At 38.1% G+C, this 269136-nt stretch overlaps 3 protein-coding genes and 1 pseudogene across 4 annotated transcripts in view; 2 read left to right on the top strand and 2 right to left on the bottom strand.

Moving 5' to 3' along the window:
• The first annotated feature begins 25816 nt into the window (after window positions 1–25816).
• On the top strand, window positions 25817–140647 carry Tek (TEK receptor tyrosine kinase). Of its 2 annotated transcripts, none has more exons than XM_047525408.1 (23): window positions 25817–26208; window positions 68313–68624; window positions 76721–76831; window positions 77206–77358; window positions 81469–81600; window positions 82092–82232; window positions 85681–85809; window positions 89002–89153; window positions 105644–105788; window positions 108863–109024; window positions 110761–110895; window positions 114787–115074; window positions 119458–119757; window positions 121460–121611; window positions 123086–123296; window positions 125956–126066; window positions 128780–128970; window positions 129504–129617; window positions 133527–133597; window positions 135091–135131; window positions 135861–135957; window positions 138763–138862; window positions 139651–140647. In XM_047525408.1, exons 1-23 carry the CDS (start codon window positions 26157–26159, stop codon window positions 139723–139725), a joined length of 3375 nt encoding a protein of 1124 aa, XP_047381364.1. In that variant the 5' UTR covers window positions 25817–26156; the 3' UTR covers window positions 139726–140647. The 2 variants fall into 2 exon arrangements, with proteins under 2 accessions (XP_047381364.1, XP_047381363.1); XM_047525407.1 differs by having other exon boundaries at window positions 121460–121614.
• A 37006-nt stretch (window positions 140648–177653) lies between these two features.
• Window positions 177654–178745, top strand: LOC124964974 (DENN domain-containing protein 10-like; annotated as a pseudogene).
• An 11543-nt stretch (window positions 178746–190288) lies between these two features.
• Eqtn (equatorin) lies at window positions 190289–223968 on the bottom strand. The gene is given in 8 exon segments (XM_047524010.1): window positions 190289–190550; window positions 191332–191482; window positions 194162–194221; window positions 195138–195182; window positions 198306–198392; window positions 220119–220307; window positions 220537–220566; window positions 223944–223968. Coding segments are annotated over 8 exon segments (849 nt in total).
• Window positions 223969–242917: 18949 nt separating this feature from the next.
• Window positions 242918–269136, bottom strand: part of LOC124964101 (equatorin-like) — a 33751-nt gene continuing 7532 nt past the window's right edge. Inside the window, 7 exon segments of the mRNA XM_047524008.1 lie at window positions 242918–243209; window positions 244245–244398; window positions 246951–247010; window positions 247960–248004; window positions 250392–250478; window positions 254075–254266; window positions 254497–254526. Of these exon segments, the coding sequence (XP_047379964.1) occupies window positions 242918–243209; window positions 244245–244398; window positions 246951–247010; window positions 247960–248004; window positions 250392–250478; window positions 254075–254266; window positions 254497–254526 (860 nt within the window).

The following is a 269136-nucleotide window of genomic DNA, read 5'->3' as shown; positions in this document are numbered from 1 at the left end:
GTACCAATAGCACACAAAATAAGTCTGAAAGTACAGAGTTTGAGGAGTTCTTCAGAAAACTACAGTTACAGGAATTGCTTGATCCTATGCTGACCACACCTGCCCCACTTAATGCTTCACCAGCCTGACAAATAGAACAGGAGACTTCTTGTCCCCACAGAACAAGGACTGGCCTACTTAGCTTACAACATTGGGGGGCATTTGTGGTATCCACCTAGAGGGAAGCGAATAAGTATAAGGACCCACTTCCCACAGATCCACCTCTTCCCTATACAGGAGTGTACAATGAAAATGGTGAATGAATAGTTAATATTACTGGTAAATGGTCAAATGTCCAATATTTGTCCTTCCTTCAAAGACTTGGATGTCAAGGGCCACCCTGGAAATGTAGGACAAAAGAACAAAGAAACAGCATACACAAAAAGCTAGAAAAATATAATCTTAAGATCAAATGCCCTCATTGCATGTTAGCTGGTTATGAGTAGTTTATGCTGGCTTAGGTCTCACATATGTATTACAACAGGTAGAGGACAAATCAATAACATAAAGAATATTTCACTGATTGTCTGGCAGTAAATAACTTAACTTAGTTTTAACTGAGCTTTTTTAGGTAATAGAGTAGACCTTTAAGGTTAAATCAAAAATATAATAATATGAGCTAAAGATTAAGTGCATGTTTTGCTTAGCAGTTCAGTAAAATTAGCTTAAAACAAAATAGAGTCCTTATGCTGACAATACTTCTGACGCCAAAGGGTAAACAAAGGCCAGTAGGATGAAAAGAGAAAAATATCTTTCACTGAAACATGCTTATGTAAGTGATTTTAAGTAAATATAGAAAGTGGACCTTAATGTACCCACTATGTGCTAGACACCTGCTAGAAAGAGAAAAAGAAAATTGTGGTTAATGACAAACCTTGTGTTAATTTCTTTATAACTTGTATCTTATTTAATTCTGCTTGAGCTAAAATAAATCTGAGGAGCACTTGCCTGAAGTTGCTCCAGGGGTTTGTGTCACTCCTCTGCACCGACTCCACCCATCCTTCAGGGACTCTCTGAGTTGCTGGGGCTGGCTCCTGGCAGTATACATTTTCCAAAGATCTAAAATCAGCATACTATAGGAACGCAGCCACATCAATGTTTATAGCAGCACAATTCATAATATCCAAGCTATGGAACAAACCAAATACTTGCCAATAGATGACTGGAAAAAGAAAATGTAGTATATATATACACAATGGAGTATTACTTAGCCATAAAGAAGAATGGCATTTGCTGGTAAATGGATGGAACTGGAGATCATCATCCTAAGTAAAATAAGATCCAGAAAGTCAAAGGTGAAATGTTTCCTCTGATATGCAGAATATAGTCCAAAATAAGGACAGAAAAAAGAAAGAAAAAGGAAGGAGGGAAGGAGGGAAGGAAGGAAGGAAGGAAGGAAGGAGGGAGGGAAGGAGGGAAGGAAGGAAGGAAGGAAGGAAGGAGGGAGGGAGGGAGGAGGAAGGAAGGAAGGAAGGAAGGAGGGAAGGAGGAAGGAAGGAAGGAAGGAAGGAAGGAAGAAAAAAAGGGGGACAATTCCATTAAAATAGAAGAAACATTAGTGGGGTAGAGAAAGGGTTTGAGGGGAAGGAAGGAGGGACAGGATAAGGGAAGAACAATGGAATGAATCTGACCTAACTTTCCTTGTACATATATGAATATACCACAGTGAATCTCACCACTAATTGAAAAAAAATATAATAGCAGAAAGATTACTAGAATAGAGGGAAAGGAATGGGGGAGGGGAGAGGGGCGGGAAAGGGAACTGAATTAGAACAAATTATATTCCATGCTTTTATAATTATGTTAAAATCAATCCTAATATTATGCATAACTAAAAAGAACCAATATAAATTTACTCTTCAAAGAAATAGTTCCTATGTAATTGTAGACAATGCATAAATGTGATCATATGCAAACTTTCATAGTGAATTATGTTTTTAATCTCATCTCTCTTGCTTCCTCCTCTTTTTAATATTTTTTATTTGTTCTAATTAGTTATACATGACAGTAGAATGCATTTATACATTTTGATAAATCATACATAAATGGAGTATAATTTCTCATTTTTCTGATTGTACGTGTGGTAGGATCACATTGGTCATGTAGTCATATATGTACATAAGTTAATAATGTCTGTTTCATTCTACTAGTCTTCCTACCCCCATACACCTTCCCCTCCCTTCACTCCCCTCTACCTAATATAAAGTAACTTTGATTCTTCCCTATCCGCCCCCCCCCCATTGGGAATTAGCATCTGCATATCACAAAGCATTCGGCCTTTGGTTTTTTGGGTTTGGCTTATTTTGCTTAACATGATATTCTCCCAACTCCATCCATATACTGGAAAATGCCATAATTTCATTCTTCTTTAAAACTGAGTAATACTCCATTGTGTGTGTGTGTGTGTGTGTATCACATTTTCTTTATCCATTCATCTGTTGAAGGACACCTATGTTGGTTCCATAATTTAGCTATTGTGAATTGAGCTGCTATAAACATGGATGTGGTTGCATCACTGTAATATGCTGATCTTAAGTCCTTTGGGTGTTAACTAAGGAGTTATTGAGATAGCTGAGTCTTATGATGGTTCCATTCCAAGTTTTCTAAGGAATATCCATACTGCTTTCTATATGATTGCACCAATTTGCATTCTGACCGACAATTGTATGAGTGTACCTTTTTCCCCACATTCTCATCAACATTTGTTGTTGCTTGTATTCTTAATAATTGCCATTCTGACTAGAGTAAGATGAAATCTAGGGTAGTTTTGATTTATATTTCTCCAATTCCTAGAGATGTTGAACATTTTCTCATATGTTTGCTGATTGATTGTGTATCTTCTTCTGTGAAGTGTCTGTTCAGTTCCTTAGGCCATTTGTTGACTGAGTTATTTATTTTTTGGTGTTATGTTTTTTGAGTTGTTTATATATCAGATTAATGCTTTATCTGAGGTGCATGTTGTAAAGATTTTTTCCCAATCTGTAGGCTATCTCCTCACATTATTGTTTCTTTTGCCGAGAAGAAGCTTATTAGTTTGAATCCGTTCCATTTATTGATTCTTGATTTTACTTCTTGTGCTTTAGGGGTCTTGTTAAGGAAGTCAGATCCTAAGCCAACATGGTGGAGATTTGGTCCTATTTTTTCTTCTATTAGGTTCAGGGTCTCTGGTCTAGTGCCTAAGTGTTTGATCTACTTTGAGTTGAGTTTCATGTAGGGTGAGAGATAGAGGTTTAATTTCATTTTGTTACATGTGACTTTCCATTTTTCCCTGCATCTTTGTTGAATAGACTATCTTTTTTCTCCAGTGAATGTTTTTGGCGCCTTTGTCTAGTATGAGATACCTGTATTTACGTGGGTTTATCTGTGTCTTCTATTCTGTACCATTAGTCTACATGTCTGTTTTGGTGCCAAAACCATGCTGTTTTTGTTACTATAACTCTGTAGTATAGTTTGTGGTCTGGTATTGTGATGCCTCCTGCTTCACTTTTCTTTCTTTCTTCCTTTATTTCTTTTTTCTGCTAAATATTTCTCACTTTTCTTGCTAAGGATTGCTTTGGCTATTCTGGTTCTCTTTTTCAAATGAATTTCATGATTGCTTTTTCTAGTTCTATGAAGAATGTCATTGAATTTTAATAGGAATTGCATTAAATCTGTATAATGCTTTTGATAGTATGGAAATTTTGACAATATTAATTCTGCCTAGCCAGGAGCATGAGAGGTCTTTCCATTTTCTAAGGTCTTCTTCAATTTCTTTCTTTAGTAAAGTAACAGGATATAAAATCAACACCCATAAATCAAACACATTCTTATACATCAGTGATGAAGCCATTGAAGGAGAAATTAGGAAAACTGCCCCATTCACAATAACCTAAAAACAAAAAACAAAAACAAAAACAAAGAAAACTTGGGAATCAATCTAACAAAAGAGATGAAAGACATCTACAATGAAAACTACAGAACACTAAAGAAAGAAATTGCTTCCTCCTTTTTACATCCCATTCCAATGTGTGATAACAGCCTAATATGTTTCCATCATTATTTCTCTCATTTTATAAAATTCTATGAAAACTTACTTTGTGTGTGTGTGTGTGTGTGTGTGTGTGTGTGTGTGTATCTCCAAATGACAGGGATTTTAAATATCATTAATTAAAAAAATAGATTATATTTTCTCACTCAGCATTACCCATAGTGGCAAATAATTGATTAATTTGGGTGTAACTTAAATTCATACTTTTAATGGCAGCACAGTATTCTATGAATTAAATGGAGCATTATCTAGTTAGCAATTCCCTAACTATAACTGTTGAACATTCATTTTGCTGCCATTTTTGATTCTACAGATAATGCTGCAATAATTATCCTTGTATATCTTTATCTACTGTTGTGTTTCTTTCTTTCTTTCTTTCTTTCTTTTTTTTTTATGGTACCAGGGATTGAACCCAGGAGTGCTTAACCACTGAGCTCATTTTCGTATTTTATTTAGAGACAGAGTCTCTCTGAGTTGTTAGGGCCTTGCTAAGTTGCTGAGGCTGGCTTTGAACTTGCTATCCTCCTGCCTCAGCCTCCCGAGCTGCTGGATTACAGGATTGCACCACCATGCTCGACTTGATGTGTCTCTCTGTTTGTGATAGGTTCTAAGGCCTAGGATTGCTAGGTAGGAGGTTATTGCATTTTTAACTTTAATAGATAATGATAAACCTATTATCAGCAATATCAGTTACTAGCAGCAAGAAATGTAAAAAATTTTAAATCACTGTTATAGAAAATATCACATGAACACAACTGTTATGTAGCAATCAATGTGACTTAAAAAAAAGAGAGAGAACAATAAACTTCTGGTAAGGAAGTTTCAAACAAAGAAGTATTCCATTGGGATATGTCCTCCTGTCTAATTACTGTAATTGGGAAGTGGGGTTGGGTAGGGGGCAGGGACAGAGTAAGAGACCTGAAGAAGAAAGACTACAGAAATAGAAATTTTCCCAAGCTTGCTTTCATCAATAGGTGACTTTCCCCTCCATAGCAATCCTGTCCCAAAACAGGATGTCTGAGCATCTTGGTAGTATACAATCATGTGGCTGTTACATACTTTTCCTTTCAACTTCATTAACTTCTAATGCTTTGGTCTATTTTGTGGTATGCAGCATGCTGATACATAGTACTTAAACAATTATGAGCACTTTTCTTTGGTTGAGGGTAAAAGAAAGGAAGAGAATTCCAAGGCTGAAGACTCTCTGTGAGGGTGCAAGTGATGCTGTCAGGTATTTAAATGAGTACATAAACTCAACAGAGATCATTACTCAGTTCACTAGGTTAACAGTGCATCTTTGTAGGATACAGAATACAATTCCATGATTTACAAGTTGGAGTGGAAAAAAAAAAAAACCTTCTAAAATTTATCCAATCATTCCTTTTAAAAGGAAGAACATTAATCAGAACCTAGTTAGCATTTAAAAAACATTTCCATTGGTACTTTCCATTATGAGTTCTATACATCATAGATATATAATAAGTAAGGATTGACACATTTAATATGGCATTTACTTTAAAAATGTGATACAAAAATAAAATGACTAAAAGAAAGTTGTTCGATATTGTCAGAACTGAATATTATCTGATCTCTTTCCTGTGGCTCACCATTTAAAAATAGAACATTTAAAAAATAATTACTATGTGGTAAGTGAACTAATTTAAAAAAATGAAGATAAGTTTTGAAGAAAAGAACATATAAAATTTTAAATTCTTTCAAGAATAATTCAAGCACTCCTAAAAATGTTTGATTGAGCTTGATAATATATTTTATGACATAAATTTGTCAATGTATTATTATCCATTGGAAATAACCCATTAGAAATCTAGTCAACTATTTTCATTTTCTTATTAGTTTTATTTTCTTGTTTCTTACATACAATTATTGTGCTAAGATAAGACCACTCTAGAAAATATTTATACATATTTTACTAAGAAATTTGTCATCTTTTCAAAGGACTAAGTAGTCTTTATTTTATTTTTAATAACACTAACTCAAACTAAATGAGAAATGTGTTCATAATGAGGGAGAGAAATTCTTTCTTAATTCCTGGGAAAGTCAGGAGAACGGTATAAAATGTTCTTTTGTGTCTTTTCATCATCTTGGTTTGGATAAGGCCCAGGCCTGGTTTTTATCAGGTTTCCATTGAACTGAAAAGAAGAGTGTGAAGGTAGAGACCAGGCATATCTTTAAGCCTGGGACACTAAAAAAGCCTGCATCTCTTCTTTTAGATCTGTCATCAAAGAGGGTAATGATAGAAGGTAATTTAAACTCACAAGCCAAGGAAAGGCATACACCTAATGCCTGTCTAAAAGGGCAACTCAACTTGGTCATTTAACTGGAAGAGAAAATGACTCTTTGGAATTAAAATTAACAAGCATATATGCAAATAATTTACAAAATCTGCCAAAGCTTCAGGTGGTTTCACTCTTCTTTGGAGGATTTTCTGTAAAGTGCGCTCTAAAAATCCAGATATTCTCTAGAAGAGCCTCAAATTCAATACAAACCAAACACAATAATCTTCGCTAACCTGTTGCTGTACTTTGACTCCAGTTTATAACAGAACCTGGTGGCTGTGTTTTATTTATACTGTGTTCTATTATTCTATCTGTGTTTTTAGAGAAATAGGAATGGAATGACCTCACTGAATTTATTCTTTAATAAATACTATGGAACACAGCTTACCCAGAGTTCCTCATTTGTGAATGAAGAATCAAACAACACAGGTAGAAAGAATATAGAACTTGGAAACCAAGAGCATCTGTTCACACCCCAACTCTGCCACTCAGTGTGTGGTGTTTTGGGAAATTTTAAGTCCCCCAGTTCTTATATTCTTTGACAATGATTTATCTGATATTTCCATATTTATTACTATACTGAAGAAAGGGAAATATGAACATTAGGAGTGCAGAGTGGATATAGATTGCAGAGCCTATATAAGTAAAAAAATAGAGTTCAAAGTCCTAGGAGAGTGCTTTACTCCAATTTACTCTGAACCGCCATGTTCTTACCCTCTGAGTGACTTTGCCTTTAGCTGCTTCCACCTGAAATGTCCTCTTCCATTTATTTATATTCTATCCACACTTCAAAGCCCAACTCAAAACTCATCCCCTGTGAAGCCTTTTCTGAAAATTTCAGAAAACACTGAACAATAACTGAACCTAAGAAATAATACTTACATGCATTATGTATCTCTATTCTTAGCAATTTGTAATAAGCTATTTGTTTTATATACATAACTCATGTTCAAATTATTCACTCATGTATTTCACATAAACACTCATGGAAAATGTACCACATAGTCTGTGATCTAGGTCATTTTTTATGTAATGTTCCTTTGTAAAATGAAATGGAACTTACTATCTTTCAAGGTTCTGGAAGATGGAATAAGATAACATAATAGGCAAGAGCCTGAACAGGGTTATCGTAGAAATGTCTTTTACTTTCTCTTTATATAGATACTTTATGAAAATTAGAAAAAAATGGAATGCTGAACTTGCTCTCAAAAATTAGGGATATCATGCTGGGGATATAGTTCAGTTGGTAGAGTGCTTACCTCACAAGCACAAGTCCCTGGGTTCAATCCCCTGCACAGCAAAAAAAAAAAAAAAAAAAAAAAAAAAAAAAAAACCCTATCAAGAAAGTTTCTATGTCATGATAAACATCTTATAACTTGGACTCATCTCTGAGCATTTCATAACTATTTGGAGTCGTCACTTGTAAAGAATTTTCTAACTTTACTAACATTAAGAGAATTCCATGGTTAAATATTTGTAATGCTGCAAATTAAAGTTAAGAAGTTCCTTCTTTTCTCCTCAACCACTTTAGTGAGGTTGTCTCAGACATTTGTATTATAGCTTGCTTTGTGACTTTCTGTATGCCATTCTGAGATCCCCTTAATTTTTTTTTTTTTTGCAAACATTACATTTTACTCTCTGTAAAGTTCTGTGGGTTAACAATGCATAATATCATATGTCACCATTACACTATCACACACAATAGTATTATCCCTAAAAATCAGCAGTAATCCACCTGCTACTGCTGTGGTCCTCCAAACCCTGTCAACCACTTATCTTTTTACATCACTATGGTTTTTGCCTTTTCCAGAGTATCATATAATTAGAATCATACAATATGTAGTCTTTTCAGGATGTCATTTTTTTTTTTCATAGAGTAAAATGCAATCCCACCCCCAAGTACAGGGGCCTCACATATACTAGGCATGCACTCTACCACGAAGCTACATCCTAACCCTTTTTATTTTTTGAGACAGGGTCTCACTAATTGGCAAACACAGGTCAGAAACTTACCATTCTCCTTCCTCAGCCTTCCATAGCTGGGATTGTAGGCCTGCACCAGCACACCCAGATTAATATAGCAATATACTTTTAAAATAGTCCATTTCTGCCTGATGTGGTGACACATAACTATATTCCAGATACTCAGGCAGTTGAGGTAAGTTCAAGGTCAACCTCGGTGACTTGTCAAGACCCTATCTCAAAATAAAAATGAAAATGGTTGGAGATGTAACTCAGTTGTTGAGTGCCCCTGGGTTCAATTCCCAGTACCACCACCACCACCAAAAAAAAAAAAAACAAAAAAAACCAAAAACATATCTACTCATCTATCAAGGATGAATTATCCTTTTTATTACTGAATAGTATCTCATTATATGGATGTATTTGACTATTTAAAATATAAAATTCTATTCTTGTTTTAATTTCTGATATTAATATTAATCATTTTTAAATGCTGACATTTACTTCTTCCTTAATAGTATCTTTCCTCCAGGTCAGGTTACTTTTTTTTTTTCTTCCCAGAATTTGGGATTGAACCCAGGGGTCTAACACTGAGCTATGTTCCTGTCCCTTTTTATTCTTTATTTTGAAAACATATTCTTCCTAAGTTGCCAAGGCTGGCCTCAAACTTTTGATCCTCTTGCCACAGGCCACCACACCCAGCTCAGATTGCTTTTCTTCTGTTTTTGTGAGCCTTTCTATTTACATTAGAGGCTTCCCTCAAATACTGTTTTGGCTATAAGAGTAGTACACCCACAGGCTGACTGGAAGCTCTGAGGATAAGTTTATTTGTTGACTGCGAGCCCTGCTGTAGCAAAACAGTCCTTTGGGTTAGTCAGATCACCCAGTGATCCACTGAATCCCCATGTGGAGGATAAACATTATCCAACTTTCTGGGAGCCCAAGGGGAAAGAAGGTCCAAAGTTCAAATTCATTTAAAAACTTCGGCCTAATCCTATTGCTCATAACTGTGTGGATCACAAAATCTTATTTTTAACCCCTCCAGAGAAGCAACTCCCACTCTTCTTGAACAGCTTCATTGAAGTATAATTCACATACTGTAAGAGTCATCCATTTAAGGTATATGATTCAATGTTTTTTGTATGTTTACAGAGTTATACAACTATCATATCAATTTTATAACATTTTCATCAGCCCCAAAATAGCCCATGCATTTATAAATTATATTTTTTTAAAATAAAAAACTCATATGCCTTTTTTGCAGTCACTCCCTCTCTCCTATTTCTCCATCTTCTATTGCCTCCTCAGCTCCTCCTCACCTGACTGAAGTGACTTCTCTGCTCTCTGTTTCAATGGATCTGGAAATTTTGTGTAAATGGAATCATACTATTTAGTCTTTCTGACTGAATTCTTTGATTTAGAATAATGTTATAGCATGAATCAATATTTCATTTTAATTGTCAAATAGTATTCCATTTTATGGATAAAACATATTTATTCATTTTTCAGTTGATGGTTTGGAGGTATTTCTACTTTGGGGCTATTATGAACTGCTATGATATAATATAATATAATACTGCTGTAAACAAGCATGTAAATATTCTGATGTGAATACATTCTCATTTCTCTTGGGTATATGCCTAAGAGCAGAATTGCTATATGATACGGTAACTATATTTAACCATCTAAGAAACTGCTGGTCTGTAAATGGCTGCCCCATTTACTCTCCCACCAGCAGGGTATGAGGGCTCAGATGCACCACATCCTATTCAATTCTCCTGTCTTTTTCATTTTCATTAAAGCCATTCTAGTGTGTGTGATATGGTATCTCTTTTTACCTAACAGGTTTTAAGAACACTTTCATCTACTCTTAATTTTACTTCACTTTCCTTTCTTATTACAAGTGGTCAATAACTTATGATCTTTTATAGGGTCTGCAGTATCTATTGCTTCCCCCACTGGTCACTTAGCAGTAGCATTTCTATGTCTGCTGTATCAGTTAACTCTGGCCTGACAGTGTCTAACTTCCAAATTTCTGTTGTTTCTATCTTCTCTTCCATTTTCTTTGTTTTGTTGACTTTATGTTTTTATAAATTGACTGCTCCATTTCATTTTAATGGATTTTGAGAGAAGTTAATACATATACAATTCACTATCTCTAAACTGGAAGTTTATTTTCTTTTCTATTTGCACTAAGAAGTTGTCTTTTATTTTTATTTTTAAAGGAGACTGAGGTTTAATGTTTCCTGTTTTTGAAATAGGTAATCAATCCGTAAGGCACACTGAATAAAACTGCTTTTGGAAATAAATGAATTGTTTGTGGTGGTTCATTACTCTTGTGATCACTTTAAATTATATGGACATATCTTGTATTAATCATTCTCATCTTTTAAATTAATCAGTGAGATATGTTTTCAGGCTTCCTATGAGTGATGGCTATTAATGTCACTTAAACAACTTTAACAATGAAATAGTAATATTCATTCCTACATACTCCCTCCCAGGCAGTGTGCTGAATGCTATATATATATTATGTCATTTGATCTTTCTGGTTTTTTTTTTTTTTTTTTGGTGCTGGGGATCGAACTCAGGGCCTTGTGCTTGCAAGGCAAGCACTCTGCCGACTGAGCTATCTCCCCAGCCCCCATTTGATCTTTCTAATATCATAAGGTAAGTACTTTAAAAATACTATTACTGATGAGGAGGCTGAGCCTTAACTATCTGGTGTACCATACTAGAAAATGGTGGACATAGGGCATAGGTGATTAAACTTGCTTTTTTGATTCCAAGTCCTGTTCTCTTAACAACATTCTGTATGGTACTTGGGGGAGACCCTAGTTTGTTCAATTTATAGATAGGCCAGATTGGTTAAATCTTCTAGAATGTAAATTGTGCACTTTCATATTTACACATTGTTATGGGTCTGTAGGTGCTATTTAAATGCCTCTACATTTTAGTCTATATTTTATTTAAAATTTTTTTTTATAATTAATAATATAATTATTTATTTCATATTTATCCTATGGTAAATTCTTTTTTTTTTTTCTTTTTCATTGGTGTATTACAGTTGTACATAATGGTGGGATTTGTTGTTATATATCAGTACATGCTCAAAATATAAAAATATAATTTGGCTAATATCACTCCCCAGGGCTTCCCTGCTCCCTCTCTTCCTCCCACCCCCTGCTCCCTTTCCTCTGTTCTATGATCTCCCTTTGCTTTTCATGTGCTCACCACCCATCTTCCTTTTCCTTTTAACGCGGATAGCATCCCCATGAGAGAACATATGACCCTTGACCTGCTGACTTGGCTTATTTTATTTAATATAATGGTCTCAATTTCCATCCATTTTCCTGAAAATGACAATTTCATTTTTCTTTATGGCTAAATAAAACTCAACTGTGTATATATACCACATTTTCTTTGTCCATTCATTTGTTGATGGACACTTTAGGCTGGTTCCATAGTTTGGCTATTTTGAATTGTGCTGCTATAAACATGGGTATGCATGTCCTCATACTTTAAATCTTCAGGATAAATACTGAGAACTGATACAGCTGGGTCATATGTTGTTCCATGCCTAGTCTTTTGAGGAGTTTAATTTTTAAATTAAAAATAAATAAATGATTAAATATGTTTTTCCTACTTGTAGACTTTGTTCTTTATATCAAGTTAAAGAATAGAAAGTTATCATCAATTAACATTATTAACTTAATGTGATACTGGAATGCCAGGTTTACAAGTCAAATCAAATATGGACTTTCTGGTGCCCAAAAAATTGCAGCACAGATTCCATGATCCTGACTTAAAGAGTATTTTGCCAAATGCAAGAGAAAAAAATATCTTCTTACTTTAAAAAAAAAGTTAGTTTCTATTTTAAGTTATCTCTGTTAAATTCCTCATTACAATTGTTTTATTGTTTTTTCCTCATCTGACAAGAAGGGCTGATTGCTATCTCCAGGTGGGTGTGGTTGAAGGGATGATGCACAGTCGAACATTCTTTTCTGGTTAATTTTGTTCTTCTCCATCTCTTACCCATTTTGCTGAAATGTGATTAACAGAAAGGGCTTTCAAGACAAAGGGGAACCTGCTACAAAGTCCATGAGGGAAGAATGGCTTATGGGATATGAGCTTGGAATGTGCCAGGAACAGTGAGGAGGCCATTGTGTCTACAATGCAGAGGGCAAAGGGCAGGTATCTCCAGATAAAGCAGGAGAGCTTGGCAGGGTGGCTTCTGTAGGGCACAGCAGGCTAGATCAACAGTTCACAATGCAGAGCTGGTGAGTAGGCCTTGAGTCACAAAGGGCAGGGGACTTCCATGTGGCCTGGAATTTAGCCCCCACTACTGTATCTGCAGGGAGTCAAAGCAGAGATTTGAGCCTGAGTTTCTAGTAGTTTGGGAAGTGGTGTTTAGACATGGAAGGATTATAGTTTAGTTTGTGGTGACAAGTTTGTATTCCTGACAGGCCTGGCAGGGATATCTTCGATGATATCTATGGATATATACACATGGATATTATATATCTTATCTACAAAGAACAGTCTCTATTCAGAGAGCTTTTCCTGGACATTTAAGTCATTAATGCTAACAGCACTGAATTGAAAACTCTGGCTTATGTAGAAATGAGTTGAGCTGCCTTTGTTTTTTCCAAAGTATCAAAATAAACTTCTCTGAGCAAGAATGTCTCTAAATAGCATTTAAAGTCTCGGTATTTCATGTTCCAACTCTATAAACATTTATAGAAATAACTGCTGGAGATACAGAGATAAATATGACACAAAAAAATCTGTTGCCCTTGGGGAGCCCACAGGCTAATAATAAAAGATGGGCAGATAACTATTCTACAAAAAGAGGACAGAGTCTCCAGTAGAGGCCAGATTCAACATTTTCTATGAGGACCGTAGAAAAATATGTGAGCTGTATTTGATGACGAAGATGATTATGATGAGTATATATTATAATTAGATGCTTTACACAAATTATACAAAATGGCAAACTTGGATTTGCCTTAGTCTCTGTATTACCCCTCGCAGTCATTAAAATTAATATTTCTGTCACTTTGTCAGTCTTTCCACCTATGATGCTGTTATAATCTTCATGATCTTTAAATATGACATTGCTATATTCATCTATCATAAGTGTTTCTGGCTTTAATCTCTACAAATTTAACATGTCACTGTTCGAAGAGTAATCTTCCTAAGATGAAAATTTGATCATAACAACCGACTGAAGATCTTTTATTTCCAATTATTTTAGACGTAGGAGGGAAGACCAAATCTGGACCCCATTTGTTTAATGAATGTTGTCTCTGGTCACATCTTTTCTTACCTTGCATCCTGGTTTAATTACTTACATTTCCCCTTGCATGGTAACTTGTTTCATACCTTTGAAACAAAGGTATTTTGACTCAGACTACTTGAGCACCAGTCAAAAATATTCGCCCTCTTCCTTCCTACTGTCTTGGTTCACCTGGTAAACAAAGCTTTCACTATCAAGTTTAAGATTCCTTTCCATCTAGCCCTAAGGTAGAGCTATGAATAAAAAAGTAACTGGGAAAAAGAACAAATAGGTCTGTTAGGTCAAACTTCAAAAATTACACAATTGATATCAAAGTATGCTTCAGAGACAGGCTTGGTGGTGCACCTCTATCCCCCCAGCTACTGAGGGATTCTGTCTGAGGCAGAAGAATTGCAAATTCAAGGTCAGTCTGCACAATTTTAGTGAACTTAATGAGACCCTGTCTCAAAAAAAGGGTGGGAGGAGGCTGGAAGTGAAGCTCAGTGTGTGTTTATACACATGCGCACATGCACATGTGGTAATGCTTCAATTTATTGACAGGTAACTGTGAATTCCTAAATATGAATAAATTTAAAAAATGACTTTCAAAATACATGAAGAAAAATTTTAGAACAGAAAGGATAACTATAAATCCTTAATTATATAGCACTTTTAATAATGTGCCTTTAGAAACTGATATAAAAATGGAAAGAAAATCAGTAGAGAGAAGACTTAATGCTATGAACTGACTGGATCTAACTGAAAATTTTAGACCACACAACGACAGCAGAATACACATTCCTCTCAAGTGTGTATGGAACATTTACCAAGATAGGCCACACTCTGGGCCATAAAACAAAACTCAATAAATTTAAAAGAACTAAAATACACAAATTATCTTCTCTGATCACAATAGAATTTACAGAAAAAGACCTGGAAAATTTCCCATGTTTTTAGCCACTAAGTAAAATATTTCTAAATAATTTCTGGGTTAAAGGGAAACTAGATGGAATTTTGAACTAAATGAAAGTAAGAATTCAACATGTTGTGTCCAGTAAAACTAGAGCAATTTAGAGAAAAATTTGTAGCATTATATGAGTATTTTTTAAAGGTCTTAAAGATATGTTTCTACCTAAAAACAAAACAAAACAAAACAAAACAAAAAAACACCCAACCTAGAAAACAAAGAGCAAATGAAGTTCAAAGCAAGCAATAGGATGCAAGGGAAGTAGGACAATAAAACAATGTTGGGGGAAAAAATGCTGGCAAGGTTTTGGAGAAAAAGAAACTCTCATATATTGTGAGTGGAAATATAAATTAGAACATCCACTGTGGAAAACAAAATGGAGGTTCCTCAACAGACCAACAAGCAAACCAACAAAAAAACTAAACATAGTGCTACTATACAATAGAGCTATTCTGCTCCTGGGCATATATCCAAAGGGAACATCAGCATACAAAAGAGATGCCTGCATGCCCATATTTACCATGGCACTAATCACAATGCTAGGATTGGATAGAGAACATATTGTATATACCCACAATGGAGTATTATTCAGTCCTAAAGAAGAATGAAATCTGTATTTACGGCAAAATGTGTGGAAATGTTAAGTGAAATAAACCAGACACAGAAAGACAAATATTGCAGGTTCTCTCTCCTATGTGAAAAAATTAAAAAAAAAAAAAAAAAAAAAAAAAAAAAAACTCAACCTGAAAGTGGAATGATTCTAGGAACTGTGAAGTTACTAGGGGTAGGAGAGTTGAAGGTAGTTGAAGGGTAGAAGGATATAATCAAGCATGCTACATGCAAGTATGAAAATATCAAACTGAATCCCATTACTTTGTACAATTAATATGTGTTAATAATAAAAATAAATAAAATACAATCACATAGAAAAAGAGACTGTTGAAATAGAAGAACAAAGTTGAGAATTAAGACTATCTTATTTCAAGACTTACTATAAAGTTATAGTAACCAAGAGAGTATGTTATTGACAAAAACATAGACACAAAGATAATGAAACAGAATAGAGAATCTAAAAATACACCCGTACTTATGGTCAACTTTTCATAAACGGCACAAAGAAAATTTGTGAAAATGGTTCTGAAATGATTCATCAAATGGTGCTGGAGGGGCTGGGGAGATAGCTCAGTCGGTAGAGTGCTTGCCTTGTAAGCACAAGGCCCTGGGTTCAATCCCCAGCACCAAAAAAAAAAAAAAAAAAAAAGGTGCTGGAATGATTATTCCACATGCAAGAAAATTAATTTACACCTGACATTTTATGCAAACATTAACTCAAAATAAATAAGTAACTTAAGTATAAAAATTACACAAATTTTAGTGGAAAGAGAACATGGGAAACAATCTTTGTGATCTTGCACTAGCAAAGATTCCTTAGATACAACACAGATACACTCTTTTTTTTTTTCTTTTTGTACTTTTTTTTTTTATTATTGTAAACAAATGGGATACATGTTGTTTCTCTGTTTGTACATGGTGTAAAGGCATACCATTTGTGTAATCACAAATTTACATTGGGTAATGTTGTTTGATTCATTCTGTTATTTTTTCCCCTTCCCCCCCACCCCTCCCACCCCTCTTTTCCCTCTATACAGTCCTTCCTTCCTCCATTCTTGCCCCCCTCCCTAACCCTAATTCTAACTCTAACACTAACCCCTCCCACCCCCCATTATGTGTCATCATCCACTTATTAGCGATATCATTCGTCCATTGGTTTTTTGAGATTGGCTTATCTCACTTAGCATGATATTCTCCAGTTTCATCCATTTGCCTGCAAATGCCATAATTTTATCATTCTTTATGGCTGAGTAATATTCCATTGTATATATATACCACATTTTCTTTATCCATTCATCAATTGAAGGACATCTAGGTTGGTTCCACAATCTGGCTATTGTGAACTGAGCAGCTATGAACATTGATGTGGCTGTATCTCTGTAATATGCTGATTTTAAGTCGTTTGGGTATAGGCCAAGGAGTGGGATAGCTGGGTCAAATGGTGGTTCCATTCCAAGTTTTCTAAGGAGTCTCCACACTGCTTTCCAGAGTGGCTGCACTAGTTTGCAGCCCCACCAGCAATGTAAGAGTGTACCTTTCTCCCCACATCCTCGCCAACACCTGTTGTTGCTTGTATTCTTGATAATCGCCATTCTAATTGGGGTGAGGTGGAATCTTAGGTGGTTTTGATTTGCATTTCTCTTATTACTAGAGATGTTGAACATTTTTCCATATGTTTGTTGATTGCTTGTATATCTTCCTCCAGATACACTCTTTGTAAGAGAAAAAAATGATAAATTGTACTCCCCTTTCATATTAAATTTTTTAAGCAAAAGATAGGGTTAAGAGAATGAATAAATAAGGCACAGATTGGGAGAAAATACTTGCAAATCATATAGTTGATAAAAGTATAAGCCACGCACACACCTGCAATCCCAGCTACATAACAGGCTGAGGCTAGAGGATTGTGAATTTGAGCCCAGCCTGGGCAACAGAACAAGACCCTATATCAAAAAAAAAAAAAAAAAAAAAAAGGTTTATAAAAGACTTTCCAGATTCAATAAGAAAAAAACTGAATTGAAAAGCAGACAAAACCTTGAACACTTTGCCAAAGAAAATAAGTAGATCACAAATGAACACCAAAAAGTTGTTGGTCATAGGGAATGCAAATAAAAATCATATTGAGTTATCTCTACACATCTATTGGGATGACTAAAAAAACAAAGCGGCAAAAGTTCTCAGGAGGATGTAGGATAATGAGAACCTTTACATGTTGGTGTTATGGTTTGGATATGAAGAGTCCTCTCCAAAAGCTCTTGTGTTAACACAGGAACATTCAGAATGATTGGATTGTAAGAGCAATAACCTCATCAGGCAGGTGCATCATGGATGGAGGAGATAGGTCAGCAGGGAGAATGCTCTGGAAGGGTGCATCTTCTTTCCCTCCCTCTCCCTCTGCTTTCTGACTTCACAATATGCTAAGAAACTTTCCTCCACTGGGCCCTTCCCCCAGGGCCTCACCTTGGGCCCAGAGCAGTGGGGTTGGGGAGTCTGTGGACTGAGACCTTTGAACCCAGGAGTCCCAAATCACTTTCCCTTTTTAAGTAGTTTCTGTCAGGTATTTTGGTTATAGTGACAAAACACTGACTAAAACAATTGGTGAGGGGAATATGAAACAGCACAGCCCACAGCAGAAAAATACAGCGGCTACTTATCAAGTTAAACCCATGCAAACTGTTATTCAACCAATTGGTAGTCTAGGTATTTGCCTAGGAGAAACAAAACACACACACACACACACACACACACACACACACACACACACAATAGGTGCAGATTATACAGATGAATAAAGTTACAGGAACTTCATTCATAATCACTCAAAGCTGAAAACAAATGGCTCACGAGTTAAGTGGTGGTATATTCATGCAATAACATACTTCTCAGGAACAAAAAAGGAATAAGTTACTTGCTTTGGTTTGAGTATGGTTTATCTCCTTGAAAATTCATTTCGAAAATAATCCCATTATGGGATATTAAGAGGTGAGTCCAGGTGGAAACTTCAAGAGGTGATTTGGGATCTGTTCTCATGAATTGGTTCATTTCCTTATGTTATTAATGGATTAATGAGTTATCTTGAGAGTGTGTCTACTATAAAAGCCAGCTTAGCTAAGTTCTCTTGCATGCTCTCTGTCTCACCATGTGATACTCTGTGTGTACTCAAGACTTTTTTTTTTAAAAAGTCCATCATCAGATGTGGACCCTCATTCTTGGATCAGAACCCTGATTCAAAACAGACCTCTTTTCTTTATAATTTACCCTGGTTGTGGGTAACAACAGAAAATTAACTAAGATACTAGTCATATATGCAAATACATAATTGTATCAATGAACTAAGTTGAATGAAGGAAAACAAATTTAAAAACTATATACTATACTCTGCTTTTAGATAACGTTCTGGAAAAATCAAAACTATGAGAGCACAAAACAGATCAGGAGTTGCCTAGGGCTGTTTGGGGGAAATTTACTACAGTGGGGCTCGGGGACACTTTTAGGGTGGTAGAAATTGGAGCGATTGAAGATTTGATTTAGTAAGGCATAAATTTGTCAAAAGTAATAAAACCATATGAGGAGTCATAGGACTGTATAAGAGGTAAAGTTTCACCTCACATCGACTCGTGTAGGATGCTTACTATCAAAAAAAACAAAAAACAAAAAAACCCAGAAAAATAACACATGTTGAAGAGGATGTGGAGAAATTTGAACTCTTAGGCATTGTCAGAGAGAATGTAAAATGTTGTAGCAGTCTAGAAAACAGTAAGGGAATTCCTCCAAAAAAATAAGAACAGAATTACCCCCGATCCAGCAGTCACACTTTGGGGTAGATGTCCAAAAAAATTAAAAGCAGGATCTTGAAGAAATGTTTGCACAATATCATTTACAATAATTGAGAGATGGAAGCAACTCAAATGTCCGAGGACCAATGAATGGATAAAGAAAATGTGGTATATAATACCACAGCATATTATTCGGTCTGGAAAGGAAGGCAATCTTGTTACAAGCTACAACTTGGATGTACCTCATGGACATTATGCTAAGAGAAAAGAACCAGTTGCAAAAAGACAAATACTGCATGACTTACTTGCATGAGGTATCCCAGGTGGTCACACTAACAGAAACAAAAGTAGAACTGTGCTTGACAAAGGTTGAAGAGAAGGGGAAGTTCAATGGTAAAGAGTTTTAGTTTTGCAAGATGAAACAGTTCTATAGATTTGCTGCACAACAGTGCAAGCTTGGTTAACACCACTGGCCTGTATACTTAAACTAGTTATGATGGCAAATGTAAGGTATGTGGGTTTTACCACAAACTTTTAGGGTGCCTTTTTTTTTTCTGCATTTAAATTAAATTCCAACAAACCCGACTTTTAAAAATGTTCAACATTCTGTATTTTATTCTTGCCCTTATAACTTTAGGACTCCATGAAAATGTGGGGATTATTTTTCCACCCTGGACATAGTCAGCCTTGTGACTTGGTCAGTAGAATGTGTCAGAAATACTGGCGTGCCAATTCTAAGCCTGGGCTTTGAGAGAACTGGCATATTTCCACTCGTTTTATTGGATTTTTTGAGCCTGCTGTATTAAAAAGCCAGGTTAACTTATTAAAGGATAAGAGATTTGTAACCTGTCAACCCTGGTGCCATCTAGTCAGTCCACTCCTGAAGCTGGATTACTATGATGACAGGCATTTGAATGTGGACACACTGGGGTGGCCAGCTAGGATCAGAATGGTCCAGGAGAACCTGAATGGTTGCCCAGAGTCATGAGACACTTAAGGATTGTAGTATTAAGCTGCTAAGTAATAGGTAGTTTGTTAGGTATTAGCAACTACCTACAGGGAGGTTTCCTGGAGACCATATCTGAAAGTTGAATAGGGGTTTCTTTTTTTTTTTTTTTTTTTCTTACGGTTTTTGTAAGTTTTATAAACTTATTTTATACATTTCATCCCATAGTGGTTTTAGAGGCATCCTGGTTAATGGTGCCGGATCATATGAAATAGAATCCAAGCTCTTGCCCTTACAGGGGTTTACAGTTGATCTGGAGGAATGCCACCTGTGCCAAGGAAGTGCCAGGAGAAGGAAAAATGGTATGGACTGAAGGATACCAAAGTCAAGAATCACTAAGACTTTTACAGCATGCACTATCCTTGGGTATTTGACCACACAATGCCTGATTTTGTTATTTAACTCTTCCTGTTTTGATGCATTGTTGCTCGACTTGTGTAATGTGAACTTCAAAAGCAGAAAACACATCTTCTATTTTTATGTTTCTTCCTCCTCCAACTAGCACCGTGTTTGCCATTTTGATGCTAAAAAAAGAAAGAAGAAAGAAAACAGAGAAAGGAAGAGAAGGAAAGGAAAACTTCGGCAATAGCTCAGAGTTTATAGTAAATGGGGTTCAGAGAGGGTCAGGTATTTTCCACAACCACACTCCAGACCAGAGTGGGTGTTGCCACTTTAATCGTGGTGTCATGGCTGAAGGCCAAGGCTTAATTGTTGATGACCTTTCCTTTTCTGCTAGCTGCTGTTAAGAACAACAGGTTCACAAAAAAACGTTCGTCAAAGTTCTTAAGTCGGATAGATACGAGTCTGGAAGCTCAGTGACCACAGCCCATCAAAAGGCAGGATGCCCAAGCAATGCTGGTGGGCCACACCTGATGTGTTTGCTCAACTCCTGGAGGTGGAGGTGCCTTTGGATTTGGTTTCTTTTTGGCCAGTGGGGGTTTTAAAGTGCATACTGTTGCCCTGGGTCAACTGTTTCAAGGATTTCTTCTCTGTCTTCATTTGTATGTATATGCTCATTATTTTGAAAAATGTTAGAAGTATAGAAGACTATAAAGAAGAAAATAAAAATTTCAAATAACTCAGAAGTAGTCACTTTGAACTTTTTGATGTATGTTTTCATAGACATTGGCGTGTGTTTATGTGTGTATTTAAAAAGTTCATCCTGTCCAAATTGTTTTTTCCCCCTCCAATCAATAGTATACCATAACATATTCACATCTCCATGTTAATATGCTTTTACCACAGTATTTTAATATTTGTCTGGTACTTTATTGTGTTCCAGGATTTATATAAAAATCTATATTGGTTGGCTATTCAGATTGTTTCCTGGTTTTGATTTTTATCAACAATGCTTCTATAAGACTTGTAAACATACATACATTTTGGAGAACCTTTTGATTTGGCTTTGTGTATATCATAAAAGTGGACTTTCTATGCCAAAGGATATAAGACTTTTGCTACAAATCTGTGATACTGACCTCTAGACATATTGTCCAGTTTGTAGTTGGTAAGTTATTTTCTATAGACTTTCACAAAAGTTGTTTCATTATCTCTTTATAGTTTTGCTAATCTATCTCTTTAAGGCTTTTAATGTTGTCTATAGATGTTTTTGATCTGTTGAGTAAAAAAAAAGACAGAGAACAGAAAATGAAAATATCAGCCAGGTACCTTGTTTGTTTGTTTGGATCAATTTGGTTTTTTTTCTTGTTCTGCTATGTTTGGAAATACCAAATTAAACTGATGAAGCTGGACTCATGAGAGAGCCCCCTTTGACTTTTAGGGAATAGGGCAATGGGCACCCACAGATGCTGATGTTAGGTACTACTATTTGTAAGCATACTGAGAACTGCATTTTCAATGTCACCGAACTTTTCCATTACTTGTCAAAGTATCATTTCAAATGCTTTCCTAAATTTGTGGTATACCCTCTCAGTGATTTCTCTTGATCTACTTTGCTGTACGTTGTAGTCTATGAGGTGAACCATGAAAAAAAAAATGCACATATACTAAACTTGCAAAAATTGGAGGTCACTAGACAGCAGGATTCTGATACTGCCTCTCTACCTACAACCAAGCAAGCTACTTGGCCTGTGTGGGACTTCATTTCCTAATTGCAAATAGCTGTTTAACAGTTCAAGGGGGCGGTGATTGTGGGTAAAGCAGGAACTCTCAAGTGTCCTTAGTCAGAATGTATTGGTGCCTGATGCTATAGATCTTACTAACTTGGTATTCCCCTCCATTTTAATAATGAGCAACTTGAGGTTCAGAGATTGACTTCAATTGTCCAGGTCACACAGAGAGTAAAGTGCAGATATAGCAGATGGAGCTTAGGTTTGAGTAATAATGGTAGTATTTTCATTTTATTCGTTCATTAAATATTTGTTTAAGTTCTAACGGGCACAATAGCACAGGCCTGTAATTCCAGGATGAGACAGGATGATTGTAAATTTGAGGACAACCTCAGTAACATAGCAAGACCCTGTCTGAAAATAAAAACTATAAAGGGGCTAGGGATGTAGCTCACAGGTAAAGCACCCCTGGGTTCAATCCCCAGTACCAAACAAACAAACAAAAACCTCACTGTACTCAGATCAGGGAATTCAATGGTTAATATTAAAGGTATAAAGGTATATAGTCCCTGCCTCATGGAGACTGCAGCCAAGTAGAAGGCAGAGGAAGACATTTAAAAGAAAAAGGCATGTCAGGCATGGTGACATGCACCTGTAATTTCCAAACTCAGGAGGTTGAGGGAGGAGTCCAGGATAGAGATCCGCCTGCCCAACATAGGGAGACTCTCTCAAAATAAATTAATAAATAAAATTAAGACACAAATATGCTATTAACAATTATTAGTAGTACCTGAAAAGACAGACTGTGAGACAACAGGGGAGACCTTTCTGAGGCTCAAAAATAACTAGAAGTTCACCAGACATGTATGAAGAGATTTTCAAATTCTCCAGGGAGATGGAGACCTGAGAAGTGAAAGCTGGCTCACCTTCTCCTCGAGGAGATGCTTCAGAGAATGAAGATGCTCTAATGGCCACTGCTAGTTTTCTGGAGAAGGGTTGTGACCATGTCAAGTTATTTCCTTAATATATTATGTATTGGGAAAAATCCTGTGCAGACATGGAAGTGGCCTCTCCCTTCCCTTGGAAATCCTGGCATGCCATCTAGTTTTGCAACTTCCCAATCTGTTGCCAATCAGTTCTGCAAACTATTGGTCCTAAAGTGTACGGTGAAGCTCATATTGCTTCTTCATAAGTTCTCCATGTTCTAAGATCCATGGGACAGAAATCTGGAGTATCTGGGAACTTTTACTTATTTCATGATACTGGTAATTGAACCTGAGGTGCTCGACTCCTGAGCTACATCCTCAGCTCTTTTTTTTTTTTTTTTTTTTTAGTGCAGGGTCTTATATATTGCTGAGGCTGTCCTCAAACTTGCAATCCTCTACCTCAGCCTCCAAAGTCTGGAATTATAAGTGTGTACCATCACACTTTGCTGTCTACCAATTTTCATCCACAAGTTACCTTCACTTGACACCTGGAAATTTTTCCTCATGCTAAAGATTTTGACATCCCATAGAAAAGTTCCTTAAACCTTTTGCCTAGGTTATAGCTGTATAGGTTCAGGAAACCCAGCAGCATTTATTAACCTCGGCCACTATTCTGGATAATAATGGAAAGAAATGAGATAATCTTTATGGATCCTGGAAGGTAAAATTAAACCACTTCACTCTTCTGGATAAGGAAGAATTAAACTGAAACTTCTGGATTGTAGAGAGAAGAATGAAGCTGAGTCAACCATTCTGGTTAATGGAGAAAGGAAGAACTTGAACAACATTTCTGGGTAACAGTTTATTTTCCTGGATAATGTGAAAAGGATGAAAATAAACTGCTTTTCTGAATAACAGGAAGTCAGCTCAGAAAAGGCTGCAAGGTAGCACCTTCAGCCTGCAAGAAATAGACAACAGGTGAGGCTTTCGGCAATGATGACTTCCTTGCATAGTTATCAAAAACAAACAGGAAACTTTGCCTGGGAAGGTAGGTGCCCTGGGGCTTATTTCCAAGGCCTCCATAACTGCCCCTGAAGACTCCCAGCAGGTGGATCTCACAAAGTTTTACCTGCCCTGTTTTCAAAACAACACATTTGTGACCCTCCCAGACTGTCACAGTGACACAGAAACAAATCCAGCATCTTTTCCCAACTACCCAGATAAAAGGATCTAGGAAATCAACCTGGGGTGTTGAAAGTGGAACCATTTATTAAGTCATTTTAGACTTCTGAGATGATAGAATATGAAGGGAAATTAGTCACATCCAGTCTAAATATTTCATTTTGCAATTGAGGAATCAGGACTAGAGGTGGGAAATTACTTACCTGAGGTCTCACAGTCAGATCATGGCAGAGGTGATAACTAGAGCCCAGAATGCCAGACTACAAGACTGGTCCTTTACAATGCCAAACTGAAAGTCATCTCACAGGAATAGAGAGTGGCTTTTTGGCAGAAGCTCTTCAGACCTAAATAAAAAACAGAATGAAGATATGAAAAGAAATAACCATATTAACATCTAATGAAAATCTTCGGTGAAGTAGGCACAGTGCTAAGTGTTTTTACATATTTTTAAACCTCAATCTTCTCAATAAAAAACACAAAGGAGTTACTATTATCATTTTACATTTGCTGAAACTAAGACCCATGTTGGTAACTTGTCTCAAATACATGTGGCTGAGCCAGCATTTGACCCCAGGTGTGCTTGAAGACAGTATGGAGTTTGCCATCCCCACCAGCTGAAAATATTCATTGGCTCTTATGCTCATCCTTGATATTACAAAACCTGGGACAGAAACTAGTCAAGATTGGCAACAAGGAGCAGAATACCTACTGTATCCTAAAGTTGTAATTCATACTGTGAAGAAATGATCACTGGATAAGAATAGGGTCTCTGAGCTTGTGTTAGTATTCCAATGGCACTTTTCTTTTGACCCATGAACTCGCACTGCTCTGAAAGACACTATTTCTATCCAAGGTTAGGGGAAACTTGTTTGATTTTTTACCTTTTATAAAAAGTATGAATATAATTTGCTTCTGAAACACTGTTGTTCAGTAACTGAAATTTTTCCCGTTATCAAAAATCTTTGTTTTGTTTTTGATACTGGGGATTGGACCCAAGGGTGCTTTATCACTGAGCTATGCCCCCAACCTTTTTTATTTTTTATCTTAAGACAGGATCTCATGAAGTTGCCCAAGCTGGACTTGAACTTGTCATTGTCCTGCCTCAGCCTCTGGAGTAGTTGAGATTACTGGCATGCCTCACTACACCCTACTCATTACTAAAATCTTTCTATGCCAAGTTCTTCATGAAATTAGATCACCTTTAGATGAAATGTTAATAAAAATTAAAGCTATAACTAGTAGCATGCATGTGTTTGGGCTTATGGCCAGCAAATAGACCATCTGTGTGAAAGAAAACAGACTAACAATTTTGGACTCCTTCTCCCGTGGTTGCACTGAGAATTAACCTCACCGGTGCTTGCTCAAATTAAGTGTCTTCCAGGTTGTGTTTTCTCACCATGGGAACCTTCCACCCCCATTCAAACCATGTGGGTTAAACCGAGACTATAAAAGCAAAAGCTCCCCACGCCCAAAAGACCCTTTCTGTAGGGATCCCAAGTGGGGCTGGGAGAGCTGTTAGAGGTCCCAGGAGGTCTGGTCTTCATCGCATACCATACATAGGTGGAGAGTTTGTTATTCCCAGGTCTCCGCCTATGAGAGGATACCCCCATTGTTTCTGAAAATGCTGACCAGGACTCATACTTTCAACAAAAATTCCTTTACTCCTACAACGGCAGCAGACGCAGAAGCAGAAGCAACAGATAAGTGTTTTGATGAATTGCAAGATGGATAGGGCTTGCAGTGCCTCCAGCCCTGCTGATACCGAATGCCTTTAAGATACAGCCTTTCCCATCCTAATCTACAAAGGAAACAGGAAAAAGGAACTTAAAACTCCCTGTGCTCAGACAGAAATGAGACTGTTACAGCCTGCTTCTGTGCTGTTCCTTCTTGCCTCGAACTTGTAAACAAGAGCTAGCAGAACATGCGAGTGGAAAGTCACAAAGCTCTGGGTTTTTGAAGGATCCTTGGGACCTCATGCACATCTGTGGACGCTGGATGGAGAGATTCGGGGAAGCATGGACTCTTTAGCCAGCCTCGTGCTCTATGGAGTTAGCTTGCTCCTTTCTGGTAAGGTTTGGCTCTATTTTCTTTTTGTTTCATGTTTTTTTTGCTGTTGTTGTTGTTTGTTTGTTTAAATAGTGACTTCTGGGCTCTCTCACCAAACCTTAGTGCTGGTTAACCATGGGTAGCTGCAGCATCGGCACTGTTTCTCTGACTCTCCAGTTAATATATGTATTCAAAGCCCTTGTGGCAAAAACTGATTTTCTAGAAGTCTTCTGGGTGATTGCCTCTCTTGCCATAGACTCTCTGAGAACTGATTACGTTACCTGATTTGGAAAGATCTGCTTACTATCATGCACTGTTTTCTTGCTCCTCATTCTGGAGTGCTTCCTTATTAATAAACCAGAACAAAACCTGGTTTTACCTGCTTCAAAGAAAGCCTTCAATTTTTAAAAAAATAAAATCCATGCCAAGTATTATTGGGGCCCGCTTAAGATAACGTGTAGACTGTCATTGTCAAACAAGAACAAAAATGTTTTTCTATGAAGATTTCATATTTCCATCCTATTTGAATGAAAGCAGTCAAATTCTGGGCTTTGTAGTTGAGATCAGGGAGATTAGAGCTACTTAATATTTGTTTTGCTTTCAACAACATTTGGCATATAGCAATTCATAGTGTTTATTGGTCCAATGAATCTAAAGCTTAGGCAGTTACCCAGATCATTGGGCACAGGAGAGTACCAAGACCTGGTGTGACATTAAAAAGTGGTTGACCAGAATGTGCAGGGGTTGGTATACTTGTTGCAGAGATTCTTTAGATAGTGGCATGCCCCAGTAACTTCCTCTACCTGTGTGACGGACTGAGAGCAGCGTGGAGACCTGAGCTGCAGATCACCCATACATTATCATTGCCATCAGTCTCTCACCTTTGGCTTGAAAACGTTCTAATTATTATAATGGAAATCAAATTGATATTGGAAATGAATTTGGGAAAATTTACTTAATAGTGCAGGCTGTATTCTTATTTTTTCTTTAAAATATTAAGTATTAAAAAACCCAATAAGATAACAGAATTGCATATAGTTTGTTTTACATCACTTTCAAAAATAATGTATTGGAAATTTAATTTTGTTTGTTTTATACTGGGGATTGAACCCAGGGGCGCTTAATCACTAAGCCACATCCCCAGCCCTTTTTTATATTTTATTTAGAGATTGGACTCAGCAACTCTTGCTGAGTTGCTTAGGGCCTTGCTAAATTGATGAGGTTGGCTTTGAACTTGCAGTCCTCCTGCCTCAGCCTCCCATGCCACTAGAATAACAGGTGTGTACCACCACACCTGGTGAAATTTAATATTTTAAAGAATAAGAATGTGTAAAACAAATTACTAAAAACGAAAGATTCTCTTAGATGATTTTAGTATATGGATTGTTTTTATTAATGCAAAATGTTGATTTCTCTAATAATCAACTTTAAGGAATTATGATTCCCTGTTTTGGGTTTGCTTTATTTCCAACTGCCATATTTATTAGTGATACAAAATCTGAAACCAATTCTACATTAAGGATTAAAGGAATGCAAAGCCCAGGTGCCTACAGTTGCTCTGATGTACCTTTTAGGTTAAATAATACACAGAGCTGTTTTAATTTACTTTTCCCCCTAAAATGACCATGTTGTAGCACTTTGAAATATAAGTTTAGAAAAGTTGTCACAAAATCAAACAAAAAAAATTATGTGGTGGGGCTGGGGTTGTAGCTCAGTGGTAGAGCGCTTGCATAGCATGTGTGAGGCACTGGGTTCGATTCTCAGCACCACATATAAATAAATAAAGGTCCATTGACAACTAAAAAAATTTAAAAAGAACTTTCAAGGTACTAGTTTTTTAAAAAAATTATACGGCAAAAAGAGTTGCTATGTGTTTGATCTTAGCGCCTTGAAGAAGAGAAGAGGGTAAAAGAAAAGTCCTCAGCACTGACTTCTGGAGAGTAAGCAGACGGGAGGGAGGAGGTCATGTTCTTGTGAGATAGGAAGGGGGACCCTAGTAATGTTAGTTTCTGGGGTAGGTCTGTTGTGTGGAGTCCCATCTTACATTCTCAGTTTTAACTTCTGTGAACACAAATGCCCAAGGCATGGCCACGCAGCAAAAGCAATCCAACTTGCTCCTGTCCACAGCTACAGGAGCCCATTTAAGCCAGACTCCACCAGAAGACTACAGCAGTAGAGCAAGCGACATACAGCTTATAAGTTTATCTCTCTAGTCCAGTGGGTAGTTTCACACTCTTTTTGTTCTGAACAAAGAGAATTGTAAAAAATATAGCCCATTTGCCTCAATAAAAGTGACTGTGTGGCGGAGATGCCAACCCATAAGAGGGTTGGAAGAGATATGTAGCTTTCAGAATCCTTCCCACAGACTCCTAGATTCTTATACTTGCCTTTCCCAGTTGAGAGTCATTGCCAACTTTAGCTTGGAAACAAGTTCTAATAAACATATTGCCTTTTCCCTACTCCCCCATCCTCAAACTAGGTAGTTCTCTCTAAAGAGTTGAATATATGCTCCCCTCCTCCCCCAAATCACTCTTTCTGCTTTATTATGGAATGTACTATATGATCAACACTGACGCAAAGGAAAAGTCTCTGGTTGCATGTCTTCATATCTCTTTCCTGTCTCATTTGACATTTTAAACAACTTGATTCAGAAATGGCAGAGATCTTGTCTGGGGTGGCAGAGGAAATGTAGTATTGGGTAAGGAAAGTGGGCCCAGGTGGAGCTTCCTCCTTAGTAAAGATCTTGGGAGGCTAGAGTCAAGACGGAGTAGTCAAGGGTAGAAATCTAGAAGTTGGGATCAAGGACACCTCTTGGAATTGTTCTTAAAGGGAGAGATGCCCCCTTTATGCATCGTCTTTGTAGGGAGATCTTATTGCTTCCCTTATAGCCCTGTCCTGGGAGAACTTCCTAGAAGAGTCTAGTTCTTCTAAGAATCTATCCAAAAAGGAAGGAGCCTTCCAAGTCCATCTCAAAGACTGTATGTCCTATGAGGGATTTAGATAAACGGGCTGTGAAGTCTTCTGAAATTATCCATGTCTCCTGAGGCTCTACCCATCAAAAGATATGTGTGTGATTGTGTCATTTGCTGGTTTGCTGTGGAGGGTTTATTGGTTAGCACACAGAAATGGGATTCAAATAGATTTCTCTAGGCTATGGTATGGACTAAAACCAAAGGACACCATTTCAAAATAGATAAATTCCAACTTGTGTTTGGGTTTAGAAATAAATTGTGTATGTTCAATGTAGGAGAGAACTGTCTTGCTGAAAGTTCTTATGACACCCAGGATTTTGGTAACACACAAATTTCATGGGAGCCAACACATGTTCTGCTTGCTAAAGATAATACAGAAAGTATAGTATTTTGCATTAGCAGAAATAAAAGACCCAAATCAAAGAGTAATCATTTCACTCCAATCCACAGCTTAGAACACAATTTTTAAACACTGAAACTTGACAGCAGACATAGTGGGAAAGTCAAGGGATTGAAAGCATGATGTTACAGACCTGAGATGATGATGTCAAAGCCCAAATTGGGTACCATAAACAAGTTACTTAAATTCTTGAGCCTATATTTTTCTCAGCTTTTGTGGATGAGAATATCCATTTCTCAAAGGTGATACTGCATGTAAAGTGCTGAGCCAATATAGTTTCTCTTAAGTAAAACCAGTATAGTCGGAGGAGAAGTGCTGCTGTGAGGGTCACCATGCTAGTCAAGACTGATGTCATCTTTCCCAGGATGCAGGCAGGTCTCTCACTACTCAGGTCCTCCTACAAGAGCTCCACATGATCCAATCCCTCAAATCTTGTGCTGGCCACTGCTCACTCAGTAAGCCAGCACACCTCACCTGCTATTTAATGTCTCCCCTAGCCATTCATCCTGCTTAGGGCCCTTCTGCTTCAACCAGGCCTATCTCCACAGTCTACACATTTTCTTCTTGGCTCTTGTTCATGCTGTTCCATCCACTTGGAAATGGCATTTTTCATATTCACTTTCCAAACAGTTCAACTCTCCCTGCTGGGGTTCAACCTGCCTCTTGCTATTCTTCCCTTGCTGTGCAGAGATCCTGTAGGCTGTGTCTTTGAGCTCTGGGCACATGAATTTAGCTCAATAAGCCTCTCAAATCTTTGACAACAAATGTTATTTCTTTTATATCCTCCTGTTGCATGTATTTAATGTCTAGTAATTTTTAAAAAATATTTTTTATATGTCTAGTAATTTGTATTGAAGGGAATTAAAGGTGGTAAAGAACTGTTGGTACTTCACAGAAGACCTGAAAGAAGAAAGAAATGTTGAAGAAAGGGTTTCAGCCAGGAGGAAATAATAGTAATAAATAGTCATAATCAGTTTTTGTATTCATTGTAAGTAATATTCACTCTTATCCTAAAAGTTTAGCTTATGTTAAATATTTCCTGTCAACAAAGTAAAAAGAAAACTTCCTTCTTCCCTTTGTTGATACATTAGGCATTCATAAAAGCATGTTTAAGCAGGCCTTTACTTGATATTAGGTTTTTCTGATTTGGACCTTATAGTTCTGCAAATAAACATAGTATATATGTTAATATAACATTACATTTTGTAGTTCTTGAATTTTGCAAATCTCGAATTTTATAAATACCTCTATTTTGAATAATACCTCTACCACATTATCACAAAATTTTAATTCATATGCCTACAATTCATCTTGAGCTTTTCAAGGACTACAGAAATTTTATTTGATCCAATGAAATCATAACATCCAAATTATGCATAAATATTTGTTTGCTTTTTGCAGTGCTGGGGAGTGAATGCAGGGCCTCATACATGGTAGTCAAGCATTCTGCCACTGAACTGTAATAACTTCAGTTGTTAAACACAAATATTTAATTAAATGTCTAAAAATGCAATGTCAACTTAATTAAGTTTAATATAAAGAAAATGAATGATATTTGAAAACAATTTTAGGCCGAAATTTTCTCACTTTCCAAGAATTACTAAATAGTCATGAATATTGCCAAAAAGCACAGCCAAACTTAGTTATGAGTTATGAATAGCTAAAGGATTTTAAAATCTAAACAAAAAGGAAAAAGAAAGAACTTCCCATTACAGGGAGCAATCTATAAGAAGGTAGGGGTATGAAATAGCTGGGCAAGCTTAAGGAAGTTGAGTAAAGTTGAGATTTAGGATGGAATAGATTTTTTTTTAACTTTTAAAATTCTTTTTAGTTACACATAACAGTAGAATGTATTTTGACGTATTATACATACATGGAGTATAACTTCCCATTCTTTTGCTTGTACACGATGTGGAACTTACATTGGTTGTGTATGCATATATAAACATAAGAAAGTAATGTCTGGTTAATTCTATCTTTCCTATTCCCCTTCCCCTTCCCTTCCCTTCCTTCATTCCCCTTTTTCTAATCCAAAGTACTTCTATTCTTCCTTCCTGCCTCCCCCTGGAAGAAGATTATTAAGGTTGGGTCAGATCAGGAAGGGCCTTGTAGGTCATTGTAAGTAGTTTGTAACTCACTATATATATTGAAGTTTAGCAGGGTGCTTGCCTATCATATCATATCTGACTTATGCCTTGGAAAATTCACTCTAATAATAATGTGGAGGATGAATTAACATGGCAGAGACCATAGGCTGGGACCAATTTGGGTTCTCAACATTTCAGGAAGGGGATGAACAGGGGTTTTAGAGGGGCTTAGGAGGAGAACATGCAGAGTTTGTTATTGGTTGCCTGTGGGAGGTGGGCAGAGGGAGGAGAGTTATCACGCTTCTATGTTCTCATTTGGGTAATGGTGGCACCATTCAGTATGTTGGAAAACATGGCAGAAGGGACTCACTGGAGATGAGGCAAATGATTATTTTGAGGTTAAATGTAAAGGGAGATAATTAACAAAATTTGACTCTCTAGATTTGAAGCTCAAAAGAAGGGAACTGGGCAAGGAATAGAGGCAAAGAAATCTTTAGTAGAGTAAGTAGAGTCAGGGGCATGGATATAAACCAAGATTTAAGGGAAGAGAAAGAGGAGATGGCCAAGGATTTGATGAAGCAGCTGCAGTCAGGGAGATGGTAGGAAAAGCAAAACCAATCAGATTTCTTTTCCTGGGATTTTAGAGAATTGGAGTATTAGTCCCAACAGAAGGAAAGTTTGAAGAAGGGGATCAGTAAGTCAGGGACAGCAGGGTGACAGTCTCCATGTTTGGCATGGGGCACGAGTCTATAGATGTGTTATTTTACAGAGAGCCAGCTGCATTGGCTGCAGTGCTGGAGCAGAGCTGGGAGGGTGTCAGAAGATCAGCTGGCATCGCTCCCGGCCTTCAGGAAAGGGAATGTCTAAAGTTGCCTCCCTTATTTCTGGAATTTTAACTGATAACCCAGTTCCCACCAGTCTGGCCAGACTGTTCCTTAACTCTCATCACACGTGCAGAATGGTTTTTTAGATGGAGCCAGGCCTGCTTTCCTTCCACCTATATAGCCCTACCCTGTTTCTTTTTGTCCCTTCAGGAATCTGACTATCTTTCTCCGTTTTTTTTTTTTTTTTTTTTTTTTTTTTTAAGTATCTGCCAATAAGGGGGAGTACCTTTCCATTGCCTGGGAGTTGTGTCTTACATTGTGTAGGGGTGACAAAGACAGGGAGAAAATGTAAGGACCAGTCAGAGCAGCCAGTCAGCATGGGGCTGGGTGTCATGGGCAGCTGCTGTTTGCTCCCTGCTTGTCACAGCCCCTTGTGCAGGGTTTGACCAGTGAGGTGTGTGTGGTGGCCACACCCATCTCAGCAGATCTGTCAGCTTTCCCGCTTTTGTTAGACGGTGATATCATGCTTCCTGGGGGGAGTGCTGGAAGACAATGCTCAGCCACTTTCCTCCAGATACAATAGGCGGAGCCAGGAAGGCAGTATTGACATTGCTGGGGCCAGGAGGCACTCAACTGCTCTGTGGCAGTCCAATGGTGAACCAGCTTAACCTTGGCACACACAGCCTGGGTTGTGCAAGGCGTCGGGCTGCAGAGCCAAAGGGGACACCGCCCTGGGGACAGGAGTGCTTTAGGATCTGGAGATCTGGGATGGGCTTCAAATTCCGATCCCATGTCAAAACAATCAAAAAACAATAACAGTACCAGTAGTAACAACAACAACAAAAGACTACCATAGACTGCCTCTATGTGCCAAGTGTTTAATATGACTTTTAGTGTTTCACAACAACCTTGAAAACAGGTATTACTGTTTATTTTTTTTTAATAGATGGGGTAACAAAGGCTTTCACAGGTTAAGTGACTTGCCCGGAATTAAGATGTACTGGGTACACATTATTTTGAAGTACTTAACATTTCTACTTTTCAAGAACTGCCATACTTTCCTTCTGTGATTCTGATGGAACTGCCAGTCACTGATCACAGAATGTTCCATCTGCCCAATAAAAGTGATTGATTCAAATGAAGAATGCAAGATCCAATAGAGCTATTTAGACTCCTTCTCTGGGAATTTATGAGGACTTTGAAAACAAGATGCTCCTTTTCACTAAGTATACTGTTTGGAGTTAGCAGGTGCCCTGACCACCTGAAGGAAACTGGTCTTTCAGGGGAGCAAATGAGGCCCATAACACAGAACAGAACCAAGACAGGAACTCCAATAGTATTTGATTCCTGGGTCTCTTGGTTTGGAATCAGAGACCCATCCCTGCCTCTTCCAGTTGTGTAGACCAGTATCTTTTAATTGTTTGAGTTATTTTGAGTTGGTATCTCTCTCTTGAAAGTGAGTCCTCCTGAATGACCTTGTCTCCATCAAAAATGATGGAGACAAGAGTTAAACTGAGGGACCCAAACCCAAATCCTGAACTCTTTAAAATACTTCATTGTGCTTGCTGTCTTCTAACTAGTGTTTCAGGGTCACCTGAGGCTGATTCCTGGAAGATGAGGCTAATAGCGCTTATTCGTGTGGCTTCAGGGAGGATTATAAAAGAGAAACTACTTAAAAGTACTTAGTACAGTGTTGGTACATAATAAGCCCTCAATAGAAACCAGATTTTCTTAATTCTTTGCTTATACACAAACTGTAGCCTCTCAAACTACATATGCTAGTCCTTTGAACACATGCCTCCAATTCTCTAGTGCACCAACTCTGTTGGAGATTCTCTGACTTCCCTTCAGGCCTTAAGCCTGGCTTGCACCAGGGACAAGGGGAGAGATGCTTAGAGCTATGAGTTCTTGGACTTTTGCTAAGTATCTGAATTGTCAGGTGGGGGAATTCCTTCTGTGGCCCAACCAGCTGGCAAGATGGTGTTCTCTTCTTTTTTCCTGTCAGCCCACAATATCTTCTCTTCTCTGGTTCTTGACTGAAGTGAGGCTTTAGGATGATTTGTCATCTACAAAGCCTCACCTCGTTTATCCTGAACCTCTTGCTTTCTAGTTATTGGCAATTTACTGAATTCAAGTGGACTCTGCCTTTCTTCTGATTAAGCTTGTTATTGGATTGTTTGGACCCATTCTGCCGCGAGAGTATGTGAGTGTGTGAGTGGGAGGAGTGGGGGCAGAGGGTGGGTGCAGGCAGCTTTGCCTTGTTTCACTGCATCTTCTAATTCTTCCTTCCCTTAGACTCAGATCTTAGGGTCTGTACCCCTTGCATCTTGGAAAGCACTTAATAATCTTCTGCGGTTGATTTAAACATTCACCTATATTGCTATATTTCTCCCCCTTCAGAATCTAAGAAGAGGGTGGTGGTGTGATTTGTTGCCAGCAACTTTTCAGGGCCAGTCTTTGCCTACTGTACCAATCTCTCGTGATTTCCATTCCTCATGCTGTGTTGCAGTTGTGGTCCTTTCATACCGGGCTCTTTGCAGTTCTCAAACATTTATTTTCAAGCCTTCTTGTCTTTTTTGTATGCTCTTTCTTCTGCCCAGAACACCCTCTTCACCCTCTCTTCATCTACCCAACATACCCATGATTAGGAGGGTAGCTCAGGTGTCATCTCTTTAAAGAGGTCAGACTTGACCTCCTCACATGGATTAGGGCCCTGCCTTTGCTTGAGGCAGGCCACACATACAGGTCAGTTACCTAGAAGGTGATTCTGGGGAAGAGTGAGAGACCAGTGCAATGGAACTGCACAGGAATGCATCAAATTGGCCCCTGCCACAGACTTTCTGAGAAGTTCTACGAGATGACACTCAGAATCGAGAATGAAAAGGAGTGACATTTATCCATTGCTGTCTTCCCCTTCTGTTGAGGGTGATGTAGGATTCAGTGGGTTGCTGCCAGTGAGGAAGTGAGACATACTCGGATGGCCTCTGGGAGAATTACTTTGAATTTGCACCTGCTCAGAGTTCAGAAAGTGCCTCTGCAGGAGCAACTGGAACAAGAGTTGGCATGGGGGTCCAAGAGGGGTCCGATACAGGCACTCTTGTGTTTACCTCCATCATAGTACTTCGAACATGAAATTACAGTTTATAATTTGCTTGCCATTTTTGTCCACTGGACTTTGACCTATGCTTGGTATTTCAATATTTTAGCACTAGGCATACATAATACACTAGCACTAGTGGAGAACTGCTTTAATAAACAACTTTGCTTTGGATTAAATGTGCTGAGCTAGAGCTTCTCAAAAAGTATCATATATACTATTGCGAGTCTACTAGATGATTTTATGTGGTACTCAGAAGAATATTTTAAGTTGTATTATTTCTTTATATATATATATATATCAATATCTACCTATTTATAGATAGATGTGTGTATGTATCATATCCATGTTGTGATTTTATGAATATGGCTCAAATGAGGTTAATAAAATTGAATTAAATTTAAAATTAATTAATGGAATTAGTTGTATAGGTAGCATGCAGACAGAGTAAGAATCACAAAAGCAACATGTGAATGCTGGTCAGGAGACCTGCTCTAACCAACCTTGTCCTTTAATCTCATCCTGTTCAGAACTATGTATGTACATGTGGGTTCAAATAAATATATAAAAGCAACTTGGACAGGTAATTCTATCCTAGTGACAGGAATAAAGTGAAAGGGTCTCATGAAATTCAGCATGTCTCACAGAACTTCCTTGTGCTTCAATCTTGCTTCTCCCAGGAATCCTGGAAAGTGGGCATTCTTAGTCAAACTACAATCAATACCTAGTTTACCCTTTGGACACAAAAGGTCAGGCAGTTAGGCAGCAAGATTGGTGGAGGAAAGGGTAAGGCAGTTTTATTCATTCATTCATTCAAGCTAACATTTATTGAGTTCTTCCTACATCCTGGGAATCTGCTGGGTGTTGGCCCAAAGATAGTTAAGAGACGGGCCCTAGCTCACGCAGCTAGCAGTCTGGTGGATGAGAAGTCTGCTCTAAGATACACAGATGGAAGCATGGCAGCTGGAGCAAGTAAGTAATCCCAGGAGAGAGCCGGGGTCTCACCAAGAGGGTGACGTTTGAGAAGGATGGCTAGGATTAAGACTCATGGAAATTCAGGAGTGGATGTGAGTGAAGTCATTCTAGGCAGAGGGGAAAGTACGAAAAAAGTGCAGGATAAAAAGTTTAAGAAACTTACACAGTGGTTCAGTGTGGCTACACTGTCAGGTACATTGAGGGAGGTGGCAGAGAAGAAAGCTGGGAAAACCGGTTGAGCAGAAGGTAATTTGACTGAGTGGCAGGGACAGAGACATGTGGGAGACTTCAGGATGTAGCATGAACTGTGTGAGGGGGCAAGATGGCCTTGGACTGTCTGGAGAAGAAGAGTACAGCAGGATAGGTTTGGAGAACTCTTATATCAAGGGGTAATGTGGGCAGAGGAAGAAGAAACACAGAGATTGACAGGATGAGCCAAGGGAGGCAAGAGTTCCAACTACATCAAAAATTGTGAAATTCATCCCTAGTACTACAAAAAGGGGAAAAAAAAACTTGTGGAGGCAGGAGCGGGGGACTGAGACTGGAAATTTTGACTACTTATTACTGTTGTAAAGCATTTTTAGTGACTGTGTGGAGCCTGGGTATAGGAGTAAGGAGGTGAGGAAACAGGGCAGGTAAGCAGAGGTTGCTTTCTGAGAGATCAGACTCATGACCTGGCAGGTTCCATGCACTTTCCTGTAAGTTCTATTAGAGAGCAAGCTGGTAGGTCAGGTCCTTCTCTCTGCCAGCATTAGCTCAAGATGCTAGGGAGGATATACAGGGATTTGAAGGAGAAGGAAAGACCGGTCCTTCCTAAACACACTCAATTTCCCCTGGATGGCATCCCCAAATTACCTGAATTAAGCAATTATTTTAGGTTCCTAAATACCATGTAATGGGGGTGTATGTTTTTGAGGAGCCACACAGTTACCTAGAATAACAGAAAATGGTCAGATTTAAAAGTAATTTAAAATACTGACCCAGTATTTCTTCAGTGTCTTTATAGAATACCAATTCCCAGAGAATCATAGAATCCTTTTAAAATATTTATTTAATTATAATTATTATTTTGAAGAGATGAGGTCTCATATGTTTTCTAGGCTGGCCCCAAACTCCTGAACTCAAGAGATCCTCCTACCTGAGTCTCCCAAGTAACTGGGATGATAGGTGTTCACCTCCAAACCCAACAAAAATTTTTTTCAACTAGTTATCATGTGGAGCTAGTGTTCTGTGCCTTAACAGATGCTAATTTACTTTAACCTGCTCATTTTACAGATGCTGACAACTAGCCAGAGAGTTTGGCACTTTGCTCAAATTCACTCAGCTCATTAGAACCTAAGTTTTTTCACTTTCATGGACTGTGGAAGGTGATATAAACTAGATATAAAGGTGATATAAACTGGATATAAAGGTGATATAAACTAGAGCTTAAAGCAGGTACTGTGTAGCCACACTGGCTGAGCTTGCATTCAATTTTGTTATGGTTTAGTTATGAGGTGTCCCCCAAAAGCTCATGTGTTAGACAATGCAAGAAAATTTAGAGGTAAAACAGTTGAGTTATGAGATTTTTTTTTTCTTTTTCTTTTTTTTTTTGTGCAGTGCTGGGGATTGAACCCAGGACCTTGTGCTTGCAAGGCAAGCACTCTACTGACTGAGCTATACCCCCAGTCCCAGTTATGATATTTTTAACCTAATTGGTACATTAACACTCTCATGGTGATTAATTGGGTGGTAACTGTAGGGTGCGAATGGAGGAGGTGGATCATTTGGGACGCACCTTTGGGATATATATTTTGTTTGTGGTGAAGGGAGTGCGCTATCTTTGTGCTTCCTGATCGCCATGTCTTGAGCTGTTTTCCTCCCCCACACCCTTCTGCCATGATTTCTGCCTCACCTTGAGCTTAGAGCAATGGAACTGGCTGTCTATGAACTGAAATCTCTAGAACTGTGAGCCCCCAAATAAGCTTTTCCTCCTTTAAAATTGTTCTTGTCAGATCTTTTGGTCACGGCAGCAAAAAAGCTGACTAATACAAACTTTATTCTTGTATGGGTCGGTTATTGCTGTGTAACAAACTACTTCCAAAACTTGGTGTCTAAACCAATACTTGATTAGTCATGTGCTTTGAGTCCTTTGAGGTTTGGCTTATTTACCCTTGGCCCAGGTGAGTGTTTTTGCTTTAGGTTGCAGTGGCTGGGGCAACTTTGCTTCCTGATGCAGGTATGTATGTTGCCTGGGTGGCTCTGCTACCATGTCCTCCCTCTTGGATCAGCAGAGTAACCAGGCTAGTTGTTTTCCTGATGATATTAGAAACACACAGGGCTTCATAGAAACAGGTAACCAAGTGAGGTTTCTTAAGTCCTGGGCTTACAACGAGCACTGTATCACTCCCGAAGTGATATACCAAGCCCACCCTCAAAGGCTAGAAAGTACACTTGGTCCCAATGAGGTCAAAGCAAGTATGTAGATGCAAGAAGGATTGAAGAGTTGAAGCAAATAATTCAATTCCCTACAACCACTACCAGCTTGCATCATGGTTTAAGTTACTTGGCTTCATCTGTACAATATGCATCACAATAGTACCCACCTCAGGGTTTTAGGGGAAGAATAAGTGAGTTAATTCATAAATCATTTAGAGCAATACTTATATTTAGAAAAACACAAAGTAAATATTAGCATTATCACCAATTTTATCCATCTAACCATTATCCTTGCATTGCGGGAGCTTCACCACTAGAGTGGATATGGAAGGGTTTGCTTTACAAATTGGCCTAATGTTAGCCCATTCTCTATCAGCAGAAGGACACAAAGGAATGATCTGAAGAGTCCCCAAATCATGCATTGATAAATTCCCTTTTTCTGTGTTGTAAGTGCTTCATAGAACAGACTTCAGGCCCCTGGCAGCATGGGCCTGCTTTGCACTGCTTGGCCTGCCCAACCCCCTTCATCCTGTGCATCTCACACCTAGAGTCAGCAATGCTTTCCACACAAGCCACCTGCCAAGAGGTGTAGAACTGGAGCCAGAAACACACAACAGCTGCAGAAGCTCAGCCACATTCAGAGGCCTGTAGCAATCTCCAGGCCTAGACACAACCCTGACCACAGAGTGACTCTAGAGTACGTCAGCTGTCAGTAAACTATGATTCCACTGTGAGTAATACATGAGTCCTGCCAGCTGCTTCTGGAATCAAACAAAAGGCACTGCCATTGCCAGCTAGGGGGAAATATCACCTTTGACTGCTTCAGTGTTCACCATTAAGCTGAGGAGAGTCAGTGATGGGCTAGCTTTTTGTCCTCTCCTGTGGGCCACTCTCTGATGAAACTCGTAGATTGACTCCTCCCAAGCCCACCATTTACACCTTATGACCAGGTGGTTAAGAGCACAGACTATGTAAATAGATAAATCTGGACAGGAGCCCATTCAACAAAGTGATAACCGTGTGACCCTGAACAAGTCATTTCTCCTTTGTGAAATGAGGATAATGATGTTTCTCACCTGAAAGAATTGTGAGGATAATATGATGTGAAGCTTGTCAAATGCTTAATAAAATGCAGGTTTATAACAAATGCTCAGTAGACACTAGCTGTCATTATTTCCTATGTCTCACTGTACAGAGAGGGTAATTGCTCCTGGGAGGACCCTGTCTCCAAGAATCTACATACAGTAATCCCCCTATCTGTAGTCTAGCTTTCCACAGTTTGTTAGGTGTGTTTAAGCTTAAGCCAAAATTATTACATGGCAGAGTCCAGAAATAAACATTTTTTACTTTTTTCAAGCAAATTATTATTATTATTAATTAATATTATTATTGAATCAAACCCAGACACCCCATGTGCTCTACCATGGATATACATTCCCAAGCCCCTACTATTTATAAAAAATTAGTTCTATTCATATATAACTAGAAGTTTAGTTTTTCTTTATATGTTTTTTTCCCTTTTCCATTCTGGGGATTAAACCCAGGGCCTCATATATGTGAGGCAAAGGCTGTATCACTGAGCTACCTTCCCGGCTCTTTTTATTTATTTTTAAAATCAATTATTTTGTTTTGTTCTGGGAATTGAACACAGGGGTGCTTAATTACTGAGCCACATCCCCAGAACTTTTTGAGACAGGGCCTTGCTAAGTTGCTTAGGGCTTCACTAAGTTGATGAGTCTATTCTCAAACTTGTGATCCTCCTGTCTCAGCCTCCTGAGCCACTGGGATTACAGATGTAAGCCATCATGCCTAACTATACAGTTCACAGGTTTTAAGTTGCTCACCATTCTGGCATGAAATCTCTTTCTACTCACCGACTTTGCCCTATCTAGTGTGTGAACCATCCCTTTGTCCAGCATATCTATTGCTATATATGCCATCTGCTCATTAGCTAGTGGCCATCTTGGTTGCTAGATTGATTACCTTGGTATTGCAGTACTTATATTCAAGTAACCCTTATCTTAAGATTAGTTAGAGTATTGATGCTGGCAGTTTAATATATGCCAAAGGGAACCTGGAAATGAAAAAGTGTAAGTTCTTAATAAGGAAAGAAAAAACATTGTATGCTTAGGTTGCTAAGATCTATCATAAGAAGGAATCTTGTGTCTGTGAAATTTTGAAGAAAAAAATTTTATGTTAGTTTTGCTGTTGTACCTCAAATGGCAAAAGTTATGGCCTCCGTGTGTTATAAGTGCTTAGTTAAGATGGAAAAGGCATCATTTGTGAATGTATGTATGGGAAAAATATATCACATATAGGGTTTGGTATATTCTTGGAATCCCCCATGGATGTAAAGTTTATTGCATTCCATCATGTCCCCTCTCAACCTATCTTATTGCTTCTCAACCCTTCCTATTCCATATATTTTAACCCCCCACTCTGCACAGTGCTAGGTCAGACACTTTACAGATAGAATCATTAATAAAGCACAGACCTGCCTGCTAAGGAGTTTGCTGTTGGGGTGTGAATTGCAGCTAGACATCTGGTAGATTCTTGTCATTCATAGTAGTCATGTTCTGTCAACCATGAACACAGGACTGGGTTTCTGTAAGCCTCTGTTTACATTTTTGTCTATAGATTGTACATAACCCTGTTCAAGTATGTTTCAGTTTACAGACAAATCATTTAATAGTTGTGGTTGATTCATTAATGCTGAACTCATGGCCAACAGCACTCCTGCCTGGACAAAGCTTATCTAACACATTTTTCTCCTACAGCACATCACAGGCTTCTTGAGCTCAGGAATGCTAGATAGCACTTCAGCCTATGCTTGGGGACCACTGAAAATGGTGAAATTGCCAACAAAATGTACAAAAATGCAAAAACTGACACTAAATTGATCATGAAAAGGACACTTGTTTATAGTAGGTGAGCCGAGAAGGAAGCCTGGTCTGCCTTGGCCAAGAACCTGTACATCAAGGACTCTGCGCATGCCTTCAAATGCCTGGGAAGCATTCACTGCCAGTGTTGACTTGGAAGTTACAAATAAATTTTAGCTAGCAGGCAAATTCACAGACTCAGAACCCATAAATAATGAGGACAGACAGTGTATTGCAGTCTGAGTTGTAAAGCTTTTGCAGGAGTATAGAGCAAGCACAGTGCATGGCAACACAGGTGAGAGGGAAATTGATTCAGCCTGGGACACTCAGGCTCCACTGACTGAAATAAGACGTTTCAAACATAGGACATTTCTGACAGCACCCACTAGCAACAGAAGTATGGAGGAATGAAAGCAGGTGGCCAGATGTAGCCACGTTACTCAGATCGGGTTGTGGGTGGAGGGGCTTCTGCCTCCACTACTGTGCCGTGTAACCAAACTTGACTACATCCTTTGAAACAGTCCCTTCTCATCCACATCCGTTATGAACAGGACCCAATCCCTTGAGATGTCAAAGCAACGTAAAATGGATTCAACTCCATAGGCTAGTATCTTGGAATTTGGGGGGAGTAGGAGATTAGTATAGTGTACAAAACTTAAGATTCATAAGTAGACATCTTTCTGTTCTTATGACGAAACTCCTCTCCAACTCCCACCTGCTCCTTACTCTTTCTTCCATTGCCTCTACTATTCCAGGCAAAGTCACTTTTGCACCCTGCCACCTCTCACATACACCATTCTGCAAATAAAATCCAAGTAGTTATCCAAACTCATCTCCTCTGGAAGTCTCAGCAGGAGCCCTGAACTGTTATGCAAATGGGGCTTTCAATTTTCATTCCATCCTGCATTGAGTGATTTATCCAAATATCCACCCAGTAAAATACTTACTCCAAATTTTGGCACACGCAATAAAGAAGTGCAAGTTCCCTGCTGAGTTACCACTCCCTTTCACAGCCTCTGCCAGTTATGCCTGACAGATAAATATTTTCTCATCTTAGAAGCATGATCTCTGGTTTCTACGGTTTCTGAGGAGCCTCGCCCAGGCCCTAGTCACGCTGGATATTCAGTAAATGATTATATTTCCACTAAACTGATGACTTCGGGGAAAAAGACATCTTTATAATATTTCCTTACACAAACTCAGTGGTGGAGCATATGCTTAGCATGCTCAAGGTCCTGGGTTCAATTCCCAGTGAGTGTGCACACACAAACTCATATAATTTTAGTTATTGTTTTCCTACATATTCACAGCAAACTTTTATAATTTTTGTCCTATATATATATTTTGTCCTATATATTCTAAGCACTCCTTGTTATTAATTCTCATCAAAATCCCCAAAGATAAGGTTTGAAAATTAAAATAATTACAAATTTTATCTGGAAGAATAAAGATATAATCTTCAGTGGGAAGAATAACTGAGAAAATTCTGGAAAAGAAACATGAATAGGAATAGCTCTACTAGGTCTTAAAGTGAAGTACAATTCTGTAAATTCTGTAACAGTGGCCTGTCTTCCCAAGAGTTTAGACACACAGAATAACAGCATAGAAAGACCAGAAGCAGACCTACATTTATATAACATTTCAATATCTTAATAAAGGACACAAGTCAGGGGAGAAAGGAATAATAGCTCTAGGAAAATTGGTTTTCTGTTAGTTTTTTAAGACAACTTTTTTTTTTTTTCATTCTATCTTTCACTATCACTGGACAGGAATTCCAAGGAGGTCCCCAAAAGGGAGGTAGACCTCAACACAGGCCATGAGGGTCCTTGATGTCATCCCAGAAAGGAATTTAAGGTAAAGACCCAGTGGGGTGGCACACTTCTATAACTCCAGAGGCTTGGGAGGATGAGGCAGGAGGACTGTGAGTTCAAAACCAGCCTCAGCAATTTAGCAAGGCCCTAAACAACTTAGCAAGACCCTGTCTCTAAATAAAATAAAGAGCTAGGGATGTGGCTCAGTGGTGGAGAGCCCTGGTACTAAAAAAAAAAAAGGGCACCTATTTATTTTATTTTCTTTTTAAATTTTGATTCGTTGTACACAAATGGGGTACAACTATCGTTTCTCTGATCGTACACAAAGTAGAGTCATACCATTTGCGTAATCATACATGTACATAGGGTAATGATGTTTGTCTCATTCTATTATCTTTCCTTCCCCCTGCCCCCTTCCCCACCCCTCATTTCCCTCTACACAATCCATCCTTTTTTCATTCTCCCCTTACTTCCCTGCCACCCCCACCATTAGTATCATCATTCACTTCTCAGAGAAATCATTTGGCCTTGGGTTTTTGAGATTGACTTATTTCAATTAGCATGATATTCTCCAACTCCATCCATTTACCTGCAAATGCCATAATTTTATTTTTTATGACTGAATAATATTCCATTGCATATATATACCAGTTTCCTTATCCATTCATTTATTGAGGGGCACCAAGGTTGGTTCCATAACCTAGCTATTGTGAATTGAGCAGCTATGAACACTGATGTGGCTGTATCTCTGTAGTATGCTGATTTTAAGTCCTTTGGGTATAGGCCAAGGAGTGGGATAGCTGGGTCAAATGGTGGCTCCATTTTGAGTTCTCTAAGGAATCTCCACACTGCTTTCCAAAGTACCTGCACCAATCTGCAACCCCACCTGCAATGTATGAGTGTACCTTTTTCCCCACATCCTTGCCAACACCTATTGTTGCTTGTATTCTTGATAATAGACATTCTAATTGGGGTGAGATGAAATCTTAGGGTTACATCTTAGGTATGCTTATTTATTTATTTAGAAAGTTTAAGTTGTCTTTTTTATTGTTTTTTGTGGTTCTTGGATGAACCTAGAGCTTCACATATGCATTATATGTGCATTACCACTGAACTATATCCCCAGCCCCTGTAAAGAGGTGATGAGTGATTCTAAAATTAGGATAATAATGATGACAATAAGGAATGCTTGTAGGATTCCCAGCAATGCCATTATTTTTTATTTTTTGAGGATGTGTAAGAATTTGGTCCCTTTTTCCATTCTCTTTTTTTCATCTTTATTTATTTAAAAATTTTTTTCATACATGTATATAGGGTAATAATGTCTGTCTCAATCTACCATCCTGCCCATACCCACCTGCCCTATCCCTCCCCTCAATCCACTCTGTACAATTCAAAGTTCCTTCATTCTTAGTTACCCATCCCCCACTATGGATCAGTATCTTCTTATCAGAAAAAACATTCAGCCTTTGGTTTTTTGGGATTGACTTATTTCACTTAGCATGATATTCTCCAGTTCCATCCATTTACCTGCAAATGCTATAATTTCATTCTTCTTTAAGGATGAGTAATATTTCATTGTGTATATGTACTTCATTTTCCTTACCCATTCATCTGTTGAAGGGCATCTAGGTTGGTTTCATAGTTGTGCTATGGTGAATTGAGCAGCTATAAACATTGATGTGGCTGCGACACTATAGTATGCTGATTTTAAGTCCTTTGGGTATAAACCGAGGAGTGGGATAGATGGGTCAAATGGTGGTTCCATTCCAGGTTTTCTGAGGAATCTCCATACTGCTTTCCAAAGTAATTGCCTCAATCTGCAGTTCCACCAACAATGAATGAGTGTACCTTTTCCCCACATCCTCACCAATACTTATTATTGCTTATATTTTTGATAACTGCCATTTTGACTGGAGTGAGATGAAATCTTAGAGCAGTTTTGATTTGCATTTCTCTAATTGTAAGAGGTGATGAACCTTTTCTCATGTTTGTTGATCAATTGTATTTCTTCTTCTGTGAAGTGTCTGTTGAGTTACCTAGGCATATTTATACATGTTAAGATAAATGGCACAGAGACTTGACCTTAAAGGGAGGTTTTTGCCCTCCTTTGTGTTGATGCCTGAGCATGTTGACGCTTACCTACTAGGGGCCATGTCTTCTTTATTTTTGATGAAAAATTTGTAATAATTTTCCCATCAGATCCTTTCCTTCTTTGTGAACTTACATAGTAAGATGTTGGTGTGACTTTGGGGATTTGATGAAGAGTATGACATATGGATGAAGTAATCAGGTCTTAAAAATATAAGTCATAGAAATATCTTTTTGTTGAAAAAGGCATTCTCCATCCTGCTCTTAGGTCCAGGTCAGGAAAGAAGTGTTTTATGGACCTGCGGACAAGGTCTAAAAACTGATTTAATAGTGCTGTTTCTGATAAAGTATGTGAAAGTGATCTTTAAACCTGGTCTTTAATCCATGTGAGAGGGGACTTTAAATCTGGACCACTTCTTGTCATGGCCACTCTTGTCCTGCATGTCTCCCTTTTACCTAATACCATGTGCCCTGCTTCATTATCACACACCAAAATAAATTCCAAGTGCATTAAACATTAAAAACCAGGGCTGGGGAGATAGCTCAGCTGGTAGAGTGCTTGCCTCGCAAGCACAAGGCCCTGAGTTCGATCCCCAGTACCGCAAAAAAAAAAAAAACATTAAAAACCCTAGCCATCCCAAGAAGATAGAAGTGAAGCTATGGTGAATTTCCATTTGGAAAAAGAATTAAGTTTAAAAAACAATGGGAGCAACCCCCCAAAAATTCATACAATTGACATACAATTGACTACATAAATATTTAAACTTAATCCAACAATAAGCAAATTCAAAGGCAAAGAAAAAAAGTGAGAAAAACGTCAAATAGAACAAATAAAAGATTAAAATTTAATTATTTTTGTTAAAAGGATCATCAAAATGAATAGACTAAAATATTTTAAAATTGACAGAGGAACAAATAATTCATAAAAGGAGAAAATGGATAAAAGCTTGTGGAAAAATTCACTAAGACAAAATAAAACCAGAACAAGATATCATTTTTTTCTATGTCAAACTAGCAAAGATTAAAAGCCAGTGAGAATATTCAATAATACACACCAGGCCTGGTGAAAGGTTCATTCTCATACACTACAGCTTTTCGAAAACTTGGCAAAGTACAGCAAGAGCTTTTAAAATGTTATGATAAGATTAAATAAACATTCAGGATATGAAACTATTTGATTTCAACCTAGAAATAACTATATATGTTGATTTCTGCAGTTTCTCCCTCTATCTAATTCTATGAGAAAAAAATGAAACCTATATATCAAAATGTACGCAAGAGGTAAAATGTTTCTTTTCAATCATTTCTCCTGTGTTTGGATAAACCCAATTTAATGTTTAAAAAAAGGATTTCACATTAAGGATATGTATTTTTTTAAATTCAGAATGCTCTAAATTACCACTAAATGCATTATTGTTTGTGATTTTACAAATATGGATTATTTTTATTCTAAAATCAGTATCACCTAATAGACTAAGAATAATTATAAAAGGACACATTTTTCAGGATTGCTGTCTGTTGTGAGTACATGAAATGTTTCTGACTTTCGTGATGTTTATTAATGCAGTTTTTATAGAAATGGACATTTTAGAGATGATCGCTTCCCTCCACATTTTTATTGGGATATTCAGATGACAAACTGAAATGAGACAAAAAGAAACAGAAATGTGTTTCATAGTTAGTATTCCATTGGTTTAGAAGTTTGGGGGATAAAAGCTATGAAAATGGGAACTCTAGGTAGTTATTACAAATTATAGCATTTGTGTACTTTAGATTCATTGAAATGTGCACTTTTCTGATTAAAAATCCTTGTTCATGTAGAAACATTTGGATATACAAAAAATATCTTTAAAAATCTAGCTGCTAGAGTTAACCAACTGAGCTTCTTAATGACACAAGAAGACATCTATGTCTATATGGAGGGAGGGAGAGAGGGAGAGACAGGTTTGGTGTTTGGATTAAACATCAGTTATCTATAACCTTTACAGAGAAACACTTACATGTGCTCTGTTGCATTACTGAAGCTGAGAGAGAAAAATAGAGGTGGTCTTAATGATAGGACCATAAACCAGAAGGGACCACATGGAAAGCATGGCCCAGAGCTGATGAAGGTTTTCTTTACCACGTGGTATTGCTGAGTAATTCCTGAAACAAATCTTGTCACCTAGATAAACCTGAAGTGGAGTGAGGAAGGGGTAAGTGTGAGGGCGAACACCAAAACTGGGATGAGAGTGTCACCTGTACCGTATTAACTTTAAAAATCCTGCACAGGTTGTGGTTCATTATGTCAAGAAGTAGCTGGGAATGTCCAGAAATTTCCACCATCAGAAGGGAATGTCTTTTGCTTTTCACCCTCTTTCTTATAAACAGTAGGAGGTACCGTCAACTAAGTTGGAGTAAAGTGAGGAATGCAGCCACATACTGCCCTCCAGGATCTTCCACCAGGCTCCCTTTGTCATTATGATGCCATGTGGCACATGTCCTCACTTTTTTGGTGCCTTTAGTACTTGTATCCAAGTCAATTACCAGAACCTGCTTTGTTCCCCTATAACTCTCCCCTTAGACAGCAGGCCTGTGGCTTCATTCTTGCTTAATAGAGTGCTAGTGACTCCAAGGAGGGACCTAAGGGGTTAGTACAGCTGGCAGTCTCTGGGCCTCACCCTTTTATTTAACATAATATTTCACTTGGTAAAACAATACCTCTGCTTAAATAAGAACACCCTGGGGAACTACTGATATGAGTTGTAGGATTTGCTCTGGCAAAGACAGCCAGAGCTGGAATGATAGATGGGTAGCCTGCGTGAGCAGTTACAGGCTTCAGGACTAGGAGTTAGAAGTACGGTTTGAATCTGAAATATGAAGCATGGAAAGTCGATTTGTATCTTCCATTTGCTTTAGGCTGGAAATCAGATAAGCATACCTGTATGAAAAGGCTGGTAAGACTTGGGGATTTTGACGGACTGTTTGGGTAGAGGGGATGAATTTGAAATCATGAACATGATGAGACTGATTCTTGTCAGTGTAGTAAAACATGTTTGCTACAAAGAAGAATTTTGAGTGCATGAACTGTTGCTGTATTATTATTAGTCTAATTATACAAATCAGATTAGGGAGTTAACATTATGTCATTTACTCCGAGATGCATTGCCCACAAACTTGAAGTCCTTCAGGAGCTTGGGGACTCTGTTGAATGTGTATAGTTACATTCTTCTAAGCAACATGTCAGTGTTTCTCCCTTTCAAACATTCAAATTTTGGAATTAGCTACACAGAGTCAAGTTTGAATTTTAATCACACATAATAGAGAAAAATTGTGACTTTCTTCGATCACATTCTATGTTCCACAATTTAAGCACTCTCATCAATTTAGTCTAGTTTTTAATGCCTTTAAGAACCCAAATTAGGAGAATCAGATTATATTTGAAACCTAGGGCTCTGGGATGAGTAGTCATATTTTAAAATTCTGAACCCAGAGATTTTAGGTTACAGTTCCTAGAACCCACATAAATCTTGTTTTCCAGTTGTAATCCTCGACAGTAAATGTGTGTCATCCTTAGATGGAGTCAGATTTCACCACTGAATAATCCACAAATGAAAACTTGTTTTCATAATCTCCTTCCAGTGTAAGATTAATTTAATGATCTAATAAATAGAGAATGAAAGTTTCAGCAATGCAGCTCAGGATGCCAGGACTTAGAAGGACCACAGATCTGAATTTTCAGAAGCTCATTTCTTGTCCATGTTTGTACTGTTTCTTTGGGCTATTATGACATGAGAAAAAGGACAAAATGGTCATTCTTGTCTTAATATACCACTATTGAGCCTTGCAGTTTTTATTAGCTTATTCTCTGAACCTTATTTTCTCTGGCTTTAAGGTAAAAATGCCACCCAAACATTAACTTTGCCCCATGATGGGCTTTGCAGGCAGGTTTTGACTACTTTGCAGGGGAGCAGACCCCATTTTCTCTTCGTTGGTCTTACAGCTTCATGTCATCACTAATCACCACCACCTTTATCATTGTAATCATTGTAATCATTGACTATTCCACTATGTGCCACAAACTTTTTAATTGAGACATAAAAGTGCATACATTTATGGGATGCCATGTGAAGTTTTGATACATTATGTAATGTTCAAATTAGGGTAAATACAACTATTGTTTAAATGTTTATCATTTTTTATGGTGAGAGATTCAAAATTCTTTTTTTTTTTTTTTGGGGGGGGGGTACTGGGGATCGAACCCAGGGCCTTGTGCTTACAAGGCAAGCACTCTATCGACTGAGCTATCTCCCCAGCCCCTAAATTCAAAATTCTTCTTTCTAGCTTTTTCAAAACATACAGAACATTATCAATAGTCACCCTACTGTGAATAGACTATCCAAACTTATTTCTTCTGAATATCTGTTTATCAGCCTTACCCCATCCCTCTCTTCCCCTACTCTCCCTACCCAGCCTTGTCACACATTTACTACGGCTTCCATAAAATTCACAAAAGATTTTTTTCATGTGTGCATACGTTTATCCATCTTCAGGGAAGTGCTAGTGTCTCTACCTCAAGTTTTGCAGATGATCACTCTGAGGCACAGACGCTAAACAGCTTGCGAATGGTCCTGTATTACCTAGGTGATCAGTAACATTGTGAATTCACACGCAGGATGACTTGTTGCCTAGCCTATGGCTACACATTGCGTGGCTCTCACGCTCAGCAGTGCTAAGCTTCCTGGCCTTGTACAGTGATACAAGCTGCACTCTGAGATAGGCAAGGCCCGCACAGGCACCAGGAGGCAGAAGACAAGGTAGGCATGCCACCATGATGAAGGTGCTGATGTAAATCCAAGGCTTAGTGGGCGGAGCACAAGTAGCTTGCTTACTTTCCGAAGAATTTGATTCTTAAAATGTTTATCTCTTTACTCTATATGTACAGTCCCAACATCCAGAGCCACTGTTAACATTTTCTGGATAAGATTGAATTTTATACCCCTCTCGGTGGAATTCAGATGCCCTCTGCAAGGTTTCCCTTGTGAATGTCCAGGGCACTTACCTTCTGGTGGGTTCCTCTGACACTGACCTGGGGTTTCAGTTTTGATTTACTTGAATTCATACACCCCCTTGTTCACTCCTGCCTGCGCTTCTCTATTCAACTGGCTGTCCATCCAGATGGGCGACTCAGCTTTTCACCTCAATTAAAAATAAGAATGGCAACAATTTCTACACACACACACACACACAAACACACACACACACACACACAGGTACACAGGAACACAGACAGTGCATTTGTGAGTGTAACTGAACTGATGAATTGAAAAGGTAGATTGTGTTGGGGCAACAGAAGCAACTTCATATTAAGTATGAGGTACCTGTATTTGTCAAATCCTTCACTGCCCATTGTATTGCTCTGCATTTCTTTTTGTGTCCTCTTTTGTGCCACCTGTTGGAATTTTGAATGGGATTATGTTAAATTTATGTATTAATTCAGGCAGAGTTTTTATCTTTCCAACATTCTGCCTTTCCACTTCATATAAAACACCTCTTTGTCTTTAAACTTCCTTTATCTTTTGGTAAAATTTCATATAGAACCTGTGTGTTCCCCGGAAGAGGAAACTATGGAAGATAGATCATTTAATAAATTAGTTGAACTCCTTTGCTAATATTAGGGATTTTTGATTTTTAGTGAGAAATGGAGTAGTTTTCTTTTTCTTTTTTAGCTATTTATTTTAGGTTATGTAACAGCACTATACTAGCTTAAATGGATTGGTAACTTTGCTTTCTACCTTTCAAGAAATAGTCTCATACTACATAAACTCATCAGCAAAACCAGCTGGCTGGCCCTGTGAATTTTGGGTGATAAAGTTGAGGTTTTTACTTTTATTTTTTTGGTACCAGGAATTGAACCCAGGGGTGCTTAACCTCTGAACCACATCCCCAGCCCCTTTTTTATATTTTATTTAGAGACAGAGCTTAGAGTCTCTCTAAGTTGCTTTAAGGCCTCACTAAATTGTTGAGTTTGGCTTTGAACTTGTGATCCTCATGCCTCAGCCTCCTGAGCCACTGGGATTACAGGCATGCACCACCACGCCCACAAGATTTTTTATTTTTGAGATTAACTTTATGAATTTGTATTTCCTATTATCATCTTATGTGTATTTTAAGATTTATTAGCTGAGAATTATACATGGGATTTTCTTGTGATTTAAAGTACTCTCAACATTTTATTCTCAATGTGTTAGTTCAAAATAGATGTCTGAGGTTTAGTGTTGTGAATTGTATCTATACAAAGGATCATCTTAGATTTCTCATTTTCCCCTTAGTTTCATTTTTTCTTTCTCTTCACCTTTTTTGAGTTTTAATTCTTTTAAAATGGTTTCTTAAGTGGAGTTCTTATTTTGTTTACAATAGGCAAATATTTAAAATGATGTTTCTGAAAGCAGTTTTGGACTTACTATAGCAATTTTGAAAGTATAGTTCTTATTTTTCTAGAAATTCTATTTTTTAATGTTTGAACTTTTCTGAGACTTAATCATTAGAAGATTGCTATATGATTTTTAAGATGTTGGTTTTCTTCTATTTTTGTTCCCAAATGTATTGTTAAACTTGATTTATTGTGGTATGGAATGATTTTGTTGTGGTTCAGCAATTACCTTTCGTTGGACTTCATTAATTTGTGCTTGTGTAGCATAGTAAGAGTTAGAAAAGGACTGATGTTCCAGTGTCCTACACTGGTTCCTCTGCTCTTGGGAGTGAAATAGTTCTCCACTATTCTGTAAACAACTGCTGTTAGGCCTCCTGAGTTCTCTCCTGCCGCCTTGGCTTCCTGGGCACTCCCTTAGGATCTCTAGACTACCCTTGACTCAGCAATGAAAAGGTTAAGATCTTGACTGATCAGCTTTTTTCAGGTCCCTTTTCTGGTGCTCAAATGTGTGACTCTTTTTTTTTGTCAGGGGCCATGAATGAGTTATGGGTTTTTTTGAGCCATCTCAAGGCAAGGGGGTTGCTTCTCTGAGAACTCTTGTGAAATTCCACTGATTGGAGACTGCTCAGATTATGCTGACACCCTGCCCATTGGCTCAAATAGCCCTAGGTTTCGAATGCAGTAGCCAGGAAGTAGAAGAGGTGGGTTTAACCAACCAAGTCGTCTTTGCCATCTTCTTCCTGTTTTCCTCAGGAAGTCCTTCACTCTGAATCCCACTGGCATTCCTACCCATTTAAATAAAGTGTGCAGCCTCCATTTTGTTACTAGATACAGTCTCCCTCAGAGTTGAATCATCCCACGGTGCCCCCACTTTTCACTTATTTCTGTGTCTTGTCTTTATTTCTTTAAATTTCTGATACCTTTAATATTTCTAATCTGACTCATCGCCTTAGTTCAGGGAAAACTGAGTAAACACCATGCAGGTCATGATCACTTTCAGTGGTTGGTTCATGTTGTTAGATTATTTTCAATATCACCTTCAGACTATATCAAGTATATTAGGCAAATTCAAGTATATATTCTTGGTCTAAAAGATGTACAAAGCAAATATAAATAGTGCAAGTGATTTCACATGCTCTTCTACTTCATGGGCATAGTATCAATTATTGTAGTTCCGGAAGTTCCTATTGTGACCACCATGTTTGAAGGCATGGACTTTTTGTGCTGCCTAGTTCTTGAATACCAAACAACTACTTATATCTAGTTCTCACCAAGGAAATGGTAATCTATTCCAATGCTGGAGGAAAGCTTGGTTGTTACCTTTGTGGATAAATGATGTATGTCCACATTATCCTTCATGGCTTATTTAAAGAATCATCAATAGTACTTTTGTCTCCACACATTGATCTTTAGAACCCTGAATCCTGGACTGGGGTAGAGTGCTTGCCTAGCTTGCATGAGGACTTGGGTTTAATCCCCAACACCTTGAAGAACTAAACCAAACCAAGCCTGTCTCCTTAAAATGTGTTGTTCAGTGGGGCACAATCACTTTTGGTAAGTATGGTATGAAGGTTTTAGAGGGAAAAAATAAACTGAATTTCCAGTTTTAAGGTGCAGAGTTATAAATACCTTAAAGAATTACAGATAATTATGAACTAATTTCATATCTTTAAGTTTTATGAATTTGAGGGAGAGAATTAAGACATTCTCAAACTCCTGTGCTTTCCTTGTGTTCTTTTTGCTTCTACAAGTTTTTTCTTTGTATATCTGATTCTCTGATTTGAGGAACAAAGATGCATAACCTCTATGCTTTCCTTACAGGCTTTATTTTCCATCAACATAAAAAAGGTAGACTTTGCTCCAGTTCATGCCTTCTACCTTAAATTCTACATTTTCTTAAATTCTACATTTATTACTACTTTTGCTTTCTTTTCCTTCTTCATTTTTTGACCTTTTTCTTTTCATTCTTGGTAAATTCTTTGCCCATCCCTTTGATTTTAAGGTTTTGTGATTTTTGTTCTAAGTGAGTTTCCCATTAGCATCGTTTTGAAAGATTTAAATTTTCCATAGTCTGAGAGTAGTTGTCTTCCTATATGCCCATTTAAACATCTATCTTTAAACCATCAATGCTACTTAATCTTAACTTCTGGCATGCTGACTTGTTTTATTTGTTTTGTACTTCCCTGCTGTTTCCTTTTAGTTTTTTCTTCCCTATTTTTTGCTTATTTGGTTTAAACTTTTGCTTACATTTATCTTTCCTAGTCATTTGTGATGTATACATCCTGTTTTTAAAGTTTTATTACTTGTTACTTTTAAGTTTTCAAAAGCACCCCTTAATCCATACTTCTCTATTTCTAATACCATACTTCTCTATTTCTATTAACAAATAGGGAAATCATATTTTGAGCACTTATATATTAGCAAGGGACTCTGCACACTTTCATCCTTTTCCTTTCCAAGTCTTTCCTAACTTACTATGAAACCCAAGTATCAATTTGCTTTCTACAGTATGTAATTTCAATTTTGAGAGGAATCATTGACATTAACATAGTTTAATGATGAAAATACACTTTCCAATCTAATTCCACTGGTCTTTGTGGTTCTAGATGTGACAGTTATTTGACTGGAAGTCTTGATCAGCACTGTAGTTGCACTTCATTTCTCCCCTGTCTTTAGTGAGAAGTGGGGAGAGGCTATGAGTTGCCAGTGAGATGACATTTTATTCTGAAAGTCAGACTGAAGTATGTGGATATATTTCTGTTACATGATATCCTTAAGTAGATGTGATCTCACATTTGTTTTATCTTCAAATCCTCTGTATTTCCTGTAATTCAAAAAACAGGTGTGATAGGTTTGGATTTTCTGTTTATATTTTAAATTGTGAGAATATATGGAACACAAATCCCTATTGCCACTGAGGTTTGAGTTGCACCTTGGAAGAGATTAGACCTCAACAGATAAATATATGGAGGGTATCTTTGGTAGAAGAAACACTGTCAGCAATGGCCAAGAAAGGGAAGGCTGCAGGGATTTGGCGGGGGATGGGGGTGGGGCTAAAGAGAGCATTGTCATAACATTTTGCAGTTGTTCGCATGAGAGAGAATGAGAGTAAGAAAAGGGATTGCATATGAGAGACTGTACCGAACTAGAATGGACAGCATGGGGACTGAGGAGGGGCAGAGAATTGTTGACAAGAACTTGGAGTTTGCAAGCACCTGTGATGGAAAAGTTTGAGCATTAAGAAATGAAGAAGGAAGAGAGGGAAAGTAAAGAAATACATGCTGTGTTCACTCTGCACAAACTGCATTTAAATCGACTCTGTAGAATCCAGCAGGTGTTATCATAATGTGTTTACGGTTGGGAAGAGGTTAGAATGAAAGACCTAGACTTGGAACAGGTGGTAATTGAAACTCTGGGAGTTGATAAGCTCACCAAGAAAGGGGAAGTGGGGTCTTCTATAGCACTGATCAGGCCATAATTTCTGGCTAAGGCCAGAGCCAATTGCTGAGTTTGGGCCAAGAGAGTGAAGGGGGAAACAAGATCCAAGAGAAACCTGCTATTTTAGATTCAAAGTCCTACACACGATCTGCAGAGTGCTCATGCGGAATGATGAAAGAACTGAGACAATGGATACCCAATGACATGGTGCATATGGAGAAGCCACTCTTCCCAGTTCTGTCAGGGAAAAGGAAGGGCTGTGAATTCTAACACTGAGCTTGTGTTTTACAGTCATCACTATTCCTTATTTTGTCTAAGCCAGTTTCCTCATCTACACTATGGAGGTGCAGTGTCTAATTCTCATGGTGGTTGTGAGAACTAAGTAAAATGATGCATTTAAAGTATCTGGACTGTGGTAGGTACTTGATAACTTACGGCTATTATGGTATTAAAATACTTTTAGTAATCATTCATGTGTAATTGAAACACTGTTATTGAAAAACTGAACTAGCAAATACTTGATAGTGGGGATTTACAAACTGTGTTCCTTAGAGAAATAGAAGCTCAAGGGCGGTATCCAAGGGACTGCGTCTAGGCCAGGGGAGCAGATACACGACTGGGCCTCTATCTCCCTGCCAATCCGTAGAAAGTTTGGTTTTATCTACTTGTGAGTGTTGCTTAGAATGAGTATAGACCCAGAGGTGCAAAAGGAAGGAGTAGTTTTTCAACCTGGAGGAAGCAGTGACAAGAGGGGATTGTCCATAAGAACCGTGGCTTATCCCATTTATCCCACTCCTCAGCGTCTACCCAAAGGACTTTTGTGCTATACCAGGCACTTCCATATGAAAGAGCTCTTTAATCTGCACAACATTCTTTTTAGGATATTTTGACCACCACTTTAAAGCTAAAGCATGGCTTGAAAGACCGATTCAGTTGAATTTTAAAACCAAAGAGCATTCCACTTAACTGTTGGTAGGAGTGGAATATTAGCTGTTCACAGACCGACTTTTAAAGACAAAGAAGAAAATGTAAGGGAACGTTCTCAGGCCCAAAGAGACACAGGGGGCCTTTGGGTTAGGTCAGGTAAGCAGTCTCCTGAGGCTCAGTGCAAAGGCCCATGGGTAGCTGCTCAGGTTCTTCGAGTAGGCTCCTTGCCCTGTCCCTCCATTATTGCCAAACCTCTAAGCTGGGTGCAAAACTGCTTTTCCAGAATCACTTGCATGTGAAGAGAATTAGTCTCCTGTTAAGGTCAACCCTGAAAGAAAGGGGAAAGAATCAAAGGACTTTTGAAGGAAGCAGAGAGCATCTTCCTTGACTCTTATTTCCTGTCAGCATGAGTTTGAAGTACGAAGGAAGGTAGGCAGGACACAAAGCCATTTGCAGTCCTTCCTTGGAGGCTGACACAGACCATAATTTCATACAAGATATACTTGATCAAACTGGCTTTGTACTATGCTGATTAAAAATGTCCCTTTATGCAAGAATCAATTATTTCAAAGCTATTCTCCCAGTTTACAAATGAGGAGACAGAACTTTAAGACCAAACCTCTTATAACTACTTTACTGTCCCAGGAGTAGTTGATTGTGCCAGGCAATTAGTAATTCACAAAACAGTTACCTGGGTTTGAGACTTACTACTTTCCTTTTCTGTTGGAATTCTTCTGATTCAACTCAAACATATTCAATAGAGGTACAGTTTGTCAATCAGTGCATGGTACTATGGAGTTAAAGGTCAACAAAGTCAAATTCTGTGCCTCAGGGAGTCACTATCTAAAGCAGGAGAGAAACAAGGTAATGATTAATTAGAATACTGCCTTTAAATTGATTAATTGCATGTGCCTTTTATAAATCTTTTAAAATTACAAAAGAAATATGATGCTAAATATTCTAACTAGCAGTTCATATTATTTTGTTCTGAGCAATTCAAATAAGTATGTAATGCCATCTTATAGTTTTAATTAGCATTGTGCTAATGGCTAATGATATTGAATGTCTTTTTGTGTGCTCCTTAGCCATCATGTACTGTTTTGGGTGAAGTGTCTCAAATCTTTTGCTTATATATTTTTTAATTGGGTTATTTTCTTACTGTTGAGTTTTGAGCTTATTATACATTCTTGATAAAGTTGTTTTCAGAGAGGTGATTTGCAAATGCTTTCCTCCTAATCTGTAATTTGTCTTTATTTTCTTAACAATCTATCATAGACTTAAGATTTAAATTCTGATAAAGTCTAATTTGTTCATTTCTTTTCCTATATCTATAAAACTTTTGGTGTTATAACAAACAATTCATTCTCTGCCTAACTCCATCATGAGGATTTTTCTCCTATATTCCCCCCAAATTTTTATTTTCACATTACCAAATTTTAGTTAATTTTTGTAAAAAGGTGGGAGGTTTTAGTTTAGGATTTATTTTTCTGCATATGAATCTCCAGTTGTTGACACATTTTTTTTTTTTTTTTTTTTTTTTTGTGGTACTAGGGATTGAACCCAGGGCCTTGTGCTTGGGATGCAAACACTCTACCAACTGAGCTATATCCCCAGCCCCTGACACTATTTCTTAAAAAGAACAACTTTTCTTTACTGAATAGTTGGAAGATATATTTTGAATTGGTGTGAATTGTTAAAAGAATAGATTGAAACCAATCTGATCAAATATGAATCTCAAATCTACCACTAGATCTTTTTGCCTTAGTCCCATTTTCTGTAAAATGGGAAGAGTCATAGTACCTACTCCATAAGATTGTTGTAGGGCTGAGTTATCATGTAACACTTAGCAGTACCTGACATATAATGTAAGTGATGACTTAGGGGTTATTGTTTTGTAACTATGATGACTGAAGAGATTGCAAGCATATCCTGTAAAAATGTTTGACAAACTACATTAACACACCTGTTTATCACTCAGCACTAGATATTATAAATATTCCCATTATCTGTCAATTCAGGAGGCAAATGAGGTGTCTTTTTAACTTGCATTTTAAAACATCTTTTCCTATGTTTATTGGTACATCAGTTAGCTTGTACTGAGTAACAAGCCATCCCAAAACACAATGGTAAAACAATAAACATTATTGTGTCTTGGGATTTTGCAGGCCAGCTGGAAAATTCTTTGGTCTAAGCTGGTTAATTTCTGTGACCCACTGATGGACAGGATGGCCTAGGCTGACTGGCTCACATATCTGGCAGTTGGTCTATTTCACATTTACTCCATGTGGGTTCTCATTCTGTAGTAGGTCAGTCTGGACTTTCCACAGAACAGCAGGAAAGTGCAAATGAACAAACGCTTCAGGCCTCTGCTTCTGTAACATTCGTTTATGCTCCATGAGCAAGGGAAGTGCCTGGGCCTAGACTGAGGAGGTAGAGAAATGGCCTCTACATCTCCATGGAAGGAAATGCAAACTATTGTGGTCATGTGCAAATGAAAAGTATTTTTTACCCTGCTGTGGTTGGCGCTTTGTGTTTCTTCCTTTGTGGTTTGCCATTGGTTTACTTATTTTTAGTATTTCTTTATTATACATAGTAACTCTAAGTTTTACATATGGTGATATTTTTTCCACTACTTCATTTATGTAATATTTTTTTGTTGTGTGTTTGGCTTTTCTGTAGTCAAATCTGTCAGTGTTTTATATATTTGAGTATATTTATGCCTTTGACCAGACTGGGAGCTTCTAGAAGGCAGAAAACATATATATATTTTTTTTCATCCACAGAATGCAGTACAGAGCCCAGTCTATAGTACTTATTAAGTAAATAAATTTATGAGCTTAATTTACTGAATTTGTTCACTAAAAGACAGTCTCATTAATTTATTTAATCATTTATTTATTAGCATGTGGTACATACCCATTATGTGTGAAGCACTGTGCTAATTTTTAGAGATACAATGATGAAACAAACTTTTCTCATGGTGTTTATAATGAAGCATAGTGGATCATAATGGAACTTAATATAAATGAGATGTGAGTGTGAATTCTATACTTGTACTTCTGTGACCTTGGGTTTCTTCTTAAACATCTCTGAATTTCTGGGACTTTTTAAGCCTATAAAATTGAATGTATATAACAGTGTAATTCACAATAGCCAAGTTATGGAACCAGTCTAGGAACCCATCAACAGAGGAATGGATGAAGAAAATGTGGTATATAGACACAATAAAGTTTTACTCAGTCATAAAGAAGAATGAAATTGTCATTTGCTGATAAATGGATAGAAATGCAGAACATCATGCTCACTGAAATAAGCTAGATTTAGAAAATCAAGGGTTGAATGTTTTCTCTCATATGCAGAAACTGGAGAGAAATGTGGAATTTAAAACAGGAGATTTCATGAAAATAGAAGGGAGAACAGTGGAGTAGAGGAAGGGGATCCACAGGGAAGGAAGAAGAATGGGAAAGGGAAGGAACTACAGAATGAAATTGTCCAAACTATGTGCATGCATGAATAAAATATCATGAATTCCACTTTATGTGTAGGTACAATGTACCAATTAAAAAGAAAGAAAGAAAGAAAATGAAGACAACTAGAGTACAGGAAGGGGACCAGGGGGAAAGAAGGAGGGATTATAATGAAGCAAATTAAGTTATATTCATTTATGAATATGTCACAATGAACACTACCATGAATAACTTTAATGAACTAACAAAAACATTAAGAATGTGAGAATTTAACTGGATACTATTTGTAAAGTACCTAGCCTAGAGTTTATTACATAGTATATAATAAAAATTGTGAGTGTCCTTCCCTGCATGGTAAAACGTTAGGCCTGCTGGGAGAGCTTGACTTCTTTTGCCAATCTCATTTTAGGAACAACCAGAATCCTCAATTGCTTTCATTATAGACTCATTTCTTGACTTTAACAGTTTTCAATGGGATGGTTGTCTTTTTTTTTTTTTTTTTTTTAAATCCTTGGTTGTTCTTTCTTTGGTGCAATCAAGTCAAATAGCTTTTTCTATGGGGAACTGGAGAACAGGGCACTGAGAAGCTAGAGTTTTGTTCAATGTTGTCTTAGAGGATAGAGATGTTTGACTTTGAGTATGTACCGTGTGGGCTTTATGCTGGGGCAGTATAGGGTAGAGATAGATGACTGAATCAGGAGAAGAGTCCAGAAGGTAGCTTGGGTGCAAAGACAGAGGAGTCCTTCCATATCAGATACATTTTCTGGTGCTGGATGGAAGTGGTCCAACTAGAGAGCATCCCTTTCTCAGGGAAAAGTAAATAGGAAAGTTTATTATCAGTCTCAGGGAGTGTTTGTGATACTCATCCCTGGGTATTCCTATTTCCTCTGTTCTGTACCCTTTCCAAATTTTTGGCCACCTATCCTCAGTGTCTTTCCTCCTATCCTATTTCCTCTTATCCTAATTACTACCAAGCTCCAGGATTCTCCAGGTGCCATTCTACCAAATTTGTAAATGTTCCAAAGTTCCTCACACTAAGGATTTGTCCATTTATACTGCTACCCTGGGGTGACACAAAGGGTCCTAGAAATAAATCAGAATTCAAGAGTTGGTTTTACCACTCCTTTGTATGACAACCAATTGTCTATGCCCTTAGCCTCTTTCCTATTGCTCCTTGTTATGGTTTAGATATGAGTTATGCCCAAAAGCTCAAATGTTAGATAATGCAAGAAAGTTTAGAAGTGAAATCTTCGAGGTATGATATCCTTAACCTAATAAGTGCCTTAATACAGTTGAAGGGACTAACTAGGTGCTAACTGTGGGCACGTGGGTGTGGATGAAGGAAGTAGGTCATTGGGGATGTGCCTTTGGGGTTTATATTTTGTCCCTGGTAAGTGGAGGAACCCCCTATGCCTTTCTGTTTCCTGGTGGCCATGTCCTGAGGTGTTTTCCTTCACCACACTCTTCCTCCATGATGCTCTGCCTCACCAAGGGCCCAGAGCAATAGAGCCAGCTGACTATGGACTGAGACCTCTGAAACCATGAATGCCAAATAAACTTTTCCTCCTCTGAAATTGTTCTTGTCAGGTTCTTTGATCACAGCAGCAAAAAAGACTGACAAAAACATCCCTTATAAAGCATAAGGCTTGCACAGGCAATCTCTAAAGTTCCTTCCAGGTTAAACAATCCTTGACCACATTTCCTCCAATCTTGGCACCTTCCAGAATGGTTTTGCATGTAGATGCATACATGTACAAGACATTCAATAAAGTCTCACTATGTGGACACTACCTATTTCCTGGAAATAAAAAGTTTCCCACAAGTTTTCTGATTCTAAGTCTAATTAAACCCATGTTATTCAGTCTAGATGGAAATTTTCTGGCATTTTAAGATGGGGGAGAGGATAGCATTCTCTCCAACAGACAGACAAGGTCCCCATTTGGCTGGGAAACAGGGATAGGAAGTGGGCAAGCCCTTGGGGGAGGCTGGTTTGGCACAACTCCTAGGTGAGAATAGTTTGTTAGAAAGACGCAGCCCAGCCACATCCAGGATGCCTTGTCTAACTCTAAACTCCCAGCTATACAATGAAAAAGTTAGTGACTTCCTTTAGTTATTTCCAGCCTTGTGCATTTCGGTATCATCTTGTTAATTGCCTAACATTTTCTTGGAAGGAACCTTGAGGATGGAGTATGGCTCAGATTTACTAAGACATAAAAGGATAATGGAGAACAACAACAAAAAAAGATTAAAGTGTTGGAAACATGCCTGGGAACTGTATTTCTTCAGGGGAGACAAGAAGTCAGAAAAGATACTAAAAATACTTTAACATAGTGTTGACATGGAGAAATGGCGCCAGTAGGTCTTAGAACCCTCAAAACAGAAATTAATGCCAGAGTTAAGACAGATTTAAGAAGTGAATCCTATTAAATATTTATTCATTCTTTAAAACCTTGCCTAGTAGTTATCCTTTTGAGGAAGATTTTCCTATCTTCTCATATCTCTCTTGCTCTGCCTCAGTAATTCCAGTATTGTTTTAGACTAAATGTCCCCAAACCTTTACCCTACCGAGCAGGTCTGATTAAGTTCACCATTATGCTGTCCATAGTATCTTGTTACTTCCTCTCATAGTTCCTAGCATGGTACCAACCTTGTATTTATTAGTGTGATTCATTTTCCATGTCTATGTCCCTCATTTGCTTGTGAAAACCTGGGGGATGGGCAGAGATCTACCTGATTCACTCTTTGTTGTGTCTCTAGGGCCTAGTACTATACCTGGCACATGAAAGGGACTCAGTACATTTTGTTTAGTAAATGAATGAGTGGACACACAAATGACTTGAGTGCATTTTGAAAAGACTATTCCTTTTCTAGATAGTCTAAACAATAAGTAAAATTCAAGCAATTCTATAAAGTACCCTGGATAGTTTTGGGGTTGCCTTTGCTTCTCTGGCTTATTGTCAGGGCTTGATTCCAGAAATGCTTTTGGATAAGGCCTTTTTAATTTATCATCAATCCCCGATTTCTGAAGTGCTTTTGGTCAGAAGCACTTTTGGTACTGATTGTCATTTCAAATATTTAGAACTTTAAAATACCTACATCTGTTACAAAATGACCAGGAACAACTTCAAAAATTTTTAAACATAGCTAATATCAAACTTTTAAGAACCATACAGAGAGTTGTTCTAAAGATGTAGTGCATATTCCAAACACATGTTAATAAAACTCCACCCAAAACAATTCTGAGGTAATGCACAAGGGAATAGACTCACTGTGCAAGCATTTAACCTGCTTTTTCCTCTTAGCCTGCCAGTGCTTCCAGATCATTGAACTAGGTTAATCAGCACTTGACTATGTGCAGCTGTGCTGAACTCGAACCTGGACAAGGGTTTGCTAATTGGAGCGGGCCTGTGGTGCTACAATGGAATGTTTCCTTTACATTCACGTGTCGACATTCGTTTTCTTCCTCTGTTAAAAAGGAGTGAAAATGGAGGACCTGTGAGGTGTTATGATTTTAATTAAGCAAAATCATTTTTTCCCAAATGAAATCTGATGTGGAATCCAAATGTAAACACACCAAAAAACATTGAGCAACTTGCTAAGAGTGCACACGTGGGTGTCTGGAATTCATTCTGTTGCTTTGACTTCTATCCTCTGAAACTTCGGGAACACCTTTTTTAGAAAATGAGAAATATTCCTTGAGATTTAGATTGAAAAACATGACTCTACCTCTAATTTCTAATTCAATTTAGTTCAATTACATGGGAGTTTTGATTTAAGCACAAAATAATTTCTCTATTTTGTTTTTCTTTAAATTCATTTTAGTTATACATGACAGTAGAAGCTCTGACTATTTTTAAAGAAAATATTTTCATGCCTTAGTTAATGGTTCATTATTCAAAACAATATTGAATATAAGAAAATCCAAAAGCAAAACAAGAGTTAGATGTTGAATTCACCATAATAAGATTTAGTGAAAAAATGTGACTGTGAAAGAGCAGATGCTGTTGAGTAGAGATCACAGCAAATTCAAACAAATTTGAGCAATTTGTTTCACAGCAAACATTTGAGAGCCCTTTAGTTGTGAATATCCATGGTTCATTGGAAATTAACAGTTGTCTTGCCACAGGGCAAGTATTTTCTTGCCAACAAGAACATACTTAGGCAAAAACTGTAAAGTACCTAAGAGATCTTTGCTATGAAAAAAATAGTGTTACACCCAAAAAGATATAAGATGTGTGGAACTCAATGTACATTGTACTTATGAAAGACACTTGCCCTTGGTAAAATATTAATGGACTTAATCAATAAATTTGATCAGAGCTTCTCAGGTTCTAGGTATGATGAAAGAACTCATTCCCAGTCCCAACATGACTTGGAGAAGATTGCTGTAATGTAAGGAAAGGTGTCAGGCATGGGGACTGATATTGGTATGAGTCCATATGGGATCTGTGTTTCCATAGTTATTCTCAGGAAAATGTCCCTAGTCGCTGATTCCTTGGGTGATACCAGCTGTGCTGTTCAGTCATGCCTCTCAAGGTGTCAGCAGCAGAGCCCTTTCAAGAAGCCCCAGGCCACAGTTGTACCAACTGTAGTGAGGCCTCTGCTCTATTCTCTGTGAAAGGCCCAGTTTAGCCACTGTTATCCTCTTCAAGTTTTATTTTAACCCCCATTTTCAGCATTGCCGAATGACATCACATTCCCTATTAGTCCAAAGAAGAGAGAGAGTGAAAATGTATTATTTGAATGCAATCCAAGATTACAAGTGGCTATAGGGGTAAGGTGATAAGAGTCAAAAAGACATGTATTCTCATGGCTATTGATTCCCTTTTAACAACCCATTTTTAAGGGAAGGCCAATAACATTTACTTTTATTACCCTTAATTTTTGTGCATGGGTAATATTCAAATTGTTTAAAAGTCATACATTTGCATTTGGCAAAAAGTCCTTTCCCTATTGTTTTTCACTGACTACTCAGTTCTCCCCTAATAGATGATACTTATCCTTAGTTTCCGTATGTCACCTTCTAGAAATTCTTCAGTCATATACAAGTAAATACAGATTCTTATTTGAATAAACTAGGCAGATGATCCAGCTCAGGAACCTGATAAGTTATTTCTGCTCATACATAAAGCCCACATGTACAGCTCTTCTGTTTTGATTGTAGCTGGTATTACAAAGGATAGAGGCTCCTATTATTGTCATGCTAAATAAGGTGGCAAAATATAGTCAAGTTCAGACTCTCAGAGTACAAATTTCCCTTTCCGTCTCTGAAAGTGAAAGGAGATAACTGGAAGAGCAAGAGGAGAAAGTTCTCTAGATCCATACCTAGAAACAATTTACACATGAAGCTTGGTTGTCTTTTCAAATCATCTGCTTTTTCTATTATTTCCTAAAGTCATTAAATAAGCCGCAACTGGTGCCAGTGATGTTAGTTCAGAGCAGATCCCATGGTTTTGGCAGATCACTCGACTGGCCCTAGAAATAGGGTTGGATCTAACTGGAGCTGAAAGAGTGACAGTTTCCTTCCTCTGGATGACCCCTTCCGGAACATGCCTGGAATGATGAGTGCAGGAGATGCGGTGGTGTTCACTTGGAAGCAGTGCTAGTTTGGGTGTGCACATGGAGAGGGAGGTGTGTACTGGTGCTATTTTTGGAGGCTGTAATTCCACTGCTAGGGTTCTTCACTCATCCTCTTTTGCAATAATTTTAAAAAGTCCTAACCTCTGTCCCCTTTCCTGAGATCTTAAAAGCTACCAACAAAGCTAGATGTAAGATGGATGCTTCCGTTTGAGGTCAGATTGGGAAACCCATTATAGGGGAGATTTTTCTTTTCTTTTTTATGTCCTTTAATCCCAAATATAAAGTGCTTATTTTGACATTAAAATTCTTCTTCCTAAATAACTAGATAAAGATTTAATTCCTAGTAAAAGAATTCTCAAAACCACAGCATGTAGCAAACATTGGTAATTGCCATTAAAAACAAATTTTGAGAATTTCATACCAGGCACAATGCTTGGCCTAAGTAGATTGTCATTCACTTATCAGACATTATTTGATAACCAACCACAAATGCTCAGCAACCACTGATAATCTACCTATGGTATTTTGTGAAAACAATAACATTTTTTTTTTTTTTTGCCCCCTAAAAACTCAGTAGTTATCAAAACAGTCTGTTAAATATGGAAAGGAGGTCAGTGTTGTAAGGAAATCCCACGGAACCACACCAGACACGGGAAATCACATAAGGGAGTTTATTAGAAAACAGAGTGTCTCCCTGCAGGGTAAGAGAGAAAATGAGAGGAAAAGAGAAAGGAAAAGAAAGGGCCCGTGCTAGAGAGAGTGGAAAGCCAGGAGGATAGAGAAAAGTGAAGAGGACAGACAGAAGGATGGGAAAATATGGCGGGGAAGCTGTGGTAAATAGTTGAATCCTGCAGGGCTAACAGGGGACCAATATCAGAGAAGGATACTTGCAAGCTGACTGATGAACCAATAGCTAGCTAGGATGTTCACAGATTGACAAATGGTTGGGAGGCGGGGAAAATGACTGCACCTGATGGGCGGGGCCACATCTTTATATATTACAAGTGTAGACTCAAGGAGTGCTTTCATTTTTAACTTAGTTGTTCTAGAAGTAGGAGCCTGGTAAGTGGCTAGACTTGGATCAGGCAGATCTGGAATAGAGTTTTTCCATCTATCCATCCAACAAATGCCTAAGTCCTATATGTATCAAAATTAGGTAAACTATTCCTATATAAATCTATTCCTAAATTCCCATTGCTAGGCAGAATAGCTTTAATCTTTATCCTCATGGAACTTACCATTGAGGGGAATAGAGTAAATAAAGTAATCATGAATTATGGTAATATTTATGAAATAAACTGGAGGTTGAAGTAGAGGATAATGGAATGAGAGTGTGTAGATATTATAGATACAGTAAACAGAGAAACCTGTATGAGAAAATGGCATTTAAGCTGAGACTGAACAAATGAAAAGAAGTTGTCCATGCCAAAGGTGAAGAAGAGTCCTCCAGGCAGAGGGAACAGCAAAATACTTAGACTTTGAGTATGGAAATTGTGCAGTGTATTTAAGGACTGAAAGATCAGTGAGCATTTGAATCCCAGTTCTGCCTTAAGTAGCTCTGAAAGATCAAACACGCTACTCAATCTTTTGAACCTTCAGCTCTTCAAATTTAAAATTGAGATAAAGGTGCATGCCTCAGAGGGTTGTTGGGAGAATTTAATGGGTGTTAAATAAAATTGTGTAACTTTCCTAAACAACTTTACATCTACATAAAGGTCTCTGAGATTCCAGTTGGCTCCTCATCACCCAAAGTGCCTGTTCTTTCTAGTCTCTTGCTCATTTTATGTACAGTGGGGAGTCAACAATCACCAGAGCTAGAAAATATTTTCATCCCTGATTTTTCCACATTTAGAGAAGAGAGAATAGGCAGATTCCATTTGTTCATGTTAGAAACGTTAGAAATTAAGAGAGAGGGAGAGGGTGGTAGATTTTGGGGGTTGTAGGTAGGTGGAGAGAGAAATATTAAGAAAACAAAATAAAGCTTTTTTTTTTAAGTGTGCTTTATCATTTATAGAATACATTTATAGAACAAATGTTGAAGGTCAGGTAGGGTTTTGTTTTTACATTTTAGGGAGCAGGTGAGGTTTGGGACTTCTACAAACAGAAGAAAGAGAAATGAAATATGGCCATTGGACATTCAGAATATAACAGTGGCAGGTTATTTAATCTTCACAAAAATTCTGAATTTGGCACCATTTTAAAGATGAAGCGAATGAGGTTCAGAGGATATGCAGACTTCACTTAGTCACTGTCCCTTTCATTGTGAATAATTTATTCTACATTGTGAATGTAGAAATGGGGAATTTTTAAAAGAGGATCTATTTCATTAGCACAAGTGTATGTAGTTGATTCTTCTTTATAACACTTTATTTTGGCAATACTGCATTAGCATCAATAATAACTACTAATCCTTATTAATCATAATGAGTAATGATAGTAATGCTAGTACCAATTATTTGGCTCAGCTCAACAAATATTTACAGAGTGCCCAACTTGGTCTCTGACAATATAGCGCATAGAGATACATAGTGCATGGCTTGTTGGGGGGACTTACAGTGCATTGCAGCCAGGGTATTCAGAGGGGCAAGGGAGTTAGCAGGGTCTAGGTGATGAAGGGTCTTGGTGAAGAGTGAAATTTTAGACTATTTATACAACTATATTTAGATAGTGCTTTAGATAAGACTAGTTTACCCCACAAAGCCATGTTAATGGCCTTCAGCATGCATTATTCTCCATTTTTCCTTCAGGAACAGTGGAAGGTGCCATGGACTTGATCTTGATTAATTCCCTACCTCTTGTCTCTGATGCTGAAACATCCCTGACCTGCATTGCCTCTGGATGGCACCCCCATGAGCCCATCACCATAGGGAGAGACTTCGAAGCCTTAATGAACCAGCACCAAGATCCACTGGAAGTTACCCAAGATGTGACCAGAGAATGGGCTAAAAAAGTCGTATGGAAGAGAGAAAAGGCTAGTAAAATCAATGGTGCCTATTTCTGTGAAGGGCGAGTTCGAGGACGAGCAATAAGGATACGGACCATGAAGATGCGTCAACAAGGTAACACGTCCCTAAAGGTGGACAGGTGAGGTCCACTGAGAGCACATACCTTTTGTTTTGGCAGCTGCTCCCTCAGAGGCTGCATGAGCAGTCTCAGTGAAGAGCTCAAGGACCTTTTCTGTTTCTTCCTAAGATTGCTGTCTCTGGTACCTAGAACATTAGAGATAAAAGATCATCTAGCCCATTCCCTTGGTAAACGTTATTCCTAGTGTATGATATGAAATATATCATGTTCCCTTCATGACTCTTATTGTATACATGTAACATAGTCATGTCCTCATATGAAAATTACAGCAAAGGAAACAACTGTCCACTGCCAAATTATTGGTTACTTTGAGATTTCTCATCGAGTTTTCATTTGAAACTTTGTTTTTTCCTAAATGCTCATAGCAGAAGTTAATATTTTCATGAGAAAATTATGTAGAAATAGAATCTTCAAAAGGAAAACATCTATCAGTAGCAAAATTTAATTGATTACTTGATGTATCAGTTACCTATTGTCACAACAATGTTGTGTAATGTAATCACAATGGAGCATTTTAGCATGAGTCTGTCAGCGGGGTTAATGAGTGGCTCTGTTGGCTTGGCGGGGCTTTCTTACATACATGGTTTTGGCTGGCTGGCTTACTGCAGGCTTATCAGTCTGGCCTTGGCTAGGGCAACTTGGCGCAGTTCCATGTGGCTATTATTCTGTAGCAGGCCAACATAGGTATGATCTCATGGATATGGTAGAAGTACAAGAGAACAATGTAGGCACATAATCCCATAACTGTGGGATTATGCCTCATTTTATTGCCCAAAGCAAGTCAAATAGCTGAGCCTAGGTTTAGAGTAAGGTTATTGCAAACTTAAATGGCAAAGAGCATGAATACAGGGAGGGCTGAAGAATCAGGACTCTGTTTGCAGGTTATCATTCTGAGAAACCATGAGTTAATTTTAGCAGTTGAGTACCCAGGTCCTGCTCAGAAAGCATCAGAATTTTGAAGGAGAAACTCCTCTAAATAGTTCTCTTTCCTACCACTTCAGTGGTAGTGATGGGATAGTCTTTCTTCCAGAACAGAAATGGGTCCCAAGCTAACCAGTCCACCCATCTGATGGCAGTTGGAGGAGATGGGTTGTGCTACTTAGTGACTACATTCTAAGACTTCTAGTCCTGCACAGGCAGTTTGACTTCCAGTGGTTCTGACATGATCAACTGGGAGGACAGTGCAGAATTCTAGCAGTGTGGGGCTCTCTCCTTGGAATGATCCAGTCCCTCATCTGTCCACCTTCTCTGGGTTGTTGATACCTAAAATATAGGAGTCCTTTCCAAATTAATATTGTCTAGACACAAGGGCTCAAAATTTATTTAATAAAATAATGGCATCATGAGCTCTTTGGGGTTTGGATTTATGATAATAATAAACAGACCCAGATAAGTAACAAACCTTTGCACATTTCTCATTGGCAGTTTCTTATGTAAGAATCTGCAAGATTTTTGGATCCGTGTTTCTCAGTGTCAAACATGTTTATTGATCACTTGTAGGTCTTGTTAAAATGCAGATTGTGACTTGGCAGTTAGGGAAGGGTCCTGAGATTCTCTATCAAGGTTCTGGGTGGTAAGAAAATGCTGTGCCACAAACCATATTTTGAGTAGCAAGAGTTTAGTCAGCTACTATCTAGGGTAACATATATGAAAACATGTCTTTGATTTGCTAATTGTAGAAAGTAAAATATTTAAAGGCCGTAAGCTCATTTTAAGGTCAAAAGTGATAACATCACTATTCATTACAAATGAAGGAAAGGATTTTCTTACCAAAACTGAAATGTTCACCTTTAAGTGACACCAGAGCAAGTGGGAAAAGTGTAAAACAGAAATTCCCAGGAATGTAGCCCTCCGGTGAGGGAAGAGAGGTTGAACAAAGGATGTGAGGTGTGCCAAAGCTATCACGGCTGAAAGTCGGCTCTATTATTTTTCACATGTCATTTTGGATTTGACTTGTGTGAAGAGTAATGTTCTGCTGAGTGTCCACATTCTGAATGAAGATGATCTGAGGTTTTTTTCTCTATGGTTTCATGGAAGTGAAATGTGAAGTGTCACCCTGTTCTTCTTAAACTATTCCAAGATTATCTGTGACATTATATAAATAGTAAAATGTAAAGCTTATTGATTCACATTGGAAGTTAAAAACCAACTGTAATAATCTCTCCAGATGAAGAGTCTAGATCGCCACAGGTAAAGGGTGTCTTAATGAGGCAAGGCAGGCAGGCTTGGATAGTGAGCAACAGTGGAGAGAAGTTAGCTTTTAGACTTATATTTATCTGAGTTTGAATTCTCTACCACTAACCAACTGTGTGTCCTTAGGCAAGTCATTTAACTTCTATTGGTCTCATTCATCACTATCTGTGAAATAGTTATAATAGTAGTGACAGAATTCTGCTGTTTAAAATAAGATGATATATGAAGTCAATTCCCATGCATACACTAATTTACAAAATAGATGTGCTTTTAAAAATTTATATAAAGTAAGAAATTGCAAAATAAGGTATATAATAATAGCTATTTATAAATAGTGGGAATGGGATTTAATGGTAAAACTTCAGAGCCTGTATTTGTGACCCTCACATTTACTCTCTTTGTATATAAGTATATTGGTCTCACTTAATGCTCTGATTTTGAGTGCTCTGATTTTGAGCACTTATTTTATAGGGAAAACAATTCTACTTACAACCCTAAAAAATGACCCAGGGCACAGAATAGAAGTGTGGGAGTAGAATCAGCCAGACATGAATTTGAGCCTAGCTCTGCACTGAATGATGTGACTTAGGGCAGGTCACTTGTTTGAAGTCATGGTTTTTCCTTATCTGAAAAAGAGTGGAGATAAAGATTTTACCACAAACAAATTTAAGAATCAAATAAAAATACCAATATTATCTGGTTCACGGTAAATGCTCAACAACTATTATTATGATGCCTTGGAGTAATAATTTAGTGGGGCTATTAATTTTCCTACTCAATTGTAGAATTTTTAAATACCATGTATTAACATAACTGCAGAGGTTTAATCAAAATAGAAAAAATAGCTGGCATATTTTCTCCTGTATTTGCAATAACAGCCTCTCAGACTGAAGAACTGGTTCTGCTTTTCTTATTGACCACCCAGGAGGAGAGATATGGCACAGGGTAAATGATATCCATCATGGTGAATCAGGAAAACCTCCCAAACTATCCTCATGCCACTATTCATTCTCTAGTAAAACATCCTGGGAACTCAGAAATGCCTGCTCAGGGACACAGCAGGATAGGATAAACATCAGTATATTCCCACTTCTGCTGACATGTGCATCTGGGAGGAAGTGGAAAATCCATCGGAGATGTGCCAAAACACAGCTTAAGTTGGTTCACACACCCCAAATAGTCAGATCATTTTTATCAATGGCATCATCCAAAATAATCAACAGCAGTTTTTTCAAACCTCAAGGGTGATTTCATTTGGGGGTAGGGAATTATAAATAAACTTTGACCCAAAGATCTGTTTCAGAGCGATCCATCAAAAGAAACACAGGTTTTTCTTTCTTTCTCTTTTCATTTGAGAAATAGCTTTACAATTAAGAACATCAAACTACCCAAATATGACTTGTGAGTTTGAGGGAGAGGAACCATCAGTATCCAAATGGCACAAATAAACATGCTAAAAGTATAAAGGAAATGGTGCTCACACTGGGGATGCAATGCAGTGTTAATGTTTCCTGAGTATTTTTCTCTGCCTGACATTTCTTCTGGCAACTTTATATATACATTGTCATCTCATTTATGCCAATCAGATGGGGACAACTAAGACTCATTAATAGATGAGGCTCATCATTATTTCAGTGCATTTACTAGTAAGTTTTGGACCTGGGAAGATGAACTCAGGCCTGGTCCCTGAGGCCTGGTTCTAACTGTCACTCTGCTACCTTTCAAAACACCTGCTTCTGCCCCCAGCCTCAGTCTGATAGGGGACATATACTATGAGCAAGGCCATGATGGGAAAGGCAGGGTATTTGGAGAGTGGTCATAAGACTACCTGATCTTGATTCTAGAAAGTGTTCAAGGCCCCCAGAGATGCCTAAATGGAGACTGATGAATAAGCAGGAGCTGATGATGGGTGGGAGAAAGAAGCAGAAGAGAAGGAAGAAAACTAGGCACTTAGACATGATTGGTGAGAGCTAAGAGTGCAGGCCTACAGACCTGGGGCTGTGGAATGAGTGTGGAGCTCTTGAGCTTGTGTCTCAACTTCCTCACCTGTTCAGTTAGGAGGCCGTAGGTAAGGAACTCGGCTTCCTTAACTGTCTCTGACATGGGTAAATTGAGGATGTGCTGTCTTCACAAAGCTATTGTGAGAATTACACAAAATAATACTGGTTGAAATACTGCCTTATTGCCATTAGTACTTATCTAATATTAAATTTAAAGGAAACAGTTGAAATTTAGCTCCATTATTTTCATCCACAAGAAACATCTTTGTTTATAACTTATTACCATGTACTTTTTCCTCCAGCTGATTGATATATAATATATATCAATCATATCTATAATTTTTCTTCATGGTACAGGGACTTGAAGTTGGGGCCTTGTGCATGCTAGGGAAGCACTCTATCACTGAGTCATATCCCAGCCCCTCCTCCAGCTCTTAATAAGTGAATTGTGTTAACTTCCTACTTAACTTATCCAAATGATTTCATCATTCAGCTAGGCCTCAGCAATCTCATTTATAAAGTGAGGTGGTGGGACTTGAAACCCTTTTGAGAGCTCACATTACAATATCTATGAGAGCCCTTGAGGCCAGCATCCCTGATTCAAACCCTTGCTCTCCCAAGATCTCATGTGACATTGAATAGATTACTTAAACTCTTTGAACCTTAGTTTCTTCTTTTGCGAAATTAGGATAATGGTAGTACCCATCTCACAGGGATGTTAAGAAGATTAAGTTTGCCTAAAGGGCTTAGGACAGTGTCCAGTCCATAGTAGGCACTACTAAAAGATGCTTATTTTTATGATTGCCAAAGTCACACAACACCAACGTCAGCATGTGTACCAAATCCAAGTAAGGCTCCTGTGTCATCAGGAAGTCCAAAGGGGAACATGAAGGTCAGTCTTCCTTCATTAGTACTCAGCAGAGGACAGTCAGCCCAGACACATGAATATAGGAGGCAACGGACTAGACAGCAGCAGAGCACTGGTATGACCGTGCCCCTCAGAAAGCAGGGTGCTTAAAAGGTACAAAGTCTAAAATAATAAAGGGTCACAGAATAGGGGAGACAGCTACATTGGAGTTGAGCCTACTGGAGAATCACAGTTCCTTTTCAGAATACAATACTGAGTGAGAAATCCCACGGCCAACTAAACAATCTTCACACAAAGAGCCAGAAAATGTAAACAAACCACATAGAAAGGAAAAATAGCATGGAAAGGTTGGGGGAAAAAACTCTCACAAAAGCCCAGAAGTCTTTTGCAGAAAGCAAGAATTTCATGTGTTAGGATGGCTAAATGAAGCACCTAGTCAGTGTGAGAAGGAGCCCCACAAAGCCAGCTTCCCCCTTCCCTGATCTCTGCTGCCTTCCCTGCACAGTGAGTTTATTTTAGTACCATCAAGAAAGCTATCACTCACATCCATAGAACAAATGTCAGCTTAGCAGTGTTGCCATTCATTTGTGGAAAGGATTCTGTAAGTGCCTTGGGGGCTTGGCATCTATCATTTAATTTTTTTTTTTTTTTCTTGGTGCTAGGGATTGAACCCAGGGCCTTGTGCTTGCAGGGCAAGCACTCTACCAACTGAGCTATATTCCCAGCCCCATTTAATATTTTTAAAAGCTTTTACAGCAGATACTACTACTTCCAAATTATGAGAAAACCGAGATTTGCAGAGGTGAAGTAACTCATTCAAGAAGAATGAGTGAGTGGCAGAGGGTAGATTCAAACCCAGGACTTGCATCTCATACTACGGGAGGTCTATTCTAGGCTCCCTCTGGGTTTGCCCCAGGTCGCATCTGCGTTTAAAGGCACTCACATACCTGGCCTCCCAGGGAAGTCCTGGTAGTGTGCCTTGTCCAGGTTAGTAGGACCAGCCCACAGCCAAGGACAATAGGAGACAAACCTAAAACCCAAGTCCTTCTGAGCATGGTTCAGAGGCATCTTCTGCCCTCACAGGATAACTGTCTAAGCCAGAGGTGAGTCCAGCTCTTAATCAGTCTCTCAAGCACCCCATAAGAAAGCCACAGATGAAACTAGAACTAAGGCACAGTGACTAGCTGAGTAATCACTAGGTCCTCAGCAGAAGTCCCTCTGCTCTTCAAGTCTTGGTCCCAGGCTGAAACTCTAGGAATTTGTACCTTGGGGTATTTTGATATTTTGCTGTTGATTTCTAATTTAGGAGCATTCTGGTTATTCATGGAGCTATGCTTTTGTGGCTTAATAGGGAGGTAAAATGCTTAGAAATAACACATTTCGCATAACTGGGTAGGATTCCATGAATATTCAACACATTTTAATGGTGTTTTTCAAATCTTCTGTATTTTTTTCATAGTAGTTTTCCATTTGATCATTTTCTTAAAGTTTCCTATGTAGATTTGTCAGTTTCTTCCTTTAATGGTTTTTGTTTCATGAATTTTGAAGCTCCATTGTTAGGTACAAGTTCAGGATTATTATATCTTCCTGAACAAGATGTGAGAATGAAATCTTATAAGACTTGCTAGATGGTGGATTGTTCCTTTTTTCACATAAAGACCATATTTATCCCTAAAAAACTTGTCTTTAGTAATCTTTTTTTTTATATTAATATCGCAAAGCTAAGCTTCTTTTAGTTAATTCAGGATATTTTTCTATCTCCTTATTCTCAATCTGATTTGTCACTATGTTTAATGTATAGTTCATGAAAATAGGATGAGGTTACACATGTCTTTTAATTCATTCTGAGATGTACATGGTTACACATATGTATTTTAATTCATTCTGAGTTGTTTGATCTTTCAAACCATGTATTTTGCATGTCTTCTGCCATCTTTTTCTATTTTTTTCTGCACCATGATTTTCTTTGACCTTATATGTTTTCATTATATTCTTTTGTTTACTTCCATTCTCCCTTTCCCTCCATGTTTAGTAAAATTGTATATAACCCTTTTTTTCTTTTGGTGGTAATGGTTGTATTTTATATCACTTAACTTTTATAAGCCTAAAGTTAATCCTTCCTCATTCCACAGAGTGTGGTTCTATGAAGATTATGGTATATATTAAAGGAGTTCAGAAAGTCTTGCAGCTGGGAGAATGTTAGAAGATTATAGCCATACATCTTTTCCAATAACCCAAAGGTCTCAGGCAATATTGTATTCCAACATTGGCTCAGGGACAGAAGTTTTCAATCAATTGAAATTTATATATATTTGACTTATAAATTTGAATTTATAAACCAAAAATAGAATAATTCTCATTTCTTCGCAGTACTGTCCAGTCCCATAACTATGTCAGTTCACACATATATAATTAAAGGGTAGAAAATAAGTATTAGGTCCCATCCTTCACTGTTCAATATTTCATTATTTATGCCATTAGCAAGTCCAGAATTCTGCTCATTCCATTTGGGAGATGCTTGGAGCTTTCCAAAGGAATTAGAATTATTTTAAGAAGCAACCCCCACCACACACAAAGACCAAGGGTAAAGTCATGTGGCAGATGTTCTCATTTTCATTTTGGGGAAATTCATATTCTTTTCCACTTTGAGGAAATGCAATAGGAATTGGAAGAGAATGGCAGGTTTATGGTTAGTATATAGTTTATAGTTAATGTCAGAATTTTGTTGGATATTAGATGTTAATAGTCCTTGCCTCCCCATTCAATTGCATGGGAAAATTGTATGTATATATTTTTGTTTTTAGAGGAAAAAAATGACCATTTCTTTCATCAGACTTTTCAAAAAGAGACATAAGAAAGATGAAAATCTAGCAACTGTCATTGTTTTTCATATCATAAAAATTAACTGACTCCTAGCAAATGCCAAGTCTCATCCTTCAAAGCTCAGTGTTCTGCTGTTCCTGGGGGAAATGTGTGTTCTCATTTTTGGCATTTGTCTTCCCTTTCAAAGCTTCCTTCCTACCAACTACTTTGACTATGACTGTGGACAGGGGAGATAATGTGACTCTATCTTTCAGAAAGGTGTTAATTAAGGAAGAAGATGCAGTGATTTACAAAAATGGTGAGTACATGTTTCCTTTCCTTCCAGCACTAGGGTTTGGGGCATCAGATAACACAGAACGTACTGGATCATTATCCTATTGTGGTTTCAGGGGCAGATGTTTAATGTAAAACTATTATGATGCAAGTTTATTAAAGTCTGATAGAAGCCCTCTTAGGTTCTCTTTGGTTACTTAATCAAGTAAAGTAAGGATTCAAATGCACACAGTATACTCATGAATGTGTACAACATATTATACATTATAGGAGACCATCATAATGTGATAAGGCCCAAATTCAGCCATGTACAATGTAAGATTGTTTGATCGCAAGGATAGACAAGGAAACAGGAGTGTTGGAGTACAACCTATTGTTCCTACTTTTCTCTCTCATCAGGTTCCTTTATCCACTCAGTGCCCCGGCATGAAGTACCTGATATTTTAGGAGTGAACCTGCCTCATGCTGAGCCGCAGGATGCTGGAGTGTACTCGGCCAGGTATATAGGAGGAAACCTCTTCACATCGGCCTTCACCAGGCTGATAGTTCGGAGTAAGTGATTGCGAGGCCACTCTCTGTGATGGTGTAGTTTTAAGTAATGAAACAGACTGCTTACTGAACACCAAGAATCAGGGATTGGTTGGAAAGATAACACTCTCAGGAAATTGATGAAAAAGCCAACAAGCAAGTTCCAGAAAAGATGGACTCTGGGGGAAGATTTGGATCTCAGTGCTGGGGGAATGAGGAGTACTTTCTCTCTAGGATGCTGCCATTACCATAACTCAGCTCCTACAATGTTCCCTTTACTTTCAGTTCTTGAATTCCCAGGAGAAAGGATGGGATCATCCTAACATGTATCTGATTTCTGTCAGCCTAGACTAAGGGGCTGTAGGCAAGAGGGGAGCCACAAACTATAGCTACAGACACTAGGAGCTCACACTTGAATAGCAGGATCATTCCTATAAAAAGGGGATTGCAGTGAGCAGGATAATCTCCCTGAAAGGTGTCTGCCATGGGGTGGGCATGTGGGGTGAGCTGGGCTAACCTCTAGTTAAACATTGTTTTTTAAAAATCCCACATTTTCCAGATCTTTTAACTCTCAAATGTGAGTTTTCTTTTCTCTCTCCCTCCTTCCTCCCTCCCTCCCCCCCCCCTCTCTCTCTCTCTCTCTCTTTCTTTCTTTCTTTCTTTCATGGCTAGGGATTGAATGCAGGCATGCTTTACCATTGAGCTACATTCCATGTCTTTTATATGTATTTTTTTAATACAGGGTCTCACTAAGTAACCGAGGCTGGTCTTGAACCTGAGATCCTCCTGCCTCAGCCTCTCATGTAACTGGGATTACATGAGTGTACCACCACACTCAGCTAGTAAAAACATTTTTTTACCCATTTTAATTATTGAAGTGGAAATGTCCATTAGCAATTTTTACATGAAATTGATACAGAAAGCAAAAGATTCATCCTGAATTTTTCCCAGCTGTTAGATTATTTGTAATATTAAGTATTCAGGCCTTCAGGTTTAAGAACCTGAACTGCTATCATTCCTCTGTTTGTTATTTGTAATTCATGAAGATAACTTATTTTGCTTTGCATTATGTTAATTATTCAATACAATATATTGATCATAACTCTGGATCAAGCATTGTATCAATGTTGAGAAGAGTATAACAATATAAATCCTTGTCCCTTGGGTAATTGCCAATCAGAATTACATATACAATTAGATAAACAGATGTGAATGGCAAGGAAGTAATTTCTTCACTTCATTTAGATAGTTTCTAGTCTGATTCAATACTGTGTTCCCAGAGAACTTAGAATCCGGGGGTAAATTGGGCATCTTGTCTAGGAATATCAGAAATGTCAGATTGATACACAGTGGAGACAATAGAATGGTTTTCCTATTCTCTGCTCTCACTACACCTAACACTCCTGACACTAAACGTGGGGGTTTTCCCCCATATGCCAAGGAATTCTCCAGTGAACTTCAGCTCAGTTCTGACTCAGTCTTACCCACCGGCTAAGGGCTCAGTTCTGTGAGACTGCCCTCCCCTGAGATGCCAATTGCAAAGCCCCAGATTATGGCTTGTGCTTCTGACTGGCTGGCTGAAAATCAAAGTTTCTCAAGATTCTTTTCTCATGTTTGATAAATTTGCCAGGACAGCTCAGAGAAATGTTTACATTTACCAATATGTTGTTGTTATTATTATTATTTGCCAGTGTATTATTGAGAATATTACAAAGGAAACAGGTGAGCAGCTGTGTGGAAGAGATGCACAGGGCATAGCGTGGGGAGAAGGGGTGGAGCTTCCGTGCACTCTGCAGGTGCACGACCCTCCAGGAGCCTTTCAATGTGAAGCTCTCTGAACCCTGAGCTTTTGGATCTCATGGAGGTTCCCTGAGGCAGGTGTGGGTATTTGAATCACTGGCCATTGGTGCCTTTGTCCCTGAATGTTAATCTCACACTGATAAACTTGGACCTGTGCCTATACCCCTTAGCCCCTCCCTGGAGATTGGGGGGTGGTACTGAATGTCCCAACTCTCAAATCATGCCTTGGCCTTTCTGGTGCTCTGCTCCTATCCTGAAGCTATTTAGGGCTCTCTGACCACCAGTCATCTCATTAGCATACACAGGGCAGTCATTACTTAGGAGATTCCAGGGGTTTTAGGAGCTGTGTGCTGGGAACCAGGGGCAGAGACTAATTAAGTATTTCTTAGTATGTCACAACATCAGAGTGGGAAAAGTTTAAAGTTTTTTTGTTTTTTTTTTTTAAATGTGAAAACAAATAAAATTAGTATAGACTAGGACTTGAAACTCACCTGAATTTGTAAGATAAAGTAAAAGACTTAAAACACATTTTTGATATCTAAGTTGTTTGTGGTTGTCTGGAGTCCGTCTTCTCTTCCCTTTACTATTAAAGTATTTTAGAGAAACTATTAAGAAGCACTGCTGATATCTGAAATCAATCTAAAGAAGTTTGGATTGGACCCAAATCATCCTATTTAAGAATATTTTCCCCAGTATGATTTCTTCGATGTTTAGTAAGAAATGAGGGAAACCAAAGACATTTGTCTCCCTCTTATAGTTGGAGTTATCTTTCTGGGATGAATCAAAGCCTAGGAATAGACGGAGCTTAAAGAGTCTGTGTTAAAAATAACACTGGTTGCATTTATAGCTTTTCTTTTCAGTATAAATTTTCTCCCTGTCAAAAAATTTTTTCATAGTAGTTATTTTCTTTGTCCCAATAATATTTGGTTTCTTAAAATACAGAATCACAAGTTTTTGAAGAAAATCACAGATGCCTAATTGAATACTTGATTGTCAATAAAGTCCTGATTTCTTCATCCCTAAGGAGACCACCCTTTGTCCCCTGGAACTTTATTCTTTCCTTCTTCCCGGGATCGGGAATGAGTCTGGGGTAGTTCTGTGGGTAAGCACAGGACAGTTTCATGTTGTAGAAGACTGGTTACATCTACAGTGTCTGCCATCATTTTAAGCAAGTATAAACCTGCTTAAAATGTGGTCTGGGTCTTAAATCATTAATTGTGCAAAGCCTTCCCCTCTTTATTAAGGACTAATAAATATTGACTTTTCCACAGTTTGCAACTTTATCTATTAAGTGGAAGGCTGTAAGAAATGGTCTCTGTTGATAGGAGAGAATAAACTCTCCTGATTATTTTAGAATGTGGATAGCCAGGCATCCTTGCCATAAGAGATGATAAGGTTTCATCAGCTGTGGGTATAGGTCCAAACTTACCTCTGTGAGTTTACATTCAGGGACAAAGACTAATTCCCTGCAAATGAGAAATGAAACCAAATCCCTGACCACAAAGCATTGTCCCAGACCTGCTGGGTGTGCCTTATATTAGAAGGTATCTTCAGACCTCATTAACAAGTTAAAATAGCCATGTGTTGGAGGAAGTAACCAGGAAAGATGATTCTTGAATTCACCATCCTTGTGCTGTTGGCTTGTGTATCTTATTTTACTTGTTTGCTATATGCTTCCCAGCTCAAAGAGAGGTGGATGCTATAAGCTGCTTAAGCTACTCCTTGCTGTTTAGCCTTAACTCTCACCCGCATACTCAAGATCTGTGGTTCTCAAACTCTTGCATATATCAGGAACACTGTGAAGGCTTGTTAGGTGTAGACTACTAGGCTAACACCAGAGTTTCTCATTCAGTAGGTTGTGGATAGGGGGTCTGAGGTTTGCATTTCTATGAGATTCCCTGGTGATGGAGCTGCCAGCTGATTAGGGACCACACTTTGAAAATCAAGGCTGTAGTCTCTAATGGCACCTGCAGCTCCCTGAACATGCCAGACTCTTTCCCCATGCCTTGCCTTGGCCTGCCACACAATTTCCAGTCCTGTGTTCTTTGCTGCTAAGGTGGTCCTGCAGATTTCACTCATATCCCACCTCCTCTGGGAAGCTTTCCTTTGTGCTGTCTTCTAACTGCCCAGATAAGATTCAGTAATCCTTGTCTTTGTTACTATCATTATTTACTGTTTAGATGTATCTCCCATATTAGACTTAGTGCAAGGAGCAGAGGGTCTTTTATTTCATTTACCTGTGTCCACTAAAATGATTGACACATAATGGGTGCTCCAATAAATGTTTGCTGAGTGATTAAATTTTGCTCACCATCTTGTTTTCCTTAACAAAAGGATGCAAAGCTCAGAAGTGGGGACCTGAATGTAAACATGTCTGTACTACTTGCATGAACAATGGTGTCTGCCATGAAGATACTGGGGAATGCATTTGCCCTCCTGGATTTATGGGGAGGACATGTGAGAAGGGTAAGTGAAGAATATTGGGTGAGGAGGCTGTGGATACAAAAACTATCGCTATTGGATCTAGAATTCTAAATCTGGGCATTGACAAAGGGAGCTAAATTCTTTCTATTAGACCATATTTGCTTTGCATGAATTAGAAAATGATTCCCTTTCCTAAATGTTCTTTATCACCAACCACTCTAAGTTTTAACAAATGCACAAATCATAATGTCTGTAATGTGAATGTCATCCCTGGTTTGTGCGATGTGAAACTGAGTGGCAGCCTTGTTATCCTCTCTATGAGGCAGCGTCATTGTCTATAAAATGGGTCATAGACGTGTGCTCATCCTGCCCAAGCCTTGGCTGAGATCAGACTATCTTCCCTGTTCCTAGCCGAGGAGAGATTCCTTAAAAAAAAAAAAAAAAAAAAATCCTACATTTCAAGTAGTTGTAATTGAACTCTCAGGTTTTTTGTTTGTTTGTTTGTTTTTTGTTTTTTTCTTTTCTTCCCAAAGCTTGTGAACTACACACATTCGGCAGAACCTGTAAAGAAAGGTGTGGTGGACCAGAAGGATGCAAGTCCTACGTGTTCTGTCTCCCAGACCCCTATGGGTGTTCTTGTGCCACAGGCTGGAAGGGTCTGCAGTGCAATGAAGGTATGCACCGGTCACTCCCTTGATGGTAAAACATTCTAGCTGGTGTGAAAAGGAGATGGTTTGCTGGGAATCAGAGTAGGACCCACCTGGACAGCACAGTCAATTACCTGTTGCTGGGTCACAGGGTTTTAAATCACAGATGTTTTCATTCAAGAGAAATGATGCTTTTATAGAAAGACTGCACATCATAGTGCGTCCATCTCAGACATATCACCTGGGGCTTGTATTAAAACATGGGTTCTGATTTGGTATGTTTGGACTGGGGCCTGAGGTTGTGCATTTCTAACAAGCTCCCAGCTAGTTTTATTTCTGTTGAAGTTTAGACCACTCTGAGTAGGAAGATCTTGGAAGATGTGTGTGTTTGTTTTCTGTTTTGGAGTCATCAAAATCAGTTTTGGAGTCAGATCCAGACAAACTGAGGTTCAAAAGGAAAAATTTATGATCTTATGGACCTTATTCAAGCATTTGTTGATTATAATTATCAAGCTAATTAAGATCTGTTACCTCACATAGTTATCTTTTTGTGTATGATGAGAATATTTAAGACTTAGTCTCTTAGAAAATTTCAAGTGCACAGTACAGTGTTCCTTAACTGTAGCTACCATGCTGTACATCTCTAGAACTTCATTCTGCAAAACTGAAGCTTTACACCATTTGACAACATCCTGTCATCCCCCACCCCAGTCCCTGGCACCCATTATTGTACTTTGCTTCTCTGTGTTGGACTTTTTAAGATTCCACTTACGAGAGATCATGCAGTCTCTGCCCTTCTGTTCCTGGCTTATTTCATTTATATCACGTATTCCAGATTTAGCCATGTTGTCAAAAATAACAGGATTTCCTTCCTTTTTTAAGGTTGAATATTATTTTCATGTGTGTGTGTGTGAGTGTGTAATGCTGCAAGGAATATGGGAGAGCAGATACCTTTGAGATATCAATTTCATTTCCAGAAAGTAAGATTACAGGATTATATGTGTTATGGTTTAGATATGAGGTGTCCCCCAAATGCTCATGTGTGAGACAATGCAAGAACGTTTAGAGATGAAATCAGAATTTTAACCTAATCAGTGTGTTAATTCACTGTTAGGGGTTAACTGGGTAGTAACTGTAGGCAGATAGGGTGTGACTAGAAGAATTAGATCATTGGGGCGTGCCTATGGGGTTTATACTTTGTCCCTGCTGTCTTTCTGCTTCCTGATTGTCATCCCTGAGCTCCTGAGCTGCTCTCCTCCATTGTGTCCTTCTGCCATGATGTTGTGCCTCACCTTGGGCCCAGAGCAATGGAGTCAGCCATGTATTGACTGAAACCTCCAAAACCATGAGCACCAAAATAAACTTTCCTCCTCTAAAATTGTTCTTGTGAGGTCTTTTGGTAACAGCAGTGAAAGAGTTGACTAAAATAATATGGGAGTTCTATTTTTATTTTTTAAAGGAACTTCCATGTTGTTTTCCATATTTACATTCCTATCAACAGTGTGAAAGGGTTTCCTTTTTTCTGTATCTTCACCAACACTTATCTCTTGTCTTATTGATAATAGTTCTCCTAACAGGTGTGGGGTGATATCTCATTGTGGTTTTGATTTGTGCTTCCCTGACGATCAGTGATATTGAACAGTTTTTCATATATATATGTTGGCCATTTTTATGTTATCTTTTGAGAAATGTCTATTCAGATTCTTTGCCCATTTTTAATCAGATCATTTTCTTGTTATTGAGTTTCTTCTGTATTTTGGGTATTAACCCCTTATCAGGTGTATAGTTTACAAATACATTCTCCCATTCTCTTCATTGACTTTTCACTCTGTTGTTTTCCTTTACTGTGTCAAAGATTTTTTATTTGATGCAATCCCATTTGTCTGGGTTTTTTTTTTTTTTTTTTTGCATTTGTTTCCTGTGCTTTTGGGATCATATCAAAACAAAACAAAAAATTGCCCAGACTGGAGTCAAAAAGATTTTCACAATGTTTTCTTCTAGTAGTTTTACAATTTCAGGTCTTATGTTTAAGTCTTTAATTCACTTTGAGTTGATTTTTGTATCAGATCAAATGAGAGATGGAGGTCTAATTTCATTCTTGTGGTTATCCAGTTTCCTAGAACCATTTGGTAAAGAAATTATCCTTTCCCCATTTTGTGTTCTTGGTACCTGCATAGAATCATTGGACAGTAAATGTGTGGATTTATTTATGGGCTGTCGAGTCCACTGATATACATGTTTACAGTACTAAGGACTGTATCAATACTATAAACAGTGCTCTACCACTGAGCTATACCCCTTAACCCTTTTATTTTTAATTTTGAGACAAGGTCTCTTTAAGTTGACCTGGTTGCACTTGACCTTGCTGTCCTCCTGCATCAGCCTCCTGAGTTGCTTTGATTCCTTTGAGGAATGTTGATTTTGTTTTACTTTCATAAGCAATTAACTTGGTAGAACTTGAGCTGCAAACTCTGACTCAGTCATCAGGTCAAACTTGGGTCGACTCTTTAATCTTTAGCTGGGCTACTTTGAGTCTGCCCTGAATGTGTGTGGTTCGAAGGACAGTCAAAGATTTGAGTCTTCTGATTCTCCTTTCTGAGGTTTTCCCTCTTATTTCCGGAGGCTGTGGTTGTCCTAACTCTGTCCTCTGATTTCTCAGGCCAGTGAGACTATAGGTTTTCTTTGGAGTTTTAACCTCCCCACGAGGTACCCAACAATTAAGCCAAAATCTGAAAAATGGTGGAACTCACTATTCTTTCTTTTTTTTAATTCTATTTAGTTATACATGATAGTAGAATGCATTTTGATGCATCATACATAAATGGAGTATAAATTCTCATTTGTCTGGTTGTACATGATATAGAGTACTGTAGACATGTATGCACAGAGGGTAATAATGTCTGATTCATTCTACTATCATTCCTACCCCCGTAACCTCTCCCCTCCCTTCACTCCCCTGTGTCTAGCCCAAAATACCCAAATACCTCTATTCTCCCACACCTTATGTGTGGAGAATTAGCATTCACACATAAGAGAAAACTTTGGTTCTTTAGGACCGGCTTATTTTGCTTAGCATAATATTCTCCAGTTCCATCCATTTACTGGCAAATGACATAATTTCATTCTTCTTTAAGGCTCAGTAATATTCCATTGAGAAACACACCATTCTTGTCATTCAAATTTCAGTTGCTCTTTTTTCTTTTTTAAATTTTTTCTACTTCACTTTTCAAAAAGTGCTTTCAAGTATTTTTTTTTTTCTTCTGAAAATAGCGTATTTGTGAGAAGGAACTTATTCAACTCTTTGGAAGCAGAACTCTCCAACCTTTTAAGTTCCTGGTAATTGACATCAATCACATACTACCTTATATGAATCAGCACAGTTGGTAGCTGGGAGGGAAAACTAAAACCAGCTACTAGCAGCCTTGACTTCCTCCTTCCCCTGTGTTAACACTGGTTGTGATGTCTTTGCTTACAGCCTGCCCCTCTGGTTATTACGGGCCAGATTGTAAGCTGAGGTGCAGCTGCACCAATGGGGAGACCTGCGACCGGTTCCAAGGGTGTCTCTGCTCTCCAGGATGGCAAGGGCTCCAGTGTGAGAGAGAAGGTAAAGCAAGGTAACACCGTAGTCAGGGGCGTGCTCATCGCTTCTCAACAGAGCCATCTGGTGCAGCTCTTTACCCAGAATCCTCCCGCCAGTTCTGTTTTCTTCCAGAAGTTAGGGAGAATTTATTGCAAAACTTAAAAAAAAGCTTTCAGATTCTCTTCTTGGACCTCATTCTATCCTTCATTCCTCTTCCTAGGAGGAGGAAACCCTGTGCTCTTTGTCGCACAGCAAGTGACGACTGGCCCTTGAGAGCTCAGTGTCCTTCTCCCTTCCTCAGAACCAGCCTATCCACTGAATTGTATGACAGGGAAAGAGTTATTTGGAGGGATTTGGACAAAGCCTATTCTCAAAAAGAGAAAAAATGAAACAAATAATAAAGATTAGATTCAAAATGAAATTTTAAATAATTCTAGTTCAGAAATTACCCTAAAGCAAAAGTTGGCATATTCAGACTCACAGATCACATTCAACCCACTGTTAAACAGCTTTATTCAGATGTAATTTTTTCTATAATGTTCGCTTTTTTTATAACATACAGTTCAATGTTTTTAAAGTATATTTAGAATTGCACAGTTATCACCATAATCTAATTTTAGAACATTTTCAACATGCAACAAAACAAAACAAAAACTCTTGTACCCATTAGCAGTAACTTTTATTATCCCCGCCAAGTCTCTGGAAATCATTAATTTACTTATATCTGTATAGATTTTAAGCCAATAAAAAAATAGGATCATATGTGATCTTTTGTAGCTAGCTTCTTTCATTTACCAGACCTTTTCTGAACTGTGTGTCATAGAATGTATCAACATTTAAAACCATTTTTATTTTCTACTGTTATTCTAGATAAAATTGTATTGGAACACAGCTACACCTGTTAATTTACAATATACAGACTGTGGCTGCTATTGTGCTACCAGGGCAGTTACCACAGAACGTGACTTACAGAGCTAAAAAATATTTGCTTTTTTTTTTTTTTTTTTTTTTACATAAAGTTTGCTGATCAATACCTCAAAATATACTTTTTTAAAATTGAGAGGCATACCTTTTATGTATCTTCAAGTTTTTTAAAAAATATTTTTTTAGTTGTTAATGGACCTTTATTTTATTTATCCACATGTGGTGTTGAGAATCAAACCCAGTGCCTCACACATACTAGGCAAGTGCTCTACCACTGAACCACAACCCCAGCCCTGTATCTTCAAATTTAAAACAATATTAAAAACATATTACTTCTTCATTCATATAAATGTTTAAAAAAGAGATATATATTCAGTGAAATCTGTACCCAGAATAAGGCAGTTATAGACTTTTCTCTTGTTAGTTTTTGAAATCGGAAATATAGGAAGGAGGATAGCAACAATTGTTTTCTCAAAGGCTTTAAGCTCTTTAGCTTTATACATTTTCTTTTTCCTCCAAGTCTGGATTTTGCAACAGGGCAGCAGTTAAGTGCTGAGAAGGGAAGGAAATGCCTTGGGTACCAGGGTATTGAATTGAAAACGGGCAACTCATAAGATAAAGGATTTGGATTTTGTACTTTACTGCTTCCTTTCTGTTTCATGGTTCATGCCGCAAAAATGTGTGCTTCTGCTTGGGAGACCCTAAGACAGGTTTACAGTCTCCCTAAGCCCCCTGCTTTCAGAAAGCAGCTCCTTTCCACTATTCCCCACTCCCCAAACATATCCCCATTCACTTCCATCCAACTTTAGAAAATGCAAGAGGATAATGAAGGAATGGAATGCTTTAAAATTGTCAAAGTACTTTTTTCAATTCTTCCATGAATATCTACTTAGGCTGTAAAATTTTGTAGCTTTTCTAATCATCTCTCCAAGTCAATAGATAGGTCAATCCATTTCACTTTAGGCCTGAGAAATGAGATACCAGGATGAAATATCAATGTTGATGTATTTACCTTGATTTCACCTCTTCCCGACACCAATATGTAAAATCACATAAATTACTGCTGCTCTCAGGGCACCTCTGTCTCCTGTTAAATTTTACTAAGCATTAGACAAGTTTTGACCATATGCCAGTCTGTTTTCTGTGCTATACCAAAATACCTGAAGTTGGGTACTTAATAAAATAGATTTCTTTAACTGAAATTCCAAAATTAGATGGTCCCATCTCTTTGGGGTCTAGTGAGTTTCATGGTAGATGGCAGGAGTGTACACAGAAGAGAGCACATGATATGACAGGAAGCCAGAGAGATTCAAGGGTCAGGCTCACTGTTTTTATATTAACCTACTCTTGATGGAACTAAATGGGGTCCCACAAGTACTACAATAACACATTCTGAGAATAGCACCCCTAATGTCCTCATTATCTTGCACTAGATCCCACCACTTAAAACTTCTACCACCTCCCAACGCTGAGAGTAAGTTACCAGCAGATGAACCTTTAGGGGACATGCTTAAGTCATATCCCACCCAAACTAACTATGGGCCAAGGTTCCCTAAGACTCTGGAGTTCAGAATGATATTGTTGCATTTCAGGGTAATTCATTCTCTACTGTTCAGATATTAGGCAAGGAATCCTGATCCCCTTTTGTTAAAACCAGAGACATTTTTTTCTTCATTATTGGCAACACTACTTTGGAGTTGGCTGCTGACTAGAATTTGATTTTGAGAAGTTACATTTCACATCATTTCTTTAGATGTGTATTATTTAAATCACCCTTTCCCTCTAATTTATGTTTCACTTTTAGACTTGCCAATCAATGAGATAGTTCTCATACGTCCTAACTAAGAATAATGCTGTTGATCAGCAACATCGTGTGGTCATTTGCTGAGAGGAAGAACTAGAATTTGCCTTTTGGTTTTATAATAATATTCTTCATAAGCAAGATGGGTTCTGAACTGCAAGGTCAAGGGAAGATGTGGCCAGAATGATCATTTTAATATTAAGACTCCCTCCCCCAGTCCACTGAGGGAACATGGCCCTATGGTGAAGAGTGTGGAGTCTAGATTCATAAAGGCCCAGACTTGAATATGAACTCTGAGCCTCTGTCTTCTCTGTCTCCTCATCTATAAAATGAAGACCACAATAGCACCCACCTCACAAGTTTATTATGTGATGATAAAATCGTATCAAAGCTCTTGCACCATGCATGACTTGCTGAACTAGCTTTTTTTTTTTTTAATTATTGCTGCTGGGTTCAGGATCAGATTTCATGGTTCTCTTTTCTCCATTCAGGCATGCCAAGGATGACTCCAAAGATAGAGGATTTGCCAGATCACATAGAAGTAAACAGTGGTAAATTTAATCCCATTTGCAAGGCCTCTGGCCAGCCACTACCTGCCAATGAAGAAATGACCCTGGTGAAGCCAGATGGGACGGTGCTCCAAGTAAGAGCCATTTTAAATCTGCCTTCCTGACAGCATGAGATAGTTTCAATATGGTAATCACCCCAGAGAGGCTAGATTTCACTCAGGGTTTACATCCTCCTTGGCCAGTATGCTTTGATAAAATGCCATATTCTGGTGGATGCAGAACAGACTCATGGCAACCTCACTAGTTTCTTTTGTGTGGCCAGTGCTGCAGTGTGAGACTGGGAAGATGCCACCATTGTGGAGTTAATAGGGCTGAGTACCAGGGATGGCAGGTGTCCCATAGAACTGTCCAGCTGCTTGGGATGAGCTATATGTATATGCCACACTGTGCAAACATGTCACACTGTACAAGACTCTGCCCTCACAATATCCCCCCATCTGTAACTCTTCATATCAGGAAAATGTAAGGTGGCCCAGTGGTTTAACCCATGAATCAGCAGGACATTCATGTGCTGTTAGGACATGGAGTTTTAATGACTGATCTACACCTATCATGCTTTTCAGAGCAGCGATTAAGGGAGTATAGAAGAGGAGAGTTCAGCATGATCCATTTGATTCTACATGGAAGGGTCTTGAATCTGCTCCCCATATTTCCACATCAGAAACCATGCCCCACAGAACCCCTTAGATCTGAGGGCATTCCTTGGGATTCCCTATACATCTTTGCTTTGCTCTCCTAGTTCGTACTCTGATCAGGGCTGTCTCACAGCACTTCTATTTTGCCAGATACGACTGAACTAACTTTCCAACATACTTCCTTAACTCTCTCCCACCTATTCCAAATATAGCATAGAAAGGAACCACTCCAAATTTTTCCATGTTATAAGTAATCTTAGAAAGTGAATGTATTTTGTTATCTATAGATTTTGAAGTACTTTTTTTTCAAAGACAACTTGACCAAGGCAGGTATGAGGGACCTCTTAGGGCAGAGTATATAAAATGTGCCATTACCAGTGTCCACATATCCAATCCCGAACAATGCATTAGGTAGAAGAAACCAATGGACAGTTCCCAAAAATCTTGTTGGCTTTTCCATGAGCCTACCATCCAGTAACGGTCAACCGTACTATTCACAACTTCTTTTCTTATCCTTTATTTTTAAATTTTTAACTGATACATAAAATTGTACATATATGATGTTTTGATACATGTATACCCTGTATAATGTTCAAATCAGAGTTAGCACATCTATCTCATCAAACATTACCCGAAGTCACCATACTGTGTAATAGAACAACAGAACTTCTTTCTTCTATCCAATCATAACTTAATACGGTGTGTGCATTTTCCTTCTTTCTTTCCTTCCTTCCTTTCTTTCTTTTCTTCCTTTCTTCCTATTTCTTTCCTTCCTTCCTTCCTTCCTTTCTTTCTCTTTCTTTCTTTCTTTCCTTCTTTCTTTTTCTTTATTTATGTGGTACTGGGATTGAACATAGGGCCTTGTTCATGCTAGGCAAGGACTCTTTTGTATCTTTTTTTTTCTCCTTCTTTTCCCTTTCCTTCTTTTTCCTTTCCTTCCCTTTTCTTTATTTTTTGGTACTGGGAATTGAACCCAGGACACTTTATTACTGAACCACATCCCCAGTCCTTTTTATTTTTAGATAGGTTCTCACTAAGTTGCCAAGACTGTCCTCTTACTTGCGTTCCTCTTGTGTCAGCCTTTGGGATAACTGAGATTAGGGACGTGCTCCAACGTTCCTGGCTAATTTAGTACCTGTTAATCAACATTTTCACATCCTTCCTCCCTCTACTCTTTCCAGCCTCTGGTAATCATTCTACTTTCAACTTCTATGAAATCAACTGTTTTTAGATTTCCCATAAGAGTGAGATCATGTAGTTCTTGCCTTTTTTGTGCATGAGTTATTTCACTTAACATAATGACCTCCAGTTCCGTCCAGGTTATCACAAACGACAGGATTTCAACTATTTTATGGCTGAATAGTATTCCATTGTGTCTATGTGCCATATTTTCTTCATCTATCAGTTGTTGGAGACAGGTTGTTTCCATTTATTGGCTATTGTAAATAGTACTGCAGTAAACATGGGTGTGCAGATGTCTCTTTAACATAATGATTTCATTTCCTTTGAATATGTACCCAATATTGGGATTTATGGTATTTCTATTTTTAATTCTTTGATAAATCTCTATACTGTTTTTCACAATGACTGTACTGATTTTTATTTCCACCAAAAGTGTGCAAGCCTTTTCTTTTTTCTACATCCTTGCCAACACTTGGCAAGGTTATACTTGGTTTTTTTTTTTTTTAACATTCTAACTGGAATGAGGTAATATAATATCTCGTTATGGTTTTGAGATATCAGTGGTGAGTACAAGCTAGAAGAGCAAAGTGAAAAATACAGGGAAACTCACACACATCTCAAGGACCCCAGGTGTTTACTACTTTTTCATATACCTGTTGGCTATTCGTATGTTTTTCCTTTGAGAAATATCTACTTGGGTGTATTATCCACTGTTAACCTCTTATCAGATGTATAGTTTACAAATATTTTCTCTCATCTATAGATTATCTATTCACTTCAATGACTGTTTCTGTTGAGGTCAAAAGCTCTCTAGTGTAATGCAATTGCGTGTGTCCAGTTTTGCTTTTGTCTCCTGTGCTTTTGGATCTTCTTCAAAAAATCTTTGCCCAAGATGATGTCCTGAATAACTTCCCTTGTGTTTTCTTCTGGCAGGTTCATAGATTTATTCTTACTATATTTAGGTCTTTAATTTGTTTTAAGTTGATTTTTGTATATGGTGAGAGAGAGGAGTCTAGTTTTATTCTTCTGCATGTGGATATCCAATTTCCTCGGCATCACTTACTGAAAGGACTGTCCTTTTCCAATGCAGATTCTTAGCAATTAGGTAAAGATCAGTTGGCTGCAGATGTGTGGGTTTACTTCTAGGCTCTCTATCTGGTTCCATTGGTTTGTGGGTCTGGTTTTATGCTAATACCATGCTGTTTTAAAATCTGTAGCTTTGTAATATAGTTTGAAGTCAAGTAGTACAATACCTCCTAATATATTCTTTTCACTCAGTATTTCTTTGGCCATTTGGGGTGTGTGTGTATGGTTTCTTATAAATTTCAGAATTTCTATTTTTTTAAATTATTTTCAGTTACACATGTCAGTAGAGTATATTTTGATATATTTATACAAAGAGAACACATCTTATTCTAATTAGGATCACAGTCTTCTGGTTGTACAGGATGTGGAAATTCACTGTGGTGTATTTAGATGTGTACTTAACAAAAGTTAAGTCAGATTCATTTCACCATCTTTCCTATAGAATTACATTGGTTGTGTAATCATATATGCACATAGGAAAGTAATGTCTGATTCATTCTAGTATATTTCCTATTCCCATTTGTCTGATTCAAAGTACTTCTATTCTTCCCTACCATTGTCCCCCCTCCCCTTACTGTGAGTTAACATCCACATATCAAAGAGAACATTTGGCCTTTGGTTTTTTGTCTTATTTCATTTAGCATGATAGTCTCCAGTTCCATTTAGTGGCAAATTCCATAATTTCATTTCTTTTTATGGCTGAGTAGTATTCCATTGTATATATATATACCACATTTTCTTTATCCATTCATCTGTTGAAGGATACGTAGCCTGGTTCCATAGTTTAGCTATTGTGAATTAAGCTGTAAACATTGATGTGGCTATGTCACTGTAGTATGCCAATTTTAAGTCCTTTTGGTATATGCTGAGGAGTGGGATAACTGGGTCAAATGGTGATTCCATTCTACGTTTTCTGAGGAATCTCCATTCTGCTTTCCAAAGTGGTTGTACCAATTTGCAGTCCCACCAGCAATGTATGAATGTACCCTTCTCCCCAAATCCTCACCAACATTTATTGTTACTTGTATTCTTGATTGTTGCTATTCTGACTGGAGTGAGATGAAATCTCAGTGTAGTTTTGATTTGCATTTCTCTAATTACTAGAGGTGTTGAACATTTTTTCATTTATTTGTTGACTATTTGTATTTCTTCTGTGAAGTGTTCAGTTCCTTTGCCCATTTATTAACTAGGTTACTTGTGTGTGTGTGTGTGTGTGTGTGTGTGTGTGTGTGCGCATGCTAAGGTTTTGAGATTAATGCTCTATCTGAGGTGCAGGTGGCAAAGATTTTCTTGCACTTTAGGAAACTTGTGGAGGAAGTTGGTTCCTAAGCCAACGTGATGCAGTGTTAGGCCTACACTTCGTTCAAGTACATGGAGGATCTCTGGTCTAATACCTAGGTCTTTGATCCACTTTGAATTTTGTGCAGGGTGAGAGACAGGGGTTAAATTTAATTTTGCTATGTATGGATTTCCAGTTTTCCCAGCTTCATATATTGTAGAGACTATCTTTTTTCCAATGTATGTTTATGGTACCTTTGTTTATTATGAGATAACTGTATTCATGTGGGTTTGTCTCTGTCTTGTATTCTGTACCACTGGTCTTCAGGTGTGTTTTGATACCAATCCCATGCTGTTTGTGTTATTATAGCTCTGTACCATAATTTAAGGTCTATTATTATGATGCCTCCTGCTTCACTTTTCTCTAAGGATTGCTTTGGCTATTCTAGGCCTCTTATTTTTCCAAATGAAATTAATGATAGCTTTTTCTATTTCTATGAAGAATGTCATTAGAATTTTAATAGGAATTGCATTAAATCTACATAGAGCTTTTGGTAGTATGGCCATTTCGATAATATTTATCCTGCCTATCCAAGAACATGGGAGATCTTTTCATCTACTAAGGTCTTCTTAACTTTCTTCAGTGTTCTGTAGTTTTCACTTCTTTTGTTAAATTAATTCTCAGGGATTCTATTTTATTTTTTGAGGTTATTGTGAATGGGATAGTTTTCTTAATTTCTCTTTCTGTTGATTCATCATTGGTGTATAGGAATGCAATTGATTTAATGGGTGTTCATTTTATATCCTGCTACTTTGCTGAATTCATTTATGAGTTCTAAAAGTATTCTGGTGGAGTTTTTGGGTCTTCTAAATATAGGATCATTTTGTTGACAAATATGAATAGTTTGAGTTCTTTTTCTATTCATATTCCTTTAATTTATTTCTTTTGCTTAATTGCTCTGGCTAGAATTTCCAGGGCTATATTGACTAGAAGTGGTGAAAGAGGGCATTCCGGTCTTATTCCAGTTTTTAGAGGGAATGCTTTCAATTTTTCTCCATTTTGAATGATGTTAACCATGAATTTGTCATTTGTAGCCTTTACAATGTTGAGGTATATTTCTTTTATCCCTAGTTTTTCTAGAGTTTTGAGCATGAATAGATGCTTTTGTCAAATGCTTTCTCTGCATCTATTGAGATAATCATATGATTCTTGTTTTTATGTCTATTGATGTGGTAGATTACATTTATTGATTTCTGTATATTGATTTCTGCATTCCTGGAATGAAACCTGCTTGATCATGGTGTACTATCTTTTGAATGTGTTTTTTTATGCAATTTGCCAGTATTTTATTAACAAATTTTGCATCTATGTTCATCAGGGATATTTGGTGAAGTTTTCTTTCCTTGATGTGTCTTTGTCTGGTTTTGGAATCAGGGCAATACTAACTTCATAGAATGATATTTGAAGAGTTCCCTCCCTTTCTATTTCTTGGAATAGTCTGAGGAGAATTGTTGTCAGTTCTTCTTTGAAGTTCTGGAAGAACTCTTTTGAGATGTGTCTGGTCCTGGGCTTTTCTTTCTTGGGTAGGCTTTTGATGGCATCTTCAGTTTCATTGCTTGAAATTGATCTGTTTAAATTTTCTACCCCCCGATTCAATTTGGGTAGGTCATATGTCTTTAGTGATTACATGAATAGTATGAATCTACATCATGTACAACTGTAGAAACAAAATGATGTTCTACATTTGTGTACAATGACTCAAAATACAGCCTGTAAAAAGAAAAAAGAAAAAAGAAATTTGTCGTTGTTTCCAAGACTTTCTATTATATTGAAGTATACGTTTTCAAAATAGTTTGATTATTCTCTACATTTCAGTGGTGTCCATGGTGATATTTCTTTTTTCATCATGAATTTTAGAAATTTAAGGTTGTTTTCTTTCTCTTTCTCTTGGTTAGTATGTCTAAGGGATTATCAATTTTATTGCTTTTTTTTTCCCCAAAAAGTCAACTTTTTGTTTCATTGATCTTTTGAATTGTTTTTTCAATCAATCTCATTTTCATTGATTTCAATTATTTCCTGTCTTATGCTTTTGGTATTGATTTGTTCTTTTTTTTCTAGGACCTTGAGATGTAATGTTAGGTTATTTAGTTGATGACTTTCTATTCATTTAATGAATGAGCTCAGTGCTATGAACTTTCCTTTTAGAACCACCTTCATAGTGTCCCAGAGATTTTGATATGTTCTGTCACTATTCTCAATTACCTCTAAGTATTTTTTTTATCTCATCCCTGATTTCTTCTGTTATCCATTGGTATTCTGTAGCATATTATTCAGTCTCCAGGTATTAGAGTAGCTTCTATTTTTTATGATATTAATTTCTAATTTTGTTCTATATGATCTGATAGAATTCAAGGTATTATCTCTATTTTTTGTGTTTGCTAAGTGTTTGTGACCTAAGATGTGGTCTATTTTAGAGAAGAATTTGCATGCTGCTGAGAAGAAAGTGTATTCAGTTTTTGATTAATGAAATATTCTATATATTTCTGTTAAGTCTAAATTATTAATTATATTTTTTATATCTATAGCTTCTTTGTTTAGTTTTTGTTTTGAAGATCTATCCAGTGATGAGAGAAGTGTGTTAAAGTCACCCAGTATTATTGTGTTGTGGTCTATTTGATTCTTGGAAATTGATAAGCGTTTGTTTGAAGTACTTAGATACTCCATTGTTTTGGGTATAAATATTTACAATTGTTATATCTTGTTGATGTATAATTCCCTTAAGCAGTATTAAATGTCCTTTGTCCCTTCTGATTAACTTTGGTTTAAAGTCCACTTTATCTGATATGACGGTAGAAACCCTGCTTGTTTATGAGATCCATGTTTCAGATTTGATGATGCAATAAAAACTTCCGTGATAAACAAAACTTAAAAGAATTCACAACTAGAAAGCTTTCACTATGAAACATACTCAATAAAATATTTCATGAAAAATAAAATTGAAAACCTGCAAAGGGAGAAACTATACTAGAAGAAGAGTCAATCAAAGGAGGAAACTAATTCAACTTAAAAACCAGAAATAAATCAAAATTACAGGGAATAAAAATCATTTATCTAAAAAAAATCATTTATCCATTGTTTAGGGCATAAATATTTACAATTGTTATATCTTGTTGATTTATAATTCCCTTAAAGATATGAAATGTCCTTCTTTATTCCTTTTGATTAACATTGGTTTGAAGTTCACTTTATCTGATATGAGGGTAGAAACCCTTGCTTGTTTATGAGATTTATGTGAATGATATGTTTTTCCCATTCTTTTACCTTCAGTCTGTGGATATGTTTGCCTATGAGGTGAGTCTCTTGGAAACAGCATATTTCTGATTGATTTTTCTTCATGATTCATATCCTTTTGAAGTGATGTTTCACATCTTGAATTTTCTTTGTTTTCTCTCCTTACATCATCTTTTACCTCACAGATCAGTTTAACTATGAACTTTATAAATTTCTTCTCTGTCATTTCCTCCACTGTGATATCATTGGAATCTGTTCATGTAGTTTTTGATTTTTTTTTTTTTGAGATGGTGTTTTCCCTTGCTTTTTCATGATGTTTATATGTCTACCCATTGATCAGTAAAGAATCTAGATGGTAGAGCATCTATCCTATGAATTTATAGTGTTTCTAAAAAAATCTAGTACGATCATGTTTTAGGGGGAGACAAATACTAACAATGCAATCAATATTCAGTATCAACTGAAATACTTAGTTCCTATTTTGGCATCTACAATGTTAATTGGCACTCTAAACAGATATGATATGGTAGGCAACTGCCAACAGTAGAGATATTATGTTTACAAAAGTGTTTGCTATTTCAAAAAGATGAAGAGGGAGAATGCAGATGAGATATAAGATGTAATAATTGAAAGGGAGGATGAGAGAGAGTAGTAGTAGTAGAGTTAAGAGTGAAAAGAAAAAAAAAAGAGTGAAAAGAGAGAACCATAGAATTTGGTTGCTCATGAAAGAAAAGAGGAAGAGAATCAAGGGAAATTAAAAATAACAATATAAAACAACAATAAAAAACCAAAATGAAACAAAACCAAGGTGTACTACTCCTATTCCTTGAAACACAGAATTAAGAAAAGAACTACTTTCAAGAAATGCTAGGGTTGGGGAGATAGCTCAGCTGGTAGAGTGTTTCCTTTGCAAGCACAAGGCCCTGAGTTCGATCCCCAGTACCGCAAAAAAAAAAGAAAAAAAAAAATGCTAGACATGAGACGAGTGAGACAAATATGAATATGTAAAAATGTCCATGGACCATTCAGCACTCAAAAGCTTTTTTAGAAAAAAGGTTCTTAAGGAAAGATTAAGGAATTGTTTCCACAGAGATGGTCGAAAAATTATCCATAATATTGTAAGTTGGTTGTCAATTCCCAATTGTCTTCATGTTTTTTCTTGATGTATTGCACAAGAGCAGTAGTGGGGGGAGTCATCAATTCTTTTTTCTGGAACTAGTCATGTTGCCTGTTCTTGACTTCCCTTCTCAGCAAATAAGGTGGGTGAGTTGGAAGGTGTTGTCTACTCCACTCACAGTGAGGGGTCACTATAGAGTTCTGTGAAAGGGGTTCCCAGAGGTGGAGCTCTTAGAGGCAGGGTTGGGATCTAGCTAGACCCCTGGTGCTTTGTGGAATGAAGTCTGGTGAAGCTTTTAAATTGGCACGTCTCCAGAGCCCAGCTGCTTCCATTCAGCACTGGGTGTCTGTATTGCTGGAATTTCCCCTAGGTTCCACTTGAGCAGTGGGGGAGCCAGTCCTTCATCCCCCTCCACCTCCCACAACTTCCACGTCTCAGCTACCTGGGTGCAGTCCCAAGGCACACATTCACTCCCTTCTACCCCAAGCCTGATCAAGTTCCTGGTCATTCCCAGCTGGTCCTGGGAACCATGAGACTCAGAGCGAGAGGCATCCAGGATCTCTTGGGTTTGAGTGTCTTGAATTCCCCTGAATTTCTATGCCTGAATTTCACCTGGTTTTCTAGTCACACTCTGGGTTGTGTGTCAAACTCTTGCCTGGTCAGTTTTTCAGACCCAGCTGGACTTTACCTAGGCCTGGGAACCTGGATTTGGTTCCCCCACCAGCCACCATAGCACAGTGGGAAAAGATGGTAGCTGTCCCTATTTTCTGTGGTTCACTGGGAGATTCACAGCATCCCTCTCACAAAAACAAAGCTCAGTTCACCCACTGTGTCAGCTTGGCAATGTCCCTGATCACTGTCCTCTCTGCTTCAAGTCATCTCTCAATGCCCCTGAAATGTGTGTTCTCTTAGTCTCCCTCTCTGACCTGCCCGGTGGATCACATTGGCTGCTGGTGCCAGCTATGGATTTTTTCTTTCTTTTTTTAAAAAAATTTATTCTATCCAAACTCCCAAGTCCCTAAGCTGTTTTGAGAGTCCAGTGTTAAGTCTCAGTAGGATTCCCTCTTTCACTGACCTCTAAGAGAAGCTGTGTGTCTGTTTTGCTGGTCTCTTGCCACAGAGCAGTTTAGAAAATAACTTTCTCTACTCTGCTGTCTTGACCCTCTTCCTCTAGGATTTCCTTTAGTTCTGTAAAGAATGTCATTGATTGTGATCACATTAAATCTGTAGATAACTTTGGGTAGTATGGACATTTTAGAATATTATTCTAGTCTATGAACATTAGGATTTCTATTTGTGTGCTCTTCAATTGACTTTATCAATATCTTATAGTTTTCATTTTGTCAAATATTATGGTTTAAGTGTGGTGTCTCCCAAAATCTCATGTGTGAGACAATGCGAGAAGGCTCAGAGAAGACATAATTGGGTTACAAAAGCCTTAATCCAATCGGTGAATTAATCACCTGATGGGATTAATTGATTGTTAACTGAAGGTAGGTGGTGTATGGCTGGAGGAGGCGTGGCTTTGGGCTATATATTTGTATCTGGCAAATGGAGATCTCTCTCTGCTTCCTAATTATCATGTGAGCTGCTACTCTTCCACTCTTTCACCACCACCGTGATGTCCTGACTCACGTTGAGCCCCAAGGAATGGAGCTGGATGTCTGTGGATCGAGAGATCTGAAACCATGATCCAATCCCTCAAATAAACTTTTCCTCCTCTATAGATAGTCTGGTTCTGTCCTTTAGTCACAACAATAAAAGAGCTACTAAAACAGAAATCTTTTACTCTTAGGTAAAATTTATTCCTATTTTATTATTAATCTTCCATAGTTATTGCAAATGGGATTTCTTTATTGATTTCTTTTTCACACAATTCACTGTTGGGATATAGCAGTGCTATTAATTTTTTAATTTTGATTTTGGATTCTAATTTTGAATTCATTTATTAGTTTTTTGATGACATCTTTGGGATTTTCTCTCTAGATAGGATATCACTGCAAACAGTGATAATTTAACTTCCTCCTTTACTAGTTTTTTTTTTTTTTTTTCCTTTTCCTTCTCTCACTGTCCTCCTCTTCCTTTCTTCCTTCCCTTTCTGCCCTGATTGCCCTGGCTAGGATTTCCAGTACTATGTCACATAAAAGTAGGCCTCCTTGCCTTGTCTAGCTTTCAGAAAGAAAATCTTCAGGTTTTCCCCTATTTGGTATGTTAGCTATTGACTTTTTATCTGTGGCCTTTATTATGTTCAGGTACATTCCTTCTGTACCTAATTCATTCAGAATTTTTATCTCAAAAAGATGTTGATTTTTATCAGACAACTTTTCTGAATCTATTGGATGATTATACTTTTGCCTTTCATTCTTTTGATGTGATGTACTATGTTTATTGATTTGAATATGTTAAGCCATTCATACATCCTTGGAATGCATCTTACTTGCTCATGGTCAGTGATCTTTTAAATGTGCTGTTGGATTGAGTTTGCTAGTACTTTGATGAGGATTTTTGCATCTATGCTTATAAAGGATATTGGCCTATAGCTTTCTTTTTTGTTGTGTTTTTGTCTGTTTTGTTTTGGTGTCAAGGTAATGGAGGCTTCACAGACTGTGTTTAGAGTTCCCTCATCTTTAGTTTTTTGGGGAAATAATTTAAGAATGACTAATATTAGTTCTTTGGTAGAATTCAGCAATAAAGTCATCTGATCCTGGGGATTTTCTTTGATAGACTTTTCACAATTGATTCAGTTACCTTATTTGTTATTAGTCTGTTTAGTTTTTCTAATTCTTTATAATTTAATCTTGGTAAGGTATATGTATATCAAGGAATTTTTCCATTTCTTTCAGGTTATCAAACTGGTTAGTATATAATAATATTTAATGCTTTTCAGCATTTGTGTGGTGTTAGTTGTTTCCTTTTTCATCCCTGATTTTGAGTTACCTCTTTTCCCTAGTCTGGCTAAGAGTTTGTTAATTTTTCAAATCCTTTCAAATATCCAGTTCTTCATTCATTGATTTTTTTTTTTCATTCTGCTTTTCAGTCTCTATTTCATTTATTTCTGCTTGGATATTTATTATTTGTTTCCTTCTACTAATTATGTGTTTGTTCTTGTTTTTGTAGTTCCTTGAGGTATAGTGATAATTTGATCAAGACCCTTCTGTTTTGATTACTATGAACTTTCTTCTTGGTACTGCTTTATTCCATAGGTTTTGATATGTTGGTTCCATTTTCATTTGTTTCAAGAAATTTTGAAATTTCCTTACTTCCTTGATCCATTGGTTTTTCAGGAGTAAGTTGTTGAATTTTCATGTGTTTATATAGTTTCCAAAGTCTATCTGGGTACTGATTTCAAGTTTCAAATCACTGTGATTGAAAAGATACTTGATGTGATATTAGTTTTAAACAATATGTTGAGCCCAGGTGTGGTGGCCCATGCCTGTAATGCCAGTAACTTGGGAGACTGAGGCAGGAGGATAACATATTCAAGGCCAGACTCAGCAACTTAGTGATACCCTAAACAACTTAATGAGACCCCGTCTCAAAAAATAAAAAGGGTTGGGAATATGGCAGAGTAGTTCAGTGTCCCTGGGTTCAATCCCTGGTACAAAAAAAAAAAAAAAGTGTTGAGACTTGTTCGTGGGTATAACATAACATATGATCCATCCTGGAAAATATTCCATGTTCTGTTGAAAAAAATGCTCATTATGCTGCTGTTGGGTGAGATATTATGTAAGTATATTAGGAATATTTATCTAGGGTCCAGTTTAACTCTTAGTTCTTCAATTTTTTTTTTCTGGATCATCTGTCCATTGCTGTAAGTCCCCTACTACTATTGTACTGGAATGTTTCTCTCCTTTTAATATTTAATACAGCTTTCTACTATTAATATTTACTTTATATATTTAAGTGCTCCAATATTGATTGGGTGTGTGTTTGTATTTACAAGTGTGTTTGCAAATGTATATAACATTTCCTCATACTAAATTGACCCCTTGATCTTTATATCCTTGACTCTTATTTCTTACTTTTGATTTATAATCTATTTATCTGATATAAATATGGCTACTCCTGCTTCCTTTTGGATTCTGTTTGCATTGCATCTCTTCATTTTTAATATATGCATGTCCTTCAATGTGGTGAGTTTCTTATAAGCAACATATATTTGGGTCTTTTTTTATTCTTCCATTCATTTGGTTGCTTTGTCTTTTAATTAGAGAATCTAATCTATTAACATTTAAGGTAAGTTTTGATAGGTAAGGTCTAACTGTTGCTATTTTGTTACTTATGTTTCCTTCTTTTATAGTCTTCCTTTATGGTTAAATGATTTTTCTCTAGCAGTCTGTTTGAATTCCTTATTTTTGGTTTGTCTAATAAGAACTTTTGGTTTGTGGTTATCATGAGATTTACAAAAAATCTTTTAATTAGAACCAGCTATTCTGAAGTTATAGCTACTTGACATTATTCAGAAATATAGGAGAAGAAACAAAGAAAAAGATTAAAACACTAATAAAAAATAAAAATGTTTATACTTCTTTCCACACTTGAATTTTTGATGTCTCATATTTCTATATTGCCTATCTCTTAATATATTAATGTTTGTTTTTAACTGTTTTATAATTTAGTCCTCACACTAAAGATATGAGTGATTTATGTACCATGTTTTCAATATTAGGACATTCTGTATTCATCTATATGGTTATTTTTAACAGTGAGTTTTTATCTTTTGATATTTTCACCTTACTGGGTAGTGTCTTCTTTCTACAGTTTCGAGAACCCCCTTTTGCATTCCTTGTGGGAATAATCTGGTGGTAATAAATTTTCTCAGATTTTGTTTGTGAATGTCTTTTTCTCCTTCACATCTAGAGGATAAGTTTTCTAGGTAAAGTATTCTTGGTTGACAGGTTCCCCTCCCCCCCTTCACTACTGTACAAATCTCACCCTTTAATTCTGGCCTAGAAAGTTTCTACTGAGAAGTCTTCTGTCAGGTGAATTGGGACACTCATGTGCATTATGTGGTTCGCTTGTCTTCATGAGAATTCTTGTGCATGCTAGGCCGGTGCTCTATCACTGGGTTACATCCCTGGCCCTTTTATTTTGAGACAAGGTCTTGACGATAAGTTGCCCAGGGTGGTCTCAAACTTGTGATCCTTCTGCCTCAGCCTCCTGAGTACCTGGGATTCCAGGCATGTGCCTCCCCATCTGGCTGAGAATTCTATTTATCTTTAACCCTTAAGAGTTTCATTATAATATGTCTTGCAGTAGATTTGGTTGAGTTAAATCAAACTGGTGAGCTTTCATTTTCCTTACCTAGACATTTGTATCCTTCTCTGGGTTTGGTAATTTTTCTGTTATCAGTTTGAATAAATTTTGTGCCCCTTTGACATTCTCAAGTCTCTCTTGAACCCTGGTAACCTGAATGTTTTTTCTTTTAATACTATCCCAAAATTCCCATCAGCTTTCTTTATTCCACTTTTTTCCCCCTTTTTTCTCCTCTATGTTCACATAGCCTGTGTTCAAGCTTACTTGTTCTTTTTTCTGTTTGGTCTATTCTGATACCTCAGTCATGTTTTAAATTTTCTTAGTAAACTTTTTAGCTTAAGGATTTCTTAAACTTTTTTCTAGTTATTTCAATTTCTTCTTTCTCTGTTAGAATATTGAATCATTTCTCTTTTCTTGAAGTTCATTGAATTTACTTAAAACACCTATTTTGAATTCCGTCTGAAGGTTCACAAATATCAGTTGTGATAGGGTTGCCTTTGGGTGCCTCATCTTGTTCATTAGGTAAGGTCATGAGTCCCTGAAAGATCTTAATACTCATTGACATACAACACCATGTGCACATTGAAAGATTAGGTAATTTTTCTCTACTCCTTATAATCTGGCTTTGTTTGTGCCTGTTCTTTCAGAAATTCTAAGCAACCTATAATCCTGTGAACACTTCTGATATCTCAGGACTAGATGGCACCCTAATTCCAGGTTTGCTGTGAGTCCACTACTGGTATATTGTCACTGTTTCAGCATTACAGGTACCTCAAGCCCAGGTTTATCCCAAATCTGCAGTTGGTGTGTTGTTCAGGATATATTGGAGGTATGTCTAAAAAGAGTAGTCTATCCTCCCAATACTCTACCTAGGGCCAGATAGGCCCAGAGGGCTTGTTCACCATCACTAACCTGTGCTCAGACACCACAAGATTCTGCCTTGTCCTGGGGCTCACTGTGGAGGGACAAGCCCCAGACTTCTTTATGGAAGTTGGTGCTTACCTGTTTTCATCCCCCAGAAGATAGTTACTTTATCTATGTTCGGTTCCCTGGATTTGGGCAGGAAATGGGGCGGGCAGTCTCATGGCCACCAATGCCACAATGCTGCGTCATACCCTAAGCCCACAACCAAAAAACACAGGGACAGAACCAAGATCCATTCTGCTGTGGGATACCTACAGCTAAGGTTGACTCATGATCTAAATCCATTACAACCAGTCACAGGTGATGCTGACCAGGAGAGAAGTCCAATGAACTGGGCCTTTGGGTACGTTCCTGGTACCAGCATGGGTCTAGAGGCTCTGCCATAGGCACTGACCAAGGAACAGGAACAATTAGTATCTGTCCAGTGTTTGGTTTCACCAGCCTGGCACTGAGTTCTGAAACAGTTCTGTGCTCGCTTTCCTGCCGTAATCCCTAGAGGGAAGAGTATTACTCTTTGCTATGCTTACCTATGTTAGGGGATAGGTGGTAGAGGTAGTCCCTTGGCTACCTGGGCTGATGCTCAGCTGGATCCCACCTGAGTCTCACAGCTTCAAGGACCTGCACAGTCTTGGGGTGGAGTCATACTAGGCTGGCAGTGATATAGGCTGAGACACTAATCTGTTTAACTGTGGTACCGGACTCTACTTTGTGCCACTGCAGATCTAGAGGCTGTGTCTTTGAGTGCTGATCTGGGGCATTTGGAGTCACTGGTGCTGGGTCTCTTGGCACTGAACTCCAAAACAGAATCCTGTGCTTTCTTTCCTTCCCTCTTCTCCATTAGATGAAGTCTTGCTCCTTGCTATGATGGTTCGGGGAGATATGGTAGAAGAAGTTCCTTGGCCACTTGGCTAAGGAGGGTTCAGTGGCTCAGTCTGCATGTACAGACCTGGAGGCAGGGGCCCTGGGGCTCTTTGTGGCACTGGTTTCACTGTGGGAGGCCTGGTACTAGGTTTTAGGTCTAACGTCTGGACATGCTCTCCCTCCCCAGGTGGAGGGCATCTCTTCACACTGCACTACCTGAGCTGGACGAGGGCTGAAGTGGACAACTCTTTCCTTCCTATCTTCTTCAGTATGTCTTCATTTTTGTTCCAAGACCAGGCACTATGATCTCTCTTTGTGCTTCCTTTAGTTCTTGTGAAGGCAGTCTGGTGTGTGAATAGCTCTTCAAATTGATTTCTCTGTGGGGAGAGGATCTCTGGAGCCTCCTACTCAGCTGCCATCTTGCTCTTCATCCATAGTTTTGTAGTCCTACCTGTTCCCCTTTCTACAGAAGTCAAGACCGGCAGGGTGAGGAATTGATTTAAAGTAACCAAGGTCCATGTGTCTTCAGCACCCTGGCTTTTTCCATGATACCACACCCTACAGCCCCTCAGATGCTTAGGAAGCCACTTGTCCTCCCACCCAGCCATCTTGGTATAAGACCAGAAAGAAACAAATGCTACCAGGAACAATTTAAAAGGAATTAGACTCCTGGCTTGTGTTTACCCCACACTCCCAAACACAAATACAACAGCAGGATCTGAGAGGGCATCCATCCAATATAAACGTTCAGGGCTACTACAATAGCTTTGGAAATAAGCCAATAATTATATTAGCATTACATTTAGCTTCTTAATCTCTCCTAGAAAACTTATCAAACAATGAGATGGGGTCAGTGTTTTGGACCTTTGTGTTTAGGACTCCCTAGAAGTTTTAATTATTATTATTATTATTTTTTGTATGTGACTATTTCAGCCAAAAGACTTTAACCACACAGATCATTTCTCAGTGGCCATATTCACCATCCATCGAATCCTACCCCCTGACTCAGGTGTTTGGGTCTGCAGTGTGAACACAGTGGCTGGGATGGTGGAAAAGCCCTTCAACATTTCTGTTAAAGGTAAGCTTCATTTTTCATGGGAAGATCTTACACTCTTTATGCACTGTGTTTATATATTGCTGGGGAAATGGGCTGCTTCTAGACAGAAGTGATCTCTGACCTCCAAGATACTTTTGAGGTATTTTCCAGAATACTGAGTCTTTTTCCTTAAAATCAAATCCATAAAAGTATAATGAAAAGATCAAGAGTATGCTCTTTGAAGTCACATAGCCTTGGGTTTGAGTTTTGTCTCTAACAGCCAATGATCTTTTGTGTGGCCTCGAACAAATGAGCTTAACTTCCTTGAGCCATTCTTTATAAATGAAGCTTATTTGCTCTATCCCTGAGTTATTGTGAAGATTTGTTGAGTTTATAAAATACTTAAAATAATGCCTGACAGAACATGTGTAGTAGGGATTGCACTTCATAAAAACTTTATCATCAATGTTGTGACGTTTTTCAGTAAGTTTTCTCAATAAGTTTAGCTTCATCATTGTGACTTCCTACTCATCATCGAGAATGATTTGGAGAATCTGTTTCAAAGATCACTCACTTAATATGAAGTTATTCCATAAAATTAACATGAATGATTTCTCATGTATTCAGGATTGTGGGTATTCTTACTGTTACAAATGAGTATTTCAAATTTTTTAGTTAACCTCAGTGAATATGTGTACATTTGTGGCTTTAAGGGAAACAATAAATTGAGGTAAATACAAATTAACTTGGCTGGTGTACACAGATATTGCAAGGGATTTTAAATTTGGAAGTGACATATGAACACATAACAGCACTCTGGTATAAATTCTAAAAATGGCGCTGGTCTAAGTACTTGCATACTTCATCTTATTTAATCTTTGCAAGAGTCTTTGACAGTAGATACTTTTATCTCCTTTTCCAGTGAGGAAACAAATTCAAAAGGTTTAGAGTGTAGAAGGTAGTACAGCTGATAAATGGCCAATCTTTGTTTTGAACCTGTGTCTCCTGACCTCAAAGACAGAACCATCTTTTCTAGACCATTTTGCTTTTGGAGTCTCTTGTGTTACAGATGAGGAAGCAAGATGGCCAAAGGTGTATAGTGTCTATCCTACCTCATTACTTGATTAGGAATCCTTGGGAGATCTGAAAGTTAACCTCCATGAATGAAATGATGTAAATACTCAGAACATAATCATGTTTTAAAAGAAGGCCAGTAACAGCTGAGGCATAAACACAACTGCATAGATTTTGATTCTCTACCCCAAGAATCCATGTAAACCATCTAGGACATTATTATTATTATTATTTGATTATGGAAAAAAGTCAAAATCTGTTTTATTCAGTAGAATACTCATATGATCAAAATAACTTCTTACATCTTGCTTATATTCCTATGGGGAGATAAATGGCAAATAAGTAACATTTATCATTGGCTAAAATGCTGAGTGCCATTGAAGAAACTAAAGAGAGTGGGGTAAGGAATGCTGGGGCAGGCTGCAGAGGTGACTGCAATTTTAAGTGGGGTACCCTTGAAGGTCACTGCTAAGTCAAAGTGTTGAGACAAAGAAAAAAAGCAAAATTACTGAATGTTGAAATGTCCCCTGATATCTGAAGTTTCTACATCATATAATATAAATTCTTGAGGAGGGAAAGAAAACCCAGGCATGCATTTCTAAGAAGGTCTTTCATTTTTGAGGTGCTAGGGATTGAATTTAGGACCTCACATATGCTAGACAAGTGTTCTACCATTGGGTTATATCCCCAACCCAAGAGAATCTTTTTCTAAGGGAGCTATCAAGTTCCTGGAAACTCGCTGACAAACACTTAACTGAACACCTGGTAGGTGCTATACTGGTAAACAAACCTTCATGGTCTTTGCCCTAAGTAGTTTAGAGTCTGGTGTTTTACAACATTTTTATTATCATTCCACTGAGGAACTCTTTTAGAAATTTTATTCCAAAACTCCTATCACCATAAAATTTCAACATTACAGCTGTACTATATATCTGTTTATGGACTGAAGGGCTATGATCCATTATAATATCTAATTTTTTTTTATTCCTTCAAAAACCAGTCTTTAGGTCCTTGGGGTTGCTGTTACCTCCATTGAGAATGCATGGTCATTGAGAAGGATAGATTGTTCTAGACTCTCCAGGGGACCCCCACAGATAACAAGACTTAAAGGCAAGAACCTTTCTTGACCATAGCCAGAAAAAGGCATGATAGTGGAAAGAGTCACAGAGACCTGGCCTTGTTGACTTTGAAGGTGAGGAAGAGACTTTGAGCCAAGGAAGGCAGGTGGTCTCTAGTTGGTTCTGCTCTTGAGACTTCAGAAAGGAACATGGCCTTGCAACATCTCCATGGTAGTCCAGTCAGACTCACGTCTGATCCCTGACCTCCACAACTGTAAAATAATAAGTCTGTGCTACGTTAAACAGAAAAAAAGAACATATACATGAGTGAGTGAATGAATACATGATCTGGTAGGAAGACCAATAAAATAATCACAGTAACTTAGAATAATTAACTCAGAAAGTTACAAGGAAAGAAAAGTAGAGGTTCTCTGCGGATACAACACTGAGGCCTAATCGAGGTTCTGGGACAGTCCCTCGTGATGAAGCCACATCAGAGCTAAGAGGTGAATGTTCAGTAATAGTTAACTGGGAGAATAATAGGAGGTGGAGCATTCCTTGCAAGACATCAACAAAGAAGCTGAGAGGGAATGAAGCTTGGTGCTTTGTCAGTTGAATGAACTAAAAGGTGAGTGGGCCTAGAGGGTACTGGATGAAGGAAGAGGAGGCTAGGGAGTAGACTGAGCAATTATGCAAGGCCTGGCAGATCATGGTGCAGATTTTGATTTTAATCCTCTGTGTAAGGAGAATCCACTAAAGGAGTGTGAGCAGAGAGATATTTTAAGGAAGCATTTTTTGGATAATGATTGGGAGGAACAAGATCAAAGCAGAGAGCTCAGAGAGCAGGTAATTGATTGTATTGAATCTGAGCAGAGAACTCCAAAAGGACTTGGAAATGTAAATCTTTCGTCCTCTACCTCCCCTCAAAACAACAACAAAACTCCAAAGCCTAAGGACTAATCTGATTGCCGAAACTTTATTTAGTTCTCCCCAAGCCTCTGAATGCACCGAGTGTGATTGACACCGGACATAACTTTGCTGTCATCAACATCAGCTCTGAGCCTTATTTTGGAGATGGACCAATCAAATCCAAGAAACTTCTGTATAAACCTGTTAATCATTATGAGGCTTGGAGACACATTCAAGGTAAGGTTTGCACAGGAGGGGCTCCAGGGATATGACATCAGGAAATAAAGAAATCCCCTTCTCCTTGCCTTAACCCTCCACTCCATTTCAGAATATTCAGGAGAATGTGTGGGGCCTTCTGAGTTCTGGGACTGACTTTCTGGAAGTCTATGTATACTAGGAACATAGAGCCCACCTGCATTATGAGTAAATATCTAGGTCAGTATTTCCTGTCCAGGCCTCTCTGGATATCCAGTTCTGTACTCTATCTTGCCTGGTCATGGTGAAAACATGTGTTTACACCATAATGTGGGAACAGGAAGTCCAGGGTCTGCTGGAAAGGCAGGCTTAATTTGCCTAAATCCTAGGGGTGATTCTTTGTATCTTGTCAAGTCATTTATTCTTTTTCTCTTTTGTTTTCTTGCCCAGTCTTGCAGGCTCCTAACATAGGAATTGAGGTTCAGGATTTTGAACCTGAAAAGTTTGGGCTATGGCAAGTAGGACTGGGGTGGGGGAAGGAGGACATGTGGTCAAAAAGAAATCTATGACTCTCTCCCAACTTCCTGAAAGAAAAAAAAAAAATCAGCAAAATGTGGCAAAATGTCAAAAGTTCCTAAAGTTAAATTTATCTTGAAACACAGATTTCAATTCTATTTGCATGATGATGTAAAATTGTAATTTAAAAATGAAAATAAAATAGCAATAGCAATTGATCAAACTGCTCTAATTGAACTATCTCAGACAGATCTGCCACTATGCTCCTTGTAGGAAAAATGTATCCTTCCACTATTATTTCATCTTAATTTGCCCAAGATATCCTAAAAATGATCCTGTATCTACTGTATGTAGATAATTGAGAAAGTTATTTAAAAAAAATAAAGGAGGGTTTGGATTCAGTAATGCTGCTGACCACCCAGGTACACTGAATGAAGTCCCAATGTTATTACTGAGCTTTTCATGTTCTACTGTAGATTCAGATAATATCTGGACTCTTAGGGATGTTGAGCTGACTTGCTAGGTTGCTGTTTCCAACATCCGTGGCCAGGCCCATTTTGTCATGTGGTGGTAGTAAGCCATCACCTTTTTCTGCAAGTGAACATCCATAAAGTAGCCTTCTAAGAACTATTAAACACAGTCCATTTCCCCCCTTGCCAGTTAGGAATTTATGATAAGGTAAAGAAAAAAATTTACCTTTGAAATGTCCATGGAGATACAAAGGGGCTAAAGCAAACAGCTAAGGAGAAAACGCTGTTTGGAAATAATTCCCTATTTTCAAGGGACTTCAGAACCCTTCATTATAGTGATGTGACTATTACAAGTTGGTTGTCGGGTCATATTGAGCAAACCCTCAAAGAGTCTTTTTTTGTTCAATAACTTGATTATAATCAGCATATGATCTTAAACAGTAGAAATAAAATTATTCTAATTGAGTTTCCCTCCTAAATATGATGTCTCATATAGTAGATTTGTAAGGTCTTGTGTTGCAAATGGAAAGACAAAAGCACAAGAGCAGAAAATGTACAGGTGGCACAGAGATACACGTGGTCATGACACAGTGTGACCTGCAAACATTTTTTCAAAAGTCTAATTTTCCTTATTCTGAAAAAGTGAGGCCTTGAGGATAGAATTATCTATTTCACCCAGATATTGTCTTTTTGAAATTTTTAAATTTATTTTACATTGCAATAATAACCTCCCAAGTTTAAATAATTTAACAGAATGCAAACTGAAGTTTCCTGGACTTTTCCTCTTCTCAGTGACAAATGAGATTGTTACACTCAACTATTTGGAACCTCGAACAGAGTACGAGCTGTGTGTGCAGCTGGTCCGTCGCGGAGAGGGCGGGGAAGGGCATCCTGGACCCGTGAGACGGTTCACAACAGCTTCTATCGGTCAGTTGAAGCCAACAGGCATTTATTCATGAGCTGGGTGGGAGGGGGAGGAAAGGGAAAGAGGAAGGAAGACCAGGAAGGGTGGTGGTGGGTGAGTGGGTGGGTGGGGATGGAGGTGGACGGAGTTTGCTTTTGAATGGGTGGGAAAGTGACAGGAAGACTGGCAACTTCAAGCCAAACAGTGCCTTTATTTGGGCTGGACTCCTGGTCTGTCTCCCTGGGGGAGGGGGTCTGCAGCCATCCACAGGGACAGAAAAGGAAGCAGATGAATCTTCAGGAAGGCGGGGACATCCCTTAGGACTTGAGATTTACTTAGCAGCAACTGTGCTGAGCCTCAGCTCCTGTCTTTCACCACCAGCTTCCTGTTTCCATCTTAAGGGTCCAGGCCAGGCTTCTGCCATAGACATACTTCAGAAATCCCAGTTTGTTTATTTTAAAAACTAATTTCTAACTTTTCAAAGTGTTCATACACATGATTAAAACTTCAAATAGAATGAAAGGCTTTTATCTAAAGAACAGCCACGGTTTTCCCCTCCACTACCCAGACCCGCCTCCTATAGGCAGCCGGTTTTATCTCCTTAAACTATTTCTTACAGTATTTGCCTCCATGTTGCTAAATCAGTGGTCCCCCAACAGGGTCCATTAGAATCGCCTGGAGAGTTTGTTACAGTGGACTGCTGGGCCCCATCCCCAGAGTTTCTGATTCCATGTTTTGGGGTGGGGTGGGGCTGGGGTTCAATAATTTGCATCTCTAATAAATACTCAAGTGATGTTTAATATTGCTGATCCTGGGTCTACATGTTCTAGATACTTTGTGTAGAGCTATTTCTTGATTTGTCAATATTCCCTTCCCCTGGATTAATGGAGAAGCTCTTGATGCTATTTTGCAACCTTTTTGACACTACCTGGGGTGCAGCTTTCTGCCACCAGGGGCCCTGGCCTGAAGCAACAGAGTGATCCTCTGTAAAGTTCTCTTTTCTGGACCTTTGATTTATTCACTATGTATAATCATTATCCCACTCTCTTCTGGTCAATTCTTTATGGTTTCAGATTCATATATATCTAATTCACACTATCTTGTAGGGTAAAAATGATCATCTTCCTCACTTTATAGATGGAAAGGTAGAGTTTCAGAGTGGTTAATAATTTGCCTGTGATGATGTGTCTTATGAATCATATACTGTACTAGATCATCAGATTTCATATCCTTTTGTTATTTTTACCTATGAGCCCAAAGTTGCCATTTCCTTATTTCATTTTTTTTTTTTTTTTTTTTTGGTCCACTTACTAAAGGCAGGAAGATATGGAATGATTTAGTGAGAGAACTAGGAAGAATACCTAGCTCTTATGGGGGGATTGTACACCCCAATAGAGACAGTTCCCCTCTCACTACTCACCAGTCTCATCTGACCAGCAGCATCCTTAAAGAACCAAATGAGACACAAAAGCTACTCTGGGCTTAGAGAGGTATCACACAAGTAGGAACTGCCTTCCTGGGAACCCATCAGGTTGTGAAAGCAAAAAATAATACCAGAAAGGGTATGTAAATTAGAAGAGAAAGGGATCCCCATGACTGAAATCAGAGGAACCCCAAATGAACATGTTATCAGGTGCTGCCAAAGGCAAATGGTGGTTAATTCTCTTGATGAATCTGAAGGAGAAGGTCCTAATCTGATTCAGATGGGCAGTATTTATGGAACAGAACACAAAACCTTCACACACTTGCGCTGTATAGCCCTCAGAATATGTTCCAACCAGGATGTATTTAGAGGTCTCTTGGAATACTTCAAAGTACTTCTCAGGGCTGGACGGGAAGGGAGTTCTTGAAGGTTCTCCTTTTCCCATCTGAATTTGCTGATGCCGGTTTTTAATTCATCTGAAAGCTGCAGTGTTTATGTGTGTTGAGTGAGGTGGTGAAGGCCAGGGAGACCAGCAGAGGAGGGAAGAAAACACATTCTCAACACATTGGAGAAAGGGCAGACAGGGCTTGGGGAGGGGCTGCCATGTTCCTCAAGGGAAGGGGAAAGGAAAATGTCTTATTTGTCCAGCGTCTCCTCTGTGAGACACGAGCTTGGGAGGCTCACGTGTGTTCTCTAAAACATCATCTCTTCATGCCGCTTTGCCATTGTAAGCCTGCCTAACCATTCTGGGTGATTGACTTTGGGTTTTAGAGAAAGAATCAAAAAGACCTTAGCATGATGCTTAAGTACAAGTGCATGCCTGGGTGCTGGTTCTCACTAGTTCAAGAGCAGTCGGCATGGCTGGTGTGATTTCTGGCTCAATGAAAAGAGCCCCTTCCTCTTACCTGTAACCAAGAGTTAGAGCAGTGTTTCTTAACCTAATTTTAGAAACAAAAATCACTCCCTAAGGAGCTTTTTAAAGATACTTTTGTCCTAATAGACCTCATCTCTCCCTGTGACATTTTAATGCCATGAGAGTATCCATTTTTTTGTGACCCTTTATGAACCACTGTCATAATCTAAAATTTTCTTATGCTGTTAAGAACCAATTTATGCCCCCTAGGGGTAGCAATATTGCCACTGAGAATGAATGAATGAGGGGATACCCATCCTGCTTTGAAAGGAATTTGTATCTGGAATTTGCACATTAATTACTGTTATTAACTGAAACCACAGATTCCTCCTTTGTTCATTGACACAAGATAAGATGGGGAAAGAAGGAAGGAGGAAGGGAGAGAAGTAATATTAATAGAACTTCCAATACCTTCCAAGCATTTTCACATCCATTATCTCATTGTTTCTTCCTGAGTCTGGAAGAGAGTATTTTGGTGCTGCTTTTCATGTTAACTTGGAGGGGTTGTGAATTTGCACCAGGTCATGAAACTGAAGTGGCTTGCTCCTGCTCTCTGATTTTAAAATCCATAGTGTTTCCATTCAGCTACCTCTTTGGTCACCCAGGTTCATGTGGGTAATTCTGGCAGTGTGTGGTTATAGCTGAAAACTTTTGTGTGTGTGTGTGTGTGGCTCTAGGGTGCTTTACTACTAAGCTACATCTCCAGCTGCTTTTATTTTTTTTTTATTTTGAGTCAGGGTCTCAATAAGTTACTGAGGGCCTCATTAAGTTTCTGAGGTTGGCCTTGAACTTGTGATCCTTCTGCCTCAGGCTCCCAAGTTACAGGGACTACAGGTGTGAACTGTCTCACTTGGCATAGCTGATACCTGGATGTGACCAGAGCAGGGCAAGGAGTGACCCTGCTACCACAGCTGCTACGATGTCTGAAATTTCCCTGAAACAGCTTTAAAATATATTTCTCAAAATGGTAACAAACACTAAATACTCGCAATCCTACAACCTAAGAAAACCCACTGTTCTAATTTTTAACAGTTTCTCTCCTGTTCTTCATCAATTTTAGATGAATTTTACCAAGTTGCAGTTTTTTTTTAACTCATGCACTATATACATTTTTACTAGTTTTCCATACTTATCTATTATTTATCTATTGATGGCCATAGTATAACTCATTAAAGAATTTCCCTATTTTGAATATTGAATTTTTCCCAGTTATTTACTGTAATGAATAATGTTATAATGAACATTTTCATGCACATAGTTTCTCCTCTTCCTTGGGAATATATCTTCAGGATTTATTTCTTCAGTCAGTCATTTTTAAGGCTCTTGAAGAAATATCCCCAAGTTCTCAAATGGGGTTGTACTCCCTTATTAAAATGACTCAAACTACATATTGAAATTATTTTAAAGATTTGCTATTTTGGCAGAAAAACAAGTATATGGTTGCTAGTTTGTGCTTTTTTAACAGTGTGTGAAGTTTTTATATTGTTCTAGAAGTCAAAGTTATTCTTTCAAGGTGTCCTTGGGGATGTCATCACTTCTGTGCTTTGTAAAAAAAATAATCTTTCTGGTTTCTCCTAGGGCTCCCTCCCCCACGAGGACTCAGTCTTCTACCAAAAAGTCAGACCACGCTAAATTTGACCTGGCAACCAATATTTCCAAGCTCAGAAGATGACTTCTATGTGGAAGTGGAAAGGAGGTCTGTGCAAATAAAAAGTGACCAGCAGAATATTAAAGTGCCAGGCAACTTGACCTCAGTGCTACTCAACAACTTACACCCCAGAGAGCAGTACATAGTCCGGGCCAGAGTCAACACCAAGGCCCAGGGGGAATGGAGTGAAGATCTCACTGCGTGGACACTCAGCGACAGTAAGTCCCTTATGCTGCTCCAGCTGTACCTGAACAGCACTCAGCTACCGCCACTGGGACTTAGCTTCTGTCTCTTCAAGACTGTTCTTAAAAATCACAAAAGGCATTTGTTAGTGAAGGCCAATTAGTGTTCTCCTAGTCATTTTAATAACCTGTAATACAAAAGAAAGTCTAATTAGGATTTTCAATGATACAGGCAGGACTGTGCTAAATTCACCCCTCCATGTTAAGGAGTTGTTTATTAAGTAGATTAGTAACATGAATAAGGTTTTCTAGGACGTGTTTAATCAGCTGTATGTACATGGATACCCATTAATGAGGGATGAGTCTTTCCTAATCTTAAAAGCTAAACAACTTTGTTTGAAAACTTTTCAAAACACAGTTCTTGGAGTTAAAATATATGTATCTGAGAGCACTAAACCCAAGTTTCTTTCAAAGTATTCTATAGTTATAACTTTTCTATATTTCAGATTGGTTATTTAAAATTAGTTGGAACTTTGGGGTTTCTTCCTAGTATTGCAAGTTTTTTCATCATTTAAGCAGTGAGTTCTGTTTTGCTTCAATGAATCATTTTGGAGGTCCAGGAAAGAAGAGATACTTCTTGGGTAAAATACTACAATAAATCAGGGTCATGTGGCCCCTTGTCAATCCCCAAAGTCTGAGGCTCTTCTGCAGCTGGTTCTCTGCTTCCTCATTAACAGGTGTGCAAGCTGGCTCAGTATTTCTCCAGCCACTCTTTCATGTCAGTGACTCTTGAAAGTCTGAGCTATTTTGCTGGTGTTTAGGGATTTGTGTGTGTGTTCATTGTGTGAAATTTAGAAGTTACACAATAGTGCAGAGACTAACACAACAAACATTCACTATCCAGATTAACAATAGCACTTTGTCATGTTTGCTTTTAGCATTTTTTGTTGACTTGATGTGATAACACAATATAGACACATTAAAATCCCCTTTGACTGTCATCTCTGTTTCTATTCCCCTCTCCCCAGAGACCACCAGAAGTATGAGTTTTTTGTCTTTCCATTCATTGTTCTATAATATTAACATATAGAGAACCAGAAGTGTATATATGCATACAGGACCATTCATCTTTTTCTTAATAAAAATGATTCTTATCTGTTCATTTATTTAGATCTCATATATTCCTTATACACTTCTATATAATATTCCATGTTATGAATATACCATGTCATTTAGGCCCTTTTAGATGGCTATTCTGGTTGTTTTCATTGTTTTACTGTCACAAACAAAAATGCAACTGCCATCCTTATTCATATCTCCATGTGCAGAGGGGAGCTTTTCTAGGGAGCTTGTCCAGAAGTGAAACTCGTGGGCAATGCTCCTCTAAGGTGGCCACTCAGTGTGTACTGTGTCCCAGAGTGTGAGGGTACTGTATACACATCTCTGTATCTACATGGTTCCCTTATGTTTGTATCACTTGATACTGTCAGACCTTTTCAGTTTTGCCAATCATAAAAGCAAAAAAGAAAGCCCATTATTAATTCCAATTTTTTTTTCCTTGATAACTAGGAAGGTCAAGCACCTTTTCTTATTTGCATGGGTCATTTGTGTATCTTTTAAAAAATATACTTGTGGATGTAATTTGCCCATTTGCTGTAGATTATATATTTTTACCAAGCAGTAGGAAAGATAATCTGCATACCATCTTGTTATATGCATTGCTAATATAGTTTTCTAATCATTTTATTTTAATCTTGTGTGTGATGTCTTTTACCCCATAGACCCTTTTTATTTTGATGTACTCAGGTCCGCCAATATTTGCCTGTACATTGTACATTTTGAGTTTTTTTTTTCTTTTTTTTGTACTTTGGAATCATTCCCTGCTACAAGTCATAAGTATATTCCTTGTATTTTTTTCTAGTAGTTCCTGTGTTTTGTTTTACATATTTAGGTCCTTAACACATATGAATATTATTTGAGGGTACAGTATATTTTGATATTTTTTATTTTGATCTTATTGATTCACATATGGTCCCAATGCCACATATTGAATAGTCCCCCTAGTGACTTGTGATGTTTTCTGAATCATATCCCTAATTTTCACATTCACTTTGAATCTACTTCTGGGCTTTCTCTTCTCTTCCATTGATCAATGTTGGTTCCTGTATCATTTCCAGCCTGTTTAAATTAACTTATATTTGTAAAATGTTTTGATAACTGTATGGTGAATTACTATACTCTTTTATAAAATCATCTTATGCTAATGTACTATTCTACACAAATTTTATCATTAGGATTATGCACTATTAATCATAGGATCACTAAAAGTAGTATTCTAAGTCATATTCCCATTTATTTTCCTCCTCCCCCTTCTTTTCCTTTCTTTCTTCCTCCTCTCTCTCCTTTCTACCTCCTTCCTTGCTGTCCTTGGTCCTTTCAACCATGCTACCCATTTGTCTCTGAATTGGTAACCAATAGCTTCAAAATAAGTTTGGGTCTTGGAGAAGTGGTGATATCACATTTCACAATTACTTAAGGTCTGATTAGTATTCCCTTAAGTATTTTAGAATCCACTTTGAACTCATTTGGGGAATCTGCTGAGATGGAGATGCTGGTCCCAGGTTCATTGACTCTAAATCAGAGGTCCATTGAGTTATCTCGGAGGATAACTCCTTTCAGACACAAAACAGATAAATTGACAGATAAAAATTCATGATTTTTAATTGGCAACAAAATTATATTCATTATTCTTCTAACAGATGTCAGCAAGACACCAGTTATTTTTGTGGTCAGAAGACAACCTGTTTATGAAGTTGAATTTTTCGAGGTACAACTATACAAATATTAAACATGTGTACATAGAAATCTAGAAATGTTCATATTTCCATTACTCTGTAATCTTCTTGTGGGAAGGAAGCTTATTTTATATTTTTGTAAAAAATATCCAAAAAGCTCACTACTGGATACAAAGGAAGTTCAGCAGACTGTTGATTAATTGTGACTTTGGGTAATTTATCACCTGTTAGACAAAGAGAATAACAATCGGAATGAAAGGCCCAAAATCCAATATCTAATTCTCATAAATTGCCACAGTTACTTAAGGAGTATGGCATAGAGAATCAATAGAAACAGGAAACTTAGAATGAAGAATCTCTGAGAGTTTAGAGTAATAATAAAATGGCTCAGGACACTTCTCAAAGGTTCTAATTTGCTTATAAGCATAACCTTCATATGGAAATACAATGATATATGGAGTGAAACAGCCTGAGTCTACTAATTGCTAATTAAGGGTCCAGGGCAAGTCCCTTAATTATTTTTTTTTAATTTTTATTTTTACAGAATGCATTTTGATTCATTGTACACATGGGTTGCAACTTTTCATTTCATTGGTTGTACACAATGTAAATTCACACCATTTATGTAATCATACATTTACACAGGGTAATACTGTCTATCTCAGTCCACTATCTTTCCTTCCCCAACCCCCTCTCCCTTAAATTATTGAAGTCAATTTTCTCATTTCTAAAATTCTAATAAAAATATCAGCACCACCTCTGTACCTCTGGTGTGGTTCTCAGGGTCTAAATGTGGAAGCATATTCCAAACAGCCTAACCTCCCTTGTAGCCATGCCCTTTAGGAAAGGAGTTACAGTGAGGTTCAGGGATCATTCTGTGCATGTCAGATTCAAACCTGGAAACCTCAAAGCTTCTCTTTCTCGCCCCGCCTGTGGCCCTGACTTTTCCCCAAATCCCTGTAGCACTTTGTCTACTAAGAGCTTAGCACATTTTCTTATGTATATACAGACTTGCCTTCTGTTCCATAAATGAATTGATAGCAAAGATTCATCTGAGGAACCTGCTAAAATGCAGATATTGGTCCCAGACCCACTGAATCTGAATCAGAGGCCATGTGATACACCGTATAAGACTATAGACAACAGAGCCGAATCAACAGAATTGAATTCTACTTCTTCTACTTAATAGAAGTGTGACCCTGGCTGAGTCACTTAATGTCTCTGTGACTGAGTATTTAATAGTAAGATTGTAAGGAAGAGGAAATGAGTAAATACATAGAGGGATCTAGAATGATGCCTGGTACTTTGTAAACACTATATAAACATTGGCTCACCTAAACTTTTCATTCTTCCCCATATCGAGAACAGTCTGTGGAGTAACAGAATTTCTGAGGCCTTCATCTAGTGTAAGACAAGTATGTGATAGGTGTGCTGTCATTTCTCTGTGTGTGCCAGTCTTCCCAGGCCGCATGGGGTCCAGTGCCACTACCAGTGGGTTGGAATTACCATCTGAGAAAGCATGCGTTTGCCATTTATGGTTTATGAGATGATGTGAGCCCTTTCTCAAAAGCATGATAATCCAAGAGACCGTAGCATATCTTAATTCTTTTTTTAAAATTTCCAGTTCTCCCTCCTCAACCAGAAAACATCAAGATCTCCAACATCACAGATTCCACGGCTGTGATTTCTTGGACAATACTGGATGGCTATTCTATTTCTTCCGTTATCATCCGTTACAAGGTTCAGGGCAAGAATGAAGACCAGCACATCGATGTGAAGATCAAGAATGCCACCATCACTCAGTATCAACTCAAGGGCCTGGAGCCTGAAACGGCATACCAGGTGGACATCTTTGCTGAGAACAACATAGGGTCAAGTAACCCGTCCTTTTCCCATGAGCTGATGACCCTCCCAGAGTCTCAAGGTTGGTAGAGTGGATAGGTATTTACAAAGGGTTAGTTTTGGACAGCATTAGAAAAATCGCAGTGTTTTAAGATATTCACCCCATACATGTGTCATAATTCATTTGTCCTAAAAGGTTTTATCATCACTACGTAGGTCCTTAAAATCAAAGTGCCTCAGTGAAGGATTCCTGTCGGTCCATATTCTTTTATTAAACCTTGAAGCAGATTAGCCTAAAGCCATACTCCATCTAACAAGAAGACTCTGAGGAATAAGAATTTTGATTCTGTGGTGAAAGAAGAGTGAGGAACCTGCCTATGGAAGATGGGCTGATTTGGGCACCTCAGTGGGAGGCTCCAAGAACTACATTCCATTCTTTTTCAAAACGAACTCTCCTTTTAGCTTGGATCATACTATGCTATTCTGAGTTTCTTCTACTCTTTTAATCCAGGTTATTAGGTCCTCATGTCCTCCTCCAACCTCACCCAACTTTGGGGAGGGCAAGCTCTTTGAGATTGATAGAGATCCTCCCAGAGTGCCCAGCACACTATCACTGATTGTGAGTGTTGAATGTCATCTCGTGAAGCAAGAGCCCCCATGTGGAAGAGGCTTCAACTGAGGGTCTCCTTCGAGTCTGTGCACATGGCGCCTCCTAGTCCTCTACAGTGTATAATGTGTGCAAGGGAGGTAGACGATAGGATTTCAGAGGGAAAGGTGATTTTTACAGATTTACAATTTGGGTTAATCTGTTTTCACAGAGAGTCTTATAGCACTAAAAATTTCCTGGTTCTCTTGAAGGTTTACCTAAGATACAAAAGAAGGTGTGTTTCCATTTTTGATTCTGGAGCAATTTTGAAATGTCCAAGGAATGATGCATTGTAGTTTTCAGATCACATTCTTATTAAATGCCTAATTTTTATAATTACTGTATTTTGGTAAAATATCTATTGATATTAAATCCAAGCTATACATAAAATACAAAGAAAAGATATTTAAAAACAAGACACAACAAAAAATATCCTCACCATTCTAGATGTCTTTGCATGTATACTACATAGAGACAGAGGAAGATGAGCACAGAGAAATATTTCATGAAGTGGGATCATGATCTATGTGCTGTTATTAATAACAAATATGTTGAGTTTAATCACATTTAAATAAGGGAAAGATGTAGAAGTATTAGATAAGTCCTTAATATCTTATTTTGACCTGAGCCTAAAATTGAATTTTTTTTTCTTATCCCTTCTACCATCTTTCCCTCCTCCTGCCCTTGGGTATCACCCAGTGTTTTCTATTAGCTCTTTAAAACAAGGAAAGACAGAAGAAAACTAAATATCTTACACACTCAGCTCTTAGCATCATAGAACATTAAAGCATCCTGGGTGGGGGGATTGAGGTGCAGGGAGGTTCGGGGGCCTTCATCTAGTTAGTCATTCTCACTGTTTTTCAATAATGTTCATCCTCTTGTGACCCTACTTGCAATTAAAATTTGAACAAATAACTAATGGTGAGCATATTGCCTTTTCAAAAGCATATTTTAGATAAAAGATCTTATAACAACCTTGTGAGTCCGACTCATCTCCTCTAAATTTCAGAAAATAAATGAGCAGCCCAAGCTCACAGTAGGTTAGTGGCAGGGCTTACTGCACTCCCGTTACACGGTGTCTTCTCCCACCGTGTTGGCCTACCTGACCCAGCTGCTTCACTTCTCTTCCCCTGCCCAGCCCCAGCAGACCTGGGAGGAGGGAAGATGCTGCTTATAGCCATCCTTGGCTCTGCTGGAATGACCTGCCTGACGGTGCTGTTGGCCTTTCTGATCATGCTGCAACTGAAGAAGGCGAATGTCCAAAGGAGAATGGCCCAAGCCTTCCAAAACGTGGTAGTGTCTCATCTTCTTACTAGTTAATAAGTGCAAGTCCACATGTAGACAGAACCTTCACTTTAAAAATGTGGACCAGGAGACTTACTTGCAAAGTATATAATTCCCCTAGGCGAGTCTCATTTTCTCTTTGGCTTCCATTATCAAATGGGATGGAGGTAACCTTACTATATACTTCTTGTTCAAACTGGAACAATATTGAGAGTAAAAAGGGTCTTCTTTATTATGTAGGAAAACAGGCCTGAAACAGAGCTGCTCTCTACTCCTTAAAATGAGAGGTGTGATCATCCTGGTGATAAGTTACTTGAGGGAACAATCTTGCAGTAGAATGAATTGAACATTCTGGTTAAGGAAGGGCATGAGAGTAACCAGACCTTACCCAGTGTGAGAGGAAATGATGTGCTGTCCTAGACAGGTCTCCCTATTCTTGATTCCCATTCCCTCTTCTAACGTACCCCTCAACCCCATCATCCCTCACATGTATAACAATCGTACATACCTGTGTGCTTCCCATTCCTGAGAACACTCAGCCTGCACACAGTTTGTGGCACTGGGTGTCACTGCCTTGTTATTTATCTAGGAATTTTGACCTGTATCAAAGGTCTGCAAGATCATACTTTACCAATAGCCATTCCACAAGAATCTTTTTTTTTTTTTTTTTTTTTTTTTTTTTTTTTTTTTTGTATACTAAAGCCTGGACATTTCCCTACTTTATGATATCAAACTCTGTAAAATTACTTTGTACCTGACTTTATCAATTCTGTGTATAAAATGAGTATAATGACATGTGTGAAATGAGGTATTCCTTCATGTGCTAGAGTCCCCAGGGTTCTCCTCCATGAAGGTCAGGGGAACTGCATTGTCTGACTCCATGTCACGGCTGGCTTAACTCCAGCTGTCACTGGAAAGGAAGGACCAAGGAGGTTGGAGCTCTGGAGCTTGTCATGATATCAGTGTCAAGATATTGTCAGGAGTCATTTGGATTCAGGAGAACAAAAGATACCATGCTGGGTTTTGCTGTAACCAGAGCCATCCTGGGGTGTAAGAGATGCTAAAGTTTTTGATAGGATAGAATCAGAGTGCCAAGTATGGACCAGGACCGAGATGATGCCAGGAGGGCTCTCACATTCAGTGCCTGCTCCATATGGGATTCCCAACTTATTTCCACACCAGAACTGAACACTCATTGCGAGACAGAGTAGAAAACTCGAGAATGACCAAATTGGGAATGACCAACCCATGGCAAACATGGCATACATAGCCATTCTGTTCTTCCTTGACCTTTTCAGGCATGGCTAATTGAGACTCAGACTTAAACTGGGTTCTTCAGAGTGAACTGTGAGATGAAACCTGTTTCCACTTCCATTCTAGAATTAGATATACGGTTTCTTTTTTCACATGGTGTGGATACAAATCAGAAGGCATTCACCTTAGAATAATACAAAAACAATAAAAAAAATTATTTTTCCAGAGGGAAGAACCAGCTGTGCAGTTCAACTCAGGAACTCTGGCCCTGAATAGGAAGGCCAAAAACAACCCAGATCCCACAATTTATCCAGTGCTTGACTGGAATGACATCAAATTTCAAGATGTGATCGGGGAGGGCAACTTTGGCCAGGTCCTTAAAGCGCGCATCAAGAAGGATGGGTTACGGATGGACGCTGCCATCAAGAGAATGAAAGGTCAGTGGTTACATAGATAGTCAGCATTTCAACAGGGTGGGGAGACAACTGGATTTCCTGTTGAAGTCTTTCCGCTATGGCCTTACATTTTTTTTTAACCAAAAATTGGCCTGTTGTCAGCTGTGCCTGCAGTGTGCAGCTGAAGATGATGCTTCCTTCGAGATGCAGCCTGTGATAGCATCAGGAGGCAGATGTGAAGTTAGGAGTCATTCAACACCAATGTCATGATTCCCGGGAATTTGGAAACACTGATTCTCTGTCATATTCTGCTAACTTTGGGGGAGCATCATTATTTTTCAAAATGGAGTAGTTTCAAAATTGAGCATGCATCAGAATCACCTGGAAGGTTTATTTAAAATCACTCTGTTGGGCCAATTGCAATGGTGCATGGTTATAATTTTAGTAACTCAGGAGACAGAGATGGGAGGATTCCAAGTTCAAGTCCAGCCTTAGCAACTTAGTGACACCCTATCTCAAAAAATAAAAAAGGTTGAAGATGTAGCTGAGTAGAGTGCCCTTGGGTTCAATCCTGACTTCCACAAGAACAAAGACAAATACAAAAAACAAAAACAAACAAACAAACAAAAAACTGTTGGGTTGCATCTGGGGTGGGGACAGAGAATTTGGATTTTAAAATTCCCAAGTGATGCTGATCCTGTTTATTTGTAAACTATACTTTTTGAATAACAATCTCTGTGGGTTTTCTGCACCAGAATTTCTGGAGACATTGTCAGAAATGCATCCAGATGGATTTCCCCACACCCAGTTCTGCATTCACATGTCTGGGGTGGTATATGAGACTCCCTGTTCTAAATAGGCTAACTCAATAGTTCTTACAGCCAGGCATGGTGGTGCATGCCTGTAATCTCAGTGATTTAGGAGGTTGAGGCAGGAGGATTGCAAGGTGGAGGCCAGCCTGGAAAACTTATGTTGAAATAAAAAACAAAAAGGGTTGGGGATGCAGCCCAGTGGTGGAGAGGGTCTCTGGATTCAATCCCTAGTAAACCCCTACCAAGTTCTTCTGCATACTCAAGTTTAAAAATCACTGATCTAAAGTCATATGAACTAAATCCTTCCAACTGTGTTCATCTCAAGACTGCTTGGTACCTACTTATTTAATAAGTAGGGATAATAAATATTGAGGAAGCAGAATACCTGGCTTACTGGCAGCACAGCTGCCTTCTGAGTGAAGTGGCAGTTTCTGCAGGCCTTAACTGTGAAGCTGCCTGTTGATTTTATAGCCTGTGTGCCCAAAAAGTGGTCCCTTAGAGCAGAGAATGTGATTAACTGTGGCGTTGTGCAGTTCTACCTCAGGGGCTCTCTAAGATCCCTGATGGCTTTTCCTTTTAGACTGCAGTATGGAACCTAAGATGAGAATTAATGCTAAAGCTTTTTAAATCATCTGCTTTCTGCATTGTTAAGAAGACCACATCAGGAAACAAAACATTACCTATGCTTAGAGATAGTAATGTATTTCTTTTAAAAAGGCAAACATGCAAAAAACAAACAAACAAACAAACAAAAAACTTAATAGCCAGAAATCTCTCTTCTGTTCTGTTATTTTCATCATGCGGAATTTGGGGAAGCTGTGTAAATGGTGAGAGGAGAGTAATAGAATCTTATGAAGTCAGTTTGTACTGGGATCTGACCCAAGCCCGATTTTCCATCTTGTGCCATGTGAAGAGGTAAAATAGCTTAACAAGGCAGAAGGAGCAATGCATCCAAGGATGTATTGAAGTAAGACCAAAATTTTCCTAAGACATTGACTTTCAGGGCCCGAGTCACAGTGAGGTTCCTGTTGCTGTGAACAGGACACTGAATTTGGAATTTCCTGTCTTATAGGTGCCACTAGTCCACCTAATATGTCCCTGCATTTCTCAGCAGTTTGACCATGCACACAGCCACCTGTACCTCATCTCCCCCTCCCCTACAATGTTATTTTTCCAAAATCAGTATTAGTAACCTGTCTTTCACTCAAGATTGATTGGTCAGTTCATGTACCAGCCATGCTGGTGGCTCTTCCTCTGGCCAAAGTGCCTTGGAGAGCAAGGGCAAAAAGAATAGAATAGGAAAAAAAATGCAACCCAGTTTTCTGACTAAAGGAGTACCTATAAAATGTCACTGGGATTTGATTTGTTTAGCAAGCCTGGTTTGTTAAAAAGTTAAGTTAACTTTATCAAAGTAAGACAAGTGCATTATTGGCGATGTTTCACCAGAACTTTGATTCTCTTCCTTAGCTTTTTGTCTCTGGATGGCAGTTTTAGCTGGAAGAGCTAAAATCTAAACATTGGGGAAGCTCCACCTCTGAGTCATTTCATTGAGTATTTCAGGGTTAAACAAGAAAACTTTGGAGTGGTGGTTCTCATCCAGGTGCAATTTTGTTCCCTGGGAGACATTTGGCAAGGCCTTGTACATTTTTGGTTGGGTTACTGGTATCAGTGGGTAGAGGTCAGCGGTGCTGCTAAACATCCTGCAATGCACAAGACAGCCCCAAGCAGCACTAAGGCTGAGAAGTTCTGTTTTAGAGTAGTCTCTTTGGGTACAGTTTTCCAGCTTGATGGTGGCTGAGGGCACCTGAAGGTCCTGGGGAGCAGGAGGGAACAGTTGCGTTGGAAAAGGTTTAAAGACAAGGGATCACAACCCTTGACTTCCTTCCCAGAATATGCCTCCAAAGATGACCACAGGGACTTTGCAGGAGAACTGGAGGTGCTTTGTAAACTTGGACATCATCCAAACATCATCAATCTCTTGGGAGCATGTGAACATCGAGGTAAGGTGCTTTTTTTCTTGTTTTTCCTGCCAAACTATTTTATTTTATTTTTTGTAAACAGGCCCATTCCATACTGAAACTGAGAAAGATAATAATCTTAAGAAGGTTACCTATTAAGTTGCAGTTCCAATTGAATTCTAGTTCCATTAATGGATTGAGCCATGGTTTGCCTTTTTTTAAATTGTAAATCTTTATTGAGAAAATTTAACAAGTCAAATTTTTTTTTTAAACTCGCAGGTGGTCTTTATTTACTTTCTCCAGTAAACCCTAAAAGAGAAAAATTATAAGTCGAATTTTTATTACAACATTGTGTATGACTTCAGCTTGTCTTCTTTTTGACTTATGACTGCTTCACCTGTTTCCAGAATCTTAGCACTCTCTCAACTAGGTGGAATCTTCTCTCTCACACCAGGGTCATCTCCACACTCACTCCAGTCCTTTTCATGCTCATTTCCAGGCAATCAATATCAAGTTCAGGTTCTTCTTCAATTTCAACCACAAATATCCCTCCTTTTCCTTTTTCTTGTCTAGTTTTAATATCCTGACTCGTGGTTGGTAGTGGTTCCTCTGGAGTTTTTTTTTGTTTTGTTTTGTTTTTTTTAATCACTGTGCTTTAGGCAATGATAGGTTTAATTGGACTGGAAGGTTCTTGACCATCTACTCTTCCTCTGGATTTTGATCTTACTAGTGCACTCATAGTTCACACTGAAACGAGAATTTGTAAACCAAAGACTCTTCAGGTTGCCAGGCGATAGCCGATAGTCTGACACAAAGCCAAGAAAGAAATATATATGGTGATTGTAGCTGAAATACAAAGTCTGTCAGGTTAACTGCACCAGCCAATCCCAATTCTCCTAAGCCAGTTTGCCATCTGTTGGCGGGGTGGTGCTGAGGCTGGATCATTTGACCTCTGCAGTGATCTAGCTATTGCTGCCCAAAGTTATCCATGGCTCCTACCAGCCCCCATCCTCACTAACCTAGGGGTGTTCTCAACTACGATTACTACAAGGGGGGAATGGGGCACCTTCACCAGCTGAAAGAGTGGCATCCTCAGGTTCTTGTCTGCCTTTCCATTGTTCCTTAGAGCCCAAGAAATTGGTATTCTGAATGTTAACACCATGAATGCCAATAATGTACTGTAATATGCAAGAACTGATGATGCTTAGATTAAATAATAAGAATGATAATAAGCAGCTTATATATGATGGTTCTTTGCTTTTATCCAAAGGGCCTTCATGTACAATTAGATTGGAGCTTTACAACTATTCTATATAACACTTTCAAACTTACATTGTGAACTCGAATGTTGAGTCCTTGCTATTGTGATGTGTGTGATGAGCTATGAATGAGCAGGTTACAATAAAAATCTGAGTTCACCCTGCATGCTGCATGGGTTTGTAATTCTGAATGTATAAACTCAATTCCTCATGGAAAAGTTTACTCCCACAGAAAAGCTCCATGCAGTGATTTATAAACTTGACAACCTCTTGTTGACTTTGAGCACAAACATCAACAATAGAAAAGTGACTACTTCCATTTCCTCAATTTATTAAATTAAAAATATGAGTACTTTTGATGATGTATCATTTTATGATCCAATAAGGGTATAATTCTGGAGGCTAGATCATGTCCCTGAGTTACATAATGAAGTAATATTTATTTTTGAGCTGTTTCCTGAAAACTATAATCAGTATGGGATTGCAGTGAGAAAAAAAATCACACCAACAAAAGAAAAATATGTATCTTAAAAAAAAATTGTTGCTCTATCACATAAGCACATAATTCTTTGACTCCTAAAATTTATAATTCAATAAAGATGTAAGAAAGCATAGTTATAGCAGAATTTAATTCCCTAGTTATAGCAGAATTTAATTCTCTTTCCTGTCTTTTTTGTCAGAATTTCAATTTCTTAGAATATTTTTGAAGTTCAAATTCATTTGACATTTAAACTTTACCAAAACAAAACCTCCTTAAAAAATAAAACAGCAAAATCACTTTAGTTTTCACTGACTCTAAAGAGGAATGATTTTATTAAAGAAAAAAAAGGGGGGAGGAGAGGTGGGAAATCCTTGGAATTAAAAAATAGATAATGGACCATTCCTTTTTCCAGGAACTATTTTATTTTTTCCTAAAAGTTTGGGTTTTCTGGTTCTATTATGCAAAATACAATTTTTGAAATGATACTCCGCTGGTCAGTTGCCTCAATCAGCAATATGATGACTTAGGGTTCTGATGAGTAAAAGGACAGGGAGAATGTTACTGCTGCGTGTCCTTTCACTATGTGCTTTTAATGATTTTTAATACCCTTAAGAAAAGCTAGAGACAGACTGGAGTAACATACCTGGCCCATAGTAATTATTTATGAATAATTAAAGGTGCTGTGAAGAAGTGTCCTCCATGTGGAAGAGGATGCTTTGAGCTCATTCTACTAGGATTACCCAGTGGGTGAAAGCACTTCTGGAATTCCGGTCACATCAGTCCACATTTATAGGAATGGAGAGGAGAGTGGGGGAGAAGGATGCCCCCTTAGAGTACTGCAGGAGGATGCCACTTAGTCCCTCCTGTCCCCAGCATTACCAGCTTGGTAGCACTGGATGTGTTTCTATTAGACAGAAGGGAGTTTGTAAGCAGTTGCCAGGGACCATGGTACATCTCCAGAACCTCACAGCTGTTTAGCTGCGGCTGCAGCAATGCGCTGGTCCTTTCCCCACAGGTTACTTGTACCTGGCCATCGAGTACGCTCCCCACGGAAACCTCCTGGACTTCCTGCGCAAGAGCCGCGTGCTAGAGACGGACCCTGCATTCGCCATCGCCAACAGCACCGCTTCCACGCTGTCCTCGCAGCAGCTGCTGCATTTTGCTGCAGACGTGGCCCGGGGCATGGACTACTTGAGCCAAAAGCAGGTTTGCCCTGAGGACCCTGCTCTGGGCATCTTTCCTCTGGAGTTAGGGCTTTCGATTTGCATGATTTTTCTGTCAACCTTTCATCTTTAATTCCTTCTTAGTCTCCTTAATTTTATTTTGTTAATATTGCATCTATTAATATGCAATTCAATCCCCAATATTGACAGTTTATTCATCTAGTAAATTTCATAACATGTATTTGGTGAGCAGCCTTAAATCTTAGTTTGGTTTGCCTCCAAATAATGCACATAGCAGAGGCACTACACTGGAATTAGAATGTTTAATGACCTGTACTTTTTTATTTTTTTTCCCCTGAAATGCTTCTCCCAGGATGTGGTGGGGTCATTTGGCTGAATATGCTATCTGAGACTTTGAGAGAGGTACTTTAAGGGAACTGGATTCTGGTGACTTTTTAAAACCTTCATACTATTATTTCTTCTCTTCTTAACCTTGTCTCCAGGGCTTTGTGCTAACATGAGTTAGTGGAAAAGCAAGTTTTATGCTGAAAATACTTGCTTTTTTTTAAATTTCAGTTCATCCACAGAGATCTGGCTGCCAGGAACATTTTAGTAGGTGAAAACTACGTAGCCAAAATAGCAGATTTTGGATTGTCCCGAGGTCAAGAAGTATATGTGAAAAAGACAATGGTGAGTTCAGAACAGATACTGATAACCAACATACTTCCCAAGGGCTCCTGTCTCCTAATGGCACTTCTCTTAGAACACCAGTGCTCTGTGGTGACTGAAATATGACTGTCTCGTGGCAGATGTTGCCTGGCCCAGCAAGCATTCTCTCAAGTTTTGTTTCCTACCATGATATGGTCTCCATGTTTCCAGTGATGGACACACTGTCTCACGTGGCCATATAATTGAACTTTCAGACCTTGTGGTTCAGGCAGAGTGTCTGGTCTGTATTCAGTCTAGGCCCTTCAGTGTCTTTCTCCTGAACCTCTGAGGAGCTCCCACAATCCCCTCATGAACAACAAACATCTCAGAGAAACAAAAACTTACTTCTCCCAAATCAAGGAAATACATGAATGGGTTCCTAAATCATAAGGAGGCCCTGTAGAGAAATTTATAATTTTTTTGTGGTATTGGGGATTGAACCCAGGGGTGCTCTACCACTAAGCTACATCCCAGCCCTTTTTAGTTTTTATGGTCGTTCCTTTTCTATGTTAGAGAAATCACATAGGTTCAGGTTCCAGCTGTCAAGTGGTACAGAATGTTTTGCTTCATGGACACCAAATTGCCTCTTAGTCAGGCTTGGGTCCTGTGTTTATCCTCAAATCTAGGTTTCCTTTTTTCTTAATGTATTTATTTTAGTTACTGACCAGATAAACCAGAAACAATACTCAAACCATTTTTTTAAAGGAAAGTACCCATAATTCACTACCTTGACACTTTTTTATTTTTAGCTTCTTTCCAGAGCATACCTATTTTTAGATAGTCAAAAGCTAGTGAACGTAATCATTTTGGATCTTTTTTTGATGAGGGCTTGAAGTGGGGCCCTGCTGGCCCTGCCCATGGCCCTGCAGTCTGATCACGAGCACCCTACTGAGGGCTGGCTTCCAGACAGTCCTTTCTTCCTTGGACTTTGCAGACTGACCTACTCAATGCAGGTGTTTCTCTTTAAAGAAGCAGAACCCATCACTCACCCATCTAGTCTAGCTCTCACAATTCCTATCTCCTTCACAGAATCCCTTGCCACTTCATTCTGGCATTTGGGGGTTGTGGCATCCCAAACGAGGAGGGTGAAGGGATTTATACAAGTCGAGTGATGGTTGCTCTATGAACTACGTGTTTGGATGCTCTCAGATTCCCAAGGCTAACACTTGTTTGTTCTGCATTTCACAAAGGACAAGGATTTCTTGGAAATCTTAGGGATGCTGAGAGGGGAAGAGCACTGGTCAGGGCCCAACTCTGTCTCATGAGAGAAGTGTAATGTGTTCAGTGGCAGCATTGGACTGAGCAAGGTGAGGGAAGAGGAAAGAAAGGAGAAAATATTGGAAAGGTATAAGCTCTCTGCAAGGAGGGTGCAGCGCAGCAAGGCACCACTAGAGGGAAGAGTGATTATCTTCTCTGGTCCAATTTTTAAATCATGATTCCAACTTTCACTGTTTCTTGGAATCATCTAGGGAGCTTTAAGAAAATACAGATGTTGAGTCTTACCTCTAGATATTTCTGATTCCAGTGGTCAGAGATGTGTGCTCCTGCATTAGTTTGGGTTTTTACGTCCTCCTAAATGATTCTACTATTAGAGGTGTTGCTGTAATCTCCTGTACTAAGTGATTTGAAATTTTACCATCATTAACGTATCCATCCCCTCATCACTGATTTATTTATCACTATGATGTTTCATGCTTATTCTAGGTTTTGGAGTAACACACTTCAGAGATAGATTTCACTTTCAGAGCTCACACATAGATATACAACTAATAATTTTACCAGTCCATAAATGTTAAGGGTGAGGAAATCACACATGCCTTGGGGGCCCAGAGAAGTGCACTAGAACCAAGCAGTCAGAGAGGTCTTCCTAGAGGAGGTCATCACCTGTGTCTAACAGTAAATGTTGGATACTGGATGTGAAAATGAATCAGATGGGCTGGAGGGTATGCTATGTACAAAAAGTATAGAGTCAAAGGAGAGCATAGGACCTTTAGGGATCCAGTAGTTCAACAAAGCTGGAGAGTACTGCAGAAACAGGAGGAGGGTTAAAATTTCAGGCTGCTACTCATGTAGCTCTGGGATTTTGAATTGGTGAATGTTCATGATGTGTGGAAAAGCATGATACTATGATCTCAATCACACAAAATGTTGTATTGTGTATGTATATGCACGACCTGGAGGGACATGTCCAACTAAGCTGCTTGTGCCTAGATGACTTTGTTCTTTGCTTGTGTTTTTATTTTTTCTGGAATGTACACATTCACTTTTAAAAAAATAAAAGCTGTTTTAAAAACAAACAAAACATTCAGGCTGGAAGAGGAAGCAGGGAGAAGATCTTGAGAGTCCTTGAATTCCAGCTAAGCATTTGGGATCTTGGGACAGTGATATTAAGAAATTTTAAGGAAAATAACCACATGGTTAGATTTGCTGTTTAAATGTCCCATGTGGAGGACCCACTGTTAGAGTGAGTGAGGTCAGTTAGACACAGAGATCAGTGACCAAGTGGTTGTTATGAGGTGGTAGATGATGGTGGCCTGAACCAACGTGGTAACTACAGGGACAGATCCAACTGAAGTAAAAAGGAAAAAAAAAAATGCACATGGAACTTGGTAACTGGGCAGTGTGATGTTAGAAGCCAGTGAGTACTAAGACACAGTGGATGTGGTCTTCACCGTCCATCCTTAGCCATGACGGGGAAGAGAGCTGTAGTAACATGAGAGACAGGGTGGGGTGGATACAGAGCAAATGAGGGTGTGAGTGGCAGAACATTAAAGGTGTAGATGTGGGAAAGGACACTTTTATGTTTGAACATAGAAGTACAGAAGTACCCTTTGGGATTTATAATCATATGCTTCCAAATACTGCCACTTCACAAGGAACTAGGAGAGAACAGCACATTTAGGAATCATCCTGGAACAGGGTGGGGTGGTTGCATGGATGAGTGACCTGGGAGAAAGCCTGTTGGGCAGTGCTGAGAAATCCCTCTGGTACTCCTAGCTAATGTAGCTGACATGCTGCTGATAAAAGTCTGAATAAACTTCTTGGAGGAACAATCTCTCAGTGGCAAACCATATGATTCCTGGGTGGGTGGCTAGGAAAAGAGCTTCAAATTGCATAGAATTTGAGGAAACAGGGAAAAAATAAATCTGACACCAAACTTCACAATGTCCAGTCTACATCTCATTTTGCCTATGGGGACTCGTTAAGTCAAAAAAACAAAACAAAACAAAACAAAAAAAAAACAAAATAACCTGGAGTGAGGGCCAGCACCCAAAGAGTGAGTGTATGTGAGTATGTCTTTGTCTCATTTCCAAATGCAATGTAAATTACACTGGCTATAAGTTAGTTCAACCTCTGTTGATATATATGCATACGGTTCCCTGGGATCCAAAATGCTCCTTCCTCTCCGTGTATCTGATAATGCCTATACATCTTAAAGAACAGGGCTCAGGTGTCTACCGCTCTGGAAAATCCAGCCCCCCATGGCCTCCAGTTGGTCATCCCAATGTTCTCATTCCCCTTTCCCACGTTCTGATTCTTAGTTTCTATGCCTGTTGCCTCTTTAAGTCACGGGATGACCTCAGGAACCACAAGGTAAATATGAATGACCAAATGACGGTCAATATGTATAAATGTGCACATCCACAAATTCATGTACAATTGTACAGTGAACTGTGTAGGGGTCTTCTGAGGTAAGTAAGACACTATCTGTACATTTTTGAATTTGAAAACATGCTTGTGACTGAGACATTCATAAAGCAAATTCTGCTGTGCCTTAAGTCTGCTGAGTACCACATAGGGTTCCCTGTGGGCTTTGAGGAAGCCACAGACCAGGCACAGAACCTCTGAAGGGTCCCTTTCTTAAGTGGTCTCTCCTTTTCTTCTCTCTAGGGAAGGCTCCCAGTGCGCTGGATGGCGATTGAGTCTCTAAATTACAGCGTATATACAACCAACAGTGACGTGTGAGTAAGCTCCTTATTGCTAAGGGATTTGTTTTCCCCCAAGAAAAATCTACATTTGACAGAGGTTTTGAAGAGAAGCAGTAATATCCTACACTTCTGTGGAGGAAATAGATTCATAGGATAAATGAAGCCACAGAATAGTTTCCAGGGTGTAAAATCCCTGATGTCAGGTTTTGGGTTTCCTTTGCTTCAAGTTGTGAACTCTTGATCTCTAAAGGAAGGGCATATGGGCCTGCCTCTGACCTCCCTTCCTGGACATAGCTTGGAGGACACAGCCCAGAATAGCTGCTGGTGGGCACAGGTGGTGGCAGAGTAAGGTCAGACAGAGGGGCCATCTCTGCCTGCAGTGACAAGTCTCGGGCTGGCAGTGGTCAAAAGGATTGGGATTGAGACTGGACCACCTTGTCTTGCACCCCATTTTCAGAAGGAAAAACTGAGGCCCAGAGGGTTATGGTGACTTGTTCCAGGGGTTTTGCTTATGCCTGGGTTGGGGACTGGCAGCTACTATATCCTACTTGCAAGGTCCCTTTTATATATTGTCTCTGCATAACTCTGAAGCAGCAATCAGTGTCCCCACTTTCATAAGAATATACTAAGATATTTTTATCTGCACAACTGCAGAGACAGGGTTCCCTCACTGCTGGTCAGCTAACTCTGGAAAGTACCTCTTCCACCTTGAAGAAGTAAGCAAAGACATGGCCACATTTTCAAGGAGCTGAGATGATCTTTATTCTTTCCTCAGAGAGTAACCACCTTCTTTTTTTAAAAAAAAATTCTATCTGTTGGATACAAGAGTATGCTTTTGGTGCACACTTTTTTTAGCAATAGTTGTGAACTAATGGCAAAAAAAAAAAAATAAAAAAATTCATTTACCAGCCCTGAGTTGTGTTTGCATGAAGGGCCTTTGAGCTAAAGGACTGGGTTTTTTTGCCCTATGTGCTGAGCCTTGGGTGGCTGTATTTGCTTCCTGTTGTGGATCTGACCCCCAGCATGGTTATATATTTTTCCCCTTCCAGTCACACCATTAATACAGTTTCCAGAAAATTTGACAATCCATAATGCCAAAAGAGTAAAAATCTGTATTTCACAGTTGTATAGAATAAAGGCTTTAGTTAAAATATGTCAACAAATTATACTAAGAGGCCACCAAATGTTCAGTAGTTTAGCCCAGGTCATATGAGTATTAGGTGGTAGAAGGGGATTTAACTCAGACCCGTCTGGCTTAGAATTTGCTTGTTTTGCCTAGTACTACTTTGCATTTCCTACTTAAAGTAAGTTAAGGGGTTTTGCAAGGTGAGCCCATTTCCCTGTTGTAACCCTTCCATGGGCCTACGAGGGGAGAACCCCACCTGTGTACAAGGTCCTATTCCAGGAAGCAGACGTTTTACCTTTCCCTTTCTGAGAAAGGGTTGATCACCATGACTTTTGGGGGCAGGAAGTGGAATGGTCAATCTGTTTGCTGATTAAAGGTTTTGCATTTGTCCCTCCTGCAGATGGTCCTATGGGGTGTTGCTATGGGAAATCGTCAGCTTAGGTGAGTTTGTTTCCCTACCAGGTAATGCTGGGCAAAGGAAGGGGACCTTCCAGCCCTGACTCCTAATAATTCCACAGGGCACTCTTTGTGTGGTGCTAGAAAGTGACCAGGAAACACAAGCTTGCAGCCTTCCACACAGTGTAGTTATTCTCATGCTTCTCTTTTTGAAAGCCATATACCTAGCATATTGAATATTCTTGACCTGGTGGCCAGGAACTTCATCATATGTTGTTTCTACTCGAGCTAGGGTATCAGAACTGTGTAACAAGTTTACTTCTACAACATTATACAAACATGTTCAAGAAAACTAAGGCCTTACACCAAAAAGTAATAAGAACTGTTGTGATTTTTTCCCCTTATTTTTGTATGCCAAGTTTTTCTATATTATTTAAAACTGTATGATAGCTATTATTGATAAAATAGGAACTATATATCACTACTGACTTTTCCAGTTAGAAGAGTCTTGTGGACACAGCAGCTGTGCTGCATGTAGGCAGACTTAGGGAAGAGAAATAGCTCTGTCAGTTATAGGGCTTCCCCTGAAGGAATGGCCGCACTCAGTGCACACTGCACAGTTAGCCCACCCTGGTGCAGAGCAGGTGCATGTAGGAGGCACACCAGGTGCTCACCTCCCTGCTCGCCTGTCTCCCTCCTCACCTCTTGGCTTTGGGTCAGGATGCACTGCTGTCTGTGCCTGAGGGACTCAGACCACACCACTTTGTCTTCCAGGTGGCACCCCGTACTGTGGGATGACCTGTGCAGAACTCTACGAGAAGCTGCCCCAGGGCTACAGGCTGGAGAAGCCCCTGAACTGTGATGATGAAGTGTAAGTCAGGCCTCACCCAAGGGCTGCTCTGTCTCAGCCTTCCTCCTGTGCAGCTGGGACAGGTCGACCCTATTGAAGAAGTCCCCGATACCTACATAGCCATCAGCACACACTGCACAGAGACCTCACATAGCTGAAGAAAAGGAGTGCTTTTATGTTAAGACCATTGCATAATAGGGAGAGGTAGTTTTCCAAGCATAGAACTTTAGGAGGAATTTAAGGTATGACTCTTGTCAAGGCTGAAATGAGGAAGGACAACATATGCAGAAAATATATGAAATAAATTTGTAGAATTGTTTAATGTTGGCTGGAGATTTCAGAGGCTCTAGGTTGAACAAGTAATTTATTGTCTAGACTGTGCCACTTGTGAAAATGAGAACTATGAGTAATGGCATGAAAATAGGCCATAGGGGCAATCCTGGATGTACTTGGACCATTAGTGGACAAAGTCCCTCAAATTTCACCTTGTGAGAGTCATTCCATAAGGCCAGTAACTCCCATCATTAAGAAATGTGTTACAGTACAACCATTCTAGAAAACCTGACTGATGATAGTTGATAGCCTTCCATGTACATAAGGTTTTCTCAAGAATTTGTTCAGTATGTGGGGTCTTGGGCTCGCTCCAAGGCATCCTGTTTCTGTACATTTAGGACACGTCCCACAGATCTGCATAACACAAGAGGGTTCTGACCACAGAAAGCACATCTCCCAGTGTCTTGCAAGAAATAAATGATACAAAGGGGAAGGGAACTCTGTGATCAGGTGCCTGGTGTCCATTCAGGCTGCTATAGCAAAATACCAAATCAAAAAACTACATGGTTTATAAGCAGAAACATTTACTTTTATTTATTTTTTTTATTGTAAACAAATGGGATACATGTTGTTTCTCTGTTTGTACATGGCGTAAAGGCATACCATTTGTGTAATCATAAATTTACATAGGGTAATGTCGTTTGATTCATTCTGCCATTTTTTCCCTTCCCCTCCACCCCTCCTACCCCTCCCCTCCCTCTATACAGTCCTTCCTTCCTCCATTCCTGCCCCCCTCCCTAAACCCAACTCCAACCCCAACACTAACCCTTCCCACCCCCAATTATGTGTCATCATCCACTTATTAGCGATATCATTCTTCCTTTGGTTTTTTGAGATTGGCTTATCTCACTTAGCATGATATTCTCCAGTTTCATCCATTTGCCTGCAAATGCCATAATTTTATCATTCTTTGTGGCTGAGTAATGTTCCATTGTATATATATACCACATTTTCTTTATCCATTCATCAATTGAAGGACATCTAGGTTGGTTCCACAATCTGGCTATTGTGAACTGAGCAGCTATGAACATTGATGTGGCTGTATCTCTGTAATATGCTGATTTTAAGTCCTTTGGGTATAGGCCAAGGAGTGGGATAGCTGGGTCAAATGGTGGTTCCATTCCAAGTTTTCTAAGGAATCTCCACACTGCTTTCCAGAGTGGCCGCACTAATTTGCAGCCCCACCAGTAATGTAAGAGTGTACCTTTCTCCCCACATCCTCGCCAACACCTGTTGTTGCTTGTATTCTTGATAATCGCCATTCTAATTGGGGTGAGATGGAATCTTAGGGTGGTTTTGATTTGCATTTCTCTTATTACTAGAGATGTTGAACATTTTTCCATATGTTTGTTGATTGCTTGTATATCTTCTTCTGTGAAGTGTCTATTCATTTCTTTAGCCCATTTGTTGATTGGATTATTTGCATTCTTGGTGTAGAGTTTTTTGAGTTCTTTATATATTCTGGAGATTAGTGCTCTATCTGAAGTATGATTGGCAAAGATTTTCTCCCACTCTGTAGGCTCTTTCTTCGCATTGCTGATAGTTTCCTTTGCTGAGAGAAAGCTTTTTAGTTTGAATCTATCCCAGTTATTAATTCTAAGCAGAAACATTTATTACCATTCTGAAGGCTGGGAAATCCAAGATCAAGGTGCTAGCAGAAATGGTGCCTGTGAACTGCTTCCTGGTTCTGAGGTGACTCCCCAACATTCAGTCCATCACACCTGGTTAAACAGGTCTTTATTATTATGATAGACATTTATTTAAAGTAATATATATATGCAGACCAAACTGTGGTTTAACGAATTTCATAAAAATACTATGAGGACAGCTGCATCCACAGATTTCACCCACATGATTACTACTTTCCCCAGTCTTCTTTCCAGAATAACCTCTTTGATATTATCCTCCTCCTATTTTGTTCACTGCTCTTTAGGCAATATCTGATGCCTCGTGGTCTCTGAATTCCCAGTGCTCTCTCAATGCAAAACACCCTGTCATACAGGTTCTCAGGAAGCCTCTGTGGCTTCTTTCACATCTTCACCCTCGTATGGTGTCATCTCGCGTTAACCCCAGCTCACTGAATCCTGTAGCATTATACCACTTTTGAATACCATCCAGCCACTGGCTTGATGTTACAAGAGCAGGCCTGCTCACCATTTTGACCCTGGAGCCTTTTGATTTTAATGGCAGAGCTTCTAGGAGTCTTGCCTCTAAGAGGGAGATGCAAGGGTAGCATTTTACAAGAGATGCTAACATTCTGAGATGTAGTATTCTAAGTGACACGCTGCTCCACACACATAACAGTTCATTCTGAATGATCAGAATAGTGGAAACCAAGATCCTGCAGGAACGGCACCCAGGGTGGAGAAGGGGAGGTGGATAGAGAGCTGGGAGCCTCTCATCTTCTGTTAATGCTCTTCTTTCCCTTCCTGCCCCACACTTAGACACACCCAGCACAGTCAGACTTAACCCTTAACCGTCTTGTTCTCAAAGGTATGATCTAATGAGACAATGCTGGAGGGAGAAGCCCTACGAGAGGCCATCATTTGCCCAGATATTGGTGTCCTTAAACAGAATGTTAGAAGAACGAAAGGTGAGTGGACTTTTTGAAAAAGGAGCTCTTTAACTGGAATTCCTGAAGCACCCAGAGTGATTAATTAAAAAGAAAAAATCATTGATACAATTTTAACAGGTTCTTAGATAATGCAGGGATATAAAGGATGTGCTCCCCAATTCTAAGGAAGTTACAATTGGGGAAATAAGCTTTGTGTGCAAGATAAAGTTATACACAAGCTAAACAACACACAGAATTAGCTTATTGGGGTTAGAAAGAATCTTAGGTCTACATGCTGATTCTTTAATTTTATAGGTGAAGAAATACTCAGGTAAAAGTGACTTGCTGAAGGACACACAGCAAGTAGACAACCAAGTCTGGACTACAGGTTACTGTGGGGAGGGTCAGGAATCCTATCAAGATTTTTAAAAGGTAGTTGTCTATTGAACCCCAGATTGATAGAGCTAAGTATATCTAGATTAAAGAAACAGATTTTGGCTTCACCAAAGTCCAAGTGGTAATTTAACCAGAGATGTGGGTGAGATCACTCTGGGAAATGTGAACAGAGCTAGAAGTCATAGAGAATCTATTTCAGGAGGGAGTACTGAGAGGTCACGAGAAAAAGAAGCTCAAAGACTATGAATGGGGAGAATATGATCCTACTTTCAGGAAAAAAGTCAAATACTACAGAGATTGAGGACACAAAAGTATCTCAAGGGATCTAGTATGTGACTTGAAACAAGCAAAGAAAACTAGGGTATTGTGGTAACTGCCCTGCAGAGGCAGAGTTGAGGCTGCCTGTGTCTGAACTGTTCTTGCTCTTCCAGACCTACGTGAACACCACGCTTTATGAGAAGTTTACCTATGCAGGCATCGACTGCTCTGCTGAAGAAGCAGCCTAGGATAGAACAGCTTCACCTGTATGCCCTGTATTCCCCTTCACTGGCATGAGAGATCCTCGATGCAAGCTAGGAAAACAAGCCTCTGCCAAGAGATGTGATATAGGAGTGTATATATATATTGCCGTGCGTCTGGGACCTTCAACCCCAAGCCCCTGAGTGGATCTGTAGTATGCTCTGACTCCAGTAGGACTGTATATACTATTTTGAGTAAGAATGTGCTGAAATCTGAATGCCTGTGGTTTCATATGCAATAATATATTTTTCTAAAAACATGGACTTTGTAGGAAGGTATGAGAATACAATTACTGTAAGGCATAATTTGTTATTGTCCTAGACATTTGTGATATTTACCTTTATAATTGAATGCTATAAAATATTTAGCTGTGTAGAAGGGAAACATTGTTAAGAAACCTAGCAGTTACCCCCATAGCACAGGTAAGAAAAGTGAGGAAGATGTATGAATTCTAACAGGATATGGGTTAATATTTAAAAATATCTTTTACATTCAAATGATGTGAAAGATTTTTCTATCCATTTCATCCCTTACCTGAAGAAATCAATCTAATTTCATTTGGTCAACAACTCTGTCTTCTGTTTCTGCAGCCCATAAATCAGCATTCTGACCTGACACCTAAAATTTTCCTTAGACATGTAAGAGCCTTTAGAAAAGTATAAACAAGGTTAATAGATGAATTAGTGGGATTTACCTTTGGTTTCTCTGGTAATATTGACTTGTGTATTCTAATAAAATAGCCAGGAGAGAGATTTGGGAGATGTGTGACATGTAGCATATTGAATTAACATCCCTACATGTATTGCACATTGTAAAAAGTTTTAGTTTTGATCAGTTGTGAGTTTACCATTTATGCTGTAAAAATATGTTGCACCAAGATCATATAAGTGAATAAATGTCTTGCCTATCTGTGGTTTGTCCAGGAGTATGTCTCATAGGCATTGCCAAATCTTTGCTATACTCTAAGAAAAATTTCTTAAATTATTAACCCCTGTCAGTAATATATAGAGTGGCTGGTGAATATACTTTACCAGACAACAGAATCCAAAGCTCACCAAGTTAGAAAGGTCTCCTAAAAGTGTTCTATCTTGTTCATTTTCTTGCCTTGGGGTATATATCACTGGTATTTTCCAGGGCTTAGAATTTTTTGTGTTACGATATTCAATAGCAGTTCAACATGCTACATAAAGTTTCAGATTTCTGACTTCCTAAACAATGACATGTATTCAGAAATAAGAAAAATGAATTTCTCCCAAATGCTCTTTTTTCACAGTAGCATATTAAAGAGATACAGAGCAAGAGCAAGCTGCCAGCATATCATAGTGAACCTAATGGAAACTCAAATGAAGAGCCCTTGAAATAGCCAGTGACAGAAGCAAGATGGTACAGTAGGAGATATAAGCCTTCATCCTCCCCCAGAATACATATAGAAAGCTATTGACAAACCCAAAATAGGCAGATTGGGCTCAAGGGCCCATTAAAGAATTTTCAGCAACAAACAGGGCAAAAACCCAGAGGAATCATAAGGCGGGCGTTATTGATGATATTGACATACCTGAGATGCCAAAGAGACAGCCCGGTGTAAAGAAGAAAGGCAGAGGCTATTGATGCCAGCCACTATTGGTGGGAACCACTTTGGTCCCCAGCAACTTGCTTGGCAGAAAACACTGGCATCTCTTGACACTGAGGTAACCAATGGCAAGTTCTGCTGAGGGACCCCGGGGAGATGCACAGCTCCACACTCCCACTCACTCCAACATCAAGCAGCAGTTGCTGTACAGGCCCACACTAAGTCTGCCCACATCTCAGCAGAGCAAGCTAGTTCAGACCCCAGGCCGCAGAGTTAAACCTTCATGTTTGCCCTCTCCTGTCACCAGCTCAGCTACCATAGAGCACTAGGCCCTATCCTGATCCCAGAGCAACTCTTACAGGCACATGCCTGTATACCATTTATGCCTCCCCAGCTACTTCATAAGCATCCTACCTCAAAAACAATGTGGCAGTGGGGACAGCTGTGCCCCAGGCCCCAGTGCTATTAATCCCCAGATCCCAGACCTATAGTCCCTCCAAATATTCCTTTGCTCAGGCCTCAGCTCCATGGCTATTCCATGGGCACCACTAATCAGACACCAGTACCACTGCAAAATAATGCACAAGCCAAACCTAGTGCCAAGAGAGATCTTTTAAGCCATAATTTCACCAGGAGAAAAAAAATCAGTAGGACCTCAGCAATCATTCAAATATGGCTGATCCAACTGAGAAGCCAAAATTTAAACTTTAATTAAGTAGTTACATGTGACTAGTATCTACTTGACTGGACAATGTAGTGTTAGATGCCCTGTTGAACGAAAAGACAACATCGACGAGAGAATCTTCACCACAGCCATATAACATGGAATTCTAGAGAGACTATGGCAATGATATCTGCTTTGTAAGCCAGAAGTGGCATGTATTATTCCCAGTTAAAGTTCTAAGATTGAAAAGGGAACACTGTCCTACCATTGTTATAAGTAAACCCCACAAATTGCTTTCTAAATATACTATAGGGAATAAAATCCTAATTATAAATGTATTATTACAGATGATGAGTCACATGATATTTGACAGGAACAAAAAACTTCCCCATATTTTAGCATCTGTTTCTTGCACTCATTGTGGAGTTGTTATTAATCCCATACTTGACAGTTCAGAGTACCAGGGAGACTTGCTCAGGGTCACAGCTGGTAAGTGGTGGAGCTCCCTGATCTTGTGGTTCCAAATTCTGCTATCTTCTCCACTTTTTACTATTGATTTTTATATGAAGGAAGAGAGATCTCTACAAAGATTTTATTGTTTCCACAATCGATGTTTTAGAAATTATTTAAAGCTTTTATGCCAATTTGGGACTATAACAAGTAATATAACACTTTTTCACTCACACGATTTCAATCATTTTTCAAGTGTAATTGCCACTGATTACATACCAAAAAAATGAGCAAATAAAAAGAGGATCGTGAGCTAATTCCTGGCTCCATTATTTACTAGGCATATGAACTTGGCTGTCTACCAAGTCTCTTCAGTTTCAGTTGCTTCATCTGAAAATGTGTGAACAAACATTTCAGAGCTAAGTGTGATTGAGAAGGCCCTGAAAAGCAGAATTCTGTACAATAACTTGGCTGTAATTACAGTAATGAAACATAAAATCTATGAACCACCTCCCAATTTACTGCAAACACACTTATCACCATCAGCAGGCAGGACATGGACAAAGGTCTTCACAAAGCCCTTAAGGTTTCCTTCTTGATTGTTAGCATTGGTCAGACGTTGCCAAATATATTACTGTTGTTTTGCAAAAGCAACAAAATTCACAAAAATGTCATGGATGGAAACATTTTTCAAATTGTTATTGATCATTATGGTCTGTGCCGATGTGGTAACTCAGGTTCTGAAACAAGCAGCATCCTAGTTGAAAAGTTCTACCTTAGCAGCCTGACACCTGGGGTGTCCAAGAGCATAACAGTGGCATTAAGATGCTATGCCACAAGGACTACAACCTACCAAAAAATAAACAAGCTTTACAAGGCAGAATGGCTAAGACCCATGAATGCATGTCTTGTTTTACTGTCAAAGACCCTTAAGGACTCTACTGTGCTAATGTTTTAATGTTACCACTATTAACAGTTACTTTTGTAGATATTACATAGTGAGCAGGAAAAATCTACTGTAAGAACTCTCAGGGGCTGTGCTTTGAAAGTGAATTATAATGTCCAAAGTCATGAACACCTTTCATCCGCTTGCCTCATCATCTCTTCTGGTCCATTAACTCCCCTTGTGAGGACAAAGGGGAGCTTCTTACCTTGACTCCACAAAGTACTTCAAATATTCTCTCAACATCTACTCCTGTTCCCTGACGTTTTCGCTACTGGAACTCTCTCAATGCTTGGCTCCAACTACCACCTTTTCCCTTCCCTTATCCAAGGTTTTCATATAATGCAAGAAGATTACCCTGTAACACAGACTGAGACCACAATACAGATGTTGACTCCAACCTTGGCAGGACCTCCAAACTATAGATGTGCTCTTGTTTTGCATAATTGGCCAGGTATTTTGCACTTTCTTTACTGTAATAATGCAAGTCTTCACATCCCTTTTCTTACCCACCTCTCAACATCCATCTCATCTATACCCTCATCTACTGAGCCCATCCTCTAGCCCAAGATAATGTTCTCCCTACTGCTCCCTAACAAATCCTCCTGTCTCCAGTGGTTTACATATTAGTTTATACATAAAATGCATTAAGGCTGTTCATCCTAAAGCATATTTTCTTTATATCCCTCTCCTTAAGTGCTGTACTGCAAGTTCATTTGAACATTACTGATCAAATGCAAATTTTCCCTGGCAGGCTGGCATTGAAGACCCTTGCTTAATCAACCAGACATTCTTCATCCAATCTTGACAGCCCATGGCTTCCTCTTGTACCGGGAACGAGAAAGGGAGCAAAGAACCACTATTAACAGAACATTCATTATGTGTCCAGGATTTGACATATCAGCTCATTGAATTTCCACATAAAACCCTTTTTATAGATGGGGTAATGAAAGTTCTGAGAGCATAAGTAACCAGGCCAGAGAACAGGTGGCAAAATAGCCCAAATCTCAAGCCTGCTGACTACAAAGTTCTCATTCTGCTCACTGCCCTGTGTGGTTCCGCCAACCCGGTCGCCTTGGCTGCTACACTTGGGCTTCCTCAGCATCTTCTCTTCTTGTTGTCCTTTGGAAGATTCATAGCTCCCACCCCCACCCTGCAAACTGAGTCCTCTGTGCTTTAAAGACAAGTAAAACATGTCTGACTGACTTTACTACGTTATTTATCCCTCTGTTTACTCTCCCATTGTTTTATTCATAGAACTTACTACAATCTCATCCATCCTATGTCTATAGCTACATAAATAATTCGCCTGTCCACCCATCTAGCCAAATAATTATTGATGGTCTGTCTGTGTCAGATACTATGCTATGTTCTGGAGAGAAAAAAAAATGGATCCTCTAAAAACAGTCTTTAAAAGATGGCAGACAGTAATTACTGAATTATTACAAGGTGCAGTTAAGTGGTATGAAAGGAAGGGACAGGGTACTGCCTTAGGAGAGGGAGCCCTATGCAGACACACAAATCAGGAAAGGACTCTGAGGAGGCAACATTTAGAGACCTAAAGGATGTGATAAACCAGTCACATGAAAAGTTGAAAAAGTGCCAGGTAAGAAGGCTCTAGAAAAGGTGGCCGGGGGGCACGAAGGTAGCGAGGGGGAGCTTAGAAGGGGCATGGGCACCAAACAGCATAGGCAAAGGCTCTAATGGGGTTTCGTCAAAGCAGGGGCATGATGTGCACAGATACATAATGGTAAAAAAATCATTCTGGCAGGTGGTGGGTGGAAAACAGATTAGTGGGGAGCTGAGTAGAGAAAAGGGTGCATAAAGAAGCAGTGAAACTGGGAAGGAGGCCACTGAGCAGTCAAGGACAGATGAGAAGGACTGGAACTCAGGCAGTGGCAGCAGAGGAAGCAATTGTGGAAGAGTTTCTGAGGTAGGACAAATGGAACTTGCACACTGCCTAGACGAGAGGGCTCACAGTGCAGAAGGCAATGAGGACCACATCGAGTGCTGGGCTTCAACAGGAAAGAAAAGTACACCCGCATGGACCACAGGGAGTCCATTGTGCTAGAGAAGACCCAGGGCTAGGCACAGGGATCAGGAATTCATCTTCCCTCAAGTTATGCTTGAGTGGCCTGTAAGAAACCCCCATCCAGATGGACAGCTGGATATTCAGCAAAGCCTGGAGTCTAGTGGAACAGTGTCCTTAGAGAAGCACTTTTAAGGGCCTCCAGCAGTTAGACACTGTTTAAAGTCACAGGAAAGAATGAGTTTGCCAGGGCACTGGGTTCAGTTATCAGCATTACACATAAATAAAGGTCCATTGACAACCAAAAAAATCCTGCACAAAACTCAACTCAAAAGGGGTCAAGGACTTAGGAATTAGACCAGAGACCCTGCCCCAAATAGAAGACAAAGTAGGTCCAGATCTTCATCATGTTGGTTTAGGACTAGACTTCCTTAACAAGAGTCCCAAAGCACAAGAAATCAAAACAAGAATCAATAAATGGGATGGACTTGAATTAAAAAGCTTTTTCTAAACAAAGGATACGATCAATAACATGAAAAGGAAGCCTACAGAGTGGGAGGAAATCTTTTCCACACACACTTCACATAGAGTACTTATCTCCAAAATTTATAAAGAACTTACAAAACTTTACACCCAAAATACAAAGAACCCAATCAATAAATGGACTAAGGAATTGGGCAGACACTTTACAGAAGAAGATCTACAGACAATTAATAAATATATGAAAAAGTGTTCACCATCTCCAGTAATTAGAGAAATGCAAATTAAAACAACTCTGAAGATTTTATCTTACTCCAATTAGAATGGCTATTATCTAAAACACAAACAATAATAGATGTTGGCGTGGATGTGGGGAAAAAGGCACACTTTTACATTACTGATGGAGTGCAAATTAGTGCAACCACTCTGAAAGAAGTGTGGAGAATCCTCAGAAAACTTGGAATGAGCCCACCTTTTGACCCAGTTATCCCACTCCTCGGTTTATACCCAAAGGACTTTAGATTGTGGAACCAACCTAAATGACCTTCAACAGATGAATGGATAAGGAAACTGTGGTATATATACACAATGGAATATTATTCAGTCATAAAAAAGAAGAATATTATGGCACTTGCAGATAAATGGATGGAATTGGAGAATATCATGCTAAGTGAAATAAGCCAATTCCAAAAAACCAAAGGTTGAATGTTTTCCCTGATAAGTGGATGATGATATATAAAGTGGGTGAGGGGTGGGAGGGTGAGAGAACAATGGAGGAACTTTAGATTACATAGAGGGAAGTGGGAGGGTATGAAAAATGGTGGAATGAGACAGACATCATTACCCTAAGTACATGTATGATTACACGAATGGTATGAATCTACATCATGCACAACCATAGAAATGAAAAGATGTACCCCATTTGTGTACAATGAATCAAAATGCAGTCTGTAAAAATAAAAAATAAATAAATAAAGGAGGAACTTATTTGTCACAAAAAGAATGAATTTGTCTAGGGAGAAGGGGTGGAGGAAGAGATGAGGTCCTAGAATCAAGCTCTGAGAACTTCTGCAACTAGAAGTTGTGAGGAGGGTTTAGCAGAGAAGGTTTACAAGAAGTAGTCAGAAAGCAAAGATGAAAGGCAGAAGTGTGGGTTGTTCCCGAAGCTGGGGCAGGAGAGGAGTAAGGTGGGACAATGCTGAAAAGATGAGTAAAGTGTATGAGAAAACGGGTCCACCTAGAGGCAAGGGCTGTGAGTTTCAGTGGTGAGTAGAGGCAGCTGGTGAAGACAACCATACAGAAAAACCACAGTAGTTATACAGTGGGAGGCTTGGAGTCATTGAGGTTTTGTTTGTTTAAACCAGTGGAAGATACCAGAATGGTGTGCTGAGAAATGAGCTGATCTTATAGAGGAGAGTCTGATGATCCCCTGAGTAAGTGCTAGGGGACAGGATGCATGCACAGGAACAAGGATGCATCCTCCACGGAAACTGAGCAGAAGTGTCAGTCAAGGCCATCTGCAGAGAAGAGCTTGAATCTGAGGAACCATGAAAAAGGGAAGAATGGCCAAGGTGGAAGTGAGAAACTGAGCAAACCATTACACGCTGCTTACTTAGGTTTCATAAAGAGAAGTGCAAGGACAAAGGCAACCTGGTTAAACTCACAGGCATTGAGGTTCTATCAGAGGTCAGTGGAGGGCAGACCAGAGTGGGACGTGCTACGAGGAGTTGAAGCTCTTAGCAAAGATATTGTCATAATACTGGCCCTGTGGCCAGGAGGTGAGATCCAGAAGCAGCTGACTTGAAGTCTTAAAAGGACAGAAGAACTGTCACAGTCAGAGGGTTCTAGAGACAAGTAGCTGCAAGGTAAGATGTAAAAGTGGTGGTCAAAAGTAGATGTTTTAAACATTGTTGTGACTGCATCACTGTAGTATGCTGATTTTAAGTCCTTTGGTTATAAACTGAGGAGTGAGATAGCTGGGTCAAATTGTGGGTCCATTCCAAGTTTTCTGAGGAATCTCCATACTGCTTTCCAGAGTGGCTACACCAATTTGTAACTCTACCACAATGTATGAGTGTACCTTTTCCCCATATCCATGCCAACACTTATTCTTTCTTGTGTTCTTGATAATAGTCATTCTAATAACATGGTCACATCAATGTTCATAGCTGCTCAATTCACAATAGCTAGATAGTGGAACCAACCTAGATGCCCTTCACTTGATGAATGGATAAAGAAACTGTGATATATATACACAATGGAATATTAATCGGTCATAAAGAAGAATAAAATTATGGCATTTGCTGGTAAATGGATGGAGTTGGAGAATATCATGCTAAGTAAAGTAAGCCAAACCCAAAAAACCAAAGGCCAAATGTTTTCTCTGATAAGTGGATGATGATACATAATGAGGGGGGAGTCGGAGGGGTGGGAGAGAAGAATGAAGGAACTTTGGATGGTATAGAGGAAAAGGGTGGAAGGGGGTGGAGGAAGGAAAGATAGTAGACTGAGACAGACATCATCACCCTATGTACCTGTATGATTACATGAATGGTATGAATCTACATTGTGTACAACCTTAGAAATGAAAAGTTGTACCCCATTTGTGTACAATGAATCAAAATGCAGTTTGTAAAAAATTTTTAAATTTTTTAGATGTTTGCCATTGATACTTTGGAGTTCATACAGTTTCTCTTTCTAGGACTGTATTTAACAAACATTGAACTGAACCCTTCATTCCACTTTTCTCTAAACAACTGTGGCACTGAATGTATTTTATCTAATGGCTTAAAACATCAATTAATCTTTCTTTCTATCTTTGTTTTCCTAGCTCTAGTTTATAACTGCTTTTCTTATCCCCTACTAACCCCCTGGCACTATTTGCTACAACCTCAAGTAACACCCATCCATCTTAATCTCCTTTCCTTTCTACCATGGTGTAAATTACCCTTTTACAGATATATTTTCCACCTGCCTCTCAATCTTTCCCTCTCCTAATTGCCCAATTGTGTTTCTCCCACTTTTAGCCCTCACTTAAGGGTATATTAAGTTTACTAAATTTAACAACTATTTTTTTTTTGCCTGTTCCAGACTTTTATTATAGGTACATGCCTGAATTTGGGGAAAAGCAAAGATTGACTGCAACAAATTTTTGTTATTTTAAGGTCTGACTCAGAAGTGACTGTAGTAAACAGAACTCAGGGGCATTGCTCAGGTGCTTAAAGAGCACCTGACATTGGGATTGGCAGAGATTGCACATTGAATTAAAATATCATTATGTGGATATAACACAAGGCTCTTAAGAAAAAGAAGCTCACAAAGTAGTCCTTCACTTAAAAGGAGAAGTCAGAAACATACTGATATATGGTAGACATACAAACAATATTAAAAAGCAAGGAAACAAACCATCTCAAACAACCCCAAATGCCTCAACAACAGAATTCATTGACACCCACAGTACAGTAAATGTCAGAGAAGAAATTTAGAAAGTTCAGACTGTGCTATGAGCTAAAAGATGAAAATACAGGAAGTGAAAGATTACTTAAACAAAGAGATAGAGATTCTGAAAAAGAAGCAAACAGAAATCCTTGAAATGAAGGAATCAATAAACCAAATTTTTAAAATCTCAATGGAAAGCATCGCCAATAGATTAGACCACTTTGAAGATAGATTTCCAGGCCTCAAAAACAGTATATAATCTTGAAAATAGAATTGACCATAGATAAAAGATGTTAAGAGACCATGAACACACTACTCAGGAAATCTTGGATAATATCAGGAGGACAAGTTGAAGATTCATTTGGAGAGATGAAGGCTCTGAAATACAAACTAAAGGAATGCACAATCTTTTCAATTAAATATCAGAAAAATTTCCAAACCTTATTGAAATGGAATTTCAACCACAGGAGGCATACAGGATCCCAAATGTGCTAAATCACAACAGATCCACTCCAAGACACATTATTATGAAAATACCTGTTGTGATGTGGAAGTGAGTTCCCCCAAAAGCTCACATGTGAGAGACAATGCAACAAAGTTTGAGGGAGAAATGATTGGGTTATAGTCTTAATCTAATTAGTGTCTTAACCCTGGTGGAATTAACTGAGTGGTAGCTGGAGGCAGGTGGAGTGTGACTGGAGGAAGTGTTTGCTGGGGGTGTGGCCTTGGGGCATGTATTTGTATCTGGAAAGTACAGACCTCTCTGTTTCTTGATCACCATGTAAGCTGCTTCTATCTGTCACACTCCTTCACCATGATGCTCTGCCTCACCTGGAGCCCCAAGGAATGGAGCCAGCCTTTTGTGGACTAATATCTCTGAAACCATGAGCCCTCAAATAAATTTTTCCTCCTCTACAATTGTTCTGGTCAGGTCTTTTAGTCACAGCAGCAAATAAGCTGACTAAAACAATGCCTAACATACAACATAAGGATAGAATTTTAAAAGCTGCTAGAGAAAAATGTCTGGTCTTGCTTAGAGGTAAACCAATCAAGATCTTCACCAATTTCTCAACTTGGACCCTAAAAGCTAGGAGGTCTTAGAATAATAAATACCAAGCTCTGAATGGAAATGTATGCCAACTAAGAATACTATACTCAGCAAAATTAAGCTTCACAATTGAAGATGAAATAAAAACCTTCCATGATAAACAAAAGCTAAAAGAATTTATAACTAGCTTTCTTGCATTACAAAACATATTAAAATATTTTGTAAAGAAAAAGTGAAAAATAAAAATGAAAACCAACAAAGGGAAGAACTATACTAAAAGAATAGTTAGTCAAAGGAGAATCAAATTCAATTTAAACACTAGAAATAAATCAAAATGGCAGAAAATAAAAATAATCTCTTAATAATAACATTGAACGTAAATGGTCTAAACTCTTTAATCAAAAGACACAGGTTGGCATATTGGAATAAAAAACAAGACCCAACAATATGCTGTCTGCACAAGACTCACCTCATATGCAAAGACATACACAAACTGAAGGGGAAAGGATGGATCTCATAAGCCAACAGGGGTTACTATTTTCATAGAAGATAAAGTTGTCTCTAAGTCAAAATTAAGCAGAAGAGACAAAGAATTTCATTTCATAATGCTTAAGGGAATCATACAATGAAAATAGATAATGATTGTAACATTTATGCCTCAAACAATGGAGTATCTATGTATAACAAACAAACCCTTCTCAATATTAATGCTCAAACAGACTACAACAAAATAATACTGGGAGAGTTTAACATGCCTCTGTCATCATTATAGATCATCTAAACAAAAATGAAATAAAGATGTTACAGAACTAAAAATTATAATTAATAATTTGGATTTAATAGACATCTGTGGAATATTTCATCCGTCAATGATGAAATTTACTTACTTCTCAGCAGCACATGGAACATTTTCTAAAAGAGACATATTTTGGGCCACCAAGCAAATCTTAGCAAATACAAAAAAACAAAAAAAAGGAGATAGTACCTTGCATTCTATCAGACTATAATAGAATGATATTAGAAATCCATGATAAGACAAAAAATAGAAACTACTCTAAAACCTGGAGACTGACTAATATATTTTTGAATAATGAATGGATAGCAAAAGAAATCAGGGGATAAAAAAAAATACTTAGCGATAAATGAGAATAGTGATACAACCCAAAATCTCTGGGATACTATGAAGGTGGTTCTAAAAGGAAAGTTCACAGCATTGAACTCACTCATTAAAAGAACAGGAAGATACCAAATATATAATCTGACAGTATACCTCAAGACCCTAGAAAAAGGAGGACAAACCAACACCAAAATCAGAGTAAGACAAGATATAATTAGTTAAAATCAGAGCTGACATCAATGAAATTGATATTAAAAAAGCAGGGCTGGGGGTATAGTTCAGTTGGTAGAGTGCATGGCTCACATGCACAAAGCCCTGGGTTCAATCCCCAGCACCACAAAAAAAAAAAAAAAAAAAAAAAAAAAAAAAGAAAAGAAAATCAATTCAAAAGATCAATGAAACAAAAAGTTGGTTTCTGAAAGAACAAAATGGATAAACCCTTTGCCAAGATAACCAAAATAAAGGAAAAAAAGTGAAATTACTAAAACCCAAGAAGAAAAAAGGAAGTCTTACACCAACAATATTGAAATCCAGAGGATTATCAGGAAACATTTTGAAAATTTATACTCTAATAAGCTAGAAAATCTTAAAAGCATGGACAAATTCCTAGAGACATATAACCTACCCTAACTGAACTAGGAAGATAAAGAAAATTTAAGGACCTCAATTTAAAGTAATGAAATTGAAAAAGCCATCAAAAGCCTACCCACAAAGAAAAGCCCAGGACAGAGAGAGTCTCAGCTGAATTCTACCAGACCTTTAAGGAAGAACTTACACCAACCCTTCTCAAATTATTCCATGAAATAGAATAGGAGGGAACCCTTATAAACTCAAACTATGAAGCCAATATCACCATGATATCAAAACCAGACAAAGATACATCAAAGACAGAAAACTTCAGACCAATATCCTTGATGAACATAAATGTAAAAATTCTAAATAAAATACTGGCAAACTACATACAAAAACATGTTAAAAAGATAGTGCATCATGATCAATGGGTTTAATCCCAGGAATGTAAGGTTGGTTCAACATATAGAAATTAATAAAGGTAATTCACCACATAAATAAAGACAAGAATCAATGATTATCTCAATAGATGCAGAAAAAGCATTTGACAAAGTATAGTATCCATTCATGTTCAAAACACTAGAAAAACTAGATAGAAGGAACTACCTCAGCGTTATAAATGCTACATATGACAAACCCACGGCTGACATTATTCTGAATGGAGAAAAACTTAGGATATTTTCTAAAAAGAAGGAACACATTAGGGATGCCCACTTTTACCACTTCTATTCAACATAGTCATTGAAACTCTAGCCAGAGCAATGAGGCACAAGAGGGAAATTAGAGGGACACAAAATGTGGGGGGAAAAAGAGCTTAAATTACCTCCCTTTGCTGATGACATGATCCTATATTTAGAAGACATAAAAAAAAAACCTCCACCAGGAGACTTCTAGAATTCATAAATGAATTCAATAAAGTAACAGGATATAAAATTAACATGCAAAAATAATCATGTTCCTATAATCTAAGGATGAATCTGCTGAAAAAAATAGAAAACTATCACATTCACAATAGCTTCAAAAATATAAAATACTTGGGAATCAATCCAACAAAAGAGGTGAAAGACCTCTACAATGAAAACACTAAATACTAGAATAGTAAAAAAAGAAATTGAAAAAGACTTTTGAAGATGGAAAGCCCTCCCATGTTTTTGGATAAGCAGAATTAAAATTCTAAAAATGGCCAGTTATAAAATTCATTTGGAAAATAAGGCCCAGAATAGCCAAAGCAAGACTTAGAAAAAGCAAAGCAGAGGCATATAATACCAGACTTCAAATTATACTACAGAGTTATAGTAACAAAAACAGTATGGTACTGGCACCAAAACAGGTGTGAAGACCAATGAAACAGAATAGAAAACACAGAGACAAACCCACACATATACAGTTAACTTATACTTGACAAAGGTGCCAAAAACATACATTGGAGAAAAGATAACCTTCTTAACAAAAGAGGGTGGGAAAACGGAAATCCATATGTAATAGAATGAAATTTAATCCCTATCTCTTATCCTGCAGAAAACTCAACTCAAATCAGATCAAAGGCCTAGGAATTATACCACAAACCCTGTACCTACTAGAAGAAAATGTATACCCAACACTCCAACAAATTGGCTCAGGAATTGACTTCTTTAACAAGACTCCTAAAGTATAAAAATTAAAGTAAAAAGTCAACAAAAGGGATGGATTCAAATTAAAAAACTTCTTCACAACAAAGGAAACAATCACAAGCATGAAGAGAGAGCCACAGAATGGGAGAAAAATCTTTGCTATCTGTTCCTCAGACAGGGCATTACTATCCAGGATATACCAAGAATTCAAAAACGTTAACACCAAACTCCCCACCCCCAAATAACCCAATCAATAAAGGGGCAAAAGAACTAAACAGACACTTCTCAAATGAAGAAATATAAATGGTCAACAAATGTATGAAAAAAATTTCAACATCACTAGCAATTAGAGAAATGAAAATTAAAACTACACTAAGAATTCATCTCACTCCAATCTGAATAGAATGGCAATTAACAAGAATACAAGTAACAATAAATGCTGGTGAGGATGTGGGGAAAAGGGTACTCTCATGCATTGTTGGTGGCACTGCAAATTAGTGCAACCACTCTGGAAAGCAGTATGAAGATTCCTCAAAAAACTAGGAATGGAACCACCATCTGACCCAGTTTCCCACTCCTTGGTATAAATCCAAAGGATTAAAAATCAACATACTACTACAACAATGTAACAACATCAAGATTTATAGCAGTACAATTCACAATAGCTAACTATGGAGTTAACCTATGTGCCCTTCAATAGATGAATGGATAAAGAAAATGTGGTATATATACAATGGAATATTACGCAATCATAAAGCAGGATGAAATTATGGCATTTGCCAGTAAATGGATGGACCTGAGGACGATCATCCTAAGTAAAAAAGTCAACACCCAAAGTCAAAGGTTGAATGTGTTCTCTGATATTTGAAAGTTAATCTACAATATTGGGGGGGGGATTAAAGAAAAATGGATAGAAGCTCACTGGATTAGACAAAAGGGAAATGAAGGGAAGGGAGGAGGGATCGTAAAATGAGACTGTGAAATGAATCTCACATACTTTTCCTATGTACGTATATGAATATACCACAGTGAATCTCACCATCACGTATGTACATCCATAAGAAATAAATCAAAAAATAACTGGGTAAATGGAAGAAAGAAAAGTAGAGGAGAGGAAAGGGAGCAGGGGTGGGGGGAGGGGAAGGGAAGATACTGAATTGGAACAAGATATATTCTATGCTTATATCAAAATGGATTCTACTATCATATAAAAACAAAACAAAAAAATTGATGATACCAGAGACTGGGGAGAGTAGAGGGGAAGGAGGGGTGGGGAGAGGTTGATCCATGGGTATTAAATTGCTATTAGAAAAAGAAATTCCAGTGAGCTCTTGTGCAGGATGATGACAGCCAGTGTATCCCACAAAGCTAGAAAATAGGAATTTGAATGTGTTTTCCATAAAGAATTGATACATGTTTGAGTAGATATATTTAACCTGATTATACAATGCATACATGTATTTAAATATCATATGGTACCCCACTGATATATACAATTTGGGTTTTTATGTATTTGTTAAAAATAAATTTGATTTAAAAACATACATAAAAATATACATACTAAGTATATGTAGTGACCTTCAAAAACACAACAGTTTGATAATTTTGTTATGCCAGTTTATTCTCCCTTAAAGAGCAGAGCATACTATTACAGTAAGCGTACCATTTTTCTTTTCATGCTTTTTAAATCCAGTTGTTTTCACATTACTGCTTTCAGATGCAACTAACAGATACAAAAATGTTTCTCTTGAAAGAATTGTTTTTGTCTGCTTCACAAAAACATGCAGAACATAAAAAGTTCTATAGCATGGTGAAATATTTATTTTTCTCTGAAAACAAGTACCCAACATGTGATACCAAGCATCTTCTTAACCAATTCCAAGTTGGGAATAAAGTTAAACCTACTGAACTATTAAGGGAGCCCAACTTCATATCTACTCAAGTTAAAATATTTTGCACACTGGATAGAAAATGACTAAATTTGAGTCAATGAGTTTTATGAAATAATTTCCCACAACTATAACAACTTGCAAACAAGTTGACACCTACTGGGCATATACCTATAATCCCAGTTGCTCAGGAGGCTGAGGCAGGAGGATTGTAAGTTCAAAGCCAGCCTCAGCAAAAGTGAGACACAAAGCAACTTAGTGAGACCCTGTCTCTAAATAAAACATACAAAATAAGGCTGGGGATGTGGCTTAGTGGTCAAGTATCCCTGATTTTAATCCCAAGTAAATCCTCCCCACCAAATAAAAAAAAGTTGACACCTGCTATTTGTTTTAAAGCCAGAGATAATTTGTGGTTATTGTTTTCACTGCTGACAATTGATGAACTCACCATTCCTGTTTATTGGTGACAATGTCAAAGACATCCTAGTAGGATCTGGGTGTTTATTTTAACACTGTTTATTGTTTGTTATTTGCAATGGTTGTTACTATTGTTTATTTTGCCCCCATTCTGTGAAGTACTGGCAAGCTGCAGAGACACTAAAAGTTCACAGGTTAGAGATTCTGCTGCAAAACTCAACATTCTCTCCCATTACTCCAACTTAGAGTAGGGAGGAGACAGAAGCCCCAAATCAACAACAAGGACCCAAGGAAGAACAACTAGAGAGGGAACCCCTTGCCATCTACTCATGCATTAAAAACAGAGAAAACTATGTACAAACAGTGAAAGAACATGTATCCCATTTGTTCACAATAAAAAAAAAAAAAAAAAAAAAAAAAAAACAGAGAAAAGTCCCAGACAAGTAGCTAACTACACACAAAAGGACTTGCAAAAACAACAGATAGAGGAATCCACTTCAATTGATGCACAAGACCAAGACCTCTGAAAACTTGAGAAAACAGGCCAAAAAATCTTACTCCCCAATCCAAATCCCCCAAAAAAGGAACCCACTGATAATGAAGTAGACAAAACCCAGAGAAACATAAAAAACTGATAATCAAAATGTTCAATGAACTAAAAGAAGATCTAAGGAAGGAAATAAGAGAGCAATTACGGAAGATGAAAGATCATATTAATAAAGAAATAGAAATACTGAAAAGAAACCAAGCAGAACTCCTGGAAATGAAAGACAAGATCAATCAAATTACAAACTCACTTGAAGGCATCACTTACAGACTAGATGGTGTAGAAAACAGAACCTCAACCCTTGAAGACATTTACAGGCTTGTGCATGAAGCTTCAGGCATTGAAGACAGGCTATATGATACTGAATACAGAGAAGGGAAAAAATTATCAAACATGTTCAGAATATACAAGAACTCTGGGACAACCTTAAAAGACCAAACCTGAGAATCATTAGGATAAAGAAGAGAATATGGAGATACAAACTAAGGCATCGAGAACATTTCAAAGACAGTTACAGAAAACTTCTCCCATATCAGAAATGAGATAGACACCCACACACAGGAGGCTTACAAAACCCCAAATAGCTACATGAAAAGCTTGCTAAGATACATCACAATCAAAATGCCTAACTTAGAAAACAAAGAAAGAATATTGAAAGCCACAAGAGAGAAATATCAAGTCACATTTAGAGGAAAACTGTTCATTTCTGGTTTCTCTACTCAGACCCTAATATCAAGGAGGACCTGGATTGAGATACTTCAAGTTCTAAAAGAGCAATTGTCAGACTAAATAAATAGAAAACAACTGTCAGCAAAATTACTATACCCAGCAAGACTCAGTTTAAAATTCAAAGGGGAAATAAAAAAATTTCATGGCAAAAATAAACTAAAAGAATTCATGTGTACCAAAGCAGCACTACAAAGAATTCTCAAAGATAAACTTCACATAGAGGAACTAAAAAAATCCTCAAAATCCACAACAGAGGATGTTCAGTAGAAAAACAATCTACAAAGGAGAATCAAGACAGGATAAAATATGGCAGGAAACCACAAACACACATCCATACTAAAAAATGAACGTGAATGATTTAAGCTCCCCATTGAAATGACACTGATTAGCAGAATGGCTCACAAAACAAAATCCAACTACATGCTGCTTATAAGAGACCCAACTTATTGGCAAAGATACCCAAGGTTGAAGGTAAAGAAATGGCAAAAAATACTTCAGGCACACGGTCCAAGGAAACAAGTAGGAGTAGCTACTCTCATATCTGGTTAAGTAGATTTCAAGCAAAAATTAGAAGAGACAAAGTAGTCCTTTACATCCAGGTAAAGGGAACAATTCAACAAGAAGATATAACCATAGTGTTGGAAACAGTATATGAACTATGGATTTGTTTGAGCCATTATAAGGCAGGAAGGCTGCTTTTATGGGAGATTCCAGGAAATTTCCTGGTTCAAGAAAGCCCAGTTCATGCTGGCACCCTGCCTTAGCCCATAGCCCTAGGTTCAAATGCAGCCACCTAGAGATGAGCTTAACCTGCCAAGTTCCAAACAACTGTTTTCCTTACCCTTATCCTGTTTTCCTGAAGAAGCTCCTTACTGAATCCCTTTGTTGTGTTCCACTATAAATAAAATATTAACAGGCTTTTCTCTTTGTTAGGATCAGACTTTCAGCTTTCTTCCACCCATGAAGACCCTGCTTAATTAATTTCCTGCATTTTTTGTGTTTTCTTTTTAATATTACTTCCTAGTTTTAATTTCTAGCCGGCCCACACCTCCCACAGTTACCTACTCCCTCCCCACCCGGTTGTGAGCAAGAATTAGTAAAGGGAACAATCCAAAAAGAAGCTATAATCATAGTCAACATTTATGCCCCAAATGTCAATGCACTCAATCACATGGAAAAAATACTTTATGACATTAAATTCCACATAGACCACAATACCATAGTACTGGGGAATTTTAATGCAACCTTATCACCAATAGATAGGTTATCAAAACAAAACAAAAAAAATCAACAAATAAATCTTCAACCAAAACACATTATAAGTCAAACAGACCTAACAGACATCCACAGAATATTCCACCTCCACACATCTGAATTTACCTTCTTCTCAGCTGCAAATGGAACTTTTTCCAAAATTCTAGGCCACAAAGCAAATTTTAGCAAAAATTAAAAAAAAATTGATAGAATCTCATGTATACTATCAGATCATAATAGAATTAAATTAGAAATCAACAGCAAGAAAAATAATAGAAACCACACAAACAAAAGGATATTGAACAATACTCTCTTAAATGAAGAATGGTTCAAAGGAGAAAAGAGAATAAAAATCAAGAAATTCCTATAAATGACCAAGAACAAAGACACAACATGCCAAAATCTGTGGGACAGCATAAAAGCAGTTCTAAGAGGTAAATTTATAGCACTGAGAGCCTACATTGATTAGAGATATCTGAAATAAATAAGATTATTAAAAATAACAAAATAACCCACAAACTAGTAGAAGACAGGAAATAATTAAGATCAGCCAAAATCAATGAAATGGAGAATAAGAAAACAATACACAGGATCAATGTAACGAGGAGTTGTTTCTCTGAAAAAATAAAATTGATAGACCTTTAGCTAAACTAACAAAAAACAAAAAAAGAGAAAAAGAAAATCAACATGATCAGAGATGAAAAAGGAGATATAAACACAGACCCCTCTGAAATCCAGAGGATTATCAGATTTTATTTTGAAAATTTAACTGCAATAATTTGGAAAAATCTGGAAGATATGGACAAATTTCTAAACACATACGACCTACCAAAATTGAACCAGAAAGATATGGAAATCCTAAACAGAACAATATTAAGTAATGAAATTGAAGCAGTAATTAAAAGCCTTTCAAAACAGAAAAGCCCTGGACCTGATGGATTCTTAGTTGAGTCCTCCTAGACCTTTATAGAAGAACTAATGCCAGTCTTTCTCAAATTATTCCATGAAATTGAAAGAAAGGGAACACTCTCAAATACTTCTTATGAAGCTAGTAGAATCCAGACAAAGACACATCAAGGAAGGAAAACTATAAACCAATATCCCTGATAAACACAGATGTAAAAATCCTAATAAATTATTAGCAAATCACATTAAAAAACATCAAGAAGATAACTACACCCTGATCAAATGGGTTTCATTCCAGGGATGTGAAGTTGGTTCAACATACACAAATCAATAAATGTGATTCATCACTTAAATAGAATTAAGAACAAAAAACACACAGTAATCGCAATAGATGCAGAAAAGGCCCTTGATAAAACCCAATACCCATTCATGTTAAAAATGCTGGAGGAGCTAAGGATCAAATGAATTTACCTCAACATCATAAAGGTCATCTATGACAAACCCAAAACAAAATCATTTTAAATGGAGAAAAACTAAAGGCATTTCCACTAAATTCAGGAAAAAGACAAGGCTGTCCACTTTCACTACTCCTACTCAATACAGTCCTCAAAACATTAGCTAGAGCAAGAAAAGGAAATCAAAGGATACAAATAAGAAAAGAAGACAAACTATCTTTGTTTTCTGATGATATGATCCTATATCTAGAAGAACTACACCAGAAGACTTCTAGAGCTTGTAAATGAATTTAGCAAAGTAGCAGGATACAAGATTGACACCCATAAATCAATAACTTTCCTATAGCCCAACAGTGATTGAGTCAAGGAATAAATCAGGAATACCATCCCATTCATAATAACCTAAAAAAATACAATACTTGGGAATTAATCAAACCAAGAAGGTAAAAGAGCTCTACAATGAAAATTTTAGAACACTGAGGAAAGAAATAAAATAAGATCTTAGAAGATATAAAGACATCACATGTTCTTGGATAGGTAGAATTAATATTGTCTAAATAGGCGATCCAGGATGGTGGCCTAAAGGGAGACTGCACCCCCTGTCGCGCCAGAACCCAGGAGTTAAGAAGGGGAGGCATTGAGAGACTCGGACTGAAATAGAGCCACGGGTGAGTCTGCCCACTGGGTAAAGCTCGGCCCGGGGGGCAGGCCCAGATAGAGGTGGCTTATCGGAGCCGGGCAGGGCAGCTAGAGTCATCCACAGGCAGCCCTGCGCACTCCGGCGGTGGGCCCCGCCCACACAGCCAGCTTCTCCAGGTTCTCGGAACGGAACTGGCCCGCTAGTGAGAGCCTTTCTGACCAGAACAAGCTCTGAGTCCCGGAGCCAGTGCAGCTCAGCGTACTCTGGCACGCAAGCAGATTCAGGGTCCAGATAGGGCAGCCAGAGACTTCCCCAATTAGCCGGGACCCCTGCGGTGGGAGGTGCCGTTCAAGGCTAGCTTCTCGGAGCTGACCGCCCAGTGAGAGACTTTCTACATAGAACCAGCCACAAGCCCCCGAACCAATGGAGAGCCTCAATCCGCAAACAGCCTCTGGGATCAGGGCAGGGCAGCCAGAGACCTCTTCAGGCGGCTCTGCCCACTCCGGTTGCAGGCTCTCTTCTCGGGGCAATCCAAGATGGCGGCCTAGAGGGAGACTGCACCCCCTGTCGCTCCAGAACCCAGGAGTTAAGAAGGGGAGGCATTGAGAGACTCGGACTGAAATAGAGCCACGGGTGAGTCTGCCCACTGGGTAAAGCTCGGCCCGGGGGGCAGGCCCAGATAGAGGTGGCTTATTGGAGCCGGGCAGGGCAGCTAGAGTCTTCCCAAGGTAGCCTTCCACACTCCGGCAGTGAGCTCCTCCCACACGGCCAGCTGCACGGTGCAGACCCACAGTGAGAGCATTTCAGCACAGAGCCAGTTCCAAATCGCGGAACCAGTAGGGGGCTAGGGGCAGTTTTCTTCGGATACGCTGCTTTATCAGATTCCTCCAAGACATCAGGCTACTGAAGGCTGGGAGGTGATACACTGGAAATCTACCAGGACACTATAAGCCAATAGCGGAAAACTGCAATATCTCAGGGTCCCACTAACAACTGACCAATATGAGAAAACAAGGGAAGAAAATGTCCCAAACAAACCTAGATACTACATCAATAAAACCCAATGATAGCACAGCAGAAGAAATGTCAGAAAGGGAGTTCAGAATGTACGTAATTAAAACGATTAGGGAAGCTAATGAGGAGATGAAAGAGCAAATGCAGGCATTGAAGGAGGAGATGAAAGAGCAAATGCAGGCATTAAATGATCGCACCAATCAACAGTTAAAAGACCAAATACGGGAAGCAAGAGATCATTTCAATAAAGAGTTAGAGATACTGAAAAAAAAACAAACTGAAATACTTGAAATGAAGGAAACAATAAACCAAGTTAAAAACTCCATAGAAAGCATAACCAATAGAATGGAGCACCTGGAAGACAGAACCTCAGACATTGAAGACAAATTATTTAATCTTGAAAGCAAAGTTGGCCAAACAGAAAAGATGGTAAGAAATCATGAACAGAATCTCCAAGAATTATGGGATATCATGAAAAGGCCAAATTTAAGAATTATTGGGATTGAGGAAGGCTTAGAGAAACAAACCAAAGGAATGAACAATCTATTCAATGAAATAATATCAGAAAATTTCCCAAATCTGAAGAATGAAATGGAAAACCAAATACAAGAGGCTTATAGAACTCCAAACATACAAAATTACAACAGACCCACACCAAGGCACATTATTATGAAAATACCTAACATACAAAATAAAGACAGAATTTTAAAGGCCGCGAGAGAAAAGAATCAAATTACATTCAGAGGGAAACCAATAAGAATATCAGCAGATTTTTCAATCCAGACCCTAAAAGCCAGAAGGGCCTGGAACAACATTTACCAAGCCCTGAAAGAAAACAGATGCCAACCAGAATCTTATACCCAGCAAAACTTACCTTCAAATTTGACGATGAAATAAGATCCTTCCATGATAAACAAAAGCTAAAGGAATTTACAAAAAGAAAGCCAGCATTACAGAACATTCTCAGCAAAATATTCCATGAGGAAGAGATGAAAAACAACGATGCAAATCAGCAACAGGAGGCGCTAGCCTAAAGGAATAGCCAAATAAAGGAGAAACCAAATCATGTCAAAAACAAATATGAGTCAATTGACTGGGAATACAAATCATATCACAATAATAACCCTGAATGTTAATGGCCTGAATTCATCAATCAAAAGACACAGACTGGCAGATTGGATTAAAAAGAAAAATCCAACAATATGCTGCCTGCAAGAGACTCATCTCATAGAAAGAGACACCCATAGACTAAAGGTGAAAGGATGGGGACAAACATACCATGCACACGGACACAGCAAAAAAGCTGGAGTATCCATCCTCATCTCAGATAATGTGGACTTCAAACCAAAACTAGTCAGAAGGGATAAAGAAGGACATTACATGCTGCTTAAGGGAAGCATAAATCAGCAAGACTTAACAATCATAAATATCTATGCCCCAAACATTGGCTCATCCACGTACGTCAAACAAATCCTTCTCAATTCCAGAAATCAAATAGACCACAACACAATCATACTAGGCGATTTTAACACACCTCTCTCACCACTGGATAGATCGTCCAAACAAAAATTGAATAAAGAAACTATAGATCTCAACAACACAATCAGCAATTTAGACTTAACAGACATATATAGAATATACCATCCAACAAAGAACGAATACACTTTCTTCTCAGCAGCACATGGATCCTTCTCTAAAATAGACCATATTTTATGCCACAAAGCTACTGTTAGCAAATACAAGAAGATAGAGATACTACCTTGTACTCTATCAGATCATAATGGATTGAAATTAGAAATAAATGACAGAATAAAAAACAGAAACTTCTCCAATACTTGGAGACTAAATAATACACTATTATACGATGAATGGATAACAGAAGACATCAGGAGGGAAATAAAAAAATTCTTAGATGTAAATGAGAACAAAGACACATCATATCAAAATCTCTGGGACACTATGAAAGCAGTACTTAGAGGAAGATTTATTTCATGGGGTGCATTCAAAAAAAGAAGTAGAAATCAACAAATAAACAACTTAACACTACAGCTCAAAGCACTAGAAAAAGAAGAGCAGACCAATACCAAAAGTAGTAGAAGACAGGAAATAGTTAAAATCAGAGCTGAAATCAACGAAATCGAAACAAAAGAAACAATTGGAAAAATTAACAAAATAAATAGTTGGTTCTTTGAAAAATAAATAAAATTGATAAACCCTTAGCCACACTAACAAAGAGAAAGAGGGAGAAAACTCAAATTACTAAAATTCGGAATGAACAAGGAAACATCACAACAGACACGAGTGAAATACAAAACATAATTAGAAGCTATTTCGAAAATCTATACTCCAACAAAACAGAAAACCTCGAAGACATCAACAAATTTCTAGAGACATATGAATTACCTAAACTGAACGAGGAGGACATACACAACCTAAATAAACCAATTTCAAGCAATGAAATAGAAGAGGTCATCAAAAGCCTTCCAACAAAGAAAAGTCCAGGACCAGATGGGTTCTCAGCCGAGTTCTACAAAACCTTTAAAGAAGAGCTCATTCCAATACTCCTCAAACTATTCCATGAAATAGAAGAGGAGGGAACCCTCCCAAACTTGTTCTATGAAGCCAATATCACCCTGATACCTAAACCAGACAGAGACACATCGAGGAAAGAAAATTTCAGACCAATATCCTTAATGAACATCGACACAAAAATTCTCAACAAAATTTTAGCAAATCGCATACAAATATATATTAAAAAGATATATACAAATATATATTAAAAAAACCCACCACGATCAAGTGGGTTTTATCCCAGGGATGCAAGGTTGGTTCAACATTCGGAAATCAATAAATGTCATTCACCATATCAACAGACTTAAAGTTAAGAATCACATGATTATTTCAATAGATGCAGAAAAAGCATTCGATAAAATACAGCATCCCTTCATGCTCAAAACACTAGAAAAAATTGGGGTAGTAGGAACATTCCTAAACATTATAAAGGCAATCTACGCTAAGCCCATGGCTAATATCATTCTAAATGGTGAAAAACTGAAAGCGTTCCCCCTAAAAACTGGAACAAGGCAGGGATGCCCTCTTCACCACTTCTATTCAACATCGTCCTTGAGACTCTAGCCAGAGCAATCAGACAAACCAAAGAAATTAAAGGGATACGAATAGGAAAAGAAGAACTCAAACTATCCCTGTTCGCTGATGACATGATTATATATTTAGAGGAACCTGGAAATTTCACCAGAAAACTTTTAGAACTCATAAGTGAATTCAGTAAAGTAGCAGGTTACAAGATCAATGCTCATAAATCCAATGCATTTTTATACATAAGTGATGAATCTTCAGAAAGAGAAATTAGGAAAACTACCCCATTCACAATAGCATCGAAAAAAATAAAATACTTGGGAATCAATCTCACAAAAGAGGTGAAAGACCTCTACAATGAGAACTACAGAACACTAAAGAAAGAAATTCAAGAAAACCTTAGAAGATGGAAAGATCTCCCATGTTCCTGGATAGGCAGAACTAATATTGTCAAAATGGCTATACTACCTAAAGTGCTATACAGATTCAATGCAATTCCAATTAAAATCCCAATGATGTACGTTGCAGAAATAGAGCAAGCAATTATGAAATTCATCTGGAAGAATAAAAAACCTAGAATAGCTAAAGCAATCCTCAGTAGCAAGAGCGAAGCAGGGGGTATTGCAATACCAGATCTTCAACTCTACTACAAAGCAATAGTAACAAAAACGGCATGGTATTGGTACCAAAATAGACAGGTAGATCAATGGTACAGAATAGAGGACATGGACACAAACCCAAATAAATACAATTTTCTCATACTAGACAAAGGTTCCAAAAATATGCAATGGAGAAAAGATAGCCTCTTCAACAAATGGTGCTGGGAAAACTGGAAAACCATATGCAATAGAATGAAATTAAACCCCTATCTCTCACCCTACACAAAACTCAACTCAAAATGGATCAAGGACCTTGGAATCAGACCAGAGACTCTGCATCTTATAGAAGAAAAAGTAGGTCCAAATCTTCAACTTGTTGGCTTAGGATCAGATTTCCTTAACAGGACTCCCATAGCACAAGAAATAAAAGCAAGAATCAACAACTGGGATAGATTCAAACTAAAAAGCTTTCTCTCAGCAAAGGAAACTATCAGAAATGTGAAGAGAGAGCCTACAGAGTGGGAGAATATTTTTGCCAACCATACCTCAGATAGAGCGCTAATTTCCAGAATCTATAAAGAACTCAAAAAACTCTACACGAAGAATACAAATAATCCAATCAACAAATGGGCTAAGGAAATGAACAGACACTTCACAGAAGAAGATGTACAAGTAATCAACAGATATATGAAAAAATGTTCAACATCCCTAGTAATAAGGGAAATGCAAATCAAAACTACCCTAAGATTTCATCTCACCCCAATTAGAATGGCGATTATCAAGAATACAAGCAACAATAGGTGTTGGCGAGGATGTGGTGAAAAAGGAACACTCATACATTGCTGGTGGGGTTGCAAATTAGTGCAGCCACTCTGGAAAGCAGTGTGGAGATTCCTCAGAAAGTTTGGAATGGAAACACCATTTGACCCAGCTATCCCACTCCTTGGCCTATACCCAAAGGACTTAAAATCAGCATACTACAGAGATACAGCCACATCAATGTTCATTGCTGCTCAATTCACCATAGCCAGATTGTGGAACCAACCTAGATGCCCTTCAGTTGATGAATGGATAAAGAAACTGTGGCATATTTATACAATGGAATATTACTCCACAATGAAGAATGATAAAATTATGGCATTTGTAGGCAAATGGTCGAAATTGGAGAATATCATGCTAAGTGAGATAAGCCAATCTCAAAAAAGCAAAGGACGAATGATCTTGCTGATAAGCGGATGAGGACATATAATGGGGGTGGGAGGGGTTAGCATTAGTTTTAGGGTTAGGTTTAGAGTTAGGCTAAGGAGAGCAGTAAGAATGAAGGAAAGAAGGACTGTATAAAGGGAAAAGGGTGGGAGGGGTGGGGGGGAAGGGAAAAAAAATAAACATCATTACCCTATGTAAACGTAAAAAAAAAAAAAAAAAATATTGTCTAAATAGTCTTACTACCAAAAGCAATATACAGATTCAGTGCCATCCCCATCAAAATACCATTGACATTGTTCACAGAATTAGAAAAATAATTCTAAATTCATTTAGAAGAATTAGATACCCAGAATAGCCAAGGCAGTATGAAGTAAGAAAAGTGAAGCAGGAGGCATTATAATACCTGATCTGAAATTAAACTGCAGAGCTGTAATAACAAAAACAAATTGACAAGAAGACCAGTGGAATAGAATCGAAGACACAGAAACAAACTCACAACCTGTAGATGTCTCATATTTGACAAAGGTGCCAAAAATATATCTTGGAGAAAAGAAAGCCTTTTTAACAAATGGTGCTGGAAAAATTGGATAGCTACATGTAGAAAAATGAAATTAGGCCGCCATCTTTGACCCTGAACAAAACTCAAATAGAAAGGGATCAAAGACATAGGAATTAGACCAGAAACCTTACAACTGCTAGAAGAAAACATAGGGTCAACTCTTCATCATATAGGTGCTGGCACAGACTTAACAAGACCTTAACAAGACCCCCAAAACACAAAAAACAAAAACAACAATCAATAGTGAGATGCTATTAAACTAAAAAGCTTTTGCACAGATAAGGAAACAATTAAGGATGTGACGAGAGATCCTACAAAATGGTAGAAAATCTTCGCCAGCTATTCCTGAGAGGGGATTAATATCCAGAATATTAAAAAAAAAAAAAACTCAAAAAAATGACGGAAAAACAACCCAATCATAAATGGGCAAAACAGCTGAACAGAAATTCTCAATAGAAGAAATATAAAAGACCAATAAATATATAAAAAAAATTCAACATCTCTAGCAATCAGGGAAATGTGAATCAAAACCACACTAAAATTTCATCTCACTCCAGTCATAATGGCAATGATCAAGAATATAAGCAACAATAAGTGCTGGAGAGGCTGTGAGGAGAAAGGGGCATTCATACATTATTGGTGGGACTGCAGACTGGTACAACCTATTCTGGAAAGCAGTTTCAAGATTCCTAAAAAAAAAAAAAAAACTAAAAATCTAGGGATAGAACCACCATCTATACAACCAGTTATACCATTCTTGGATATTTTCCAAAAAGATCTAAAATTGGCATACTACAGTGACACAGCCACAACAATGTTTGTAGCAGCACAATTCACAATAGTTAAATTATGGAATCAACCCAGATGCCTGTCAATAGATGAATGGATTAAGAAACTGTGGTATATATATAAAAAATGGAGTTCTACTCAGTCATTAAAAAGAATGAAATTATGGCATTTGCCAGTAAATGGATGGACATGGAGAATATCATGCTAAGTGAAATAAACCAAACTCAGAAACTCAAAGATCAAATGCTTTATTTCACATGTGGAAACTAGAGTAAAATAAAGGAAAAGGGGAAGGAAGATTAAGAGTACATAAAGAACCAAATACAAATTAATAGACTAGTGAAAAGAAGTCTAGTAGAGGAAGGAGAAAGAAAGAGGGGGGGAGAATGGGAAGGAAAAGTGGGCTATCATGAACTGAAATAGATTTCCATGCATGCATGAATTTGTCAGGATAAATCCAACCTATATGTAACAATAAAGCTCTTACGTCACCACCCGCGGCAACAATTGTGCAGATATTTATCGGAGGGGACTGGAAATAAACTATTTTTCCTATATTCACTAATTTATAGAGGAAGAGAGACTTTGAGAGAAAGATAGGCTTTGCTTAGAGGAAGAGAAACTTTGCTTATCAGGAAGAGAAACTTTGCTTAGAGGAAGATAATTGCTTAGAGGAAGAGAAACTTTGCTTAGAGAGAAAGTTTTAGAGAAAGAGAGGCTTCTACGCTTATCAGAGATCTATTTCTTCTTGAAGTTCTGCTGCTTCTTCTTAAAGGTGCATCCTGCATCCTGTGAACTAAGGGTGCGTCTATCTGAGGTGCTTCTTTTCGGAGGTGCTTTCTATCTGCTTGCCGCTTCTTCTTCTTCCTTTCTGCTAATAGCTTCTACTCCGCTTCTTTCTGCTAGCTGCTGCTCTTACTGTCGCGCTCCCGCCCACCGCCCGCTTATATTCCCTCCAGGAGGTGGAGGGTGGGGCCACGCCAGTTGCAATCAGGAGAGGAGCCAGCTGCCCTATCACGGCAAGGGTTAAAACGAGCAGGCCCAAGCAGGCGTGTTCGGGAACACCTGTGCGCACGTTGTGCGCATGGACTTAACTGAATACAGCCAGTGATAAATCACCTGAGTGTGCTTATGTTAATTAACCTCCTCACTGCCGATGTGATCAGGCGCCGTTCTGGTTGGCACAGCCCCCAACACTCTTATAAAAAAGAATTCTAAAAAAATTGCAAATTAAAAAGAACTTTGAAAAAAAAAAAAGCTACCTTAGAATTTTATAACCATTTACTAAAAGGAATCTACAGAATTATTCCAGAAAAGTTACTAAAGAAAGAAACACCAATAAGAAGAAACAAGAAAAAAACCATAAAAACATATCTAATATCAGAGTTATTACAATATATAATTTAACTGCATAGCTTTCAAGAAAAGAATTCTGTAAAGAAATAGGAATGTAGGCCATGTACAGAGGAAATCAGCGACCAACAGAAAACATCCTCGAGAAAGTCTGGATTTTGGATTTATGGACATGAACTTTAAATAGACAGTTATAAATATGTTCAAGGACCTAAAGGAAGCCCTCCTAAAGAATTAATGTAAGAAAACATCTCAAATGGAGAACATCAGTAAAAGTGAACTATAAAAAGATTTTAAAAAGAAGTTCTGGGGTTGAAAAGTAAAACAACAACAACAACAACAACAACAACAACAACAGCAACAAAACCTGACCTGATCAATCACTAGAGGGATTCAACCACAGGTCTGAGCTGGCAGAAGAAATAATCAGTGAATTTGACGATAGGTCCATAGAGATTATCCCATTTGAGAAGCTGAGAGGAAAGAGAACAAAGGAAAATGAGCAAAGTATCAGACACCTGTAGGTCACATCAGCATACCAACATGCACATAACGAGAGTTCCAGGAAAAAAGGAGAGAAAGCAGCAGAAAAAATATTTGAGGAAATAGCAAAAAAGTTTCTAAATTTTATGTGAAATATTAACCTATATGTTCAAGAAACTCAATGAACTTCAATAGTTTATATTTAAGCCACACCTAGAGACATCATGGTCTAATTGACAGAAATCAAAGTCAAAGAGAAAACCTTGAAAGTTATAAGAGAAAAATGGCTTATCATGTATAGGATGTCCTCAGTGATGCTAACAGCTTGTTACCAGAAATTATGGAAAAAGTGGGATGCAATCTCAAAGTACTAAAAGAAAAACTCTGTCCAACAAGAATTCTATATCCAACCTAACTCTTCTTCAAGAATAAGGAGAAATGAAAACATTTTCAGAAAAAAAAAAAAAAGCTTAGAGAATGCATCACTACTTTATCTATCCTACAACAATACTAAGGGAGTTCTTTAGGTTGAAAAGTGCAGTAATTTCAATTTACATAAAGAAATAAAAATGATAAACGTGATAATATAAGGTAAATATAAAAGAGTATAAATGTATTTTTGTTTGAAAATCTTTTCTCCAATTTTAAGACAACAGTATAAAGGGATAGTTATGAACTATCTTGGTGGATTTATTAAGAGGTTATTGGTATGACAGTAATGGTAAATAAATAAAGAGGAGAGGTGAAGAGGGGAGGTATATTGGAACAAAATTTTTATGTACTATTGAGATTAAGACTGTATTAATCTGAAATAGATTACTATAATTATGATAGTAATTATAATCCTCAGGGCAAACACTAAGGAAATAACTAAAAATACATAGTTAGGGAAACATCATAGAAATTTAAGTGCTACACTAGAAAATACCTACCCAGTTAACACAAAAGAAGGCAGAAATTGGAATAAAAGAAGTAAAAAGACATAAGATATACAGAAAATAAATAGCAAATGGATGTAAAGTTCATTTTATTAGTCACTGTATTAAACATAAATGGATTAAGCTCTGTAATCAAAAGGAAGAGTAGATTAAAAATGATACATATATGGGCTTTCTGTGAGACACATTTTAGATTTGAAGACATAGAAGGCTCAAAGTAAAAGGACAGAAAAGGTTTGCCTTGTAAGTGGTAATTAAAAGATCATTGAAGTGACTATGCTAATATCAGACAAAACACACTTTAAAACAAATCATTTCTAGATACAAGAAAACACATTTTATAATGATAAAAGGGTCAACCCATCAGGATGATGCAACAAATATAAATAAATATTCATTTAGCAACAAAGAACCTAAACACATAAAGCAAAAACCAACAGACTTGAAGAAAGAAATAAGGAAGATCACAACACTTATTGTTAATAACAGATACAAGTCAGACAATCAAGAAAAAAAAAAAAAAACAGAAGACTTCAACAAGAAACTAGACATGATAGACATCTATAGAACATGCCACTTAAGACCAGAATACACATGCTTTTTAAGCACAGGGAATATTTTCCAGAACAGACCTTACATTAGGGCACAAAAGCACCCTCAATACACAAAAAAGCCTCAAAAATCATTTAAAGCCTGTTCTTTGAGCATAATAATATTATATTAGAAATCAATAATAGAAAATTTGGAAATCCCAAAGGATGTGACAATTAAATTTACATTCTACCAAATAACCAATGCATCAAAGAAGAGATCAAATGGGAGATTAGAAATTTTTTTGAAATGGATAAAAATGGAAATAAAGAAAACTAAAACTTATGAGATGCAACTAAATGGGTGCCTAAAGGAAAATTTTTACCTATAAATGTCTATATTTAAAAGAAAAGTTTCAAATCTGTAGTTTAACCTTCCATATTAAGAAACTAGAATTTTAAGGGCAAGATAAATCCCAAGAAAAAAGTAGAAATAAAATAATAAAGACCAGAATGGAATAAATTAAATAAAAAGTAGAAAAGTAATAAAGGCAATCAATGAAAGTGAAACTTGGTTTATTGAAAAGATCAACAAAATTGACAAAACATCAACTAGATTGAGCGAAAATATTCAAATTATTAAATCGGTAGTGAGAGAAGGCACACTATGATAAAACTTACAGAAAAAGAATTATAATGGAGCATATTATTATCATAATAGTCCCTTTACTTATTTCTCATTTTTCCTCTTTTGCTGACTTATCTTAAGGATCCATGATATAAAAATAATAATTGCTTACTGATTCTAGGGAAGTATAACTTTTATAGGAAATAAATAGAAACAGAAAGTAGATTATTTGCCTAGAACAGGAGGGTCTTGCAGGGGCGGTGTTGACAGATAAAGGATACAGGGTATTTTGGGGGGGTGATGAAATGTTTTAAAGTTGCAGATGTCAATATACAAAAAAAGCACTGAACTATATACTATATATATTAAATGGGTAAATTGTACAGTACATAAATTTACCTGTTAATAATAAAAAGAATCCTTAAATCAGTCTTTCCTCACTCAGTGCAGGAATTCCTTGTTGTGATGACAACTTAAAACTGCCTTCTTAAAATGTCTAGCTGTTGACAGCTCACTGCTTTGTGAAACAGCTCTTTGATGGACACATACCAGTAAAAGCTTCCTCGTGGCGATCTGAAATCTGTCTCTTGTTACATATACCAGTGGTTCTTTTTACAACTCTCAGAGCCTCAATTAGAGGAATGTCATCCTAAAGCCCAAATATAATGTTCAGAGGTGTGTTTGCCTAGTTGCATTTTAGACAAAGATTTTTAACAAACAAACAAAAACAAAAACCCTTAAAAGATTAGGAATCTGTATTCTTCGTGTAGAGTTTTTTGAGTTCTTTATAGATTCTGGAAATTAGCGCTCTATCTGAGGTATGGTTGGCAAAGATATTCTCCCACTCTGTAGGCTCTCTCTTCACATTTCTGATAGTTTCCTTTGCTGAGAGAAAGCTTTTTAGTTTGAATCTATCCCAGTTGTTGATTCTTGCTTTTATTTCTTGTGCTATGGGAGTCCTGTTAAGGAAGTCTGATCCTAAGCCAACAAGTTGAAGATTTGGACCTACTTTTTCTTCTATAAGATGCAGGGTCTCTGGTCTGATTCCGAGGTCCTTGATCCATTTTGAGTTGAGTTTTGTGTAGGGTGAGAGAAAGGAATCTGTAATTATTGGACTTGATTTGGACTTGAATTTCCAAACTGCAAAAGTCAGAGCAGAATAGTGTCTACTACACTTTAAATGAGACTCCTTCAACCTAGTGGGACTTGGTGCCTACTACTCCTTATTATTCATACAGTTCATGTGGGTTTTTAAAGATATGCATAGAAGTAGGGGACATACCTATAGCTACCAATTTCAAAAGTTTTAATTTGTACAAAAAACTCTTGACTACAGATTGCAAATGCAGGTGCTTCCAAGATACCAGGCATGGCCCCATAGATGACCATCAGCTGATATAAGTTATAGGGAGTGGTGGGGACTATGGTTCATTAGACAGAGGTGCCACAATTAAAGAGGAAAAGAGAAACCAGGCATGGTAGCACTTGCCTGCTTGGGAGACTGAAGTAGGAGGATCACTTGAGTTCATGAGGTCAAGACCAGCCTGGGCAATATAGCAAGAACCTGTCTCAAAAATAAACACACAAATAAGAGGGGAAGACACTGCACTGATTAATGCACTATTGGCCTTGATATGAAAGTAATGGGAATAAGCCAATTTTTATCACTAGAAGTAACCAGGGGACTTTTTATAACTTAAAAAGAATCAAAAACGTCATTAAGGTAAAGGGAAAGAATTGGTCCCACAGCTGGGCTTCAAAGAAGCAGTGAAGAGAAAATGAATAAAGTTATTTGCTAATTGTACCCATGAGTTTGTATTCCATCTTTTAGTTACCAGGTTTGTGTGACTGTGTCTTCAGATAAATTACATGATACAATACTGACCTTGTTAAGGGTTTTGTTCTGCCTTTATAAACTTACAAATGTTTCTCGAGAGAAAGGCTGACATAGCACTGTCTTACTCATGAGGTATGATGCACTAGGGTTCCAACATTAAGAAAGTCTATTTCTGATGAGCTACCTTCTGTTTGGCATCTGGTTAAATATGGAATAATGGATTATAGAAAAGAAGAACATGCATTTTTAAAAAAATTATTTCTCTTTTCTTGTTAGTGTTCGAAGTTGAACCCAGGGCCCATGCATGCTCGGCAAGAGCTCTCCCATTGATCTACATCCCCAGCCCAAGAAAATGTATTTCTGTTCAATATTTGTACTTTGAGTATAAAAAAATAAATGAAACTCTTCATTAGGTTTTATATTAAAATTAAATTGAAAATAATTTCAATCATAGCACAATAAAGTGAGGCATGAAATTAACAATTCTTAAAAAAGAGAGCGATGAGACTGTTGCCCCCTGCACGTCCATCACATGGTGGTCACTGGTCTCACTGCACTGCTGTGGCCACAGCTGGATTCCTAAAGCTGAGATTTGGTCCTCTGATCAGCATACAGCAAAGTGCATAGTTTACTTTCCTTATAGCAAACTAAAGTATGTTCCATCTTTCACATACCACATCACTCAGAAAAATGCTAGGTCTGAAATAAAATTGATGAAGAATGTGTGTGTTCAATATTTTAAAAAGCCCAGTTATAATAATTTTAGCATTTCTTTTGACCGACTTAGGAGAACTGTGAGAATTCTGCAATCGTCTCACTTTTTTGTGGGGAAAAAGCTAATGCACACTTCTCAGGAGCTATAGTCTAAGGCATTTTAGTGAAGGAGAAATCTTAAGAGATAGGTTGTTTTCTGCTACAAAAATGCTTGGAAAACAGGGGGAAAAATCATCACCACAAGTAGAAGGACAATCACTTAAAAGGCTCACACTCCTGTATCACTGATGGTATTGCTACTAAAGATTCCTCTCTCTGTATGCTTCTTCTCTCTCATTCTCATATGCACACACACACACACACACACACACACACACCCCTCGCTGCACGTAACTTGAAAAATACATTCCAATGTGAAAATTCCCTTTGAAAATTGAAACGGCCTAAATTAATCATCCACAGATGTTCTAGACGTAAGAAAATGCCTGCTATTTCCAAGAATGCAATAGGCAGAACATCTTAAAATGGCATAGGCACAAATCATATCATAAAATGAAAATAACCATATTTAATAGTAACTTAAAAACGTTGATATTTCTCTTCAACAGATCTGGAATTTTTCTGAATTAGGGATAAAAAAGAAAAATCAGTCTTACCTCCAGAGGCTGCATATAAACCCAGATGTGATGAGATGAAATTCTGGCATCCACACTTGGTTTACAGGACAGAAGCAATGGTTTTCACAGGAATGGCTGAAATGCTTGGTTTTGATGGGGGGTTTTCTTTGGAAACAACTACATCCAGATGAAGGCTATTTGATTTGAGTGAATTTTCTAAAAAAAGTTTATTAAATAAAAAGAAAAAAGAAAATGTAAATTTTAATGACATTAGCCTTAGAAGATTAAAGTATATTTTAATAATTAATTCAAAATTTTACAACATATTCTTTGCAGGTTTGAAATGTGCATTTTTTTTGAATAAACAAAATTCAAACAAAGAAGTCCCAATAAAGAACTGCAGTATAACTCAGAAGGGCAAATTTGGATAACTTATTAGTCAATTTACCCCATGAACAAGTACCATGTATTGTGCAGCATTTAGGGATAAACCATATAAAATATTTATACATTACATCAATCATTTTATTTCACATAAAGCCCTGTGTCATTGTGTCAACTATAATTAGCAACATGTGGACATAAGGAAGATTTAAAAAAATAAAATTCCATTTGTTAAGTGATGAAAGAGAAAAAAACTTACCCTTACCTCTCCTGTAGGTCTGAGAGGTCGGACATATCAACACTTTTCTCCTGCTCTGAGGTCGCCACTGTGAAATCCTGTCCACTCTTATTGGCAGCCTTTACCTGTACTGCCTTTGATGAGCCTGAGGATTCCAGAGAGGTTAATTAGTGATGGTGCTGGTCTGAGGAATGAGCTATTGTTTCTTTACTGGTTGGAAGCTTTGGGCATCAACATCAAACACAAATAATGGGAAAATTGATAAGATTATTAATTTCACCTTCCTCCTATCTTAGAGGTTCTTTGGAGTCAGCCACACAAGTAAACTGTATAACACCACATGTGATCTAATACGTGCATAGCTGGAATATCCCCAGAAGTAAATATACAAGAAAACTGAAACATGATCTAGAAAAAAATGTGAAAATACCACTTTTTTTTTTTTTTTTTTTTTTGCAGTGCTGGGGATTGAACCCAGGACCTTGTGCTTGTGAGGCAAGCACTCTACCAAGTGAGCTATCTCCCCAACCCTGAAAATACCACTTTTTAAACAAGTGAAAATGATAAGATAGCCAACAATCTTATAATAAGATTATTATTATAGAACTTACAGTCTTAAGAAGACACAGCCTACCAGAGTCACCCAATCCTTTGGGTGACCAAGAGAAAGCATCAAGTGATTCGTGAAGGGACAAAGGGCTGACTTCAGCAGCCTTCTCCACAGTAACACCTAGAAGAAAATGGAATGTCTGAAAAAATGTGCACCCTCACTACTGTCAAAGAACTCTGCAGTAAGGTCATCAAATTTCCCCCAGATTCTCAGGTTTAACAACAACAACAAACTACTGTAATATCCTTTATGGGCAAAGGTTTGTGGGAAGGGATCTCTGAAACATTGAGCAGGACTGCAAATTGTTGCAACACTTCTGGAGGGCAATATGGCAACAAGTTTTAACATTCTCAAAATTATTTTATCTTCTTTGTCCAGTTATATCCAGTTATAAGAATTGAAGGAAATAATTTTGATGAAACTAACAATTATTCATATATAAGAATGGGGGAGGTATATAGCACAATAAAATGGAATCTATAACCACCAACACATTTGCAAATAACGAGAAGGGGAAGGTAATTAGTTTATTTAATACCTATATATTTGACGCTGGCACAGAGAAGGAAAATGAAGCTCAGAAAAATTAACTTGCCCAAGGTTATCCAGCAATTCTGTGTAGAACTGGAAATCAGGTTCTTACTTGTGACTTGGAAACCAACTCTTTTTATGCCTCACAGAAAGTTCTCTTTTTAGTATGTGCCAAGTGAAAATGATAGGGAGTAGAGTGGGAAAATAGGGTTGTATTAAATGCCACTTTATAACACAAAGGTGTGAAAGGGATACTGTTCACTATGCTGCTTTTTCAACTTCTCTCCTCTGAATATCATAAAAGAATTTCAGCATTTATAATACAAATAACAAGAGATCCAAATTACTATGAAAAACTAGAGTCAATTATTGTTATTTTAGGCAGTTAGCTCTATAGACTCACCACCAACACATTAGAGGATACTGAACCATTGCCCCCGGGGTCAATAAATACAGGGTTAGGTTTCAGTTACTCTCTGGTCACAACATTTTTGTCAACCAATCCAATATATCATCTTGTCTTATGTGTGTTTCATGTTTAAAGACACCTTAATATATGCATGACCAATAGCAACAGTTCATGCCTAAACTACCTAACGTATTTTCTCTGCAAGGTACATCACAGTCTTTTTGCCCTTAGTAACCTGGACAACAGTACGCTGAAGGAACATTTTCAGCACACAGTCCACAAAAAGCACAAAAAATGCAAAACAAAACAAAAAACAAAAAAAAAAAATTGGCACTAACAAAATTGCAAAAGGACATTTGTTACAGTATGACAGCTGAAACAAGAAGGCTGTATGTCCTGGTTCAGTCCTAACTAAAATTATGTATGTTGGGCAAGTCAAATATTTTGCCCTTCTGTGCACCTTCATAAATGACCACAAAAATACATTAAGTCTTGATGTTAAGATTACAAATAAATGTTACAAAGTAGAAAAGTATGCAGTCTCTAAATCTGCGAGGAAAAAGGATCGACTTTATTAAGGTTGAAAAGCTATACAATGGGAGCCTGAGAGGCACACGGCAGAAGATGGCTGCCGCTGGGGCTGTGGACACTCAGCTGATGCTCGGGGTCGGGCTGATGGTGGCCATCTTTCCACCATAGAAAAGGACACAAATGGAGAAGTTCTGTGGGTATGGTGTTACCCTTCCATGACAGCTGCTTTAAGGAATCTGCTGCTCAGAAAATGCAGATGAAAACAAACTTCTCCATCCCTGAGTCTTTGGGCAGTACAGAGGAATGTGGTTTTATATCACAGCAACTGAAGTTCTAGATTCTTCAATTTTGAAAAAGGTGACTCATTTTTCTATTGTTCTGACCGCCAAAGATTATAATCCAAAGAAATATGCCGCCTTCACTAGGATATTGTGTAGAACGTACCTGAAACATGGGAATCCAGTTAAAATGATGGAGAGTTACATTGCAGCTCTTACCAAGGCGGATCTACCAGAGTGAAGAAAATGACTCTTTCCTTAGCAAGGATTTTGATGCTTGAAAGACGTACCTTGCAGGCTCCATCAAAGATAATATATCTCAATTTGGAATGGGAACTGTTATCTTACACACTGCATTGATGCTAGAAAAACAAATTTTCATCTATGACCCCCAAATAGAAGCTTTTTATGAGTTTACCAGGACTCTGCCTGCCCTGGTGTGGCATCGACAGGACTGGATCATCCTGCATTCTTATGTGCACCTCACTGAGGAGCTGGAAGACCTGCAGATGTGCACAGGTTACATTGCTGGGTTTGTAGACCTGGAGGTGACAACCGACCAGCTCTCTATGATGTGTTTGTGAATCTGGCAGATAGTGAGATCACCATTGCTCCACTTGCAAAAGAGTCCATGACAATGGGAAAATTGCACAAAGAAATTGGCCAGCTAATTGTTCAGTCTGCAGAGGATCCAGAGAAGTCAGACAGTCAGGTTATACAGGATATTGCCCTAAAAACAAAAGAAATCTTCACCAACCTAGCACTGTTTTCTGCTGTTTTCTGAAGTTTCCGATGATAGAGGAAAACTAGTCCTCAATTTGAAGGCACTAAACAAAAACGATTTCCACCTGCAACAGAAAATTTCCTTTACCACCTAGCAGCAGCCGAAGAAATGCTCAAACTCTGACTGTGAGATTGGATGTGCGCTGATGATGGCTAGAAAGCTCTTCCTTCTGATTATCCACTGACTGTGGAAAATACTGGAAATAAGAGGAAATGTTATATTTTTAGTGATCTATTTGGAAGTATTGAGATTTGACTTGAAAAACACTGAAACACATGAAAACACTTGTGATTTTCTCCCAGCTATTAGTTTCCTGCCTGCTGTCAGCACCTGACAAAGTGCTGTAACTACTCTGTGTAAGGAATGACTGCCCAGTGTCCCGGAGTGAGGGGGAAGCTCTATCCTTGTGCAAATCACAGCCAACGCAAAAGCCTTCATTATTAGTTCCCACGTCTCATCCTGTACCATAAACTAATGGTTTGTTACCAGAAAGCAGCCTGAAATTTTGCTTTCTAATTCTTCTAGGAAGAATTTTAATTCCTCACGAGGAACTCTTCTTTCTGAGCCAAACCAAGTTCTTTGCAGAACTGTCTAAAAGATCATTCAAGAGCTCCTGCAATTGCAATTTCTTATAAAAGAAAAAATTCTTTTCTTGGCCTTTGAACATTTTGCCTATATTATGAGGGTTTTGCATAGATTTTATACTTTAATAATCCATATTAATACTACGCAGAAGTAAGCATATGGCAGCTGAGCCATTAGACCTCTTCAGCTAACCCTGTTGCTAGCACTAGTCTTTATAGATGCCAGTCCTTATATGGTAGAGTAAATAAACCCATTTTGAGTATTATTGTCTGTAGGACTGAAACAGTGATTTTTTTTTTATAATCGGTAAAGGAATGTGAGAACTAGATTCTTATAGGGACCAGGCAAGAAAATGTCTTCAAATGACTCCAGTAAAAATAATTTGGCTATAGATCAAGGTGACTATTCTTGTTCAGTTGTGTACCTTCATAATTGTAGAACTTAAAATTGCCAAATAAGCCTGAAGTTTAAAATTACATACTTGTTATTTTGTTATGTATATTTGTATTAATTTTGAAAGATTAATTTTCACTCAGAACTGATGTCCTTTGAAATTATATGTGGAAACATTTGCAAAACAAGCTGTCTATTGGATTTTTCATTTTTTTCTTGGTGTTAGACAATTGTAAGTAAAAATAAAAATAGCCTCCCCCACCTTCCTTAGGCAGGGACGGGGAGGACCTGAAAAAAAATTAAAAAAAATAAAGCTATACAATGACAACATACTTGCATTTAATGACAGTAGATACAGGGTGAAAGAAGACATGGAAAATACTTACCAACAGGAATGAGTTTCCCGTGTGCCCAGTTGTACTCCCTGGTGGATGACAAGATAATAAATACTAGAGTAACTTAAAATTGAAAAAGACAAGGGATGCACTTTCAGAAATGTCTATGCCAGGCAGAGATAAGGAACTGAATGACCCGCATCAAATTTCCAAGGGTGTGCAATTCTTTTTTGGTCTAGAAGTGCTTTGGTGATACAACATATTTTGCATTCCTGAAACCTAGTGCAAGAAATACACAAAAAGCAGGGTAGAGCAAGTTTAGCATATTTCTTGAAAAACTACACAAAGCTAAGCTACAAAAGATTGGGCAAATTAGGAAAACATTAACAAAAGCACTGAATTTGGATAATTTCACATGTATATTCCTACAAAATGATCCCTCTAGTTTGGAAATTCAATGAAAAATGACTGATTATGGATTCTGTCAACTATCAACTCTGCAATAAATTATGTACAGGTGACCAATTATTAGGGTTTTTGCCTTGTCATTACTATATATCATGATCAAGACTATTAAACTACAGATAAATAAATAGACATACACATATTCACACATGTATGTGAAATACATGTATTCTATAGGAAAAAAATATAATGTATTTAAGGAAAACTCCCTTAGATGAAGAAAAAGAAGGATAAAGGGGGGGAAATTCACCAACCTGCTTAGCATTCTTTCCCTTCTGAGCTTCACTTTCTGTGGACTCACTGAAAACTCCAAGACCTTCCTACAGTGTGTCTTCAGAAGCAGAGTGGGGGTCACCTTCAGGAAGACCCTAAACAGAAACATTTTCCATTAAGCTGCTGTCATTAAAGCTAGGGAAACCTTCACTCCCATCTCACACTCTGAGCCCGCTGTTTCTTGTGAGCTCATCTGCATCAGAGAACTGGGGCTGGCTGGGAGAGCAGCAACACGTCCTTTCTTTCCCTGGAGGGTCATGAATGGTTCTCACACCTTTGCTTCTTTGGACGACTTGCTCATGACTTTCTCACTGGCAGGTGCACAGGATACACCATCTGAAACACAGCCACACCCTTTCTCCTCACCAAAGCCTCCCATCTTAGACACGTGGGTTTCAACAACTCCATAAGTTCACGTTACTTTTACCATCCAGTGGAGTTTCCTGAGCCATTTAAAGTGTTTCTGATTTGTTACTGTCATCATCTATTGTGTGGTAGTTGGGTTTTACCTGTTTTCCTCTTCTATGCCACCAATTTGAAGATGTCTCTCCCCCAGGGTTAGTGATATATACCTGGTTATCCACATTCTGATGTTTGAAGTCAACTGAATGAATATTTTGGAACTTCTTAGGGAGTCATGACTGAAGGTACATCTATTATAAGATCATCTTCAACAGCTGCATGAAGATTTACTTTAATTCTTATTGGCGAAACAAAGTCTTTGGGTCTCCAATGTGTGTGACAATTTCTACTTACAGAGTTTTTCAAGTGGCAGAAGTGCTCTTGTTGGGTTTTATCCCCCTTTGCTTTTTTTTTTTTTTTTTGGGCTCCAGGGATTAAACTCGGGGGCACTCAAACACTGAACCACATCCCAACCCTATTTTGTATTTTATGTAGAGACAGGGTCTCACTGAGTTGCTTAGTGCCTCATTGTTGCTGAGACTAGCTTTGAACTCTTCATCCTCATGCCTCAGCCTCTCAAGTCACTGGGATTATAGGCATGTACCACCGCACCTGGGCTCCCCTTTGCTTTTGATGCCCCAGGCATCTTGTCAGAATAATAAAGAGTTACAGTCAAGATCATGTGCTGGACATTTGGAGAATATCAGTTTCTAGGTGAACTCTCTTCGTTCCTGGATGGTTCAGTCCATTTGTCCTTTGGGAACAGGTTGTACTCAGGAAAATTTTGCCTCACTTGTGTCACTTGGGGAGGCCAGAAGACTGAGTGAGTTCAATGCCAGTGTACGCCTGGACAACCACTTCTCCTTTTCCTCAACCTCAGTCTTGACAGATCCAGTATTTTGTTGCTTCTTTCCCATACTTCCATACCTGCACCTCCTGCTGTTAATAGAAAATTAACTTTATCTTTAAAAATTACTTGAGATGAAATGCAGATCGTAGAATATCCTGGGCAAGTAGCTTCCTTCCAGGATTGTGAGTTCTTCTAGCACTAATCTTAAATGAGGTGGGTAGTTTTCTATGTGAGCAGTTCTGAGAAGGAGAATGAGAGGTCACTATCATTGTATAAGGCTTTCAAATGTCTAGCTTCCCATACTCATTAAAGGATGCTCATGCCTTATTGCTACAGTAATTTTGTCAGTGGACACATCTGGTTAAATACAATTATTAAACTGTCAAATGTAACACAGTTTTTGCATATAACTATTCACCTTATTACCAACTAGTGACAGCTTGGAATAGTTCAAATAGTGATGGCCAAATGGCAGCACCTAAATAGCTCCTCTGATCATGAGAAACAGCAATTTGTGACCCCATTTAGTGGATCTCGACATTCTCACTAAACCCCATGATGTCAACAAAGTGCTTCCGACACAAAACACCACTCCTGACAATCACAAAAACCTAAGAATCAACAAAGAGCAAAACTCCAGCACCAGCTGGAATCACACTCCTGAGAAAACCCAGGACAGGGACAGAAGAGACACAAGGCTTGAAGGACCAGCTGCTCACTATACCCTGGCAGCCCTTCCTGAATTTTTACTGAGAATCAAATCCTCTTCCCTCTTCACAAGATCATGGCCCTACATCAGTTTTGGGATAATTTAAACATTTTCCCTTCTCCTGAACAAGAGATTGCTGATCTGAGATGTGGTTCAAATATGTTTCTTAAAACTCCATTTACGTTAGACAACACACAAATGCACCCTCCTTGTGCAACAAACATTGTCCTGGTTGAGAGCCTTTCAACTTACCATTCTTTTTCTATTAAGCAATTCACTGCACTGAAGTCCCAAACAAGGGAACTGGGGAGGTAAACTTTGCAAAGAGGAGGGAGGAGAGGAGTAGAATGAGACTGATCTCTGGAACCAAACATAAACCCCTGGATTTAATGTCTCTTTAAATAAACTGGAATGGGCGGAAACCTCTGGATAACCAGCTGGAGATGCAGTTGGATGCTAAAGTCAGGTTCTACTTGGCCCTGGTGACTCAGAAGGGCTGATAAGCAGTGCTGTGGGGGGGGGAGCACTACCAAAGAAAACAGCAAAACAAAAACAAAAGAGGATATACTTTACTGCCTACACTTAAACAACAAAAAATGTGGTTATACTTTACTTCCTATACTTTAAACTTCCCTACTGTTAGGTTGGGATTTGAGCGGCTATATGAAGGAGAGCAAAACGACTGAGGCAACTGGCAGTGCGCCAAACAGTGATCAATCAAACAGGGGCAGATAAACTTCACTGACCCTTACGTTCACCTATCACTCAGCAGGACCCCCTGCCTATTCTGGCCTATAAAGACCCTGGGAAGCTGGGGCCACATGCAATTTTCTCCCACTCTGACCTGTACCCTGGGGGCCTGAGAATTTTGTCCAAGAGCCAAATTCCAATGAAGCTTGCTTGGGCAGCTTTCTGCCTGCTTTTGTTTGGCCGCCAGTCCTGCCCTTGAGCTTACATTTGGTGCCAAAACCCAGGAGGGTTTTGGAGCCTCCCCCATTGGGGTTGAGGTCCACCCTTTCCCTCAGAAGAACCAGGAGGTTCCGTTCCGCTCTGCTTCATCCCATTTCTCTCTATCCGGCAACAGATGGAGTAAGTTTTCTGGGCTTTGTTTTCCCATTTGCCTTTCCAATCTTTACCTTTGATAAATGTGAGGTCTGTCCATTGTGCGCACCGCAGACCCTGCCGGTTCCATTTGGACTCTGGTAGCTGTGGAGACATCCTAGCCTCCAGTTAGCCCTGCCCCCCAAACCCCCTGTTTATTCCATTCCAGACCCCCAAAGGTCGACAGACATTTTGGCTTTTGGCCTGTCTGCCATTTTTCAGGTGTACACAGGCTAAAATTGGGATGCCTTTTTCTGCTTCTCTGCATCCAATTGGGTAAAATCGGAAGACTAATGGGAAATATAGGGACCTCATTAGACCCCAAAACTCCTTTGGGCTATCTCTACCATAATTTTACTAAACTGGGACTCGCCCAAGACTTACCCATAAACGGTTGGTGTTATTATTCAACCATGATCTGGCCTTGGTATATTCTAGATAATGGCTCAAGAGGGCCTCTAAAGGGCACTCATGACCATTTGCAAGCTTGTTTTGGATTTTGGCGCTCACCCTGCCCTTTCTTCTACCTGTTCCACCACCCAAGTTCTCCTCACCAGCCGGTCCCAAACCCCTCCCTCTCCTTACTCTGGCCAGATTTCCCCCTCCTCTTCCTCCTGCAGATGCAGCTCCTCCTCCTCTTCCTCCTCAGAGCCCTCCCACTTCACCTCCTTCTCCTCCTCCAGAACATCCCTCCACCCATTCGTTCCCTCCTCCCCTATTAGCGCTCACACATGATCTCATCAGACCCCCACTGCCTAACCCAAAGCTCCTTTGTCCCCTCCAGGAGGTGGCTGGTGCAGAGGGCATTATCCATGTTCCATTCTAGAACTCCAGGATCTTTCCCAGATTGAGAAACGTTTAGGGTCTTTCTTGCTGACTCCTCTACTTATATTAAGGATTTAGATATCTTTCCCAGACTTATGATCTCACTTAGCATGTCTTTCTTCCACTCTCACCCCAGACTGACCATCCTGCATCCAACAGGCACAAGATCATGCTGACCAGGTCCACCTCATGAACATAACTCTCCCTACAGGTGCAAAAAGAGCCTTTTACCAGAACCCCAACAAAGTAATAATTAACAGCTGTATCATTTTTCCAGGACTCTTGTTGTTTTTTCTTAAATTCTATATTTTTTGAGCTCACAACATTGATGTTTTGATCAGTCCTATTTTTTTTGAACTTGAGTTTTTGAACATCTGTTACATTGCAATGGAAATCTCACCTATAAAAACTACAAGGCTTTTGTTTTTGTGTTATGTGTATATTGTGTTGTCTATTGTGTGTCCAAAAATCATGTACATATCATGACTTACAAGTCTCCAGGTGGTCAAGTTTAAAAATGTTAATTGATATTAATTATTTCTAGAACTTTTCTCCAACAGAAAAGAGACCACAAATACTGTTCAATATACCTATCTGATATCTTGTTTTTACAGTAAAATAAGAATTTGACATGGGTGGGATTACTCAACTGTGTTTCTTAGATTTACAGGCCTCCTCACACAACCAACCAGACCTCCCTGCAGACCGGTGGCATATCTCTCCAAGCAACTTGATTCTACTGTTCGTGGGTGGCTACCATGTCTCCGAGCACCAGTGGCAGCAGTTTAATTAACTAAGGAAGCTCTAAAACTCACCCTACTCCAACCAATAACTGTTTTTTCCACCCATTGACTACAGGACCTCTTAAGCCATCAATCCCTTCCACTCCTGAACCCATCACAGACTCAAGGATTTCATGTCCTTTTTATAGAAAACCCCACCATTACTCTCTGTTCTTCTTCTTCTCTCAACCCTGCTACACTTCTCCCACTGTCCCCTCCTCCCTCAACCATCAGCCATTCCTGTCCGCAGGTGCTGGAGGCCCTACATTCACTTCGTGAAGACCTCTTTGATTATCCACTCCCCTCATCTGGCCTAACCGTTTTTGTAGATGGCAGTTCTGTGCTGGGTTCCAATGGATGCCATAGAACTGTTTACGCAGGAGTCACCACCACCTCAGTTCTGGAAGCCAATTGCTTTCCAGAAGGGTCCACTTCCCAAAAAGCCAAACTCTTTGCTCTGATTAGGGCCCTAATTATATCCAAAGGTAAACAGGTTAACATCTACACAGATTCCAAATATGCCTTCTTGATCGCTCCACTCACATTCGGCTATTTGGAAGGAGTGTAGATTTCTCAACACAAAGGGGTCACCAGGTAGGAAAGAAAAATAGAGGGTTCTAAGTATGGAAATATATTCAGTAGAAGGGAAAAGAAAATGTTTCTTGGTAAGAAAGTCTTTGTGTGATAAAATACATGACGGTTTAAGCAAGTGCTAAGAAAGTCTGTGTAAGTAAAGGGCAAATTTCAACAATTTTGCATGTAACTAAGTTGGTTATATGTACATGAGACAATCAGTTAAAGCTGTTTAAGGTTTTCCTAAGGTCAAATACTAACAGCAACTCTAAGAGGTGGTAGAGGCATCTGCTGCCTCCCTGGCATCTTTACAAAGACAAATAACATCTATTGCTCAAGTTTCCCTACAGAAACGCTCAGCACTAGATCTTCTGACAGTGAACAAAGGGGGAACATGTCTGTTCTTAAGAGAAGAATGCTGCTACTACATCAATGAAACTGGACTGGTTGAGAAGAATATCAGAACTCTCAGGCATCTGAGTGAAAGGTTGAAGCAACAACAATCAAATGACTCCTGGCCAGGATGGCTGAACTTCACTCTTGTCACCTGGCTGACCTCTATTCTTACTACCCTATTTGTGATAGGATTTCTACTAATGAAAACATGTCTTCTCAGGTTTGCCCGGAACCCCATGAGTGAGGTTGCCAGGGTGACATACAACCAGATGCTCCTACACTCTTATATACACCTCCCCACCGACCTAGAACCCAAACCTTTTTCTCCCCACGACACTCCCTACAAGCAGGAAGTAGCCAGTGGACTCCGGCTCCCTATATCACCAAAAAGGTCAGAATGTTAGGTCAGGATTTGAGCAGCTATATGAGGGAGAGCAAAATGACTGAGGCAGCGGGCAGCGTGCCAAACAGCAACCAAACAGGGGCAGATAAACTTCACTGACCCTTACGTTCACCTATCACTCAGCAGGACCCCCTGCCTATTCTGGCCTATAAAGACCCTAGGGAAGCTGAGGTCACGTGCAATTTTCTCTGGCTCACCACACTGACCTGTACCTGGGGGGAGGGGGGGTGGCGGTTGTGCTGGGAATTTCACCTGAGAGTCAAATTCCAATAGCTTGCTTCGGCCACTTTCTGTCTGCTTTTGTTTGGTCACCAGCCTTGCCCTTGGGCTTACACCTACTTCACTGGCAGTTGGATTTGGAGGGTTAATCCTGAAGCTTGAAGGTACACTTAGAATCTTTGCAGAGGCAGAGGTGCGTGGGAACAGCTGGTGTTGGAATGTACTGACTCCTTTTACCACATTTAGCAAAGTCTTAGCTGCCTGATCCTCCTCCTTCATCAGGGGTATCCTACCTCTCCATCAGATCCCCCACCCACCTTTCACAGAGCACAGGATACCCCTTTCACATTGTGGATGGTGAAGGAAGAAAGGGTAAGACCACTCCACATGCATTGAACAACCTGTAAACACCTTACCCAACATTTGGGGTTCTTTTGGGGTCTGGTGCTCCCAGCAGTGGATGTGTGCTGGACCTTGCAGGGAGACCCAAACCTCAATGTGATCCTGGCTGCTTTCCTGGCCCCTAACCTCTGCTCTGATCTGGATCTGAGCTACAAGGGTTGACCTTGACCTTGCGGACAGGCAGGTGCCCTGCAGTTTTTCATTGTTTCTCATTATGAGGGGAGGGTGCCAGCTCCTCCCAGGAGGAGAGACAGATTTCCTTTCCCAAAATCATCTGGGTCACTTCCTGCCGACCCAGACTTTTAGAACTGCATGATCACATAGAAAGCCTGCAGGAAACACCCAGAATAGGATCCCTCCACCCCCACATCTCTGGACATGAGGAACAAAAGAAGAGAAAATAAGAGCTCACACATAAGGCTGCTGATCAGGGTGTGTAGAGCTAAGGCTGACTCTTGGGGATTCTGGGAAGGCTTGATTCCCACTTCTGAGGCAAGTGCTTGTGTTTCCTCACTCATGCCAGTCAATCTAGAGGAACTGACCCTAAGTACCACAGAAGGAAAAGCAGAGCAACAACTTACAACTCTAGAAATAGGAGAACAGAACGGAAATCCTCTTCGAGGACTGGGGAAAAGACAGATTGGGGACATCGGGGAAGTAAATAAGGGGACTTTTAGAATGGGGAGAAACCACAGATGAAGGAGGGACTGCTTTGCTTTGCCCTTTCTGGTGAAGCAGCTCAGAGGTCCAGAAAGCCTGTCTAGCAAATGCAGGTGTAGGGATGACCTGGAGGTGTAGGGATGGCCAGCATGACAAAAGCAAGACCTCTCCCCACCAGTCTGGGCTGAGTGACCCTCTCCTGGCTTGCAGAGGAGCACAGGGCACAAGAGACCAGTAGGGACTGCCTGACACCCTTTGTGAACCCCACCCAGCTCCCTCAGACATCTGGTTTGCATTTGACAATGATATCTACAAGCTGTACCAAGGGGTCTGAGGATGAGAAACCAGGTTTTTGAAATATGGTTAACATGTCTCTTTCGACCATTTTAGAGATTTTAGCCTAAGTAATGCTACACTCATTAACTATCTTTCTCTACAGTGCCTTACTTTAGAAGCAGAGATTCAAAATGGACTCTTACAACTATTTACACCTATTTAAAAAATTCTTAGTACCTCTCCAGGATGGGTGGACAGACGGATGGAGGGAAAAGATGGGAAGAGTTGGCAGTTGCCCCTGCCCAACCTGACATTCTTGCCACAAGATCCTTCCCACCTGTGGACTCAACAGGAGCACCTCCTGCTTTACTGGGTCCCCACCACAACTGTGGGTGCCTGAACTGGCAGTAGGGACCCTGGCACCCAACCTTGGGCTGTGCAAAGGGCATAGGAAATGGAAAAATTACCAGCAGGGCTGGTAGCATGGTAGCATGGGCTGCTGCTGAAGGCCACCCCACTGCCTCAGAAACTGCCAACTATGAAGAAAGGCCAGCACCTGTCCTACTTCCTCTTTTTATTTTTCAAGGGTTGAGTCTTAAATAGTCCATGGATACTGGGGATGGAGCTTCATCTTGTTCTCAACCAGTGGTGAGTGAGATTCAGGAGTAAACGGAGACTGAAGGGCTCCAAGAGTAGAAGGTGGGAGAAGTGGCAGGTGAGAAGAGTGTGTCTGTTCTCCCTGGGGATGGAGGATCACAGGCACCTAGTGAGCTAAAGGTAGGGCAACAACTTCCCAGGAGCTGAAAGAACACTTGAGTTAAGGCACCCGAGTCCTCTGGGCTACAGGGCCTACCTTGATCCCAAAGTCCTTTGACTTATGTTGTAACTTTGAATATTCACTTTCCTGAATTATGGAAAGAAATTTAGTTTGGAAGCAGATTGTAGCTTTGCCCTTCTTTAGTGCAAGACCTCCAGTAAGTATCTGGCTTACCTGAGTTTTCATTTCTTAATTGGTAAAATAAACTCATCTTTCATAGGGTAGTAGTATTCAATGTGACATAAAGCACTGAAGTGTCTAGTATCAAGGATGCACTCAAAAAGGGGAAAGTATTGCTGTGGTGAGAATTGATGGCAGCAATGGAACTTGCCCCATTCCTACTCTCTCCCCACATCCACATATCCACAAGATACCTGATGCATGCTCTAATATCCTTCTGCTTGCAACCAATTCTACAAAGGAAATACCAGCCGTATTCCATTTCTTGTGTTTGTAAATTCAAATACTCTCAGCATGGATACCCACATAGATCATGAATAACTTTGAATTAATATTTGAAATGCTTTTTTTTCTTCCAAGGGAGAACAATGATCCTGGACACCTGAGGGGAGAGAGTAGGGCACTTCTAAAAGACTCAGTCCTTGAATCTCTATCTAGGAATTTCTGGAATCCCCTCTTCCTTTGTTTTCTGAAACAATATTTTATCCCAAAGGATAAAGGGCACTGAGAAATGGAAAAACAAACAAACAAACAAACTTTTTGTCTTTAAGAGGAGCTTCTTGGTTTTGAAACTTTTGATGTATGCCAAAGTTTTTAACCACTAATTTAGTTTCATGTGTTGATGGAAAAACTGTTTAGCTATGAAAACTGAGCCAGGTGTGTTGATTTGCTTCATGGTGATGTTGGTGTTGAGGCATAGGTAGTTGTGAGTCTCCAAAAAATCCTCAAAATGCCCCCAAAAGGTAAATATGTCAGTATATTTATTTAGAAATGAATGAGTTTATACTGAATACATTTCATAAGTCACTGTTCAAGGATTGTCTTACTTGCTGATTTGTCCACACCATAAATTATTTCCTTCTACATTTCCCTTTAACTTTTAGAACTGAGGTAATTTTTATTGTATATAGCCTTCTCTTAAGACACCAGAAAATTTGATTGTCACCAGTTTCAAAACGATGACAGTAATGTGAGACAGAATGATCTTCTTTGTGTGCATGATAAAAGAATAAAAATTATCTAGTCATCACTAGGTTCCTCACTCATGGGTAAATCTGACTCATTTAAGAATGTTTCATCTGAGCCTGTGGAAGTCAAATCTGTCATGTTTCTATATCTTGACATTCCTGATCTTCTTGCATCTGAGGATGTGGTAGGCCAATATGTGCTGCTCCCTCCACTCTTAGAAAAAGATGTATCTGATACACCTCCTGATGGCTCATAGTAAGATCGGTGTGCCAGATGTGGGTTGACGGCGTATTCATTTTCTAAATCTTTGTATCTGAAAAAGAATAAAAGCACGTTTTTAATAGTGTAGCTTTCTAAGCTAATGCTTGTGTGAATGTAAAGCATGATACAAACCTCAAGACTAGAATTTAGAAACCAATTTACTGAAACAGTAAAGATTACTATAATGAAAGTTTAATAAGAAATATGTAAATGAGGAATTAGGGAGAATAAATGACTTGGATACAAATTTTAATAGAACAGAGAAATGCACCTTTCATCAAAAACATCATGATCAGAAGAATTAATTAGCGATAATTATGAACAGTAAGCAATTGTTAGGATTTCTCCAAGGAATCTTTTAGATTTTGTAGAAATTTTTAAATAAACAATCCTCTTTTCAGGTTTGAGTTGAATTTAATATTTTCATAAGAACAAATGAATAGACCTGAATATATAAAGGAGACAAATTTGTTTGATTGTCATGCTTGAATAAAAAATGTAAGACCCTAAGCAGATGTGGTAGTTACAGCACACTTTCTTCTTCCAAGGTTTTATAAACATAGAGCATTGTCAACATAGCCTGTTTCCTTTCCAATTGACTAAGATTATTTCTTTCCCCAGATAATGATTTAAAATATTGGGGAAAAGTTCAGGTGGGATATTGCCTGAGATGCTCCCATGCTCCTTTGGAATAGGGGAAATGGAGTCAAACTGAAAGTCCAATAGCTCCATTATTTGAGCATTACATTATGCTAACAATTTACTCAGGACAGGATGGACTGAGCTTGACAGCACGCATCAGTTATGAACACTGCAGATGTTGGCAGGCTTACCTCAGCCTCTTCAGTTTGTACAGTGTGGCAGTACAGAATGCCAGGAGAGTGACAAAAAGGAGAAGGGTCATCAACGAGATGCCCAGCATTAATTTGAGCTTGATATCCTCTAGCGCTGACAGTCGGTCTTTTTCTTCTGAGATATCAGAGTCTGATGAAGAGAAAGAAAATGCAATGGACAGCACTCTTGGAGGAACTGTCCTTAGCTCCATTTTACAGGATCTCAGCAGTTCATGAATTTTCCCATTGCACACAGCTAGTAAGTGGCAGAGTCTGGCTTGAAACCCAGGTTACCAGATGTCAAAATGTGTATGCAGCAGATTTTCTCCCTGACTTTACTAGAAACCAGTTTAAGTAATCTATCATCCCTGAAGAGATGACTATTAATATGATTAATGTACATGCAAGGAACTAGTGCTTCAGAAGAGAAGGGTGATGTTCTGCTGTTGCAACATGTACTGGTTGTTCTTTGATATAGAAGGATGGTGTATGCAGGCCTTCTCCATAAGGCTTAAGGGCTATTTGCCTTTAATTACTGAGATGATTAAATCTGGTGTACTTGACATTGCATCAAGAAATGCAAACAACATTTTTAACTTGGTAAAATAAGTTAAATCAAAGGATGATGTGAAGAAGGTTACTAAAACTAGTAATGAAAAGGTCTCTTTACTGCCAGATCATCTTTTCCTGAATATTCATCTGACTTAATAAACTTTATTGAATGACTTTAGATGACTAGGTTATCACTTCTTCCCTTTATCACAATTCCTCCTAACCCCATTCCAAATGTTCCAAAGGGTCTTCCTTGTACATAATAGTTAATAAGCAATGACAAATCCCCATGCCTAAGTTCTCTGATTTGTAAAACTTACATTGGTCAAAGTGGGATCTTAGACCATGTGGAAAGAAATGTATAGTACAGTCAATGGCTGTAAGCTGACTTTGAGATCAATTGTTTGGAGAGTAATCCAACAAATTGTTAAAATGGACAATTCTCCTAAGTTGCTTTTCTGTTTCCTGAAAGGCTCTTTATTCACTTAGCTTGGTTCACTAAGTTCACTAAGCAAGACTCTGTCTCAAAATGAAAACTAAAAGGGCTGGGATGTGACTCAGTGTTTAAGTACCCCTGGGTTCAATCCCCAGTACAGGGGGGGAAAAAAGAGGTTTGTTCATAGTACAATTATCAAGGACAGGGTCAGAACCAGGGAAGAGTTGGAATTCCTAATTGCTGAAAGTTACAGAATAGCTAGTTACAGGTGTGAGCAGATTTTTGCTCTAAGCCTCAGTTTCTTTATCTGTAAAATGGAAATAAAACCAACTTCACAGAGTTGATGTGAGTACTGACATAATAATGTAGTAAAAGTTCTAGAATGCCTGGTATGTGCTCAGTAAATGATAGAAAATCAATCAAGCCAAATTTAATCACTTCAGTTAAAGAAAAGACAAAGCATTTCTAAAATGACCCAGCCTTAGTGATCCCTGTGTATAACATTTCTAAACAAAAAAGACTCATTCCATTTTCTTGAAGTACCACAAGGCAAATGGCGACATTCTTCAAATAATTCAGTACAGAACTGAAGTGACAGGTCTTGGATGTATTACCAGATATTTTCTTTTTCCATTATTTTTTGTAGGACAAGCATTTGAGGGAAAATTGACACTGCTTTTTCATAAAAGTTTTCATTCAAACTAGGAATTGTTTTAAAACTAGGAATTTGTTTTAAAAATGCAATCACTCTGTCAATGTAAAGTGCATTCAACAACAAGAAGTCACATTCATTACTAGTGAGAGTGTGCCGTAGTACAGCCACTCTAGAGGACAGTGTGGTAGTTTTTTACAATGCTAAACATAGTCTTACCACATGCTCCAGCAGTTGTGCTCTTAGGTATTTACCCAAATAGTTGAAAACTTATGTCCACACCAAAGCCTGCACACATGAGTTTATAGTAACTTTATTCATAATTACCAAAATTGGAAGCAAAGATGATGTCCTTCAATGGGAGAATAAACTGGCTACATCCATATGATGAAATATTAATGATAAAGGACATAAGCAATTAAGTCACAAAAAGATATGAAAAAATTTTAAATGATGCTGCTAAGTGAAAATGAACACTCTGAAAAAGGCTATATACTGTATGATTCCAAATATATGACATTCTAAAAAAGACAATACTAAAGAAGCAGAAAAAAAATGGTTGCCAGGATTCAGAGGAAGATAGGAATGAATGAATGAATTGTTGTGGGGGAGCAGAGGGGACTTGGGGGTAGTAAAACTTGTGTATTATACTGTTATTGTGGACACAGACATTACACGTTTGTTAAAACCCAAAGAACTGTACAATACAAAGTGTGAACCTTAATGTGAACTATGAACTTTAGTCAATCATACTGTATCAATCTTACTTCAGGAACTTTAACAAATGTGACACACCAATGCAAGATGTTAATAATAGGGGAAACTGAAGGCGGGTAAGATGTGGGACCTCTCTGTACTTTAAGCTAAATTTTTCCTTAAGCCTAAAATTCCTCTGCAATTAAACCTTCATTTTTTTAAAAAAAGACTGCATTCTCTGTATTTTCACTCACCTATTACTCTATTTTGTTTCTCTGGTTCAGGAATAGAAGCTATGAAGCAGTCATCTGCAAACTGGTAACTGGAGAAGAATATTCAGGAACCGTAACTCTCCTAAAACAGGAAATGTCCTCTCTCATGTGATGCTGGCCACCAGGACACCCTCCTGCATACACTACACTTTTCTAGGAAAATAATATCGCCAAGAGACACTAAAACATGTGAGTATTTGTGTATTTGTCCTGTGTTCTTACCTGGAATTGGTTGAAATAATTGATCTCTATCATCCATGCTCCCTGTTGTTCCATTTATAGCTGTTAAAACAATAGATTGGTGTTATGGCAAATAGCAATCTCTAGGTAAAATTAATGTATGTGTATGATTTGTGTGTTTACATAGGAGGTAGGGCCTTTTCTCAGTATTCATGATAGTTATGTTCTGTATAGTAAACAGAACTCTAACTCTGGCTTGAAGAAAGCTTACCTAACACGTATATCTTCTCCATGAGGCACATCACTGCCTTCTTGCATTTAGGAAAATTAACTAGCCAATGTAACACTACTGTTGGGGGCCCAGCTCAAGAGATGACTGAGTGTACTTGTCAGGAGATTAAAAATATTTGAAGTTCTGCTGATGTCCAAATAGCCTTGAAGATGTTGAAAGTACGGATTTTTGAGTGACAAAGGGATCATGGTGAATAGATGATACAGAATGGGCAGTGAGGATTCACAGAACAGGGTGTATTTTCCACATTTACCATGCATAGATATCTGTGTGGTACATAGATTTATATGTAAGTATATCTATGTGCATATTTATTTATACATGCAGGCATAGACTGGTTTGTACAGGTGTGCCTATATATTTATGATATACATACAACTTTTGTGCTTGCATTTATCTTGATACTTTGTATCTCTGTGTGTTTATGTGCACCCTATTGCAAACACAGAGAGGGACTATATTGTGCAAGAACCTTATTTAAAAATTTTAATCATGAATTAAATTGAATTATTTGATTTTAACCTCTGTAGGAGAATAAAACTTTTTGCACGGGAGAATACAAAACTGTGTGACTTTATCACCTCTTTGGGTTTGTATGGCATTTGCTATTACATATGGTGACAAAGCATTATTTGTTCTACAAGTATTTAGACTGATCTTGGCTCTTTTATACAAAATTTTAGAAAACTAAAACATGTCCCCAACTGCCTAACTGTATGAATTTACCTTTAGCCAACATTGTCCAAAATGCAGGCACATTTGGTGTTGTTCCTGTTTAAAAAGAAAAAGGATAACATAGTAAGGTAATTTGGATCTAGTAGTATTCATTCGTTTAGTAATTTTGCAATCACATCTTGTACTTCTGTGTGCCACACCCTGTAGTTTCAATTAACGGTACAGGAGTGAACAAGGCCTGGGTTTTATGCTCAAGGTACCCATACTTAACTTTGGAGGCAGAGAAGAATAATTTTTGGTTTGTTGCAGAATAATTATACAAATAGACATGTAGTATACACAGAGCCTAGTTCATCTTGTGTGGTCTGAAAACCCTCCAAAAGGCATATGATGCCCCAGTATTGATGTAAAGTTCTAGTAATCAGTCCTCAGGCATACAAGGTGAGAAAAGGATCATTCTGGCTGTGAGCATGAGTTAACAGCAGTCATGGGCAGGTTCAATGAGCTCTTGGAGCTTCAGGTAGTAGTCTGGAGTAAAGAATATGGATGGGGGAATGTGACCAGAGAGGAGACTAGGAGGTTTTCACACTGGCCAGATCATTTCAGACTTGAATGCTTGATTAATAACCTAAACTGTGACCCGCACAGTAGTAGAAATTATTAAGAATATTTAAGACGGGGGAAACCAGCACAATCTGCTTTCCATCTTTAAACACAACAAAAAAGTAGATCAGGGTACTTTTTAAATAGCATTAAAGTGCAAACTATTTGAGAGTGATTATATTGGAATCATACTTGAATTTCCTGACCTGGAGAAAAAAAGGGTTTCATGTAATTACAGGTAAGCATTCATTATTTTCCACAAGACCACTCATTCAAGACCTTAGTGAAGAGCCACGGGTCCCTATGTCTTCACAAATATTTTATGAGGAATAATATTCTTGGCAGGAAATTAAAATGTGATTTTAATTTTGTATGAATTTTGTAGCTTCCCACTCCCTTGAATAATCTTAGGAAACACTCATCACTGACTAACCAGAGATATGTTTATTCCCCAAGCAGATAGAAATTTTTACATTCCTCAAGATTTAAATTACATTTAAAATATATTAAATATATTTAAATCTATATAAATATACTCACTCACATAAATATGTATAAGTATTTTATTTTATATATTTATAAATATATGTTCATGTATACATATATTTTATCTGTTCACTCATACATATATATTTATACATGTAAAATGTATTAAAATTTGTAAAAATTCTCAGTTTCTATTCATTGTCAGATACATCTAAAATTTAACTTAGTCATTAACAACTTAAAAGATTTTATAGTGACTTTAAAATGTAGTAGTATGAATTCTTTAAGCATGCAATTCCTTTACATAATGCTCAGAGTAGTGAAACTTATCATTTTAAATCATATAATGACATGATCCAGATATGAATACAGTAGAGTAGTTTTAATACTTTGCCGATGTTTATGAAAGGGTTCTTCAGTTGGTTCTTTACTTGTGTTGACCGCTTTATCTAGGAAAAGGGATAAAGAATTATTAGTATGTGAAAATGTTGGCTAATCATCTGTGATTAAGCAAATTTTGAAGCAAAAATGCAACACAGACAAGGAGAGAGAAGAGAAGGAAGAGAAAGATGATGTTTTCTAGAAATAACTTACAGAGGGGAAAGGAGAAGGCACTGAAGAACGAGATTTTGTGGTGATGAGCTGCCTGAGGTGGGGTTAACATACCTATGACTTGAGAGAGAGGAAAAGCAGGGCACAGGGCCACAGGGCCACAGGGCCACAGGGCCTCTAGAGGTCTGGGAGAACTACTGGCTGAGACACTTGGCTTCAAATGAAATGATACCTGCCGTCCAGCCTGATTGCTGTTCAGTGTGATGACATGAAGAGGAGGCACCAGGAGTGTCCTTGTCAATTGCAAACAGAATTTGGGATACAAGGATCTGGGACTGCACATGGGATCTGCAGGCCCATTCAACACATATCTCAGTCTCTAATGTGTCTGTCTGGAGGTGCATCACTGAGAGAGGGTGTGGGGACATTTGTGACTAGAGGCCCATTTTCCTCCATGTAGTTGGCAATACTGGTTAACTGCTGAATGCAGGAGCCAGTGTAAGTTCCATATGGAGTTCAAACCTTCCCAGGAGTGGGGTTTGAACAGAGAGGCAGAATAAATCCAGACTGAGCCCACAAACCCATTTCAGGCATCCTGCTGACAAGGGAGGGTGGAAAGGGAAGCCCATTACTGGAGCTGATGCTGATTCAGGTGGGACTCAAATGAATGGTAAGTAATCTTTAAACTCTGCTAGGCAATCATCATCCTCTTCTTGGGAGAGGAACAGCTGGTGGCATCAGAACACCCCCTTTCCCTCCCAGCCTTAGGGACTATACTGGGCCAGTGATCTTCAAAGTTATCCAGGAGATCTTCATTGCCTGAAGGGACTGTCCTCTAGGGCATTCCTACCATGGCAGAGTGTCTCCTCTGTCACAGTCCTCTTAAACCCTTATCCCTAGCCAACTTTCTCTGACAATCCCCTGGGGGCCTGGACTGTGAGAGTACAAGTGAGGGTTTGGACATCTTTTTCTTGAATCCTGTGGTTCTCAGTAGCCCACATCCTGAGGAGTTTTGAGCTACCTGCACTGCTTGAGAGCTGGCTATCTGGATCTTGTTGCACACACCTCAAGATGTTTGCTGTGCACAAGCCAGATTCCCAGGAGGGATTATCTAATTAATGTTTGCCTTGGAAATGTCACTATCTCACAAAGTTTGGAATTGCTCAGAAATATTCCATTATTGCCAATGCTTAATTATAATTAAGTAAAAAAAAAAAATAACAGAAAAGAGCAAAAATGTAGGTTGAATAAGGATGCATAATTTCCTAGAATCTTCAATTCAGTTCTTTGATTTTTCTTTCCATGCAGACCCAAAATATGAGGTTTGGAATTGTAAGAGCCTCTCTGCCTTTTGAAATTATCCGGGCAATGGACATGAGCCTCAAAGGTAGAGCATGGGAGGAAGTATAAGGAAAACCCTAAGGATAACCCAGAAGTAGCTGGGTCCCTGCCTCATAGCATGTACTATACAGGGAGAATTTTAATTTTATTAAGGAACAAAAACTTCTTTCCTACACACCACCCTCTAGTGGTTCCTTAAGGACTTTCACATGTACAACAGTGCCTTTCAGTACTTACAGTGCTTTACAGCAAATCTCAGACCAGTTGTTGCTGTGACAGTTATTTCAGACTCTGTACCTTGTGGATTTTTTGTGGTGAACACATCTAAAAACACAAAAATCAAGTCTTCAGCAACCAGCCAAGTCACTTCTTGCTTATTTTTCTTCATAGGATTTTTTCCTTAAAACATATGCACTAATTCTAAACAACAGAAAAGAAAGGTTGTAAGAAATGTGAGTAATTTTTTATTTTCAAAATGAGACAGTGGGGCAAGAGTCAAACTGAAAATTCATGAGGATTGCTCAGTCCCACAATACATATACTAAAACTGGAATTTTATAGAGATCATAACCCCTGCACAAGAAAATCAGGCAAATTCATGAAGCGTCCCTTGTTTTCTCTTTATTTTTGCATGTAAATGGTCTTAATTCTCTAATTAAAAGACATAATCTAGTACATTGGTTTAAAAATCAAGACCCAATTGAATGTCGTCTCAAAGAAACATACCTCACAAGCAAAGGCATTCACAAACTGAAGGTGAAAGGGTAGTGATTTTTCATGCAAATGGGATCTGAGAGCAAGGAGAAGTAACCACTCTACTATCAGACAAAGCAGACATCAAGCCAAAAATAGAAGTGACAAAGAAAATCATTGCATATCAGTAAAGGGAACAGTCCACCAAGAAGATATAGTGTTGGTGCACCCAATTTTATAAAACGAACATTTGATATGATGGTATTGGCAGACTTCAATACAATAATAGTGGGGGGTTTCAATCTACCACTCTGAAACAGGTCATTTCAGATAGAAGAAAATCATGGACTCATCATATTTAAACTTTATGATAGATCTAGAACTTAACAGAAATACACAGAATAATTTATCCAACTACTTTATCCAACTACAGCTGCATATACTTTCTTTTAAAAAAGTTTAATTGTTATTTGTTCTAATTAGTTGTACATGACAGAAGAAAGCATTTATACAGTTTGATAGCTCATACATAAATGAGTGTAATCTCTCATTTGAGTCACTCATGGAACATCGTCCAAAATTGACCACATACTAGTACATAAATCAAGTCTTCAAAGACAAAGTTTGAAATAATCTCTTGACTCTTCCCAGATTATAATAGAATAAGAAATCAATGAAAAAAATAACTGGAAGCTATGCAAATACATATCGGATAATCAACAATACATTTTTGAATGATAAGTATATCACTGAAAAAATTAAGGGGGGGAATTGCAAAATTCTTAGAATTATACAAAAATGGGGACACAACATACCAGAGTCTCTTGGATACAGTGAAGGCAATTCTAAGAGGAAAATTTAATGCTTCGAGTGACTCTATTTTAAAAAGAGAGAGAGAGAGAGGTTTCAAATAAATAAACTAGTGACACGTCTTAAGGTCTTAAAAAAACAAGAGGAAACCACTCCTTAAATTAGTAGAAGGAAAGAAATAATAAAAATTATGACTGAAATTAATGAAATAGAAACTATAAGAACAATATAAAGGATCAATGAAACAAAGAGTTGGTTCATTGAAAAAATAAACAAGTTTTATAACCTCCTAACCAAGCTAACCAAAATAGAGAAAGAGAAGACTCAAACTAACAAAATTAGAGATAAAAAGTATTATAACAGGTAAAAATGAAATCCAGAGGAACCTAAGGGACTATTTTTAGAACTTTTATTCCAATAAATTGGAAAATCTAGAAGAAATGGAGAAGTGTTTAGACACATAAACCTTACTGAACCATGAGGATATAGAAAACCTAAACAGACCACCAACAAATAAGAAGATTGACATGGTAATTAGTCTCTCACTGGGGAAAAAAAAAATCCTAGAACTGGGCATAATCACAGTTGAATTTTACCAGATCTTTAAAGAACTAATGTCTATACTCCTCAAGTTATCCCATGAAACTGAAAGAGAGAGACTGCTTCTAAACTTATCCTATGAAATCTATTTCACCCTAATACCTAAACTGGATTAGGACCTTTCAAGGAAAGAAAACTATAGACAAACATCACTGATCATTATAGATGCAAAAATGCTCAGTAAAATATGAGAAAATCAAATTCAAGTACACATTAAAAAGACCATATACCACAATCAAGTTGGTTTCATCCCAAGGATGCAAGCATGGTTCAACATATACAAATCAATAAATGCAATATACCACAAAAACAGAAATGAAGACAAAAACCATGCCATCATCCTAAGGTGCATAAAAAGCCATCAGTACAATTCAGCACACCTTCATGATAAACACCCTGAAAATAGGGACAAAAAGAACTTACCTTAACATCATAGAGAATATACATTGTAAACTCAAATCCAACATCATACTGAGTAGGAAAAATCTGAAAGCATTTCCCCCAAAATCAGGAACAAGAAAAAGATACCCACTTTTATCACATCTACTCAATATAGTACTTAAAATTTTAGCCAAAGCAATTAGGCAAGAGAAAGAAAGAAAAAGGATAAAAATAGGAAAGGAAGAAGTCAAATTATCCCTATTTGCAGATAGGATCCTATACTTAGAAGACCATAAAGTTTCTACCAGAAGACTTCTAGAACCGGTAAACAAATTCAGCAAAGTAGCAGGATAAAATTTGGCATACAAAAATCAATAGCTCTTCTACATACCAATAATGAATCTACTGAAAAAAAAAAAAACCCTCAGGAAAACAATTTCATTCACAATAGCTTTTTAAAAAATACCTAAGAATAAACCTAACCAAGGATGTGAAATACTTCTACAATCCAAATAAAAGAACACTGAAAAAAGAAATGGAAGAAGGTGCTAGAAGAAAGACTGTCTATAGTCAAGGACCGGCAGGATTAAAATTGCTAAAAAGACATATTACCAAAAGCAATCAAAAGATTCAGTGCAATCCCCATCAAAATACCAATGATAGTCTTGACAGAACTTTAAAAAATATCCTAAAATTTGTGACAGAACAAAGAACCCAGAATAGCAAAATCAATCCTGAGCAAAAATAGCAGTTCTGGAGGGATCACAATACCTGATTTCAAATTATACTGTAGAGCCATAATAACAAAAGCAGCAAAGTTCTGGCATAAAAAACAGACAAGTAGGGGTTTTCAAGATGGCGGACTAGAGGGCGGCTGCGTTTCATGTTGCACCAGGACGCAGGATTCAAAAGAGGAGATAGTGAGAGACTTGGGACCAACTCAAAGCCGCCAGGTGAGTCTCTCCTGTTGGGGAGGTGTCCCAGATGGGGCGGTAGCCCCGGAACGCAGGGAACTTTGTGAAGTAGAGTTGCCCGGTGAGACGCCCCTCCCCCCCGCTGGAGCGGTAAACACGGGCCACTGGGATCATCATAGAGGAGGCGGCTCAGCACAGCGCTTGGACTCGGAGCAACCACTGGGGCTCCGGGTGGCTGCCTGAGGAGGAGCTGCGTGGCGAGCTGTTTGGACTCAGAGCGACTACTTCTGAACACCGGGGGGCTGCCCTGAGGAAGAGGAGAAGCGTGGCGGGTCGCTTGGTCTAGGAGTGACTGCATCAGAGCCACAGGCGGTTGCCAGAGGAGGAGCTGCATGGTGAGCTGTTTGGACTCAAAGCGACCGCTCCTGAACACCGGTGCCTGCCTGGAGGAGGAGCGCGGTGGGTCGCTTGTTCTCCGAGCGACTGCTCCTGAACACCTGGGGAGCTACCCCAAGGAGGAGGAGGAACAGGGCGGATCACTTGGACTCAGAGTGACTGCCTAGGGCTAGGGGCGGTTGGCGGGAGGAGGAGACACGAAGTGAGTTGCTTGGACCCCTAGTGACTGCGTCGGAACACTGGGTGGCTGTCTGGAGGAAGAGGTGTGTGGCGGGTCTCTGGGTCTCGGAGCTATTGTACAGGGCTCCAGGTGGCGACTCAGAGGAGGGGCCGCATAGCCAGGCGATTAGGTGCAGAGCAGGGTCCCAGGAGCTAGGTGGCTTCTTGCTGGAAGAGCTGCACAGAGACACGCCTATGGGCGGAGCGAAGTTTCCAGGACTGTGGGCATATTCTCTGAGGAGAGGCAGCCTAAGGAGACTCGTCTGCGAAGGGTGAGGCTCCCTGGCCCAGGAGGTAGGTCCGGGCCCCTGGGAACGTTGCAGAGGAAGACAGCCCAGACCAGGCGGTAGTTGTAGATTGAGGGGAACCTCTAGGAGGGGAACTGACCAGCGAGTCCTCCCCACCGGGTGAGTCTTCCCTGCCAGGTGAGGTTTTCCCACAAGGACGGTAAAACCAGAGACACAGGCACAAACAGGCCTTGCCTCAGCCCGCAGCCTAGTTCCCCTTTGGATGACCATTGGTCAACAAGTGGAGGCACCTCTGCCCACTATCAGGGAATATACCCCACCTGAGGGTCACCAACCCTAGAGAGGCAGCTTCCTTGTGGAGCACCACATTAACAACTTCCTCCAAGACTTCAGGCTACTGAGGGATAATAGGGGATATACTAGCAATCTTCAGGGACATTATAAGTCAATAGAGGAAATCTGCAATATCTTAATGATCCACTGATTCCTGAACAATGTGAGAAAACAAGGGAAGAAAATGCCCCAAACAAATCTAGATGTTACATCAATAAAATCCAACGACAGCATGGCAGAAGAAATGACAGAAAGGGAGTTCAGAATGTACATAATTAAAATGATCAGGGAAGCAAACAATGAGATGAAAGAGCAAATGCAGGCATTGAATGATGAGATGAAAGAGCAAATGCAGGCATTGAATGATAGCACCAATCGACAGTTAAAAGAGCAAATACAGGAAGCAAAAGATCATTTCAATAAAGAGTTAGAGATATTGAAAAAAAACAAACAGAAATCCTTGAAATGAAGGAAACAATAAACCAAATGAAGAACTCCATAGAAAGCATAACCAATAGGATAGAACACCTGGAAGACAGCACCTCAGATATTGAAGACAAAATATTTAGCCTTGAAAACAAAGTTGAACAAACAGAGAAGATGGTAAGAAATCATGAACAGAATCTCCAAGAACTATGGGGTATCATGAAAAGGCCACATTTGAGAATTATTGGGATTGAGGAAGACTTAGAGAAACAAACCGAAGGAATGAACAGTCTATTCAATGAAATAATATCAGAAAATTTCCCAAATCTGAAGAATGAAATGGAAAATCAAGTTCAAGAGGCTTATAGGACTCCAAATACACAAAATTACAACAGACCCACACCAAGGCACATTATAATGAAAATACCGAACATACAAAATAAAGACAGAATTTAAAGGCTGTGAGAGAAAAGAACCAAATTACATTCAGGGGGAAACCAATACGGATATCAGCAGATTTTTCAATCCAGACCCTAAAAGCTAGAAGGGCCTGGAACAACATTTTTCAAGCTCTGAAAGAAAATGGATGCCAACTAAGAATCTTATACACAGCAAAACTTACCTTCAAATTTGACGATGAAATAAAATCATTCCATGATAAACAAAAGCTAAAAGAATTTACAAAAAGAAAGCTAGCATTACAGAACATTCTCAGCAAAATATTCCATGAGGAAGAGATAAAAAGCAAAGAAGCAAATCAGCAAAGGGAGGAATTATCCTAAAGGAACTGTTAAATAAAGGAGGAACCAAGTTGTCAAAAAATAAATAAATAAACAAATAAAATTTAAAAAATGAACCAAATGACCGGGAATGCAAATCATATCTCAATAATAACCCTGAATGTTAATGGCCTGAATTCATCAATCAAAAGTCAGACTGGCAGATTGGATTACAAAGAAAGATCCAACAATATGTTGCCTGCAAGAGACTCACCTCATAGAAAGAGATACCCATAGACTAAAGGTGAAAGGATGGGGAAAAACATACCATGCACATGGACTCAGCAAAAAAGCTGGAGTATCCATCCTCATTTCAGATAATGTGGACTTCAAGCCAATGTTAGAAGGGATAAGGAAGGACATTTCATACTGCTTAAGGGAAGCATAAATCAGCAAGATATAACAATCATAAACATCTATGCCCCAAACAGTGGCTCATCCATGTATGTTAAACAAATCCTTCTCAATTTTAGAAATCAAATAGACCATAACACAATAATACTAGGTGATTTTAACATGCCTCTCTCACCACTGGACAGATCTTCCAAACAAAAATTGAACAAAGAAACCATAGATCTCAATAACACAATCAATAATTTAGACTTAACAGACATTTATAGAACATACCATCCAACCAAGAGTGAATACACTTTCTTCTCAGCAGCACATGGATCCTTCTCTAAAATAGGCCATATATTATGCCACAAAGCTAATGTTAGCAAATACAAGAAGATAGAGACACTACCTTGTATTCTATCAGATCATAATGGATTGAAGTTAGAAATAAATGAAAGAGGAAAAAACAGAAACTACTCCAACACCTGGAGATTAAACAATATGCTATTATATGATGAATGGATAACAGAAGATATTAGGAAGGAAATTAAAAAATTCTTAGAGGTAAATGAGAACAAAGAAACATCATATTGAAATCTCTGGGACACTATGAATGCAGTACTTAGAGGAAAATTTATTTCATGGAGCGCATTTAATAAAAGAAGTAAAACTCAACAAATAAAAGACCTAACACTACAACTCAAAGCCCTAGAAAAAGAAGAACAGACCAACACCAAAAGTAGTAGAAGACAGGAAATAGTTAAACTCAGAGCTGAAATCAACGAAATTGAAACAAAAGAAACAATACAAAAAGTTGACAAAATAAATAGTTGGTTTTTTGAAAAAATAAACAAAATTGATAAACCTTTAGCCACACTAACAAAGAGAAGACGAGAGAAAACCCAAATCACTAAAATTCGGAATGAACAAGGAAATATCACAACAGACACGACTGAAATACAAAACATAATTAGAAGCTATTTTGAAAATCTATACTCCAACAAAATAGAAAATTTCGAAGACATCAACAGGTTTCTAGAGACATATGAATTGCCTAAACTGAACGAGGAGGACATACACAATTTAAATAGACCAATTTCAAGTAATGAAATAGAAGAAGTCATCAAAAGCCTACCAACAAAGAAAAGTCCAGGACCAGATGGGTTCTCAGCCGAGTTCTACAAAACCTTTAAAGAAGAGCTCATTCCAATACTTCTCAAAGTATTCCATAAAATAGAAGAGGATGGAACCCTCCCAAACTCATTCTACGAAGTCAATATTACCCTGATACCTAAAACAGACAGAGACACATCGAGGAAAGAAAATTTCAGACCAATATCCTTAATGAACATCAACGCAAAAATTCTCAACAAAATTTTAGCAAATCACATACAAAAACATATTAAAAGATAGTGTACCATGATCAAGTGGGTTTCATCCCAGGGATGCAAGGTTGGTTCAACATCAGGAAATCAATAAATGTAATTCACCATATCAATAGACTTAAAGTCAAGAATCACATGATTATTTCAATAGATGCAGAAAAAGCATTTGATAAAATACAGCACCCCTTCATGCTCAAAACACTAGAAAAAATAGGGATAGTGGGAACATTCCTTAACATTGTAAAGGCCATCTATGCTAAGCCCATGGCTAATATCTTTCTAAATGGTGAAAAACTGAAAGCATTCCCTCTAAAAACTGGAAAGAGGCAGGGATGCCCTCTTTCACCACTTCTTTTCAATATCATCCTTGAAACTCTAGCCAGAGCAATTAGACAGACCAAAGAAATTAAAGGGATATTAATAGGAAAAGAAGAACTCAAACTATCCCTATTTGCTGATGATATGATTGTATACTTAGAGGAACCAGGAAATTCCACCAGAAAACTTTTAGATCTCATAAGTGAATTCAGTAAAGTAGTGGGATATAAGATTAATGCACATAAATCTAAGGCATTTTTATACATAAGTGATGAATCTTCAGAAAGAGAAGTTAGGAAAACTACCCCATTCACAATAGCATCGATAAAAATAAAATACTTGGGAATCAATCTCACAAAAGAGGTGAAAGACCTCTACAACGAGAACTACAGAACACTAAAGAAAGAAATTAAAGAAAACCTCAGAAGATGGAAAGATCTCCCATGTTCTTGGATAGGAAGAATTAATATTGTCAAAATGACCATACTACCAAAAGTGCTATACAGATTCAATGCAATTCCAATTAAAATCCCAATGATGTACCTTACAGAAATAGAGCAAGCAATTATGAAATTCATCTGGAAGAATAAAAAACCCAGAATAGCTAAAGCAATCCTTGGCAGAAAGAGTGAAGCAGGGGGTATCGCAATACCAGATCTTCAACTCTACTACAAAGCAATAGTAACAAAAACGGCATGGTATTGGTACCAAAATAGAAAGGTGGATCAATGGTATAGAATAGAGGACATGGACACAAACCCAAATAAACACAATTTTCTCATACTAGACAAAGGGGCCAAAAATATGCAATGGAGAAAAGATAGCCTCTTCAACAAATGGTGCTGGGATAATTGGAAATCCATATGCAATAGAATGAAACTAAACCCATATCTCTCACCATGCACGAAACTAAACTCAAAATGGATTAAGGACCTCGGAATCAGACCAGAGACCTTGCATCTTATAGAAGAAAAAGTAGGTCCAGAGCTTCAACATGTCACCTTAGGACCAGACTTCCTCAACAGGACTCCCATAGCACAAGAAATAAAAGCAAGAATCAACAACTGGGATAGATTCAAACTAAAAAGCTTTCTCTCAGCAAAGGAAACTATCAGCAATGCAAAGAAAGAGCCTACAGAGTGGGAGAAAATCTTTGCCAATCATACTTCAGATAGAGCACTAATCTCCAGAATCTATAAAGAACTCAAAAAACTCTACACGAAGAATGCAAATAATCCAATCAACAAATGGGCTAAGGAAATGAATAGGCACTTCACAGAAGATCTACAAGCAATCAACAAACATATGGAAAAATGTTCAACATCTCTAGTCATAAGAGAAATGCAAATCAAAACCACCCTAAGATTCCATCTCACCCCAATTAGAATGGTGATTATCAAGAATACAAGCAACAACAGGTGTTGGCGAGGATGTGGGGAGAAAGGTACACTCTTACATTGCTGGTGGGGCTGCAAATTAGTGCAACCACTCTGGAAAGCAGTGTGGAGACTCCTTAGAAAACTTGGAATGGAACCACCATTTGACCCAGCTATCCCACTCCTTGGCCTATACCCAAAGGACTTAAAATCAGCATATTACAGAGATACAGCCACATCAATGTTCATAGCTGCTCAGTTCACAATAGCCAGATTGTGGAACCAACCTAGATGTCCTTCAATTGATGAATGGATAAAGAAAATGTGGTATATATATACAATGGAATATATCTCCGCAATGAAGAATGATAAAATTATGGCATTTGCAGGCAAATGGATGAAACTGGAGAATATCATGCTAAGTGAGATAAGCCAATCTCAAAAAACAAAGGACGAATGATATCGCTAATAAGTGGATGATGACACATAATGGGTGGTGGGAGGGGTTAGTGTTAGGGTTAGAGTTAGGGTTAGGGAGGGGGGCAAGAATGGAGGAAGGAAGGACTGTATAGAGGGAAAAGAGGGGTGGGAGGGGTGGGAGGGAAGGGAAAAAATAACAGAATGAATCAAACAACATTACCCTATGTAAATTTATGATTACACAAATGGTATGCCTTTACGCCATGTACAAACAGAGAAACAACATGTATCCCATTTGTTTACAATAAAAAAAAAAAAAACAGACAAGTAGAATAGTGGAGTAGAAAAGAAGACAGAGAAAAATCCACACAGTTTTAGTCACCTGATTCTTGATAAAGATACCCAAAACATACAAAGGAGGAAAGACATACTTTTAAACAAATGGGTGCTAGGAAAACTGTATATCCATGTGCAGAAGACAACACTAGATCCCTGTATCTTACCCTGTATAATTGAACACAAAATGGATCAAAAATCTAAGAATTAGACCAAAAACTTTGCAACTATTAGAAGAAAAATAGGAGAAATGCTTCAGCATATGGGCATAGGCAAAGATTCCCTGATTAGGAACCTTATAGCTCAGGAAATAAAGCCAAGATTCAATAAATGTATTGCATCAAATTAAAAAGTTTCTGCTCAGAAAAGGAAACTAATAACAGAATGAAAAGACCCCTATAGAATGGGAGAAAAAAAATTTAAATTTTAAAATTTGCTCTTTTTAGTTATATACTATAGCAGGATACACTCTGAACATTATCACCTAGGTCAGGACCCTCAATCCACTGCAATTCAATCCCCAGCACTGTCCCACCCTGACCCCCACCCTGCTGCTTCCCTCCCCCACTCCATCAATCTCTCTTCAATCTATTAGTTGTTGCCTTTTTTTTTTTTTAAATTAGTGTCCTGTGATTATCCCTGATGCCAGGATCCACAGAGCCACATTCTTACATGCACACACGAAAGTTTGGTCAGAGTTCTTTCCATTGTTCTTTCCTTTTCCTGTCCTTTCTTCCTTCCCTTCAATCCCCTTCACCTATTCTACTGAACTTTTCTCTATTTTGATAAGATTTCCAGGAGAAAAATTTTTTCAGCTACTCCTCCAACAGAATTTATAAAGAACTCAAGAACTCAAAAAAATATATATCAATCAATAATATGAAAAGATATTCAAATCTTTCAAATCTTTAGTCATCAGGAAGATGCAAATCAAAACTACACTGAGATTCTCTCTCACTCCAGTCAAAATGGCAACCATCAAGAATGCAATTAACAGGATCACTGAGCCCACCCCCCCACACACCGAGAATGGATGCCAGTCGCTGAGCCCACCCTCCTCCCCCACTGCAGAGGGACACTGCGCCTGCCCACTGTGCTGACTCAGCACACCCTCACTGGGGTTCCCCAGCTTCTTTGCAGGCTGTTGCAGGCATTTGAATTATTTCTGAGGGTGTGGCCATCATCATTGGAAGGGCAGCTCCCTTCCTGAAACACCTACAGGAGACTGGAGGCCCTTTGACAGGTACCTCTATTTACTCACTTACATCCTATACCCTTCCCCATCCTCTTGCTCACAACTAGAAACAACACTGTAAATAGTAATCAAAGTCATCCTGTCTATTATAATAATGTTAAAGTCTTTATAGAAACTATCTGATTCAGGTCTGCATTTTCTCTGTATTGGGTGCTACTGGTATTGAGTTCCCCTTCAAAGGAGAGGTACTGGAAAATTGTAGGGTCATAATAAGCCTGCAGGGGGGAAACTTCAGTACCTCTGATCTTCACTGCTAGAGGGGAATATATAGAAACAATATGAAAAAACAGGGGAAGAAAGTGTTCCTAACAAACCAAGATGCTATTGCGATAGAATCCAATGACAGCATGGCAGTAGAAATGACAGAAAAAAGTTTAGAATCTGCATAATTAAAATGATCCATGAAACAAAAGATGAGATAAGAGAGCAAATGCAAGCAATGCATGATCTTTCCAGTAAATAGTTAAAAAATCAAATGCAGAAAGCAAAAGAATACTTCAATAAAGAGATACAGATTCTGAAAAAAAAATAGAAATACTTGAAATGAAAGAAATGATAAACCAAATTAAAAGCTCAATAGAAAACATCACCAACAGAATAGATCTCATTGAAGACAATCTCAGACAATGAAGACAAAATATTTAATCTTGAAAATAAAGTTGAACAAATTGAGAAGATGTTAAGAAGTTATGAACAGAACTTCCAAGAATTATGGGATACCATGAAAAGACCAAATTTAAGAATTATTGGGATTGAGGAAGGCACAGAAATACAAACCAAAGGAATGAACAACCTGTTTAACAAAATAATATCAGAAAATTTCCCAAGCCTGAAAAATGAAATGGAAAATCAAATACAAGAGGCTTACAGAACACCAGGTACACAAAATTACAACAAATTCACACCAAGACACATCATAATGAAAATATCTCACATACAACATAAAGATAGGATTTTAAAGGCTGCAAGGGAAAAGTGTCAGATTACATATAAGGGGAAAACAATACAGATATCAGCAGATTTCTCAACCGACTCTAAAAGCAAGAAGGGCCTGGAACAATATATTTCAAGTTCTGAAAGAACACAGATGCCAACCAAGAATCCTATACCCAACGAAACCAACCTTCAGATTTGATGATGAAATAAAATCTTTCTACAAACAACAAAAGTTAAAAGAACTTTCAAATACAAAGCCTACACTGCAGAACATTCTCAGCAAAATATTTCATGAGGAGGAAGTGAGAAACAACAATATATGTCAGCAAAGGGAGGAACTACCCTATAGAAAAAGTCAATCAAAGGAGAAACCAAGTCATGTTAAAAACCAAAAATAACCCAAAATGACCAGGAATACAAATCATATAACAATAATAACCCTGAATGTTAATTGCCTAAACTCAATAGTCAAAAGACATAGACTGGCATATTGGATTAAAAAGAAAGACCCAACAATATGCTGCCTTCAAGAGACCCATCTCATAGAAAAAGACATCCACAGACTAAAGGTGAAAGGATGGGGAAAAACATACCATGCAGGTGGACCCAGTGAAAAAGCAGGGGTCTCCATCCTCATATCAGATAAAGTGGACTTCAAACCTAAGTTAGACAGATGGGATAAAGAAGGACATTTCATACTGCTTAAGGGAAGCATAAAACAGGAAGACATAATAATTTTAAATATTTATGCCCCAAACAATGGAGCATCTATGTACATCAAACAGACCCTTCTCAACTTTAAGAATCAAATAGACTAAAACACAATAATAGTGGGGAACTTTAACACACCACTCTCACCATTGGATAGATCCTCCAAACAAAAACTGAACAAAGAAACTATAGAACTAGATAATACAATCAATGATGTAGACTTAATGGACGTTTACAGAGTATTTCATCCATCATTGAGTGAATATACTTTCTCCTCAGCAGCTCATGGATCCTTCTCCAAAATTGACCATATGCTATGCCACAAAGAAGCCATTAATAAATACAAAAACAGAGATACTACCTTGTATCCTATCAGACCATAAGGAAATGCAATTAGAAATCAATGATAAAATAACAGACAAAAACTACTCCAACACCTGTAGACTAAATAATATGCTATTGAATGAAGCATTGATAACAGAAAACATAAGGGAGAAGATAAAAAAAAGTTCTTAGAGGTAAATGAGAAAGATGATACAACACATCAAAATCTCTGGGACGCTGTGAAAGCAGTATTAAGAGGAAAGTTCATTGCATTGAGCTCATTCAATAAAAGAATAAAAAGTCAACAACTAGATGACCTAACATTACATCTCAAAGCTCTAGAAAAAGAAGAACATATTCACACCAAAAATAGTAGAAGACTGGAAATAATTAAAATCAGAACTGAAATCAATGAAATTGAAACGAAAGAGACAAATTAAAAAATTGACAAAACAAAAAGTTGGTTCTTTGAAAAAGTAAACAAAATTGATAAACCCCTAGCCACACTAACAAAGTGAAGGAGAGAGAAAACTCAAATTACTAGAATTTGTGATGAAAGAGGAAAGATCACGACAGACACCATTGAAATACATAATATAATTAGAAGCTACTTTGAAAATATATACTCCAACAAAATAGAAAATGTCGAAGACATTGACAAGTATTTAGAGACATATGATCTTCCCAAACTGAATCAGAAAGACATACACAATTTAAACAGATCAATTTCAAGCACTAAAATAGAAGAAGCCATCAAAAGCCTACCAACCCAGAAAAGCCTGGGACCAGACAAATTCTCAGCTGAGTTCTACAAGACTTTCAAAGAAGAACTTATACCAGTACTCCTCAAAGTATTCCAGGAAATAGAAAAGGAGGGAACACTTCCAAATTCATTCTATGAGGCTAGTATCACAGTGATACCAAAACCAGACAAAGATTCATCAAGGAAATAAAACTTTAGACCAATATTTCTGATGAACATAGATGCAAAATTCTGGCAAATCACATACAAAAATATATTAAGAAGATAGTGCACCACAATCAAGTGCGGTTCAGCCCAGGGATGCAAGGTTGGTTCAACATCTGGAAATCAATAAATGTAATTCATCACATCAATAGACTTACAGTTAAGAATCACATGATTATTTCAATAGATGCTAAAAAATTTTCGATAAAATACAGCACCCCTTTATGCTTAAAACACTAGAAAAAAACAGAAATAGTAGGAACATACCTCAACATTGTAAAGGCTGTCTATGCTAAGCCCACGGCCAACATCTTTCTTAATGGAGAAAAACTGAAAGCATTCCCTCGAAAAACTGGAACAGGACAGGGATGCCCTCTTTCACCACTTCTATTCAACATCATCCTTGAAACACTTGCCAGAGCAATTAGACAGACCAAAGAATTTAAAGGGATACAACTAGGAACAGAAGAACTTAAGCTGTCACTATTTGCTGATGACATGATCCTATATTTAGAAGATCCAAAGAACTCCACTAGAAAACTTCTAGAACTAATAAATGAATTCAGCAAGGATATAAAATCAATACATGTAAATCTAATGCATTTCTATTTATAAGTGATGAATCCTCTGAAAGAGAAATTAGGAAAACAACTCCATTCATAATAGCCTCAGAAAAAATAAAATACTTGGGAATCAATTTCACAAAAGAGGTGAAAGATCTCTACAATGAAAACTACAGAACACTAAAGAAAGAAATTGAAGAAACCTTAGAAGATGGAAAGATCTCCCATGCTGTTGGATAGGCAGAATTAACATTGTCAAAATGGCCATTCTACCAAAGGCGCTATACAGATTCAATGCAATTCCAATTAAAATTCCAATGACATTCCTCATAGAAATAGAGAAAACAATCATGAACTTCATCTGGAAGAACAAGAGACCTTGAATAGCCAAAACAATCCTGAGTAGAAAAAGTGAAACAGGAGGTATCACAATACCAGACATTAAACTATACTACAGAGCAATACTAACAAAAACAGCATGGTATTGACACAAAATAGACAAGCAGACCAATGGTACAGAATAGAAGACACAGAGACAAACCCACATAAATACAGTCACCTCATACAAGTCAAAGGAGCCAAAAACATACAATGGGGGAAAGATAGCCTGTTCAACAAATGATGCTGGCAAAACTGGACATCCATAGGCAGAAAAATAGAATTAAATCTCTAGCTCTCACCCTGCACAAAACTCAACTCGAAATGGATCAAGGACTTAGGAATTAGATGAGAGACCCTGCACCTAACTGAAGACAAAGTAGGCCCAAATCTTCATCATGTTGGCTTAGGATCAGACTTCCTCAACAAGACTCCCAAAGCACAAGAAATCAAAGCAAGAATCAATAAATGGGATGGACTCAAACTAAAAAGCTTTTTCTTAGCAAAGGATACAATCAAGAACATGAAGAGAGAGCCTACAGAGTGGGAGAAAATCTTTTCCACATGCACTTCAGATAGAGCACTAATCTCCAAAATTTATAAAGAACTTAAAAAAACTTTACAACAAAAATACAAAGAACAATAAATGGGCCAATGAACTGGACAGACACTTTACAGAAGAAGACATACAGGCAGTTAATAAATATATTAAAAAGTGTTCACCCTGTCTAGTAATTAGAGAAATGCAAATTAAAACAACTCTAAGATTTCATCTTACTCCAATTACAATGGCTATTTTCAAGAACACAAACAATAATAGATGTTGGCGTGGATGTGGGGGAAAAGGCAGACTTTTACATTGCTGGTGGAGTTGGAAATTGGTGCAACCACTCTGGAAAGCAGTGTGGAGAATCCTCAGAAAACTTGGAATGGACCCACCTTTTGACCCAGTTATCCCACTCCTTGGTTTATAAGCAAAGGACTTAAGGTCAGCATACTACAGTAACACAGTCACATCAATGTTTATAGCAGCTCAGTTCACAATGACTAGATTGTGGAACCAACCTAGTTGCCCTTCAACAGATGAATGGATAAAGAAACTGTGGTATATATACAAAATGGAATATTATTCAGCCATAAGGAAGAATAATATTATGACATTTGCAGATAAATGGATGGAATTGGTGAATATCATGCTAAGTGAAATAAACGAATTCCAAAAACCCAAATGCCTAATGTTTTCCCTGATAAGTGGATGATGATATATAATGGGGGTGAGGGGGTGGGGAGTAAGAGAAGAATGGGGGACCTTTAGATTATGTAGAAGGAAATGAGAGGTGGGGGGGGTATGAAAAATGGTGGAATAAGACAGACATCATTACCCTTTGTACATGTATGATTACACGAACGGTATGAATCTACATCGTGTACAACCATAGAAACGAAATGATGCACCCCATTTGTGTACAAAGAATCAAAATGCAGTCTGTAAAAAATTAAAAATAAATAAATAATTAAATTTTAAAAAATAAAGACAGACCTGAAAAAAAAGTAATATTGTGACATCTTTAAAAAAAGTTCCCTTGACATATTGTTTTAAGTGCACCCATATTACTGCACATGATTATTCATTGAATTTTCACTATTGTTTAAGAACATCCCTTTGTATACATTCTGCTATCAAAATGTTTTGAGTCATTTCTTGTTCAGTGCTAATACAGTTACTATGAACTGTGAATGTTTTCTGCATATATCTCCTGGTACACCTGTGGAAGAATATAACTCTGTTATGATCCCTGGAGTGACATTGCTCAAGCATAAAAATACCCATGCACAGTTTCTCAAGATGACTTTGAATTGTTTCCCAAAGCAACTATACCAACTATAAGCCAACATCAGTGTAAGAGTTTTCTTTGATTCACATTTTCAGAAAATCTTACGATTCTAATTTTTGCCAATCCAGATTGTGTCAAATGCTAAACCTCTATGATTTTGATTAGCACTTTCCTGATTACCAATCAAGTTGAAAATAATTTTTGTTATTGAACATTCCTTTTTTCTCTTCTGTAAAATGTTTATTATACTGTTAGCTAATTTTCCTATCAATTTGTTTACTTTTAATCAATGCGGAGTTTATTATGTGCCGAGCGCCATCCATGGTCTCAAATAAAACCAGGCTTGGTTGAGCTATCAGACAGGAAAATCTGGCTCTTGGGAACTGACAATTATGAGAAATTGTTCCAGATTGCCTGAAGTATGTGGTTTCCCTGCAGATTGGTTCAACACTGGAATTTGCAGGCCCCCGCAGGTGCCAATGACCCATTAGAGCAAAATGGCTTGCTTAACTCCACCCCATCCTGTTTCTCAATGAGGAAGCTCCTAATGGTCCCCCTTTGATCTGTACTGCTATAAATAAAGGAAACTTGGGTTCCTCCCTTTTCTTAGAGGCAGACCCTTATGAATGGATAAACACATCAGGTCCTCATTCTAAAGATAATTCTGTCTCCTGTCTTTCTTGATGATAAATTTCTTAGTGATTAGTTCACAGGCAGACCATACCTCTGACAGGAAACCTTTTCCTCCCCCATGCAGGACATGCAGAGATGATTATGTATTGTTAGTTGTTATTTAAATAATGATTCTCTGAGGGTTACATGTTGTGTGTGAAAAATATCTTCTACTCAGTGCGGTATGTCTTCATGTCCTTCATTGTGTCTTTATAAGTATAGTATTTTAACATAGTATAACAAAATTATCATTTTTAATGGTTGATATGTTAATGACTGGTTTGAAAAATCATTCCTCATCTTGAATTAAAGATATTTTTAATATTAGCAAATTACTAATACTAGTTTAAAAAAAAGAATGCAATTAACAATAAATGCTGGAGAGGATATGTAGGAACTCTTATACACTGCTGATGGGAATGTGAATTGGTACAACCACTATGGAAATCAGTATACAGGTTCCTCAGAAAGTTAAAACTTGAACTATTATATGATCTAGCTATACCACTCCTTGGTAATTATGCAAGAGAATTAAAGTCAGCATATATTAACTGCACATGGATGCCCATGGTTAGCATCACAATTAACAATAGTCAACCTAGAGAATCAGCCTAGATATCCATCAACAGAGGTATGGATAAAAAAGGTGGTATATATACATGATGAAGTTTTCATCAGCCATAAAGAATGAAATTATATCATTTGAAGAAAAAGGATGGAACTAGAGATCATAATATTGAGGGAAGTAAGTCAGACTTGGGGAGAAAGGTATTATACATTTTTTCTCCTATGTGGAGGCTAGGGTGATATAAGTAAGGGATAAAGGGACACCGTGCATGTAAAAGGGAGACCACTAGGGTAAAGAAGAACAGGGAGAGGGAGGAGGGAAAGGCGAGGGAAGTAGTGGGGAGTGAAACTGATCAAATTATGTAAACACACAAATATGCCATGATGAAACCCACTATTCTGTATAAATAATATGCACAAAAAAATTAAAAAGGAAAATCCACAAGAAAAAAGTCCTAGTAGTATCTTTATGCTAAATGACCCTGAGAAGCAATTACTAAGAAAATTCAAAGAAAATTGTGCAAGTGCATAGCAATGCCCAAGTTGGCAATGTTCAATATTATCACAGTTATATTGACATTATCAAAAAACCAAGTCAGAAGCCAGAAGCAATCATTTGAACTTTGTTAGACTGTGAAACACATCAGCTTAAAAACCATATAGCTCAGTAACATTCAAGGTCTCCCACATATACTTCAATTTAATATACACATAAAGAATTCTACTCTTAAGAGCCGTCTGTGGTATTGGTTGCTGTTCAAAACTAACATATTAACCCAACCAAGGGGTCAAAATAAATTGTGTCAAGATGGCACATAGAAAATACAACATTAGTCAGGCATGGTGGCACATGCCAATAATCCCAGTGACTTAGGAGGCTGAAGCAGGAGGATCATGAGTTCAAAGCCAGTCTCAGCAAAAGTAAGGTGTTAAGCAACTCAGTGAGACCCTTCCTCTAAATAAAATATAAAATATAAAATAGGCATATGGCTCAGTGGTTAAGTGCCCCTGGGTTCAATCCCTGGCACACCTGCCCGGACTCCCCACAAAAAAGAAAAATAAATCCACAAACATTTCTCTAAAATCTCATGAATGATAGAAAAATCTGAACATACATGAATATATGTTTAATATTTACATCTACATTAATTTCCTCCAGTAACACACATGGAAAAGATGGTGCCATTACTGTATTATCATTTGGGGGAATTCCTGATGTGGATCTATGGAAAAATAAAAGAAAGGAAATCACAGGCCAACATTCATGTTGTGAATTGAGAAAGCATAAAATAAAAATATTCTGGCATTTTTATGGGAACAGATAGATCAGAAAAGTAATAATGAAAAGGTATTAATTGACCATTTTTCATACGAGAATTCGATTATATTAAATGTGAGTCTCATGTAAGCAGGGAATCAGTGTCTCCTCTTTTAATCAAGTCTCCTCTTTTAAAAATACAATGTTTTAACCTATTTTCACCATATATGAAACAATTAGATTTAAGGCATAAGAGTTTTAAAAACAAATTTAGAGAATTATTATAAAAAGTTAGGAAAATTAAACATATTGGACTGGATAAAGTCTGTTTAAGTAAGACACAAAATGCAGAGATTATCAAGGAATTAGCAAATTTAGTAAAACTGAAAAATTTCTCTATGATTAAAGATATTCAACAAAGTTTAAAGATAAGCAACAGCATGTGAAAAACTGTTAATACTTTTATCAGAGAAAAAAGATTAATATACTGTATTTAAGAGAAGTCCTTATAAATCAATAAAAATAAAATGTAATAAAAATAGGTAAGGACATAAATAGGAGAGTCACAGAAGTAAAATATTCATTAAATACAATGAAAAATAATTAAATTCATAAGTTATTACAGTGCAAATAACAAAATCACTGAGTGTATTTCACACCGAGAAAACACAAAAGAGGAGCCAGCCACAATGGCACACACCTGTAATCCCAGCGACTTGGGAGGCCAAGGCAAGAGGATTGAGAGTTCAAAGTCAGCCTCAGCAACTTAGCAAGGCCCTAAGAAACTCAGCGAGACCCTGTCTCTAAATAAAATCTTTGAAAAGGCTGGGGATGTGACTCAGTGGTTAAGCGCTCCTGGGTTAATTCTCAATACCAAAAAAAAAAAAAACCTTTCACAAAATAGTAGAATTGTAGATTTCATTTCAGTGAAGTGCTAGAGCATTCATGGGGTGTGTAAATTGGGGAACAATTTTTGGGTGGCAATTTGGTGGTGTCTACCAATATTATAAAACATTTGCCCTTTATTCAACAATTTCAGTACTTGATTTCTAGACAAAGAGAGATACACTCAAGTCTGTGTTCAAGAAGAATGAATGCACAGGGGGAAATTGCCCACAATCTAAGCATTCTCAAAGGAGACCATTGATATGTTAATTAACATCATTTTGTGGAATATTGTGTATCCACTAAAAATAATGAGGTAGATGTGAAAAGGGCTCCAGTCTTATCAATAAAAGTCTTTAGAACGATCCCATTTGTCTGTGTGCTATGGAAAAATGTGAGAGATTTTAATTTCTTCTATCAAATTAATTGTCAAGCACTTGATTTATTGATTCTGTTTGATTCAAAAAGAGGTACACCTCCTAAAGTAGAACTATTGCAACTGCTCCATTCTGTACACAGAAGAGCTGATCCAGAGGTCACCGAGACACCATGCCTATCTATAGTCCTGCTAACTATTACACCTCTGTGAACATAAGGGATGTTTTTCACCTACAGAAGAGGGATACTGATTCATCAAAGAGAAAACAGCAGTACAACTTATTGCTTGTAATATTCAAAACACTGCAAGATATATATATATATCTTCATTGCTTTTCTATTTTTCTTTGGTTAGTGTGAATAAGGACCTCAGAATAATTAAATTGATCTTAGTCTTTAGTTTTAATAATAATTTCTTATAAACTTTTCATATTTTAGAATAGTACACCTTATAACAACATGGAAAGGAAACCCATGTGAAGGAGTGATGAGTTATAAACTGAATTTCAATGGACCTTGCAAACACCTAGAAGTCATCTTGTTATAGGTTGAATTGTGTCCATACCCAGCCCCCCACACCCCACCCCAAAAAAGACCATGCTGAAGTCTTAACTCCTGGTACCTCAGGATGTAGCCTTATTTGGAAACAGGGTTGTTGAAGATGTCATTAAGATGAAGACCACTGCAGTAGGGTGAGCTGGTAAGCAGATGGCTGATGTCCTGACAAGGAGGAGGAAGTGTGCACACAGAGACAGGAAGAACACCCTGTGAAGAGGGTGAGGCAGAGACTGAAGAGAGATCCTGCCACAAGCCCAAGCACACTGGGACTGCGGGAGCTGGAAGAGGCATAGAGGGATCCTCCCCTGGTGGCTTTGGGGAGAGCCTTTACTTGATCTACTACCACTTGGATTTTGGATGTCCAGCCCCCAGAACCATGACAGAAGAGATTTCCACTGTTTTGAGCCTCTGAGGACTCACTGTGGTATTTTGTTTCACAAGCCTTGGGGAACCAATACACACATCTGGATACGTTTTGCTTAACTCACCATCAAATCAGGTCAGTTTTGACTAATGTGAGTAAGTAGCCACAATGCTGTGATGAACCACAGTAGCCAGAATAATCATCAGGAGAACCCTGGCAAACTTCCAGCATCTCAGTAAATACACTGTAGGAAAATAAGGATTTCATTTTACATGCTGAAAAGTGTATATAGTAAATGAGAATTTAAGAAGTAGGAAACCAAATGATGATGGGTATTTAGAAAGGGGAGTTAAGGCAAATCAAAGCTGTAAAAATCTGCTGTTGTCGTTGCAGTTTTTTTATACATGGCTATTAACTTAAAAGTCTTACATTGTTTTATGTCTTTATAATAATTGCCAGTTTTCTCGTTAGCAGGAGTACTTTCCTCATGGTATTCGCTTTCTGTGCTTGAAGGAGGACTAAAACTTATATGAGTTTCATCTTCATGTACATGATTAATTGTAGTCGCGTGTTCTTCTTTATGTTCATCTTCATTTGAAGACGTCACATTGGGTAACTCTAAAAAAGTACAACACACCATGAATCAGATATGTTGTTTTCCTTTGCAATGTTTTTTTCTCACTGTAATGTTTCAAAACAATTTGAGAAAGAGGTTTAAAATCTAAGTTATGACATATCCCCCTATAAAATTTACGTCATTCTGCAGAAATCTGCCACATACCAGTGTTCCATGGTCAAGGGTCATCTTCACATCTATCATTCTGTGATATTTGAAATGTTTACTCACCTTCCGTGTTGGCTTTCAAGTTGTTAATCCCTGAGGGAAAAAAGCCAGATAAAAAAATAAATAATATAAAACTCATTGGGAAATTGATGTAATTTATGCAGTGATCTGTGGCTTCTCAGAGCTTCTTTCCTGTGTCACAGGAAGTCCTAAGACTAACTAGAACATTATGATATCACTGCCCGTGGAGTTAGAATGCTGGAGAGTGTTCCACAAAGATTCGTAACTCCACCTCCAGACTATTTCTTCCTTGGTACCATAATGGGTTTTAGTTTTTTTTTTAAAAAATAAACCATTTTAAGAGTTACTGTGAAGGTTAATAAATAAGTTTTTCAAAAAAGCATGTTAATTACTGGTTCCTGGGTTTTAAAGGATCACTGATAGTCTATATACTAAAATGGAAAGAGGCCATTTTGGTTTCATTACAATTACAATATGTTCTTTGGGTAAGTGCAATCAAAATAGGTGCTAAAAATTAGACAGAGAAAGCAAGATTCAATCCAAATGCCCTGCAAGTTCTGCTTCATGGAATGTTTGACAATAATTCTTTAGGAAAATTTTATGAAACTCTTCACTTTTGGATTCTGAAGCCTAGATCCTGGATAAAATATATTTGTTTTGTTTCCTATATTTCTATTAACAAAATCCATATTTTACTTCACATACAGATTGAGAAAGGGATTTGAAATTTAAATGGTCAGAAGAGGATTTAGGAATAAATCATATCTTCATGGATGATTCATATAATATTATCCATAGATTGTTCATATACTAGCTCAAGTAATAAGCCATCAAAACAAGAAGGAAATGGACTCAATTTTTCTTCATGGAATTAAAGGCTCACCTATCTTCCCATCTCTCAGTTTTAGCTACTGTTCTTGAGAGCTTCTCAATACTCAGAGGCATTTGTCATCAAAATACCACAAGTATCAGGAAAACACAGCATGACTGTGAAAGAACTTGAAAGGTTTTTCAATGCAGAGAAAGTTCACAAATTAAGTCCAACCTTTGGTTCTTTCCTGAAGGTGTCCGGTGACCTGGAGAATGGACTCAGCAGAGGAGGAAGAAGCAGAGAGGACTTGTCAAAGGGAAAAGATGTCAGGCAAGCCAGGCTCAGCATGGAAGCCTTAGTCAACCAAAGGCAAGGGGACCCATGGGTAGCCCTGGTTTTCTTTTAGACCCTTTCACTCATTGTCTTGTGAAAGCAGGGAGGAGGGAAAGAATGTAAACAGAGAGCTGGCAGGCCTTTGGAGGACTTTCCTGTGGTATCTAGGTTATTCTAGGCTGCACCCTAGGAAAGGAGAGAAACCTGAAGCAAGCATGCCCCATGGGGCTGCAAACCACCACAGGGCTTTGGAGGACACTGTCAAAAGAAGTTTGGTAAAGCACAGAATTTCCCAGGCAGAGGGGTGGCATCCGATTGAACCACCAGCTGGACTTGGTGGTTCACAGGAGAAAGAGCCAGCTGGAGACAGTTTGACCACTGTGTGTCCAAATCTGCACAGTGTGTGCAAGTACTTGGTAAATGGGTGAAGAGCACACTCTGCTTAGTTCAGAAAGAACTCAAGTGACAAGTCAACAGTGCATTTTTTAACACAAAAGAGAATTTTCTTGTTTCACCCTATATTCCTCTCTCTGCTGAGCCCTCCTCTAGTCCCAGGATAGTTATTTTTATTTGCTGATATAACACACACTCCACAGGTAATTGCTTTGGTAGAGCTCAACTGTGCTAGACTTTAAAGTTAGATTTCATGAAACCATTTCAAGTTAGTTTGAATATTGATTCTAATTTTCCTCTGTTGCATGATTAATCCTCCTTCTGAAATGTATCAATAGATGTTATGGGTTGAATTGTGTGCTCCCAAATTCATAGGTTGGAGCCCCAACCCCCAGTGCTTCCAAATGTGGCCATGTTTGGGGATGTGGTTGCTGCAGCTACCACATCATGCATTAAAATGAGATCATCCTGCAGTAGGATGGGGCCCTAAAACAACATAAGTGGTGTTCTTATAAACAGGGTGTGATTTGCACAGAGGGACTCACAAAGAGAATGAGCATGTCATGTGAAGATAAAGTAAAGGCAGAGATGAGGGGATGCAGCAGAAGTCAAGGAAAGCCAGATGACCAGCAACCCACCAGAAGCTGGGAGAGGCCTGGAACAGGTGCTGCCTGGCAGTCTGCAGAAGAAGCCCATCCTGCAGACACTTGATCTAGGACTTCAATCCTCCCAAGCCATGAGATGATACATTTGTGCTGGTTAAGCCACTCAGTTTGTGGAACTGTGTTCTGGCAGCCCTAACCGGCTAATACAACAGAGACACCATTTGGGGATTTGAGAAACACCTGTATGTTTTAACACTGCTGCTATGAAACAGGATGAAAGAATTGCAAAAATTGTAGAAACAAGTAAAAATCTTAGGTAAGTTCTATATTGAAATTAAACTGAAAAATAATTTAAAGTTTCCCATTGCTTAAAAGCAGAATGAAATACAAAGTATGGAACTGTCTAGATTCACAAATGGGTGAAGTCAGACTGCTGAGTCCACCCTTCTCCTTGCAGGTCCACCACATGGTGTTCACTGGTCTCACTGCACTGCTGTGGCCACAGCCAGGTTCCTAAAGAAGATATTTGGGCCTCTGATCAGCATACAGCAAAGTGCCTAGTTTACTTACTCATAGCAAAATTAAATATGTTCCATCTTTTATATACCATGTCATTCAGAAAAATGCTAGGACTGAAATAAAATTTATGAAGCATGTGTATATACTCAGTATTAAAGAAATCCCAGCTATAAAAATATTAGCATTTTTTAAGAACTTAGAAGAACTGTGAGAATTTCATGAATTAATCTGTTGTTCTCTTTTGAGGAAAAAATGAGCTAATGTCACACTTCTCAGGAGCTGTCAATGATATTTTAGGGAGTGACAAGTCTTAGAAGTGACAGGTAGTTTTCTGCTATAGAAATGCTTGGAAAACAGGGGGAAAAAATCATCGCCACAAGTAGGAGGAAAGGGTTACACTCTTGTATCACTGTTGGCATGGCTACTAAAGGTTCCTCTCTATATATGCTTCTTCTCGCTCATTCTCATGTACACACACACACACACACATGCACACACATACACCTCTAGCTGCACATAGCTTGAAAAATATGTTCCAATGTGAAAATTCCCTTTGAAAAAATTGAAAAGGCCTAAATTAATCATATCCACAGGTGTTTTAGATGTAAGAAAATGCCTAAAATTTCCAAGGATACAATAGGCAAAATATTTAAGAATGGCACAGGCACAAATCATATCACAAAAAGAAAATAACCATATTTAACAGTAACTTTAAAAAGTTGATATTTCTCTTCAATAGATCTGGCATTTTTTTGAATCAGGGATCAGGAAGAAAAATATAGTCTCACCTCTGGAGTCTGCATATAAAGCCATATGTGATGATTAAAATTCTAGTTCCTTTATAGGACAAAAGCAATCGTTTTCTGAAATGTTTGGTTTTGTAGTTGGGTTTTCTCCAACTGCAAATAAAATTCCCCAACAAAATTTCCCCAATAAATGTAAGATAAAACTTGACACAATCATATCAGATGAAAACTGTTTGTATGAGTGAATTTTCTAGAAATTTTAGTAACCAAGAAAAAAAAGAAGTTACATCTTAATGACATTGGCCCCAAATGTTGAGGTTTTATTTTAATAATTAAAATTTACAACATTTCCTTTGCAGGTTAGAAATGCTAATAATTTTCTTGAAGAAAATAACTCAAATACAAAAAAAATAACCCCAGTACAAATCAGAAGAACAAATTTAGATAATTTATAAGACAATTTACTTCGTGTACAATACTTAAAATACCGTCATATGTAAGGTTATAGTTAGGAATAAACAATAAAATATGTAAGTATTATGTCAATCATTTCATGTAAAGCTGCCTATCATTGACTTAAGTGTAGTTGGCAATAAATGGATTTTAGAAGAAATGTTTTAACAAGAAATATACCACTTTATTTGCGTTATAAATAAAAGACTTTCCACCTTTCCTTTGGGTCTGAGAAGTTGGACACGTAAATACAGTTTTCACCTGCTCTGAAGTGGCTGCTACGAAAGCCTGTCTACTCTTAATGGCGGCCTTTATCTGTATGGCCTTTGATGGGTATTACCGTTTAGGTATTAGGTGTCTCCCAAAAGCACATGTGCAAGACAATGCAAAAACATTCAGAGGTGACATATTTGGGTTACAAGAGATTTAACCCAAACAGTGAATTAATCCCCTGATGGTATTAACTGAGTGGGGACTAAAGGCAGAAAGTAGGTAGCTGGAGGAGGTGGGTCATTGGGGGTGTGCCTTTGGGGCATCTGGAAAGTGGAGTCTCTATTTACTTTCTGATCATCATGTGAGCTGCTTCCCTTTGCCACACTCTTCCCAAATTCTGAATCTGCAAATAATGAGGACATTTATGGTTAAAAGGTTATATAAAGACAATACACCTACTTTTAATGAAAATGGCAGATAATGGGAAAACATAACACTTGGAAAATGCTCACAAGTAAGAATTAGTTTATTGATTGCCCATTAGTGCTCCCTGGTGAAAAGTAAGATACCAAGCATTGAAATAACTTCACGCTAGAGTTGACAAGGTATGTATGCTGAAGTATTCTGACAGGTGGAGGTAAGGAAGTAAATGACTCACATCAAATTTGTCAGGGTGCACAAATCTCTCTTTTGGTTCAGAAGTGATTTTGGAATACAACATATCTTGCTTTCCTGAAGAACTACACAATTTTAGCACAGTGAAAGCACAGCAAGTACATTTAGCACATTTTGTGAAAATCCACATGGTTCCCTGCTTACATAAGACAGTGCTAGTTATTAGAATAAAAATTCATAGGGGCTGGAGATACAGTTCAAATGGTAGAGTGCATGCCTCACATGCATGAGGCCCTGGGTTCAATTCCCAACACCAAAAAAAAAAAAAAAAAAAAAAAAAAGAAATCATAAAAGCACTGAATCTGAATCTGGATGATTTCACATGCATAGATTTATGTAAAAAGAAATCTATAAATTTATAAAAATTAACTATAAGTTTCATATTATGGATTATGGCAAATGTCAACTCTGCAACACAGTATGGTTGGTCAGTGATCAGGTCTTTTTCCTTTTCATTCCAACATATTAGTATGATATATATGTATATACATATACACATGTATATATAACTCATATTTAAGAAAGTTACATATATATATATATATAACTTATATTTAAGAAAAATAAAATTAGAGGAGGAAAAAGAAGGATAAATGGGAAAAAAATCATCAAACTGTTATTTGTTTAGTCTTCTTTTCCTTCTGAGCTTCACTTTCTGTGGACTCACTGAAAACTCCAAGACCTTCCTACAGTGTGTCTTCAGAAGCAGAGTGGGGGTCACCTTCAGGAAGACCCTAAACAGAAACATTTTCCATTAAGCTGCTGTCATTAAAGCTAGGGAAACCTTCACTCCCGTCTCACACTCTGAGCCCGCTGTTTCTTGTGAGCTCATCTGCATCAGAGAACTGGGGCTGGCTGGGAGAGCAGCAACACGTCCTTTCTTTCCCTGGAGGATCATGAATGGTTCTCACACACCTTTGCTTCTTTGGACAATTTGCTCATGACTTTCTCACTGGCAGGTGCACAGGATACACCTTCTGAAACATAGCCACATCCTTTCTCTTCACCAAAGCCTCCCATCTTAGACACGTGGGTTTCAACAACTCCATAAGTTCACATTACTTTTACCGTCCAGTGGAGTTTCCTGAGCCATTTAAAGTGTTTCTGATTTGTTACTGTCATCATCTATTGTGTGGTAGTTGGGTTTTACCTGTTTTCCTCTTCTATGCCACCAATTTGAAGATGTCTCTGCCCCAGGATTAGTGATATGTACCTGGTTATTCACATTCTGATGTTTGAAGTCACTGAATATTTTAGAAATTTTAAAAAGAGTCATGACTGGAGGTAAATCTATTTTAAGATCATCTTCGGGGCTGGGGTTTGGCTCAGTGGTAGAGCACTCACCTAGCATGTGTGAGGCAATGGGTTTGATTCTCAGCACCACATATAAATAAAATAAAGGTTCATCAACAAGTAAAAAACAAAATAAAAAAGACCACTCTATTAAAAAAAAAAGATCATCTTCAACAACTTCATGAAAATTTACTTTAATTCTTATTGGTGAAACATAAAAGTCTTTGGGTCTCCAGTGTGTGTGACAATTTCTATCCACAGAGTTTTCAAGTGGCAGAAATGCTCTGGATGGGTCTCATCCCCCTTTGCTTTTGATGCCCCAGGCAGCTTGGCAAAATAATTGAGCCAAGAGTCACATTCAAGATCACATGGTGTGCAGGATGTGGTGGCACAGGCCTGTAATCCCAGTACTCAGGAGGCTGGCAAGAGGATCACAAGTTCAAAGCCAGTTTCAGCAATTTAGCAAGGCTTTAAGCAACTTAGTGAGGCCCAGTCTCAAAATAAAAAATAAAAAGGGCTGGGGATGTGGCTCAGTGGTTAAGTGTGCTGGGCTCAATCCCTAGTACAAAAAAAAAAAAATCATGCGCTGAACATACAGAGGTTATCACTACTTTCTAGGTGGACTGTGTTCATTCCTGGATGATTCTGCCCATTTTTCCTTTGGGAACAGGGTGTGCTCAGGAAAATCTTGCCTCCCTTGTGTCACTTGGGGAGGCCAGAAGACTGAGTGAGTTCAATGCCAGTGTACGCCTGGATAGCTGTTTCTCCTTTTCCTCAACCTCAGTCTTAACAGATCTAGTAATTTTGTTGCTTCTTTCCCACACTTCCATACCTGCACCTCCTGCTGTCAATGGAAAATGAGTGCCACTTATTGTAAATGTATATTGTCATCGGCAGCAAAACATCTCCTCTGAAAACAAGAAATGGATATTTAAAGCATTAGTCTTCCCATCCTTTAGTGGGTCTCAACATTGTAAGGCTCCTGAGTCCACAGAATGCTTCCGACACAAAACACCACTCCTGACAATCACAAAAACCTAAGAATCAACAGAGACCAAAACTCCAGCACCAGCTGGAATCACACTCCTGAGAAAACCCAGGACAGGGACAGAAGGGACACAAGGCTTGAAGGACCAGCTGCTCACTACACCCTGGCAGCCCTTCCTGAATTTTTACTGAGAATCAAATCCCTCTTTACAAGATCATGTTTCTATATTAGTTTTGGGATAATTCTTAAACATTTTCCCTTCTCCTGAACAAGAGATTGCTGATCTGAGATGTGGTCCAAATATGTTTCTTAAAACTCCGTTTACGTTAGACAACACACAAATGCACCCTCCTTGTGCAACAAACATTCTCCTGGTTGAGAGCCTTTCAACTTACCATTCTTTTTCTATTAAGCAATTCACTGCACTGAAGTCCCAAACAAGGGACCTGGGGAGGTAAGCTTTGCATAGAGGAGGGAGGAGAGGACTGGGAGTAGAATGAGACTGATCTCTGGAACCAAATATAAACCCCTGGATTTAATGTCTCTTTAAATAAACTGGAATGGGCGGAAACCTCTGGATAACCAGCTGGAGATGCAGTTGGACAATAAAGTCAGGTTCTACTTGGCCCTGGTAACTCAGAAGGGCTGATAAGTAGTGCTGTGGGGGGTGGGGGGGATACCAAAACAACAAAAAATAAAGTGGTTATATTTCATGGGCACAAGCAGTTTGGAGGGTTAATTTTGAAGCTTGAAGGCACGCTTAGAATCTTTGCACAGATGGAGGTGGTTGGGAACAGCTGGTGTTGGAAGGTAATGACTCTGTGCTCCCGCCACATTTAGTAAAGGCTGAGTTGCCTGTCCCTCCCCGTCAGCAGGGGTGTCCTACCTCTCCACCAGGGATCCCCCACCCAACTTTCACAGAGTATAGGACACCCTTTACAATAAATAATCCCACATTGGGGACAGCGAAGGGAGGAAGGGTCTGATCCCACAAAACCACTCATGTGCACAGAACAGAACAAGCCACAAATACCTCACATGCTGTTCCAGTGGTCCTCTGGGGTTGGGTGCTTCCAGGTGGGGCTATGTGCTGGACCTAAGCATGTACCATGTTGCTCTGTGTAGTTCCTGGTCCTAGCCCTCCAGCTGGTCCAGGATCTAGGTGGTGCCAGTGACCCTACCTGAGCTCTCGGGTGCAAGGCAATCTCAAGTTTTATTCTCCTTATTGGGTGGCAGTGCCAGCGCCTACCAGTGGGAGAAGGGGATGTGCTGGGACTGCCAGCCACACCAGATGTCTTTCCCCACCTCATGGGGACCTCTTCCCATCAACCCAGGGTTTCAGAAACTGTGTGACCACCCAAAAAGCCCATGGGAAACTCCCCAAATGGGACCCCCACACCAGCACCCTCACTGTTCAGCATAGGTCTGAACTTGCTTGGGAGGGACAAAGAAAGAGGAAATAAAGGGTTCCAATTAAGGCTCCTAGTCCAGGTGTGTAGAGCTAAGGCTGACTCTTGGGGATTCTGGGAAGGCTTGATTCCCACTTCTGAGGCAAGTGCTTGTGTTTCCTCACTCATGCCAGTCAATCTAGAGGAACTGACCCTAAGTACCATAGAAGGAAAAGCAGAGCAACAACTTACAACTCTAGAAATAGGAGAACAGAACGGAAATCCTCTTTGAGGACTGGGGAAAAGACAGATTGGGGACATCAGGGAAGCAAATAAGGGAGCTTTTAGAATGGGGAGAAACCACAGATGAAGGAGGGACTGCTTTGCTTTGCCCTTTCTGGTGAAGCAGCTCAGAGGTCCAGAAAGCCTGTCCAGCAAATGCAGGTGTAGGGATGACCTGGAGGTGTAGGGATGGCCAGCAAGACAAAAGCAAGACCTCTCCCCACCAGTCTGGGCTGAGTGACCCTCTCCTGGCTTGCAGAGGAGCACAGGGCACAAGAGACCAGTAGGGACTGCCTGACACCCTTTGTGAACCCCACCCAGCTCCCTCAGACATCTGGCTTGCCTTTGAAAATGATATCTACAAGCTGTGCCAAGGGGTCTGAGGATGAGAAACCAGGTTTTTGAAATATGGTTAACATGTCTCTTTCGACCATTTTAGAGATTTTAGCCTAAGTAATGCTACACTCATTAACTATCTTTCTCTACAGTGCCTTACTTTAGAAGTAGAGATTCAAAATGGACTCTTACAACTATTTACACCTATTTAAAAAATTCTTAGTACCTCTCCAGGATGGGTGGACAGACGGATGGAGGGAAAAGATGGGAAGAGTTGGCAGTTGCCCCTGCCCAACCTGACATTCTTGCCACAAGATCCTTCCCACCTGTGGACTCAACAGGAGCACCTCCTGCTTTACTGGGTCCCCACCACAACTGTGGGTGCCTGAACTGGCAGTAGGGACCCTGGCACCCAACCTTGGGCTGTGCAAAGGGCATAGGAAATGGAAAAATTACTAGCAGAGCATAGCATGGGCTGCTGCTGAAGGCCACCCCACTGCCTTGGAAACTGCCAGCTATGAACAAAGGCCAGCACCTGTCCTACTTCCTCTTTTTTTTTTTTTTTTCAAGGGTTGAGTCTTAAATAGTCCATGGATACTGGGGATGGAGCTTCATCTTGTTCTCAACCAGTGGTGAGTGAGACTCAGGAGTAAACGGAGACTGAAGGGCTCCAAGAGTAGAAGGCGGGAGAAGTGGCAGGTGAGAGAGTGTGTCTGTTCTCCCTGGGGACAGAGGATCACAGGCACCTAGTGAGCTAAAGGTAGGGCAGCAACTTCCCAGGAGCTGAAAGAACACTTGAGTTAAGGCACCTGAGTCCTCTGGGCTACAGGGCCTACCTTGATCCCAAAGTCCTTTGACTTATGTTGTAACTTTGAATATTCACTTTCCTGAATTATGGAAAGAAATTTAGTTTGGAAGCAGATTGTAGCTTTGCCCTTCTTTAGTGCAAGACCTCCAGTAAGTATCTGGCTTACCTGAGTTTTCATTTCTTAATTGGTAAAATAAACTCACCTTTCATAGGGTAGTAGAATTCAGTGTGATATAATGCACTAAAGTGTCTAGCATCAAGGAAGTACTCAGTAAGTGGGGGTTTGTGCCCTGAAAATCCTCAAAATGCCCTGGAAAGGTAAATAGGTCTGTTCCCTTATTTATGAATGAAGCGTCTTAGAATGAATATCTTTCAAAAAGTCACTGTCTAGGATGTTTCTACTTACTGAGTTTTCCATACCCTAAATTATTTGTGCATTTAAAATTATTTTTTATTACTGAATGTGTGTATGTGTTTATGTGTGTATTGCTAGGGTATATCCCAGGGTTCCAGGAAGTCAAGTAAAGTGCTCTACAAGCAGATAATCAATTGCTTGATTATCAATGAGATAATTTTTCATTGAATATATTCTTTTCTTAATGTAACAGTGACTCCTCCTTTGAGAGTTTTCCTTGGAGAGTTACTTTTGCTTCTCTTCCCTTTGACTTTTTGCAAAATTGTTTCCCCTCCCTAACTCTTTTGATGTCCCTTCCCATTTGCCCAGCACTCTTAACTTCTAAAAAGAAGCCCTATTTGCTTTTAAATTAATACAATCTGGGTTTAGGCTCAGTGGCAGAGCGTTTGCCTAGCATGTGTGAGGCATTGGGTTTGATCCTTACCACCACATAAAAATAAATGAATAAAATAAAGGCATTCTTCCCATCTACAACTACAAAAACACAAAATAAAAAAATTAGTACAATCTATATGAAAATCAGCATGGGGTCCCTCCAAAGGCTAGGAATGGAACCACCATATGACCCAGTTATTCTACACCTGAATATTCACCCAAAATAATTAAAGTTAGTATATACGTATACCCATCTTCTCAGCAGTACACGTCACAATATCCAAGAATGGAAGCAGTCTAGGTGTATGTCAACAAATGAATGGATAAAGGAAATGTGGGATACACACAATGGAGTTTTCCTCAGCCATAAAGTAGAACCAAATTATATCAGTTGTAAAAAGTGAATGGAACTAGGAACATCATGCTATGCAAAACCAGTCAGGCTCAGAAAGTGAAGAGTCTTATGTTTTCTCTCATATATGGAAGCTAAAAAGAAAAGGGGAAATCTCATGGACATAGAGAAGTAGAGTAGAGGATGAGTATTAGGGGAGGGGAGGAGGAAAGGGAAGCATAAGATATGGGGAAATAAATTTGTCTAAATAATGTTATGTGAAGGTACATAGCATACTATTAAGTATAATTATAATTCACCAATAAAAATTTTAGAAAGGAAGCTCCACCTAAATGGTTAAGATGTTAACTGTTGAGTAGTCTTCCTTTAGATTTACAGAACCCAGAACGTCTTGTGACCTTCAGGTAGTATGAAAATGGGTACCCCCACCCCTTATTCTTTTTAGCCTGTGCATGAAGTAATGCAAGGCATGTAAACTACTATGAGGATTAATTTTCAGAAAAGTAATATATCTTTGTAAAAAGAACTGGAACTAGGCCCAGGAGGTTGCATTCCAGTTTAATGTTCCAGAGAACAGAGAAAAATGACACACATGCCCTGAAGGATGAAGACCCACTCTGTACATATTCTTCCTAGCCTTCTCTTCCTTGTAATCCCTACAAAAACCCCTTGTTCACTGGAATCCCCCTTGCTGACCCTTGGTTAAATCTGATTCCTTGCTACCAACTCTTATCTGCCAAATAATGGTTTTAAAATGGCAAGCATCCCACATCATAATCCAGTAACAATTTGGGGAACCAGTCAGGAGCTTTGCCCTTTTGATTTCTACTGGAAGCAATGATGATCACTCTTGTAGAACTGGCTGCTTGTGACATGTGGATTCAGTGGTGAGTGTAGGGACCTCCCAATAGCTGCCAAGTCTTTTTGTCCAGGTGATTCTCCCTTTCCTTCTACTTTTAGCATTGGCTATTTTTAAACACTTTGTTGATGGAAGGAATAAACGTTTGTTTTGGAGAATTGACAGGCTCCAGTTTGGGTAAGGTATATCATAGTGAACTCTGGTGGTCCCCTATCCTTCCATTTGGTATTTAAATAGCCATTTGGCCCCTGTTTACCAATGGTTGTAAGATAAGACTATAAGGACTAGTATTCACAGTTTTTCCTTTGGGGGAAATTTGTTTATATGGAGAGTACTCTGTTGCTTTGGTTTGGCTTTTTCTAACTATTTTTATTTCTAGGATAAGTGGTTCAGTTTCAATATCATCTAAGAATCCTCTGAGCTGCATACTGAGTGGACAGCTTTCACCTATGAGCCTATGACTAAACAGGATTTGGTATTATGTTGCAATACTCTGTGGCCCACAATGTGTTAGATCCTGAAGAAAAGTGATTACTTCACAGATCTTCAAGTTACCATACTATTTAACAATTGGAATTGTTTTGCCAAAGATCAAGTAAATGAGGTGAAACCCCTTATATACTAATTTTCATGCTCATTCATGGTGAGTTTTCTAACAAAATGGGAACGAGGTTGATGGTTTGAAGAGAAGAGGAAGTCATTATTCCTCTCCTGAATGATAAAACTCAGGAGGAATGAAACCTAAAGAAGTTGGTCTTTTAAATGCTTTAACTCTGCTTCCTGTTGGTACAGGTGTCATGGCATCACCTGTCCCATAAACAATGGAGGAAGGGGCACTGGAGCTGCACCCCCTCCAAAATATGAAAGTGAGGCAGGAACAGTCTATCCCTTTAAGACCCAACATGGCACTCAGTTTGGTCAAGTAGCATTCCATTTCCAGTCAAGACAATATCCTCCAAGTCAAAATTCAAAGGATTGAACCACAGTGACCAGTCAGCAGTATATTATTACTGGACTTACAGTCCATTCTCACCTTCAGATTTGTTAAATTTGAAAGTGTTTAGTTTTTTGCATCACTGTGAACAAAGTACCCAAGAAGAACAACTTAGAGGAGCAAAAGTTTATTTGGGTTCACAGTTTCAGAGGTCTCAGTTCACAGACAGTTGACTCCATTGCCGTGGGCCCAAGATGAGGCTGCACATACGGGGAAGGGCACAGTGGAGGAAAAGTGTTCAGCTCACGACAGAGACAGGAAGCAGAGAGGGAGGGAGGAAAGGACGACAGGGAAGATGGGTGTGCTCAAGTGACCCACCTCCTCCAGCCATGCCCCACCTACCTATAGTTCCCACTGTGTCAGCCCATTCAAACTAGGATGGACTGATTAGGTTATGACTCTCAACATCATTTACCTTTGACTATTTCTGCATTAACAGATGCTTTTGAGTAGTACCTCATATCCAAACTGTAACAGAAGGGCTGTAATCCACCAGATAGAGATAATCCTCAGAAAATGACTGCATTACTGTCTCTATTTTTGCAAGGTAGGCTGTGATTTTTGTAGCTACTGCAGGACTGAACATGAAGTGGGCAGGGAGAAGAAAAATGGTTCCAAGGAGTGTGAGAAAGAAACTCTAGGAAGGGATCAATGTGCATGTTGCAAGGAGGAGGGATATTGAAAGTGTGATTGTGTGAAATTAAATAAAGGAGAGGGGAAAGAAAAAAAACAGATGGTGAGACAGGACTGAGATGTGAAAGATGAATGAGAAGCCCAGGGGCTCCCTGCAATCTTTCAGAGCTGACTGTAATTTCCCTACAGGAGTCCTGGATACAACTGACAGTGGGAAATCAAACGATTGACTTTCTGGTAGATACTGAAGACACTCAGAATAGTCAAAGGACAGGATTTATTGCAGGTATAACAGGAAAAATGCAACAACAGCCTCTCCTCTGACCTATGGAATGTCGGTGATGGAATTTTAGATTGAAACAGAGTTCTCTGCATTGCCAGAAATGTTCAATTCCATTATTAGGACAGAATTGACTGGCAAACTAAACACTGAAATGATTTTCTCTTCCAAAGTTACTCAAGCGTTTCCACCTGCAGTTCCCACAAGAATAAACTCTAGGTTTACAGCAGCTGCTTCCTCTCACCCTGAGGAGGAAAAAAGAACCCTTTTCCCCCTGAGGTCTATAAGAAATTAAGTGAAGCTCTGTGAGTGGATGAGATTGCAGGTTGAACATTAAATTCACAACTGGTAAATAATGAATTAATAGAGGGAGCTACTGTACCACCTAAGGGACAGTATCCTCTCAAGAATGAAGCTTTTGAAGAAATAAAGACAGGGTTACAGAGATTTCTTTTTTTTTTTATTGTAAACAAATGGTGTACAACTTGTTTCTCTGTACATGAAGTAGAGGCATACCATTTGTGTAATCATACATTTACATAGGGTAATGGTGTTTGATTCATTTTGTTATTTTTTCCTTCCCCCCACCCCTCCCACCCCTCTTTTCCCTCTATACAGTCTCTCCTTCCTCCATTCTTGCCTCCCTCCCTCACCCCCAGAAATTTCTTAAACATGGATTAATTTGGTCTTGTAGTTCATCTTACAATATTCCAATTCTGCCAATAAAGAGAACTCACATAAGTAAGTGTACATCTGTTCATTATTTTAGAGTTATTAATAGCATTGTGCACATGGCAAGTTTCCATGGAATTTGGGCTTTTAATTTTGGACTTATGAATTAGACTTTTTTTAAGAACGCTTAAAAGAGCTGGGGAGAAAAATTAACATCAGTGCCGGTCTTGGATTGACCTACCACTCAAGTCATTCAAGTTGTATATCCATGAGGAACAGCCATAGGTTTAAGAGGTACTTGTTCAAAGGTTCACAAACTCCTATAGCTTATTTCTCTAAACAATTAGAACAAGCAGCAAAAGAATGACCACCCTGCCTCTGAGAAGTCACAGCCACTTGTGATGTCTTGTGAGAGGTAGAAAAGCTCATCTTGAGACAGTTCATTATGGTATTTGTGCCTTGTCTGGTACTGATTTTATTAGGATAAAAGAAATATACTGGTTGACGGCAGAGCGAATGGGCAACTCTCAGGCTATTTTACTGAAAAATGCAAACTTTGTCTTGAAAACTACTGCTGCCCTAAATTTAGCCAACTTGGTCCCAATAATGGAAACTGACTCTGATTTGGAAATAAAACTGTTGAAAAATTCTTGATGCAGTCTGTTCCAGCAAAGTGCATTTATCAAATCAACCAATGACAACTCATAATTGCAATCTATACAATGATGGGAGCAACTTTGTGGAAAATGACCCTGAGCTGAATATGCTGTAATGATACTGGATAAGGCACTAGAAGTCCATGCTCTCCTGGTCAGTACATGTACACAAAAAGCTAAATTAATTGCATCCACTAGAGCTTTACAGTTGTCACAAGGAAAAAAAGTACACGTCTATACTGACTCCAAATATGCCTTTATGATAATGTACACACAGAATTACTTGGAAGGAGAAAAGACTAGCAACCTCAGGAAATAAGGACATCAAACATCTGATGGAAATTCTGGCCCTACTAGAGGCAGTTGCTTTCCCAGCCCAATGGGCTATTTTGAATTGCCCAGGACACCAAAAGGGTGATTCCCACATGATTAGAGGAAATCAGAAATCTGATAGAACTGACAAAGAAGTCCAAGAATGGGTCTTCACTGATATGGATTCACACTTAACTACGGAAAATTAATAACCACAGGATAATTTTACTTCCTGAAGCTCTGGCATATTCAATTTTAAAACAAGTTCATGAAGGGACATGTTATGGCAGAAGTGCACTGATGGATTTAATAGGGCCTTATTAGAAAGGTCCACACCTTCACAAAACTGTTGATAAGATTACACAAGGATATATAGTCATTTATGTGCTAAAAATAACCCAAAGACTAACACATCTCATCTCAGAAGTAGATAGAGTAATAAATATGATATAAAGGGTTTTATCCCTTTTAATACTGGCAAATAGACTTTGAGTTGTTTGTGGAACCAACCTAGATGTCCTTCAACAGATGAATGGATAAGGAAACTGTGGTATATATACACAATGGAATATTATTCAGCCATAAATAATAATAATATTGTGGCATTTACAAATGAATGGATGGAATTGGAGAATATCATGCGAAATGAAATAAGTCAATCCCAAAAAACCCAAAGATGAATGTTTTCCCTGATAAGTGGAGGATGATATATAATGGGGATGGGAGGGTGGGGAGTAAGAGAAGAATGGAGGAACTTTAGATTATGTAGAAGGAAATGAGGAGGGATATGAAAAATGGTGGAATGAGACAGACATGATTACCCTATGTACATGTATGATTACACAAATGGTATGAATCTGTATCATGCACAACCATAGGAATGAAATGATGTAGCCCATTTGTGTACAATGAATCAAAATTCAGTCTGTAAAAATTTTTTAAAATAAATAAAAAATTTATTAGTATTTATGGATACATTCTTAAACTGGGTAGAAGCAAATCATATTAAAACTGAGAAGACAACTGTGCAGACTAAATTTATGTTCAAGAAACTCATTCTCAGATTTGGACTTCCCATGTTAATTTAAAGTAAGAATGGACCATCATTTGTTCGTAAACGCACCCCAAAAGTGAGCAAAGCTTTACAAATAACTTGGAAACAATATTCATTATGGAGACTGCAATCCATAGAGAAAAACAGAAAAGATGAATCATATCTTGGTCTGAACTTTGTCAATAAACTCATTTAAAATGGGATAAGGTTTTACCCATTTCTCTGCTCCAAATTAGGGCAGCACACTGATGTGGCTTAAATTAAGTCCCTTTAAAATTCCATATGTAAGTTGCTTTCTAACCTCTATGGTAGATGCCTCACTTTTAAATTAGAAAATGAATCTGGGATTAAACAATATATACAAGGGCTGGGTCAGATATTAATGACCTTGCATCAGTTTGCTCTTTCAAGGTTTGCCCACCTGATGGAACAGTCATTCTGGCCCCTTCCAGCCTGAAGACAAACTTGAAGGAGTAAAGCCCTGAGTCCATCACTCTAGAGTAAAGTGAGCTTTGCCAGTGGAAGGTACATCTGGCCCTCCTTCAGATCCTGCCTGAACCTGCACCTTGGAAGAGAATCTCAAAATACATATTCAAAGAACAATACAATTAAGATAAGTGACGATGAGGATATTGCTAACTTAAAGGAATCTGATGATTCCTGGGTACAAATGGTATTGAATGATAGAGTTCCCTTTAACTATGTCTGGGCTGGACAGTTATGCTGGTATAATTGTAAGTACATCCTGCTGCTTGTACATTGATATCTCATCTCAAGTAGAAATGAGCATTGATAAAACTAGATAATAGGCTACTTGACTCCAAAAGACTTTAGAATATTAAACTCCTTTTCTACAAGGAGTAGAATTGTTTTCAGACTTATTTTCTTGGATGCCATCTGGGAACAGATCCATCCTTGAAGGAAGGTTTAAATTACAGAAGGACATTTCATACTGCTTAAGGGAACCATAAATCAGGAAGATATAATGATCGTAAATATTTATGCCCCAAACAACAGCGCATCCATGTACATCAGACAAAGCTTTCTCAATTCCAGGAATCGAATAGGCCACAACACAATAATTCTGGGTGACTTTAACACAGTGCTGTCACCACTGGATAGATATTCCAAACAAAACCAAAACAAAGAAACCATAAAAATAACACAATCAATAACTTAGACTTAACAGACATATATAGAATATTCCATCCATCAACAAGTGAATACACTTTCTTCTCAGCAGCACATGGATCCTTCTCTAAATAGACCATATGTTATGCCACAAAGCAGCCCTTAGTAAATACAAAAAAATAGAAATACTACCTTGTATTCTATCATATCATAATGGAATGCAATTAGAAATCAATGATAAAGTAAAAATCAGAAACTACTCCAACACCTGTAGACTAAATAATATACTATTGAATGAAGCATGGATAACAGAAAACATCAGGGAGGAGATAAAAAAGTTCTTAGAGGTAAATGAGAATGATGATACAACACATCAAAATCTCTGGGACACTGTGAAAGCAGTATTAAGAGGAAAGTTCATTGAATGGAGCACATTCAAGACAAGAATAAAAAGCCAAAGACTAAATGACCTAACATTACATCTCAAAGCCCTAGAAAAAGAAGAACAGAAAAACACCAAAAGTAGTACAAGATAGGAAAAAATTAAAATCAGAACTGAAATCAATGAAATTGAAACAAAAGAGACAATTAAAAAATTGTCAAAACAAAAAGTTGGTTCTTTAAAAATGTAAACAAAATAGCCACACTGACAAAGAGAAAGAGAGAGAAAACTCAAATTACTAAAATTTTTGATGAAAAAGGAAATCTCATGACAGACAACACTGAAATAAATAACATAATTAGAAGCTACTTTGAAAATCTATGCTCCAACAAAATATAAAATCTTAAAGACATCAACAAATTTCTAGACATATGATCCTCCCGAACTCAACCAGGAGGACATACACAATATAAACAGATCAATTTCAAGCAATGAAATAGAAGAAGTCATCAAAAGCCTACCAACCCAAAAAAGCCTGGGACCAGACAGATTCTCAGCTGAGTTCTACAAGACCTTCATAGAAAAACTTATACCAATATTCCTCAAAGTATTTCATGAAATATAAAAGGAGGGAACCCTTCCAAATTCATTCTATAAAGCTAGGATCATTCTGATACCAAAACCAGACAAAGATGCATCAAGAAAAAAAAAAAAACTTTATGCCAATATTTCTGATGAATATAGATGCAAAAATCCTAACAAAATTCTGGGAAATTGCATACAAAAACATATTAAGGAGATAGTGCATCACAATCAAGTGGGGTTCATCTCAGGGATGCAAGGTTGGTTCAACATCCGGAAATCAATAAATGTAATTCATCATGTCAATAGACTTAAGATTAAGACTCATATGATTATTTCAATAGATGCAGAGAGAGAATTTGACAAAATGCAACACCACTTCATGCTCAAAACACTAGAAAAATTAGGGATAGTAGGAATATACCTCAACATTGTAAAGGCTATTTATGCTAAGCCCACAGCCAATATCATTCTTTTTTTTTTTTTTTTTTTTTTTTTTTTTTTTTGGCAGTGCTGGGGATTGAACCCAGGGACTTGTGTTTGCAACACAAGCACTTTACCGACTGAGCTATCCTCCCAGCCCCAATATCATTCTTGATGGAGAAAAACTGAAAGTATTCCCTTTAAAAACTGGAACAAGACAGGGATACTCTCTTTCACCACTTCTATTCAACATTGTGCTTGAAATACTAGCCAGAGCAATTAGACAGACCAAAGAAATTAAAGAGATACAAATAGGAAAAGAAGTACTCAAGCTGTCCCTATTTGCCAATGACATGATTCTATATTTAAAGGATCCAAAAAACTCCACCAGAAAACTTCTAGACCTAATAAATGAATTCAACAAAATAGCAGGATATAAAATCAACACACATAAATCTAATGCATTTCTATTCATAAGCGATGAATGATCTGAAAGAGAAATGAGGAAAACATCTCTATTCACAATAGCCTCTAAAAAATAAAATACTTGGGAATCGATCTAACAGAAGAGGTGAAAGGCCTCTACAATGAAAACTATAGAACATTAACGAAAGAAATTGAAGAAGATCTTAAAAGATGGAAAGATCTCTCACGTTCTTGGATAGGCAGAATTAATATTATCAAAATGGCCATACTTCCAAAGATACTATATAGATTTAACACAATTCCAATTAAAATCCCAATGACATTCCTAATAGAAATAGAGAAAGCAATCATGAAATTCATCTGGAAGAACAAAAGACCCAGAATAGCCAAAGCAATCCTGGGCAGGAAGAGTGATGCAGGAGGTATCACAATATCAGACCTTAAACTCTACTATAGAGAAATAGCACAAAAATGGCATGGTATTGGCACCAAAATAGGTAGACCAATGGTATGGAATAGAAGACACATATACAAACCCACATAAGTACAGTTATCTCATACTAGACAAAGGAACCAAAAACATACAATGGAGAAAAGATAACCTCTTCAACAGATGGTGCTGGCAAAACTGAAATCCATATGCAGTAAAATGAAATTAAACTCCTACCTCTCACCCTGTACAAAACTCAACCCAAAATGGATCAAGGATCTAGGAATTAGACCTGAGACCCTTCACCAAATAGAAGAAAAAGTAGATCCGAATCTTCATCATGTTGGCTTAGGACCACAATTCCTTAAGAAGACCCCCAGAGTACAAGAAATAAAAGCAAGAATCAATAAATAGGATGGACTCAAACTAAAGAGCTTTTTCCTAGCCAAAGAAATAATCAATAATGTGAAAAGAGAGCCTACAGAGTGGGAGAAAATCTTTTCCACACACACTTCAGACAGTGCACTAATCTCCAAAATTTATACAGAACTTAAAAATCTTTACACCGAAAATACAAAGAACCCAATCGATAAATGGGCTAAGGAACTGGGCAGACACTTCACAGAAGAAGATATATAGGTGACCAACAAATATATGAAAAAGTGCTCATTATCCCTAGTAATTAGAGAAATGCAAATTAAAACCACCCTAAGATTTCATCTAACTCCAATTATAATGGCTATTATCAAGAACACAAGCAATAATAAGCGTTGGTGTGGATGTGGGGAAAAAAGGCACACTCCTACATTGCTGGTGGAATTACAAATTGGTGCAGCCACTCTAGAAAGCAGTATAGAGATTCCTCAAAAAGCTTGGAATGGACCCACCATTTGACCCAGCCATTCCACTCCTTGGTTTATACCCAAAAGACTTAAAATCAGCATACTACAGTGATGCAGCCACATCGATGTTCATAGCAGCTCAATTCACAATAGCTAGATTGTGGAACCAACATAGATGGTCTTCAACAGATGAATGGATAAAGAAACTGTGGTATATATACACAATAGAATATTACTCAGCTATAAAGAAGAATAAAATTACGGCATTTTCTGGTAAATGGATGAAGTTGGAGAATATCATGCTAAGTGAAATAAACCAATCCCAAAAAGCAAAGGTCAAATGTTTTCTGATTAGTGGATGATGAATAATAATGGGTGCGGGGTGGGGGGGGTGTCAAGAGAAGAATGGAGGAACTTTGGATGGTGTAGAGGAAAATGGGGTGGGAGGGGATGGGGGAAGAAAAGATAGTAGAATGAAACAGACATTATTACCCTATGTACACATATGATTACATGAATATGGTGTGAATCTCCATTGTGTATAACCATAGAAATGAAAAGATGTACCCCATGTGTGTACAATAAATCAAAACGCAGTCTGTAAAAATAAAAAAAAAATGAGGGTTAACACTCCTAATAATAATAATGGGAGCCTACATAAGGTTTTATTGTATTATACATACAAAAGTTATGCAAATAAATGCCTTTGACCACCTTTCCCTACGGAAAAATAAATGGAAACAAAAATTACGTTTTTCAACATGTCAAAGCCTTCCATTCTAAAAATCTCCATTCTTCCCCATTTAGCAGGAAGTAACCAGAATAGAGACAACGCCCTGCTTCCCACAGAAAGGTCATAAAGGATTGATAGTGGGGAATCCTAACAGTGACCACTCTTTAGGAGCTGTCCTTGGCAGTTACTTTTTCTTCCTCTCCCTTTGACATTTTTGCAAGGTGACTGCCCCTTCTTAATCCTTTTGACATCTCATCTCTTTTCCCTGGTGTTCTAAATTCTAAAGAATAACCCTTTAAATGGTTAAGATGTTAACTGCTATATCATCTTTCATTAGATGTACAGAACCCAGAACATCTGGTGACCTTCAGGTAATAGGAGAATATACAATGCCCCCCTTGTTCTTTTAATTCTACGCATCAACTAAAGCAAAGCATATACACAGTGATAAGGGTTAATTTGCATAAAATAAATGTTTGTTTCTAAAGAATTATAAGAACTAATCCTAAGAGTTTGAGGTCCACTGCAATGTTCCAGAGAAGAAGGAAAAAGGGAACACATACCCTGGATGTAAAGACCTCCCTCAGGCTGGGGTTTTACCTCAGCGGTAGAGCACTTGCCTAGCCTGTGTGAGGCACTGGGTTCCACCCTCAGCACCACAAACAAATAAATAAATAAAGGTATTGTGTCCATCTACAACTAAAAAATACTTTTAAAAAAAAATAGACGTCACTCATCATATAGCCTTCCTGCCTTTGTCTTCCTATAAAAGCCCTTTATCCTCTGTATTCCCAAAGATGGAGCTTTGAGGACAGTAGTCGCCTCCATCTTTCAAGGTGCTGGATCTCAAAAAGCCTGCTTCATTCCAACCACCTCTCACCAACCAATAATTGGTTTTCAAGTGATAAGCATCCCAGACCTTAGTCTGATAAAATAGACACCAGAAATTAAATGTCTCAGCAATTTCAAAATGATGACATTAATGTGAGACACAAAGATCTTTTTTTATGACAAAAGAATTAAAGTTATCTATTTTTCTGCATGAAATTCCTCACTCAGTTCCTCTTGGTTAATTAGTAAACATGATGCCTCAATTAAGCCTGCATCATTTGAGCATGTAGAAATCACATCTGTTATGTTTTTAGATTTTGATATTCTTGTTCTTGATGTTTTCACGTCTGAAGAATCGGCATACAAATATGTGCTGCTGTCTTCTGCACTCTTAGAAAAAGATGTATCTGATACTCCTTCTGATGGATGAAAGTAAGATAGGGTTGCCAGCTCTGGGTTGATGGAGTATTGACTGTCATAACTTTTAAAACTGAAAAAAAAAGAACATAGAACAAAAAATGTTTTTAAGCATGTACATTTGTAACTCATCTTTAAAAGGTATTTATAAAAAATAAAATATAACAGAATTGGAATATAATTGTCCAATGTATTAGTTCATCAAATGATATAAATGACATAGCTTGTCTTTAATAGCAATTTTATTATATTTAATACATGTGTGGATGAAGTAGTTTTAAATCTCAAGACTAGAATTTAGAAACCAACTTACTGAAACAGTTCCAAAAATGGTGGACCATGCCTGTAATCCCAGCTATTTGGGAGGCTGAGGCAGGAGAATCACAAGTTCCAGGCTAGCCTGGGCAACTGAGCAAGACTGTGTCTCAAAATAAAAAATAAAAAGGGCTGGAGTATAGCTCAGTGGTAAAATGTCCCTGGATTCAATCACCAATACCACTAAATAAAAGAAAAAATATTTTTTTAAAAATTAAAGATTAAAAAGAAACACGTAAAATGACAGATCAAGAGATTTAAATACTTTGCATCAGAGAGTTTTAATGGACTAAAGAAATACGTAATTCATCTAAAATACAACAATCAAAAGAATTACTGTTAACCGTGACCATTAAGCAATTGTTAGGATTTTTGAAAATAATCTGTTACAAGGTGTGAAAGAAATTTTTAAAAAACAATCCCCTTATCAGGTTTTTGTTGAATTTAATTTATTTTTATGAGAAAAGAACAAATGGATAAACCTCAAAGTATAAATGAGACAGAGGATTTGCTTTTCTTAAGAGTGTTGGGCAAGGCTTGCTCGAATGAAAAAATGTTAGACCCTAAGATGATAAGCTATCTAGAAGGGAATATATAGCCCTATTGCTGATGATTTAAAATATTGGGGAGATGGCCCCATGCTCCTTTGGAATAGGGGAAATGGACTCAAACTGAAAGCCCAATAGCTCCATTATTTGGGCATTACATTATACTAACAATTTACTCAGGACAGGATGGACTGAGCTTGGTAGCACGCATCAGTTATGAACACTGCAGATGTTGGCAGGCTTACCTCAGCTGCTTAAGTTTGTACAGTGTGGCACTACAGAACGCCAGGAGAGTGACAAATAGGAAAAGGGTCATCAACGAGATGCCCAGCATTAATTTGATCTTGATTTCCTCTAGCTCTGATGATTTGCTTCTTTTTGTAGAGTTGAAATCAGATTCTGACAGGAAAGAAAGAAAATAGAATGGAGAAGAATGGATTCTTGATGTTTTCCTGGAGGATTTGAATGGTAGAAGATGCAGAGAGGCCCCCGCCACCCACAGATCCACTGCTCATTCTCCTACCACATGCAGTGCAGAGAGAAGGCTCCTTCCCACGTCAGGCACTCCTTCCTCTTTAACCTTCATAGCACTCTTGAAGGAGCTGTCCTTAGCTCCATTTTACAGGATCTCAGCAGTTCATGAATTTTCCCATTGCACACAGCTAGTAAGTGGCAGAGTCTGGCTTGAAACCCAGGTTACCAGATGTCAAAATGTATATGCAGCAGATTTTCTCCCTGACTTTACTAGAAACCAGTTTAAGTAATCTATCATCCCTGAAGAGATGATTATTAATATGATTAATGTATGTGCAAGGAACTAGTGCTTCAGAAGAGAAGAGTGATGTTCTGCTGTTGCAACATGTAGTGGTTGTTCTTTGAAATAGAATGATGATGTATGCAGGCCTTCTCATTGAGGTTTCAGGGCTGTTTGCCTTTAATTACTGAGATAATTAAATCTGGTGTACTTGACATTGCATCAAGAAATGCAAACAACATTTTTAACTTGGTAAAATAAGTTAAATCAAAGGATGATGTCAAGAATGTTATTAAAACTAGCAATGGAACTTTAGATTACATACAGGGAAATGAGAGGGAGGGGGTATGAAAAATAGTGGAATGAGACAGACAGCATTACCCTATGTACATGTATGATTACATGAATGGTATGAATCTACATTGTGCACAACAAAAGAAACGATATGATGTACCCCATTTGTGCACAATGAATCAAAATGCAACCTGTAAAACATTAAAAAATAATATATATTGCAAAAAAAAACCCCAAAACTAGTAATGAAAAGGCCTCTTTACTGCCAGATCATATCTTTTCCTGAATATTCATCTGACTTAATAAACTTTATTGAATGACTTTAGATGACCAGGTTATCACTTATTCCCTTTATCACAGTTCCTCCCACCCCCATTCCAAATGTTCCAAGGGTCTTCCTTGTACATAATAGTTAATAAGCAATGACAAATTCCCATGGTTAAACTCTCTGAATGTAAAACTTAAAATGGTCAAAGTGTGATCTTAGACCATGTGGAAGGAAATGTATAGCGCAGTCAATGTCTGTTAGGGAGTTTGAGACCAATTATTTGGAGAGTAATCCAACAAATTGTTAAAATGGACAATTCTCCTAAGTTGTGTTTCTGCCTCCTGAAAGGGTCTTTATAAAGAGGTTTGTTCATAGTACATTTATCAAGGTCATAGTCAGAAACAGAGAAGAGTTTGGAATTCCTAATCACTGAAATAGCCAGTTACAGGTGTGAGCAGATTTTTGCTCTGAGCATCAGTTTCGTTCTCTAAAAAATGGAGATAAAATCCCCAGCACCGCAAAAAAAAAAAAAAAAAAAAAAAAAAAAAAAGGAGATAAAATCAACTTCACGGAGTTGCTGTGAGGACTGACATAATAATGCAGCAAAAGGACAAGAACACTCAGTTTGTTTTTAGTAAATGACAGAAAATCAATCAAGCAACATTTAATCACTTCAATAAAGGAAGAGAAATGACAAGGCATTTCTAAAATGACCCAGTATTAGTGATCCCTGTGTATAACATTTCTAAACAAAAAAGACTCACTCTATTTTCTTGAAGTACCACAAGGCAAATGGCGACATTCTTCAAATAATTCAGTACAGAACTGAAGTGACAGGTCTTGGATTTATCACCAGATAATTTCTTTTTCCACCATTTTTTGTAGGACAGGCATTCAGGGGAAAATTAACACATTGCTTTTTCATGAAAGTGTCTATTTGAATGAGGAGTTGTTTTAAAAAAATGCAATTACTCCATTAATTTTAAGTGTATTTAGCAACAGGAAGTCATTCCTTACTGGCGAGAGGGTGCCATAGTATAGTCACTCTACAGGACAGTTTGGTAGTTTCTTACAAAACTAAGTTGTGTATAATATTTCAATGGTGTACACAGAATATTGTACATTTGTCAAAACCCAAAGAACTGTACAATACAAAGTGTGAACCTTAATGTGAACTATGAACTTTAGTCAATCATACTGTATCAATCTTACTTCAGGAACTTTAACAAATGTGACACACCAATGCAAGATGTTAATAATAGGGGAAACTGAAGGCAGGTAGGATGTGGGACCTCTCTGTACTTTAAGCTAAATTTTGCCTTAAACCTAAAATTCCTCTGCAATTGAACCTTCATTTTTTAAAAAAAGACTGCATTCTCTGTATTTTCACTCACCTATTACTCTATTTTGTTTCTCTGGTTCAGGAATAGAAGCTATGAAGCAGTCATCTGCAAACTGGTAACTGGAGAAGAATATTCAGGAACCGTAACTCTCCTAAAACAGGAAATGTCCTCTCTCATGTGATGCTGGCCACCAGGACACCCTCCTGCATACACTACACTTTTCTAGGGAAAATAATATCACCCAGAGACACTAAAACATGTGAGTATTTGTGCATCTGTCCCATGTTCTTACCTGGAATTGGTTGAAATAATTGATCTCTATCATCCATGCTCCCTGTTGTTCCATTTATAGCTGTTAAAACAATAGATTGGTGTTATGGCAAATAGCAATCTCTAGGTAAAATTAATGTATGTGTATGATTTGTGTGTTTACATAGGAGGTAGGGCCTTTTCTCAGTATTTATGGTAGTTATGTTCTGTATAATAAACAGAACTCTAACTCTGGCTTGAAGAAAGCTTACCTAACACGTATATCTTCTCCATGAGGCACATCACTGCCTTCTTGCATTTAGGAAAATTAACTAGCCAATTTAACACTACTGTTGGGGGCCCAGCTCAAGAGATGACTGAGTGTACTTGTCAGGAGATTAAAAATATTTGAAGTTCTGCTGATATCCAAATGGCCTTGAAGATGCTGAAAATATGGATTTTTGATTGACAAAGGGATGATGGTGAGTAGATAATACAGAATATACAGAATTTGCAAACAGTGAGGATTGACAGATCAGGGTGTATTTTCAACATTTAGCATGCATAGATATCTGCGTGGTACATGTATTTATATGTAAGTATATCTACATGCACATACATTTATTTATACATGCAGGCATAGACTGGTTTGTACAGGTGTGCCTATATATTTATGATATACATACAACTTTTGTGCATGCATTTATCTTGATAGATACTTTGTATCTCTGTGTGTTTATGTGCACCCTATTGCAAACACAGAGAGGGACTATATTGTGCAGAATCTTATTTAAAACTTTAATCATGAATTAAACTGAATTACTAGATTTTAGCCTCTGTAGGAGAATAAAGCTTTTGTGGGAGTGGATCAGAAACTGTTGTCAGTACCTCTCTCGGTTTGTTTTGGTATTTACTATTACATAATATTACATTACAAAATATTGATGTATTAATTCTTACCACTAGAAGTATTTAGACTGATATTGGCTTTCTTATATAAGATTTTAGAGAACCAATTCATTTTTTTCCAGCTGCCTACTGTATGAATTTACCTCTTGCTAATATTGTCCAAAATGCAGGCACATTTGTGGTTAGTTCTGTGGGGAAAAAAAATGACAGGTAAGAAAACATTGTCTTAAATCAGACACCTAGTTCAAGACTTTAGAGAAGAGCTGTCCTGTGTTGTTACGGTTTTACAAATATTTCTTAAAGAACAATAATCTTGGCAGGAATGTAAAGTAGTGGTGTTGATTTTATAATCTCACAATCCCTCTCTAACAATAATTTAGGAAGCTGTAATGATTGACTGTAGCAAAGATACATTTATTCCTCCAGCAGGTATTGATTTTTATATTATTATTAAATTACATTTAAATATATTTGATATATTGATGTGTATATAAATATAAACTCAGATATGTAAATGTAAATATATTTATATTGATAAATGTTTTATTTTATACACTTATAAATATGTTCATTTGTGAATGTGTATTTTATGTAGATACGAACATAACACTTTTTTAAAATAAAATTTCTAAAATGCTCAGTACCTTGCCAAAAACATCTGAAACTTGCTTAGACATTTACCACTTAAAAGATTTTATAGTGACTTTAAAATGTAGTAGTATGAATTCTTTAAGCATGCAATTCCTTTACATAATGCTCAGAGTGGTGAAACTTATCATTTTAAATCATATAATGACATGATCCAGATATGAATACAGTAGAGTAGTTTTAATACTTGGTCTTTTTTTACGAACGTATTTTTCTTCAGTGATGAGTCCTTCACTTTTTGGGCTGGCCATTTTATCTAGGAAAAGGAATCAAGAATTATCAGTACTGAAAATGTTGGCTAATCATCTGTGATTAAGCATATTTTGAAGCAAAAATGCAACACAGACAAGGAGAGAGAAGAGAAGGAAGAGAAAGATGATGTTTTCTAGAAATAACTTACAGAGGGGAAAGGAGAAGGCACTGAAGAACGAGATTTTGTGGTGATGAGCTGCCTGAGGTGGGGTTAACATACCTATGACTTGAGAGAGAGGAAAAGCAGGGCACAGGGCCACAGGGCCACAGGGCCTCTAGAGGTCTGGGAGACCTACTGGCTGAGACACTTGGCTTCAAATGAAATGATACCTGCCATCCAGCCTGATTGCTGTTCAGTGTGATGACATGAAGAGGAGGCACCAGGAGTGTCCTTGTCAATTGCAAACAGAGTTTGGGATATAAGGATCTGGGACTGCACATGGGATCTGCAGGCCCATTCAGCACATATCTCAGTCTCTAATGTGTCTGTCTGGAGGTGCATCACTGAGAGAGGGTGTGGGGACAATTGTGACTGGAGGCCCATTTTCCCCCATGCAGTTGGCAAAACTGGTTAACTGCTGAATGCAGGAGCCAGTGTAAGTTCCATATGGAGTTCAAACCTTCCCAGGAGTGGGGGTTGAACAGAGAGGCAGAATAAATCCAGACTGAGCCCACAAACCCATTTCAGGCATCCTGCTGACAAGGGAGGGTGGAAAGGGAAGCCCATTACTGGAACTGATGCTGATTCAGGTGGGACTCAAATGAATGGTAAGTAATCTTTAAACTCTGCTAGGCAATCATCATCCTCTTCTTGGGAGAGGAACAGCTGGTGGCATCAGAACACCCCCTTTCCCTCCCAGCCTTAGGGACTATACTTGGGCCAGTGATCTTCAATGTTATCCAAGAGATCTCCATTGCCTGAAGGGACTGTCCTCTAGGGCATTCCTACCATGCCAGAGTGTCTCCTCTGTCACAGTCCTCTTAAACCCTTATCCCTAGCCAACTTTCTCTGACAATCCCCTGGGGGCCTGGACTGTGGGAGTACAAGTGAGGGTTTGGACATCTTTTTCTTGAATCCTGTGGTTCTCAGTAGCCCACATCCTGAGGAGTTTTGAGCTACCTGCACTGCTTGAGAGCTGGCTATCTGGATCTTGTTGCACACATCTCAAGATGTTTGCTGTGCACAAGCCAGATTCCCAGGAGGGATTATCTAATTAATGTTTGCCTTGGAAATGTCACTATCTCACAAAGTTTGGAATTGCTCAGAAATATTCCATTATTGCCAATGCTTAATTATAATTAGGTAAAAAAAAAACAACAGAAAAGAGCAAAAATGTAGGTTGAATAAGGATGCATAATTTCCTAGAATCTTCAATTCAGTTCTTTGATTTTTCTTTCCATGCAGACCCAAAATATGAGGTTTGGAATTGTAAGAGCCTCTCTGCCTTTTGAAATTATCCGGGCAATGGACATGAGCCTCAAAGGTAGAGCATGGGAGGAAGTATAAGGAAAATCCTAAGGATAACCCAGAAGTAGCTGGGTCCCTGCCTCATAGCATCTCCTATACAGGGAGAATTTTAATTTTATTTTGGAACAAAAACTTCTTTCCTACACACCACCCTCTAGTGGTTCCTTAAGGACTTTCACATGTACAACAGTGCCTTTCAGTACTTACAGTGCTTTACAGCATATCTCAGACCGGTTGTTGCTGTGACAGTTATTTCAGACTCTGTACCATGTGGATTGTTTGTGGTGAACACATCTAAAAACATAAAATTGAAAGTCTTCAGCAACCAGCTAAGTAACTTTTTTTTTTTGTTTGGTAGCGGGTATTGAACCCAGAGTTGCTTCACCACTGAGCAACATCCCCAACCCTTTTTGTATTATATTTAGAGACAGGGTCTCACTGAGTTGCTCAGGGCCTCACTAAATTGGTGAGGCTGGCTTTGAACTCATGATCCTCCTGCCTCAGCCTCCAGAGCTGCTGGGATTATAGGCAAGCACCACTGTGCCCGGCCTAAGTAACTTCTTGTTTATTAAAATTTTTTCTCACAGAATTTTTTTCCTTAAAATATATTTACTAATTTTTTAAAATTATAAAATATTTGAGTCATTTTTCATCTTCAAAGAAAGGAAGGAAGGAAGGAAGAATGAATGTGGGGAGGGACACATAGGGCACAGTAATACACAGCAGTAATCCAGCTACTTGGGAGACTGAGGTAGGAGAATCACATTTCCAGGTCAACAAGTGCTATTTAATGGGATCAAGTCTCAATATAAATAAAACAGGGATGGAGAATTAGCTCAGAGATAGAGCACCTGCTTCACATTTACAAGTCCCTACATTCAATCCCAAGTACTGCAGAAACAAAAACAAAATTAAAGTGGGACAAGGGTCAAACAGGAAATTCACATGGATAAAAGCCAAACTAGTATGTCTAAGCTGAATGACTCTAAGAAACAGTTATTGAGGAAATTCTTGGAAAAAATATGCTGGTTCAGAAGAGATGCCAAAATAGATTTGTACACATGCTATATAATCATTGTTTGTACTGATACTGTCAAAAAACAAAGAAGAAACATTCATCTGAATGTGAGACTATGGAACACTTCACCTTAAAAACCACACAGTTCAACAACAAACAATGTCTCCCACATAAACTTCCATTTACATATGTACATGAAGAATGCTACCCTAAAAGTCATCTATGGGGTTGGTTACAGTTCAGAGCTAATGAACATATTCACTCAACTGAGGGATAAAAATAAATTGGGGCAAGATGGCAAACTGAACATTTATAAACATGTGTCTCTTCTTTCCAAAATCTCATGGATGATAGAAAATTTTGAGCACACATGAATACATATGCATGTTTAATAATTAAGCAATGTCTTAATTTCCTTAAGCAGACACACACATGAAAAAGATGGTACCATAATTTTTATGGAATTCCTGAGGTACATCTATGGAAAAATAAGAAAACTGAAAAACAATCACAGGCCAACATTCCTGTTGTGAGTTAAGAAAATATAAAAATTGAAACACCCTAGTATTTCCATGGGAATAGACAGTTCAGATAAAGAACAATAAAAAGAGCAACAATGGACTCAATTTCACCTGACAATGGGATCATATCAAATGGAGTCTCACATAAGGAAAGAATCAGTGTTAGATAATCAGCTCTCCTCTTTGAAAAAATATGTTTTAACATATATTACACCATATACAAAAATAATTAGATTTAAGGCATAAGAGTTAAAAATTGGAAATGATTATAAAAGTTAAGACAATATTAACAACTTGGATTGGATAAAGCCTGACTAAGCAAGACATAAAATGTAGAAAGTATAAGGGAATTAACAGAATTGATTTTATAAAACTGGAAATTTCCTCTTTGGTTAACGATGCTTAATTTTAAAGATAAGCAATGGACTGGAAGAAAATTGTTAATACTTTTATCATAGAAACAAGATGGATATAATATACATAGAGAGCCTTTGCAAATCAATGAAAATTCAAACTTAGAGAAAAATAGACAAGAATATTAAAAGATTGTTAGATATGCATAAATTAAAATACCTACTAAATATGGAGGAAATACCAATCACAAAAGTAATTAGAGTACAAATTACAAAAGCAATACACTGTGTCACTAATCACACTCAAAATAAAATTATTTGATATTCATCGTGGTGAATTTTGGGGATGTAAATTGGTGAGTAATTTTTGTAGGGCAATTTGGGGTATCTACCAATTTTTAAAAAGATAAGCCATTTATATTCAACAATTTCAGTACATAGCTTTTAGCCAAAGAGAAATACATCCAAGTGCATATATAAGAAGAAAGTACAGTGGGAAATTGAACACAATCTAATGAGATAATTGATAGATTAATGAACATTTTACAGAATACTACTATGTATCCATTAAAAATAATGAGATAGATGTGAAAAGAGCTCAAGACTTATTAAGTTTAAAAAAGAACTTTGTATAATCTTATTTGTCTTCTGGGTATATTATGCATAAAATTTGAGAGTTTTGTTAATCAAAGTAATAGTCGAATAATTGTCAATTGTCAAATTGATTTATAGATCATGGTTGGTACAAAAAGAGGTATGTTCTGAACAGGATCTACTAGAACAGCTTTGTTCTGCATATCTATATGCAGAGGTGATCCAGAGGTCACCTAGAACTACTCCTGTCTCTGTTCCTGCTATCACACCTCTGTGAGCATTAGGATGTATTATCGCCTACAAAAAAGGAATACTGATTAACATAATAGAAAACAATAGTACAAATTATGATTATAATTTTAAAAGACATATATATATATATCTTCATCATTTTTCTATTTTTTTAATCTTTTTTTGGTTAATGTGAATAAAGACAGGAATATTATATTGATCTTAGTCTTAAGTTTCAATAATAATTTCTTATGAACTTTTCATATTTTAGAATAGTACACCTTATAACAACATGGAAAGGAAACCCATGTAAAGTAGTGATGAGTTATAAACTGAATTTCAATGGACCTTGCAAACACCTAGAAGTCATCTTGTTATAGGTTGAATTGTGTCCATACCCAGTCCCCCACACCCCACCCCAAAAAAGACCATGCTGAAGTCTTAACTCCTGGTACCTCAGGATGTAGCCTTATTTGGAAACAGGGTTGTTGAAGATGTCATTAAGATGAAGACCACTGCAGTAGGGTGAGCTGGTAAGCAGATGGCTGATGTCCTGACAAGGAGGAGGAAGTGTGCACACAGAGACAGGAAGAACACCCTGTGAAGAGGGTGAGGCAGAGACTGAAGAGAGATCCTGCCACAAGCCCAGGCACACTGGGACTGCAGGAGCTGGAAGAGGCAAAGAGGGATCCTCCCCTGGTGGCTTTGGGGAGAACCTTTACTTGATCCACTACCACTTGGATTTTGGATGTCCAACCCCCAGAACCATGGCAGAAGAGATTTCCACTGTTTTGAGCCTCTGAGGACTCACTGTGGTATTTTGTTTCACAAGCCTTGGGGAACCAATACACACGTCTGGATACGTTTTGCTTAACTCACCATCAAATCAGGTCAGATTTGACTAATGTGAGTAAGTAGCCACAATGCTGTGATGAACCACAGTAGCTAGAATAATCATCAGGAGAACCCTGGCAAACTTCCAGCATCTCAGTAAATACACTGTAGGAAAATAAGGATTTTACATGCTAAAAAGTGTATATGGTAAATCAGAATTTAAGAAGTAGGAAACCAAATGATGATGGGTATTTAGAAAGGGGAGTTAAGGCAAATCAAAGCTATAAAAATCTGTTGTTGCAGTTTTTTTATACATTGCTATTAACTTAAAAGTCTTACATTGTTTTATGTCTTTATAATAATTGCCAGTTTTCTCATTAGCAGGAGTATTGTCCATATTTGGTTCTTCATTTTGTATAAATGGAATAGTTTCAGAATTTTTATCTTCTTCATTTATGGCAATATTATTATCCACATTTTCATCTTCTTTATAATAATAATCTTCATCAGAAGAATTTGTGTCAGGGAACTCTAAAAAATATACAACACAACATCAATCAGAAATGTGTGGATTACCTTTGCTACTTTGTTTTTCTCACTGCAATATTTCACCATTTGAGAGAGAAGTTTAAAATCTAAGTTGTGCCATATTGCCCAATAAACTTTACATCATCCTATAGAAATCTGCCACATACCAGTGTTCCATGGTCAAGGGTCATCTTCACATCTACCATTCTGTGATATTTGAAATGTTTACTCACCTTCCGTGTTGGGTTTCAAATTGTTAATCCCTGAGGGAAAAAACCCAGATAAAAAAATAAATAACATAAAACCCATTGGGAAATTGTTGTGATTTATTCAGTGATCTGTGGCTTCTCCTCAGAACTTCCTTCCTGTGTCACAGGAGGTCCTAAGACTAACTAGAACATTATGATATCACTGCCCATGGGAGTCAGAATCCTGGAGAGCGTTCCCCAGAGCTTTGTGACTCCATCTCCATATTATTTCATCTTTGGCACTAAAATGGATTTTAGGTTTTTTGTTTCAAATAAACTATTATAAGAGTTTCTTTGAAAGTTAATAAATATGTTTTCAAGAAAGCATGTTAATTATTGTTTCCTGCATTTTATAGTAAAATGAGAAGAGACCATTTTGGTTTTATTACAATTACAATATGTTCTTTGGGTAAGTGCAATCAAAATCGGTGCTAAAAACTAGACAGAAAAAGCAAGATTCAATCCAAATGCCCTGCAAGTTCTGCTTCATGGAATGTTTGACAATAATTCCTTAGGAAAATTTTATGAAACTCTTCACTTTTGGATTCTGAAGCCTAGATCCTAGATAAAATAAATTTGTTTTGTTTCCTATATTTCTATTAACAAAATCCATATTTTACTTCACATACAGATTGAGAAAGGGATTTGAAATTTAAATGGTCAGAAGAGGACTTAGGAATAAATCATATCTTCATGGATGATTCATATATCATTCATACATTGTTCATATACTAGCTCAAGTAATAAGCCATCAAGACAAGAAGGAAATGGACTCAATTTTTCTTCATGGAATTTAAGGCTCACCTATCTTCCCATCTCTCAGTTTTAGCTACTGTTCTTGAGAGCTTCTCAATACTCAGAGGCATTTGTCATCAAAATACCACAAGTATCAGGAAAACACAACATGACTGTGAAAGGACTTGAAAGGTTTTTCAGTGCAGAGAAAGCTCACAAATTAAGTCCAACCTTTGGTCCTTTCCTGAAGGTGTCCGGTGACCTGGAGAGTGGACTCAGCAGAGGAGGAAGAAGCAGAGGGGACTTGTCAAAGGGAAAAGATGTCAGGCAAGCCAGGCTCAGCATGGAAGCCTTAGTCAACCAAAGGCAAGGGGACCCATGGGTAGCCCTGGACCCTTTCACTCATTGTCTTGTGAAAGCAGGGAGGAGGGAAAGAATGTAAACAGAGAGCTGGCAGGCCTTTGGAGGACTTTCCTGTGGTATCTTTCTAGGCTGCACCCTAGGAAAGGAGAGAAACCTGAAGCAAGCATGCCCCATGGGGCTGCAAACCACCACAGGGCTTTGGAGGACACAGCCAAAAGAAGCTTGGTAAAGCACAGAATTTCCCAGGCAGAGGGGTGGCATTTGATGGAACCACCAGCTGGACCTGGTGGAACACAGGAGAAAGAGCCAGCTGGAGACAGTTTGACCACTGTGTGTCCAAATCTGCACAGTGTGTGCAAGTACTTAGTAAATGGGTGAAGAGCACACTCTGCTTAGTTCAGGAAGAACTCAAGTGACAAAAGTCAACTTTGCATTTTTTTTTTTTTTTTTTGGGTGCTGGGGATCGAACCCAGGACCTTGTGCTTGCAAGGCAAACACTCTACCGACTGAGCTATCTCCCCAGCCCCTCAACTTTGCATTTTTGAGCACAAAAGAGAATTTTCTTGTTTCACCCTATATTCCTCCCTCTGCTGGTTAAGCCATTCAGTTTGTGGAAGTGTGTTCTGGCAGCCCTAACCGACTAATACAACAGAGAAAACTTTTGAGTTACTGGGAAAAGATTATGGAAACTAATATTGAATGTGTCTTCTCTGAATGTTATGATTTTGACCTGTAATTAGTCTTTCCATAAATGTAGATAGACTATTACTCAATATGTTAGAGACTTCTCTCTAAAGGAGTATGTTCATTTTCTTTATGATAAACTATATTTTAATTCTTTAAAGAAAAACTTAAGAAGGCATTGTTAGTGCCCAGAAAGTTTTTAGATTATATTTTCTTATCTATGCCTTGCTTTATTTTCTGTATGATTTCATGTTTCTTGACCACATCTGTTATAAACCTCTCCATTATTTCTGTGTCTTCTTCTACAATATCACTGGGCTCAGAGTAAGATAACTTATGTGAGTCCTTAGCTCCATTACTTCCTACCCATACAATCATGGACTAATTACCTCTTCTCTGACTCTGAATTTGCTCATCTGGAAAATGGGAAAATTAAATTTCTTAGAAAGTAGATTCTTAAAATATCTCTTGGGTTGAATTTACCTGAATTTGCCATACACTTATGAACTAAAAGTGGCAAGATTTTCATATCTATTGGGTTGAATTTACTTACTAAATATGTCATGTATATAACAACTAGGAGTGGTAAGATTTTCACATTTTTTTATATATATGGTGAGGATTGAATTCAGGATTACTGTACCCCTGGTTTACATATTCAGTTGTTTTAAAAGTTTTCAATTTTGAGACAGGGTCTCACTTATTTGCCGAGGCTAGCTTAAGGTTGAATTCCTCCTACCTCAGCCTCCAGAGTAGCTGATATTACAGGTGTGTGCCACCACACTCAGCTCATATACCTTTTGTTAAGAGGTAGAGTATACCTGTACCTTACAAGTAGAATAGGCAAAGAAGTTGAAGACATATAAAATTTCAGAAATAAGATAATGTTCCAAAATAGTTCACAACATAATTTCAAAGAACGTCAATTTAGTCATCCTTACCTTTAAAATAATTCATTAAATGCAGATAAATTCTACAAGATCTCAATTAGTTGGTATGACCCATGAACATAAGCCACAAGGCCTTCCTTAATATATTAATTTGAATATTATTTTCCTTAAATCTGAATAATAATTTCACACACTACATAAAATAGAATAAATGATTAACTCCAACCTTGTAATTTTATAAATCTAAGAATAATGAACTCCATTTCATCAAAATGGTCAAGGAACAGAGCTTGTATAACTATTTCAGTTAATTCAAGTTACCATATCATAGAGGATTTTTAATTTTCAAAGAGCAAAAATATCTTGGTAAAATTCAAGGACCCTCTTTTGAATAGAAGGTAATCTCTTTTCTCTCTTTGTGGCACTGTCAGGAATTTATAGTGCCCCGTGGATTCTCAACTTTTGTGTGCTCATTTAGAATATTGAACCCCTGCTTATGACTAGAATGCAGAGTAATAACTGTATTTCTAGAGCATGACACTGTGAAGGGATGCCACTTTTACAACAATATCACACCAGATTGTGATTTGCAAATTATAAGCAGATCTTCCCATTTGCTGACTTTGATGAAGCAAGCTGCCATTTGGGCAGATCCATGTGGCAAGACACAGAGTGTTCTCCAGAACCAGGAGTTAACAAGCAACTGAGGCCCTCAGTCTAACGGCCCTCAAGGGACTGATTTCTGCCAGAGGATTCGTTGGTTTAGAAGTGGATCTTTCCCAGATGATAGTAGCCTTCTAAAAGATCCTGAAACAGGGCACAGCTAAACCATAACCAGATTCCTGAACTCCAGAAGCAATGAGATACTAAATCTGTATTATTTTAAGTCAGTAAATCTATTATAATTTATTACACAGTCATAGTATCAGTTTGATATAGTGGCACTCAGATGGATGTAAGTAAGTCCTATAGTGGTCAAAGTCAAGGGAGCACATTAGGTGCTCTAATAAATGCAAATTTCTAGGTCCTACTCTGGGATTCTTAGTAATTCTTGGGCAAGGTCCAGCAACCTACCTCCCCCCACACCCCCCGTGCTGGGGATTGAACCTGGGGCCTCCTGCTTGCGAGGTAAGCACTCTACCAACTGAGTTATATCCCTAGCCCCACAACCTACCTTTTTAACCAGCACCTCTGTGATTTTAAGACAGGTAACCAGCCCTCTCATTACATCTTGAGGAAAATTTATATGATTATTATGGTTACTATATGGCATTTAACTGTTTATAAACAAATATTCCTAAAAGCCAAGAATCACTTTTGGGATCCACCCATACATGAGGGTAAGATTCATTATTCCTGATTTTTACAAAGATCTAATGGAGACTGTTATTTTAGCCAGCCTTTTCACTGCTGTGGCCAAAAGATCTGACAATGTGTTAGTCAGGGTTCTCTAGAGGAATGGAATCAACAGGAAGTATGATTATAAAAAGGGGATCTATTAGATTGACTTACACAACCAGAAGCTGGATAGTCCACAATGGCTGTCTGTAGGCTAGAGAGCTGGAAGACCCAGTAGCTGCTCAGTCCAAGAGGAGGAACCCCCACAAGAAGAAGGATCAACAGTGCTACCCTAGTCCAAGACCAAGGCTTCTGGAAACTACCTGGAGAATCACTGGCAGAGTTCGCTTTGGAAGAGTGAAGAAGTAAGAGTCTGATATCCTCAGATGATTGAAGCAGCAATCAAGAACCCCGTTCAAGAAGAATCAATAAACATGAATGTGTATGTATTATTGTAGTAAGATGATTTTAATTCTTCAGGATAAATATCAAGGAGTGGCATAGCTGCATCATATGGTGGTTCATGCTGAATCTCTTGAGGAAACTCCATACTGATTTCCACAGTAGTTATACTAACCCACAATCCCACCAACAGTGTAAAACCATTCATTTTTCTCCACATCCTCTCCAGCATTTATTGTTTTTTGTATTTTTGATGACTACTATTCTGACTGGTATAAGATGAAATTTCAGTGTAGTTTTGATTTACATTCCCTTAATCGTTAATGATGTTGAACATTTTTTTCATGCATCTGTTGGCCATTTGTATTTCTTCTTTTGCCTGTTTATTAATTAGGTTATTTTATTTTTGGTTTAAAGATTTTTTTGAGTTCTTTATGTTTTTTAGATATTAATCCTGTGTCAAAAGAGTAGCTAGCAAAATCTTCTCCCATTCTGTAGTTTCTTTTTTTACATTCCTAATTGTTTCTTTTGCTATGAAGAAGCTTTTTAATTTTATGCCATCTCACTTATTAACTCTTGGCATTATTTCCTGAGCTTTGGGGTCCTATTGAGAAAGTCGTTGCCTATGCCTATATGCTGGAGTGTTAACCGGGTTTTCTTCTAGGAGTTACAGTTTCTGGTCTTATTCCTAGGTGTTTGATCCATTTTAGTTGATTTTTGTTTAGGGTAACAAATAGTGTCTAGTTTCATTCTTCCACATTTCCAGCACCATTTGTTTAAAAGTCTGGTTTTCTCCAATGAATGCAATGTACATTTTTTGGCAACTTTGTCAAGGATGGGATTACTGTAGATATATGGGTTTGTCTTTTATTCTGTACTGTTGGTCTATGTGTCTGTTTTTATGCTGGTACCATGCAGTTTTTTGGTACAATAGCTCTTTAGTATAATTTGAAGTCAGGTATTGTGATATCTCCAGCATTGCTTTTTTTGGGGGGTGGGGGGGTGGGGGTAAAATTGCTTTGGGCTATTCTGGGTTTTTTATTCTTCCAAGTGAATTTTAGGATAAATTCTTTTAGTTCTGTGAAGAATGTCATTGCTATTTTGATAGGGATTTCATCAAATGTATATATTGCTTTTGGTAGTATGCCACTTTAACAATATTAATTCTGCCTATCCATGAACATGGGAGGTCTTTTCATCTTCAGAGGTCTTCAATTTTTTTCTTCAGTGTTCTATAGTTTTTATTGTAGAGATATTACTCCTCCTTTGTTAGACTTATTCCTTTTTTGTTTTTGTTTTTTGTTTCATTTTTTTGAGGCTATTGTGAATGGAATTGTTTTCCTGATTTCTTTCTCAACTGATTCATTGTATGTAGGAAAGATATTGATTTTTTTATGTTGATTTTGTAACCTGCTACTTTGCCAAATTTGTTTATAAGCCCTAATAGTCTTTTGGTGGAGTTTTTTGGATCTTCTAGGTATAGGTGTAGCATCTGCAAACAGTGACAATTTGACTTCTTCTTTACTTATTGTTATCCTTTTTGTTTTCTTCTCTCGCATAATTGTTCTGGCTAGAATTTCTATCATTATATTCAACAGGAGTACTGAGAGTGGACATCCTTGCCTTGTACCAGGTTTAAAAGTAAATGCTTTCAGTTTTTCCCCCATTTGCTATGAGATTGACTTTGGGTTTTTCATATATAGCCTTTATCATGTTGAAGTAGGTTCCTTCCATCCCTAGTTTCTTCAGTGTTTTTATCATGATTGGGTGCTAAATTTTGTCAAAGGCTTTCTCTGCATCCATTGAGATGACTTAGTGATTTTGTCTTTTATTCTATTTATGTAATGAATTACATTGATTGTTTTATGTGTGTTGAACCATCCTTGTATTTCTGTAATAAAATAAACTTGGTTGTGATATTCACTATTCTTAATATGTGGTTGAACACAATTTGCTAGTATTTTATAAAGATTTTTGCATCTACATTCATCAGGAATATTGTTCTATAGTTTTCTTTCCTTGATGTGTCCTTATCTGGTTTTCTTGTGTGATTCTGGATTCACAGAACACACACAGTTTTCCATCCATTTCTATTTCATGGAATAATTGGAGGAGTACTGGCATTAGTTCTTTAAAGGTCTTATAGAATTCAGCTGAGAATTCATCTGCTCCTGGTCTTTTCTTTGTTGAAAGACTCTATTACTGCTTCTATCTCATTACAAGTTATTGGTCTATTTTGGTTCTCTATGTCTTTTTGATTCAGTTTTGAAGATTGTATTTGTGTAGAAATGTATCCATTTCTTCTAGGTTTTCCAATTTATTGGAGCATAAGTTTTCAAAATAGTACCTAATGGTCAACTGGATTTCTTTGATGTCTGTGGTGATTTCTCCTTGTTATCTCTAATTGTATTAATTTAGGTCTTCTCTCTTTTTTATTCCATTAGTTTGGCTAAGAACCTAACAATCTTGTTTATCTTTTCAAAGACCCAACTCTTCATATTATTGATCTTTTGTATTGTTTTCTATTCTTGAGTTCATTGATTTGACCCTGATCTTAGTTATTTTCTTCTTTCTACTGGTTTTGGAATTGAGTTGTTCTTCTCTTTTAAGAGCCTTGAGATACATCATTAGGTTATTTATTTGGGATCTTTCTGATTTTCTTATATAGGCACTCAACTCTAAACTTTCCTCTTAGAACTGCCTTCAGAGTGTCCCAGAGGTTATGGTATGTTCTATCACTATTCTCATTCAAGTCTAAGAATTTAAGTTTCTCCATTTATTTCTTCTGTCATTCACTAATTATTTAAAAGTGTATTGTTTGATCTCCTTGTGTTTATATAATTTCTACAGGGTTTTGTTGTGTTGATTTCTGATTTCATCACATTATGATCTGATAAGATGCAAGGAATTACACTATTTTTCTTTATTTGCTAAGAATGGATTTGTGGCCTAAAATATGTTCTATTTTGGAGAAAGTTCAGGAACTGCTGAGAAGAAAGTATATTCAACTGTCGTTCAATGAAATATTCTACAGATGTCTGTTAAGTCCATTTGATTTATAATATTTTTCATGTTAAAAAAGTCTTTAGTGAGTTTATGTCTGGAGGACCTATCTTATGGTTAGAGCTGTGTTGAAATCACCCAGTATTATTATAGTGGGGTCTATCTGAGGCTTCAATTTGAGTAGTGTCTCTTTTATGTAATTAGTTGCATACACATTTGGGTCATAAATATTTGCTATTGATATATCTTCTTGTTGGATTTTTCCCTTTATGAGTAAGAAGTGACCTTCTTTGTCTCTTCTGATGAATTATGATTTGAAGTGTGATTTGTCAGATATGAAAGTAGCTACTTCTGCTTGTTTTAGAGCTCCATGCATGTGGTATATCAATTTCTATACTTTCAATTTCAACCTGTGGCTGTCTTTGCCTGTAAGGTGCATCTCCTGCAAATGACATATAGTTGGGTCTTGTTTTTTATTCATTCTGACAGTCTATGTCTTTTAGTTGGAGAGTCGAGACCATTTACATTCAATGTTATTATACAGAGATGTTTATTAATTTCTGTCATTTTGATTCATTGATGTTTAATTTGGTACTGTTTCTCATTTTCTTAGCTATGCTTCAAATGAGATTTGTTCATTTCTGAGCTCTGGGGTTTGTTTAATTTCTTCTTTGTGGAGTATTTCTTTAAGTAATTTCTGTAGTCCTGTTTTAGTAATCATGAATCATTTTAGTTTCTGCTTATCTTGGGAGGTTTTTATTTCTTCTTCCAATTTAATGGATATTTTTGCAGGATATAGCAATCTTGGTTAATAGTTATTTCCTTTAAGGACTTGGAACTCATTATTTCAAGCTCTCCTTACTTTTAGAGTTTGTGCTAAGAATTTGGAAGTGATTCTGATTACTTTGCCTCTAAATGTGACTTGATGTTTTTCTCTTGAGGTTTTTAAAATTCTATCTGGGTTTTGCACTTTGGGAATTTTAATTATAATGTGACATAAAAAGTTTATTATCTTGTCAATGGTGTTCTGAATGCCTCTTGTCTCTGAATGTCCATCTCATTCTCAAGGTTTGGAACTTTTCTGTCAATATTTCCCTGAGGAAGTTACCCATTTCATTAGCCTACATCTCACAATCATCTTCAATTCCAGTGATTCTCAAATTTGGTCTCTTCATGTTGTCTCAGAGATCTTGTATATTCTTGTTATGCCTACTTATTTTCTTTTTTTTAATGTCTGAATGTTCAAATCTGGCCAGTTTATCTTCTAGCTCTAAGATTCTGTCTGCAGCATGATTTACTTTATTAAAGAAACTTTCAACTGAATATTTTATTTGATTTATTGTCTTTAATTTCCATGATTTCTGTTTTTTTTAATATCTCTATCTCCTTATTGAATTTCTCATTCATATCCCATAATGACTTCCTTAATTCATTCAATTGTTTTTCTCTGTTCTCTTGGAATTCATCACTAAATTTAATAATCATTCTTTTGAATTCTTTATCTGATATTTCATCCATTGAACATCTTTTGGGTCAGCTACTAATGAATTATGAACTTTAGGAGGGGTCATGTTACCCTTTTTTTTTCATATTTTTGCATCTCTGCTTTGGGTTTTATGCATCTATTGAGAGGGATTTCTCTTCCACTCTTATGTGTGGGCCTATTTAGGGCACAGTCTTCATTTGCCAATGTGTCTTAGAGTGATCTAGATTGAGATCCCCTTGTAGGTGTGATATTCATAGACTTTGTGTTAATTTTCTCTGTTTTTGCTAAAACGGTGGATCTCTTGAGTGGAGTGTGAGGGTCCAACCGTAAGCATTTGTATTAGGGGCCTGGTTGTTAGTTTGTGTTTTTGTCTTTTCTATTTTTTTTTATTAAAATATTGCTAAAGATTGAGTGTCATTAATTTGTGTGGAGCAAGGTGTGCTGTATTTTGGTTGTTTAGCTCAGCAACAGAGTCTTTACCCTGTGAACTAATCATGTCCCTATAGGTTCCCCTGTAGAGAAGGGGAAACAAACGATAGCAGCAAATAATGCAAACAATATATAGTATTAAAGTGAATACCTGATTACTACTATAACATCTACAATGCTAATTACCACAAAAAAAAAAAAAAAAAGAAGTTGTGTGGTCAACAATTGCAAAAATAGTTGCAATTTAATAGCAAAAATAATAAGTAACCATAACTAGCTCCTACATTAAAGTCAACAATAGGTGTCAACTCTGTCATCTACAGAAGTAATAATGGCAACAGCATGAACAGTGGGGGCAGGAGTTACATAAATGCATTAGTTCCAAAATATGATAAAAATGAAGTTAAGAGAAAAGAAAATGTAATAGGGGTTTACAACTTCAAAAAGTGAACAGAGAATGCAGAAGAGATGTAGCATGTGATAGTTATAAGAAAAGAGGAGAAAAACAGAAACAAAGTAAAAGGAGAGAGTAAGAGAGAACAAGAGAATATGGCTATTAGCAGGAGAAGAAGAAAAGAGAGAGTGAGAAAAGATAAATAAATAAATAAAAAACAAACAAAACAACCCAAATTATACAAGCCCAAAACCCTAACCCTCAAATAAGAAGGCAAGGAAAAATAACTTCATTAAAAAATGAGAAAAATGAAACAAATATGTATATATGTATTTATATATACATATATATGTACACATCCATGAACCAATCAGCGCAGCAAGAGCACACACACAACCACACACACACACACACACACACACACACAAGAAAAAAGGATTCTTAATGAATAAATGAAGACATCACCTCCACTGAGGTAGTCAAAATAGTTGATGAAAATGGATTGTCACGGTCTATGCCCAGTGGACTTTCTTTCCATTTCTTCTTGGGCTATGTACTAAGGGAGGGAGGGTGAGAGCGGGGTGGGGCTGGTGGGGGTTGTTAACCACTTCTTTTTGTGTCGCTAACCAGGCTGCCAGTTGGAGTGGCCTAAGACTGAAACTGGTTGAAATAAGTTTCAGCTTCCCTTATCATCAGTATGAGGTAGGATGGAGTGAAAAGAACTGTCATTGGAGTTCTGTCTGCACAGACCAGATGGATGCACTCCCAGGATAGGGTTGCTGCAGAGTTCTATGGGAGAAGTTCTGGTGGCTGAAGTTTAAGTCTAGCCAGGCCATTGGGTCTTGGTTGGGTGGTATCTCCTCTGGAGAGATGAGATCAACACACTCTCAGGGCCTGGGAGTTGCTGATCTCTGTCATATGTCTGGATCTCTGCAGCCTCATGGGACGTCAATCCTCCATACACTCTGCTGCCCAGAAACTAAGCCTTTTCAGTCTTAGTCCCTGAATGTATCACACTCACCTGTTCAGATTCCCAGACTGCTTTGGCTTGTCATATGAACCTACAGACTCAAAGGAAAAGCAAGTTGGGCTCCTCTTCACTTTTCTAACTTAAATCCCCCTGGGTACAATCTTCTCTGTTCCTGTTTCACTTCCATTCTGCTAGGTACACCTGAGGCTGCAGGGTAGGTGCTTGCCTGGTCAGTATGGCAACATTTGCTCTACTCTCCAGGCTTCGTTGCAGCTCCTGTGGCCGCCTCAAGATGGCTCCCACCTCAGCTCTCTGCAGCTATGGAGAAACAGCGCTTTTCAAATACTGGTTAGCGATGCAGGATCTGGATCAACTAAGCTCAGGCTGCTTTTCTGATCTCAGGTTCTACCCTCTTTTGTGGTGAATCAGCACCATGACCACTGTCACAATTGGCTTGGTTTCAATGTACACTTTCTTCTTTGTTTACTGTACATAAATTTCTGCATCTCTAAGACACTCTGACTGTCCAATAATAAGTTTTAGTGAAATTCCTCTTTCACCCACCTTGCTGAGAAGCAGTACTCCTGCCGCTTGAATCCTGAGTCACAGAGAAAATGGGAATGCAGCCTTCCTCTGGCCCACCATCTTGAATCTCCCCTAGTTCTTTCTAACACTCTGGAATCTATAAGCAGCAAGGATGTTTATTTTAAAATTACTCATCTTCCTGTCCTTTTTTACAACAGGTGAGGGGCTTGAGTACCTTCCTATCACATTTCTCTATCCAAGAGACACAGAAGTCCTTTTGTAGTCACTTAGGAAAGGGAATTCAAATTCCAATTAAAAATCTTGAGACCGAGGTATACCTTCTAATGAATGCAAACAGGACAGGGATATAATTGGTTTATGATTCTTAGGTACTTCTGGAGTTGGAATTTTTAAAATAATATTTCAAACCTATGAGATCACAGGGTTTTTCTAAACTCATGGTCAAGATTATTTCCTGCCAGTGCTTGTACTAATACTATACTTCTTGCTATCTGTACAACCTCAGGAAGCTCATGCTGAAATTGGGACTGTACTACAAATTGTTCCTTGGAAGTGTGAGGTGAAGCTTGCTCTTTTAGTGAATTTTCTTTACTTTGGTTCAGCATTTGCTTATCTAATGATTTAATATATTGTGTATATATATGTGATTTTATGATATGATATATATATTGACTTAGATCATTATATATTATATTCCATCCTCTGTCTGTTCATCTCTTGATGAATGCTTCCTCCTTCAATGTTCTGTGGTTGAATCTTTGTGAATATCAATGGAGCCCTAGGAATGGAAGACATTCATATCATCACAGCATATTTATTTCATCCAGTCTTAAACCCTAGGCCTGTATTGCTTCCTGACGTATTAAAGATCTCCCAATGGAATGAGGAACCAGAGAACATTTGTGGTCTGTATAACTTCCAGTGACCTCGAAGGAAGTTTGAGTGAATCAAATAGCTGCTGCTTTTAACATGTGATGAATCCCTATTTGTTTCTAAAGTAAGTTAATAGAATATATGCAATAATAATCTTTCTGCCTCTCAGTTACATATTTCTGATGGTTCATATACCCACATATATTATAGCTGAATAAGTATTGTCAGTAAATTTCTTTAGTGGAAGAGGAAAATTAGCCAAAATTAAGTTTTTCAAATTATTGATTATCGAATATAATATCTCCTGCTTTGGGTATTTCTTTTTACAATTTTTTAAAGTCTACTTGGATTCCTGTGAGTGAAATGTATGTTTAACTTACATTTTAGAGCAAGGAGCAAGATCCAGAACTTTCTTATGTACCTTTCAAATTGTCATTGGAACACCTTGATATCACACCCTGGGAGATTCTTTATGGACTTTTTAGATTGGTTTCCACCTCTTGCTCACCTGGGAAACCCTCTTTAGCCTCATCTTCCCCTCATATCACCTATCAACAAGTCATTCTGACCAACTTGGTTTCCCCATCAAATCCATTTTTCCAACTTATTTCTGATTCAGGGTGTCCTTTATAGTCTTGAATACCTATCTTATGAAAAGAAGTACACTATGATCTCAGATAGACTCATCATAGAAATGCCAATGCAACCATAGAGCATACGATCAGGAAAGAAACTAAAGACTGGATTTCTAAACTACATGGAGTGTGTGTCCAGAGGGGGGCTAATCTGAAAGAGTGTCCAGTGCTAAATGGGTGAAGACATCCCTCCCATGGTTAAGAATGTGTGTTCTAGAGCACATTGAGTGAATTAAATTCTGCTTCATCACTTTCTTGATTCCGACCTTAGATGAATTACTTAATAACCTAAACTATAAGTTAAGGATATACAGGGAGAAGCAATTTCATGGCATGGCCACAGACATGTAAAATGCTTGGTGTGTACTTAGTTTGTAAAAAGCACTCAATAGCACTTAGTTGATATTTAACTTTTGATGTTAGCAGCATCAAATTAATGTTATCATTTTTATATATTGTTTTGGATTGATCTTTCTCTAGTAGATCTTAATTAGGCATTTATGTCCCATGTAAATTTATTGATCTGTAAAATGTTTGTTGAGCATGTACTATGTGCCAGATTGTATTCCAGGTGACACATCTGTTAAGCAATATAGTGATTCCTGATGTCATGGAATTTATATCCTAGTGGAGGGAGATAGACAGTATACAACAAATCTAGTAAAGAAATAAATGATATAAGAACTGTGGGGATAAATGAAGTACTGCAAAGAAAGGGGGATTGTAAGTGCTGGTGGGCAGGTGTGATCAGCCCAGTTGTCACCGAGAAGGTGACATCTCAGAGAGCTTGAAGGGGGGACATTAGGGAAGGGGGCTTGGGGAAGAAATGTCCAAGGCAAGCGAGCGACCAGTGTGTATGCCCAGCTTGACTGAAGCCAATAAGGAGGGCTCAGGATGAGGGAGTAAATAGGGAGAAGCTGGAGCCCAGGCTGAGTGACAGGGGTAGTTTGGAGGGGCTGCATTTGGATCCGCAGACAATGAAAAACTGTGGTCATCAGCTTTTGGTTTCTGTGATCAAAATACCTGACAGAGACATTTTCTATAAAAGTTTATTTTGGCTCCTAGTTTCAGAGGTTAAGTCCACAGTCAGCCAGGTCCATCGCTCTGGGCCTGGGCTAAGGCAGAACATCATGGCAGAAAGGCTGGTGGAGAAAAGCTGCCGAGTGTGGCAGCTAGAAAATAGAGGGTGTGGGGAGAAGCACCACAGGGAAGATGAACCCTTCCAGGGCACTTCCACAGTGACCCTCCTCCTCCAGCCACACCCCACCTGCCTCCAGTTACCGTCCAGTCAGTCCATTCCAACTAGGATGAACTGATTAGGTTACGGCTCTCACAGTCCAATCATTTTACCTCTGAATATTCCTACATTAACACAGGAGCTTTAGGGGGAGCACCTATATCCAGAGAAGAATAGGAACTGAGTTCTTTATTTTCCAGCCAACTTGACCTTCTCCTACTAGACTTTATCCTGACTAAAAATCCTAAGCATCTTTTACCAAGGTTTTACCTTCACACAAACTCATGTGGACTAAATATCCCTGTTGCACCTTTATAAAATTATACTTCTGATTAAGATGGTCCTGAGTGAAGTTGGGTAGGGTGACACACACTGTAATCCCTTTGACTCAGGAGGCTGAGGCAGGAGGATCGAAAGTTCAAAGCTGGCCTCAGCAATTTAGCAAGACCCTAAGAATAAAAAAATAAAAAGGGTTGGGATGTGGCTCAATGTTAAGAACCCCTGGGTTCAATCCCTGGTACCAAAAAACAAAACCAAAAAGACCCTAAGTAAGATACTTAAGCTTTAGACAAATAAATCAGAATCTGTCAATTCACTAAAGGCTTCTACCATCTGTGAATATTGGCTAGTAAGCAGTTTT

This window comes from Sciurus carolinensis, chromosome 14, assembly GCF_902686445.1.
Source record: "Sciurus carolinensis chromosome 14, mSciCar1.2, whole genome shotgun sequence".
Taxonomy (NCBI): domain Eukaryota; kingdom Metazoa; phylum Chordata; class Mammalia; order Rodentia; family Sciuridae; genus Sciurus; species Sciurus carolinensis.
Note: the sequence above shows the minus strand (reverse complement) of the source record. Positions and strands in the feature narration are given on the sequence as shown.

Coding starts and splice junctions, on each gene's coding strand:
- Tek (XM_047525407.1), top strand. CDS start 26,157: ATGGACTCTTTAGCCAGCCTCGTGCTCTATGGAGTTAGCTTGCTCCTT. Junction 109,025..110,760: donor GGCTTGGAGACACATTCAAG/GTAAGGTTTGCA, acceptor TCCTCTTCTCAG/TGACAAATGAGATTGTTACA. Junction 119,758..121,459: donor GACCCTCCCAGAGTCTCAAG/GTTGGTAGAGTG, acceptor TCCCCTGCCCAG/CCCCAGCAGACCTGGGAGGA.